At 38.2% G+C, this 255,109-nt stretch overlaps 2 protein-coding genes and 1 pseudogene across 7 annotated transcripts; all 3 read left to right on the plus strand.

Annotated features, from left to right (window-relative positions):
• Window positions 1–15,369: 15,369 nt before the first annotated feature.
• Window positions 15,370–154,996, plus strand: MET (MET proto-oncogene, receptor tyrosine kinase). 6 transcript variants are annotated; one of them, XM_036010832.1, is made up of 24 exons: window positions 15,370–15,934; window positions 17,144–17,295; window positions 38,288–38,449; window positions 39,851–40,050; window positions 43,679–44,895; window positions 92,548–92,739; window positions 108,436–108,570; window positions 109,374–109,547; window positions 114,124–114,284; window positions 115,824–115,926; window positions 116,040–116,176; window positions 116,881–117,042; window positions 117,807–117,906; window positions 120,304–120,522; window positions 127,144–127,290; window positions 128,991–129,147; window positions 129,341–129,481; window positions 134,197–134,427; window positions 136,367–136,447; window positions 138,265–138,446; window positions 141,157–141,266; window positions 143,494–143,659; window positions 152,546–152,682; window positions 152,791–154,996. In XM_036010832.1, the coding sequence occupies exons 5-24, from the start codon at window positions 43,693–43,695 to the stop codon at window positions 152,999–153,001; spliced, it is 4,149 nt and encodes a 1,382-aa protein (XP_035866725.1). In that variant the 5' UTR covers window positions 15,370–15,934; window positions 17,144–17,295; window positions 38,288–38,449; window positions 39,851–40,050; window positions 43,679–43,692; the 3' UTR covers window positions 153,002–154,996. The 6 variants fall into 6 exon arrangements, with proteins under 6 accessions (XP_035866725.1, XP_035866723.1, XP_035866724.1 ...); XM_036010830.1 differs by lacking the exon at window positions 39,851–40,050; XM_036010831.1 differs by lacking the exons at window positions 38,288–38,449; window positions 39,851–40,050.
• Window positions 154,997–168,088: 13,092 nt separating this feature from the next.
• On the plus strand, window positions 168,089–184,399 carry LOC114507616 (phosphoglycerate kinase 1-like). The gene is given in 3 exon segments (XM_028525529.2): window positions 168,089–168,093; window positions 182,750–182,905; window positions 182,908–184,399. Coding segments are annotated over 2 exon segments (1,248 nt in total). The 5' UTR covers window positions 168,089–168,093; window positions 182,750–182,778; the 3' UTR covers window positions 184,029–184,399.
• LOC114507307 lies at window positions 168,872–169,946 on the plus strand (annotated as a pseudogene).
• Window positions 184,400–255,109: the final 70,710 nt, after the last annotated feature.

The following is a 255,109-nucleotide window of genomic DNA, read 5'->3' on the forward strand; positions in this document are numbered from 1 at the left end:
TATGGGCAATCTAATGAAAAAGTAATTTAACAAACAAAATAGAAACAGAAGCTTAGATACATAGAACAAACTGACAGCTGTCAGAGCATGGAGGTTGAAGTGCAGGATGAAAAAAGTCAAGGGATTCAGCAAAAAAATTATATATATTTATATGTTTTATATATATTAATATACAAATAAGTATACATATATATGACACACAGACAACAGTACGGTGATAGCCAGAAGGAAGGATGGTGGGGGGAAGTAGGGGAATATATGGGGATGGAGAGAGACTTTACTTTGTTATGAATGATGCAGTGTGCAGATATTTCATTGAGTTGTACACTTGTAACCTGCATGGTTTTATTAACCAATGTCACCCCAATAATTTAATTAAAAAAGAATTGTTCACTATGAAAAGAGATGGTGCATCTTTAAGTCCTCTTTATGTACTAACCATAAAAAACTATAATAGATTAAAGAAACCAGAAGTCATTGGTTCAGACATGGCTAATATATATTCAAGGCACTTTCATTTTTGCTAAGCAACAATTTCTAGAGTGCTCTACATGTTTGCTTTTTTTATAACTTTAACTCACGTAATATCTTTCAGCAGACAATCTCAAGCTTTTATAAACATTAATTAACTGAACTTCACAACACTCTCGAGAACTGAGTATTAATACATCCATTTACATGGCAGGAAGCCAGATGAACATTACAATTGAGCAATATGGAGCTTATTTGGTTACAGTCATGTAAGAACATCAAATAGGCAGTACTGGACATTTAATGTTAATCTGAATATTGGGCATTTAGCCATTTCTAGACTAATGGATGATTATTACCTTATATTCAATACAACCAAAGCCACATTACTAAAACAAACATAAAAAGAAACCCTTTATTTTGAAATTCTACTTCAATTTAAAAATGACGATGTGTAATCTTTCTACACATCTAAAAATAAAAATAAAATGGAAAGATTCTCATCAGATGGACTTTTAGCACCAAGCTTGAAGCAATTTGTTTCTAGATTAAATTTGAAAAAAAAAAAAAAGAAATGGCTGCTAAAAATGTTATTCAATTCGCACATCAGGAAAAGATAGCATATATCAGATTGCTTTGAATAAAATGCTGAAATTATGTATAAATGTACATTATATGTATTTTCTGAACCCCTAGAGTTATTGTCATGAATAAATAATATAAATGATGGTACAATACATGATTACTGTGCATGGGCTATTAAAGAACTAACTTCTTTGGTATGGCATAAACACATCTTGGCAATATTTAAAATTCCAAAGTATTTTTACATTGTTGTCATTCATTGCAGAAATTCACTGCATACATTTCACCTGTTCAGAGGAATTTTTCCAAATACACAGAAGATATAATAATGGTCACTTATAAAGGCTAATAACTTTTCAGTCACTAAATAAAACTTTCAACATTACACATATTTCTGGTAATCTTATCCTGTGTCTAAAAAAATGAGTTTTAAGTCTCAGCTTAATGGAAGCTAGATTATAGAAATAAAAGCAAGAGTGTTATTTTCATAGCAATGGGCAAATGTCTAGTGAAAGATTCACTGGTGACAAACAGCATCACCAATGAAATATGAACCAATGCTTTTAACTCAGATTTACATCAATAATCTTTCCAAAATCTTCTTAAACACATTTTTACAAATCTTTCAAGTAAGGGCAATCTAAAGTTTAGATATAGGACAATATCCTGAAAAGTCTTTTGAAGCTTCTGGTTTTCCAAATCACAAGAAACTTAAATAAATTTTTGGAAATTTTTTTCTAGGACATTTATCCAGGCTAGGCTAATAAAGAGGGGAAACTGACATACTAAAAACATTAGAGTTGCAAGCCAGCTAACTAAAGACAGCCATTTCAAAGCTAACAGTTTAAACTTATGGGTTATTTTGTATTGTTGTAAGGGTGTGGGAGGGTATTTTTCCAAAGAAATATCAAATATCCTAGTCATAAGAATCTGATAAACATGCAAAGTCTGTGCTAATAATAAAGACAGAATAAAAGAAAGGTGGTAGTCATTATAGATAGAATGGGAAATAGTTATAACTTTTTTATTAAATCATTTTATTGTTATAAGAAACATTGTATACATGTTTTCCTATATATGTTAGAAGATTTTGTTGGGTTTGGGGGTTTTTAGTAAGACTATAGACTTTTGCCTGCATAAAGTGTTACATAAAATTCCTTTTAAGAGCAGTTATTGTCTTCTACTAAATATAGTAGGAGATATGCATATGAGCAAGACATGATTCTTGTTCTCAAGAAGTTTATAATCCAAAAGGAAGACAAGAGGATATATTTCCAAGGAGAATAAAATAAGTATCATTGGAAAGATACAAATAATGTGCGAAGAACTTTAAAGGAGAAAAAAGTTGATTTTCTTGGAAGAAACCAGAAAAGTTGCTTGTGCAAAGTTATTTAATATGGGTTTTGATGGCTGGGTAGGATTTTGGCAACTAGAGTCTGGTGACATGAGGGAGGCAGGATAGTAGTGGCAGAAGGATTCTAGGTAACAGAAACAAAAGATAAAGAACACATAAAAGTCTAAAACTTACTGAGTAGTATAAAGCAGAACGTAGAGAGCCAAGTAATAGACTATAATGTTGGAAAGATAGGACATGGTAAATGATGTTCTTTGTTTCAGCTTACAATGTGTGCAATAAAAGTGTTGGGTAAGAATTCCTGAGTTTGGATTAAATTTTAAGAACGTGTGTTCCATATATTCTTTATTACTAAGAATACTGATTCAATGCTTGTGATAGTGAGCTATTCCATATGTACATTAAATGGTCCAACAATTTTACTAATTGTGTACTCGAAATGATCACAACTGTATTAAATCTTCTCTTACAGTCATCAAATGAGAATCACATTAGGTATCTGTGACTTTTTCTCTTTTAATATAATAAACATAGACGAACTTTAGAATCCATAAGTGGACCTTAGAGGTATGGTTCTCTTCTAACCAGCCCTCCTCCTAGAGATGCTGAATGAGCACCAGTATTTACCAATTTAAGTTTAACTTCCTCTCCATGCCCCAGACCTTATTCTAATAGAAGTACTAGATTACTTCTATTACTTCTCAATACTAGATTAGTACTGAGATGGCCCAATGCAAAATCCGATTTCAGAGCAAATATGATATGAAAGATTACATGTACCCAATTGCTTGTTCTACACCCAGGCAATAAAAATCCCTAAGTTAAGCAACTCACCCAAAGTTACCCAGTAAGGTACCCTAGAAAATTTTTAGAGCCGAAGATGAAATAGATAACAATCAGAGCAAGGGAGAAAATTTACTAAATATACCAAAAAGGTTGGCTTTTATTCTATCTACTATTTTTGTACAAGATTATTTGCTAAATTAAGGACAATTAGAACAAATACATTTGAGACTGTCTTTCTCATTTTTTTTGCCCACATTAGCCTCTTTGTTGATCCTCAAAGATGCTAAGATGCCTAGCATGGTATCTATTTCATGTATACCATATATATTTCATGTCCATATGAAAAAATTAGAAGATAATTTCTATAGGTTTAAAATCTCAATTCTGGAGTCCTAGAAGAGAGAGCAGAGAAAATGAATATGTGAAAAAAAATCAGTATTTAAAATAGCATCAAACTTTTCAAGAACAAGAGGGAGGCTAGAAGATAATGAATCCTTTTCTTTCAACTTTTAGGAAGCTATAGGAGGAAGCGATGAAAACTGCCAAAACTAGGGATGTTTCCTAGGTCAGCTTCATTTCACTTGTTTTAATTGTAATAAGAAAGTAATTTCAGGGCCTCAAGAGATAAACACAGGTGTGGAGGTTTGTCTGTTTAAGCAGAACAGGACCTCTGGCAGGCATAGCTCACTTGGTCTCAGAGAGGCAAGAGGGCTTCTCCCCACTCTATACCAATGCCCATGGGCATGGTCAGCAAGTGCTTACAAGGGAACAGGTAGGAGTCCTGGGTAACATCCAAGCACCACTCTCCTCCAGGCCCTCAAGATGACATTATTGATACACTCCATCACATGTGCTACCTCATTTAAGATAGGTTTAATGTCTCAAATTAAACTTGGTTCCCCCTGGCCCCCCCTGGTCCCCATGGATGAGAAAAAGTCTCAACCAAGACATGATCTGCTTGGGGAGAAAAGATGGCCAATCTCTCAAAGGAGAAGGGCCAAGAGCCTTTTCCTCAATGGGCTTTTATTGGGTTCAATTTGCACAGGAATACAGGTAAAACTCATCAATCATTGTCAGGCAGTAAGGATCAAACAATAGATAACATACAAAGAACTACTGAGGGCTTATTCTGAGTCAGGGTCAGTTTGCTAAGGGGCCATAAAACTTTGGGAAACAAACTCATTTCTTGCTCAGACCCTTATTAGAAAAATGAGAGCATTCTTAGCAAGGCAGGTTTCACAGGATTTTATGTATTCTTTCGTAGGCCTGATCACCCCAGGGAACCCGCCCTTTCTAGCACAGGGCTGCACCACCCTCTGTCATTGTTTCAGGCTTAAATCAGGCAGGGGAAGTAAAGCAATCAAGAGATTAGGAGACTTCTTCCAGGCAGAATGAGTACTTAGGCTATGTCAAAGCTGAGGGGCAAGGGTCCATCACCCCCTTTTGCTATAGCCCCCCAAGTTTTTCCTGAGCGACCCCTCGTGATCATGCCTATCTTAGATCGTCCCTCCCTTGAGGAATCTTACCCATCATTGGCTAACTGATCATGCACTTGGGGCCAGGCTGGGTGAAGTAAAAAGGGCAGAGGCAGCACCCCTGCCAGGGAGATAAGCTTTGTCTCCTTAGTGGCTCCTTATGGTCCAAAGGTCACTCACTCAGCCTTATCCATGGTGAGGTTACAGCTTCTGAAACCAGGCAAGGTGGTTCCCAACAATATCAAATCCCAATTTTTTTGCTTCATGTGAGACACTAAGTAGTGGATACCTTTTGAATATCTAATAAAAATGGCTAGTAAGCATGTTATCTTGACAAAGAGAAACTTGTCATAAGAATTTTATGCATACCACATGACTCTTGCTTTTTGCAATATGTATAATATGTCTTTTGGGGAGGAGACACCATCTCAGTGTGACTTCCTTAAAAATAATAGACAGTGTCACAGTTTGTTAATCTCATTTGTTTCCCAGGAGGAAGAAAAGATTCCTAATTACACAACATGGGTCTAGGGTCATTAGACCCTTAAGGGGGTTGTATATGAAGGCTCAGTAGCCACAGCCCGACCTCCCACTTCTGCTATGCTTGCAGTTCATGGACAACAGAGCTTAATTTCTACACTTGCTTATTAAAAATTTTTAAAACATATATATATATATATCAAGGTTTTTAGGCAAACAAATTAGAAACATACTATTTCTTAAGCCTCGCCTAACCAAACTAATGCAAAGCCGGGTTATTCTGTATTTGCAGTGAGGCAGCCCCTTCTGAATACACAACACTCTAAAAGATGTAAGATCTCCTACCTCCCTCTGTCCCTAGTGATAACTTTTCTCATTTTATTTGCCTTAATGCTTTCTGATCCACAAAACAGAAGACAGAATAAAAACATAAAATTAATATATCATTAGGTCATGCAATCAACAACAAAAAAAGCTAATTGTAGTATAGCAAAATACATTTGTAGTAGTGCAAAATACATTAAATTATGTGTATGATGTACCACTAAAAATCAGATGAAGCAACCTATCAGCTTGCTCGGAGTGTGGGACAGGGCAGGGTGAGAGAGGGCTGGCTGGCCAGTAATAGAAGTTTTCCTACATTAGATTTGGACCTTATAACATCAGCCATAGTTTGCCATGCAAATATAATAAGAAGGAAGGCCATTCCCACCAGAGGAACAGACAATGCCAATACTATTGCCCTTCTTGGCAAGACTTCCACACTGCCTACTTTGTGGCACTCTTCTTGGAGTAGGAGACACCTGTGTTCTCCTTTTTTGAAAGAAAGGTTAAAAAGCAGAACAAACACAAGAAAGTACTCCTCAGAGCGCATACCTTTCTAGGTCATCTCATTTCTCAATACTGGCAATAAAGTTAATATCTTTCTTTTATCATTCTTGGACCTCTACCCTTTCCACAGGGCAGGAATGGATGAAGAGCAACTCAAAAGTTTATTCTAGAGTTCTAGACAGTATTCCTCACTTCCATTCTTAACCTGTTCATGATAAGATCTTCGCTGAGCCAGTGGCATCAGGATCTCTGTCCCACAGCTGATTTTTTAATAAGAATGGCTCCACCTGCCAGTGGGAAGAACACCTCTTCCCTGCCACAATCTACCCTGGTCCTCCCTCCCTGTCTCCAAGGCACCTAATATCTTTCATGTCTGTCTTTCTGTGGCCCAGATAGTTCTAGAGCACTAGGTTATATTAAAATGTTCACATACACTGTGGAAAACAGTATGGAGATTCTTCAAAAAATTAAAAATGGAACTGCCTTTTGACCCAGCAATCCCACTTCTGGAAATATAGCCTAAGAATCCTGAAACACTAATCAAAAAGAATATATGCACTCCTATGTTCATAGCAGTATTATTTATATTAGCCAAGGTCTGGAAACAGCCAATGTGTCCATAAGTAAATGAGTATATTTAAAAAAGCGGTGGAACACTTACACAGTGGAATTCTACACAGCTGTAAAAAAAAAGAGGGAACTCTTAACTCTTTGCAACAGTATGGATGGACCTGGAAAATATTAGGCTAAGTGAAATAAGCCAGTCAGAGGAAGACAAATACCATATGATTTCACTCATATGTGGAATCTAATGAACAAAACAAACTGATGAACAAAATAAAACCAGAGACATGGATGCATGGTTACACGGAAAAACTGACAGATCTCAGAGGAGAGGGGAGTGAGGGGGACTGGAAGAGACTAGCCAAAGAACACATATGCCTATATGCAAAGCCCATGGACACAGAGAACAATGTGGTGAAGACCAGGGTGTGGTAGTGACTGGGGGAGGGGGACTAAGAGGGAGGCAACAGAAGACATCTATAACAGTGTCAACAATAAAAATTAAATAGATAAATAAATAATTTTAAATATGTACACATACCAAAAGATTTCTTTCAACAACATAGGAAACAAATGTTGAATTTTCTTGAAATTCCTCATAGCTATCCTAAAAACTTCTCCTATTTGGACACATTAAGATCATTATTATGCACTAGTAATTACTATCAGGAAGTCAGGGGGGGTTAAATAACAAACTCTCAAAATCAAAACAATTTCAAGCGATAAAAAGTTTTGAGTGAAAAAATGTAGTGTTTTTAAAGAGTTCTATTTGAAAATACTCTTCAGTTGTAGCTTTAAAAAGATTCAATCAGGAACACAGAACACTATGAGTGTTATTGGAAAAGGAACTTATGATAGGAATTAGTACTCACTTGTAGAAAGTGCTGGGAAGGTAAATATCTGCAAAATGTAGTTGAAGGAACAGAAAAATCACAAACAAGTCAAAAGTTGCAGGAAGCTGTGGAAGCCAACACCTACTGCTGCTGGGGCTTGACCACAACGAATATGAAAGGTTGTTGGCTCTTCCTGGCTGCCACCTCTGTAAAGTGTCAGCAAATCATACAATGGAGGCCTGGGATCTCTTTTGGTGACCAAGGCCAGCAATAGGAAGGAGGGAAGAGCAAGAACAAAAGGAAAACCAGCAACACCCCTGGGTCCAACAATAACCTTTAGCACATATTGACAACTGCTTATCTTCTGCCTCCCAGAACTCACACAGCTTCCCTTTGGACCACCTTCAACCTGGAATTATTGTACACGAAGAAAGACAGTGTGAAAAATGCAGTGCTCAACATAACCAAGTGGCACATTGGTATGTTGACATAACTACCAGACCTGTCACAACTCACTGTACAAAGACACACAAATATTCCACTTCAAGCTTAACAAGTCCAACATAAACTTATCATTATGCCCAACTTTCTTTAAACAACAAAGAAATATATAAAACAAAAAAAAGCAACCTTTCTGAGTATGGCTCAATTTCTATTACCACTAAGTGCTCCTATATTATCCACTCCCTGGGCATCTGTCAAACTTTCCTCCCTGTCCTGTATCCCAGCAGTCCCTGCCTTACATCAAGCTTTCATCATTGCTTCCCTACATTAAAGAAATAGCCTTCCCTGTTGCCACCCTGCCTGCAGTCTCACTCTGCTCCAAAACATCCATTAAACCAGGCTGATCTTTCTAAAATGTAAAATTCCAATTATTTTTACTTAAAAAATTTTAGTGACTCTTTATTACCTACCATACAGATTTTCTTTCTTGGTATTATATATAAGAATCCTCATATTCTGATCCTCACCTACCTTTTTAGTACCATTTCCTGCCCTATCCCCAAACACTGTCCTCAGCTGTTCTGAATTACTTACAGAACCCTGAATATATGATTATTTCAAGTCTGTGTGTGTGCTCCCTCTGTTAAGAATTCATTTCCTCAGCTGCATCCCCCTGAAAATACAGTTGTCTGGCAAATTCCTGCTTATCCTTTCAGATGTGGTTCAAACATGGCCTCCCTTGCAGTGTCTTCAATGTCTCCTTACCTCCTCCCAACCACCACAGTTAGTCCATGGCACACAATCTCCTAACAGCAGGTTAGCACTTGCCATGCTGCACCAAGTCTGCTGATTTACATGTGAGTTTCCCATGCTAGATTATGAACCCCTCAATGTGAAGGACCACATCTCAACCATCTTCGTAGCCTCAAATACTAACACTTCCCTGGCACATGGTAGGGGCTCAATAAACATTTAGTTAAAAATTAATTGATGGATTATAAGACCTGACATGTTTAAATATTTAGCCCATATTTATAACTGCTTCCATACAAATTATGATTCTCATAAAATATAGGTTTCTATTTACAAAAAAAAAACAGATTAATTTGGGGGTAATTGAATAAATGTCAATAGCCAAATACTGAAATTCACTCTAAACTTGAAATGGCTCTAAATCATATGACCTCATTGATCAGATTAATAAGATTATTTCTAAATCTGAATTTCACTGTTTTAAACATGCTTTTGACCTGCCATTAGAACACAGAACAACAAAGGAAACATCTGGTTTTTCTTGACTTTGGGGTGACAAATTCATTTGTTAACAGTAGCAATGGGAGAGCCAACAGTACTTGATAACAGCTCTAACATGAGAGCTCAGACCAAAACAGATGGCCCAGACACTTCAGGGAAAGCTTTAGAAAGATGTCTTCTCTAATTCAGGTTACACATTCTCTGAAAATTCCTTCAACATAAGCACAAAAGTTTGCAGATGATTTTATTGGCCCTGACAGCTCTGTCTGGAAGTTAGTTTGCAATTGCCTCTTGGGGGCAGTTTGGTTGAATTTTGTTTTTCAAAGTAAGTAAAGGCAGGAACGTTTATAATATATCAGTGAATTGGAAATTTGAAGCAGTTTGCATCATTGCTGACTTTCTGAGCATTACCCTTGACTGGTCACAATTTGTCTGTGCTACTTTTTAATGTGCTATTTTTAAAATTCTACATTGACAAACCAAGTTAAATCCAGAGTTTTTGCCATTTTTTCCCGTGTCTTGTGAACCCACATTAACAATCATACTTAGACTCTAAGGTTGTTAAACAAAAGGTTGAAATCTGGCCAGTGCAAAAGTAGTGGAACCATCTTTATTACGAGCATACTTCAGCATACATTAGCTATGTGTAATAGTTACAGTGATTCTAGTCAAAGTTTGCAAACATTCCACCATTTTTCCAATGCCACTGAGATCTATATATTACCCCTTAAACTGTTAAATATTGTAGCCATTTCTAAATTCTCTAATTTACTTTTGGACTCACGAAATATACTATCCCTAAGTTGATTATTGGAATAGAATGAAGAATTTTATCATATTTGGACAAAACAATAGTAATTAAGAACCACATTCTGGAGTACTTTCTTTGTAATATAATGTCCCATTATATACAATACAACTGGCAAATTGTTTGATATATTTGCTTCAAAAGGACTGGTTCCAGTAAAATTTTGGTTGATACTTAATTTTTTAATATCATTTTCATCAGGCTTTGGAACTTTTTTTATAGCTGAAGAAATTGATGCACAGGGGTTAAGTGCCAACACACTCACTCGTCAAGTTAGCAGTAAAAGTTAGAATTGCAGTAATTACACAAGCAGACACACTTACATACACATTTTTAAAGGGCTAACCATAAATGAAAGCTGATCAATGGAGGACACACGTTTATTATTGTTAGTGCATTATTTCCCAAGATAGGCTAATTAATCCATTTATGGTAGTGCCAAACAGTTTAAATTAACAGATGGAATGAATATACTAGCTGGGAAGTAATGCTATACTGTGCTATATAAAAAGGAAAGATTTTTCCAATTGTTTTCCAAAATACTTTTATAATTTACCACAAGGGAAAAGATGAGAATGGAAAAGAAAAGAAAAAAAATTAACAGGGCATCAAGGAAGGAATTATTGATAGGATAATTATGAGGGCAGCCCTTCTACAAATCATTGCCTTTATTTTTCATCTTCTGAGAAGACAGAGGCTCTCTAAAAGACCCTCTCTTAGGACTCTGGACCCTCTGTCATCTGGGGCTTCCCTTTGTCTCTCATATTTCCTATGCACTCAAAGGACAATGCAGGGTTCATAAAAACAGAGACACTGAGGAAAGAGGATTCCAGTTCTTTTTCACATCAGGGAGACTTTGATTACTTGTACCTACAGCCCATCTCCTAGGCCACCCTGAATGCCTGGGGCCCTTGCTCCAGCCTATGGACAACATAGGTGGTATGAGCACCATTATTCTGAACAGCAACATCCTATCCCCAAGGGTCAAACAGAGGATAGCCATGCCTTAAGTTGCAGAGAAGAAAAGAAAATGGGAGGAAGCCTTAAGTTCTGCTGCTCTATGTTAAATAACTGCATCATTCACCACAGGAGGAGGAAGAGTTGATAAATACTGCAATGGGAAGCACAGTTCTGGAAAGAGACAGACAAGCCAGTTGTGTGACTAGGGATAAATTACATGATTTCTCTGAGCCTCATTTCCCTGGATGCAAGCTAGAGGATGATGTCTGTCTGGAGTTTTGTTACAAGGATGAGGACATAAGTATAACTCAAACACATGACAGCTACATAGTAGACATTTAATAAATGGGAGCTGAATACATTATATCTTTGCACATTTTATGAGAGAGGCAATAAGCTGGATGTGAAAATGAACCAAATCAATAACAAAATTGCTGCACATTGTTGGAGACCAGAATTTTTTTTTGAGAATTTATTTTTAATTGTCCTGCCTCGAGTCTCCTAGGCCTTTTGATTAAAATCGTGATACTTAGGCTACAAAAACATAGCTGTCTTGTACTTGTCCTTAAAACTGAATAAGTTTAGTTACATTTTTTGATAACTTACCTTCCTGTTTTATTTTTCAAGAACCACAGCAAGTGACCAATACAAATGACATAAAAGCAGTTCAGACTGAAATTACCCTGTTCTAACTCTTTGCAGCCAGCATTTCCATTTTTTAAAGTGAAGTTTCCTAAAGTATGTTACTTATTAAACTAATTTATATAAAATTGCTACTGAAACTGTTAAGAGGGAAAAGGCATGTTTTTGTTTTGTTTGTTTTTCCATGTGGATTTTCAGAATCTTCAATATTCTAATGTGGATAATGTATCTCTAAAAGATAAGAGGATTCCTACATCTCCAAAATGTATTTTCCCACTGCAATTATTCAAGGAACCATCACCTGAATTATTCTTCTTGTCCTTTGCACATAAATTTCCATAACTGCAATAATTGTGGCAACAGAATCAGGGAGTTGGAGAGAGATGAGAGAGAGAATCCAAGAATAAATACTCTAAGACAGGTGTCACAAATCCTAATGCCTACAGGACAAAGTGACACCAAAACCAAAAGTAGGCTGGATTTATAAGAGAAGATGGTAAGACGATGGCAAACTGCAGAACATACATTCTTTCTACTGCAGTTCAAACTTAAAAAAAAATTCTGTGGGCCGTGCATGTCTGTGGGCTCTATCTTCCACAGTCTGCCAGCATAAATCAAGATTGCTTTCATTTTTGTTTCAAAAACAGCACCATATGAATAAATTTAAGAGTACCTTCTAAGATCCAAACTTTAATGTGAAGAAGGGAGAGCAGAACAAATGTGGCAGGACACTGCTGTTCCTCTTCCCCTTGACCATGCCTACCATTAGGCCTGTCTTAGGGTGAACATCTGAAGAGATCCTGTTTACAGCTTAGCACTCTGTTATCCACAAGTATGTGGATAAGGATAGCACATGCCTTTAAAGCACTTATATTTTATCAGACATCATTCCATGTGCTTTGCTTATAGCTAGCTCCTCATTTCATCCTCCAGTACTACTACTATTGTCCTCGTTTTACAGATAAGGCGCAGAGAATTTAAGTCACTGGCCTATACTTATATAGCTAGCAAGCAACAGAACTTGGATTGTAATCCAGGCTAACTATAAAACCCAAACTCTTCATTATTATGCTAAACTCAGTCTTGGACAGTCTTGTTTCCCATTTGAGGGGTATATCAGTTTTGAAAGTTTTGGGCTGCAGAAAACAGAAACCCTAGCTAACATAGTATTTTTCCACAATACTAACTGTTTGTAACTAACCTGTTAGTATTTTTCCACAAAACAAGAAATCGGGAAGCAAGTGTCACCTGGCGTTGGTGCTGTAGCTCAGCAATGTCAGAGCCGGCATAGTTGATAAATGGCTATCACTCTGCTGGGCATTATATATGGAATCAAGAAAGCAAGAAGTAGGGGAGAAATGCAGACAACTGTAATCAAACAATAAAATATTTTTTAAAAAGAAAGCAAGAAGTAGGAAAGGATGGCACCGGCTTCTTAGGTTCCTTTAATCAGGAAACTAAACTCTTGCACAGAAATCCCCTACAAACTTCAGCTTAACCTTATTGCCGGAATGAGATCACATGGCCATGTTTGGCTGCAAAGGAGTCTAGGAAAGCAAGCATTTCTCCTTTCCAGCCCCAAGAATGGAGTCAGAAAGGGAATAATTGGTTAGGAACAAGAGTTGGCTTAGCCAACCACAAAGGTTTGCTTTGGTTAGGAAAATACCAACAGAACTTCAGCATACAATGAGGCACTGATGCCATGAACCTAAAGAAAGTTAAACAGCAAATATTGAAGTTTGCCACAAAACCAAAACTGATTTGTACAACTCCTATTGCCTTTTTAAAGTATCTGCTTCTATCCATTTCCAAATATGTGAAATGACTTCTACTTCTTTTCCTGATCAAACTTATTCAGGTGATGTTTACAAACTAATTATTTGATTCTCACACCACACAGACACTTTTAAGTATGCTATTCTTAGTTATGTTATTTTTGTAAACTCCTATCTCTTTATTTATGGTTAACCAATCAAACTGACAAATTCAGTTTACTTTTACAATTGGATTGAAATTTTTAATAATTAGAAAGTAGAACGTTGAAATTTTTAATAATTAGAAAGTATATACATGAAAGTATATAACATGTTACTTGAACTTACACTGTATTTTATTTTCCAGTTTGCATTGGCTTTTCTGGCTCTTTCCACCACTTTAATTGTATTTTTTTCTTTTACATTTTTATCATGGCACACAAACTCAGAAAACCTGTTAAGGCAGCTACATAATGCAATCTAAAAATCCAGTTAACAAATTGCTATGGAAACTAGGAAATAGAAACAGCACTCTAATCATTCCTTTGGACAACTATGGCTAATTGTGTGTGTGTGTACAAGAGTTCATTAGTTTATTCACCTTTACTGAAAGTTGCAACTGAATCCAAAATCTGTAATTGACCTGTCCATAAATAGGACCAGTACCCTCTAGCCATTAAACTATCATTTTAATGAGCCATAGTCATTGTTAAATTATGCCATTTGGTATCAAGAAATCTTTGGAGGAATGGATTGCTTATTTGGCCAGGCTGCTGCCTTGGCATGGTGTGAAGAACACCTGACTGGGATTTGAGAGCTGGAGTCTAACCTGTCTCCTCTTACTAACAGCTGTGTGATCCTCTCAGGACCCTTAGACACTCAGTTTCCTCATTTGCAAAATGCTTCAACACAGGGCTCTACTATTATGCAGAGAATTTTCCTTTTCTGTAAAATCGAGGAATCATGAGGTAATCACTTTTGAGGATTGAAATTGCTCAGTGCAGTCCCTGGTAAAGTGGCACATAGTAAGCTCTCAGGAAAATGCTAACTATTCTTACAACATTTTTCTAATTTCAAGAATACATTATTGATTTTGTTATTATAAGTTGTCCCAGTTTTTCCCCCTTTGCTCCCCTCCACTTGGTACCCACCCGCCTCACTCCAGCAATCCCCCCACTTAGTTCATGTCCATGGGTGGTACATATAAATTCTTTGGCTTCTCCATTTCTTATACTATTCTTAACCTCCCCCTGTCTATTATGTACCTGCCAATTATGCTTTTAATCCCTACACCTTTTCCCCATTTTCTCCCTTCCTTCTCCCAGCTGATAACTCTCCAAATGATCTCCATACCTATTTTTCAGTCTGTAGTAAATAATTCTCAAAACTGTATAATAAACTGTTCCACGACTATCAGTATCTAACATGCTATTATCTAAACGAGCCCTTAGGAGAGTTAGAAAGGAGAACACTAAGTCCTAACAGGCAGTGCTCTTCCTCAGATCCTGTTACCTGTGTTTTTTTCCTCTGGAAGGTTAATGTCAATTTTTATATTGACATGTGAGATATAAAAAGTTATCCTAACACAATTAGTATTAATACAACTCAACAAGCCCTCAAACTTTTTTCAATCATAAGATTTCAACATTCAAGAATTAAACTTTTGTTCTGTTTTGCTTCTTCATTGATGTTTGCCTAGTTATTTAATCAGCCTGTTTCCTGCTATAAAAAAAAAAAAAGAAACTGAGGTTTCCTCAGGGTTAAAGTCCTGTGTTTGTGTTGTTCTTCCTTCCAGAAACCCGAATTATTATAGTAGGGGATAATCGCTACATAATAAAACCATTGGACAATTCGTCCATCCACTCCTACCTCTGCCTCTGACAATGAATTCCTTGTTTATGTAGTTCCAAGTATTTCTCTACCCGGGTCAGTGCCTGGCTTTAACCAAGACGTGGGAGAGGCAAAGCCTCGTGTTCTTCCCGCCCGCAGAGCGCAGAGTGTGCACTCCCGGTGACGCTCGTTGTGCGAGTGCCAGGAGGGGGAGACTTGGTCCGTTTGTGCGCTGCTGTGCTAACTTCAAACTGCCCAAGCTGGGGGAGAAGAGAAGGCGCGGCTAGGAAGAGAAAACTCCACCTAAAAAGTTTCACCTTGTTGGGGGGGTGGGGGGGAAGGGTGGGAGGAAACGCAACCCCTGCGGGGCCAGGCCAGGCATGCTTGCGGCAGGAAGGGCGGGAGCCGATTTCCCCCTCTGGGTGGTGCCAGTTAGCACCTCATTATTCCTGGACCCACGGACGAGACCCACGGACAGCAAGCCAGACAGACGAACACGTGCTGGGGCGGGCGGGAGGCCGAGTGCCTGGGTCTGGTGGCGGGGCGTGCCTCCTGCCTGAACGCGCCCCGGGCAGCCACGGGCCGCGCGCACCGATCCCCGGCTGAGTCACCGACTGGTCAGCGTGCGAGTGGGAAGGGGCGGAGGGAGCGCCGCTGCGGGTAGAACAGACGCTCGTTGGGCCCGCTGCAGGTGACCCGAGGCTCTCGCCGAGGACTGTGTGACCACATGCAGAGCCCTCCGGAGGGCACGAACCAGATGCGGGAGGACAGCTGACTTGCTTCGAGGAGGCGGGAACGCGCTGGGCGCACGGGTGGTCCCTGCGCGGACTTACTTCTTTGCTGCGGTTCCTGGCCACCACAAGGTAAGACTACAACCCCTTCAGATCCCGCACCCCACCCCTCGCCGCAGCGCTTCTGCTCTCTTTGTTCCCAAAGAGGTCTGACTACTCTTCTAGAAGGCAAGACCAGAGAGGTAGGCGAGAGTTTAGAGTGTTTAGAAACTCAAGGGATGTGGTCAGGGGGGAGGTCGAAACCAGAATGGGGCTTTTCATTTTAGGGGTTCACTTCTGATGGCCACCTGTATGACTCAGAAGAGAGAGGCTCTGGGGTAGGCGGTTATGTTTGTCTGTTTATGGCCAGGCAAGTTTCAAGGCTGTGATCTGACTCAGCCCTTACAAAAGAAATCCAGTCACCCTGGCCCAAGGTGATAACAGCTGACAAGTTTCCAACCCAGAGGCTTCCTTGTTCTTACCCTGCTTTATCTGTTTTATGTGGGGGTCCTTCCAAGAGACAGATGTTTCTGTGAAGGACTGAAATCTTCATTTCTGGCAAATACACAGGACTTGTGATCCATCATTTTCAATTGTACCTTAGCTCTTTGCTGGGGCTCTGTGGAAGAAATCTATCTTATCAAGTAAAACAGATTATAACCAGAGGTCAGATACTCTGGCTAGTACTATATCCACCCCAATAATTAAAGCACAGATGAAAGTATTTTCACTGACTATTGCCAATGCAGAATTTACAACGTACGGTTTCACATTTCATACCTTTTATGTTCCAAAAGAGCCATTTATGAATTTGGCAGTTGAAGAGGGTTCCAGTGGCTTATGCAGAAATAGTTGACTGATGTATTTTACCTTATCACAGTTTTGTGTTCAAAGGAGCCCTGGGGTAGAATGAAATATTGTCAACTCTCTTAGACATAATAATCAGGGTACTTTAATTGCCAAGTTAAGGTGGTTAATATATATATTGAGGATTGTAAAAACTGACATTGGAGAGAATATAGACTATCTGGACCCTCTCCTGAATTTTAAGAAGACTATTCACATTTTGTAGAGTTGGGTGGAGGTTATTCTGTCCTTTCCATCTGCTGGACATATACATATTGCCATGCAAATGGATTCATAAAACACATCATTTTCCTTTACTGCTAAATTATTATAGCTGATTAATGATTTTTTTCTGTGTGAAGATGATCTGAAAGTAATGTACATCATGTTTCTCTGTGCTACTGGGCCATAAATTGTGCTTTTATGTAAACTAAGTGTTGCTTGGATTATTTACAGGTACATAGCTTTCCTTTCTAGCTCTAAGTGCATTGAGCTTTGTTTTAACATGTGAACTTCCATAACAGAAGAGAAGTGAGGTGCTTTGGTTCCAATCATAGCCTGCAAGTCTGGTGTATTCAGACTTGAGTTTTTGAACTGCTGAATAACAGGTAAAATTTATGTCACTCGTAAGAAATTTTTGTAGTATCAAAAATGGGTCTGATTGCCTATAAAATATACTGTTGTTTTTAAAAAGTCTTTTTAAGTTTCACACTTAACAGTGCATAAGTCTATAGTTATTGACCTAAATATATTTTGATTGTTATGAAATTTATGGTATAAGAAATGATATGCTGACTACTGCTTTTTCAAAGATTGCTTTGTTCTTAATACATCAAAAATAGGGGTTTACATTAGATGTGCATTCCGTGCTTTCAGAATTAGTGGGTGAAGTTTATCTGAATGATAAAGATGTACAGGATTAGCCAAATCAGCCAATATGAAAGCTCATAACTAGTGTTTTCATGAGGTTTAAACCTACGATAAAAGAAAAATGACACTTTTCTTAGCAGGAAAAAATACTCATCTTACAAATTCATTTTAAGACTATATAAGCATATGTTCCACTACAATCTTACATTTTTTAAATTTGTTTTAATGAGGATTAGACTAACAAATGCATTTCGGAAATCAATTTCCTCAGCTGTTAGTAAAAAAAAAACTCCAAAATAGAATTAGTCTAATTTTCCTTTTACAAATCTATACAATAATCTTAAATAAACTTTCTCACATATGTGGTCATCTCAAAATAAAGTGAATAACTCAAAAAGACTAACATTCTCTGAGGACACACGCCATTCTGTAGATACACCAATGCTGATGGTGACACACCTATGATGAATACATAGCTCCCTACACCTTCAGAGCACCTCCTATCTCTCTGCCCCTTTCCTCCTCTGCGCTTTCCTTTGATTTGACCACAGCTACTTCCAAGCCCTTGTGTGCCCCCATTTCTCCACTCCATATTAATGTTTCTTAATCACTGTCATTAGGCTTAATGCTTCTCGCCAAAACCATCTCTGTTTTCTTTTCCCCCATCGTTCCTAATATTTCCTTGAGCTACTGCATTTGTTTTGTTTATGGGATACCAGATTTCCTAATTGTCCTGCCTTAAGGGGAAAAAGTATGCAGGAACTCAAGTGCCAGGGAGTTCACCTCACTGGTGTATGTTGAAACTTTCATCTTTGACTCTGAGCCCTCAGGACAGAATTTCTTCATGGGCTTTGCTCAGTGCAAAATAAATAGTCACTTCTTATTCATAAATGGTGGATATACTGACTAATGTCAATTCAGCATCACTTTGACTTAGTAGACACTGAGTTGCTGCCAGGCCCACATTTCCCTCGCCAAAAATAGCTAAGCACAGCATGTAGAGTATTATATGTGTTTAGGTCTAGGTGAACATTTTTTAAAAAGGAAGAAATTAAATCTCTGCCCTGGAGGAATTTACAATCTAAATATACAGATATATAACACACATATAAAATGGAACAAAGACCCACAATTATTAAGGGTACATCACATGAGAATGACATTGTTAGAATCATCCCATTTGCTATTAATTAGAATTTTACTTTTCAATCAGAATATTGGAACCTAAAGACCTCTTAATATTTTCAAGCCACATCTTTGTGATACTATAACAATCTTACAATATAGGCAATATCTTAACCTCCCTGTGTTATAGACAACAAAACAATGTGCAAGAGCCTAGCTCTCATGCTATCTGAACAGCACTGTACAGTCTCTGCCTAATCAATAAAGGTTAACTATTTGAAGCATTTCCACTGAGAAGTAGGTTGGGACCCTTAGGTTAGTGATAAATGATGAATATACATTGCTTGTCTCTAGGGTTTTTCTCACCTTCTCTTTCTCCAGTTCTTTTTCTCACTTTCTCTTTTTGTAGTAATACATACCAAGAAAAGCTGCATTCATATGTGTGGGGCACTCTCCTATTATCAGATTAAAAGTTGTGAATAATTTTGTAATCTACTCTCCTATCAGAAAGCTCATTCTCAAATATCTTCTTCAGCTGTGTTTAACAGTTAGTATATTCCCCTTGGTATTTATTTCAGTAAAAACATTCAATAAAACTTGACTACTTTTCTTTCTAAGGGACAAAATGAGAGTATTTTATCCCTTATGTATAATGTATTGATAATTGAGAGAAAAATCATACATGTGGCATTTGTAGCAGGAGGTGTAAGCACAGTGCAATTTAAAGAAAAAGAATGAAACAATTAACTGGCTAATCACATCCCAGGTATACATATTTTTCTGTGATGGTGCAAATTTCTGCAAGTATGCTTATGAAGGAAATTCCTGTTCTTTTCAATTTCTGTTATAACCATGGGGCCCATAGAAAGTATATGAGAGCTTATGAGCCATATAAATTATATAATGTTCTATAGGATTTGAAAATGTATTTATCCAAATATAACAAGGGATTATTATGAAATATGGTCAGAGCAATTATGAAATGTGATCAGAAAACCACAGGTTTTAGCAAAGGCTAAGTTTCTGTACTCCAAGAATGTAATTAAGGATTTAGTCATTTGGGATAATTTGTTGTGCACCTACTAGGCAAAACTCCAGATTCGGGCAATGCAGCAGAGAATAAAATAGACAAAAACCTCTGACCTCATGAGGCTCTGTTTTACATTTAGGAAAGCAAACAATAAATAAAATGTGTTATATACGAGGTGGTGGTGATAAGAGCTATAACAAAATGCATGTGAGGTGGTAATAAGAGCTATAAGGAAGCATAAAGTGGTAAAGGGAAGTAAGAACTGTCAGGGGTAAGAGGAGACAGGGTGGTGATTGAAAAATTCAGTAGTAGGGTCAAAGAAGGCCTCACTGCAAAGGTAGCCTTTGAGGCACCACCCAGAGGAGATGAGAAAACAACCCATGTGGTTATCTGGAGCAGGGCTTCTATTTGGCATTCCTCAGGAGTGCCATTCTCATTGTTTTCTCTGGAATTGTGCAATCCACAGCCTGCACAGCTGTACATGGAGCCTCTGGGTTTTTTATGGAAAGTACCTGGAGAATACCAACCCTAGTTTCCTACAGTCTCAAAAATGAAGATGAAGTTGTGGTCCATGTTCCTTGGTTTATGGAGTATGGAAAAAGAGAACCCAGGTATTTTCCTCCATTTACCTGGTCCCAGCCCTATACCTCATCCTTGATCAGGGATATTGCTCCATTTGGACAATCTTCCTTCTTATTTTCCACACTGTGAGCCTGGCTCAAAGGGATTTGTTGAGACCAATACCTATAGCCTTTGTCACAGATCCCTTTCCCACTATAATATAAACCTGGAGAAAGCAAGGGAGGCAATTTTTTATGCTACATAGCTTCTGTCTGCTGTGCACTCCTTTTTTTCCTTTTTTTCTCTCACCTTCCTTACCCTTTTCAGTGTTAAACCACTGTGTTGGATTTTCATCATCTTTTCTTCCTTCTTCCTTGTCCCCTATCTATACCCTGTATCAAGGTTTGCAAACAGTTAACCTAAATAGGTAAAACTAACCCTTTCACTAGGAACCAACAGCCTGCTCAGGAAAGCCCCTATCTAAGAGGGGCAGTCACTGCTTGGCATCATCAGAGTTGTCATGAGGCCCAGTGTGTGGTGTGCACCCATGTGGTGCTGTCTTTCGAATTTTTAGGAGAAGCTCAAAATTTCTCAACATTAAAATGTTGGCTCAGCATGTTTAAAACTGTGCAACTAGAGAGACAAAATGTCTGTGGGCAGTCTTTAGCTCCTGGTGGTCCTGTTTGCAATCTTGGCCACTACTGTATCTGCCAAGTGATCCCCTGTGTGACCTTCAGGTACTGTGTCACCTTCAGCACCATATTGGCCAAAGAGCCCTAGGACCACTTCTGCAAAGTACTTTATCTTCCAGAATTCTCTGATTTTTTTTCCTCTCTAGAATATTAGTTTAGCAATTTAAAAAAGAAAAATATATTTTATAATCCTTATATTGACACCTACTTATTTTTCTAAATTCATCAGCTCTCTATATTTAGAAACTAAAGGGTAATCTAGCTATTTTATTCTTAAACTGAAGCAATCATTTTCTGAAACCTCAATTCATCATAACTTTGTATGTATATTTCATATTTCATTTTCCACTTCTCATTCAGAATAAACCCTCTCTTTGGAATACTGGCACTTACTTTGTTTTGTTTTGTTTTGTTTTGTTTTGTTTTAGATCTGCCTGAACTTCATCAGTTGTTATTCATGTACCATTGAAATTCAAAACGCGCACTGTGTTGGTTTCAAGTGCCCTTTAAAAGCCATCAGATTAGTGTTACAATCTATTTTTCCAAAGGAATAAAGGCTCACAGGTTGTGCACTAACTTGTTTCCTTTAATCCTAAAAACTTGGTGAAATACCCAGGCTAGTGGCCTTCCGGAAGGCCATTGTGTTAGAACAAGAGATTATGTACTGTATTTCTTCCTACTGTTTTAATGCAAATATAACAATGTATCATGAATCAGTGCACATATTGAGATCAGTGGCCTTTTCCTATTTTGAAATGATCTTATATTCCCTGATAGTTGTAAATCTGAGACAGCACCTATAATCTCAGGTACAATTTTAAACTCATATGTAAAAAAAAAATTGACTTGAAGGAATTAAAAAGTACTCCAATTGTGCAATAAGGCCATAGGATTGTTTTGGTTTCCAATATTTTATTTAATATCAGGAAGAGCATTCAAAGCTGGAGACCTTTAAAATAATATAGTTTTCACAAATCAAAGAAACAGAGAAGTTAGTTTGGTTAGCAGAAGGCAGGTTACCTTCTTTTGAGGCCTAATCATGTGTGAAAGGAAAGCTCAGCCAAGTTTTGGGTCCATAAGACAATACTAACTATCTTTAAAAATAAATTCTGGGTTTCCTCCAGACTAACATGTTTAGACCGGCATTTTAGTTCTTAAAAATTAAACCTAGGAGTCTTTTAAAAGAAATTTAATCCACGTGTTTTTGATTCACTAAATCCTAAATCATTACCCATAAACTGAATGTCTCTCTAAGCTCTTTGATGTCTAAGAAATCTTTGAAACCATGTAAGGCCCTTTTGTTCCACAAAAATAGGAAGTGGGTTTTTACTAAGGGTCAGTAAACAGCATCTTCAAAAATCTGAAATCTAAAATCCTGCAACCATAACAGAATGGATGTTTGACTGAGTAGTAATGCATTTCTCTGATGCAATATGAAAAATATAAGTATTTTAAAGATAAGTGCTATTCCATTATAATCCTTACTAACCCCAAGGACATTATTTTGGCACAACTTCTCCTTGTATTCTAATATAAAATAAAGTCCAAATATTTATTATAAGTTTATTCTGGCATACAGTAGGTACTCAGTAAGTAGGTTGTTGAATGTTAAATGAATGGCATTTTCTTCCACTCAGAACCTTCCAGCTAATGTCAGTCTTTCTATTCAATATCATATCCATGTGTCATGTCTTGGAATGAGATCTATTCTGAGTCAGCGACTTGGTTTGACAATTTTTAAAAATAAGCCATCTAACCAAAAATATGCCATTTATTGAAATTCATTCTGTACCATGAAGCAACTGCCCCTCAAAGAGTGCTGAAAATAGGATGGAATTTCTAGGTGAATTTGACTAAGTATTTGGTTGTTACCATATGCTTTCTGAAAATTGATTTTTTCCCTTCTACTATTTCTGCCATCCTTCCTCCCACCTTGACATGCTTACTTTTGAAAAACTGTGCACAGGAAAGGACAGGTCATTTGTATCTATAAGCAAGAACAGCAAATTCAAACAGGCTTAGAAAACATAATGCTAGAATCATAAATTGTCAAAAAGAATACTTAACAATAATAGTGGTGTTGGGGTTTGCTCCAAATTACACGCATGACACATCTTTGAACTCTATTGTGTAGAGAAAAACACCTTCTTACTTTAGTTATATTTCCTGTTTGTGAGTCTGTGCTTTCTGGTAACTAGACTTCCCATATGGACTTGGCCCAAATATGTAACTTTAAGTGCAGTTGAAATACACATGACTGCAGTATTAAAGCTATGGAAGAAACTACTCCTTCTGTCTAAAGGAAACAGTAGAATTTGGAAGGCATAGTACTGAAACATGGACATTGAGATCTTTTAATTATGTTTTTTTAATTACTTATCACATTTGGTTCCAAGAAAACCTTCCCTGATCAAAAGTGTCTTGTTTCTGTGTGACGCTAGGGTGCCAGAATTTGGCAATTTCTTATATCTTGGTAGGGAGATACAGGAAAATTGTATGACTGTGTTATTGAAATGGAGATTCTCTTATGTAAAAAACTGAAGGTTTACCAAATACATATATCATCATTAAAGCTTGTTTTGAAATTTAATTACAGATAGCACTATATAAGGAGTAACTTATTTATATAGTTTTGACATTGACATGCTTAATTTTTATTTCAGTGGGTAACTAGAGAATCAGTAATAATTATATATTAATCTGTTTGTACATATTTATATTTAGATGATTTTTAACTTCAATTAAAAGGTCTCACAAGTTAAGAATTGTGCAGTCAAATGCCTTTATATACATTTGAGAAAATTTAGTTCACTTTAAGAAAATTTTTGTGGTAACTCTCATGCCACAGATACAGAAAATAAATAATGAAAGCGAAGATCTGGAGGTTTTGATGGGGTATTGGATCCGTTAAGGGAGGAGAGAGATAGGTGGTTACACTGTAGAGTCATGGGCTTGGGTGCATTGCAAGTATATGAATAGAGTGTCCTATTAGGAATCAGCCTGCTGCCTTACAATCAGGAAAAAGACTAGTCAAAACTGAGTGGGGAATCAAGAGAAGCTCACAGAAAAATGGTAGGGCACACATTGAGCAAAGTCTGAACTTCCTCCATCTCTGTCAAAGGTGGTTTGATTCTAGGAGCTAGCCAAGGGTGTCAAACTCATTTTCACCAGGGGCCACATCGCCCCCTAGGTTGCCTTTAGAGGGCAGAATGTAATTTTAGGACTGTATAAATTTAACTACTTCTTAACTAGGGGTAGGGAGCTCAGCACTGCCGCTGGGTAGAAACAAGGTGCCTGGCCATATAAAACAAGGTGGAGGGCTGGATTCAGCCCACAGGCCTTGTGTTTGCCACCTGTGAGCTAGACTATCATCTATCTAGTCCTAAATCAGGCCTCTTAGTTTACCCTACCCTCAGGTACCAGTAAGAATAGCAGGAATATATAGCAGAGGCAGGAAGAACTTTGTATTTTGAGTGTTGGAAGTATGTCCTAAATCCTCTATTAGCTACTCACAAACTCTAGATGAAATTCCATGTTCTCAGAGGAAATCATAGTATTAAAAGAAAAAGCAAACAAATAAATTTTGTTTACCATAAATTTTTTATACCATTTTCATGACTAATGAAATTTCCTAGCATATCAGTGATTATAATGCATCTATTACTGTTTGGACCAAAAGTTATGTCTCTAAAAACTATATCCTTAATTGCTTTCCATTGGGTTATCATCTACTGTGGATGTATATTAGCTTTTCTTGTGGATATTATCTTGAGGCCATTTCTATAAGCCTTGATTATACAGAGTTCATACTGGAGTGTGCATAGAAATTGCATTTTTCATTTTCTAAACATGAACTCAGACAGTGGTCTGTAGATTTGAGGAAAACTCATACTAAGTCTTGCCTTCACTTCTATCTTTTTGCTCCACTGAGAGTCTTAGGTGAGCAGCTGTCATCTGACTGGCCTCACATTCAGGCAGAATCCCTCTAGCTCTTACTGATGGTTATACTGTCCAGAGTGAGGCTGTGATCCAATCACTATCTAGTTAAGACAAAGACAGCAGATAAATAGAATCATTTAGGGCCTATGTGAGCCTTTGGGCTTAACATATTACCCCAGCTGTTTGTTTTAATTGAATATAAAACAGTACAAAAATATGTTAACTACTACTGAGTTATAATTAAAAGCAGCCAAAGCAAAGTTTGTTGACAGGAAAGAAGCTTCCTCCAAATAGAAATGAATGTGCACTTTGGACTTTTCAAAAAGTCACCTTCTATCATGTCAGAATTAAGATACTTCTAGATTCTATTTCATTCTCTCTAACAATATTTGTTCATTTAAATCTGTACATCAAGGTCTGATAATTATAAGCATTCTTCAGGTCTTCAAAGAGCTTATAAAAAATCGTTCTTTAAATCACCAGAAAAAGTGCAGATAAGACCTAAGATAGTTTTCTTAACAACAATGAAGGTGACAGCCCCTGAATCTGTATCATAGTTGATTAATTACTTCCCAAGTGTCATTAAAGGTTCTGAGTGAATAACTACACTGTTTAGGATCAGGACTCCCCCACAATTTCTAAATGGGTTTTCATTTTCAGAGCTAGAAGATCAATATATCTGATTCATTTATTTAGCACCTTTAGACTGTTGGTTTTATTGAAAAAACAGCAGGGTATCTGTTTCAATATATTTTCTTTTCACCAAAGTTATTTTTTGCAGATTCCAATGAAACTGGTTTTGAAATGAAAACAATTAAATGCTGACATTTCATCTTAATAAAAGCTTATAGATCTGTTGAATTATTATAAACATTACAAGGAATTCACTGCAGAAGTTAGGATTATGGAACTACTTAAGGCAGATTCTCAAATCTGCCTTGTGGACTACCTACACAACAGGAATGGGCATTAGAATGAGTTTTACCTCATTTGAACTTGTGTTCTTGCTTTGATCATTTTCCATTTTCTCCTTCCCATTATAATAATTGCAAACTTTCACCATTCTCTTAAACTCTTGAATCTCTTTGGCTCCTCTTATTTTCAGTATAATATTTTTCTTTATGTTTTAGAGAATAAACAGAAGACTAAGTGATTTTCATGTCACCCTTTATTACCTCCCTGCTTCCATCCCAGATGTTGAAATGGTCTCGTCAGTGAATGGTCTTGATCCCACTTTCTCTCACATCTTTGGACACTTTGCTCCATCTATCCCACCTTCCTACCAAACCCTTCTCATTTTTTAAAATCTCACTCACCGTTTTTCATTCAGCTCTTACTCAACTTCTTCCAGAAAGATAGAAAACGTGTATGTCCATAGAATCCTTATGCACACTTACCTTAGATATTCATTCCTAATTCTGCCTTACCCTTTTAATGAATAATTCTTGAAAATAAATCTCTAACTCATTCCCTCTGCTCTCATCCATTCCCTAACTCATTCTAGTCAAACTTCGAAGAACACACTTCCAAGAACATGACCTCATGGTAATTACCAATAACCTCCTTATTGTCAAATATGACTGATACTCTTGTTTTTATCCCACTTGACCCTTCTAAAATTTGATACTATACATTGCACTCTTCCCTTATTGAAATTTCCCCTCAAGTTTTGGAAATACCACTCAATTTTTTTTACCTTTAGAATGTAAAGGTTAGATTCTGGGTTTCATTTGAATCCCTTCTTTCTACTAACTGAACATGCCCACAGGTGGTCTCACTTATCTCTCTGACTTCAAATGCACTGAGGGACCAATGGTTCATAGATTGTTATCTCTTACTCCCTCTTGACTCTAGACCACCATGACAATGTTATTAAGTATCTTGTAGATATTTCCACTTGAATGACAAACAGAGACCTCAGAGCTTTAACTGACATATCATTTTTGCTTCAAAACTTTTTTTGCCTATTTTCCTTACCTTTTATGACACCCAAATTAGACATCTTTTAGCCATCCTTGACTTCTCCGTCTCCCTTATAATAAAAATCTAGGTTGAATCATTATCACATAAATTTTATCTCTTTAATATCTTTATAGTCTCATCCTTTCTTTCTATCATATCCATACCTCCAGAGTCTGTGTTCAGGATTGTTCTTTCACGAATTAATGCATTCCATTATCCATTCTTCAGAACCAACTGTCATATGATGGCACTATGGTAGGGAGTGAAAACTGAGCTTACAGTCTAGTGGGAAACACAGATGAGTAAAGTAACACAACGTGAAAATGTCTAGATAAGGGAAAGGCAGGTTTAATGTATGAGTACATGGAAGAGTTCCTAATCTGTTACCGGAGGGCAAGAGAGGCATTGGAGAAGGCTTCCCAAAAGAAGTGTTCCAAAGATGAGAATGAAGGACAATAAGAGTTAACCACATGATGGTGAGAACAAGAGTGTTCCATAAAGAGGTATCAACATGTGCTAAGATTCAGAGTGGGTGAGCATGTGGCTTGCTTCAACAACCTGAAGAAGGGCAGGGTAACTGCAACCTAGATTTCTAGGGGGATGATGGCAAGAGGCAAAGCTGTAGAGTTAGGAAGAAGGCACGTTGTGCACAGCTTTTAAGCTGTGCTAAGGAGTTGAATTGTTTTTAAACAGAAAAGTAACAATTATGTCACTTTCTGATTATGTCACAATCTGATTACATAGTCTTTTTAGAAAGTTATCTCTGGTACACTGGGGAACTGATGATTAGGGGCAAGAATAGTGAAGGAAGCCCTGACCCGTGTGGCTTGGTTGGGCATCACCCCACAAAGTGAAAGGCTGCCAGTTTGATTCCTAGTCAGGGCACATGCCTAGGTTGTGGGTTTGGTCACCAGTCAGGCCATACAAACTATTGATGTTTCTCTCTCCCTCTCTTTCTGCTTCCTCCCTGCACATATCTCTCTCTCTCTCTCTCTCTCTCTCTCTCTCTCTATATATATATATATATTATATATAATATATATATAATATATATATTTTTTTATATATATATAAAAGAATTATATATATAATTCTTTTAAAGACTGGCAAGGGAAGACCAGGTAGGCAGCTGTTGGAGTGATCAAGGCAAGAAGAAGTGACACTGCCCTGAACTATATAGGTGGTAGTGGGATGGAAGCAGATGGACATATTTAAAATACTTGTAGTTGGGAGTCAAGGATGATGTCCTAGAAATGTGGGAAATATTAGGCACTGAGAAGGATACAGAGTGGGACAGCAAGTTTCATGGAAGTAGAGGTACCTCCTAGTCCCTGTCTCATTTACCCTCTTCTCCCCAGCCTGTTAGCTTTCATGTGCTCCAGTGTATAGTCCTCTCTTCATTCTCTACACTGCACTTCTTTACTTGGTGGTCTTATCAAATTTCAAGACTTTTCATACCATTGATATGCAGACAATTTTCTAACTTAATTCTCTAGCCTAGACCTTCTCCTTAACTCCAAGATTCACCTTTCCAACTGCATATTCAACAGCTCCTCTTGGATTCCTAAAAATTATATCAAACATGAGCGCAACTCCTGATAGTCTCACATCATGAAAATGTCTAGATAACTTGTCCACACTTGTCTACACACAAGCTTCTCCATGTCAGTAACTGGCAAAGCCATTCTCCCTCTTTAAAAAGCCAAAATCCTTGGAGTGTTTATGACTCTTTTTTTTTTTCTCACATACCTCATATCCAAATCCAGTAAATCCTGTTGGTTCTGTCTTCAAAAGAGAACCAGAATTCAGCCACCTCTCATTCATCCCTTCCTTCTGGCCAGGGCCTCACTCACCTGGACTACTATAGTAGCCTCCCAACTGGCCTCACTTCTCCACCTTTGCCCTATGCCAACCCCCTGCCACCAGCAGTTTTTTCCACACATGGTCAAGATGATTCCATGTAATCATAATTACTCCCTCACTCATCATCCTGAAGTAGCTCTCCACTTCACTCCAGTAAAAACACAAGCTTCACAGTGACCTACAGTCCCTACATGCTCTGATTCTTTGTCTTCCAAACTCATCCTCCAGATGCCAAGGTCCAGGCTTACCGGCTTCTTTCTTGTGCCTCAAACACATCGGGTATGGTCTTGGTTTGGTCCTTCTTGCCTCTGCTCAGAAATCTATTTTTCATCTTAGATGGCCAAGTCTTATTCTTCTACCCTGTCCCTAAAAGTTGCCTTTCCAGTTTTTCAAAGCTACAATCCTCTCCTACCACCTTCCCTCTGGATGTGCTTGATCTCCCAACCCTGCTTTTTATTTTTGCCTATAACATTCATCAACTTCTATTATGCTAAATGGTTGACTTAATTATATGTGTAATTTGTTGTCTGGATGCATCTGCTGGAAAGTAAGTTCTACAAGAGCAGGAATGTTTGTTTTGTTTACTGATGTACCCTAAGCACCTCACACATAGTAGGGCCTCAATAAATATATATCAAATATAGTCTTAAATAGCTGTTTGACATACAAAACTGATTCTTGAGAGACAGATTTTCAGACTCTAAAGGTAACAAGATCTTCATTCTATTCTTAATCTTCATCCTCAGTTGCCTGAACAGATATAATGGCCTTCTGCCATGCCTTTGGCCTCTAGCTCCTTCCCATTCAATCCAGTCTTCACAAAGTCACAAAACTGTGTAATATATAGATAGAAGTATGCTGATTTCCATCTCCTGCTTAAAATCTCAAATGACTTACCACTGTAGATAAGGTTCAGACCCCTCAACAGGACATACAGTTTGCTGTAATATGGCCCCAGCCTAACCTTCCAGCTTCATCCACCCTCAGCACAGCCCGCACAGTCGCTGTCCTTGTTACAATCTCCAGAACAGCACTGCACATTCTCCCCTAGGTTCCCTGTCTAAAGTGTCTGTCCTTTGCCTCAGCTGTACTTGACAACTCCTACTTGTCCTGCAATTCCCAGATCAAGTAATTTATCTCTACCCTGAAATACTCCTTAGCCCTGCCTCTGTCTGCTGAAGTTAGCTCTTCTTCCTTCTGTGCTCCTCCAGGTGTGTGCTCCCATCTTTACAGCACCACCTAGAGTGAGGTGAGGCAGGAAGCTGGGACTGCCAGCAAATGGGCAACACCCATATGGTTGAAAAGTCATTTTTAAAAAATCTCTTGCCCTCTCTCTTTCTGTTTCTCTCTTGCTCATGTGTGCTTTACACACACACACATGCACAACTGCCTGAATTATTTTTATTTTTCCTTGATCAGTTACATAAGTGCAACTCAGAACACAGTTATTTTTAAGATGTCCTAACCTTTTAGTTTATTGATTTTTCAAGGTTCTGGCGTGTTTAATGAGTTTTAGAAATTGGATTCTGTACTTATGTACTTGTTTTTCTGTACTATTCTATTTTTATGAGGATAGCCTTTCTTGGCATTCTCTGTTCATTTAAAAGTACTTTAGATCTTTGTAGAAAGTTTTGTTTGGTTCTTTATTCTCTGATTACTGTTGATGTTGATGTAGTGATATTTATATGCTTTTAATTTTTCACCCAACACTTCTAGAATTGCATTATGTTCACCCAAGGAATTCACATCTATACAAAAATATAACTAGGTTTGGCTCTTCCTTCCATTCACAGTTTTTTCATGATTTCTAAAAGTATTTTTCTCTCTTTTGCCTGAAAAATAAAATGTCACATAGTGACAGAATTCACCTTGAAAAAGGTTCTTAGTTCATTCATTCCACCAACAGATAGTTTACTTGCAAACTTTGATTTCAAAGAAAAATGTTCAGGTTGTGTGAGCCAAGTAAAGTTCAGATGTACCCTCAGAGCTAAGTGAAAGTAGTGTTACAGAGGAAAACCTACCTCATTTGACCACACAGGGTCTGGCCTATAGCACCCTCATGCCTCTCCCCTTTGTCGTTCTTTCCCTGGATGTTGATTTCTCTTTACATGACAGCCATTGTCAAGAATGGGGTCTATTCACCATTAACATTTTTTTGCAGCCATTTGGTTTCTGCTATAGTAATACCATAGGAGATTGATCAGTTATGTAAATCCAATCCTGAATACAGTTTCCCCCATTTGGCATTTACCACACCTTATGCTGAGAACATTTTCAAACACAGAGGGAGGAAAATGTCTGATTCATTCATGAGTAATGTACCAGCTTCCTCTCCAACTTGTCTCCCTTCACTTGTTCACATTCTGACAGTTCCAGTCAGGTTTAACCTATTCCAACCCAGTATTTGAGTGCAACTGGAAAAGGTTGCTAGGTTTATTTTAACTTAGATAGTTAGAAAGATGTTACTCAAATGTGATTTGCGTATTCATATTATTCAGTGTTCCTGGACTAATTAAACAAAATCTGGTAGCACTTCTCCACAATCTGAACTATAAAATTATAGCTATCCATTAGGCTGAAAAATACTTTTAGATAGTTTTATAGTATTTCAAGTATATTAGCACTTTCTTAATATTGAAAGTTCAGTCTTCACATTTTCAAGGGCAATGAAACATTCTTGTCTGACCCACAACTTATTAATGGGATAAAAGCCTGTCCATCAGTCAGGACTCTAACAGTTTGATGCATTTTCTGAATAGGACTTATTACAATATACACACGGATAAACAATGTCCATTTATTATTTCCCAGAAGTGTGAATAATTTCAGCCATTCTTAAAAGAACAAAGATATTTACTAACAGATTATGAATTTATGATGGATAAGCTTGAGAATACAAAGGAATTCTGTTCTTTTTTTTTATCTGTACTCTTACCACATCAGAGTTGGACAATGATCTTATTCATATGTTACAACCAGAAATACATAGTTGGCTTTTTCTTGCCATATAATTCAGTCATTTTCAACTTTTAAAATGTTTATTGGAAGAAAGGATACAATATTGGATATGTATCTGAATAAAAGCACTAATTGTATTTTATTCAAAGAAACAACATTTGTGTAATAATCAAGAATCAGTGATTACAGGAACTCCTAGAAGTATGAGTTATAAGATATGAAAATTATTCTTTTACCATGTTTAACTTGTTTTCTCTTGTAGCCACCTATATTTGAATGTTTAATAAGCTTGTTTATTAAGGAGTATACAAATCAATCTAGGAATATTTTTTCTGTTTCAGAAATTTCATATTAGTGACAAGCTGCCACATTCAGTATAACTGTTCTCCACAAGCACAGAATCTTTTCCTTGATTTTTAGTTAGAAAAATAATAATCTTTACTACCTTTTACATAGCTGTATCTTCACCTGGTATTTAGAACCATCTTTTTATTAGGAGCAAGTTACCCTGATAATCACTTTTAAAACAGCATGTTTTGGACACATAGCAGCAAAACAGCAACAACAACCTGTAGGTGCTACAAAAACCTTGAAAATACTGTTCTACCTCAACAGATAAATAGGTTCAGCTAAAATCTTTTCAAAATTCTGTTAGTAAAAAGGGTAATTGTTCCCTTTTTTCTCCATTTGCTTACAAATTGGGCTGTCCCATACTAACACTAGGGAAAGTTATTGTTTATCTAAATTTCAAATTTAACTGGATATCTTATATCTTTGTTTGCTAAACCTGAGTGGGGGATATGGATTTACTCTTCTCTAAAGAGGCAAGTAATGGTTATTTAGTTGTTCCTCTTAAGCATAGAAGGCCCTTACTGTGGCCTTTTTCTTGGAGGACAGTGTAAGAAGGACTTCAAGAACTTGAAATGGGTTTTAGGAAAACCACAAGTTAGCAAAGGGTAGGAAAATAAGAACTAACACTGTTTAATCTGTAGAATAGAGGACTAAGGTGATGAAACAGCCGCCAAATATTTTGAGTGGGCTCAGTGGGTGGACTGTGCCAAGTTCCTCATTTTGTATGGGAGTAAGCAAAAATTGGCTGAAACACATCTAAGGATAGTAATTATATTAGCTACATTTATTGAATGTCAGTGTATGTAACAGAATTGAAAGCCAGTGCCTCTCTTTTCATAATTTATCTCTTACCCTCATGACCAACTCACAAGAAGTATACCATTACCCCCATGTTTTAAATGAACAAGTTGACACTATGCCCATGTTCTAAATGAAAAATTGAGCCAGAAGGTACGTAAATGGTAAAGCCCAAATTCACATCACATCAAAATCTGTCTGACAGAGAAGCCCATACTTTCTCTGCTATATCCCACCTCTTCTTCAGTGGGTTTTATTAGCTATTGGAAAGAATATTGTCAAGCAAACTGGGCTGTACATATTACATAGAAGATTGACTCATGAGTATTTTGGATCATGTAAATGTTCTCTAAAAGAGCGGTTGGATGGGCTGAAAAGTCCTGAAAATTTCTTCATCCTTTTGACTTACTATTAGAAATTATTTTCCAGATAAGTCTGGCTATATTAGAAGAGACTTTTGACATGGTATTTTTTTTTATCTTTCTAAATTCAGTTTAGGCTTTTTTAGGATGATAACACTGTTAAATCTTTAGGCATAAGAATCAGACGTTCAACAAAGCATCCTTAAAATTTGCTTACTCAATAGACCAGTAGATCCATTCACTTTCATTTTAGGTTACGCATTTTGATTTTAAGCATTTACCTTGCTATATCCAAATCCACGGACTGTATATTCTTTGAGGACAGAAACTTTCAGTATCTAGACAAGGGTACCATATGTAGTGGGTGCTCACAATATTGGATTAATATTGTGTGATATAATATGTCCTCATAAGCAGCATTTATAAATACATTTTAAATTATATCAGAAATATCTTTTTGGAATCTTCTTTCCTTTACTTTGTTTTTAATGGGTCAACTTTTAAAGTTACTAGAAATAATATACCTAGAGAGAGGACTAAGAATTTGCCTTAGGATTTCACTCTGGCAAATCCTCCTTGAGATTTAGCTATGACTGTTTTTATGACTGTAATTGCTTAATATGGGGCCTTGGCCATTTTCCATCATCATAAATCCCTTGTATATACTTAAAAGCAAGACTGAAATGTTTTCTAATTTTTACATCTTGACTTTTCTTTGATACATTATTTCAATCTTGAGATTATGCTAAGTAAATATTATAGAAGAGCTTGAAACTATATAGCAGAAAAAACTAGTATACTACCTCAGAAATTTTAACTAATAGATATGTTTTCAAATGCAAAGAAAAAAATATTTAAACTAATTTTTAAGTAAATAAAGAAAATATCTTTTTCTAATTAACTTGAATATATAAAGTTTCTTATGCTCTTTGTGTTTGAATTCACAGATTTGTAGTATCTTTGAGTGGACGTTGCTTAGTCAGGACTTTTTTTAGGAGCAAGGAATAAAAGAATCATAATGAAACTGCTAATGAAAAAAAGAAAAAGGAAGGAGGAAAGAAAAAATTTTACTGTTTCCCATTAGCATAAGATAATGCTATTGCTCAAGCATTAACATTGGGAGGCTTTCTCCATATCTAGGATCTTCTGCTCCTAGGGTCAGTGTCATGCTCAGGAAGGCTTTCTCCACATAGTGGCAAAGATGGTTATAAAACACTCCCAGTTAACATCATCTCTAGCATGTGCAAGATCTTTGAAGGAGAAAGGTTCTGTCACAGTATCTGTATTGAATCCCCAAAAAAGATTCTGACTGGCCTTGCTTTGGTCACATGCTTACCTCTGACCAAGTTGCGGGTCAAAAGAATAGGGTTCATTGAAAGGCCAGCCTGGTTGGCAAGCTCACCTTGTGGTGAGGGAGGTAGACCACATGATCGGCAGCCCCATTAGATAGTGAAAGGAGAGTTTTCAAAAGAATTGCCGCTGGTAGAGACAGTGACAGCTAGACAGGTAAAAACAAATGTTTACTAAAATAGTATGCCTTTTGAACAAAAATATTTTCCAAGACATGCAAATAACTTTTTAAAATCTAAATAAGAGGACTTCCAGCCAAAATGGAGGTGTAGGTAGATACTCTGTGCCTCCTCACACAACCAAAAGAAGGATAACAACAAATTTAAAAACTAAAACAACCAGAACAGCCAGAAAATCAAACTGTATGAAAGTCCGACAACCACAGAGTTAAAGAAGAAACATTCATCCAGACCTGTAGGAGAAGCTGAGATGGGCAGCAAGGATGGAGAGAATTTGTGGCAAGGTGGCAGCTGGAGGGCCAGGTTGGCAGGGTGGTTGCTGGTGGACCAAGTGTGGTGGCTGGTGGAGTGGACCATCCCACATTTGCATGCAGGTAAACTGAGGGACAACTAGGGAGCGAGACAGACCATTCAACCTAGGGTTCCAGCATGGGGAGATAAAGCCTGAAAACCTCTGGCTGAAAAAACCTGTTGGGGTTGAGGCAGCAGAATAAACTCCCAGACTCATAGGAAAGTTCACTAGAGAGACCCACAGGGTCCTAGAACATACACAAAACCACCCACCAAGGAATCCACACCAGAAAGGCCCAACTTCCTTCTGGGTAGCAGAGAAAGTGACTGAAAGCTGTCAGAGAGTGGAGCAAGTGGCATTGTTCCCTCTTGGACCCCTCTTCCATAGATAGCACCACAAAGCAGCAAAGTGGGTGGCTCCATCCCTTACTATGAAACAGGTGTGCCAAGACATAAAACATGGCCCAAATGAAAACAGATCAAAGCTCTAGAAAAAAATGCAACTAAGTGATGAAGAGATAGACAACCTATCACATGTAGTTCAAAACACTGGTAATCAGGATACTCACAGAGATGGTTGAGTATGGTCACAAAACAGGAAAAAGTGAAGGCCATGCAAAGTGAAATAAAGGAAAATATACAGGGCACCAACAGTGAAGGGAAGGAAACCAGGACTCAAATCAATGGTTTAGACCAGAAGGAAGAAATAAACATTCAACCAGAACAGAATGAAGAAACAAGAATTCAACAAAATGAGGAGAGGTTGAGGAACCTCATAGACAACTGTAAATATTCCAACATCTGAATCATAGGGGTGCCAAAAGGAGAAGAGGAAGAGCAAGAAATTGAAAACTTATTTGAACAAATAATGAAGGAAAACTTCCTCAGTCTGGCAAAGGAAATAGACTTCCAGGAAGTGCAGGAAGCTCAGAGTCCCAAAGAAGTTGGACCCAAGGAAGCACACACCAAGGCACATCATAATTACATACCCAAGAGTAAAGATAAGGAGAGAATCTTAAAAGTAGCAAGAGAAATGAAGACAGTTACCTCCAAAGGAGTTCCCATAAGAGTATCAGCTGATTTCTCAACAGAAACGCTTCCCAGATAATCTCAAGTTAAAGGAGTTCATTATCCCCAAGCCCTTGTTATATGAAATGTTAAAAGGACTTATCTAAGAAAAAGAAGATCAAAACTATGAATAGTAAAATGACAACAAACTCACAATTATCAACAACCAAACAAAAAAACAAAAACAAACTAAGCAAACAACTAGAACAGAAACAGAATCACAGAAATGGAGATCATATGGAGGGTTATCAGCAGGGAGGGGGCAGGGGGAGAATGGAGGAAAAGGTACGGGGAATAAGAAGCATAAATGGTAGGTACAAAATAGACAGAGAGAGGTTAATAGTGTAGGAAATGTAGAAGCCAAAGAGCTTATATGTATGACCCATGGACAAGGACTAAGGTGAGGGAATGATGGTGCGAGGGAAGTACAGGGTAGAGGGGAATAAAGGGGAGAAAAATGGGTCAACTGTAATAGCATAATCAATAAAATATATTTTTAAAAATTTAAATAAGCATCCTTTACTTAAAAAATTAGAAATACATTCAAAAGAACTAGATTACATGTTCATCATATTTTAGATAATTTTGTTTTCCTTGAATCTCAGTTTTGTTATCTAAAAACATAGAAATAATGCTTACCTTCAAAGAAATCATGCAAATTAGAAGAGATGATGTAATCGAGAGTACTTTATGAAGTACTATCTATGTACTTATAAAACATTGATTTCTAAGAAAATCAATTCCTAAAGAAATAAAGTTACCTAGGTCAAAGTGTGGAAAGCCTCTCTCTTAACAAAATAGTATTCATTATGCCTGTTGTGGTTTTTCTTAAGAAATTAGTACACAAATACAATACACATATATATGCTTGTGACAGGATTTTCTTGATAATGAAGACGATGATGATTATAGTAGAAGTGAAGATAGGCACAGATAGCTACTCAATAAATTCTTTGAAAATTAAATGTTTTAGTAGATTTCTAAGGGATAAAAAGAGCAATGTAAGCTAGTTTAATCAGGAAACTAGAAGCAGATAGATGGCAGACAGTTAAATAGCTGGTCTTAAATTTAGGCTGAGCTGATATTTGTAGCCAACAGAGCAGTCCTCTTTATAGATAATATTCCTAAATAGCAGTAGATTAATGACCAAAGTGCCATTGATACAATCACTCCCAGGAAATGTTTTGCCAGTAAAATTATAACTACCAACTGAAAAGAAATATAGAAATGTTTTATGGATGATTCAGTTTCAGCTGCTATGTGTACCACATTTTGAGAGAATAAATTAGTTTGAATCATCTTTAAGTGTTGTTTTTTCTTTTTTTTTCTTTTTTTTTAGTAAAGAACTCATAGTTGGCTAAATGGCCAGTACTATTTTAGAGAGAAGGAAAAAAAAACATTAAAAAGGCATTCTATATTGAAAGCCTGATCTGGGCACATCACAAGACTAAATATATCAAGATAAAAGTATAGAAAAAGTGAAAGTATTTCTGGAGTCACTACCAATATAAACATTAAAATTGCTCATACAGCTTGATCTGGCAGATTATATAAACAGAGAAGAGAAAGCAAATATGCCAACTCAGTGGCAATAGGGTAAAATGTAATTGCAGAAGACCCTCTCAAAGTTGAAAGTTATTGGAGTTGGAAAATACTTTGGAGTTCATAAGTTCAACTCAGAAGTATGCTTCTAAATATTTAATAACCATCCCTCCAGGGGAGGAAAAAAAGCCCTGATTTGTAGTACTAGCCTCTTTCTGTGGTGTAAATACTCCCACTATGGTTGATTTCAAGCTGCTAAGATGAGGCTAGGGGATGTGCCTTGGGAAGAGATGCACACAATAGGCTGTCATGAGCCTGTGCCAGAGGGCTCCAGTACATGACTACTTCGACACTATGATTTCACGAATAAGAAAGCATCTGAAGCAAAGGAAATGGTTCATACTATAAGTATTTTGCTGCACTGCCACTATTAAAACTCAGGTTCTTCCTCATGTTGCGCCTCAGTATTGTGAATACATTATGAGGAAAGGACCATGATTAATTATTGATTGGTAGGCCCACATTTCTCCCTGAGCCTGGTTAAACATTCCTGTCATAGACCTTTCAACAATGCGTTTAAACTGTGGTTTGTGTGTCTTACTACTTCTAATAGTCAGAGATCTCACCAACCTTTTTTTCCTCCATTTTTGTGTTTTCAGCACTCTGCACAGTATATAGAACATAGTAGATGCTCAAAAGTGTTTATTGAAGACATAAACAAACAATAATAATAGAGAACACTTATTGGCCTACTGTGTGCTGAGCTTACTGTTTTGCATGCATTAACTCATGGAATCCTCAGAATAACCATCACAAGTGAGGTAAGTACTATAATCACTCGCATATTTCAGATGAGAAAATAGAGGCTCAGAGAAGTTACTTGCCCAAGGTCACACAGACAGTGAAAGGATTCAAATATGCAGTCTGTCTCCAGAGCCTCTGCACTTGACTATTCAGCTGTCATTCAATAACTGGCTGTGAATGTCATTGGGGTACACAGCTCAGCAAGAAATACTTTCAAAAGGTCTCCCTCCATTCCTTATGAATGACACGAACATTTCCCAGAGAAGAATCTAGTCTGATCAACACACCCCTTTGCTAAGTTGAAATGATCAAGGGAATAGGGTATATTCAACTTTCCTCAATGTCAGAGGATTAAACAGAAACCTGTATTTTAATTAAAATCCTATTGTTGACAATGGTCCCTAATCTTACTTTTTTTGCTTCAATAAAACTCAGTGTGAAAAATGAGATTTCTCAATGTGAAAAGTGACATCACCATTTGCGAGCAAGAGAATGTAAAGAAGGTGTAGGAGACTGGGTTACTGGTTCCAGGGGTATTCTGCAAGGTTTTTTACTTAAATAGAAAAACATATGCTCCTTCCCTACCAGTTTTATGATGATTTGTCATCAAGTGAGGTAACAAAAATCCTATTACTACATTTGTACATTTTCTTGGATTCTAGTTAATTGAGGTTTCACACCATGAGTGACTTATGTACCAACTGTAAGATATGAACCTTATTTTAAAAATATAACATAATAGAACACCTCAAACTTTTTTAAAGAAGAAAAGATTCTTTTGAAGACTCCTCAACAAACCTGAAACAAAAAAATTTATTTGCCCTCCACACTACATTAATGGACATCAACTGAGATGAAAATTCATTGTTATGCTTTTTTTTTTCTTTTGACAGTAATGGTTTGTTTATTTTCTTTATTATTTTTCCTAGAGAATATACAGTAATAAATAATGTATTAGGTGAATGTCCCTGATTTTAAAGATATACCAGTACCATATTGAGAAGTGCATTTAATTTTTTGTTTACTATAGTCTAGTCCAGAAAGTTAAGACACACATTTGCAGTTTGTTTACAGTTTGTACTTGTCTTGTAATAGGACAACTTGCCCCAAATTCTTTTCTTCTCTTACTTGTCATTCCTCCCATCATTGCCAAAAATTTTCTAGTTCATTTCAAAACAATAAGAATTATATATAAAAAGAGCAGGTACAACACCCTATATTTATTTTTATATACACTATATAACAAAGTGCTTTCAAAGATGAGATCTCTTTTGGTATTTAAAATAATTAGGTGAGAGTATCAGATCCCAGAATTTAAGAGGTAGATGAAGTTGCACGAAAGCACACAACTAGAGAGGAAAAGGGCCAGAACCAGAGCTTTGATTGTCTGACTTCTCCTCCAGTGCACTCCCTCTTAGCACAAAAAGCTGCTTCAGTGTTGGTGAGGTGTTTAAGATCCTGGACAGATTCCTGTCACCCAGACATGGGATTGAATCTGGTTCTAACTGTGACTTTTGGCAACTTTGCTCATCTAAAAGAGGAGAATAATAATACTTTTTACTTCACAAGGTGTTTATAAAGAGTGATTCAAATGGTTTAACAGAATGCCTGGCATATGGTAAGCACTCAACATGTTATTTTTTTATATGATTTCTCCTCCAGTTCTTTACCCTAATGAAGCTTTGTTTTGCCCTCTGTACCAACTAGCTTTCTAGGCTTCAAAGCCTATATGCCTAATTAAGTGCCTTCATTTGGACCCTGAAATCATTGTGTCCTTGATGTTCTGCCTTGAATTTCTTCTATATCTTCCATCAGTATGAAGGAGTCATAAAACATTGTATATCATCTCAAAGGAACCCTCAGAGCTACTAAGCAATCTTTTCTTTCATTTCTTGCTGACCTAAATTTGCATGCCCTGCTATAACTGTTCTAAACCTCCTCACCCTCTATCCTGATGTCCCTAATTCCTCCCCGTATCCATCATCTTCAGCAAATGGTCATATACTATAATTTATTTTTTAAAACATTGAGATCATGTGCCCTGAACTCTTTCAGTGTCCCTGTACTTCATCTGATTTCTCATCCTCTCCTCTGTCTCAGGTAGAATGACTTGTCTTATGTTCCAGGGCTCTTGGAAATGCCTCTTTTTGCTCCTTTGGAAGGTTGACATAATAATTTCTGTCTCACTCATTTGTTCTTTTTGATGTCACCATCTCTCTAAGCTCAACTATTTGCATTTCTCCTGGCCAGACCATGTGCTCTCCCTTGCCTCTATATCTTCACACAAAGTACTGTGCCACCTAAGAATTTCTGTTCTCCAGCCTCCTTCAAGACTTAGCTCTGGCACCACTTCCAAGTTGGCTGCTCTTCCTGCGTATCCCCATAATTGACTATCAACCTATGCCTCCACCAAGTGACTGTGAGCTTCCTAGGAGAGGCACCATGTCTCTGTATTCCTGTCACTACCACACTGCCTGGTCCTTAGTAGACACCAATAAATGTTAGTGAATGAAAGGGATGTCTATAAATAAGCATATGTCTTTCCTACAATTTAAGAATAAACTCCTCTTGATCCTGATACTGCCTTTCTATTATCCTTCTTTTAACAAACATTCTACTTCCTCACCACATGTGCCACTACTGCCACTACTGAATCTCCTGAAAAACTACTTGTGAAGGTCAACGAAGGGGTGCCACGTGAATCATATGTTCATTCTTGAGGCCTCTCACTTTGCCTGACTTCTGTGACTTGATACCTCACTAAACTTACCTTTATTGACTCCTTCACTGGCTTTTCCAATGTAGGCATTCCCCAATATTTGGTTCACTTGCCTTCTCTTCTTTCCCTTGTTTCTCCATGAATGTACTCTTGGTTTTAACCATCACCTCTTAGCAGTTAACATGCAAGGTTTTTTTCTAGCCAAACTAGCATCCCAGTTACTCTAGCAAAACTGAGTCCTAAATATTCATTTTTTTCCAGTGTTGAGATGGCAGATACTTGGAACTCATGCTTCCTTTTGCCTCTGTCTCACCCAAGATGAATATTGGCTCACCCAAGACTGAATGTTCCTATTTCACAGTAGGGGCAGGCTTCTCTTTAGAATCCTTTCCTTATTCACCTCTGTTGTTTGATACAAATACTCTGTATTCATTCTTCATTCTTGGAATCTTCATTCATCACTAATTCTAGACACCTACCTCCTGGTGAATGATGTAAAACCTACTAGTTATTGCTATAGTAGAACATTTTCACTCATATCTCAAAATCACATCAAACTCAACATGTTTAAAATCAACTCATATTTCTTGGTCTTCAGTCCAACTTCCTCCTACTGACTACTTAAATTTTGTAACTTGTTCCACTTTTCCCCAGATGAGCACTAATAATCTTTGTCTTCTCCTTTGTACATCAATTTAGGTGTCCATCTTATTTATTCAAATATGTCTCTTGTTCATCTTTTTCTTTCTATTCTTGTGGCCACCATCCTTGCTGGCCCTTATTACTTGATTATGGACTATAATAATAGCAAGTCAACTGGTCTTCCCATTGTCAGGTTCTTCCTGCTCTAAACTGCCTTGCCTCAAGAGCAATCTTCCTAGAGTAAAACCTGGGTTAAAGGCTCTCCAGCCCAAAACCCTTTAATGACTTTCTGTTACCTCTTAAATAAAGCCCAAATTTCTCTCAAATTAGTAGAGTATAGTTATCTTTGATTTTTGAGTCAAAAATACTTGGATTTAAGTTCTGGCTACTGTATTTACCTGTTCTGTGACTTCAAACTTATTTCTTAATTTTTACTCATTTATTTAACATGTATTTATTTAACACCTACTATGTTCTAGATTCTATGTCAGGTACTTGGGATAGAGTGATGAGCCAAACAGACTTTGTCCTTGCTCTTCTGGATATTACAACACTGAAGACTTGTCCCTATTTCTCATAACCTTAATAATCCTAAGTACAAGCCATACCTCTGTCTCTTGATGCTTTTAGCATTTGTTTTGTGCTGTGCAGGGTATTATGAAGCCATATATTAAAGTTATTTGCATATGTGTGCTATCTCTCAACCACATTGTAGATTCACTGAAGGGTAGGGGCCATCTCTCATTTCCCATAGTTCAATCACAGAGCTATGCACATATTAGTTGCTCAGTGAATTCTGTTGTTATTTTTGTAGACCCAGGGTTAGACTTTGGAATAGTTATAACACCCAGTATGTTTTTAGATGCTCCCTTTGTTCTGTCAGAATATACATTAAAAAAAGGAAAACAATATTTTCCTATTTAGTTTCTATCCATTTTAAGGCTTGTCCTTCCAACTATTACCCTGACTATAATTATTGTAAGTAGAATTTACAATGTTTATAACTTGTGCACCTTAAGGTTTTGAAAACTGAATCACAAATCCACTCTGCTTTCTAGTAGAAATATTGTCCATGTGCATACAACAGAATGCTAAAATAATGTTCTTTTTACTAAATAGCTTGGTAGTGAACAGTATGCTATCTTTCCCTGTAAAATAATTCTAGGTCTTTAGTCCTGAATATTAATTTTATTGTATACATTTTCAGCTTGCTGTTTTTATGTTTCCATGATTTTACCTTAAGTTAAGCATTCGTCTATCCAAACAATAGATCAACTATAGCCAAATAATAACCATACCTTTCCTCTGCACACAAAATCCTTTTATAAACAGCATATGATCATGTGCTTCTAGAATTTATGATTGTTTTCTTCCAAAAGGAAGTTAAATTTAGCCTACTAATTCTACATGCTCCCAAGAAAACAATGCCTGCTGTGATTCTAGAATAAATGAATCTGAACCACAATTTCTTTACTTGACTAACTGAGAAAGTTTGAATATCAACCCATTCATTAACCACAGATATTAAAGCATATTAAACAACCAGCAAGGGTTTAAGAAAGAAATTTGCTGTTTCTGACTTCATTGCTGAATGAGTCTAACTTAGTAGTTCTATCGTGTTTAATACAGATCATTGTTTGTATCTCATAATGGTTCTCTAAAATTACTTGTTGTGGCTTGAGTTCTAAAATTAAACTATGTAGAGTCATGTCCAACTGCACAATGCATCTTTATGTGAAACCAGCTAGAGTTTCTGTTTTCACTCAATGTGAAATTTCCACTTAGGAAGCTGTATTTTTAATAGTTTTACTGGTATAGTTCTTTCTGTTTCTTCTTTGTTTCTAATGACAACTAAATTGCTCTCTCCTTGAATGTGTTTTGGCAGATAAACTTCTCACCATGAAGGCCCCTGCTGGGCTTGCACCTGGCATCCTTGTGTTTCTGTTTACCTTGGTGCAGAAGAGTGATGGGGAGTGCAAGGAGGCACTAGTAAAATCTGAGATGAATGTGGACATGAAATATCAGCTTCCTAACTTCACCGCAGAAACACCCATCCAGAATGTTGTTTTACACAAGCATCACATTTACCTTGGTGCCACTAATTACATTTATGTTTTAAATGACAAAGACCTTCAGAAGGTTGCTGAGTACAAGACTGGGCCTATCCTGGAACACCCAGATTGCTTCCCATGTCAGAACTGCAGCCACAAAGCCAATTTTTCAGGTGGTGTTTGGAAAGATAATATCAACATGGCTCTGCTTGTTGACACATACTATGATGATCAACTCATTAGCTGTGGAAGTGTTTGGAGAGGGACCTGCCAGCGACACGTCCTTCCTCCCTACGATACTGCTGACATACAATCAAAAGTACATTGTATGTACTCCCCCCAGGCAGATGAAGAGCCCAGCCAGTGTCCTGACTGTGTAGTGAGTGCCCTGGGAACCAAGGTCCTGATGTCTGAAAAGCACCGGTTCATCAACTTCTTTGTGGGCAATACCATAAATTCTTCTTACCTTCCAGATTATTCAATGCATTCAATATCAGTGAGGAGGCTAAAGGAAACACAAGATGGTTTTAAGTTTTTGACAGATCAGTCCTATATTGATGTTTTACCTGAGTTCCGAGATTCTTACCCTATTAAGTACATCCACGCCTTTGAAAGCAACCATTTTATTTACTTCTTGACGGTCCAGCGGGAAACTCTTGATGCTCAGACTTTTCACACAAGAATAATCAGGTTCTGTTCTGTAGACTCTGGATTGCATTCTTACATGGAAATGCCTCTGGAGTGTATTCTTACAGAAAAGAGAAGAAAGAGATCCCCAAGAGAGGAAGTGTTTAATATTCTCCAAGCTGCATATGTCAGTAAGCCTGGGGCCCATCTTGCTAAGCAGATAGGTGCCAACCTGAATGATGACATTCTCTATGGGGTGTTTGCACAAAGCAAGCCAGATTCTGCTGAACCAATGAATCGTTCTGCTGTCTGTGCATTCCCTATCAAGTATGTCAATGAATTCTTCAACAAGATCGTCAACAAAAACAATGTGAGATGTCTCCAGCACTTTTATGGACCCAACCATGAACACTGCTTTAATCGGGTAAGTCACACAGGTTCCCCACTTACAAATTATGAGGTATAATCATTAAAGATATCAGTCTAGAAAATAATACTAAGGGCTTTTTGGTGCTTCATAAATGGTCTCAATCCAAAATATTTGCAAATTCCTTCCAAGAAAATTTAGCAAATGAATCTTCATTTAAGAGGATAATCATCCCTGGCTGGTGTGGCTCAGTGGATTAAGTGCTACCATACGAAGCAAGGGGTCGCTGGTTTCATTCCCAGTCAGGGCATATGCCTGGGCTGCCAGCCAGGTCCCCAGTAGGGGGTGAGCCAGAGGAAACCACACACTGATATTTCTCTCCCTCTCTTTCTCTCTCCCTTCCCCTCTAAAAATAAATAAATAAAACCTTTTTAAAAATAAAATAAAGTAAAATCACAGTTTAAGAAAAATTTAATGTGGTAATTAAAAGAAAAAGTAAAATAATTTTACAATTTGGGTATGCACACTTGCCAACACTTCAGATTATTAAACTTATTTCTCATATAAGCTTTAGTAAAGTTTACACAAAATTCAGTACAACAGCAGTTTCTATAAATCATGATTATTAAGATCCCAATGCAGTCTTTATGTCATTTAAAATTAGACACTCAAGTTAATTTGTGGGTTTTGAAGGATTTTTCCTTATGAGGCATCATTTGCTCACTAATATGCTAATGAAGTCTATAGTCTTGGTATCACTTAAAAACAACTGAAAACAAAACAAAAATATATCTTCCAAAATGTTGGTAAATAAAATATTTTTAAATGAGCTAATATACTTTTCTAAATATCCTAGAAACCTAGAAAGGAAATTTTTGCTCTCAGATCCCTCCTTTGTTTGTTTGTTTTTTAATGCACATAAACAATCACATTTGTTTTAAACATTAACTTTCACTGGTACAAATATAAGTTTCCTTTACTGTCATGTCTGGTAAAACAAGCTTCTGAGATGCCATTCTGGCCTATGTCCTTCTGAGAAAAGAGTTCAGGAGCAGTGCTGCAGCATATTTCCCAATAAAAATAGCCTTGAGAATGTTCATGATGATGTCTCCTGGAATAGATAATTTCTATTTCTATTCTTTTTAAAATTATTTTATTTTTCAATTACAGTTGACATACATTATTATATTAGTTTTGGGTGTATACCCCAGTGATTAGACATTACATAATTTACTAAGTGATCATCCCAATAAATCTTGCAAGCATCTGACTATATAGTTATTAGAATATTATCAACTATGTTTCCTATGTTGTACTTTACATCCCTGTGACTATTCTATAACAACCAATTTGTGCTTCTTAATCCCTTTACCTTTTTAAACCTATGTTCCCAATGCTTTTCCCTTCTCACAGCTGTCAAAATGTTCTCTGTATCTATGAGTTTGTTTCTGTTCTGGATGTTTGTTTATTTTGTTTTTTAGATTCAATTGTTGATATATATGTTTTTCTTGTCATTTTATTGTTCATACTTTTAATATTTTTCTTCTTCTTGAATAAGCCCTTTACCATTTCATATAGTACCTCCTTTATCTTTTTCTTTTCTGAGAAGCTCTTTATTTGTCTTTCAATACTAAATGATAGCTTTGCTGGATAGAGTAATCTTGGTTGTAGGTTGTTCCGTTTCATCACTTTGAATATTTCTTGCCAATGTCTTCTGGCCACTGAAGTTTCTGTTGGAAAATTAACCGACAGTCTATGGGAGCTCCCTTGTAGGTAATCAAATGCTTTTCTCTTGCTGCTTTTAAGATTCTTTGTTTTTAACCATTTGCATTTTAATTATGATGTATCTTGGTGTGAATCTCTTTGGGTTCATCTTGTTTGGGACTCTCTGTGTTTTCTGGACTTGTGTGTCTTATTTCCTTCACCAAGTTAGGGAAGTTTTTTGTTATTTTTTCAAATAGGTTTTCAGTGTCTTGCTCTCTCTCTTCTTCTTCTAGCACCCCCATGATTCAAATGTTGGTACATTTAAAGTTGTCCCAGAGGCTCCTTATACTACTTTCATTATTTGGACTTTTTCTTTTCTTTTTGCTGTTCTGATTGGGTGTTTTTTGCTTCCTTATATTCCAAATCACTGATTTGATTCTTGGTTTCATCTACTCTGTTGTTGATTCCCTATAAATCATTCTTAATTTCTGACTGGTCCTTTTTATGCTGTTGAACTTCTTACTAAGTTTGAGCATCCTTGTAACCAGTGTTTTGAACTCTGCATTTAATAGATTTCTTGTCTCCATTTTGCTTAGGGTTTGGGGGTGGGTTTTTTGGAGTTGGGTTTTTTTTTATTTGGGCATGTTTCTTTGTCTCCTCATTTTGGCAGCCTCTCAGTGTGCGTTTATACATATTAGGTAGAGCTGCTAATTCTCCCAGGCTTGGTAAAGTGGCCTAACATAGTAGGTGTTCTGTGGGGTCCAGTGGCACAGCCTCCCTGATCACCCAAGCTGGGCACTTGAGGTGTGCTCTCTGTGTGGGCTGTGTACATCCTCTTATAGTTGAGCTTTGATTGCTGTTGGCACATCAGTGGGAGGGTTGTACCCCCAGTCTGCTCAGCTGCAAGTACTAGCTGTGACCACTGGTCACCAACCTCTGACCACCATGGAGGATCAGCTGTGCAGGGACTCGCCCCACAGAGCAGGACTTACTTCAGCTGGGTTCTGGTGTCTGCTGAGGCTACCCCTTGAGTGTGTCACTTGTGGAGGTGATTGGGTGGTGGTGCTTCAATGTCATATGAAGCTGTCCACTGGGTGTTCTTGCCTGGGGCCTCCTGAAAGGAGCAGAGCAAAATTAGCCACTGCCTGTGTTCTGTCTGGAGCCATCCAGCATGAGCTACAAAGCTATCTGTCGATGGCTGTTACTTGAGCTGGGCTTAGAGGTGCCCAGGTAAGGCCAATCTATGAACCAAGATTGCCTGCTGCTAGTGTCAGGCCTGAGGCCACTTAGCAAGAGGTACAGGGCACACTGAAGTCAGATGCTGCTTGTTTGAGAGATTTTAGGAAAATCTGAATCATGAGCCATGACAGGACATTGGTATGGGAAAGCCACTGGAAATAGTGTGGGTGGGCTTAAAAGTTGGGTGGTGTGGGGCCTTAGGCAATCACCAGGGCTGGGCAAACAGTGTAAGCCAGGTTGAAGGAGACTCAGATATGGCACCCACCTGCCAGCTCTGGGGAGGAGGAGGTGCTTATGAAAGGAATAATAGCCTCTGCTAGTAGTTCTGTCTGGGAGACAGTTGTGTCCCCAGATCTCACCCTAATGCTGGACAGTTCATTTCCTCCCCATATGTCTCTGATTCCTTTTAAGCTACTGCCCCAGTTCCAGAGCTCAGAGCAAGTGAGTTTGAGTAAGTCTGTGTATGGGTCCTTTAAGAGGAACTGATCAGGACTCCAGAAGAACTTCAGTCTCCCTCAGTCTCAATCCCAGTTGGTTTTCATAGCCAAAAGTTATGGAATCTTCTCTTCCTGGTACTGGAACCCTGGGCTAAGGAGTCTGGTGTAGGGCTGGGATCCCTCATTCCTCAGAGGGGACCTCTATATCTGGAATATCCATCCCCATTTTTATCTGTCACATGTGGGTGTGGGACCAGCCCGTTCCTCATCTCCACCCCTCCTACCAGTCTCCTTGTGGCTTCTTCTTTATATCTTTAGATGTAGGACATCTGTTCAGCTAGATTTCAGGAAGTTCTAAATGATGGTTGTTCTGTACTTTAGTGCAATTTTGATGTGGTTGTGGAAGGAAGCAAATACCACATTTACCTATGCCACCATCTTGATCAGAAGTACCTTCTTGACATCAGTCATGCACTTCCTACTTGAATAGACATGTGCCCATCATGTTCTAGTTTGGTATGTTTTATCTGGTTGGTGTTTGATATTTATAAATATAACTACTTTTTATCGGTGATTGTTTATACTTACATGAAATAATATTTTCACAGGAAGTGGTAGGAAAATTTTTGTTGCTTTGATGTATCCTGCTAGTCATCAGATCACTTGGTGCCAGAAGAAGAGCACCAAATTGGGAGTCCACTATGGCCTTGGGCTTTCTTGGTTTGGACCCAGATTGGAATATATGGACCTGGCTACACCTCCAAACATAATAACCACTAGTGATCATAATTGAATGAACAGATAGTAGAACTTTTCTCAAGATAATTTGACTTTAGAAATGTACATCTCACTTTAGCAGTTTTCAGCCTAAGTAATAAAGGTTATAATTGCAAGCAGGAAGAACATAAAACATGCCATTGGTGAAAGCGCATATATAATTTGTTGAGGGGTACCAAAGGCATATGAGTTCAGAAACATTTGGCTCACTGTTGCTGAAATGTCTGGGATACTTCCCCAGATGGAAACCCCAAGTAATTTTTTTCATAAAACTAGAAACTTCTGAGAAAACAAATTCATCTTTTGGTGTACTACAGACATAACTGTCCTCTTTCCCCTTCCATAGTCTATGTATATATATAGTGTATACCAACTAAATTTATTTCTCTCTGTTGCAAACTCTGTAAGAAGCAATGGGATTGATTCTTCATGAGACTGCCCCTTTCCTTCACTTGAAAATATGAAAGAGTGAAAGGAAATGAAAGAACTTTCAGAAATCTGAAATTAGAAAATAAAAGCATACTAGTAATAGCATTGCAGAGAAAACATTTCTCCTGCATCCAATAAGTTGCTTCAGAAACACAAATTTAGAAGAGTCTATCAGGAATTCCCACAGGGCCTCTAGAGCACATGAGTTATTTAATACTCATTCTCTTAAAAATTAAAAAGAGACAAATTAAGAGATGTATTGATATCTTATTACTTATTTTGTTCATGTCAGCCCCCAGATGTAAAAGTAATCAATTTTAGAAATTCTTAAACACATCGCTTTAGTGTTCCAAGGGGAACAAAAAGGCAGGATTATCCAGTGACATTCAGGTCAGTTTTATCACAGAGGAAAATGTCCATAATGCACCAGTCATACCCGAAATCATTATCATTTCCATTGCAGAAATTCCTGTGGGAAACAACATAGAACTTGCCAACGTAGTCTTCTTACAAGGGAAGCCAACTTCTACACTGGACAAATTCCATAAAGACAAATACCTTTAAACCTTTATTTACTTCCCTATTTATCTTCTCTGGTTTCTAAAGATCAAAATTCTTCCAAGAATGAGACTACCTGCATTCCCAGTTTTTATATATCTATTCATTCCACCAAAAAAACCCTGTTTCTTCCAATAATTAACATGTAATTAGCATAAAGTGAAGACACCAAGAGTCATATTCACACAAAAACAAAATGACTTACAAGATTAAACTAGTTTGAGAGACTAAACAATAAAATGGCTCCATTTTGTCTTGGCAAATTTACTCGGCAAGATATCAGGTGACCCTTCTAACAATTTCTTGTAACTGAGTTTTTATTTGCATAAAGTTTGGTGAATACAGACATAAAATGTCATTTTGTTATTAACGTATCTAATAAATCATATCTGTATGTACAAGGTTAAGAAAGACGTGGCAAATTATCCTATTCAGAGAGATAGATAACAAAAGTTAATTAGTGCCATTTGTGCCAGCCACACCCAAGGAGGGATGAAGTCTGGAGAATAAATCTCAGTTTGGTACATCAGCATAAAGCTGATGAATATTCTATTGAGCTCCTCCTCTGAGACCTCCCATAGAATTCCCATCTTTGGAATATAGATAAAAACCTTAAGACAAAGGACCTAGTACATGCTCTGCCCCTCTGGAGCACACCCATGCCTCCCCACCTTCAATCCTCATTATGCTCTCTCTAGAGCATTCTGTTCCTTTTCCTCCCCTCTTTTCTTTCTCCAGGCATGTTTGCCTTTCTTGTTCCTAAGCTCCAAGGACCTTTCTTTTCCCTCTATAACTTATTTCCTGAGCTTATGCAGCCCAACTGGCTCATCTTTTCTACCTCTTTGACTTTCTAAATAAACTTTCTCTTATAGTTGCAGGAAAGAAAGAAAGGGAGAGAGAGAAAAAGAAAGGAAGAGAGGAGGGAGGGAGGGAGGGGGGAGGGAGAGGAGAAAAAAGAAAAGAAAAAAAGAAAAGAAAGAAAAGGATGAGGCAGTAACTTTCTGCTTAGGCTTCTGCCCAGTCCTCACAGTATGAGCACAGCACGGTGAGGTTTTCCTGGTCCTCCTTGAGCTTCAAGTGCAAAAAGGGTTTCTATCAGAGAATCAGGCAGAGTGAGTGCTAAGTAAGAATCTTCTAAATTTGGGTGTCCAGTAGGTCTGTCAGGCCTGACTTGCTTATTTAAGATCATTCATGTTGCTTTTCTCACTCTGATATTTTATGAAACATTAGCTATACAAATTTTATATATATGGGAAGAATATATATATACACATATATATAAAAAATCTTCTCATGTTGATGACATCACTAAAGGCCTCTTTTGAATACCTGATAGTTTTCAGAGCATAACATCCTCACCTCTAATTATCTGTGCTTCAAGATCTCTTTGATTCCATGTACGATGCTGTTTCTAGAAACTTATCTCAAGCCACAGATATCCATTCACCATTCATGTAATATTAGTGTTGATTATATCAGTTGTTCTGTAAGAATGTATTCTTATCTTTATAATGTAACCATTCTTAAAGAGTTTATTTACAGTGACTTCCAACACTTAGAATTGTGAGATTATACACCCATAAATGTCTTAAATATCTTAACCTCCTTTTTTACCCATCCATCAGCAGACCTCTATAAGCATCCTAAATTAGTATTGACTGAAGTTGTTTTATAATAATGCATAGTCCCTAAACAGCATATAATTTATTCAAAATAAAGTAATTGAAGAAATGACCCATAATATGGAGACTTGTAATGTCCCAAATTTGGGTAGGAAAAAAACCTCATATATTCTAGTTTGGACAAATGGTATTAAAAATTCAGTTAATTTTAAGTATATATTAACTGTTATCTCCAAGAGTATCAAATAAGAGATTTGTTAACATAACAATTATTCCAGGAAAAACTAGAATCAGTACACATTGGCCCACTCTCATACAAATGTGAATTAGTATTGAATAAAGAAATTTTTTTAAACCCCCAGATCAGCAAAGGTCTGTTTTCTTAAATTATAGTATATTTAATAAGAGATGTAAAATAATGCATTTGGAAATATTTTTAATTTCAATCAAATTTGGAATTGAAGTGTTCTCTCACCTACCCAGAAAATGCAGTCATCATATTACACTATTTTTTTGTGCAATCTCATTATCATAGTCTTGCTCTTTCTGTAAGCATTTGAAAGAATAAAAGTAAACTTGTAGCAGATATTTTCATCAACATCTTGGTCATTTTTATGACTAATTTTTAATCAGTTAAAGGGAAAAGTATGTGATTAGGTGCCAGACGCACCTGGTTGGGAGTCCTAGCCTACTGCATACCAGTTGTATGACTTCTACCACATTACTTAACCTGTTGGAGCCTCATTGTCTTCATTTGTAACCTGCAGATAACAACACCTACTTCACAGGGTTTTGTAAAATTCTTGGATAATTTATATAAAGTACTTGGCACAATAAGATGACCATAAATTTTGCCTTTCAGGGCAGCGTGGCCTAAAGTACAGGTGGCAAACACAAGGTCCACGGGCCAAATCCGGCCCTCCATTTTGTTTTATCTGGCCCAGCACCTTGTTTCTACTTGGCAGCAGCACTGAGCTCTCACTTAACTGTTAAGCAGTAGTTACTTTTATACAGTCCTGAAATTACGTTCGGCCCCTTGAAGGCAACTGCAAGGCTGATGTGGCCCCCGGTGAAAATGAGTTTGACACCCTGACTAAAGGAACGAGACTGAAGTCAAAGGGATCTGGCTTCAAATCTGTTCCCCACCACTTTCTACCTGTTCGGCTATGAGCATGTTTAAACTCTAAACCACTTTTTTCCATGCAGGACTATTGTGTGGACAAGTACAATAATGTTTATAAAAGATCTAAATAACAGCTATTATTTGTAAGAAATACTTATTTAAAAAGGCAAATTCACCTGGCTGGCATAGCTCAGTGAATTGAGCGCGGGCTGGGAACCAAAGTGTCCCAGGTTCGATTCCCAGCCAGGGTACATGCCTGGGTTGCAGGCCATAACCCCCAGCAACCGCACATTGATGTTTCTCTCTCTCTCTTTCTCTCTCTCCCCCTCCCTTCCCTCTCTAAAAATAAATAAATCTTTAAAAAAAAGGCAAATTCAAATTTTTGAATTGTTTTCTGGAAGGGGCACATTCTGGTTTCATTGATCATGGGGGTCTTTCACCGCACTCCCTACCTGTTATGGGTGATCTACCTCCGTAATTCTTAATTTGTGCAAGTCCTTAATATTCAAAAATAAAAAAGGAGAGGTGAGAAGTGGTGTTGTTTGGCACTGGAGACAAAAACAGCTGAATCAGAAATGGACTATAGTCAAGCTAGAAAGTATGAGTTGTGCTGTTTTCCCCAACTTTCAAGTCTAACTACCCCATGGCACTGTAAGATACTATGCTTATTTAATTTAAATTATACTATGCATTAAAGAACTTGCAGATAATGAAGTTTTAGAAAAACTTAACCACACAGGTTGTTTTTATCAAGCTTCCTTGTTTTTAATTATCATTTATACTCAAATGCAAAAAGTAGCCAACTGCTTCCCAAAATAAAGGAAACTTAAAGTAGTAATTTTCCATCTCCGTCTTAGAGTGCCAAAATTAAAGGGTCAGAACTATCAAAGGAAGAAAACAAAGTGATTAGAATAATTTTAAATGGAGACAAAGTCAAAACAAGATGCAAACAAGGAATAATATGAATAGGCAGAAAATAAACATAAAATGATGCTTATTACTATTATAAAGATGATAGATGAGTAAAATTTGGTTGCATTTAAGTTGTAATGGAAGAAAATAATTGCAGCCTTCCATCAGGAAACCACAAGGACCATTATTGATCTGTCATTCTCAGGACATGTCTCATAATATTTAATAAAATAAACAAAGATTTATAACTCTTTATAGGCCATATATCTATAACCTCTTATATCCCAACATCTGAACTGGGGATGTGAAGTCAATGTTGCAAATAACATCCATGTAGTCATACTGGTTTGGCATGTCTTATTTAAGCAATCTAGTATCTTAAGAGAATGCATTTTGTATTAGAGATGAAAAATCTGAAGTCAGATTTCAGGGTTGGGTTTTTTTTCACTCCCTGTGCTCCAAAATGAGAGATTGTCATCCTATATGAAAAGGCTATTGAAGATCCTTTATTCTAAACACTAAATACCTTGGCCATATGCCAAATGTAATAACTACCAAAGCAAAATATCACAAGAAAGAAAATCCTTGAGGCATAAGGATTCAATATACTTTTAAAAAATCTAAGTGCAAACTTATTATTAATTGCACATTTGATCTGTCTCTTTCTGTAAACTCTTCTATATTCTCTGCCAGGCCTTCAGGGAGTCAATGCTCCCTAAATTACTTATTTGAACTTCCTGTGCTACCCTTCCCATGAAAAGTAGCATATTGCATTATTTTATTAAAAGGAATTTAAAATTATTGTCTTTCCAGAATTTTGCAACACTGCCTGAGACTACATGGCATGCCCTGGGTATTAGAAAATGCATTACAGAATGAGCCATTAACGCGTTTTGCTTTTTTCTCTCCTAAGCAGCCTTTAAACCATTTCATAGCTTATTCACAGGCTAATGGCAAAGAAAAGCAGTTAATGCTGAAAATGTCAGTAAAAATGTAGGTAGTCTTTACCTGTGTATTATATTGACTCATGATGTGATTGATATGTGTCCTGTGGGTAGGTAAATAAAAGCTAACTATATCATATACATAAAATGAATTGTTCATTCTTCTTTAGTGTCTTTTGAAGTAGGTGGTATCATCTGTTTTATTTTGAGTAGTTGGTTTCTAAATGGAAATTCATTTGATAAAATTATTGTGGTAAACAGTGAGTTCATGAAAAAATCTTAAAATTAGTTTTTGAAAAGCTGAAGTGTTAATAACACTTTGAAGACATAACTGTAATACATGGTATCTTCCTTGCCATACATGATTAAAGACTTCTTCTGAAAGCATGTGAGATCCTGCATTTTAATAAGAATGTTAACCTCTGTCAGTAATAATAAATTTTTTGTTCAGAATAATAATATCAAATTTTGGGTGTTATACCATTACTTCAGAATTCTCTCTTACCAATGTTCATCCCTCTCTGCATTCTTATCTCCTCATTCTAACAAGAAAAATGAGGATCTGTAAGAATTTGGATAGAAGACCCGGTAGGAATTTCTACCATTGCTTATTCATGGGTCAGCACAAAGACTGGATCAATGGCACTTGGAGTCCAGAATGATGCAGTGCCCAGATGCGCTGCAGGTCCCTTCTCCAGCAGTCAGGGAGGGCTGTCAGGGGCTCATTTATCAGGGAAATGAAACCAATAGTTCAACTACTCTTGAAGTAAAACTCCCCTGATTTTTAAAATAATAGTGAATCTGGTGATTCTAGGATAGTAGCTAGATACATTTCAGTCAGTTAATGATATATTTTTCTAACTAAAATATTCCAGGCAAGTTCATTTGCATATTAATTACTTACTGAGCAGTGTTGACTTCCTATCCTAAAAGCCTTGTGGGAGAGGCATATTGTGCTTTACCCTAGACCTAGGCTAATGTTGGAGTAGATAAAGTGTGTCCACCTTCTCTACTTCAAAAATGTTCTCTAATTTTTCAACAAAAGGACAGAAAAATGTATTACAAATGCATGCTGTTATAGAATAAAGGCTATTTTAACCATTTTGATCACAAATGGGACAGACAGTTTATGAACAGTATAAATATAAACCAAAAAATAAAAATTATCAATTCAGACTAGAGTCTGACTCTGGTTGTCTTATTTGGGTAAATTGTCAATATATTTACTAATCATAGGGCATTAAAATGGTAGGAGATATTTCAAACTGTACTCTAGATAAAAGGGATGAATTAAGGTCAGTTTTGATTTGTTAAGCATTCTTTTCTAGAACTGATTTTATGAAAATTAAATTTGCTGAGTTACCATTTCAAAATATATGAATTATTCATAATTTGCTAGAATTTCTGCATCAGAAAAGTGTAAATCTATGTGATATCAAATTTTCTAATGACATTTTAAATTTACAATTCTATTAACACTTGCATCTAGCAACCAGACTACTAACTAAACTATAGGTGAATTGGTGTTCAGGAAATGGGAAAAATGTAAAGATTAAATTGGTCTCTTAGCTGAATGAATCAATAGTATTTAGTGCTAATGCACTAAGCAGATTACAAGCACTAATGCAGTGACAGTCAATAGCAAAAACAAATCTCTGTAAAAATTATCTTGACAATAAAATGTGCAATATTTTCCATTGATTTTAAGTTAATTACATTATATTCTTGTTCTTTCATCTTATTAGTTTAACCCAAATGCTAGAAGCCTAACCATTTTATTTAGTCCATAAAATGACCAGAAATTTGTAATCATTATTTTCAGCAAGAGTCAGAGGAAAGGATTTATTCATATACCTAAAATTCAACAAGAAACTCAACAGATACTTACCGAGTGCCTAACCCTGTTGGTATTATAATGGTGAATGAGATAGGCATGGGTCTTGCTTTTATGAAATAAACAGAATAGGGGAGAAGATGACTGTAAAAAGATCAGTCACACCAATGAATAAATACATCATGGTGATTTATGAAATACAGTGTGATGAAAATAAACACCCATAAAGGCAAATGAGGAAGAATAAGTTAATTTGGTAGTATAGTCACAAAAGGCCACACTGAAGAGGTGAAAGACAATTCTAATATCAAGCTCAACATTTTAGGGAAAAAATATATCTTTAGTACAGGGGCAAGCACATAGGCAGTACTTAATAAACTAATAATTCTTACCTACCTCTCAAGCTTTTGGTCTTAATTACATGCTGCTTCATTTAACCAGATTTTCAAAGTGGGCTCTAGCCATGAGTGCATATTACTTTACACTTCCAAAAACATATCACAAGTAGAATTATGGTGGAGAATTTAACTTTTTTACCAGTTTCTGTTTTACTGCATTCAAACTTTGTCTTTTCTTTGATTTCTAAATGAATTAAATTAATTTTCATTAAGTAACATTTTTTTATCCTCACCTGAGGACATTTTTTCATCTCTTTTAGAGAGAGAGGAACAGAGAGAGAGAAACATTACTGTGACAGAGAAGTATCCATTGGCTGCCCCCCTATGCCTCACACCAGGGATCAAACCTGCAACCTAGATATGGACCCTGACTGGGGATTGAAACCGCAGCCTTTTGGTTACGGGACAATGCTCCAACCTGCTGAGCCACATCAGCCACGGCTTATTAAGTGATTTTTAGTATGAAGAAAATATGTAAATTCTAGAAGATAAGGACATAATTTAGGTAGCACTCACTCTCACTGCTTCTCATAGACCATCACCTTATCAGCTTCTTTGAAAATAGATATGGGGGGAAATGGGGACAACTGTAATTGAACAACAATAAAAAAGAAAAAAAATTTAAAAATACATATTTCTTATATCAGTCCAAATTGTTTCTTTCTTGTCCCACTTTCCTTTCTTCTGTAGCTAACACTTAGAAACCTATTTGTCAGAAGAACTTGTATAAACTGAATCATATAATCCTGAGAACACACAAAATAAGCTCTTTTGAAACTATAAAAATTATAAAAGTTGACAGAGAACGTGATGCTGAGGTAGGCCCAAGTCATATGTGTTTCTGCATCTGTGTACTGTCCTCCACACAACTGAATCCATTTTAGAGGATTTCCTTCTCATGTGAATCATGTAGCCTAGAGGGTCAAGGGAGAGACAAGTGTTCTGGGGACTCAGGAGGCTATCATGAGTACCAGAATGTACAGGGCCATGCTCTCCAGTTTTTTGCCTTGGTCAGGTTCTAATTAATCTCTAGCTGCAGACATATTTTGTCTTTCTCATATTAATCATGTATATATACATATGCATAGATATATATAATCAATCATGTTTATATATATACATGCAGACCATAGATGATAGTGTTAATTTTACTTGACAAAAATGTTGTCTTCCAAAAGAAATCTATGTATTTACATAGTAAATAGAGACTGTCTGAATTGCTAAATTGTTTGAATAAAAGTCCTTGACAAACTCTATAATAAAGTATTTTTATGACAATCATAAAAGGCATTGTTTTTGTCAACTCCAGAAACCACAAAGATTTGAAATGAAGGTATAAAAATATGTATGAGGAATTAAAAGAAATATTCAACTTCTATATTAACTTTGTTTACTTTTGTTTGGCCTAGAAAGAAGTGGAGTTTGCCAAGGGAAAAGATGAGAGAATAGGAGGCATTCAGTTTTCAGGGCTTATTCCTGTGCCTACAAGTCAGAGAGGTCACTGGTGTGCCCCTTCCTGAAGGACGTAATTACAGGCAGAAGACTGGTTATTTTCCAGTAATGTGACCAGAATCTTGAATGTAAAAGATTGTTTGTAAGAATATAGTATGTGTAAAGGTAATACAAAACCTCAAAAAATACTAAGGAGGTGAGGTTATTTTTCTTCACGTACTCACTAATATGAGAAGGTCCAAGACTCTGGAGATGTTCTGAAGTGCAATAATAAAGGTGAATTTGAGGTCAAATTAGGTGATTCTGGTACTTAAGGAACTGAATAAAGTGAATAAAGAAGAGAAACTTATAATAGAATGGAATATATCTGATAGTTCATTAAATGTAAACTTATTTGTGGTTCTAATATCACGGTAAATAGGAATCAGTAAATGTATTAGTAAGAGTAATTGAGAAATATTTCTAATTTGAAAAACTCCAGTTATACTGGGTATTATCTAGACCTGATATAGAAAGAAATGGCTGGTGTTTCTTAGTCTTAACTAAACTCACTGTCATTTCAGAAGAGTCATGGAAGGGTATTGATTCCACGTAGAACTGGGCAAACAAAACACAAGATCAATTCTGTCACTGGCTCAATATTAAGGATAGTAGTCAGTGTTTGCAGAATGACGAATAATATATGTATAAATGGTAGTTTAACAATAGTAGGTTCAACTTGTAATTAACATTGAAAGGTCAAAGTACAGGTTTTTGATATGTACAAAGAGGACTAAAATATGTGCCTGCTTTTAAAAAATTGTGTCACTTTATGGTAAATTGTGAAAATGATATTTTTTTCTTGTATTCAATTTACTGGGGTGAGTGGTTCACAAAACCATACAAGTCATTGTCCCAAGCAAAGTCTCTTTCAGACCCTATCTTACCCCCCTTTGCTCATTCCTACCTATTCCCAATCCCTGGATACTTTTTAAAATTAAATGCTTATGAAAACATAAGCAGCAATTTCAGATATTTAGGCAAGCATTGTTTTTTATGATCCTAGGTATGTGCCCTCATGGAACACTAGTTACCCCCATGTCTCCTTTCCTGTATCCATTTGCTTTTAGTAGATTCTGCACAGGAAAACATTTTCACCTCAGAATTGAAAAACTGAAGTTCACCATTTGTGGTACTATTTAGGCCATAGAAAAATATATACCTTGACTTTACCACACCTGACAGAAGAAATGTTTTTATTAAAAAATAGCTCTCTAAATTATTACAGGATCTAGGGTAGCCATGCCACAAACTCTGATATTTGAGTATGACCCTGGTGACAACAATCCAACTGAATAGAGATGAATGCATGGGATGGCAGGGGGGAGTTATGAAATATTTGGAAACTAAACACCTAAATTTTCATAAGTAAATAATAATTCAGTATTTGTGTGAGCTTGAGATGTTAAAGCTTCCCTTGCATTCCCAGGCCCTCAGAAACAGCTGTTAGAACTAACTCCCTGTGCTTCACTTAATACTTCTGTGCTGGGGTTTCTAGAACTACTTAAGAAACCATCAAACTTTCTTTTTTTTATTTGCCATTATATAATAAAATCTCTGTTCCAGTGAATGACTGGGAAACTGTTATTAACAATGTTGGCATGGCTTTATTTTACCTTTTTTACTACTGGCAAGGCTTTCATTTTATACTCTACACCAGGGTGTCAAACTCATTTTCACCAGGGGCCACAACCAGCCTCACAGTTGCCTTCAAAGGGCCGAAGTGATTTTAGGACTGTATAAATGTAACTACTCCTTAACTGTTAAGGAGTTGAAATTACATTCGGCCCTTTGAAAGCAACCACTAGGCTGATGTGGCCCCAGGTGAAAAGGAGTCTGACACCCCTGCTCTACACTCTGGGTAAATCACAACTTAAACTGAACTCTTGTTTGTTTAATTTTCTTTTTCTTTCTAACTTTATTCTCCTCTGTGAACCTCAACCCAGTTCCCCAGTGGCTCACAAAACCCTCATTTGGGATTAAGTAATAGTTTACATAACCTCTCTCATTTATTAACGCATGTTGACATTCTCATTCTGCGTGGCAGCCTTATTTAAGACTTTAAGTACCTTATCAGCTGCTGGTTTGGGTGCAACTAATACCTGTTTAATCAAGAAACTTCATGTTTCCAAAGAATCGTTCAGCCTATCTCAACTTTCTTCATATATAATTTGAGGACAACCCAGTGGTTTCAAGTAAAATCCAACCTCTTTAGTATAATATTCAAGGAACTTCTTAGCTTGCCCCTGGCTGTTCTGTGGTCCTCCTCACACCTAGTGGTATGCTGGTAAATGTTTAACTCTGGAGGAGAGAGGGAGCAGAAGCCCCTGATTTGTAGTGTTTGCAAATTTCTGTGGCAGAAATACCCTAATAAGTCAATTTAAAGCTACCAAGGTAAAGTCAGTGAATAAGAATTAGGAAGAAATGTTCACAATCAGCTCTATAATCTGGCACAAGATAGCTCAAGCACACCACTGCCACCCCACCCTACCCCTCAGCCTACCATTCTTTTATTTGTGTGTGGGGGGGAACATTTAAGTTCTACTCTCAATAAATCTCTGCTATACAATACAGTGGTATCAGCTATGGTCACCATATTATACATTATTTTTTTCAATATATTTTATTGATTATGCTATTAGTGTTGTCCCATTCCCCCCCTTTTTTCCCCTCTGCCCTGAACCCACCTCCCGCCCACATTCACCCCACCCCCTTAGTTCATGTCCATGGGTTGTACAGGTAAGTTTTTTGGCTTCTACATTTCCTATACTATTCTTAACCTCCTCCTATTTTATACCTACCAGTTATGCTTCTTATTCCATGTACCTTTTTCCCCTTTCTTCCCCTCCCGCTGATAACCCTCCATGTGATCTCCATTTCTATAATTCTGTTCCTATTCTAGTTGTTTGCTTAGTTGTTTTTGTATTGCTTTTTTTAGGTTCAGTTGTTGATAGTTGTTTGTTGTCATTTTACTGTTCATAGTTTTGATCATCTTTTTTCTTAGATAAGTCTCTTTAACATTTCATATAACAAGGATTTGGTGATGATGAACTCCTTTAACTTGACCTTATCGGAGAAGCACTTCATCTGCCCTTCCATTCTAAATGAAAGCTTTGTTGGGTAGAGTAATCTTGAATGTAGGTCCTTGCCTTTCATGACTTTGAATACTTCTTTCCAGCTCCTTTTTGCCTAAAAGGTTTCCTTTGAGAAAGCAGCTGATAGTCTTATGGGAACTCCTTTGGAGGTAACTGTCTTCTTTTCTCTTGCTGCTTTTAAGATTCTCTCCTTATTCTTGGCTAATGGAATTATGATGTGCCTTCTTGTGTGCTTCCTTGGGTCCAACTTCTTTGGAACTCTGAGCTTCCTGTACTTCCTCAAAGTCTATTTCCTTTGCCAGATTGTGAAGTTTTCCTTCATTATTTGTTCAAATAAGTTTTCAATTTCTTGCTCTTCTTCTTCTCCTTCTGGCACCCCTAGGATTCGGAAGTTGGAATGTTTCAAGGTGTCCTGGAAGTTCCTAAGCCTCTCCTCATTTTTTTGAATTCTTGTTTCTTCATCCTGTTCTGGTTGAATGTTTATTTCTTCCTTCTGGTCCAAATCATTAATTAGAGTCTTGGTTTCCTTCCCTTCACTGTGGTTCCCTATGTATTTTTCTTTATTTCACTTTGCATAGACTTCACTTTTTCTCTATTTTGTGACCAGACTCAACTGATCATCCTGATTACCCGTGTTTTGAACTTTGTATCTGATAGGTTGGCTATCTATCTCTTAGTTGTATTTTTTCTGAAGCTTTGATCTGTTCTTTCACTTGAGCCATTTTTTTGGTCTTGGCCCACCTGTTATGTAGTAGGGGGAAGAGCCATAGGTATTCACCAGGATGGGACAACCCACTTTGCTGCATGGTGCCACTCTATTGGGGAGGGGTCCAAGAGGGAACAATGCTACTTGCTCAGCTCTTGGATAGCTTTCAGTAACTTCCTCTGCTACCCACAAGCAAATTGGGCCCTTCTGGTACTGACCCCAGGTAGGTGAGTTTGTGTATGTTCTAGGTCCCTGTGGGTCTCTCTAACAAACTCTCCTGTGAGGCCAGGAGTTTCTCCTGCCACCACAACCCCCACAGATTTTGTCAGTCAGAGATTTTGAAGCGTTTATTACTCCACACTGGAACCCTGGATTGTACAGCCTGTCTCATTTCCCAGTTGTTCCTCCTGGTTTATCCACACACAAATGTGGGACCACCCGGTCCTCTGGTCACCACCCTGCCACAAATCCTCTCCACCCTGATGGTCCATCTCCATCCCTCCTACCAGTCTGCATGAATGTTTCTTTTTTAACTCCTTGGTTGTCAGACTTTCATACAGTTCAATTTTCTGTCAGTACTGGTTGTTTTTTGTTTTGAAATTTGTTGTCCTTCTTTGGTTGTGCAAGAAGGCACAGTGTATCTACCTATGTCTCCATCTCGGCTAGAGTCTCCACCATATTAGATCCTCAGACCTTAGTTATCTTTTAACTGAAAGTTTATACCTTTTATCAACCTCTCCCTCAACCCCACACCCCAGTCCCTGGCAACCACTTTCTACTCTCAGTTTCTATGAATTTGACTTTTTTAAAGAGTCCACTTATAAGTGATACTGTGCAATATTTGCCTTACTCCATCTGGCTTAGTTCATATAGCACAATAGGTTAATTCATATTATCTCAAATGATAAGATTTCCTTCATTTTTAGTGCTGAATAATATTCTATTGTGTACTCTGTGTGTGTGTGTATGTGTGTGTGTATAGCAGATATAAAGCACATCTGCTTTATCCATTCATCTGTTAATAGGCACTTAGATTATTTCCATACCTTGGCTACTGCGAATAGTGCTGCATTGAAATTGAGAGTATAGACGTCTCTTTGAGGTAATGGTTTTGGTTTCTTTGAATGGGAAGTTGGATTTCTGGGTCATATGGTAGCTCTATTTTTAATTTCTTGAGGAACATTCACACTGTTTTCCATTGTGGCTGTACCATTTTACTTTACCACTGATAGTGTACCAGGGTTCCTTTTCTTTATATCCTCTTTAACATTTTTTAACTCGTATCTTTTTTTACAATAGCCATCCTAACAGGTGTTAGATGATATTGTGGTTTTGATTTGCATTCCCCTAATGAATATTGATATTAAGCACCTTTTCATGTGCCTGTTGACTGTCTGTATGTCTTCTTTGGAAAAAAAATGTCTATTCAGGTCCTTTGCCCATTTTTAATTGGGTTATTTGGGTAATTTGCTATTGAATTGTATGAATTCCTTATGTATTCTGTATATGTGTCAATATATCACTCTTGTAGTTCCCAGAATCCATCAGTCTCCCTCACAACCCTGCCTTAATACATATTACTTTATCTGCCTCAAATTCCTTTTAACAACTATTTGTCTGGTTGACACTTTCTCTCACAGCTGACATACAATATTATATTAGTTTCAGGTGTAAAGATGCATGATTAGACATTTATATAGCTTATTCACCCCATTGAGATGCCTTCAGATTATGTATGAAGAAGGTTGAGATCACCCCAATAAATCTGGTACCCGTCTGACACCATATAAAAGGGTGGGAGAAAGTAGGTCTATACTTGTAAGTACACGAAACACAGAGTTAATAAAGCTATTGTAATATTCATAATCTGTGTGCCTTTTTTAATATGAAGGAACAACTGAAAACCTCCTTTTCCCCCTCCCATATAGTTAATACAGTATTACTGACTATATTCCATATGTCTACTAAACATCCCCATGACTATTCTGTAACTACTAATTTGTACTTCTTAATTCCTTCATCTTTATTACCCATCCCTCCCAACCCCTCTACCATCTGGCAACCATCAAAATGTTCTCTGTATCTGTGAGTCTGGTCTCTTTGTTCATATATTTTGTTTTTTAGCTTCCATATATAAGTGAAATCATCTAGCGTTTGTCTTTTTCTGTCAGAGTTATTTCATTCAGCCCAGTGCCCTCTAGATTCATTCATGTTATTGCATATGGCAAGATATCATCCTTTTTTATAGCTGATTCATATTCTGTTGTATATATGCACCACTTCTTATAGCTGATTCATATTTTATTGTATATATGCACCACTTCTTTATTGTATATATGCATCAATTTAACTATTGATGAACACTTACATTGCTTCCATACCTTGGCTATTGTAAATAATGCTGGAATAAATATGTGGATGTATATGTTTTTTGATTTAGTGTTTTGAGTTTCTTTGGATAAATAGCAAGAAATGGAATTACTGGGCCCTTCTTTATCTCTTGTTATGGCCTTGGTTTTAAAGTCTTTTTTATTTGGTATAACTATTGGTACCCCATCTTGTTTTGTTTCAAGTTTTGTGAAATATCTTGTTCTATCCCTTTACTTTCATTCTATGTATGTCTTTGAATCTTAAGTGAGTTTCTTGCAGACAACAAATATAAGGATCTTGTTTGCTATCTATTCAGCCACCATATGTCTTTTGATTGAAGCATTTAAACTATTTGCCTTTAAATAATCATTGGCAGATATGTATTTATTACCATTTTATTATTCATATTTGGAACTTTTTCTTTTCTTAAAGAAGAAGCTTTAATTTTTTTTATAATACAGATTTATTGGTGATGAACTCCTTTAGCTTTTTCTTGAAAAGAAAGCTCTTTAACTGTCCTTCAGTTCTAAATTATAGCTTCACTGGGTAGAGCAATCTTGGTTGTAGGTTGTTGTTTTTCATAACTTTGAATATTTTATGCAATCCTAGCTGGCCTGCAAAGTTTCTGTTGAGAAATCCACTGACAGTCTTCTGGGAGCTCCCTTATAGGTAACTAACTGTCTTCCTCTTGAAGCTTTTAAGATTCTTTCCTTGTCTTTATAGCTGGTGTTTTAATTATGATGTCTCTTGGTGTGGAACTCTTGTTTGGGACTTGATGTGGTTTCATCTTGTTTGAGACCTTCTGCAATTCCTGGTCTATATGTCTACTTACTTCTCCAGGTTAGGAAAATTTTCTGTTATTATTTTTTCACATTGGTTTTCAGTTTCTTTCTCTCTCTCTTCTGGTACCCCCATGATGCAAATGTTGGTGTACTTGAAGTTGTCCTAGAATTTCCTTACACTATCTCCTTTTTTTGGATTATTTTTCCTTTTTGTTTTTCTGATTGGGTGTTTCCTGCTACTTATCTTCCCAATATATGATTTAATCCTCTGTTTCATCTTCTCCATAGTTGATTCCCTATGATGTATTCATTTCAGTTTGTGTAGTTTTCATTTCTGACTGGTTATTTTTTATGTTTTCTATCTCTGCTTTTATGTTTCCTATCTCTTCATTGAAGTTTTCACTAAGTTCATCTACTCTTCCCCTATGTTCATTCAGCATCTTCATAATTGGTGTTTTGAACTCTGTGCCTGATAGAGTGCTTATCAGGCAAAAAGGAGCCAGTAAGCTCCATTTTGTTTCCTTCTTGTTCTGGAGTTTTGTTCTGTTTTTTCATTTGAGCCATGTTTTTTTTTATCTCTTCATTAGCAGCTCCCTGTTATTTCTATATATTAGGTAGGGCTGCTATATATCCCAGTGTCGGTAGGGTGAACTTATATAGTAGATGTCCTGTGTGGCCCAGTTGTTCAGTCCCCCTTGTCAATGAGCTGGGTGCTCCAGGTGCAACCCACCCCCCATGTGGGCTCTCTGTACCCTTCCATTGTAGTTTATCCTTGAATGCTATTGGCACATCATTGGGAGGGATTTACCCCCAGGCCAAAGGGCTTCAAGGATTGACTGTGACAATCATTGAGGATCTGTTGTGCTGAGCCTAACTCACTTCAGTGAGGCTCAAATGTCTGCCAAGTCCACCCTTTGAGCGTGTACCTTATGGAAGTGGTTGGGTGGTGCTTCCGCATGGTCTGAACTATCCACCAGGTGAACTGGTACTGAGACCTTCCCAGAGGTGTAGAGTAAGATTTGTCACTACCTGTGTTCTGCATAGGGCCACATAGCATGAGCTACAGAGTGATCTAAAGATGGCTCCTAATTGTGCTGGGCTTGGAGGTGCCCAGAAAAGACCAACCTGGAAACCAAGTTCAGCTGCTGCTAGTGCCAGGCTAGAGGCCACTTAGCAAGTGGTATGGGGTATGCCAAGGCCAGTTGTTGCTTGTGTATGACATTTTGGGAAAGTCAGAAGAATGAGCCAAGATAGGTCATTTGTATGGAAAAGCCACTGGAAAGGGCTTAGGTGGGCTCAGAAGTTAGTTGGGGTGGGGTCTCAGGAAGTCACCAGGGTGGGGCAATCAGGGTGAATTAGGTGTATGGAAACTCAAATATGATACCCACCTGCCACCTTTGTTGGGGGAGGGTTCATCAAAGGAACAATGGCCTTTGCCAGCACTTCTGTCTGCGAGAAAGCTGACTCCACAGCTTTCACCCTGATGCCAGACAATTCATTTTATCCCTGTATGTCCCAGTTGCCTTCTGAGCTATTGCCAAGCAGTGGACTTCAAAGCCAGTAAGCTCCTGTATAGCCCCTATAAGAGGAATACCTGGGACTCCAGAAGAACTTCCATTTCATTCTGTCACAATCTCTGCTGGTTTTTACAGGCAGAAGTTATGGGGACTTTTCTTTCTGGCACTGAAATCCTGGGCTGGGATTCTTGTATGGAGCTGGGACTCCTCACTCTTTTCAGGTACCTCTTCAGTTGAGATATTCCTCCCAATTATTAACTACCACATCTGGGTGTGGGTCCCAGTCCATTCAGCATCTACACCCCTTCTACCAGTCTCAATCAGGTTTCTCTATATCATTAGTTGTAGGACTTCTGTACTGCTAGATATGAGGCATTCTGAATAATGGTTATTCTGTAATTTAGTTGTAATTTTAACATGGTTGTGGGAGGTTCTGAGAACTGTGTTTTCTTATGCTGCCTTCTTGACCAGAAGCCCTGTCCCTATTCTGTTCAACTATTCAGGCATTTTCTTCCCCAGGAAATCATTACCTTTTCCCTCATGCCCTGTTTTGGATAACCTGCCTTTTCTGAATACTTCATTAGCACCCTTTGATTATTTCTACCATATCTCTCTCCACACTGTGGTAATATGTTCACTGGTTCCCTTATTAGCCCCCTGAAGATATGGACTATAGCTTTTATCTCTAGTCGCAGTACCTACCACAATAGCTTGAACAAAATATGTATGTATCAAATTAATAAATAGTAATGATGAAGACCTCGTAGTTCAAATAATGTAATAAAATGCTGATTAGTAAAAATTATTTCATTTTTAGATAAAAGTTTTTCAGTCTCCTCCAAATCTCTAAAAACTAATCTATAGAATTGGGGAGTTTTCAAAAGTTAAATTAGCACTGAAAAAATTATAGAAAGTTCTACTCACTATTACTTACTCCCCTTTCTTACACACACACATACACACACACACAGCAGTTTGGTATGAAGATGTATTAAAGAACAAGGAGGAGAAAAATTAAAGGGGAAGAAAAGATGAAGAAAGGGTGAGTAAGTAGATAGAAATTCTAGAGCCTTGAATCAAAAAAGGGAAAAATACAATTAAAATACATTAAAAGAAAAAGACAGGAGTGTCGTCTTTGCTCCTTAAGGTTTTCTTGAGCCTGTCAGCAGAGCTTCCCCTTTGAGAGGGTGGTACTGTCTGTGTAAGGAATTTCAGGCAATACCTACTGGTGGGCATTGCTCAAGCAAGCTACCAGCACTCAAGCAATGATACCAGGGGGGATGAAACACTGCTCCCCCCACCATGAACTTTGCTTTTAGAATCCACAGATTTTCACCATTTATCACTAATCTAGGACTTCAAATTGCAAGTAATGACTGGGTTAAGGAAAAGAAGTTAGTTAAGAACAATGGTCTTTTTTAATACTACCCTTACTGTAGCTACAGAATTAGACTTCACAATGGCACCACTTCAAAAGCACCAGGTACATGCTTGGTACAGACAGAAATGTTCCTGAGCTTGGCCTCGATGTAGAAGAGGTAAGATTATAAGAGTTTGGAAAGGTCCTCAGAGACCTTGGCCAGTGAGAAGAGTGGCCCACAGATTGAAGTTCCTAATAAACAGTTCTGGTCAGGAACAAGGGGAGAAGATAAGTAAAGAGTCTCACTGCACAATGGTAACATGGAAAGGAGGGACAAGAGGTGATGACAGTGATGGAATACAGTCCTGGATTTAAACAATATGTTGGGGCAAGGTTGAAGGACTCAGGTTTCATCCATCTTTCACCTCTGCTGACTCTCCACTAAGACATTCATCATCAGCCTGTTTCTATTAGGTGTGACACGCTGTTAGACACGTAGACAGACATGGCTCTTATCTCCTTCAGGAAGAACTGCTTCTGTGTTACTGGTTAGTATATAGTAATTGGTGTTCTGTCTTCTGAACTGTCTGTTATACTCCTTTGAGTAAGTACATTAAAATTTGTTTTCTGTTAACTAAGTAGAGAAAAGCAGAAAACCTCTAAATATTAAGCATTAAAATCAGCCTCACTGGGAACAACTTTATTGATGAATTACTCTGTCACTCTTGGCTTGATTGAAGTGCAAGATGAAGGGTGCTAACCGAAACCACCTGGACCTGGTGTGTTTTAGATCTGATTCACCTTATGAAATGATGACAAAGAAGCAAAAGTTTTAACACAGAATTCCAAAGCCACTATCATTGTAGAATTCTGAGTTTTTTTGAATCCTGAGGATACCTTGAGGGGAGATATATGATATATGATTTATTTCATTTTATGTAAATGCATTATATACAGATGGATGTGTATAAACCCATATACATGTATACATGAAATATATTCTGCTTCAAGTATTTCTCTTTCTTCAGTAATTCAACTTTTGTCAAGATGTGGCTCAACTTGGGCCTCTGCCATGATCCTTCTCCAGCCATTGAAGCCCATGCTGATCTCATCCTTTTTCTAATCTTATAGCATTTATTACCTGTACCATTGTTTTCAGAACTTATCAGTCAACTATGTTTTCTGTATTTAGCATTATTAATTAGCTGTTTTGTGTGTCTGTCTCTTGTCTCCCTATGTGCATGGTGTCATCAAGTGACACTGAAGGACCAGGTTGGACTATAGGTAGGAGCATTCACTAGGATTGGCAAACTGGTCTGTTTTTGTACATCCAGCAAGTTAAAAATGGCTTTTAAATTTTTTAAGTGTTAGAAAATAACACAAAGAAATCAATATATATTACAGAGACAGTGTACTACTCAAAGCCTAACATATTTTCTATCTATCCCTTTACAATAGAAGGGTCCAACCCCTGCTTTACAGAATAATGAAAATTAATAGTGGACAGCTAACAGGTTCAACCTTACTAGCTATAAGTAATTCTATTAGGTATGTGTGTTTCCACTTTACAGATGAAAAACTCAGGCTTGTTAATCTAAATAATTAGAATTTTGGACTCATTCTATCAGCATGAGGAATCACTAGACCAACAAACAACAGTAATAATAGTAACTAAGTTGCACAAGGGCAGGGACTTAGGTCTTTTTGTTTGCTGCTGTATCCTCCCAATACCCAGACAGTATCTGTCACATGGTATGGTTTTTATTAGTTTTGTAGGGCTGCCATAACAAATTGCCACAGACTTTGTAGCTTAAAGCTACAGAAATTTATTCTCACACAGTCTGGAGGCTAGAGTTTAAAATTAAGGTATCAGCCAAAATCATGCTCCCTTTGAAGGCTCTAGGGAAGAAGCCTTCCTTACTCCTTGCAGTTGGGGTGCTCCCAGGTATTCCTTACATTGTAGCAGCTTAACTGCAATCTCTGCCTTTATCTTTTCATGGCCATCTTCCCTGTGTGTGTCTATGTGTCCTCTCTTCTTCTTGTAAAGACAGTAGTCGTTGGACTGAGGGCTCACACTAAATCTGGGATGATTTTACTCAAGATCCTTAATGAATTACATATCAAAGAGATATGTAATTCCAAATAAGATTATATTTTGAGGCTTCAAGTGAATATCAATTTTAGGTATGGACACTATTCAACCTACTACTACAAGTCTCAATAAATATTACTTAAATTTTGTTTCTCAAATACAGTTTACATTTAATATTTTGTATTACTTTCAGGGGCAGTCAAATATTTTTAAATGACTAAAGGAATGAAGGAAGTGGCCCTTTAATATATTGCTGATACTGGATTCATTTTGTTTAAACCTCAAAACATTTCTATTAGATGGGTCACTGTTTTTTCCACTTTACAAGTGAAGAGTGGAGGCTTGGAGATCTAAGTGACCTCTCTAAGTGTGCACAGCTAGTAAGGGCCACCTGAGCCCAGGCTCTTCTGCATGAGGCCTACACAAGCGAAAAGGCATTTGGGGAACATCACACTAAATATTTATAGAGGTGGAATTGAGGAAGGAGATTCTGGAATCCAGGGAATCAGATTATAGGAGGCCAAGTATGAGATTTGTTTAATTTCATAAAAAATGTGTAAGTATTAATAGGTGGATATAAACAATAAGAGAAGAGGAAGAGTCACAGATGGCTGAGGCCTCAAACATGGGGAAAGGGTGGCTGTTGATGCCATATAGAAATAGCAAGTTAGAAGAGGGAGTCAGTTTAGAGGGAAAAATGATGAATATGAATGTCATAATGGTGTATTTAAACTTGGCCTGAAGGCATTTGTGGAGACAAGGCTGGTCCTCAGAGGAGAGCATGCCTTCAGATGTGTGAAGTTAGGTCATCACCACGAGGCAGCATCCACATCTCATGAATCAGCAGTGTGGAGCCAGCAGCTGGCTGGCCAGATGCCTGGTTATGCTACATTTATGGCCATCTGAGGATCAACACACAGCCAGAGAGGATGCCCTTTTTTCTTTTTTTTTTTTCAGAGAAGAATCAACCCTTCTTTGAACTGCCCCCCTACTTTGCTCCCCTGCAAAAATTGCAGTTGAGGTCTCAGGTTGTCATGAACCCCCATGGCTATTGAAGCTGTGAGGTGGGAACGCTTCATCAAGGGGAGTTTGTGGCAACAAAAATACTGAGGAAGCATCATTTTCTTAAACTGTGCACTGAGTACATCATCAGGCTGAGTCCTCTTCATCACATAAAACATTTGTAATTGGATTCTTAGGGTTTGACCACACCACCCTAACAGTCTGGCCAAGAGAGCTGACTCTTCTGCATTTTACAAAGAATCAGGCTTCAATCATGTCTTAGACATTTGAGTACTGAGAGAAGTTAAAATATGTTTGAAAGAAAACACGTGATACTGAAGTTCCAAGCTCTATGCTTTTGCTTGTGGTCAGTGCAAGACCCCAGTCCCATTTAATAAAGAGAAGAGAATAGGTGAATGAATTTTAGGAGAATATGCCAAAGAGAATTCCTGAAATTAGAGTTGTTGGCCAACTATAGAAAAGCCCTGGGAAAAGAGGGACTTTCTATTTTGAAATAAGTATCCCCCTGAAAACCATTATACATGTTCATAGAATCTATGTGAAGCATAATTATGAATAAAGTTTATATTAAATTGCTTCTGTTAACTTAGGAGAGAAGAGCAAGGAAAGAAAAGAGCTGGTATCAGTAAACCAGCAAAGATTTTATAAGATAGTACATTTCTTTTTTAATATATTTTATTGATTATGCTATTAGAGTTGTCTGATTTCCCCCCTTTATTTCCCTCCACCCTGCATACCACCCCCCACCCACATTCCCCCCACTTTAGTTCATGTCCATGGGTTGTACATATAAGTTCTTTGGCTTCTACATTTCCTACACTATTCTTAACCTCCCCCTGTCTATTTTCTACCTACCATTTATGCTTCTTATTCTCTGTACCTTTTCCCCTTCCCTTCTCCTCCCACTCCCCTATTGATAACCCTCCACGTGATCGCCTTTTCTGTGGTCCTGTTCCTGTTCTAGTTGTTTGCTTTGTTTTTGTTTTTGTTTTAGGTGTAGTTGTTAATAACTGTGAGTTTGCTGTCATTTTACTGGACATGTTTTTTATTTCTTTTTCTTAGATAAATCTCTTTAACACTTCATAAAATAAGGGCTTGGTGATGATGAACTCCTTTAACTTGACCTTATCTGAGAAGCACTTCATCTGCCCTTCAATTCTAAATGAAAGCTTTGCTAGATAAAGTAATCTTAGATGTAGGTCCTTGCCTTTCATGACGTGGAATACTTCTTTCCAGCCCCTTCTTGCCTGTAAGGTCTCTTTTGAGAAATCAGCTGACAGTCTTATGGGAACTCCTTTGTAGGTAACTGTCTTCTTTTCTCTTGCTGCTTCTAAGATTCTCTCCTTATTTTTAATCTTGGGTAATGTAATTATGATGTGCCTTGGTGTGTTCCTCCTTGGGTCCAACTTTTTGGGGACTCTCTGAGCTTTCTGGACTTCCTGGAAGTCTGTTTCCTTCACCAGATTGGGGAAGTTTTCCTTCATTATTTGTTCAAATAAGTTTTCAATTTGTTGCTCTTCCTTTTCTCCTTCTGGTACCCCTATAATTCAGATGTTGGAATATTTAAGGATGTCTGGAGGTTCCTAAGCCTCTCCTCAATTTTTTGAATTCTTGTTACTTTATTCTTTTCTGGTTGAACATTTCTTTCTTCCTTCTGGTCCACACCATTGATTAGAGTCCCAGTTTCCTTCCCATCACTATTGATTCCCTGTACATTTTCCTTTATGTCACTTAGCATTGCCTTCATTTTTTCATCTTATTTGCAACCAAATTCAACCAATCCTGTGAGCATTCTGATTACCAGTGTTTTGAACTGTGCATCTGATAGGTTGGCTATTTCTTCATCTCTTAGTAGTATTTTTTCTGGAGCTTTGATCTGTTCTTTCATTTGGGCTGTGTGTGTGTGTGTGTGTGTGTGTGTGTGTGTGTGCCTGCTATGTATAAAGGGGCGGAGCCATAGGCATTCACCAGGGTGGGGCAATTCACACCACTGTTTTATGACGCTGTATGTAGGGAAGGGGTAGAGAGGGAACAGTGGCGCTTGCTCCACTTTCTGCCAGATTTCAGTTATTTCCCCCACTACCAACAAACAAAGTGGGCCATTCTGGTGATGATTCCAAAGTGGATTGGCTTGTGTAAGTTTCAGGACCCTGTGGGTCTCTCCAGTGAACTCTCCTGTGAGGCTGGGAGTTTCTCCCGCTTCCACCTTAACCCCCACAGGTGTTTTCAATTGTTGGTTTAAGGCTTTATTTCCCTGCAGTGGGACCGCAGATAGCGAGATTCGTCTCACTCCCCAGGTGTTCCTCCCAGTCTATCCGCACGTGAATGTGGAACCACCCACTCCACAATCCACTGCCTCACTGAGTCCACCAGCCTCAGCCTTGCCCGCCTCAGTCCTCCACCACCACTTTGCCGCAAGTCCTCTCTGCCCAGCTGCCTGTCTCCACCCCTCCTACCAGTCTGGATGGGTGTTTCTTCTTTAACTCCTTGGTTGTCGGACTTCCATATAGTTCGATTTTCTGTCAGTTCTGGTGGTTTTTTGTTTTTAAGTTGTTGTCCTTTTGGTTGTGTGAGGAGGCAGGCACCATGTGTATACTTACACCTCCATCTTGGCCAGAAGTAAGATAGTACATTTCTTTAAAAATCTACCTCCAAGACTGATTTAAATCATCTATCAATGAGCTAAATCTGTCCTATAGATCAATTAGAAGAATTACTATATTAAATCTGTCACATCCTTAATTATACTGAATTAAATGTAATTGCATATTCACTGCATACATCATAATGTTAATTAAGGGAACCATTTTGAATCAAATACACCTACGTATATAGCACTTCAGTTTTCTTTTTATAAAAAAAAAGTATATGTCACCTTCACCTGGTGGCTAAGTTGGTTGGAGTGTTGTCCTATACAGCCAAAAAAAGTCATGATTTGATTACTAGTTGGAGCACATACCTGGATTTTGGGTTCAATCCCCAGAAAGGACACATGCAAGAGGCAGCCGGTGGAGGTGGCCAATCAGTGTTTCTCTCTTACATTGATTAATCTCTCTCCCCCTCTCTCCCATTCTCTTTCTCTCTCTGCCCTTCCCTTTGTCTCCTCCTCTCCTTTACTCCCTCTCTCCCAATCTCTCTCTAAAATTGAATATATCCTCAGGTGAGGATTGGAAAAAAGAAACTTTATATGTCTGAGTCAGGTAAAAAAAATCTGGCAAGTACTCATAAAAGCTAAAGAAAGACTAAAATAATTGAAGTATTATTTCAAGGCTTAAAAATTATAAAATAATTCCTATTAGCCCTATGATAATATGTAAGCCTTTGAGTTAAGGAAATAATTTCTAACAAGTATTAAATTTTTTAAATTATTTTTACATTTTCTATTGTATTTTTCCATTACCATTTATTCCTCCTATGCCCTCTTTCATATCCACCCACCCCTGCTCTGCTGCAATCCCCACACTAGTGTCCATGTCCATCAGTTCTTTCCCTCTTTTTTTTCTTTTTTGCTTGATCCCACACCTTGAAAAATTAAATGCTTTTCAGAACTTCTTATAGAATAGGTATATGTATCCAGAGTCTATGTTTAGGAGTAGCGACTCCCTGGTGGTTGAGGAAGAGTGAGTATTTGTGGCATCCTGAACATCCTAGTAATCATTTGTGCTGACAGCAGCTTAATGGTAGTTTGGTGATTCCAAGCTCTGGGGAGACTTTGGAAAACCATCTGTGTGCACACAGCATGATAGAGCTGGAAGAGAACTTTGAAATCAACTCGCTCAACTCCTTCACAGACAAGGAGCTTGTAGCCTGGTACTGGGGTGGAGACCCTGGGGTGAGATGGCCTAGGTTTACTCCTGGCCCTGCAGCTGCCGGTCATGTGACCACTTGGTGCTTTATTTTTCTCCTAGGGTCATTATGGGGATTCAGCAAGTTAATATTTGGAAAGTGCTTAGAACAGTATCTTACATGTTGTAATTACTATAAAAATGATTATTAAATTATAATAGGATAAAACTCAGACCCAGCCCTGGCTGGGTGGCTCAGTTAATTAGAGTGTCATCCCATATACCAAAAGGTTGAAGGGTGACTCCCTGGTCATGGCACATAGGGTAGGTGGTGAATCAGTGTTTCAATCTCACATCGATGTTTCTCTCTCTCCCCCCATCCTCTCTCCCTAAAATCAATAAACATATCCTTGGGTGAGGATTAAAAAAAACAACAAGCTCAGACCCAGAGAGACTGATTTTCCTGGTTATAAGACTCATCAAATCCTAGCTGGGGTAAAATCAGTCCTCTCCTGTAGTATGCTCATTCTTTACCACCAGGCCCTTAGACCAGTCCTAGAATGTGACTTTGTCCCAGAAATACTGTAGGAACCTCTAAGTCAGCAGCATGACTTCATATTAAGTCTTCAGTCAGGTAGACTGCTTCATATTTCAAGACAGTGTTGCAGATGGGCTTCCAAAGTAAGACCTACTACTGTGTAGACAAGCAATCAAGTATTTAGTGAGGGGCATGCCTAGTAGTGCAGGAGGATTTGTAATGAAATCAGAAACTGGAGAGACTAAAGGATCCCCGTGACACAGCCAACAGCAGGACAAGTTTGCTGAAGAAGCCACTGTCTGGTAAATGTAGATAAAGGTGTTACAGTCTTTATGCCCAGTAAAGACTGGGTATACTTTATGCCCAGTCTGAGTATGGGCATAAAGTATAGCAATTGTCAAAAGTTTATAGTAAAATTAAAAGTAACATTGTCCCTTAGCTTTGGGAGCTTCTGTCCCTTTCTGAAAGAGGAATTTTAAATCTCATTCAGGAGTGCAGGTCCAGCTTTCTTTTATAGTATCAACAGCAGCAGCAAGATCCAAGTCCTGCTCAGATGGTGCCCACAGTATCCTTCTGTGGTGGATCCAAGTCTCGATTCCCATGAGCTTTAGAGAAGGGTGTGTTGTCAGCAGGACATCATAGGGACTGGCCTACTGCTTGGCTAACTGCTGTTCAGGACCTTGAGTCTTCTTTGTTAAGACTCACTCTCCAGGTTGGAACAGGAGAAAGGCTCATTTGACAGGTAGATGGGGCCTGCAAATGAGCAAAGTTTTTAGTGTTTTTCCTAAATGTTGCACATATTGTTTGATCTTTGATTCATGTTCTAAATGTAAAGGAGGCATTCCTAAATTAGAAACTTGGAAGAGTCTTCTATAAACTATTTCAAACGGGCTTTATTTAATCCTACTTCAGGGTGCTCCCCTAATCCAGAGCAAGGTAATAGGGAGTACCTGGTCCCATTTCAAATGTGTTTACTAGCATATTTTCACCATGGTCTTCTTTATTATGTGGTTCATTTTCTAAGTCTTCCCCATAGATTAGTGTCTCCAAGATGCATGTAGTTTCCACTGAATCTGTAGTGCCTGTTCTGTCTTCTAGGAGGTTTCTGAAGTGAATGATAGTCCATTGTTGCTTTCAAAGCTCTAGGGATTATTTCTTTGAGTAGAAGTTTTACTACCTCAGTTGCATTCTGAGTTCTAATGGGATATGCCTACACCAATCTAGAAAAGATGTCTGCAAAAACTAATAAAAATTGCCCTAGCTGATGTGGCTCACTTGTTTGGAGCATCATCCCGTAGACTAAAAAGTTGTGGGTTCATTTCCTGGCTAGGGCACATGACTAGGCTGTGGATTTGGTCCCCAGTCAGGGTACTGGGGAGGCGAGAGGCAATCAATGTTTCTTTCTCACATCAGTGTTTCTCTCTCACTCTGTCCCTCCCTTCCCCTCACACTAAAATCAATAAACGTGTCCACAGGTGAGGATTTTTTTAAAAAGTTAAACTAATAAAAATTTAAAGTTTCCTATGGCTTTAGGCATCTGTGTAGTCAACTTGCCAGTCAGTCCTAAAATGGGTGTATCCCTTTTATATTGCACTCCCTTTCCTGTTGGGCCACATTGTCTTAGGACTGTTTTTGTCACATATCTGACAGGCTTGGATAATCTTCTGAATGGTCCTTTGTAAATGAGGGTTCTCCAGATGTGGTCTACTAAGGTCCATTACAGCATGCCTTCCATAATGGGTCCCTTCATATAGACGTTTGAGGATGGGATATGCTAGAGCTTTAGAGAATGAGATTGTACCATAAGTGTTGCTCTTCCATATAGAATTAGGCTCAATGTTAGAGAATTCCCCTTCATGGGCCCATTCATCATCTTGTTCTATGTAATGGGGTTTAAATTCTGACAAGTCTAGGTATGGAATCAAAGCTCCAAGAGTTAGAGGGCCTTGGGCACCTTGTCATGTTGCCTTATCGGCAGTTTAGTTTCCCTGGCTCATTTGGAAACCATCCTTCTCATTTCCTGGGCAGTGCATTATGGCAATCTGGTTTGATAAATTCACTGCCTCTAGAAATTTCTAATCTATTTTGCATGTTTGATGTCCTTATTGCCCAGGGTTAGGAGACCTCTTTCTTTCCATATTGCCCATTGGGCATGGATTTCCTTGAAGGCATATTTAGAGTCGATGTAGATGTTAACATTCTTTCCCTAGGATAATTCTGAGGCTCTAGCAAGTGCTATCAGCTCATCCTTTTGTATTGAGGTTCATATAGCAAAGTCTTGGGCTTCTATTACGTTGTCTACAGTGACTACCATGTACCCGGCTCATGGTTGACCATTCTTCACGAATCTGCTCCCAACTGTGTATAAGTCCCAGTCAGGTTCTGTCAGCAGCTGATCCAGTAGATCTGGTCAGCTGGAATAAATTTGGTCAATGATTTCTAAGCAATCATGTTGGAGGGCTGAGCTTCCTTCTGAAACCAGAAGTAGGTGGCCAGGTTTAAGGTAGTAGTGGTTTGCAAGGTAATATTTGGATTTTCTAATTAATGGCCTGATATTTTCCCATGAACCCTGCTGTCAGCCAATACCCTCCTTTCTGTTCTAATAGGGTTAAGACCTGTTGTGGTACAAATACCATATTAGGTTGCCCCAGAGTGAATTTTCTGCTTTCTGTAAGATGTCACAGGTAGCTACTATTGCCCAGAGGCATGGCAGCCATCCTTTTGCTATGTCATCTAGTTTCTTTGAGAGGTAGGCTATGGGTTGAAGGGTATTTCCAAGGGCCTGGGTTAGTACCCCACATCCAATTCCATACCTTTCATCAATGTATAATTTGAAAGGTTTCTGTAAATTGCGCAATCCTTGTGTGGGAGCAAAAACTAATTTTTTTTCTTCAAGGTGTCAAAAGCTGCCTGACAGTTTCTCATCTATTCAAAGGGTTCAGGGGCTAGTCCTTTCAAAGAATTATACAATGGTTTCTCTATATGGCCAAAGTTTGAAATCCAAATTCAGCAAAACCATGTAATCCCTAAAAATCCACGAAACTGCCTCTGGTTCTCTGGGATTGTTATTGTAGCAATGCTTCTTTTTCACCAGCCATCAAGCTCATAGTGCCCTGTTTCAGGGGGAATCCCAGGTATGCCACCTCCTGTTTGCAAACCTGGGTCTTGTGCAGTTGATACTTGATATCCCCTTTTTGCCAAATGCTTCAGGACTATGATGGTGTTAAGCAAACAGCCTTCCTAAGTGTTGCTAGCTATTAGTAAATTGTCTACATATTGTAGAAGAATTCTTGATTTCAAATGAATCTCTCTCAAATCTTTTGCTAATATTTCCCCAAGTATGGTTGGGGAATTCTTAAATCCTTGTGGCAACACAGGCCAACAGTTTTGGAGAGCACCTTTAGTTTCTGGGTGCTGCCATTCAAAGGCAAATAATAGTTGAGCCTGTTCATCTATTGGAATGCAGAAAAAGTATCCTTCAAGTCTAAGACTGAAAACCATTTGCTATCGCCAGGCACCATGGTCAACAAAGTATAAAGATTGGGCACTGTAAGATGAATGTGCTGGATAATGTTATTTATGGCTCTGAAGTCCTGTGTAAATCAATATTCCTCAGATTGAGGCTGTTTGACTGGCAAAAAGGGAGTGTTATAGGGAGACTGGCCAAATTTATCCTGATGTTAAGAATTTCTGTAATACTGGTTGAATTCCACCTAAAGCTTCCTTTTTAAGGTGGTATTGTTTCTTTGATAAGATCCACACCCCTTCTTTTTAGTTAATTTTTACAGGTTGGAGGTTAACCACCCTACCTGGGGTTCCATTAGCCCCAATTGCCCTATCAACCTACTCATAGACCTTGGATGTGAAGAGTTCACCTCTGGATCCTTCCAAGCAAGTCTAGAGCCCCTGGGATTAGAAAGCATGTTCCAGTGGGATTCCTAAACATAATTGCTTATGTTTTGGAAAAAGTTGTTTGTGCATGCAATTTACAAAGTAAATCTTGGCTCAACAATGCAGTGGGGCAGTCTGTCATGTAGAGAAAACTATGCCTGAGGTTTTGATCCCCAAGCTGGCATTCTAGAGGTTGAAGGAACACTTACTTTTTAAAACTAATTAATTTATTTTTATTGTATTTTTTCCATTACCATTTAATCAGTTCCCTTATACCCTCCTCACCAACCCCCTGCAATCACCACACTGTCATCCATGTCCATGAGTCCTTTTTCCTTTTTGCTCAGTCCTTCCACCCCTCCCCTCTATGCCCTTAGCTGTCATCTTGTTCTCTATGAGTCTCTCTATTTTGCTTGTTTGTTCAGTTTGTTAATTAGATTTCACATATGAGTGAAGTTATATGGTATTTGTCTTTCTCTGATTGGCTTATTTCACTTAGCATAATATTCTCCAGGTCCTTCTATATTGTCTCAAAGGGTAAAATTTTATTTGTTTTTACAGCTGAGTAATATCCCATTGTGTAAAAATCTCATAGTTGTTTTGTCCATTCATCTGCTGATGGACATCTGGGTTGCTTCCATATCTTGGCAATTGTAAATAACGCTTCAATGAACATAGGGGTGTTTCTGTTCTTTCAAATTAGTGTTTTGGGTTCCTTTGGATATATACTCCTTGAAGTGGGATTGCTGGGTCCAAAGGCAGATCCATTCTTAATTTTTTTAAGGATTTCCATACTGCTTTCCACAGTGGCTGCACCAATCTTCATTCCTACCAATGGTGCAAGAGGGTTCCCCTTTCTTTACATCCACACCAGCACTTGTTGCTTGTTGATTTATTGATGATAGCCATTCTGGCAGGTATGAGATAATATCGCATTGTGATTTTAATGTTCATTTCTCTGGTGATTAGTGACATTGGACATTTTTTCATATGTCTATTGGCTATCTGTATGTCCTCTTTGGAGAAGTGTCTATTCAGGTTCTTTGCCCATTTTTTAACTGGGTTGTTTTGTGTTGAATTTTATGAGTACTTTATAAATTCTGGATATTAACCCCTTATCAGATGTATCAGTGAATATGTTCTCCCATCCTGTGGGTTGTCTTTTTGTTTTGTTGATGATTTCCTTTGCTGTAAAAAACATTTTAGTTTGATGTAGTCCCATGTGTTTATCTTTTGTTTCACCTGCCTGCGAGATATATCTGATAAAATATTGTTACAAGCTATGTCCAAAATGTCACTGTGTATGTTTTCTTCTACAATTTTTGTAGTTTGGGTCTAACATTTAAGTCGTTAATTCATTTTAAATTGATTCTTTTTAACATATTTTATTGATTATGCTATTACAGTTTTCCTGATTTTTCCTCCTTTGCCCCCTCCACCTAGCACCCCCTGCTCCCTCAAGAAATCCCCCCACCATTGTTCAAGTCCATGAGTCATGCATATAAGTTCTTTGGCTACTCCATTTCTTATACTGTACTTTACATCCACATGGCTATTCTGTAATTGTTTATTTTTACTTCTTAATCCCCTCACCTTTTCACCCACTCCCCTGCAACCACCCCCCGCAATCTGGCAACCATCAAAATGCTCTCTGTATCCATGATTCTGTCTCTGCTCTTTTGTTTGCTTAGTTGTTTTTTTTTAAAGATTCAATTGTTAATCGATTTGTATTTTTTACCATTTTATTGTTTGTAGTTTTGATATTCTTTTTCTTAAATAAGTCCCTTTAACGTTTCATACAATAATAGTCCGGTGATAATGAGTTTTTTCAGTTTTTCCTTGTCTGGGAAGTTCTTTATCTGTCCTTCCATCCTGAATGATATCTTTGCTAGGTAGACTTTCTTGGCTGCAGGTCCCTGTTTTTCATAACTCAGAGTATTTCTTGCCAATTCCTTCTAGCCTGCAAAGTTTATTTTGAAAAATCAGCTGATAGTCTTATAGGAACTCCCCTGTAGATAACTAACTTCTCTTCTTTTGCTTCTTTTAAGAGTCTCTTTTTATCTTTAATCTCTGGCATTTTAAGTATGATATTTCTTGCAGTGGGCCTCTTTGCACCCATCTTGTTCGGGACACTCTGTGCTTCCTGGACTTGTCATTATTTTTCAACTATATTTCCAATTTCTTGCTCGTTCTCTTCTATTTTGGGGACCCCTATGACGTGAATGTTGGACCTATTGAAATTGTCCTAAAGGCCACTTATACTATCATCATTTTTTTCCTTCATGTTGTTTTGTGTGTTTGTTTTTTGCTTCCTTATGTTCCAAATCATTGATCTGCTTCTTGGCTTCATCCACTCTACTGTTGTTTACCTGTAAATCTTTTTAATTTTAATTAGTGTATCCTTCATTTCTGACTAGATCTTTTTTATGCTGTTGAGGTCCTCACTAAGTTCATTGAGCATCCTTATAACCAGTGTTTTGAATTCTGCATCTGGCAGATTGTTTATCTTAATTTCATTTAGCTCTTTTTCTGGAATTTTGATCTGTTCTTTCATTTTGGCCATCCTTCTTTGTCTCCTCATTTTGGCAGCCTCCCTCTGTTTTTTTCTATCTATTAGGTAGAGCTTCTTTGACGCTGTGTCTTGGTAGTGTGGCCTAATGTAGAAGGTGCTTTGTAGGGTCCAGTAGCACAACTTCCCCTATCACCCAAGTTGAGTACTTGAGGCATGCCTTTCATGTGTGCTGAGTACATCCTTCTCTTGTAGTTGAGCCTTGGTTGCTGTCGGTAGATCAATGGGAGGGATTTACCTAGGCCAGTCAGCTGCAAGGATTGGCAATGACCACTTACCACCAACCTCCACCCCCCATGGAAGATCAGCTGTGCAGGGTCAGGGTGGTGGTGCTCTGACATGGTCTGTAGCTGTCCACTGGGTGCAGTGGCCCTGGGGTTTCCTGGGTGGTGAAAGCCAAGATCAGCCCCCATCTGTATTTGGCCTAGGACCATCCTGCCTGAGCTATAAAGCAGTCTGAAATGGCTGCTACATGTGCTGGGCTTGGAGATTCCTAGGCAAAGCCAAACTGTGAATCTAGGATGGCTGCTGCAAGTGCTGGGCCTGGGGCAAACTGAGGCCAACTGTTTCTTGTTTGATAGAATTTAGGAAGTTATGAACCATGAGCCAAGACCATCTATTCATGTGGTAAAGAAGCTTGGGTAGTCCTGAAAGTTGGGTGGGGTAGAGTCTCTGGGAATCTCCAAGGCAGATCAAACAGTGTTAGCCAGGTAGCAGAAGTCTCAGATATGGCACCAGCCTGCCACCTCTGTAGGGGATGGGTTTAGAAAGGGGACAATGGCCTCTGCTCATCTTGATGCCAAACACTTCAGTTTCTCCCTATATACCACTGGTGCCTTTCAAGCTGCTACCCTGGTACTGGAGCATAGAGGTAGTTAGTCTGAGTAGGTGAGTCCATGTGTGAGTTCTTTATATATATTTTTTAATTTTTAGAGAGTGGAAGGGAGGGAGAAAGACAGGAAGAGAAACATCCTTGTGTGGTTGCCGTTCATGTGCCCCCTACTTGGGACCTGGTCCACAACCCAGGCATGTGTCCTGACTGGGAATGGAACTGGAGACACTTTGGTTTGCAGGCAAGCACTCAATCCACTGAGCCACACCAGCCAGGGCCATGTGTGGGTTCTTTATGAGGAACTGGTTGGGGTTCCAGCAGTTTCTTTCACCAGTTTAATCCCTGCTGTTTTTTTCAGCCAGAAGTTGTGGAGACTTTTCTTCCTGGCACTGGAACCCTGGGCTGGGGGGCCTGGTGTGGGGCTGGGACTCCTTGTTCCCAAATATCCCTCCTGAATTTTTATCCACCACATGTGGGTGAGTGACCAGACCATTCTGCATCTCTTCCCCTCTTACCACTCTGGATTGATGCAGTTTCTTTAATTCTGTAGATGTCAGACTTCCACTCAACTCAGTTTCTGACAGTTCTAAGTGATGTTTGTTCTATATTTTAGTTGTAATTTTGATGTGGTTGTGCAAAGAGGTGAGCCATGTTTACCTATGCTGCCATCTTGACTGGAAGTCTTAAATTTATTGTGTGTGGTGTAAGAATGTGGCCTAGTTTCATTTTTCTGCATGTATTTGTCCAATTTTCCCAATACTATTTAATGAATAAACTATCATTAACCCATTGCATGTGCTTGCTTGCTCTGTCAAATATTAACTATAAAGGTGTGGGTTTATTTCTGGCCTCTCTGTTCTGTTTCATTGACCTCTACATCTGTTTTTATGCCAGTACCATGTTCTTTTGATTTTTGTGGCCCTGCAGTATAGTTTGATATTAGGTAGCATGACTCCTCTAACTTTGTTCTTTCTCAGGATCATTGTTGCTATGTGGGGCCTTTTGTGATTCCATATAAATTTTTGAAGTATTTGTTCTAGTTCTGTGAAATGTGTCATTGGAATCATGATATGAATTGCATTGAATCTATAGATTTCTTTGGGTAGTATAGGCATTTTAATGATATTAATTCTTCCTATCCATGAACACAGTATGTGTTTCCACTTATTTGGGTCTTTTTCAGTTCCTTTCTTCAGTGTCTTATAATTTTCTGAGTACAGGTCTTTTACATCTTTGTTTAGATTTAGTCCTAGGTATTTTTTTGAAGCAAATGTAAATGGGATTGTTTTCTTAATTTCCCTTTTTGTTAGTTATTGGCATATAAAAAATGCAACTAATTTCTGGATACTAATTTTGTATCCTGCTACTCTGCTGAATTCATTTATCAGTTCTAGTAGTTTCTTGATGGAATCTTTGGGGTTCTCTATGTACAGTATCATGTCATCTGCAAATAAAGACAATTTTACTTATTCCTTTCCAATTTGGATGCCTTTTATTTCTTCTTGTCTGAGTGCTGTAGCTAGGACATCAGTACAATGAAGGAACACCTATTTTTGTAATTTTCTGGTCACTCCGGTAACTGACCACACAGATGAGTTTTTCTTTGTTAGTTTTGTACTTAGCACTGAGTATGTAACTCCTGTACCTATAAGAAAGCCAATTCATTTGTTCTGCTATGTCACTTGTACCTGGGGCTTTTGTGGGGTAATAGTAATAGGTCAGGAAATGTCTAGGGGAGCACCTGGGCCTCCTCATTCATCATTAGATTCATCATTCCTGCCTAACATTTCTTGCTGAGGGTTCCTATCCTTTTTAATCATTTTTTATTATTATTCTATTACAGTTGTCATAATTTCTGCCCTTTGTCTATCATTTTTCTTTTTGAGTTCCAGTCAGTCTTTTCTCCAATGGCCTTCTTCTTTGCAATAGGCTCATTGATTGGCACCCAGTGGGTCTTTCCCTTTTGCATTTGTGTCCTGCCCCTCCTTCTGGTTTTCCTTCATTGTATGAAAATAGTGGCCTGCTTTAGTTTCCTTATTCTCAGGCATGGTAAACTTTAAAGGCCATATCCACCACCTGGGAGAGATTCACTCCCAACTCCCTGTCTGAACTTTGGAGCCTTCTTCTGATATCTGAGGAACTGTGCCCAATAAAAGTCATGTTTACCATCCACACATTTTCTGGTTCCTGTGGATCAGCATCAGTATGCTTTCAATAGACCTGATAGATCCTTTCTAAAAATTCAGAAGGATCTTCATTTGGTTTTTGTTGAATGGCATGTATCATATTCAGGATCTTTTGCTTAGGCATCCTTTTCTTAGTCCTTCCCGTATGTACCTTTTGTAATGCTTTAGGAAGGCTAGGTTCTCACTATTTGAGTCCCAGTCATGCTGTCTCAAGGGAACAGTCTTGGCTGGCTTGGGGGTCTCATTGGGATTTTCTTGATGGAGGTGATGAGCCTCTTCACTAGCCTCATCTATAACTAGCCACCTTTCATGTGTCATTAACAGGATGTCAAGGGCAGCCTATACATCTGGCCAGTGTGGATGGTGAATGGCAAAAATGGAAGTGGTATCTGTCATTTTCTGAGGATCCTCTGTGTATAAGGGGTTGCAGTTCTTCCAATTTAATAATTCTCAAGTAGAAAATGGAGTACGGTCCCAGTAGTGGCCAGTGGGTTGACTTTCCTGGTTTATTCCACGTATAGGTATTGCCTCAGAGTGAATTGTCCTGTTCCAGATAGAGATGTTCTCTATACAAGTTGGGTCCCCTGCCAGGTCTTCAAGGAGGAGACCATTCTTTCTTCATACATAGACAGGGCTCTCTCCCCTTTGGACCCTATTTCAGGGATATCTAGCAGTAGGGATGGTAGCAGGGGAAATCTCCCTGCTGCTAATCCTGGGTCTCCTGGGTTCAGGGCATTAAAGAAACTCATATCCTGATTTTCCTTTCCTTCCTTTGTCTTACTATCAGGGAGAGATTTTGAAGCCAATTCTTTTCTCTGAATCATTTGGTTGTTCCCTTTCTTTTTCTAATCCTTATTGTGTGCAGACATAAACACCTGGACATAAGAGATTTCATCCCATTTCCCTGACTGTTGGTAAAACAATGCCAACTGTATGATGGTATAGCGATTTAAGGAATCATTTAAGGACCATTTTTGCTCATAGTCTAAAGCATAAATAGGCCAAACAGTGTCACAATAGAAAACCAACTCCTTCTTGGTCATTGGATCATAGCTGTACATGGACCAATCTGCTAAAATTCAGCTCAGTGGGCTCTCTTCAGGAGTCAAAACAAAACAACCCCTGAGGCACAAAAGTACAAATTCAAAGCCATAACCATAGAAAGACCCCATACAAAGTAGGACCTCATGAACAAAACTTCAGGCTATAATTCCATTTGTCCAAATGACTGCTCACAATTAAGTCCTGCCAACTAATACTGCAAGTGGTCCTAACCAGACACAAATGGCATGAAACCCAAGTGACACAAAGTCCAAATAGCATGAAGCCAAGCGACAAGGATAGCCTACCAACCGGTACCTCAAATGTTCCTAATGGAACCCAGGTGGCATGAAGCCCAAGCAGCAGGGATAGCCTAGGATAGCCTATAAACTGGTATAACAAATCCTAACTGGACCCAAGTGACATGAAGTCCAAGTGCCATGAGCTCAAGCAGTAGAGATGGAGGACCTCCAGTGTGCACAACCAGTCCAGTTTACCCAGTCTTGGAGTCCATTTGCTCTCCCTAAAACCCACTCCTTTTCACCAGTCAAGTGTGTCAGGTGGCTGCTGCCTTGAGACAGAGTGCAAGGAAATTCTCCGGGAAAAGCTCTTGGCAGCCACTGGGTAGTCCATACAGTCCCACTTCCAGGGTTGGCCTGTCACAGACAGCTGGGACTCCAGTTCAGGCACTTCAGGACTTACTGAGGTCCACGCTATCCTGGTGGAGTCACCAAAAACTGTAACTAAAACACAGGTTCAGCTTTTTGTTGAACAACAACAAAAAAGCCAAACTTGTGATACAGGTGCTGGTGCAGAAGAAAAGAGGTTTATTCAGATGCTGTGAGCTGGGAGAATGGTGGGCTCCCATGTCAAAGACCATTTCCCCTTCCTGCTCAAACCCATGGTTGTTATAGTAATAAGGAGGGGAGGGTTTTTTTTCTATCCAATTATCTTGTTAGCTTTTGGCACACTCGTGCCATGTACATTCATTATTCTAGCTTTTGGCATAATCAGTGTAACAACTTCCCCTGGCACCATCTTTGCAAGTGGGCAAAACTCCAAAGCACTCCCTGACTGTCCACAGCATTAGGGTCAGTGGGAGGAGTGCTGCAGGGTTGGCCATCAGGAAGCCTGGAGATGCTGTAGCCATCAGCCTGCATCCTGATGCTGGACATGGAACCCACACATTCACAGGAGCTCACTGGAGTCTGTAGGTCACCCCTGGATCCTAGTGAGTCCACATCCTCCACACAGGCCCCATGTGGCTTGCCCCTGCAAAGTGCACAGCCAGGCCATACTCACCCTGCCGCCAGCTTCCTGCACTTGGACTTACTGTCCGTGGTAAAAATAATTGCTTTAAGGCAGATAACTTAGGAGACGAGAATGCCAGTGAGAAAACACCTAGCCTGGGGCAGGGATACAGGTGTGGCTGGAGAGCTGTGCAAGAGAGGTACTGCAGACAGGGTTTAGTGGGATTTCATGACTGATTGCATATAGGAAATTCTAGAGAAAGAGGATTTGGTGATGACTGAAATGCCATAGTTACCTAGATGGAAACATGGTAATTAACCAAAATAGATCATTAAGAGAGGTAAACTTGAGAACCAAGTTGACTAGAACAGCCCAAAATGCCAATGATTTGCCTCTGTGCCATTATCCAGAAAGTAATTTCAGCCTTTCTCTCAGAAAAGGAATCAGAGGTGGACAAATCTGTATTTCCTACTTTCAAGAGGTTGTAGGTTTTTTTACATGTTAAGTGATAAACTTTTGTTTAATGATTCCAAGTCTTTGACAGTCACAACTTCCCTGACTTTGTTTCTCATACATAAAATTAGGGGCTGGAGTAAGATGGTCCTTTCTATTTTTGCAATTGTACAGTTCTCAGAACTTTGCCACAGTTTGTGCAGAATAGTGTGAAGTAGCAAAGGAAATTCATGAGCTTGAAAATCAGAGAGAGCTAAATTCTTAGTTCTCAGTGTGAACTGGGCACTATGGTTGCACCTTTCGTTTGCCCTGAGTCTCCTCCTCCTGAAAACTGAGTGTGATAAAAGCTCACAGGGCTGCTATGAGCCTCATTGTACATGAAAATGCCCAACTCAGTGCCTTGCACAGTGTAAGTGCAAGAAAAAGAGACACTTCTTCCCTCCCTTCCTTCCTTTGTTACTAAAGGTAGAGCATTAGTCAGGCTTCCAGCTGGTGCTGGGGTGAAACCTCTGTGGACTTTTCTGTGCCCCAAAGCAGTTGCTGTACCAGAGAACTGCTTTCTGCCAGCCTTGCTTAGTTTTAACCCAAAGTTCAAGACCTGCTGGCTTTGAGGGAAGTATGAGTGGCAACGAGACCCTTGGCAGCAGGTCTGTAATTAATTGCTTTTCCAGCTGGACCCAATCCCACCCTAAATGTCACAGCCAAGAGCTACCTGTGTATAAAGTAGTAAGAAGCCACCCCAGCTTCCCTGTACAAAGAAGAGACATTCAATTATCTTTAAGGGGCACGGTGAATCAGATGAAGATTTAGTCACATTTGCACAGTGCTTTATCTTTGCAATACTGTAGTTAAAGCTCTATTCAAGCTCAAAGACAGCAAGCAGCTCTAAGTGAGTTCCTGCCATCCTGACCTCACTCATTGAGTTTATCAGGATTCTCAGCAGGAAGAGACAAGTAGTCTCCTTTCCTGCAGTAAATGCTGGAGTGTTACTTTTTCCTGGAAGTTAATACCCCTACCCATCCCCTGCAGATCTCAGTTATGGAGAAAGTGAAAACCAAAATGGTTAGGGTCCCCAGGTTTATGAATTGGAATGCCACCTGAACCTGACATATTTGTTCTTCAGTTCCAAATTGCACAATTTTTCAAAATCAAGGAGTTCTGTAAATCCTATCCCAATATTATGCAATGTTGCTATACTTAGAAATTTGTTTGCAGTGGAATTAGAGATATAACTTAATCTTATCAGTCCTTGAGGAGGTGCCATTCAGAGACCTTGAAGTGCACAATATAAATGTTACCTGAGGTCTGATGCAGAATTCCACATTTATGCATTACATATTAACAAGTTCTTGTAGGTTTACAGACAGCATGGGCCCCAGTTTACCTCCATTCTCCTGCTAGCCCTGTTGAGCAAGGCAGACCACGAAGCAAGCCAGGGGCGGGGGGAGTGACTAATGGGTTATGTGTATGGTTACTTTGCAGATGCATTAATTGTTCAGTAAGCTGTTATTAAATACATACTGTGTGCTGGGCACAAAACACAGTAGGGATAAAAGATGAATAAGACAATACATGGCCTCTTGCTGATAGAAGGCTGCTACTAGTTTACAAAGACTTTAGTCCACACAGGGCATACTTTTTATATTCCAATGAATTCATCATATCTCAAGCAGCACTGAACTTTGAGGCTTTAAAATTCCCGGGATGCCACCCAGATATGGAAAAAAGGAGTAAGATCAAGCAAAAGAAGGAATAAAATAACCATGGAAGCTGACCCTGAAGAGCATTCGCCTCTATGATGAAATAGTTGAGATGGCCTTTGATTTAACACTGGTATTTGCTCCTTTAAGCAGAGGGTCCCTTAATTCTAGCTATTTCTGCAGAATGGCTGATCACCAATGGAAACTTAATTACCAGTTAATTGGTCACTATTGAATTGCTGGTACATCTCAGTTATCTGCTACTCCTCATAGTAATCTATAGTACTTTAGTGAAGAAAAGCTTCTAATTAAATAGTGAAATAGCATTCATGAATGTATCAAAATAAATGTCTAGAACTAAAACATTTCATTAATTATGAGTCACTAGCTCTAACATCTCAGAGACTCTGCTAATTTATCAATATTTAAAATGAAAACATAGTTGTTACTCTATAAAACAGCATGGTAGGTGATTTTTAAACAATAAAAGTCAACGTATATAAGAATTTCACATTCCATGTGACAGGAGTTTGACCTTAAGGGGTAAGGTTATTTTATGTAAGGATAATTAAATCTTTTATTTCAATTTGTTCTTAAACACTAAGTTGGTTTGAAATTTACTATGACAATTTTCTGATTATTATTCATATAATAGGATAATAGAGAATTTCTCATCTTTAAATCATTTTCCTAGACTTGTAACTATATATAAATATGTATAAGAATGAGCTTTTTTTTCTTTTTTCCCCCAAGTTAGCTTTCATTTTCCTTAATACATCCTCCTGGTCCTTGCTATCTATCCCAAATTTACCAATTCAAAACTGTCTTTTCAGGATACTTAGGAGCCAGATACTCTATTTGTCCCTTATACACTCTTAACTACCTCCATTCCTAAAAAAAGTAGCTTTAAAAATGTTGGCTCATATTGCTACATGCATTCTGCAGCTGTCCATAATTGATTCAGTTACCTGTTCAATCATTCAGTTAATATTTACTGAAGATTTACTGTGTGTTGTATTTCACCTTCTCTAAGCAATTACACTGGTGAACAAACAGGGTCCTTGATCCCAGAGATCAAGAGAAGTCTCATATCAATCATATAATCATTCAACCAAAATGGAAGAATTTGACTAGATATTGGGGCCAGGGCAGGCCTCATTAAATGAGGACAAGCTGGGATCTGCAGGAGGCATAGCAGTTAACAAAGTGCATGAAGGTGAAAGGAGGCAGAGGGAACAGCATGTGCAAAGACCCTGTAATGGAAGGACATATGGCATACTTGGAAAACTGAAAGAAGGCCAGCTCACTAGATCACAGAAAGCAAAGGAGAGCATGGTACCAGGTGAATCTGGAGAAGTTGGGTAAGATTCAAATGATGCAGGGCCCAACAGGTCATATTAAAAATTTTGTCATCTATCCTAAGAGCATTGGGGAGACATAGTGTTTTAAATAGAGTTATAGAATAAGACTTATGTTTTTAGAAGAAAACCTAGCTACAAAGTTGAGACTGGGTCTGGAAAGAGATTGGATAAGACAGGTGTGACAGGTCCAGTTAGGAACCCATTGCAATTGTCCAGGAAAGGGGGTAGGATGGCTTGGATGAAGGTTGATATGGTGGAAATAAAGAATTGGATGGATCCAAGAGATATTTAGAAAGTTCAATAGATGGGAATTGGTAAACAACTGTATATGGGGACGAATTGGGGCTGACTCTTAGATTTCCCACTTGTGCACCTGGAGGAATGGTCAAGATATTCACTGGGGTTCATTGTATCATAAGATGAGGCATGAGTGAAAATTGTGGTTTCTCTACTGGCTATGTTTACCTTAGGTCTTTGAGATATCTGAGTGCAGATTTTATAGTCAGTGTGATATATGCACAGTCAACTCAGAGCAGAAAGGTAGCCTGGAAATATATGAGTATCAACTAAATAGTAATGGATATCACAGGACAGAATGAGATTGCCTGGGGGAGAGTAGGAAGAATGAGCCAAGTGGCCTTACGATGGAGCCTTGAGAAACCCTGACTTTGATGACCAGGCCTGGATGGTCCTGCAAAGGAAACATGCATGTTGCAGCCTGAAAAAGAGGAGGAAACCAGGAGACCAAAGTGTCAGAGTGAGGAGCGATCCACATGCTTACTTGTCACATATTACTGAACAATATTTTTTAAAATCCTTCCATTTGAAGTTGAATCTAAAGGAGAAACACCTGATTGAGTGGTAATGGCCTTTTAGTAAGCTGGTTAGTAAGTCATTTGATGTACAAATTTTACATATTTTTGAGCCTTTCAACATAACGATGACAAATAAGTAAGTGGTATTCTCTGCATGCTGGGTTCTATTTTAAGAGATTTCTATAGACCAGCTCAGGTAATCATTGCAACAGTTCTGTAAGGTAGGCACATTTCTATAATTCTCTCAATTTTACAGTTGGGGGAGCTGAACAGGCATAACATGAATTTCACAAACACAGAGAGATCTTAAGGATTACATAAAGTAAATAAGCATTAGGGACCAGGATGTTATGCAGGCACGTGGGTCTAGGGTCTGTGCTGTGCTGCCTCCTCATGAATTATCTGTCAACCACCACTTTGTGCCACCTCCCTGCACACAGATGCACAAAGGCACACATTTTAAAATATAATGTCCAAATACAACTCTAACATTTATTACAATTCCAATTAAAATTCATCTCATTGGAGTTGCCTGCTAGAAGCATTACCTTTATGTCAAGGGCTGAGACATTTACAGTTTTATTTTTCTTTAAATAGCACCAGCTAAGTTTCATCTTTATGTATATATATAATGAACCATGGTACAAACTGTGACAGTAAAGTTTGTCCCTAGTTCAGAGTCTATTCATACATAACAGTGCCTAACAATACTGGAGCCATTTAGATCACTACAAACATGTTTGCTTATCTGGGCCTGTTTGCATGGTTCTACTTGCCATTCCCTTCCAAGCTCTGAAAAGACATACTGAAGAGTTTCTTAACAGCTTGCTCACATCTGGACTCACATTAACTGTATGACCCTATTTTATTCCAGACACTTTTGAGAAATTCATCAGGCTGTGAAGTACACAGTGATGAATATCGAACGGAGTTTACCACAGCTTTGCAGCGTGTTGACTTATTCATGGGCCAGTTCAACCAAGTCCTCTTAACATCTATAACCACCTTCATTAAAGGAGACCTCACCATCGCTAATCTTGGGACGTCAGAGGGTCGCTTTATGCAGGTAAATGCTTTCTCATAGTGGCTGTGACTGTTTTATCTGTTATTATGCAATTAATTTGTTTTATTTTTGCAGTAAGTTTTTACAATATTTGCAAATACTGTCAAATGACTATCATAGTGGGAGCTAGAGACACAGACTGAAAGCAAAACAGTGAAGGCTGGTCTGCTTTTTATGAAGTATCTGGCCTATTTTTGTTAAATTCTTGAAGCTTCCGGTTTAAATATGGTTGCTTTTAATTTCTTTGCCCAGAATGGTTTGGGCTTTTTTTCTTTTCCATTCATGATTTCTATCACATGATTGGAAAATAAAATGAAACAATTAAAGCACTTCCAGGCGATGTTTTCTTTTTCAAGGGAAGCTACAGATCAAAGGAGGGCTATTGTGTGAACTGTGTGTCTCCATGAGAAGAAACATTCACATCATTGAGAAATATTGGCAGCAGTTAGGAAGGGACGTTTTCAGCAAAATCCCATTGTAACTTCAACTCTCCAGATTTCTGCAAATGATGAGGTCAGATACAAAGAAGTTAAAATATTGAAAAAATATCTGTTTTTTTAAAGAAATGTTTTAATGGATAGCAACAGTATTTCCATACAATAAAGGTTCACATTTCAGAAGTTGTGCTTCCTAGATACAAGAATCAAAGTGCTTTGCAGAAATTAAAATGCACTTGTGTGTGCTATTTTACTGCTTTAATAGTTACTGCATAGTGCTTTCAACTTGAGGTCCTTATTAAACTCTTAATTAATGCAGAATGGTAATGGCATCTATAGAAATGTTGAATTTCTATAAATACTAGATATTTCTCTTAAAGAGAGATGCCTACTTCATAATCTTCTAATATAATTGAGATCCGACTCAGACAATGATTTCTAATAAACCAGTTGAGAATGATGATGTTTTCCTATGACTTGCCCATCTGTACATCTTCTTCTATCTATATTCTTTTATAAAGCATATTTAAAAATTATCACTGTCATTATAGCAGTCCGGATATTGCCATATTTTAAATCATGTTTTTCTTGTACTAGCAGGCATGATGGAATTTTTCAAAGTCATAAAATGTAAATGAAACCTTCCTAGCTCAGAGCAAATCATATTGATTTGTTATCTAAATATTCCAACACTTTAGTCTGTCCTCCACCCTTTGCTTTACAGTTAACTCCACTCTTTCTTGTCCTCCTCCCTCTCTCCCAATCTAGTATTTTTATTTACCACCTCAGATCATTTAATTCTGTCCTTAACTCCTCAAAATCTGAAGGAGAAATGCCCAGTCCTATCCCACACAGACACGCACTCTTAACGTGTTTGAAATATGGTCATACCTATTATCCTTGTAAAATGTGTCATATTATGTTGTGTTTGTATTTTTTTAGTTTACATTGATGTATTCTATACAATTCCCCCCCTCCAAAAATTGAAGGAGGATGAAAGAGGCTAACATTCATTGAATTCCTAATGTGTGTACTATGTTGATTTGCTCCCCTTTATCTTTATTTTGTTCTTTTTTCTAAATTATTTATTACCTCACCAATACAGTTTTATATTAGTCAGCTTTACACAGACACTTAGGTGTGACACTTTTTCCCTCAAGAGGATCTTGGCCTACTTCTAGATTCTAAAGATCTAATAAAATCTCATTTTTAGATAGGTTGCTTTAATGACTGAGTAAAGTCTGCTGTGTGACAGATTCTACCACCCAAGTGATATGTCATGCATCAGCAGCCTCATTATAACATAAATGCTATGGCAAATGTTTTATTCTTACCTCCCAGCATTTTCATAGAAGCAGCTATGTTGCCCTGGCTGGTGTGGCTCCATTGGGCATTGTCCAGCAAACTTAAAGGTCGCAGGTTCAATTCCCAGTCAGGGCACATGCCTGGGTTGCAGATTCGGTTACCAGTAGGAGTGCATGTAAGAGGCAACCAATCCATGTTTTTCTTATACATCGATGTTTTTCTCCCTCTCTCCCTTCCTTTCTCTATGGACTCAGGAAAAGGCTGAGGGAAAAGGCTGGGTATTATGCCTATTACCTGTGCATCCAACACAGTAAAGATAAAAATAAGCAAACAACTAGATATTTATGAAAAGTACTGATTGTCACTGATTTTTTTTAAACCAGGTGGCTCTTAATTCATCAAATATGTATCGAGAACTTACTATGCTTACTAGGCAAATAAATGAAGCAAAGAAAGCGTTGACACAGAACCTGCCTTTAAGGAGCTAACATTTTGATAGGGGAGATAAACACATGTACCTGATGCCAAGATGACAAACAAAGACATACAGACAAAGGACTATTGACACTTACAGAGGATCTGTTTCTCTGACACTGCCTGAGAGGATTTCATTCCATTAAATTCTATGTAAATAAACTTAAAACATTTGAAGTATCAAGTAATCAACATCACTGAAATCCAGTTTGTCTGCAGCAAATAATGTTAGGGGAGGAGTCAGTTGTGCAGCAAAGACAAGGGGACCATCTAGCTTAATCTAGCTGAACAGTGACTACCTACCAAGTTCTGTAAATGTTTTGACCACACTAATGTGCTAAATCTGTGGCCAGGCCTAAGTTTCTACAACTCGTGTTTTAATAATACTGTGGAGTCTCTGTTACAAAATAGAATCAACATATTTTCCTAAAAAACAGCTGCCATACATAAAAAGGAACAGAAAAAATGATTTTACTTCCTTCCTACCCTGAAGCCTAAAGACAAAGTTGCTTTACAAATGTTTTCTTCCAAGAGTTTGCAGCTGTTTCTGCCTTTCCTATTGTGATTATGTTCAGCCCTGGCTGGGAACACAAGCTACAGCCCCAGCTGTCGGGTGCAGAGTGAATCAGGTATTTCACAGTGGTTATTTGATTAGAAAGAATTATATTGTTTAGCTAACAATATTATATGTATGGCAGAAAAGACATTTTTGATGTTTCTAACATTTAAACATGTAACTTATCTCATACTGGTGCAACTATGTCTGAATGTACTGATGTGTACATATACTTGAGTCTTTATCTGTAGAGCCATATAAATATAGATTTCAAAAACAGTTTTTATTTCTGTAATCACTCTTTTGGGATGCTTTGAAGTAAAATAATACGATAGGCAATATTCAAGACAGTATGAATAAACAATGAGAACATGCCTTCTTACAAAATATGGAGGGGGAAGGGAAATAGAAAAGAACAAGGCTCAGAAACATTAGCTCAGTGTGCAGGGCTATGTGGGAGAAGGCAGGGAGATACTCATGAAGATCACAGGACTAATCACAGGGATTGCCCACGTCTCCCCTTCTGAGCTCCTCGTCTAATCTACGTCCAAAAACAATGCTTGCTTGATTTTTTTTTACAGCACTTGTATAAGGCCTTTAATCTCTAGATGCAAGGCATTGCTATTAAATATTTGTGCATGACTGTCAGGCTAGGGTGAGCAAGTGGCTTAGGGATGGGTTGGGGGCAGGGAGTCACTTTTAAGAGTTGTTTCAAGTTCAGCTCCACAAACACAGAGCAGCTACTTTTTCTGCACCTGGGCACTGTTACAGCTGGCATTCTCCTTGCTCTTCTCCAATTCCCCTTTTTCATATTCTCCCCAATTCTTTAATGCTGTTACTACTCATCACCCCTTTCTCTTATGCCTCTTAACTGGACTAGTTGGGCCTTAAGCAGGAAACCTAGATATGGGTTGCCTAAAAAGACATCCTTAGCTTATGATCATTACTTATGACCACTACTTAAAGGATTATGTTAGTAATCAGTGAACTTGAGAACAATTACTCATTTCCAGTAAGAAGAATCAATTCAGCTATTGACCACCTTTCCTCAAATTCCTTCAGTTCCTGTTCAGACATCATGGCATGTCAATGCTTTGTGTTGGAATCCTGTAGTATATATCACGCTTGGGATTACTGCTATTTTAGAGTGTGTGGACACAGACCATCAACTCCTCAATGCTGTAAGCATCCAGCAAGAGACACAGCCAAATGAAGCTTGAATTTGAACAACATTTCTCTTTGGGTATTGCTGACTTACCTGTCTCCTTTAGAAACTGCTGAGATAAAAGTATCATCTCTTTTTTAAAATGTGTACATTATTGATTTAGTTACATCCCTAAAGACTGGTAGCTTTTGTATATTTCTTTAGAATAAAATATACCCATGAATTCTGAAATATCTTTTGTGAAAAAAGAACCTATTGTAAATAATAATTTTAGAGAGGATCCAAGATGATGGAGAAGTGGAAGCTACACTAACCCCTTCCTAGTACCAATCTGGAATTACAATTAAATTGTAGAGAAATCATCCACAATAACAAACTGAACACTAGAGAAGACTTATAACCATGGACAACCAGAAAAAAACACTTCATCACAACGTGACTGGTACAGAATGTGGAGGAGATATGAGAGGCTTATTGGGCTCCCACAAGTAGCAGCTGAAGTTCCAGAAGGATATTTGCAGCCAGAGGTTCCCCCTGAAAAGTGTGAGGTCTAAGCCCCAAGCTGGGCTCCCCAGCCTCTGATACCAGAGCCAGAAACAAACCCAGATAACATCCAGGGGTGAAAAGCAGCAGGATTTCCATCTGCCAGGGAGAGACAGCTGAAGATGCAGAAAGCCTCTTAAAGGGCCAACACACAAAATTTTGTTTGCAGCCCACAGCAGAGGGAGAGCAGAGTGGACTAGATACTCTTGAGTAGCATCTGGGGCTGGTGGCTCTGGGGAAAGAACTGAAGGAACAGCTCTCAGGATCTTTGTGCTGAGTCATTCCCCTTACTGCAGGTGCCATCTTTCTCAGGCAGAGCACTCCTCTCCAAGTGGCATCAGCTTGAGGGGAAGCAATAGCCCTATCAGCAAGAAATATTTTGCCCCACCCTGTGGTGCTTAAGCCAGACAGCTGATTAGAGCTTGATTAGATTAAAACCAAATCATTTAGTGGGTGATTAGTTTAACATCTGAGGTGGAAAATACAAAGAAGAAGCCAAAATGGGAAAGCAGGGAAACAGACCCCAAATGATAGAACAAGAGAATTCTCTGGAAAAACTAGTTGAAATGGAGGCAAGCAATTTATCAAATATAGAGTTCAGAATAATGATAATAAAGATACTCAACAGCATGAAAAAGGACATAGAAACCATTAAAAAGGACTAGTCAGAAATGAAGAATGCAATATCTGAAATAAATAATACACTGGAAGGAATAAATAGTAGGTTAGAGGAAGCAGAAGATAGAATCAGTGTTTTAGAAGACAAGGTAGGAGAAAACACCCAGGCAAAACAGCAAAGAGAAAAAAAGAATTTAAAAAAATGAGGAGACCTTAAGAAACATTTTGGACAACATAAAGCATAACAATATTCACATCATGGGACTACCAGAAGGAGAAGAGAGCAAGCAAGGGATCAAGAACCTATTTGAAGAAATAATGACTGAAAACTTCCCTAATCTGGGGAAAGGAAAAAAGTCATACAAGTCCCAGAAGCTCAGAGAATCCCAAACAAGTTGGACCCAAAGAGGCCTACACCAAGACACATCATAATTAAAATAACAAGGCTTAAAGACAAGTAGAGAATCCTAAAATCCACAAAAGAAAAGCAGGTAGTTACATACAAGGGAGCAGCAATTAAGCTGACATCTCATTTCTCAACAGAAACATTTCAGGCCAGAAGGGAGTGATGTGAGATATTCAGGGGGGTGAAAAGCAAGGACCTACAACCAAGGCTAATTTACCCAGCAAGGCTATCATTTACAATTGAAGGAGATATAAGGAGCTTCCTAGACAAGAAAAAGCTAGAGTTTGTTAACACCAAACCAGTACTACAACAAATGTTAAAGGGCTTGCTTTAAGAATAAGAAGGAGAAGGAGAAGGAGGAAGAGAAAAGAAGAAAGACGAGGAGAGGAAAAATAGAAAGGGAAAAAAACAGAGTAAAACAGTCTAGCAATAAAATGCAACTACATACATATCTATCAATAATCACCTTGAATGTAAATGGCTTAAATATTCTGACCAAAAGATATAGGGAAGCTGAATGGATAAGAAAACAGAGCCCATATATATGCTGCCTCCAAGAGTCCCACCTCAGATTGAAAGATACACACAGACTAAAAGTAAAGGGATGGAAAAATGTATTTCATGCAAATGGAAAAGAAAAGAAAAAAAAGCTGGGGTAGCAATACTTTTATCTGACAAAATAGACTTTAAAACCAAGGCTATATAGTAAGAGACAAAGAAAGGTACTACATAATGATAAAGGGAACAATCCAACAAGAGGATACAACTCTAGTAAACATTTATGCTCCCAATATAGGAGCACCTAAATATCTAAAGCAGAACTTGATGGACATAAGACAGACTGACAGAAATACAATCACAGTTGGGGATTTTAACACCCTATTGACTTCCATGGATAGGTCTTCCAAGCAGAAAATCAACAAGAGACAGTAGCCTTAAATGACACACTAGATCAAATGGATTTAATTGATATCTTCAGAGCATTTCACCCCCAAGTAGCAGAATATACATATTTTTCAAGTGCACATGGAATGCTTTCCAGGATAGACTTCATGTAAGGTCACAAAACAAGTATCAATAAATTTAAGATTGAAATCATGTCAGGCATCTTTTCTGACCACAATGCTGTGAAATCAGAAATCAATCACAAGAAGAAAATTGAAAAACACTCAAAGACATGGAAGCTAAATAACATGTTATTACAATGAATGGACTAACAATGAGATCAAGGAAGAAATCAAAAGATACCTTGAAACAAATTAAAATGAGAACACAAAAATCCAAAATCTGTGGAACAGAAGGAAAATAATCCTAAGTGGGAAATTCATAGCATTACAGGCTCATCTCAAAAAACTAGAAAAGGCTAAAAAAAAAACAATAAACTTCACACTTAAAAGAACTGAAAAAAAACAAAAAGCAAAACCCAAAGTAATTAGAAGGAAGGAAATAATAATGATCAGGGCCAAGATAAATGAACTAGAGTCAAAAAATACAAAAACGGATCTGCCCTATGATCCAGTGACTCCATTTCAAGAAGTATATCTGAAGAAACCTGAAACACCGATTCAAAAGAATATATGCACCCCTTTGTCCATGGCAGCATTATTTACAATAGCCAAGATTTCCAAGCAACCCAAGTGCTCATCAGTAGATGAGTGGATAAAAAATATGGTACATTTACATAATGGAATACTACTCAGCTGTAAATATAGAAGGGAATCTTACCCTTTGCAACAGCATGGCTAAACCTGGAAAGTATTATGTTAAGTGAAATAAGCCAGTCAGAAAAGATTAATACCATATGATTTCATTCATATATGGAAAACATTGAACAAAATTAACATACAAAATATAGAAATAGACTCATAGATACAGAACAGACTGAGAACAGCTGTCAGAGGGGAGGGAGGTTGTAGGGCTGGATGAAAAAAGTGAAGGGATTGAGCAAAAATTAAAAATTCATAGACACAACAGTATGGTGATTACAGAGGGAAAGGGGTTGGTGGGTAGAAGAGGGTATGGGGGAAATAAATGGAAGGAGACTTGACTTGGGGTGATGAATACACAATACAATATACAGTTGATGTATTTATAGAATTGTGCGCCTGAAACCTATATAATTTGATTAACCAGTATCACCCCAATAAATTCAATAAAAAGTTGAAAAAAGTTTAAGTGAACTTCTTATTCATATATTTAGGCAATAAGTATGCCTTTGGGATCTATGTGCCAGACGCTACTGGGAACCAGGAAAGCAGACCTACTCCTGGATCATTAAGGTCACAGCAAGTCTGTTTCTTAATGGTGTCATCAACTTCACTCACATTTTTTCCCTCTTAACTCACATATTTTTCTCATTGAGTTTCAAACTTCAGTAATTTGCATTATTTTTATTAAAACTGAAGTTTTCCTTATTTCTTAATAGACAACCTTTATTTTTCTTAACTTTTAAATAAAAATCAGTCTAGATAATATCAGAGACCCCATTCAATTCTATTTGACTGGAAATAGAACTGTATCTTTTCTGTTTTATAAAAGGAAGAATCATTTCAATATTCAAAAAACAGTAGCACTTAGGGAGTGACCTGCATTTCCAACTCTGACAGATTCTCCTAGTGAGAATCTTCTTTTGTTCTTTTTATCCATCCCTCACTTCCAGCCTCTCTAGAACACTGTTTTACAAAAGCCCTGTCTGACCATGAAGGAATGCTCTTTAGAACACTGGGAGACTGAGCAGGTGATGCCCAACCAAGTAAGTACTCAGTTTCAGGGAGGAGGAATGAATGGAAGGTTTTAGAACCTCCAGAAGTAAACTTACCTTTTACTTAATTTAATTAAACCTTTGTCAGAGAAAAAATAACCAAAACCACAATGAAGTACCATTTCATACCCACTAGGATGTTCATAATTAAGAAAATGGAAAATAAAAAATTTCAGTGAGGATATTGGTAAATTGGAACCCTCATACATTACTGGTGAGAATGTAGAATTATGTACCCCATATGGTAATTGGTCTGGCAGCTCCTCAAAAACTTAAATATAGAATTACCATAAGACCAAAAAATTTCACTTCCAGATATATATAATCACACAAAATTTCATACATGAATATTCATAGGAACATTATTTACAATAGCCAAAAGGTACAAACAACCCAAATATCCATTAACTTATGAGGGGATAAATAAAATGTGGTATATCTGTATGGTGGAATATTATTTGGTAATGAAAAGAAATGAAGTACTGATACATGTTCTAATGTGGATGAACCTTGAAAATATTATACTAAGTGAAGGAAGTCAGACACACAAGACCACACATTACAGAATTCCATCTATATGAAACATCCAGAGTAGGAAATCCTATAGAGACATAAAGTAGATTAGTGTTGTCAGGGACTAGAGAATATAGGGAGATGGGATGATGTGGGTTGAGGTAATGAAAATGTTCCAAGACTGGTTTTGGTGATGGTTGCACAAATCTGTGAGTACACTAACAATTAATTGTCCACTTTAAAAAAAAATGGAGAGTAGACAGAAAGCCACGTATATGTCTTATGTTAAATTGTATTCATCATTCTTAAAGAAAATTAAATTCTAAAACAGCTTAATTAAAACAAAAGTTTATGTGGGGGATAAGAGAATCCAGACTTTATATATTTGTAGGTATATCACATAAAATTACTTTGTTCAGGCCCTAGCAAGTGTGGCTCAATTGGTTGGAGCATTGCCCCATGCACCCAAAGTTGGGTTCAATTCCCAGTCAGAGCACATACCTAGGTTTCAGGTCCAATCTTTTGTCTGGGTTTGTGAGGGAGGCAGCCAATTGGTGCTCTTTTCTCACATCAGTGTTTCTCTTCCTCTCTTCCTCTCTCTAAAAGCAGTGAAAAAATATCCTTGGGTGAGGATAAAAAACTTTTTTAATTACTTTGTTCAGGCTTATTAATTTTGAGACCTTGCCACAAAGGATTTATTTTACTTGTACATATATTTCTTTTCCATGTCATGTCCCAGACAATTTTAGATCACAGCCACAACAATTAAGTAAATTCAGATTCCCCCCAACTCCACCCCAAGTGTATTAGAGAAAGATTTTGAGACCTAAACAATAAAAGTTAGTTGTAAACACAGTAGAACTCAAAAGATAATTGCCAGTCTTCTATTTCATACTGATTGTCATAACATTGCTATGTGATTTATCATAACAATTAAATTTAGGTGCTAGAATTAGTTCTGTCCCTAAAAGTATCTCTATGTCAACCAAAAGGAACTCCTAATTTTGCAAACATTGCTTCAGGGGTATTTTAAGAGTTACTCAGTTACTTAAAATCTGGGCAATGAGTGAAAGTGAGGGATTAATGATAGAAAAGCATTCTTGGTACTTTAGGTATCCCTGCAGAGAAAGGGCTAATAATCAACTAAAAAGGTACTTGCATCTGTGGTATGACCTCTGCTCAAAATTCCAGTTATCTCACTTTTCCACACAGCCTTCCTGTCTTCTCAGGTTCATCCCATTTTCTATATCAAGCCACACTCATCCTAGCTGACAATAACAAGAAAAGATTGCCAACTGTTTTAGTGAAATTTCCTCTGTGCCAGCAGAAGCTTTTTAGATGTGGAATCTTCCTTCTCAGATACACTTAACTTATGTAGCCAATATTATTGAAACAGGGAGTATTTGGCAAGGCAAATAAATTGTGAAATTTGTTTTAATGCCTTGACTCATGAGTAGCTTTTAGGAGCTCAGAGGTGAAGCTTTTTATTGGCATTTACTATAGTGCTCCAAGAGTGTAGAGTATTTAAGGAGAGGTCAAACACATGAATTCAAGCATTAGATAAAGCTCCTTGGAAACCTAAATCAAACTTTCTAGCTAAAATTCTTTATATTTTCTTTGTGGAAAGTAATAGTAACTACCTTGTAGGATTATTGTGAGACATAAACAAAATATCCATTTAAGGCACTTAACACAATGCCTGGCTATTGTTACCAATTATGAGAGTACTGCATATATGAGGTCTGTCTAGAAAACATCCAGCCATTGTTAATATAACAAGAACAGTTTGTGCAACATCTATATAACCTGGCATCCAAGAAGAGTGGACTGGAATGCGCTTGTGTGAACAATGACAGCTTCACTATACTAGTCAGTGGGGACAATACACGCCATTGAGTGAGCATGTGTACTCTGTGGCTGTTGCATTCAAAATGACTGAGCATTGATGACTGATCAAATGACTATAGTTGAGTTCTGGCCAACATGGAGGTGTAGGTAGAAATCCTTTGCTTCCTCACACAACCAAAAAGCGGATAACAACCAATCTAAAATCAATAAACAAACAGAAGCACCAGAAAATCAAATTGCATTGAACTCTGACAACCAAGGAATTAAAGAAAAATTCAACCAGAACAACCATACCGGTGTGCCAAGACAAAGAAATATGGCCAAAATGAAAGAACAGAGCAACACTTCAGAAAGAGAGCTAAGCGATGAGGAGATAGCCAACCTATCTGATGGAGAATTCATAGCGCTGATAATCAAAATGCTTACAGAACTGATTGAGCTTGTTTGAAAAATGAAAAAACACATGAAAGATACCCAAAATGAAATAAAGCAAAATATTCAGGGAACCAACAGTCACAGGAAGGAAACCAGTATTCAAAGCAACAATTTGGAACAAAAGGGAAAAACAAACATCCAACCAGAACAGAATGAAAAACAAGAATTCAAAAAACTGAAGACTGACTTACAAACCTCCAGGACAACATGAAATGTTTCAATATCTGAATTATAGGGCTTCCAGAAGTAGGACAACAGCAAGAAATTGAAAACTTTTTTGAAAAAATAATGAAGGAAAATTTCTCCAATCTGGTGAAGGAAATAGATTTCCAGGAAGTCCAGGAAGCCCAGAGAGTCCCAAAGACATTGGACACAAGGAGGAACACACCAAGGCACATCATCATTAAGTTATCCAAAATTAAAGATAAGGAGAGAATCTTAAAAGCAGCAAGAGAAAAGGAGAAAGTTACCTACAAAGGAATGCCCATAAGACCATCAGCTGATTTCTCAAAAGAGACCTTACAGGCAAGAAGGGGCTGGAAAGAAGTATTCCACATCAGGAAAGGCAAGGACCTAAATCCAAGATTACTCTATCCAGCAAAGCTATCATTTACAATGGAAGGGCAGATAAAATGCTTCCCAGATAAGGTCAAATTAAAGGAGTTCATTATCACCAAGACCTTATTACATGAAATTTTAAACAGACTTATGTAAAAAAAAGAAGATCAAAAATATGAGCAGTAAAATGACAACAAACTCACAACTATTAACAAATTAACCTAAAAGAAAACAATGAAAATAAAAACTAAGCAAACAACCAGAACAGGAACAGAATGAGAGAAATGGACATCACATGAAGGTATTTCAGTGGGGAGGGGGAAGGGAGGAATGGGGGGGAAAGTTACAGGGAAGAAGAAGCATAATTAGTAGGCATAAAATAGACAGGTAGAGATCAAAAATGGTATAGGAAACAGAGAACTCAAAGACCTTTTATGTACACCCCCTGAACATGAACTAAGGGGTGGCGTGGAGGGGGGATAAACGGGGAAAAATTGGAAAAACTGTAATAGCATAATCAATAAAAATACTTTTTTTAAGATTTTATTTTATTTATTTATTTTTAGAGAGGGAATGGAGGAAGAAAGAGAGAGAGAGAGAAACATCAATGTGCAGTTGCTGGGGGTCATGGCCTACAACCCAGGCATGTACCCTAACTGGGAATCGAACCTGTGACACTTTGGTTCGCAGCCCACGCTCAGTCCACTGAGCAATAAAAATACTTTAAAAAAATTGGGAGTAAAAGGGAGAAAACTGTATTTGAACAATAATTAAAATAAAATTTAAAAAATAATAAAATTAAAAAGAAAAAGAAAAAAAAAGACTGAGCAAGTACGACAATGGGTCTGCATCAGATTTTGTGTTAAGCTTGAACATTGATCCGTGGAAACTATTCAGATGATTCAGAAGGCTTTTGGGGATGATGCCATGATTGCAGTGCAAGTAAAAGTGTGGCACAAATGTTTCAAAGATGGTTGAAAATCTGTTGAAAGTGATCCATGTTCTGGAAAGCCTGCAACAGGCAGAACACATGAGAATGTTGAATGTGTATGGGCTGCAATCAAGAAAGATCAGCAACTGACAGTGCAAGAACCAGAAGCTGATCTGGGGATTCCAAAAACTACTGTGTCCAAGATTTTGATGCAGGATCTTGGCATGAAATGTGTTGTGGCAAAATTCATTCTGCAGCTTCTGCTACCAGAGCAGACGGAACATCGTGCTGCAGTTGGGAGGATTATGTGAGGTCACTAGATGACTACTTTGAAAGGGACTGAGCCATCATTGTCCTTTGTACAGTGTTTCTTGTATCTTGTATCTTCTTCAATAAATGTCTCTATTTTTCATAGTACATGGCTGGACACTTTCTGGCCAGACTTTGTATGGTGCTCTCCAGAGTAAAAGTCTTACCTGAATCAATCTTTCCAAGTGACAGAGGTGCAAAGAACTTCTTTAGGAGAAAAGAGAGAAAAAGGTTAATCCTTTCTGAAAAAATGAATATTTGGATAGGCTTCAGATATTTAATAAGGTCAAAGATAATAATCTAGTAATTAAGAAGAGATTGCTTATTAATAGATACAAGAAATGATGTTAAAAAGAGCAATAAGATAGAAAAAATGATACTAGGAGGTAGTGGTTATTTAGGAGGTCTGAATGGAATGGAAGGTACAAGAGATATAGGTACAGAATGCAGATATTCACAGGAATGTTCAAGGGATTGAAGATTGTTCATAATCCTTAGTGAAGTGGAAAGCACAGAATGAGACAGAGACCAGATCAGGGCATTAAGAGAGGCTGGTGTTTTGTTTTGTTTTTGACTTGTATGTGAGAGAAGGAGTTTTTTATTTTATTTTAATTTTTTCAGTTTGAACTAATTGGCAACAATCAGGAAAATATGAAAAGGGGGATTAGGAAATAGGAGGTAGGAAAAAACAAAAAGTAGTAAGCACCTGAAGTAAATTAAGATGGGAACATTGTGTAACTGAAATCTGGGTGATTTAAGATAGAGGCTTTCGAAGTCTGGTATACAGATAGATATTCTGCTTGTAACCAGCACACAGAGGGAGGTAGGACTGGTAATTGAATTTCTTTTTACTTTGACTACAAAGTCACAAATACCTATTTGGCTCTAAATTTAGGAATAACAATAGTTTCCATCCTTTCCCATCCTGACCAAAGGACCTTTGATCCATCATTTAACTTCTGTGCAAATATTGCCACCCGGCTTAATGGAAATGTTTTGAAAGTGTTGAGTGTTTGGGGTAGAACAAATGTTAGGGGAAAAATGTCATGATGTTTAACTTTTAGGGCTCTATTACAGCTTGGTTAGTTTCTCTATCAACAGTTCATTCTCTAGGAGCAAATTAGGTACCAGTACTCTGGGAATCTTCCCAAATTGTTTCAGGCTACTTGACTCCTTCATTTGTGTTTAAGAAAAAAATTTACTGCTGGTTCCCCAGAACATTTACTTGTTGTATATGTTTGTTAGGTACTAAGCAGTTATTGACTCCCACAATTTTCGTTCCTATTTTAAAGATGAGAAAGTTGAGGTAAAGGGGCGGTTATTTAACTAGTCCTAGTCTCACACATGAACATATTTGTTCTGTAATTTCAGTCCCACTGCAAATATAATAAATACACTTTCATTGAAAACTAAAAGGGTATTTGGGATGTCAGAAAATTTCACAGTCAATTTCAAGCCCAGACCTGTGCTCAGCCTCCAGCATTTAAGAAGGAAAAGTCTCTCTAAGAAATTGTAAATTCTCCTAAAGTCTGAGTGTTCATCTCAGACAGTCATCCTGATTTTACCCCCTGGACCTCATTATTACTGGGTTATAGCAGTAGGGCAAGTGGAAATTATATAGCTAAGTAGCACCCCTAAATTAAATACCTGGAAACAAGAATAACACCAGTTATCAAACCTCATTTCCAAGACATTGTTAAAACCTGTCAGGCCTTATAAAAACAGACTGAAAAGCAGTACTTTGTTTATAATCCAAGTAATAGCGTATGGTGGAGCAATGGTTTATAAAATGATGGCACATCATTTCAAAGTAGCTAAGGGCCTATTTTGACCTCAAAAGGCCTATAAGCTTAAGAGTAGCAACACTGGAACTAGATCCAGGTCTCCAGAATCCCCGTCCAGTATGCTTTCCATTACAGCAAGGGAAGCTGCCTGATGGGGAGAGTTGGAAGGGTTAGATTAAAAATTATTCAGAATCCCCATAGCACAAGTTGATGCAGACCCTGGCTCGTGGGGTCTGTGTCATTATGGATAAAAATGAGACATTCACACAGACTACCGAGTCCGGTGGAGGAAAAGGCTTTTCTCTCAAAAGGAGCAAAAGCCTCTTAGCCCTTGCTCCAGTGAGCTTTTATTGTCTTACTGGGCACATTACAAGAAGGTCCTCACTAACTATGCACAGGCTTGCTTTAGGTGGTTACCTTATCCAGAAAACAAAGGAGGCAATGCTCTAATCACATCACAGAAGAGGGATAATTGCTAATGAAAAGGCAAAAGTAGTTGGACCAGTTACACTCATCCTTGGAAGGTTTAGCATGGTTTTTAGGAAGTTGCTTTGCAGTAAATGTCCTCAATGCGGGGTGAGGAAGTTTTAGCAAAAAGCAAGACTCATAGCAGCCTAGGTACATTGCAGGCCTGATTCCCTACAGGAGAACCTATCCATGGGCGTGGGCCCTATGTGTCTCTGAGTGGGAGTTGGACCCATGCCATGCAGGACAGTCTACTACACAAGTGTTCTGGGGAGAGTTTTGGCTCCTTCAGTTAACAATACAATCATGAGGATTTGTCTGCATGTGCTGGCTGATTGAATAGGAGATGTCCTTCCTTAGAAACCATTAAAAGATCATAGGAAAAGTTTGTCTTGGGGGGTTCAGATGAATTATCTTCAAAGCAGAAGATTAGAAGATGTCACATAGATTTACAATGAGATAAACTGTTGGCCCTTTAGTTTTAACACCTATGAGCTCTCCTAATCTGTTACTACCATTGTCATTCACATTTTCCCCTTATGTTTAAACAGAGCTTATTGGAACAAAGGTGTTTTCTGTTTTATTTCTCAGGTTGTAGTTTCTCGGTCAGGATCATCAACCCCTCATGTGAACTTTCGCCTGGATTCCCACCCTGTGTCTCCAGAAGCAGTTGTGGAGCACCCATTAAACCAAAATGGCTACACACTGGTTGTCACTGGGAAGAAGGTAAGCCCTGTTCCCGCACCAAGGAGGTGCCATGGACGCAGTTCTTCCTGAGTGGGTATTTGTAGCCAGTATCATGTTTCCCTTTTAACTTCTCTTTGTCTTATATTCACCTGTCTTCTATCAAATTCTTTCTTGAGTATTTCAGAGATCTTCTGAAATCAAGTTAAATTTTTATTTAGGGAAAATAAGACCTAAGGGAAGTCCTTTTCATATGTATACCTTTCCTTTTGTCCTATATTCCTCATTGAGAAAAACAAACATGCTGAATTAGTATTGCAATACTAAGGGAAGAACTTTGGTTCAGGCAGATTGATACTAAAAATGCATATTGGGACCTGACACCAGTTGATCACCCCTTTTCTCTGTGAGGAGGTGCATCTTGATGCCAGAATAATATGCAAATTTACTTAGATTTCCCAGGGGTTCAAGCCTGTTTTCCAGCTGCTTAAATTATACTCTCTTGTTATTTTTAAATTGTCTCAAACACAGCAAAATATCTCTACTAAATAGAACCTCCAGCATTGCATGACAGTGCTTATGTTTGCTGGATACTCATGGTTACTCATGGTTATCATGAGAAGTTACTCGTCGTAACTTCTATCACATACATGCCTACAGTAGAGAGATGAAAGGAATTTGATTGTTTTTTACTTTAATCATTTAATAATTATTACATAATTTGCACACATAGATGTGATAACTATAGTAGACTATAAAGTTATATTTACATGTATCTTTGATGTGTTCAATTTTTATTAACAAACAAACTTTCTGGAAGCTCTTTCCATCACTTTTCTTTACAGATCACCAAGATCCCGCTGAATGGGCTGGGCTGTGAACATTTCCAGTCCTGCAGTCAGTGCCTCTCTGCCCCTCCCTTTGTACAGTGTGGCTGGTGCCACAACAAATGTGTGCAATTGGAGAAGTGCCCCAGTGGAGCATGGACTCAAGAGAGCTGTCATCCTACAATCTATGAGGTAGGAATCTCTGGCAGCTATCAATATGTTTTTCGGTAAACATAAATCCCATTAATGAAAAAAATCTAAAATTCAATTTATTCATTTATCTATGAGAAATCAGCCAAAGCACCATCTCCCTCCATGTTTTTTCTTTAGGGTGGTATTTGGGCATGTCCCCTGAGCCCTGTACCTGAAGTGCTTGCTTTACACTCATCAAGATTCTCTCCTTGCACAATGGCTCTCAGTGCTGTGTGAATGAGCTCCCCGTTTCCTCACACTGGGACCTCTTCCCTCCTGACTCCCCTATTCTCCTGAGTCCTCACCACCTACTTTATCTGTCAGGTGCCTAGAGGTGAGCCTTTACCATACACAGAGACCTGCTCATGGTCTAACCCAAAACTCTACACTGAACCAAGCAAGCGAGAGATCATAGCCATGCTGGGACAAACAGGACAGGTTTCTTCCTGTCTGACTCCAGAGATGGTGGCCTTGTCTCATCACAAATGAGATTAGAGATTCCTTCAGAGGCAAGTAGATGGTCAACACCCATGGGTGGCTGTTCACCTTCTCTCCAAGTTCCTGGAAAAAACATAAAGGTGTAGTTGATGACTGTACTAAAATCTAGACTGTGTGATTTATTTTATTTTATTCCAAAAATATTTGAGTGCCTGCTACACAGCAGGCATACTTCTAGACATTGGGGAGATAGGTCTCAAGACAAAAGCACTTCTGCTCTTAGAGAACATAGGTTCTAGCAATACACTTCAGCCATGACATTCTAGCCACCGTCTCTCTCTGTTGTCTTACTTGTATAAGATATATTTGGCACTTTTTAACTCTTCCTGGCATTTTTTAAAAATGTCTTTATCCAAACACATTTTGCTTGAAAATACTTCCCTGATGAGGACCCAGTACATGTTTTCTCTGCCTGCATGTAGAACAGTTGGACTTTAGTAAATGGTCCCTTGTGAAAGATTCAAGTTAAAGGTCTTGGTTACCTGGTTCAAGCCCAAGTAAACAAAGTGTACAAGTCAGAACAGGAACTGCCCCCAAGTGCATGGCTGTTTTCATTTAGTTATGGTTTGGGACTAGATTTGTACTGTGTGACTAGGTTTTAAACCAAATTATTTTCTGTTGGATGTGACACAATTATTAAGACTTAGCTTGATCAGTCAAGGAATAAACTAGAAGACAGAAAGAAGAAATTAAATCTGTATACCCTTTTTTGTTGTTCTTTAATACACTTTTAAAACTACATGTAATTTTATACTTTTGTAAACACAGTCTTGGAAATTTGAGACACTAGAAAGCTGAGCTCAGCTATTCATGAAAGAGATATGTGGAGTGTGGTGTTTGGGTGTTTGTGTTTACACATGTGAGCACACACGCTGTTAAATCACAGTTTCTTTTCAAAAATAGCCACGCTGTTTTAAATAAAGAGCAGGTTGAGAACTTGTACAAATGAAACATTTAACTTTAACCAATGTGCTTCTTTTTATTTGTCATGGAAGGTACATTAAAATGGCAAAAACAGAAAAATATTTTAGAATTTTCTGGAGTCAGAAAACCTCTCCTGTTTGAATCTTCCTCCTCTCTCACCTTTCCTAACTCCAACATTCTAACTGGCAATTTTGTGTCATGCACGAGTCAGCAAGGCTTGGGCTGTGTGGTTGGAATGAAAGTGGTGCAGCTGAGTCCGTAAATCCCTTTCAGTTCATAGTTGTTAGGAAGATTTCATGCTGCACTAGAGCGTGACATTCAGCATTCTTACTGCAAAAAAAAAAAAAAAAGGATTATTCATCTTTTTCTTATCTCTCTTAAACTCTGTAGGCACAAAACCCAGCTAATGTATCGGATGTCACTTTCCAAAAAATGTACGTTAACTTGCTTTTCAAGGTACATGATGTTCAGTAGCTGAAATTCTTTACAGTTTCACACATGAGATATTTCAGGATTGCTAGCCCATTATTTTGTTTCATATTGTCTGATCTTGTACTTAAAGAGCAATGAGAAATGCTTGAAAAAAGGTAACGCTTTCCCATGTATTCTGAATTTTATCCTGAATTGAATCAGAATAAAATTATCATATTTTGTAGGACTGAATTCAATACCAATGAAACAATAAAAACAGTTTATTAATTAATAAGAATACTCAGATAAGAAGTGATATTTTATAGGGGAACGGGTCATATAGTCACTACACTTTCACCAGTATACTTGTGACTTTTTTCCTACTGAAGAGGCAAATTTTAATCGTCCAAAGTTTGTTGCTGTTGTTTTCCTATATACTCCTCACCTGGTTTCCTTTATTGTTAATAGCTCACATTGCTATGATACATTACAAATTTTTAATTTTCCAAAATTTTTTGTTGTTGTTTCTAGCTTTCTCATGTATTATCTTGATGGTTTTGAAAACATGATCATTTAAATCACTTTCACCTGTGAAAGGACTATAGTTCCTTTTATAGCTATTTCTCCCCCATTCGAACAGGTGAGAGACCCAGCCTCTGTGGCTTTATGCTGGACACTCATTTCCTTCCCACAAAGTTTCTCTGCCCTTCAGGATAACTCAGAGTTTGCCAGCCCATTGTTGGTTCTATCTAAGGGTGTGTAGTCCAATACTGCTTCCTTCCTTTCCCCCTGGAAGAGTGAACATTACCCCATAAGCTAGGGAAAATCCTCCGATGCCCGCCTCTAGTATTTCAGTCTGGAGAGAAAAGCTAAGCAGAGCTGGCTTTCAAAACCTGATTGTCTAGCCAAGTTTTTATAATGCCCATTTCTATTGCACCAGTTGAACACCTCTCAGTTCTTTTCTCAAATCATCACCCAATCCCTTGCCTCATCTAGAAAGTCATGATCTATGTAGAGTAACAGACTTCAGTTTTTACTTAGGGAGGATCCAGCTGTGGGATTAAGCTTTAGGCAGCTGTTTTCTTGGGTGAGCCTCATTAGGAGAGGGAACAGCAGCTGCATGAGTATCTCAAGCTGAAGAGAGTCCAGGAAGTTGAGGTGTCTTATTCTCTCCTACTAGGTTTCTAACAAAATAATAAACAGATATTTTTTTCCTAGCAGTTCTCATTTGGCTACACATGGACAAGGTAAGTTTTCACAAAAGGCATAATTTGTATAATGGATTTTATGGGTAAAACAGCTACCATAAAAGCATTAAGTTAAAACTTTAAAGGGATTTGGTAAACAAGGAAAGTTAAGGCATTGGTTTGCAATTATTTGCCTGGGAAGAATGGGAATATTGGCAAATTTGAGTTTTGCCAGGAGCCCTTCTAAATTGTACAAGAATCACTTTTAGATTTTCACTAACTGGCCTTAAACAAATGCCTTTTCAAGTTGCTCTACAGCAGTGCTGTTTTCCCACCATTGTACTTTACAGCACAATTTACAATGTGCCCCCCCCCAAAAGAGCGTTTCCTTTCTCAATTGTCATAGAGCTGCTGGGGAGAAGCTTATTTTTAACTTGGAAATTTGTTTTGTTTCAATAGTTTTAGTCTAAGAACTGTTGTCTTACAGACTTCCCAAGATCCCAGTGCTATCTTATTATAGTTACCAAAGTTTTATTAATAAATTTAACCTTTACTTTTCACACAATAAGAGTAAACTTGCAATGATAAAATGAACCTGTTATTTATTTAACATTGCACAGGGTGGGCAGGTGGGGGCACAATCCTAGAAATGAGATATAAAATAATGCCAAGGGAGATCATTAGAAACATTACAACAATAGAGATCACATTTGGGGCCATCTTCAGTTCTGTTTTTTTATCTCTTTCTAATACAAATAATATATTGAATGTATTAAATATTACATCATTTTTAAACGCTGAGTGTATCAGCTAACCAACTGGTATATATTAAATAGTGACCATATTTAAAGAAAAATCACAAATAAATAATAAATTTGAATTAACAAATAAAAGAGCATAATTAACTTATTCAAATGTTGCTGTCTGGCACATGGGAGATGATTTATAAATAAGTGGCAGATATATATTGAATACTATCTACATATGTGTTTGATATCATGAAAGCTGCTGAATGCAACTGAAAACATTGGATATAAAAAGTATTTGTGCTGTGGGACTTTCTTCTCTGGGTTGGGGATATCACAGCAACAGGAGTGTAGCACACCCAACAAGGATATGTTGGAGCTTGGCTTCTAAGGCCGATGAATGAGTTTGAGCAGAGTTTCATCTAGAGGCTCATGAAGGAGTTACAATCAGACTTACAAGCCTAAAAGTCTGGGTCCAGAGCATGTCTTCTCTAGCCCAGAAGTTTCCTAGAAGATTAATTCATTTCAGAGTAGCCCAGGGAGGCCCTTCATTCCCACCCAGGCTGAATCTGTTCTCTGTCTCTTCTCTGAATCTCCTGAAAACAACCTGTGTCATCAGCATGTCAGATAGTTTTAATGTTTGTTCCAGATACTCTGAAATTTGTGACCATTATTTCTTCAGTGAAAATTAAATTTTTTAGGTAGTGGGACAGTGAAATAATTTCAGACTATTTGAGCATACATATTTTGTTTTCCACAAGTATGAAAGACAACATATTGGGTTTTTAAAGTTCTATATTGTCCTCATAGGTTTTCCCAACTAGTGCCCCTCTGGAAGGAGGGACAACGTTGACCATATGTGGCTGGGACTTTGGATTCAGGAAGAATAGTAAATTTGATTTAAAGAAAACCAGAATTCTCGTTGGAAATGAGAGCTGCACCTTGACCTTAAGTGAGAGTACAACAAATATGTAAGGATCTTCAAATGCTTTGCTGGGGTGTGGTTGGAAAACAGGTTTTGTTTTTGAATGAGTGTTTGTAAAAATTGCCCTAAAAGTTTCTCTCTTAAATTAAAGAGTCTTGGCCTATCTCATCCCTTCTGGATTAGCTTTGTCTTATTTTGTTAATCTTATTTACTGCCAGGGTTAAGGAGGGAGAAAGGTGACATTACCTGGGTAAAAAAAAAAAAAAGAAAAATCCAGCATCTGGGAGTTTTGAGTCATTTTTATAACAACTCTTCAGAAATTGGGTAGATTTGAAAGCACTAGTTGGAATCACTCCATTTTTAATGTCTTCAAATATAGTATGCAGTGGCTCTTTCTATAAAAATCAGTAAATAGCTCAATATGTACTCTTGTCTTTTACATTCACTTTCTGTACCTCAGAAATGTAGAGTAGCTGAATCACATTGTTGCGACTCATTTTTGATGAGTTTAAATTTGCATTCAGGTTATATTTATTGACATTGTAATGCAAGGAGAGTATCTCATTTAACCATTCCCAAGTCCTGGGAAATAGCAATACCATTTCTGTTTTCCAAGGGGGTTCCTAAAATTCAGAGAGATGGAGTGTAGTTTAGCAGAAGTAATCCAGATAGTAAAAGTTGAATAGGCCTTCGAGCTCAGTTTTCCTGATCCAATACCTGTGCTTGTTCTACTATATTCTATACGTACCTTCTATTTGAATCCTGTAATGAATGAGAATCCAAAAACCTTTAAATATCATGTAGTAGTAACAACAAACAAACGTTTAAAGTTTTATGGTTGAACCTAGTCTATCAAGTGGTTATTTTATACCTAAAAGAATTCCTTTCAGGATTGCACAAAGGTCTAAATCTATTCATTTTACTGAGATTGAAACATCCATTAACATCATACCTGTTTAGCTTAATAACCAAACAGATTTATTCTGAAAATATACATTGTAAATTCTTAGTTATTGCATTATATAGTAGAGCCTATAAAAGTGAAACAATTTGTTCTCTTCTTTAAAAAATATTTAATAAAAAATTATATTTATACTTTTTCAGGACTAGAAGATTATTTTAAAATAATACTATGGAAAACTTATCACAATTTCATTATTTTTAAATAATTTAAATAAACACATGATAAGTGTAATCACAGAACTGTACCTGTTGACATACTTTAATAAAGATATTTAGCTTTTTTATAGTTAGCCATTGTTTTATATGCTGTTGAAATACTGTTTGTTAAGTATGCCATATATTATACCTATAGTTTTATAGGATTAGACTTAGAGTATTATGAACTTTTCACTTGGTAAAGTCTGCACTGGTGAGGTTTAACATTTCCTGTTTTGTTTGTATAAATAATATAATACAGTCAATACAAAGTGAGCATAATAGTATAGAAATAGAATTATATACTTTTCAGCCATAATGCTTTAGACAAAACTCTGCTTGCTAGCTAGAGTAGTCAGCCAAACCAGAAAATGCCTCCTTTGGACTTGTAATATATTAAACTTTGGTGTGGTTTTTTTTCCCCCAGGTTAAAATGCACAGTTGCCCCTGCAGTGAGTGAGCATTTCAATATGTCTATAACTATTTCAAGTGCCCGAGGGACAGCACAATATAGTACATTTTCTTATGTGGTAAGTCTAAACATTACTTTTCTCATGAAATAGGATATTTAATTGTTACTTAATCTATTTGGAGTTATAAAATTAACAAGATACTTTGCTTTTTTGTTTTTATCTCTCATCAGGATCCTATAATAACAAGTATTTCTCCAAGTTATGGTCCTAAGATTGGTGGCACTTTACTTACTTTAACTGGAAAGTACCTGAATAGTGGGAATTCTAGACACATTTCAATTGGTGGAAAAACCTGTGCTTTAAAAAGGTGTTGTAAATTTATTTTTAGTTGCATCAATCATGTAGGATTAATATGTACATCTAACAAATCAAGGAAAAATTATTCTTTTTTGTGGGAAAAATTGAAGATATTCCTTTACTGTCCTGCTGATAAAACTTCTTCCTTCCCAAACCCATCTACTCCCTTTTGCTCATTTTTCTACCCTTCCCTTATTGTTTATTAATTCTACTGTTAAATTGTTTCTTTCCATTCACCTTCTCTCCTATATTATCTTAGTATCCTAGCTATGCTATGAGCCGTGAGGTTCTAATCATTGACAATAAATTAAAATAAACATTTTCATCAAGATTTACAATTAGACTAAATTACTTTGGGGCAATGCAAACTTGGGGGAGATTGGGTTCGGGGGCAAATTATATTTTTTCTTCTTAGAGTTGGAACAGCTCAGTTTAATCAAATACCAAAAGGATACCTTAATAATTGCTTAAAATCCCAGATGTTTGATGTCAAGGATGGCTCGTTCAAACAAGACTAAATTTGGGATCTAGTCAGGTGTGAATAGCCTACATTAGAAAGAGCATTTTTCTAGACCATGTCAAGAAATTCCTATTTAGGAGACATTGAGTGATATCTTTTTTATTTATGTATATAATTTTAGAATATGAATATGTGTATCTTTAATAATGAAGGTCCATTTTGCTCATTGTTTGGGTTTTTTTCCTTTGATACAGTGTGTCAGATAGTATTCTTGAATGTTATACACCAGCCCAAACCACTCCAACTGAGTTTCCTATTAAATTGAAAATTGACTTAGCCAACCGACAGACTGACAGCTTCAGTTACCAGGAAGACCCTATTGTCTATCAAATTCATCCAACCAAATCTTTTATTAGGTAAGTAAAAATTTCTGGTAGGTGTAAGGAAATAAGGAACATAAGGATGATTTGGCTGTCGAGTCGTCAAAAGAAACTATGTTTTTATCTTTAGCTTTGATGCAGTTTCATTTCTTTTGAAAGCTGCCTTTCTAATTTAGGAGTAAAAACTACGAAAGCAGTTTGACTTTATTAATGCTAGTTCATGCCAAGAAACATTTTGTCCTAGCCTATTGGATTTTGAATGGATTTCAGTAAAAACGGCTTAATGTGGCATCATAATACTTATGCACTTACATGATATCCATGTCAATTCTATCATAACCTTAATGCCCCAAAGTGAGATCACCCTTCCCCCCATTCTTCAGTGTATTTTCCACTGCCTGATTTACACACAGCTTTTCCCTATACTAGCATCCTTTTGAATCAATTTCTCATTGGACCCAGTTCAGTCTGCCTTGTTTTCATTAATTCTATCAGTCTAGCAACAATAGTTAGGCTCATTCTTCTTGGGTTTTGTTTTTTTTAGAGGAAAAAAAATCTTGTGCATAGTTGATGAATAAATAGACAAATGTATTTCTTCATTTTATGAAATGTAAATTTTTAACATATTTTCAAGTTAAATAAGTTGTTTCCAAAGAACTGTTACCACTGAGGTTTCATTTGACTTTGGCTGTGGTTGCAACTTGCAATCACTGCATGTGATTTAATTGAATTTCTTTCTTAAAGTATTTGATAGGGAAAGAACCTCTCAATATTGCTATTTTTCTATTTTATTTTGCCAGTGGTGGGAGCACAATAACAGGTGTTGGAAAAAACCTGAATTCAGTTAGTGTCCTAAGGATGGTAATAAATGTGCATGAAGCAGGAAGGAACTTTACAGTGGTAAGTCCTTTGAGTGATCGCTGTGATTCAAGTTCTGCATCCCTGCCTCTATCACTGGGTTTCATGATTCATAGGACATTTCAGTTTGCCTTTAATATTTGCTAGCTACCTTCTTTGCAATGTAGGTCAAGTAGTACTTTTATTCAACAACTGAAATTATCTTGTCTTGGGTTAACGTTGTAAAAATAATACACATGCACATAATGTTTAGACAGAAATGATGATTAACAACTTGAGGCAGTTTTTTTAAAGACAGTCAATACAAATACAAACTCCATCATTTCCTGTCTCAGTGAGTTCAAGGTGCTCCAACAAAAATGCCATTGACTGGGTGGTTTCAACAGCAAACATTTATTTCACAGTTCTGGAGGCTGGAAAGTTTAAGATTGATGAGCCAGCAAATCTGGGTGTCTGGTGAGGATACTCTTCCTCATTTGCAAAAGGCCATCTTCTCATCATAACCTCACATGAGGGGTAGAGAGAAAGAGGAAGGAAGCTCTCATATCTTTTCTTATAAGGACACTAATGAGAACACCACCCTTAATGACTTAATTACCTCCCAAAAGCTGTTCAAATACTGTTGCACTGTGGATTAGGGTTTCAACAAATGAACTTAGTGGGGTGACACAAACTTTCAGTTCATGGCATTCCTGTATGCCCCGTTTTCAATGCACCATAGAGCATCAATTCTTTTGCTCTATTAAAAGCCATGGATAAAGTCTCCAATATTGCAGCATCATCCATGCCTACATGGCAGGCACACATTGTTTTTTTACATTCACTTCTTGCCATTCTTGTCCCTTTGTTAGAACATTATCAAGTAATGAGAAAGAGCATTAGAATACTTATATAATAGTGTATGTATGTTCTTTGGTATTTCTCCACCTTTCCTTTTATTTGTAAGGTCAATCAAATTTAACTGCATGCCTCCTTAAAAGTAATTGACCTATTTTGTGCTCTAACAATTTATGTATGTCACATTAAATAATGGTAATTTTAGTTTAAACCTTAGGATGGTTGGAGTTATTTACAGAGATTTCCTATTTTTATTTATCTCTGATATAAAATGCCATAATCTAGTTGGGCTTGTGCACTCACTTAGAATGAAAGTTCTCAGAGCCCCCTCTCAAGCAGGGTCTTAATTGGGCAGGTGATAGATTGAATTATAGCACTTTCTTTTAGATTGCCCACCCAATATTTCTTGAAGACTTAAGGCCACAGCATTCTTTAATTACAAAAACCAATTTGGGGCTAAAAATGTCAAGCCAAGAGACCAAACAGTAAGGTCACCCCAAATGAAATTTTCTTGACCTTCTCAATCAGCCACATTGCTTCACCTCTAAAGAGTATTATTAGATTCTTATCATATTCCTGAGAGATTGTACTCCAGGGAGTCACCATATGAAGTAGAGAGCTTTGAAACCAATCCTCACACACAGCCACAAACAAAGTTAGAACACCACTGCTATTAATTTAAAGGACACCAATTCTCCACAGCCAAGTACACCATTATTATCCAAATGAGAACAACAGTAACCTTTTTTGGTGTTGTCATATGACTTTTTAAAGTAGAAATCTGAGTAGTCATTAACTTATCTAATTTACATCAAGCCTCTTATTAAAATATGGCTAAATCTTCTTCCTTCTCTCCCACCAGCATTATAACAACAGATAGAGCACCTCTTAGCTTTCTTCATTTGTTTACAACCAAGTATTTATTTAAAACCTGTGTGACATAAGAGTAGCATATCCCAGAGAAGATTCAAACAATGGTAGAAATAAAAATTCTATCTGTTTACATATCTGGAAATATAAACTGCTGTTGTTTTAGCCACAAACACATTATAATACTAGTACAATAGAACTATGCATTAGAATTGGACAAGAATATAAAGTTCAGTGAGTCTGTTGTTTGTAAAAACTACTTCATAAAGAGACATAGTCCTTCCATGTTTCCTGCTGTTTGTAGAATTTGAAGATGACCATGATTAATTGAGCCCATTCATTATTTAACAAATAAAATCTCTTGGTCAGGTCTGATTTAGATATATTGATCCAGCCACAATAGCTTTAAGTCCAATAAACTCTAATCTTTAAAATAAAAATTCTACTCAACTTAACGTGGTGATCACACACTATAGTATACAGATGCCGTATTATAGAATTGTATGGCTGAAATCTATATAATTTTGTGTTTCTTTGAAGATTGCATTGTTTAGATATTTTTGCATCTATCGTATTTCCAGAAATGTGTTCTTAAACATTAGAAAGTTAGATGCCAATTTTTTTCAAAATAGTATATTTTAATTGGTTGTTTGAAACAGTGAAATGTGAAAGTTGCAATTGATGTTGTCAAGCCATATTCTGTTTACAGTGGGTGATTGTGTCTTACTATAGGCATGTCAACATCGCTCTAATTCAGAGATAATCTGCTGTACAACTCCTTCACTACAGCAGCTGAATCTGCCACTCCCCCTGAAAACTAAAGCCTTTTTCATGTTAGATGGGATCCATTCCAAGTACTTCGATCTCATTTATGTACATAATCCTGTGTTTAAGCCTTTTGAAAAGCCAATGGTGGTCTCAATAGGCAATGAAAATGTACTGGAAATTAAGGTAAGAAATGCTCAGAATGCCCTCTTAAATCATCAACTAGCTCTTAATTGATTACATAGCAATGTGAATAGAATTGTTGTACTTGGTTGGTCTTTATCTTGTACTACATCAGCAAATATCTAAACCCTGAAAACAATTTTTTGGCATAAGATTAAAAGGTAAGTATCTAATCATAGGCTGCTTTTTAAGGAAGCATTTAACAATTCTTTCTTGTGTATATATTAAAAAGTAGCAAATGTGGGACACAAATCCATTAAAAAGGCTGCCTGTGATGCATTATCCTGCTGATGGTGTATATGTATTTTCCTGGATACCTAAATGAGCTCATTATAAGATAAAAGGTAAGAGCCACGAAAGTAAATGCATCAACTGCAGTCCTGTACTTCCTTGAAATACTTGGAATTTTATGTCTGGGTAGTCATCTCTAAGCTGATTTCTAAATGCAGCCGGGTTTCCTCTATGTTAGGAATATATTAGCCTCTAACTATAATTTAATTGGAGAACAACAGATCATCTTTTCTAACCCAGCCTCTTGCAAGCAAAGAATACTAAAGCCCAGAGGGGTTAAGTGGTTTGACAAGTGACAAAATAATGACTAGAATACAGTTCTCTTATGTTGCTTCAGTCATTTTTTTACTTCAAATAATAATAAAACAGGCAAAATGGATCAAGACTTTAATTATTTATAGCCTTTCACTAGAAATACCAAAATATTTATCCTTAAACATGTTGTTTTTAAACAATTAGAATTTTTATCTAAAAGATAGTCTGAATGCAAATATGAACAAACACAACATAATAAAATAGTATAGTTCTTGTTTAGGTATAATATGAATTCTCATAGATCATGTTCATCTAAGTAATAATACGTTTCTACTGAAATTTTTCTTCTTTTTCAACAAGATTTTATCTCTAGCCAAACCCATACACACATTCACACTCATACAAGTTACTAATCTTGCAATTGTGTTTTGTACAATAATTAAGCAAACCCAGCATGAAATTAAATGGAAACCTGCTTCAATGAACAACATGTTTACTGCAGCAAAGTTCTTTCATCTGCCTTTTAATTAGTTTTATAAAGGGAGAAAAGCTTTTATCTCTACTTTTCTTTCAATAAAACTAATCTAGTGTGACCTTTTGCTTTCAACAATTACTGTGTTGGCCATTTGAAAGATTCCATTTGGTTTTTTCTTGGTGAAAACAAAAGTTTATTTGCAAATATTTTTATGCCCAGATAAACTCTTATTTTTCTATCCCTGTGTCTCTAGTGGAAGGATAAATAGAGATAAATTGTTCTTAATCTATCCTTCCAAGCACAGTCTTATAGGAAGAAAACTTCTTTTTCTATAAACTATATACAATTTTTCAATATCCTACAACATTGTTTGACCAAGAAAAAAAAATTTGACATCATCTCAGCCTTTCAGTGCTGTTCCCAACATGCCCCAAAGGGTTTCTGGAAACAGGCACAAAACACTTTCTTTTCTTGCTTATATATAGAACGACCCCTTTCTCTGACGAGTGTGTAGCACTTGTCAGTCACAGAGTGGCAATCTGGGGGGAGGAGAGCAGGTTTAGGGGCCTATTTCGGTATCACGATTCAGTCATTTCCCATACTTCATTTTCCTTAAGTATAAGATGAAATCTAAGGTATAAGAGAATATTTATGTGACAGCACTTTAACCCTTTACCAGTCTCTGGAGTTGATCATATTAAAACCTGCACCTCTCTTAGGACAGAATCTAAGAAAGCAAAGCATTAGAAAAGAAAAGCCCTCTTTTGGACAAGCAGCAGACACTTTATAATCAAAAGAAGGGATACTGTTTTATTTCATGTTGTGCATGTCCAATTACCATTCAAAACATGAGTGTGAAGTATGTTTGTATTCCATCAGTGAAAGCACTGTGGGAAGAATCATGTGTTTAGAGTGAGATTTACTCCTTCTTATTGCCAGGAAGAGTTCATGCTGCACAAGCAGCCATGCATATAAGAATTCCTTGGCTGAAAAGTGATTATGATAGTTTCCCACCCTAGTTGTGAGAATTACCTCAGGCAGTAGTCAGTCCAATGACTACACCATGGAGAAGAGGGTCAGCCAAGTTTGGAGCCAGAGAATGTAATAGAGACCAAGGGCCGGTCGCTCCTCAGAGCAGATGAGAAACCCCATTGATGTTGGGAGACTTATGAGCAAGGCTCAGTCAGCTAGCAACATGGTGGTCAGCGGTCATTACAAGTAGACATCTCTTTGGGAGTAGACATTAGGGCACAGTGTTTATGTCAAAGTCAGCTCACCTTTGTGTGGCATTTTAATTAACACAGTACTTTGACATATATTATTTCATCTGAGATACATATGGACCTGTGAGGTTTGGGAAATCAGTGCTCATTATCTCAATTTACAGATAAGCAAACATAGGTTTAAAAAGATTAGGTGATTTGTCTTGGGCCACCTAGGATTGGGAGAGGATGTCAAACAGCAGAACTGGGTCTCATACTCAAGTGTCTTGATTCCAAATTTGGTCTTCCACTAAATTACAATGCTTTTCATTTTAACTTTCATTTCATGTATACCAAAATACCTTTTATAATGGGCTTTTCTCTCATGTGGTATGTAGATGTCTACGTAGTTTTCTAAGTAGCATAGCTCTAAACTCTTTCAAATATCTAAAAATCAATTCTTATTAAATATCTAAAAATCAATTCTTATTATATGACTTTTTGTGTATGAGCATATTTTATGGAACTAGAGAAGTACAGTATTTAATGATGGAACAAGGACTGCCTGACACTGGCCTGAGGGTTTATGTTTTTCTGGAGCACTTTTATATATGTTTAGAGCGATACTTCACAAGTCCAGTCTGGTGAAGTCCTCTAAAGTAGGAAGCAGGAGGCAGTTAGGTCAGCTAAGGCAGGGAGCAGAGACTTGGGCTATGACATAGCAAGCACAAGAACAAAGGTTGGGAGGTCAGGAAGGCCTGTGTCAGTGTCTGGGCATCAGAAGGGAGAGTAGCTCTGACCAGTGTGGCTCAGTTGGTTGGGCATTGTGCTGCAAAGCAAAAGGTTGCCAGTTCAATTCCAGGCCAGGGTACATGTCTAGGCTGAGGGTTCAGTCACCAGTGATGGCATATACGACAGGCCAACCAGTCAATATTTCTCTCTTATGTTGACGTTCCTCTCCCTTTTTTTCTCCCTCCCTTCCCCTCTCTTTAAAAATAAAAATTAAAAATTAAATTGAACATATAGAAAGTAGCATAGTTCTGATCTAAACCAGTCTGTCTGCCTCCCAGAGCCAGCCAGAGATTTCTTCCTCTCCCTTCTGACAATTTTACCTGCAACTATAGGCCCAATCCCAACCACAACCAGTGTGAGGCCAGTTCTATCTCCAGGCAGGATGGGGATGAAGAATTCTTTTCTTAGAGGTTATTTGGCTCAATATCAAGATCTGTTCTTATTGATGGTACTCATAAACTAGCATTTCCCAGTACTTTACACATTAATATGCATTCTGTTAAAAAAAATTCAGGGCACATAGACAGTTACCTGTGAAGAAACCAGTTTAATTTTTGTTCACCAAGCTTTTCTCAAATGACCTGAGAACTTTTTCCCCAAATGCCTGTTAATAGTCTGTGCTCTCAGTTTTGAAGCTTTCTGTGAAGGTTCTTGGACTTGCTTCGTAAGCTGAGGGACTCATATCCTCTGGATAAATTATAAATCTGACCCCCAACCACCACCATCAACTCACTAGTGCTGTGCTGCCAAACTCCCGGGACTGTTGCTTGGCTGAGTCCTGCTACCAACCAGCACCTTAAGGCCTTAGCTGACTTTCCCAGACTCCATTTTGTGGCCACCATGATATACGAAAACTTTTAAGACCCCTTCTATTATAATGCTATTTTTAAAATCCTATCCAATTCCACTCCCTTCTTCTGTCTTTTATAACCAGCTCAGATATGGGTCCCTGGGCCCGAACCCTAGATAGAAATATGTGTATGTGTAACACCTGGCCAGAGTTGGAGAGAAAGGGGAAAAAGGAGCATCCTAATGTTATACATTGGGAGTAGTTTTCACTTTAGAAAGTTATTCATTTTAACATTACAGTGAGAGGAAGAAACGCTTATTAATCTTTATAATCTTAGTAAAAAGAATATGTCTAACACACAATAGATGGTAAGGAGATTTTTTTTTAATATTTTATTTATTTATTTTTAGAGAGGGAAGGGAGGGAGATAGAGAGAGAGAGAGAAACATCAATGTGCAGTTGCTGGGGATCATGGCCTGCAACCCAGGCATGTACCCTGGCTGGGAATCGAACCTGGGACACTTTGGTTCCCAGCCCGCGCTCAATCCACTGAGCTATGCCAGCCAGGGCAGATTTTTTATCAAATGGAATTTTATTTGCTTCATGACCAAGTCCTTTCTTAAACCTTATTTCTCAACATGTAAAGCAGGAATAACAATAATACCTACCTTAGGAAGATGTCTTTGCAGGATAAAATGAGGTAATTATACCTCTAAATTGCTATGTGTATATAGGGGATTTAAGACCAGAAAGTTTCTTCTATGTTTCTTTATTTACAAATTCATATATTGCCATTTCAATGACTAAAGAACCCACCTAATTGTGTATGTTCTTGTATTTAATAATACTTAATATTAAATAATGAAAAAGTAGCCCTGGCTGCTGTGGTTTAGTGGATTGAGCACCGGCCTGCAAACCAAAGGGTCGCCAGTTTGATTCCCAGTCGGGGCACATGACTGGGTTGTGGGCCAGGTCCCCAGTTGAGGGCATGTGAGAGGCAACCACACATTGATGTTTCTCTCCCTCTCTTTCTCCCTCCCTTCCCCTCTCTCTAAAAGTAAATAAATAAAATCTTTTTAAAAAATAATGAAAAAATATGTAATGTTCTAAACATATACCTTTTCTCCACAGCTCTATAAAGCTATGTTTACTTTAAATGATAAAAGGTAGCCTTAATCTGTTTCTGGTTTTTCAGGCCCCTTTGTTACATCATGGTCAGCTACCAGTACTACTTTTGTGATATTTTGGGTTGAAGACTTGTAAGAAAATTACTGAACATATAAAGCTAATAGTAATTTCTTGTGTGTGTCACTGCTTTTCGTATGTTCCTTAGTAGGCACAAATGAAAAGGGGTTCAGTTGTGTGGTTGTGTGATCTGTGTTTGTTTTAGAGAAGCCTTTATGCAACATCTAAAGAGATCCTGAGCCTAAAAGGAGTATTGGAATGTAAATGCAGTATGTTCATCCCTTCCCCCAACTTTTGTTATTATCTAAGCAAGCAAGAGACATTTTAGTCATTCCCTCATAAATTAAGTCCTCCAGCTCTTTAATCTTTTTCTTTGTCGTTCACTCAATTCCCTCCAATCCATGAGTGCCTTAGCCTTCCTCAGACCTAACCAAGAAGTTGTCATTTGAAGCCCCAAAGTGACCTATTAGATTTATGTGCTTCTATGTTGAATTGCCCTGTGTGGCTGACCTGGTTCACTGGAGTGCACATACGTGTTATAAGGATAGAGTTTGTCTATATCTGTTTTTTCTTAAACCCCAGATTCATGTTAGAAAGAAGGACTTTCTTTCAACTTCTTCTCCCAGACCAATCTATTAAGATCCACATGAGACAATGTATGTAAAAGCAGTTTGCTAAGTGTTAAAGATCATATAAAGCAGAGTATCAGTGCTGCAGTTAACTGGCTACTCTTTGTCTAGAAAAAAAATAATATGTTTTGATATATCTTTCCTCTAAGTAATGGTGTTTTAATAAGTAGCTGTATTCATCAATTGTTGATATGAGAAATTGTTCCTCTTATTTTCACTTCTTTCCCATGCTAATGATTGGTTTCTTCAACAAAGCATTAATATTTCATAAATCCCTAATGGTAACCTCAGTTAACTAAATATGTTAAATTGTATAATTTTTTAAATCCTCATGTAACCATGTAATTGTGCAAAATAGGTAACCGTGTACTCAAATCATAATAAGGGTCACATGGCATCTTATAGGAATTTTCTTAAAAATAAATTTATTTATGTATAGGATTTAACTGTTCAAGAAGGATGAAAAGAAACTGCCCAATTCAAACACAGAAGGAATATATTAACATGAATGAATTAAATGAGAGTCTCAGGAGACGGGACCCAGGCATCAGCATTTTATAAGCTGTCATTGTGATTCTAAAAGTGGAGCGAGAGCTGAGTTGCACTACTTTAGGCAGTGTTAGACGGCACAACAGCTAACTCTCTAAATTGCTTCCTTTTTGCCAACCATCAAGACCCCCTGAAAATTAATCAGGTGATTGTGGGTAAGAGTTCATTCAGTGTAAGCCTGTGAACCAAAACCCTCTCTCCTTTTCTCTGAAATCCATTTCGGTGGAAAGCTATATGATGTGACTCCTGACTACTCCATGCCCTGAAATGGGCATGCTTTCTTTCAGCCATCCAAATTCCCATGAAAATGAATATCATAAACTGAGTATCATGTGCCTTGGCAAACAAAATGGCCTATGTTTGCAGTATATTTATATCCCTTCACAATTGTTAGCATTCCTGCAAAATGTGAAGTGCTAACAACCTCTTTTTTTTTTTTTTTTTTTTGCCTTCCAGGGAAATGACATTGACCCTGAAGCAGTTAAAGGTGAAGTGTTAAAAGTTGGAAATAAGAGCTGTGAGAATATATACTCACATTCTGAAGCTATTTTATGTACGGTCCCCAATGACCTGCTGAAATTGAACAGTGAGCTAAATATAGAGGTGGGATTCCTGCATTCCTCTCATGATGTAAATAAAGATGCTAGTGTAATTATGTCACTTGCAGGCTTAAAATAAATCATTAAAGCTCATTTGTGTGTTGGCTTTGGCTCATCAGCTCAGCCTGGATTCTTTGTTGTTATTTTAGAAATAGTGAGTTTTTTGTTTCACTCTCCTTCCCAAGCTTGAGAGAGTAGATCTCAGAAGTCCTTCCCAGCCACACTCCCTTTGCGTCATGCCACACTCTTGCCAAAATCTCTAGTTCTCAGGAGGGATAAGGACACATCCAATATTGCCCCTGCCCTTACCTCCCACCACCCCAGAAGGCCAGAGCCAACATACTACTGCCTTCCACAGACATCTCAAATGTGTGGACCTCATAAGGAAATGAATGTGTATGCATGGGACAAAATAAAATAGAAATTAAACTATTTTACAGGAACATCAGTACACAGCTAAATGAGATAACCTAGAACCAGAATGAGTGATTTTTTGCACTCTTTTTTCTTGAAGAGCTTTATTGAGATTAATTCACATACCATACAATTCACACATTTCAAGTATACAGTTCAATGGTTTGAGGTATATTACAATATTAATATTTTAACTTGTGGTAAAATGTGTATAACAAAATTTGCCATTTTAACCATGTTTTAGTGTACAATTTAGTGGCATTAATTACAGTCACAGTGTGCATGCAGTCATCACTGTCTAATCCTAAAACTTTTTTATCACCCCAAACAGAACTCTGAAACCATGAAGCAGTTCTGTCACATTTCCTCCTCTTCCCCAGCCCCTGGGAACCTCTAATCTACTTTCTGTCTTTATGTAGATTTGCCTAATCTAGATATTTCATATGAGTGAAATCATATGATATTTGTCCTTTTATGTCTGGCTTATTTTATTAGCATGTTCTTAAGGTTTATCCATGTTATAGCAAGTGTCAGAACTTCATTACTTTTTCAGGTTGAATATTCCATTTTATAAATATACCAGGCTGAATCTTCCATTGTGTAGATATACCACATTTTGTTTATCTGAGAATAAGTACCTTTTAGAGGGCTTCTGAAATCTTCTGAAAAGTTACAAAATGGAAAACTACAAAGAAAATTAGAAAATCTAAGGCTGAATTATGAACTTCGAGTTTGAAATTTAGGACCATAAATCCTAAAAATTATACAATGTTAGATCTAGAAGGGACCTCAAAGATTTCCTCTGTGTATCAGAACTGATATTAAAATATTTTAAGGCTTTGTTATGCCATAATAATGATCATTTACTTCTTATGGTAAGTCGCCTTTTCCCTCTACCCTACCCTGTAGGACAGAATTATTTCCCATTGCCTCTGTTTTTTTGCTATTTATTTATACATCAGTGGGACACATCACATTGCATTATAATGATCTATTTGTGTTTACCTCCCCTTTTATAACTCAGTTTCTCAAGATCAAAGACAGCTTTCTATCCCTAATACCTAGTTACAAGTATAAACAGTTAAATATCATATTAGGACTTCAGAGATCAGTAGACCCTAATTGTTAAAACACAGAAGTGGAATTGAGGAATGTCTTATTACTCTGAAGGCAATCATGCCACTTACAGAAGTGTCATAACTGGTGGTATTTGTGGTTCAACCTGTGTAGTATATTTTGTAGTGATCTAAAATAGCCAGCTAAATTCTGGCTTTTCTTTGTCATTTTTAGTGGAAGCAAGCAGTTTCTTCAACTGTCCTTGGAAAAGTAATAGTTCAACCAGATCAGCATTTCACAGGATTGATTGTCGGTGTTGTCACAATATCTGTAATATTCGTATTATTACCTGGGCTTTTCCTGAGGCTGAAAAGGAGAAAGCAAATTAAAGGTACATTTTTAATTGTTTGTTTTAAGGTGTTACCTTAAGAATACAGTCATTACAGTTTAAATTTGTATATTCATGTGCACTATTGTATATGCAATCCATAAAGCCCATGAATTCTTGTCACTCAGTCAAGGTCTGCTGAGACCCATAATAGCCAAGTCTTTAATGAGTTCTTTCTCTCTCTCTCTGTTTTAAGATCTGGGCAGTGAATTAGTTCGCTATGATGCAAGAGTACACACTCCTCATTTGGATAGGCTTATAAGTGCCCGAAGTGTAAGCCCAACTACAGAAATGGTTTCAAATGAATCTGTAGACTACCGAGCTACTTTTCCAGAAGGTATATTTCAGTTTATTTTTCTGAGAAATATCTATATATACACCTCAGCGGGTTGTGGCATTGTTGTTTATTTTTGGTTTTGCTTTTATATTTTAATAAAAATATAAATGAAGTATTTACCTCTCTTTGGCCAAAGAAGTACTTAATATGACACATAATTACAAGGCTCTTATTTTAAAATGAACTCATTTATATATTACATTAGACTTTTAGAGTCTTTAAGCCCTTTTCTCACAAAAGGTTAATTTTTATTTTTCAATTACTGTTGACTTTCAATATTATATTAGTTTCAGGTGTACAGCATAGTGGTTAGACATTTATATACCTTACAAAGTGATCCTCCCAGTAAATCTAGTACCCACCTGACATCATACATAGTGATTACAATACTATTGCCTATCTTCCTTATGCTGTGCTTTATACCCCCATGACTGTTTTTGTAACTGCCAATTTGTTACCTCAAAAAGATTAATTTTAAAGTAATTTGAGCAAAGGTAAGGTGTTGATCACTTCAGTGCAATGTTAAGAAATTGTGAAGTTCTCTTTAACAATCCAGAAAAAGTTAAAATACAAAGTGTATATTTATTTAAGTATATGTTGATACTGTTACATTTCTTACCTCCAAATGTTGATCCTCAAATATTTAAATTACACCTTTAGTACTCCTTTGAAGGATTCTCTGTGAACAGTCAGTAAACAACTTTTTACCCACAGCATTTCAGGACTTTAATATATTTTGAGTCAGATCCAATAAAAACCTTCATTTATGCTATTTAAAAAGGATGGATTCATATCATCTACTTTACAAAACAGTAGGCCTAATAATGGTTAGGTTAACCAGCATATTTCACATTGTTTTATTTAAAATCTCCTGGTAAAAGCAAAATGTCCAGATTGTATGTGCTCCATTATCTTTAGAAGTTACAGGACATGAGTCAAATACAGGGATTTCCCTGTTTGAATATTTACCACTGGACAAATAAAATGAGTCACAAACAGTTGAGGATACTGGAAAACTCAGAAGTTGATCCTCCAAACAAGTGCAAGAGCAGCAAGGCATTTAACATTTTAACTTTTTTTTTACATTTACTGCCTCTTATTTTTTGAAGTTTATATTAGTTCTATATAGATACACTTAAATACTGTCTTTGCCCACCTGACTCCATTTGCCACTAAAAAAAATCCATGCCCTTAACAACATGGACAAATTAAATCCAGTTTATGGTTTTGAAATTTAAGCTTTTATTTTTTACATTCACCTTTAATAGGTCTAATCTACAATAAGATAATTAAAATTCAGAAGTAATTTTTTAAAGGCTTAATCTTCTTTCCAACTTCATTACTCACCAAACCTCTATCATCACTAGTAAGAAGCTTGAGTTCCACCCTTTTTCCTACATTGAACCTGCTCCATGGAGACATGAAAAAGTAAAATAGGCAAAAGAAGGTCATCCAGTGAGAACAAAGAAAATGCAGAAACCAGCATCTAATGAAGAGGCAACTATAAAGCTATTCTCTGTCTATCTGCTGGGGGAAGCCTCTTCATCAGGCTTTCATGCAGACCTCAGATTTGCTGTGACGTTACACCAGAATCACACATTAATGATTTCAATGGCTTATGCAATTGTTTGAACTTAACCCCAGAGTCAATAGAATCTTCATGTCAGGGGACTTTTTTCCTGTGTTCTACCAAGAATTTCCTTCAATCTCTACACCCTGAGACTTTAGAACCCTGACCTCTAGGTGCAATGCTCTGGGAAGTGAAGGTGAAGGAACTGAGCTTGAAGAGACTCATTTCCATTCTTATCATTTAGAGAGGATTTGAGGATCAAAGGAACAGGCAGCCAGCTGGGCCCTCTTCTTCTCTCACTCATCCAACATTTCAAGGACTCCCCTGGTGTTCTAAATTTGTTCTTTATGTAATCACTATCTGTCTCATTTTCAGACAGTGATTACTGTAACTATAGGTGGCCCCAAGCTTTTCTGGAACCACTGATGAGATTTACTGCTCTGGCCAAATTTCTTTGTTATTAACCAAACAGTTCAATGTGGAAAATACTAAAAAAAAATGCTTAAGTGGGGTTAAGAATAGTTATGGTACCATCAACTTTCTTTTTATGTCCCTCTCTCAAATTCTAACTTTCCTGCTTATTTGCAAACAAATGGTACTATCTTTTGGTACCAATGGAGAACCCCCACACACACACATAACCCTCCCCCTCTCCCCATGTTATATACTAATACAGTTCCATACCCTGCCTAGTTTATCTTTAGGTCTATTGCTGTGGATGTGATTCCCTCTCGCTAACATGATTGGATTCCCAGTGGAAAAGAGAAAGCAACTGGTGGCTTCTCTGCCCTATATTGGCTTTAAGAAATTTATCCTCAACATCGCAATTCCTTACCCCTGATGTGAAAAAGCTTCTTCACCTTTCAATAGAGCACCTCCTTTCCTGAGGCTCTTAAAGGATCTTTGGTTGCAAAGATCAGTTTATAAGGAACGCTGGTCCCTTTCCAAGCGCCCTCAACTAAGCAATGGGGATGGTACAGTTACCTAATTCTAATCTGCCTTCTCTAAATGGCAGTAACACTAAATCTGTTGCCATCATCACACAATGGAGAATTTGCCACTAATGTAAAAAGCTTCATTTCTGAAAATGGAACCATTTTATATTTCTAAATATATATATATAATAGTTCACTATATAGGAATCCATGTAGGTTTTGAGCAATACTAATAAACAGTAGTCACTCAAAAGACAGAATACTTCTGCTGCTTCCCATTCTTAAAAATATAATACATTAGGCTGATGCACTGGAGGGAAGGAATGCAGCAGGTGGAAAACTTGGAAAGAAAAGAGCTGTGATCCATCCCTTCCACCGAGAATGTACTTTCTTCTAAGGAACCACAGTTGTGTGGATGTGGGTAGACTTTTTACACTGGGAAAAGTTACTCTAGCATTTTTACCTGCACATTCTGATTCAGTCAGGCTCATCAGTCCTTTCAGCAGAACCTACCTTAGGCACTTAACCTTTCATGGCTCAGGTGTGCCAAGACAAAAAAACTGGTCCAAATGGAAGAACAGATCAAAGCCCCAAAACAAATACAACTAAGCAACAAAGAGCTAGCCAACCTATCAGATGCAGAGTTCAAAACACTGGTAATCAGGATGCTCACAGAATTGGTTGAATTTCGTCACCAATTAGATGAAAAAGTGAAGGCTACACTAAGCAAAATGGAGGAAAATGCACAGGGATCCAACAGTGATGGGAAGTAAACTGGAATTCAAATCACTCAGATCAACGGTGTGGACCAGAAGGAAGAAAGGAACATCCAACCAGGAAAGAATGAAGAAACAAAATTCAAAAAACTGAGGAGAAGCTTAGGAGCCTCCAGGACATCTTTAAACGTTCCAACATCCAAATTATAGGGGCACCAGAAGGAGAAGAGGAAGAGCAAGAAATAAAAAAATTTGAACAAATAATGAAGGAGAACTTTCCCAAGCTGGCAAAGGAAAGAGACTTCCAGGAAGTCAAGGAAACTCAGAGAGCCCCAAACAAATTGGACCCAAGGAGGAACACACCAAGGCACATCATAATTATGTTAGCCAAGATAAGGAAAGAATCTTAAAAGCAGCAAGCGAGAAGAAGACAGTTACCTACAAATGAGATCCCATAAGACTGTCCGCTGATTTCTCAAAAGAGATCTTACAGGCAAAAAGGGGCTGGAAAGAAGTATTCTAAGTCATGAAAGGCAAGAACCTACATCCAAGATTACTCTATCCAGCAAAGGTATCATTTAGAATGGAAGGGCAGATAAAGTGCTTCTCAGATAAGGTCAGGTTAAAGGAGTTCATTATCACCAAGCCCTTATTATATGAAAAGCTAAAAGGGATTAGAAAAGGGATTTATCTAAGAAAAAAGATTAAAAATGTGAACAGTAAAATGACAACAAACTTGCAGTTATTAACAACCATACCTTAAACAAAAACAAACTAAGCAAACAACTAGAACAGAAACACAACCACTGAAATGGAGATCACATGGAGGGTTACCAACAGGAGAGCTGCAGTGGGAGAGAGGGGGAAAAAGTACAGAGAATAAGTAGCATAAATGGTAGGTAGAAAATAGACAGGGGGAGGTTAAGAATAGTATAGGAAATGTAGAAGCCAAAGAACTTACATGTATAACCCATGGATGTGAATTAAAGCGGGGGCAAGTGGGAGATGTGAGTGGGAGAAGGTCTACAGGGTGAAGGGCAATAAAGGGGGGAAAACGGGACAACTGTAATAGCATAATCAATAAAATATATTATTAAAAAAGAATATAGTACATTAAAAGTGAACTTCAAGCAGGGCTTTTTGTTATATATAAAAAGAGAAATGTCTAAGGAAATGAGAATAAACAAGGTGTCAAAGTGAATGCTCAGTCTACTTCAAAGAAAATTTAAAAACATTTTTTAAAACACTTTGTGTGTGTGTGTGTGTGTGTGTGTGTGTGTTATGTATATATGCCAGTATCTTTTCCCAACTTACTATTTTTATTAAACCAATTCTATGTAAAGGCTCTCCCTACTCTCATTCAAGAATACAAAGCATCATTTCCTTAATTTTAAAATTCAGTCTTCATAATTAATTCAATTCACTACCCCTGTTGCAGTCTCTACTAAGTGAGGTTTTGCTGTTGTTTTCTAACAATTTTACTTTATCTTGCAGAGCAGTTTCCTAACTCATCTCAAAATGGGTCATGCAGACAAATGCAGTATCCTCTGATGGACCTGTCCCCAATCCTGACTGGTGGGGACTCTGATATATCCAGTCCATTACTGCAAAATACCGTCCACATTGACCTCAGTGCTCTAAATCCAGAGCTGGTTCAGGCAGTCCAGCACGTAGTGATTGGGCCTAGTAGCCTGATTGTGCATTTCAATGAAGTCATAGGAAGAGGTAAGTGTTTCCGCTCAGCTTTTTGTTAAATACGATTTTCCAGTAAGCATTTTATCTTCTGCCATTGCAGATTAGGAATTTAGACAATGGTGAAAGCAACTGACAGAGCAGTGATAACAAGTGCTCTTGATTTCAGTTCTGCAGGGCAACGGCTTGCAAATAACATCCATGGGGACATGCACTAGCCTTGGAGGCAATTTAATAATCTCCAAACAATATAAAAATAAGTCACACTTCTTCCTCACCTTTTCATAATGACAACCATGATTTCTTGAAAGGTGCCACTTACTTCCTTCCAAAACATCATTCTTTTATGTTCCAATTTTTTTATTCATATCTCCTTTCAGTCTTTCTTTACTATGAGAACAGCGACTACCTATGAAGCCCTGGTTTGTGGCAGTTTGTACACTGCTAGAAAGCATCAGAAGACAGGGAATCTGTAGCATTCTTCTGATCTGAATCAACATGTATCATACCTACAGTGCATTCCAATTTCTTTATACAAAGAGGAATGAATATTTGTTATAAGCCAGACAGAGCAGCAATAATAGTTAACACACAATATTGAAGGAAATATTTATCAGGAAAAGAAACCAGCCAGAAGCCAGGAAATGAACTCCACTCTTCTTCCCTTTCTTCTAAAAAGCTTTTACCTTTAATACTGAATGGCTTCTGATCCCTTTTATTCAGCATGTACTGCAAGAGGTAGTACAAGCATCTGCCAGCATGATGCAGATTGCAGAAGAAGCTGATGTGATGATTTGCCTTATGTGAACACAGGGCCTTTCCATTTTCCTGGGAGAGCACCCACACATTCCTCTATCATATACTCCAGATTTTAATGCTTAGCCTGCTCCTCCTCCCTAATAGAAACTTCACATTTAATAAACATGTTTCACATCAGAGTAATTTATAGTTCTGTTACCAGCCTATAAATTCCAGTAATTGCACCAGTCTGAGTGTGTGGCCTCACTAATTATGTTCTAATTCTATGCATTATAAAATTAGAATTATTTACTTTTATTATGAAAGTACTAAATGGCAATTATTTCTCTTAAGCAGTAATAATCATTAATGATTCTATAAATATTAACTATTATTTATATGTTTTCCCCAGTAAAATGTGAGCCCTTGAGATCATAGGGTTTTTTAAATCCATCTTTTCATTATAAGAAGGCAGACTAATGACTGACACTCACACATGAGGCATCCAGGAAGCCTTGGCTAGTTAGAGGAATTAGTTAATGAGTGACTTACATGGCTATCAGACATTTGGCACCTCTGGGGAAAATTACTGCCACTGGATGAAAGGCTGTTATTGGGAAAGTGATGTGGCTAAAGCCAGAGAGAACTGGATGGAATGACTCAGAGTGAACTTGCTTCATTTGGGTTATTTCCTTTCACTTTTGGCCAACCTGGATTACATATTAACTGGTGACTAATGGGGGAAATCCTTATTCTATAATGCTAATCTTACTTCTAGTGGCCACATTTTTATTTCATTTCAGTTTACTGGAATGTAGGGAGCTTTATTTTAATGTATTCATATAGGCAAAACTCTATGTTCATATTTATAAGACATTATTTTATCCTTAAAAATAATAAAAATTTTTGAGATAGATGTAACTCCTCTTTTCACTGGTTTCACTATGATTATTTTATTATATTTAGCCTTTAATGATAGTTATATCAGTTTATTCTTATATTATTATTTACCAATTATTGTATTATTTTCCATATGAACAACTGTAAACCTACTTTTGCCCCACCCTGTATTCACAAACACACTCACAGAGTGATATTATTAATCAAAAGCAGAAGAAACAATGTACTTTTTGTCATGTGGAAAAAAGGAAATGAAGATCATGAAGGGCTTAGTAAGTAATTATTACACAATTTAAAGTAATGCAGTACTAACCAAGTACCCTCTTTCATGTAGGTCATTTTGGCTGTGTATATCATGGGACTTTGTTGGACAATGATGACAAGAAAATTCATTGTGCTGTGAAATCCCTGAATAGTAAGTTATATTTTATTTACAGTGGAGTTCAATTTTGTGGTTTGCAAACTAATGGTTTATAATAAACTGTTGATTTACACTTCCCCTTGTGGAAAATCAGCTACCGCTGGAATTATGGACTTATTCCTGAAAATTTGCTGTAAATTCTTATTGAGACATTTCCTCAAAAATTATCCCTCAGGGCCCTCATAAGTTAGAGTGTAAGAGAAATGAGGTTCTTGGATGAGCTGAGTATCATTTAATTATGTTTGGTTTATAATACTTGTTTTGCAAGTGACATTTATGGAAACTATTGGAAGCATGTTGGCAAATACAGTAGTAATGACTCATTTTACCCACAGGCATTATTATAATTATTTTTCAACCACAACTCCCACTAAAAAGATAAAAAATAAAATAAGACAAACAGGATAAAAATATGTTGGCATAAAATTGAAAAATTGTAAATGTGACAATACCTCATTTATCCACATTTGTGGGGAATGAGGTATTCCACATAAATGAACTTTCTAAACAAGTAAAATTTACCTCCCTTTTTTTAATGTTAAGAAATTTTTTTTTAAATTTTAGCAGTTATTGAGAAACTTTTAAAAATGGAATGCATACTCTGTTTAAAAAATAAGCAATACTTTCAAACAAAAACTAAGACTTTACTGATGACCATAATTATGGCATAAATTACTATGTTGTACAACCCAATGTACTCCTCATACTAACATTTCCCTGGCTCCACCTTTGCTGACAGGCCTCACATGTAAAGTGCATGTGCACTTTTCTAAATTTCCAATTTTTTGCTCATTATTTGGAGCGTGCTACAAAATGGTAACAATCTATATTACAAATGTATATTGAAATAATGAAATTTAAATGCACAAGTGAAAGGTTTTTCTTCAAGATACATTATTGTCAGAACTATTTTAGCCTTTTTTACACATAAATCTCCGAGCTACATAGTTGATTCTGTTGGAAGTCTGATCACAAGGTAATTAAAGAGATAGCTTATATAAAATCTAACAATATACTGTGATGGATTAAGTATGGTTTTCAGTAAATTTGCCTCACAAGAGAGCACCATAGCCAATTGTACTAAGAACAATCCTAACACCAAGAATTCTTTCTCTGTCCCTGGTGTGCATCAATCTCTATGGACTTCCCAGTTTCAGAATGCCTTGCATTTGTAAAAAAAATCATCACTGACACTGATATTAGATTAATAAGTTAAAAGTTGTTAACCCTTCATTAATGTTGACCAGTGTCAAGCCCTCAGGATCTCTATCTAGAAATGATAAGCAAACAGAAAAAATTTACTTAGACACATGACAATGATTGGTCTTCAAATTCTCCCACTCCAGAGATCAGAAACTATGGCCTGCCACATGTTTTCCAGAATAAAGTTTATTGAGACTTAGCCACTCATGGTCTGGGGCTGCTTTTGCATTATGATGGCAGAGTTGAGTATTTGAAACCATATGACCCACAAAGCCAAAAAATATTTACTGTCTGGCTCTACAAAAAAATCGCCAACCCCTGCCCTAAACTGGCACTACAGAAATCGACAGGCCTGCTTTATTCTCCATTTTTTGTGTGAGACAAACTGGTTGCTAGGCATTATTATACTTACAAAAATGGGTGTAGGCGATAACCTGAAGACACAGTGCAGGGCAACATCATCCACTCAGATATGTTGTGAAAAAGCACTCCAAGGATGAGGCATTGGAACAAGATGGAGCCCTATGGTTTTATATGCCATTGCTTTCCCTGTCTGCACATTCATTTTTCTGTACTGAAATCAATGTCTCCACCACTGGATTTCTCAGGAATCACTGACCTAGGAGAAGTTTCCCAATTTCTGACTGAGGGAATCATCATGAAAGATTTTAGTCATCCCAATGTTCTGTCACTCTTGGGAATCTGCCTTCGAAGTGAGGGGTCTCCACTGGTGGTTCTACCATACATGAAACATGGAGATCTTCGAAATTTCATTAGAAATGAGACTCATGTAAGTATATTACCAAGCTTACTAACTGATGAACTAGCTGTAAGCCAGCCAGCCTTCTAAAATGTGCCTGTTTTGTACCATTTTAAAAGCTTTTTGGAAAAAAAAAGCACATATAAAATTCATATTCAAATGTACAGAAGTTGATTCAGTTCACTTGTACCTGAAAATTTTCTATCCTGGAGGGAAGATAGTGATACCTAGACAGGTTTCCCCAGGGGAAGTGATTCTTCCCTGCAAACAGCCTTCTTCTACCATCCCGCTGATAGGTACATTTAGTACTCTTGGAGGCCCTACTATGTGCCAGAAACAGCACAGCACAGGAGACATAGAAGCATAAATAGCCACAGCCCACATGGAGTGTTAGCTCTAGAAGGAAAGATATTAGAGAACTAATTACAAATAAGTCCCCTGCTATTCTTCAAACTCGCCAACCACTCTCCTATTTTAGGACCTTTGCATTTGCTATTTCTACTGCCTGCACAGTTTTTCTCCAAAAATATCCACAAGTCTCAAGTTCAGCTTTATGCCCTAATATCTTCACAATGAGGGTTTCCTGGCCTGTCTAAAATGGCAATTGACCCCCCTCTCCTGCTTTCCATCTGCCCCTTCTCACCTGCTTTACTTTTCTCCCTCACACTTACCATCCTCTTGTACACTAGGGCTGAGTCAATGAGCCACATGTGAAATGTGGCTACTCCAAATTGAGATGTGCTCTAGGTGTAGAATACACCCCAGGTTTTGAATATTTAATATAAAAACGTAAAATACCAATCATTCCTTATGTTGGTTACATATTAAAATGATAATATTTTGGATAATTTGGATTGAAAACTATATTGTGAAAATTAATTTTACCTGCTTCTTTTTACTTTTTTAATGTGACTGTTAGAAAATGTTAATTTACATTTCTGGCTTGCATTATTATTTCTATTGATCAGTGCTATGCTAGATGATAAATTAATAAATAATGACTATATATACACACACACTTATAATATTGTGTATGTACACACACACAAACACAAACATCCCATTAAAAATGCAAACCCCTAAGGGTTGGGATTTTTGTGTATATGTTCTCTGCTGTAGCTCTAATACCTAAAATAGTGTTTGACCCATTAACTCTCAGTGAATATTTGTTGAATAAGTGAGCTCAGAGTTACAAAAGAGATTTTTAGGCCCCTAAATCAGAGTTTTCTTGTGACATTTATGATAGGATCTAAAGGGTGGGCAAGTGATAGCCAGATAAGAACCAGAGAGGAAAAAGGAAGGAGTTCCCAAAACTGAAGACACAGGTGGCATCCAGCTCCTTAGCCCCTGTACCAAGGTCCTTTGGGAATTAATGGAGTTCTTGATCAAAAACAACTCCATAAACATGGGGTCTGTTTCTCAGAAAAAATAAGTTCTGGGATGGCGTGGTAAAGTAATATTTGTGTTCAGCAAAAAGAACAAAAGATCCCCTGGCAATAAATGTTTGCAGATGGGGTGACTTTATCTTACAAAGAACAAAGCTGCCCTGACAGATGCCACTTTTCCACGTTTACTCTTGTCATTATCCTAATAAGTTCATCTGATTGGATATGCTGCCGACTCCAGGATATTATGCCCTCGGGGCTAAAGCATGATAGAGATTTCTTATTGTAAGTATATGGCCCTTTAAAATCCAAGGAGTCCATACTAATGACAACCACTAACCTAGGTATGTCTTCTACAGTGACATCTGTATGATTTCAGATATAGTTCTTATAGTCACTGGAGACATTCCCACTGTCCATCCAGTTTTGTGGGCAGAGTGCCTAGAGAATGAGGGTCCAGGCCACTGGAGTTGTGAGCTGAAGCTTCAGTACCTATATATAGGAGGGGTTCTGATGTGATTGATTTCACTACAGTGTGGGCTTTGGAGCCTAAAAGATTTAGATTAAAACCGTAACTCCACTACTTACCATCTGAGTCATTTGGGGCTGATTTCTTTCTTTGTGAACTTCCTGTATTAACCATGTATTTCTGACTTCTGAGGCCTTGCTGACCCTAGAGGGACTACCCAAGCATAGTAAACAACTCACCTTCAAAGATCAGGCAAACCAGCCAATCCAGAGCCTAAACCCCAACCAACTTCTTTAAAGGGTTCTCTCACTGTAGGTCACTGTCTCCCTGCCCTAATCACTGAAGGGCCAGATACCAGACAACTGGAGACAGCACCTACACCCAAAAGCCCAAATGCTGAAATTACTAAACTAGCCAATCCTAAACCCGCTTACGCTGCTTTGCCTGTTTCTTCCCAGGGAAGCCACAATCAGCCTCCCTCTCCCTCTGTCTCCTGACCACCCCAGTGCTTCCCTGTGTGGGCCTCTTCTGTGGGTTCTAACAAACTGTTCTCAGTGGCAATTGTCTCCCATCCATTGGCTTCACCATCCCTGAATAATAACAAAACCTACATTTTAACATGCCTCCAGCTCCCCACCTGAAAAATGGAGCCCCTATTACCAACCTGCCTCACGGAAGTGTAGGAGAATTAGCCAAAATTTATAAAGCCATCTAGCCTGGTGCTTTCCAAACAGTAGGAGGTACTTAATAAATAGTTGCTATTATTAACTAGGCACAAAGTTACCATTTAAAACAAGATAATTCTTATAAACATTTCAGAATTCTGAGATCACAGCTAGAATAGTAGATACCTAGTTTATATGTTTCCAATTCTCTTTGATTGCAGAACCCAACTGTGAAAGATCTTATTGGCTTTGGTCTTCAAGTAGCCAAAGGCATGAAATATCTTGCAAGCAAAAAGTTTGTTCACAGAGACTTGGCAGCAAGAAACTGTATGTAAGTATAAGAATCTCTGTGCCCACAGTCCAAATTAAGTGACAAAGAGGAATCTGTTCTCACTGTTTTAGGATACTGAGAAAGTTTTCTCTTTTTATGCAAAAGTCCTTTATTTCCCTCACGTTTTTAAATCCATATGAAAGCACTGGAGGTGTAGGGGGAGCTTTCAGTCTCTTATCAAATGGAGAATTTAAAAGGGATTGTCCAGAGGAGGTCTTAACAGCTGTTGTATGCTTTTGCCTTTTTTTTTTCCTTCCTAAAAGTAGACCTCAGTGTTGGTGGTTTCACGCTGCATTAGTGTAGGGAGGTAAAATTTGATCTTCAGCCTTTTACAGTGAAAAGGAGAGGGCTGGTAATACAAATACCAACATATTGTCACTTCCCAAGAGTGGATTTGAAGCCAGCCTGCAGAAGCCCTACCAAAATGGTATTTGGGAATGAATATACAAAGAACTATATTTGTGTCTGGCTGCCTGGGCTGTATAATACAGCAGTCACCAGTTTATAATTGATTCAGTGCTTTCCCTTACATAACACTGATTCATGGCTTATGGTTTGAGTGAATGAGAGAGCTGTGCTGTTAGTTTCCTACCTTGATTTTGGGCAATGTAACAACATAAAAGCCCACTTAAACAAAGGGATACATAGCCTCCATAGAGGAAATTGATTTTCTTGAACCTTGCTGTTTTTCTTAGATGCTTTACTGTATGTCCTGTTTGTTATCTCAGTGGTGGGATATGTAAGTTTTATGTGCTATCCTAGCCCATTTGAGAATGAAAAAGTAAGATAACACTACCCTGCCATGTATCCCCTATACAAGTCAGTGATAAGTTCACAGTGATTATTGGTGATTACATTGGTTATTCCATTGGCATACTTGATTTAGCAACCAAGGAAAGCTGGAAGGGGGCCCAATTTTACCACTTCTTCAGATCTACTAAAGCAAAATAAATTTTCTTATACAACATCATTCATGATCTCTTTGCTTAGTCTGTTGAATTTACAATATAAATGTCAAGCATTTTTATTCAAGAATTCCACTGTAATATTGTTACAGAACAAACAAGGGGGGCCTGGGATGATATACTATTATTGAAAAAAAGCCCCCAGATCCGTCACATCTGCCACCAGAGGAAAGACGTCTCTCAATGCCAGAGATTTGTGAAAAGGAAAGGAAATGTTTATTTAATGCTATACAAACTTAAAGTAGTGACCTAATGTCTTTATCAAAAATCCTAAAGTCCCTTTTAAAACCTCCACAAACAGACACAGTCCTTCCTTCCTTCCCCCTTTGCCCAGTCCAGAGTACCATATCTCAGGAAAGGAAATAGAAGTCCGTGACTCAGGCAGTCCTCTGGTTCTTCCCAGTTAGTACTCCGTCTCGACTAGGAGACCTCCCTGGGTTCCCGACACCCTCCGCTGAGTTGCTGGGATCTCTGCTAAAACCAGGTGGTGGTTCCCCCTTCTAAAGCTGTGGGGATCCCCACTCTGGCAAAGGCACATGGTTCTCTCTCTCAGGGCTGTGGGAGTCTCCACTCTGTCCAGGCCGTGTGGTTCTCTCTCAATGGCTGCCGTGTGTCTGGGTTTAAATCCCCGCGCCAATCTTCTTCTGCAGCCCCATTTCCGACTCCTCCTACACTTGGGCACACTTGCCCTCAATCTGCTGTCTTCTCCAGCTTTTCTGGTCGCCATCGTGGGTCTGGGCAGGTGTGACCCCATGTCCTGGAGCCAGTCTTCTCCGAGCTCCCACGCAGGCGCTGTAACTCGGGGGACCTGCCCCCCAGGTCCCATCTTGCGGGGAGGTCCCTTTCCGCCCCCTGGCCTTGAGCCTGGCCATAGCTATTTAGCATATTTAAGCAACCAGCCAAAGGCTATAGGTATGTTAAATAACCACGCCATGGATTAGCTGCAAAGCTGCCCTGCATGTTCTTGCTCTGTGTGCCCTTTCTCCCAACTCACATCTGTAGGGGAAGGGGTAAAGACACCTTAAAATCTCCTGGACACCTTGAGTTCTGGACCCCATTTCAAATGCCTATTTGGGGTCCCCCCTCTTGGTTGCACCCTGTAACAATATAGTGTTAGTCAATTGAGGCTAGAAGAAGCCCTCCCTGCAGAAGTTACGGGTTTATGGTTTTCATGTACAGAAGTCACTTGTTCGGTAAATATTCAGCATCACTCTAAATTAGTCTGTTTCAGCTACCAGTAATAATATTTGTGCTTTCTATAGGCTGGACGAAACATTCACTGTCAAAGTTGCTGATTTTGGTCTTGCCAGAGACATGTATGATAAAGAATACTACAGTGTACACAATAAAACAGGAGCAAAACTGCCAGTAAAGTGGATGGCTTTAGAAAGTCTACAAACTCAGAAGTTTACCACCAAGTCAGATGTGGTAATGTATTATATTGATTACCCCTGATCTTCTCCTCTTTTAGTTTCATACCCAAAATTTTTAGTAAAAAAACAAAAGTCTTTAACATCACTAATTTTGGTTTTCTTCGTAAGTAAAAGTGGACTGATTGTCTAACAGGTACTCAAGGTATCTTTTTATAAATTAATTTATTCAAAAATATTTGTGTAGCAGGGCACCATTCTAGATTCTTAGGAAGACCAACCAGGTGTGAAGCCTTTCCTCCAGGAGCTTTAGCTCAGTAGGAAAGAGAAGGCATATCCATCTAACAAAGTAGACTGGGATTAGCCCAGCCACTCATACCTCAAGAACTCATGGCAACAAGAATTCCATCTTGAGACATCTGGAAGCTGTAACTGAGGCAGATCTAGCAATGAAGTCATTACTCCTGCACCTAGCTAGCAGTATACTCTCCCTTCTCTGCAAAGGTCATCCTCCTCTCACTGAACAAACGTCAAAAGACATGGACCTGAGTACTGACCCCTGGGTCTTCCACCTGGAAGAAAGGACAGTGCTTGAAATTGTTACAGAATAGAAAGAGTTCATCCACTTGGTTCTAGCAGAGCCAAACACTAGACCCAGAGAATTGCAGTGGAGAAATATTTGGCTATTTTATTATGAATGGTGCCATCTGGGAGAACAGGAAGCTAATACTTGAAACTCCGAATTCCCTGGTGGCATGTAGGTTACAGATTACACAGGGCAAGATTACAAGACACTGTGGGTTAAGTGGCTCAGGGTCATGCTGGAAGCTGATTGGTTGGAGGTGAAATAATGTAATAAATCATTTCTTCAGGTCTTGAGGACAGATCTGAGGTCTAGATTCCTGGGAAAGTAGACAGGGAGTTGTTCTACCTTCAGGTTTAGAAACTGAAACATAACTTAGGTCTAGATGTTATCTTTAGCCTGCCAGAGTCCCTGACCATGTGATCATTAGTCAGATCCCCACTATTGTTATCTGCAGCCTCAGAGTTTGCTGATCTTCCAGGGTAAAAGCTAGGTTCCTCTGGGGTATAGAAGGAGGGAGTGAAATATGATGTCTAGAATTACAATTGAAAGATAAATTGAATCAAATTTAAAGAATCCTCGGTTTCAAAATGAGCCTTAAAGGAGGATGGAACAGGCAATGAAATAAGCAATGCAAATCCAGGTGAGACAAAGGGGCAGGAAAATATACACATCTTTAAAATTCTATGGAAACAGGAAGCATGGGGTGATTGGCAAAACTGAAGGGCACAGAGGAGAGTTATGAGAATAAAATGAAAAAAAATCTTCATACTAGATCCTTGGAAAGCAAGGTAGGGAGTCTATAATTTATTCTGTGGCCATATGAAAACATTAAAGTATAATTAGATTAGACTATAGTCTTCCTTTATTCTGTAAAATGATTCGGGAGGAGTTAGATACCAAAAGACAAAGTGAGAGTTAGAACTTGAAGTAGTATAGAAACTATTCTATAGTTTCTGTTCTGTGAGAACAGAAAAGAAGAGACAGAAGGAAAGGTATCTCAGAGGTAGAATCAACAACATGCAGCAAGAAATTGATGAACGTTAAAGGTGAGTAAGTTATATGCTGGTATAGTAACAAATATGTGAAACATAAGAGCAAAAGCTAGTTCAGGAGGAAAAATACCAAGCTGAGCAGTTTGACTTGAGAGTAGGACATCCAGAAAGAGAGATCCATCAGGTAATTGGAAATGTGGATCTGCCACCTGTACAACCTCTTTCATTGTATTAGTCAATTCAGGCTGTCATGACAAACCATAGGCCAGGTGGTTTAAACAACAGACATTTCTCACAGTTCTGGAGGCTGCAGGTTCCGAGATTAGGCCAGCATGGCCCAGTCAAGATCAGAGAGCCCTCTTCCTGACTTTACATGACTACCTTCTCACTGTGTCCTCATGTGAGGGTCAGGGCGAGGGCAAGCTTTCTGGTATCTCTTCCTGTAAGGGTACAAATCCCATCATGATGGCCCCACCCTCATCTCCTCATCGAAACCTGATTACCTCCCAAAAGCCCCACCTTCTAATCCCCTCACACTGAGAGAACTTCAACTCGTGAATTTTGGGAGAACACAGTTTAGTCCGTGACAGAAGCCAAGGCTAAAAATATGCTTTCGACAGCCCAAAAGTATTTGTTAGGGAGAACCTATGTGTACAAAGTGAGGGAGAAAAATCAAAAAGGTAAAAGACCCAGGAGAAGAGATTGTCATGAAAGCTGGAGAAGAGAAAGTGTTAAGAAGAGATGGGATGCTCCAGAGGGTCCAGTGCTGTTCAGCACACAAGAAGGGTCTTAGAAACTGAGTAACTTCAGAGGCCTAGAGTGTGCTGAGGAGCCTGAGTTTGACTGGATTAGAGAGTACACTTACTCTATTTGCCTGTAATAAGTCAAGAGGACTATGATGTCTGGAGGTATAGAAACATGATATTTCAGTTTTTGAGGGTAACAACTGAAAAAGGGAAAAGTAGAAATCCATAACATCAGCAAACAAAATAGGCAGAAAATAATGCTGATGGAGAGGACTTCAAAAGGAAAAGGGTTGGCAGCTATTGAGAGATAACAAGGGACATGGATCTAAGTGAGGCTTTGGAACTGAGAAGTCCTTTACCTGCCCCCTCCTTGAGAGTCAGCAAGAGGGAGAGGTGTGGCCTCGATTGGTAAGAGCTTCAAAGAAATTTTGGTCTTCAAGTTAACGCCAAGTTTCAGCTATTAAGACTAGATGGGGGAGACATAAATAAGTTGAGCGTGACTGGGGAGTTTGTTTTCAATAAATAAGTTTATTGCAGGGGCATGGTGGAGGAATGGGACTTCAGAGAGGATAAGACCACTAGGAAAATGAGATAGCACATGGCAGAACATAACACCTGGTATTCTGATCCTGAAAGATTCTGAAAGAGACAAAAGAAGTGGGTACTAGAGAAGTAGGCTGGGGACATATTTGTGATGGCAGCAGGCAGAAGCTTAAGATAGGGAGATTTAACCCATCCTCAAAGAACACAATATTCATTCATTCAGACTTAACTGTCAGTCTACCATTAAGAGCCAGAACCAACTCTTACAACTCAGTAAGAAGACAAAATACCCACTTTTAAAATATAGGATAAAGATTTGAATAGATATTTTATCAAAAATGTATATGATAAGCCAGCTAATACACACATGAAAACATACAGCCACACAAAGGCTTGTACATGAATACTGACAGTAGTAGTATTCATAATAGCCAAAACAAGGAGCAATCCTGGTGTCCATCAGTAGGTGGATAGACAAACAAAACATGGCATATCTATCCATAAATTGGAATAATGCCACTAAGCAATATAAAGGAACTACTGGTGCATGCTACAACATGGGTAAGCCTCAAAAACATTGTGTTAAAAAAGCCAGCCTCAAAAGATCTCATGTTGAATGATTCTATTTAGTACATAGAAATTTCTAGAAAGATATAAAACTATAAAGACAGAAAATTACAGAGCCTAGATGTGAGCGTGGGAGTGAAGCTTGGCTATAAATGGGCATGAGGGAACATTCTGGGGTGTTGTAATTGATCTAAAACTGGATTGTGATGATAACTGCATGATTATATAAATTTAGTAAACATCATCAAGTATACACTACAGTTGGTGAATTATATCATACATAAATTATATCTCAACAAAGCTGTTAAAGCAAAATAAAAGAGCCTGATGAAATTTGGGGTGTTCAAGACAAGAGTGGGAATTCGGAGTTTTTTGAAACACGCCCCTCCCACACACACACCACTGCCTCCACAAACATACATATGCCATCTGGAGGCCACCACTTCTCACCGAGCAACTGTCACTCAGATATTGACTAGAACTCTGCAGATATGAAATACTGTGTCTCTCACTCATTCAAAGACACTATGTTGTACTACCTAAAGGGTGAACCTGAGTAATCCATACACAATGCTGCTTTGGCAAATGGTTATTGATTACATGGATAAATTTGCATGAAGTTTCATTTCCAGAACAGCACAATCTTTTGAATGTTGACATGGAACATTTCCGAAAGCATATAATATCCTGTATGTATGTTAAGACCTACAAGCAAAAACTTGCTGCTTGTAGAAAGGTCCACTTTCTTGCAAATGCCCAGACAGAGTTCAGCTAAAATCTGAATACTCTTCCAGCCCATTCAAGCAAAAAGAGGGTATGACTGCATTTGCAATTACTCATACCCAGTACTGTACAGTGTTTCACATTTAGTATAACTGCTCTTCCATTACAGTCAGGATTGACTTCTCAGTTGTTCAGCCCACTGGCTTTTTCATCCTGCTTCATCATTCTGTAGCATTTAACACTGTTGACCGCACCTTATTTCTTGAAATTTCTGCCTCCTTTTGTTTCTGGGACATTGTTCCATCTGTTTTTCCTCTTTCTTGTTTTCCTCTTGGTTGTATTTTCTTTACCTTTGCCAGCTCTTCAAGCTGTGTGACCACCACCAGCACCACAACCAAGATATAGAACAGTTCTGTCATTCCAGAAAATTTCCTTGTGCCCCTTTGTGGTCAACCCCTAGCACCTGGAAACCACTGGTCTGTTTTCTGTCTCTATAGTTTTACCTTTTCAACAATGTCATCTAAATGGAATCATATGTAAGTAGCATTTGAATCTGTCTCTTTTCACCTTGTATAACACTTAAGAGTCATCCATGTTTTATAAGGAGTATCAATATATCAGTAGTTCATTTCTTTTTTTCTTTTGGTAAAAAATACAATATAAAATTAACCATCTTTAAGTGTACAGTACCACAGCGTTAACTATATGCACACTGTTATGCAACAGGTCTCTAGAATTTCTTCATTTTGTAAAACTGAAATTCTATATCCACTGAACAACTTCCCATTCTCCCCTCCCCCCAGCCTCTTGGCAACCACATTCTACTTCCTATGTCTAAGAGTTTGACTATTTTAAGTACCTCATGTAAGTAGAATCATGTATTATCTTTTTGTGACTGGATTATTTTACTTAGTATAATGTCCTCAATGTTCATCCATGTTGTAGCATATGACAGGATTTCCTTCTTTTTAAGGCTAAATAATATTTCATTGCATGGATGTACCACATTTTCTTTGCCCATCTATAGATGGACATTTAGGTTGCTTCCATCTCTTTGCTATTGGAATAATGTTGCTATGAACATGGGTGTGCAAATATCTCTTCAAGATCCTTTTTCAATTCTTTGGTTATATATCCAAAAGTGGGATTGCTGGATCGCATGGTAGTTCTATTTTTAATGTTTTAAAGAAATTGTACTGTTTTTCATAGAGTAATTACATGTAAAAGTTATCTGTAATTATAACAGCTTTAACATTTGCTTAACAGTTTTTTTGTGTGAACATAATTTTTATTTCTTTTAGACAAATATCTAGAAGTAGGATTACTGGGTTGTAAATAAGTGTTATGTTTAACTTTATGAGAAACTGACACCTGTTTTTCCACACGGGCTATACCATTTTATATTCCTACCAGCAATACATGGGAGTTTCAGTTGTTCAGAATTCTCACCAGCACTTGCCATTGTCAATTCTGGGGGTTTTAGCCATTCAAGTAGGTTGTAGTGGTATCTCATTTTCTTTTTAATCCACATTTGCCTAATGACCAATGATGCTGAACATCTTTTCACATGCCTGTTGCCATTCTTATACCTCCATTAATAAAGTGCCTACTCAAAACTTTTGCCCACCCTTTTAAGTTTTAAATTTTATTTTCTGGGTTTCTTTAATTGCATTATTTTTATTATTGAAGTATTAGGTTCTCTATATATATTTGGATGCAGGTACATATTTTTGCAAATTCATTTTTGTAGCTTGTGGCTTGCCTTTTCATTATTTTCCTGATATCTTTCAAGGAGTAGAATTTTATAATTTTACAGAAAATTTATCAAAATTTACTCAATAATAAAATTTTATCAATTTACCCATTTTTTCTCATTTGTGTTTCTTTACAAATTGCATTGTATCTCAGTGTCTTGAATGCTCAAATCTAGCTGACTCTATTCCTTGCTTACATCAGCAGCGACCCTTTTTTGTAGCTTGTAACAATCTCTTTGATCTTTACCTTTTTGATAAAATTGGGTAGAGATTCTTCAGATGAGCTCACTTCCAATGCTCAGATGTTCAGAATGGCTTGACTGTTCACACAATAAGTGTGAACAGTAGAGCTTTCCTGTCTTGAAACTGAAACTCACTTCTTTCCCTCATTCCTAATGCACACGCATCCATACGTTCTTCCCTTTGTGTCTCCCCCTCTTCCATCCTCTCTCTTGGTCAACATCATGTTCCTTCTTCGCTGCCCCCTATTGTCACTGCAAAGCTGTTAAGGGGGCTTGCTTTTCTTAGAAACCACTGCCCTCTTACCTCTCCTGTCCTATGAGTCCTCCAACTCTCCTCTGAATCCAAATTATTGCTCAGAAATACACCCAACCCTGCCCCCTTTTTTTTTGTGAATTTGCCTCCAGGCACACCTATAGTCTAGGCTATTGTTTAGTTGTTTTGACAACTAATCAGTCTCTCAGAATTTCGGTTTCCTCATCCTTAAAGCATCTATGAAACTCATTACATTACAGGGTTATAAGGATTAGATAAGATCATCATTTTTTAAGGATTTTACTTATTTATTTTTAAAGAGAGGGCCAGGGAGGGAGAAAGAAGGAGAGAAACACTGACGTGTGAGAAAAACATTGATGGTTGCCTCTTGCACACCCCCAACCAGGGATCTGGGCTGCAATTTAAGCATGTGCCCTGACCAGGAATCGCCCCAGTGACCTTTCAGTTTGCAGGATGACATCCAACCCCACAAGCCACACCAGTCAGGGCTAAGATAATCATTTTTTAAAGGGCATGACACTGTGCCCTGCTTATTATATGACATATACCATCTCCCACCACCCTAATTTGGAAGTTCAGTCTCATAGGCTTCTGTCTTCCGGAAATCTTCTGACTTGTCTCCACCTTATGAATGGGCTTCCTTGATGTGTCTAAAGCATAGTATTCATAAGATGCAATCTCCTAAAGCTCAACTGCAGGCATGTCTCATCAATTTCATGGTCCCCTTTCAACCTTATATGTATCCTTCATCCCTTAGCCTAGTCCACACACCAAGCAGTGACTATTGTACTTATAATTCAATAAAAGCACATGTACTGTCACCCCTGGGCCCACTCCTTCTAGCTGGAACACTCTCTGTCCTCACATTACCTGTACCTCTAAAACAAATTCTCTCTTGCCTTCCAGAGTCACTTTACTGTCACTTTCTTCCTGAAGCCCCTCTCAGTACTCCACTATTATCTCTTTGACTTTTCACATTTGCACCTCTTTTGTATTACTGCTCTATATTTTACTTTTCTACATGACAGTTAATTGCATAATACTCTCAACCCTGTTTAAACCCTGGATAAATGCTGGACTTATCCAGTAACTTGGGGACTGGCCTACTTGTATATAATCGAGTCAGTAAACACTTGTTAAATTTTCATGCACATTTTGGAACTTGAAGGTTTACACAATGAAGTTATCAGAAGTGACTCAAGATTTTCAGGCTTTGAAAGCTTTGATTTTGAAAGGCTGCAGAAGACAGCAAAGTTATCTAGTTCCCATCTGGGAAAGAGTTTGTTTTCTCTGTTTGGATCAAAGCTGCCAGTGGCCTTTAAGCATTCTTGCACTTGGGCAAAAGGAAAGAATCATTAATGGAGATTGTATTAGCAATTGCAGTACCTACTTGATTTCTTTCTTTTGGCCACGATGTTCAAAGACATGCCTTATTCTTCTCCTTCTTGAGTATTATGAGCTACACGTGCTTCTCAATATTATGTGCACCTACTCCACCTGTCCAGTCTGTATTCTTCTTCTCTTCCAAGCTCCTATTTTCTCAGGGCCTCATTTCTCTCCCCATGTGCCTCTTAGTCTTTAAGTGTCCTGGAAGTGTTGCTAAGAAAGAGCTGATTTCCTGGGTCCTCTGCCCAGAGGTGACCTGCACATGCTGACTTACTCTCATTATGTCATTCTACCTTGGCACACATCCAGGAGAAGATAATATGTATGACTTGATGTAGTATCCGAAGTAGGGTGCTTTAAATCAAGAGATTACATATTTAGTAAAGTTCAGCAGACCAAGCAAGACCCAAGAGCCAAGGACTTTTAGATGTTCATCCCACTGTGAATTAAGACTTACTGGGGAATTTTTAGCAAGTCACTTAACCTCTATGTGACCTTACGATCTTTCTATAATGTACTGATACAGCTGTTTTATATTAATCCCCTCATTTAACATTTTCAAGTTACAGATATTTTATTGAAATTAGTTTTTAAAAGAGAGAGCCTTGTTGCCTAGCAGTTTTATTACTTCTTATTTTTAGTATGGATCTTTACTTATACTAACTTAGATCTTCTAACATTAACTTTTAGATATGGTTACATTTCTTGACTACTTACATTCATTTGAAATCCCACAAATTTAAATCTTGGAAGGCTGATTTGTCTTCTTTTACCAGTTAGTAATCTAAAATTGTAGTGACGCTATTGAGAAAGAGAAGGATAGAAACCTGTTCATGCTTTACGTCTGTAAGAGAGAATTTAGAAATCCTACTGTACTAACCACAGATGAAATTTTAATCATCATGTGTCCTTCAGATACTCTTTTTACTCATAATCTAAATGTTATACAGTTCTGGTTTAAATAAATCATAAAACACATAGCTTACTAAATGTCTTTTAGGAAACTTTTGCCCCAGACAGCAAGAGTATTGAATATATTAAGCCAACTTTAGTTAGCAAGACCTATTGATTGCCTTTCATCTTTGTGCTGGCATATTTCTCACTGGATTATCCCTTGCATTGTTTGACTAGTGGTCCTTCGGTGTGCTCCTCTGGGAGCTGATGACAAGAGGAGCACCACCTTATCCTGACGTCAACACCTTTGATATAACAGTTTACTTGTTGCAAGGCAGAAGGCTCTTACAACCTGAATACTGCCCAGATCCCTTGTAAGTAGGAATTCTGAAAGAATCTTCTGTAGCTCTTATATTTTTTACTTTTATAGAAACACTTTTCTTCAAAGTGTCTCTCACAGCATTTCTGTCTTTCTGAAACAGATATGAAGTGATGCTAAAATGCTGGCACCCAAAAGCTGAACTTCGCCCATCCTTTTCTGAACTGGTCTCCAGGATATCAACGATATTCTCTACTTTCATTGGGGAGCACTATGTCCATGTGAATGCTACTTATGTGAATGTCAAATGTGTCTCTCCGTACCCTTCTCTGTTGTCATCACAAGATAAAGTTGATGGCGAAGGAGACACATGATAGATGGACACAGCATCAGTCCCCTTCTGATAAACGTCATAGAACTGTCCAGACAACAGTCCACACCAGGTCCAATATTTTTTCACTGCCTAGCTGTTGAAAGGCCACCAAATATATTTTGATTTTGCCAAAATTGCACTATTATAGGACCTTAGATTGTTATTTAAAATGACTGGATTCTAAGGAATTTCTCATCTGACAAAGCATCAGAGCCAGAAGCTTGGTCCCAAAGCCAGTGACCAATGGCAACCCTGCAGCTTTGATGATGCTCCTGTTGTATTCAAACCAAAACCTGAATTCTGGATTGAAATTTTAAAAACCAGGATCCCACCTGATTTCATATGGGGAACTGAGGCCATGACTTTTGAGGCCTTCTAGATCACAGAAAATTGAGAAGTGGTAATATCCAGGCAGCCCTGGGACCAGGCCACTCATTTAAAGTGTTTCAAAGAGCTTTCATGTGTTATATATATGGTCACGAACATATTTCAGTTACTGATGTTATTATTTGCCTACTAGGCAAACATTCCCTTCTAAATTTTTGCATACACATTCCTTTTATTGGGGAAATATTTGTAGGCAATGCAGTTAATGTTTCAAATTAGTGGGACACAAAATGTGTTTATAATTTAATAGGGATATTTACATATTGTACATAGATGACATTAAGGTTTTCATAAAATAGTTTAGTCATAATGAAATATTTATCATTTGAAAATCAACTATTTGAAAATGACACCGTTGTGATCTAATGAATGTGGACATTTAGATGTTTTGTCTGTATTTTTTTAAATGCTGACTGAAAATAAAACAAGTACTTTGTGATAATTAGTGTTTTTAAAGGTATTTTAGCATGTTTTTAAAAGCAAAATACATCTGACTAAAAGGTTCATTGGTTCCAATCTGGCTCACATGTAGGGCAAAGAGCCGACTGATAGACTGGAAATGTTAGCCTCTTTCTCAAGTGGCAGCTTCCTATCCCACAGACATGTAGAGACAATAAAAACTTGAGGAAGTCCAGTTTTTGCACTAGGACATGTTATATACTAAGCAAAAAAATATTTTAGGAAAAAAAAAGCAATTGAAAGTTCTGGCCATTTCACCTGGATGAGCAGTTACTCTAGGTAGGACTTTTGTGATGTCTTATTTTGTGAGATTTTGTGCTTACTACTGTATAGTGCATGTGGCACAGGATACTCTAACTGGTTTTATCTGTATAAACATTTAAATTTTCTATTTTTATAAAAATGTTTATTTTAATGATGTAAGAAAACTTTCATTAAGCCACAAAAATACTACACTGTGAACATTTCAGAAATGATATGTTAAACTTGGATTAATAAGGGCATGGCTTTAAATGGCTGTAAACAATGATAAGGGAATGTGCTGATTGCCAGTACACCCCACCCTCATTATGTCACCAGGACTTGAAGCCAAGGGTTAACACAGCAAGCTATAAAGAGGGTGTGTTACACTGAAACACAGTAACTGAGTTGTGGCAACAGAGTGATTACAACCAAAACCTCCTTGTTAATAGCAGAACTTACCAGAAGACACAAGGAAGTGTACTGTAGAGATATTACAATTCAAATATTACTATTTCAGAAGTATAAATGGTAATACTAATTCACAGAGTATTGTAAATGGTGAATGAAAAAATAAATCGGCACTGCAGAAAGAAATATCTCTGCCAATGTCAAGAGAATGAATGCATCAGAAACAGAAAGAACTTACGGAAGCAACCCATCAACACGTCTTCATACACCTATGTATATCCTTGAGAAAGCAGAAATGTGGAAATTGTGTTTGCTATTTGTAAACGTGTCCTTAGGTTAATGTGTCTAGACAGATTGTGGAAGTAGGAGATTCTTCTAAGAATTAGATATTTGTCACTGCCTATACCTGCAGTTGAGCTGAATGGTACTTTGTATGTTAATAGTTATTATTCTGGTTAAATCATACAATTAAAAATAAAGTGATGTATCGTCTTGTAAACTGAGATTTGATTATTGCTAGTCATTCTTGATTACCTAGTATTTACATAATGGTAGGAATCTACAATTGATTTCACCTGACTACGTCAAGATCATCCATATACGAAAGCCTTAAATGAGTTAATGCTTGGGCAGCTAAAAATTAAATTGCACTCTGAATCTCAGGAAATCTCTGTCTTTCTAAGGGTGGTTTTCTCTGAGTTGCTAAAGTACCTGCATTTCTCTGACAAGTTTTCAACTGCTAGAGCATCTGACTCCTAGTGTAGTATGGTACTCTTCTCCAGCAAGGTATATTTTTAGTCCAGAAGAGATGACAGCAGAGCGGCAACTTCACAGTTCAGTTGGCACAGAGATACCTAGTTGAGAATTGGAGTAGACAGGCCTTGTTATCCACTACCCAGGCTCCCACTGCTCAGGAGCCCCCAGTTACTAGAAAACTACCTTCAAGTTATCGCTACGAATATTTTTGTAATAGTAAGAGAATTCAAAGGTGATATTGTACTCATCTAAGAATCCTGTGGCACTTTGGAGCAATCTGATTTCTTTTAAAAAGCCCAAGTTTAAACTGTTGCCTACAAATAGAGTGGGAGCTGCTTCTGTCCTGAGAGAGAGAAGTCAATTACTCTAGGTAACTGTTTATCCTTGTACATATCCAAACTCCCTCCCAGCCCAGAGATACATTTGCATAAGAAGGTTAATTAGACTCCAGGCCTCTGGAGGGTAAGAACCTGTCATCTTTATGTCTCTACTATCTGGCACTTAATAGATTCTCAAGTAATTGCTGAACTGAAGCAGGATTTTCTTATCCTCAATCACTTTAAACCACCACAGATAGTTATTACCTGTGTAGCTCCCATGACGTTTGGTGAACACTCACATGGGGAGGAGGGTGGTATTTCTAGGGAGAGAGGGATAAAAATATAACTCTTTGCAAAGTTTATTTGATATTTTAAATTATTAATTACCACAAGATTTTTCATTTCACAAGGTAAACATCAATTATATTTTTGCTCTCTCTGACCTACACAGCAGATTGTACCCTTAAAGAGCTATGGGGAAGTGATATAAATCTTGTCAATCAAGCACATCAAACATTTGAATGAGAATGACATCTCCCATGGTTAATCTACCTGGTTTCGTTCAGGAAGTAAATTATCGTAATATGAAAGAAATTGATTAGTGTTTTATTTAATTCAACTAATATTTATTGAGCATCTACTCAATACATATATCAGGCACTGTGCTGGGTAACAAAGATTTAAGAATAAACAATCCCTCTCACTCCAAGGAATTTAATGGAAGGGACAAAATTACACAACTAGTAAACACCAAAACTATACATTTCTTAGATCTGTAAACTACCTTTAGGAGACATCAGTTTATAACTGGAGATTTGTACCTTTAACCCCTTCATCCTGTTCTTTTACCATCACCCTATCCCCTGTCTCTGGCTATCACCAACCTGTTCTATGTATCTACAAGCTTGGTTTAGGGTTGGTTTTTTTTTTTACATATAAGTGAAATCACAGTATTTGCCTTTCTCTGTCTGACTTATTTTATGTAGCATAATACCCTCTCATTCCATCCATGTTATTACAAATGGCGAATGGCAAGATTTCCTTGTTATGGCTGGATAATATTTCATTATATATATACATATATATGGTCACATTTTGTTCAATTTACACATCGATACACTCTTAGGTTCTTTCCATGTCTTGTCTATTGTAAATAATGCCACAATAAATATGCATATACCTTTTTCAATTAGTGTTTCTGTTTTCTTTGGATAAATACCCAGAAATGGAATTGCTCAATCATATGGAAGTTCTATTTTTAATTTTTTGAGGAACCTCCATAGTGACTTCACCAATTTACATTCCCACCAAGAGTGCACAGGCTTCCCTATTCTCTACATTCTTGCCAACATTTGTTCTCTCTGGTCTTATTAATAATAGGTGTTCTAACACTTGTGATATCTCAGTGTGGTTTTGATTTGTATTTCTCTGATAATTTAGTAATGCTGAGCTTCTTTTCATGTACCTATTGATCATTTATGTTTTCTTTTTAAAAAATGTCTTATTTGCCCATTTTAAAATCAGATTTTTTAAATTTTTGCTGTTGAGTTTATGGAGTTTTTAAATATATTTTGGATACTAACCCCTTATGAGATATATGATTTGCAAATATTTTCTCCCATTTAGTAGGTTGCCTTTTCATTTTGCTGATGGTTTCCTTTTCTGTGCAGAATCTTTTTAGTTTGATGTAGTCCTACTTGTTTATTTTTGCTTTTCTTGCTTTGTTTTTGGTGTCAGACTCTAAAAATCATTACCAAGACCTATGTCAAGAAGCTTACCACCTATATTTTCTTCTTGGAGTTATGGTTTTAGGTCTTATATTCAAGTCTTTATTTTGATTTCATTTTTGTGTATAGCATAAGATAGTAGTCAAGTTTCATTCTTTTGTATGTGACTGTCTAGTTTCCCCAACACCCTTTATTGAAAAGACTGTCATTTCCCTGCTGTATATTTTTGGCTCCATTGTAAATTAATTGACCATATATGCATGGGTTTATCCCTGGGTTCTCTATTCTGTTCCCTTGATCTGTGTGCCTGTTTTTATGCCAACACCATGCTGTTTTGATTACTAAAAGGCATCACAGTTTTACATAACCAATGTGAAGCCTCTTAGACAAATAGATCAAGCTCTCACTTACCTTGGGCAAAATACTGAAACTCTCAACCCCAGTTTCTCTACCTGTCAGATAGGTTAATCCTAGTTAACAAGGTTATTTGAGGACTAAAAAATAGTGTGGAAAGGTACCTGGAATACCGTAGTTGCTTATTATCTTCAGTCTTAGACAATAAAAACCCATGTAAATGTAGCTGGTGGTGTATTGAAAGGGGAATTCAGTCTGAAAGGGACCTTATAGATGTTTAAATACAAATCCTTACCCCACCCTTCACCTCATACCTGCTTTATACAGTAGAAATAGAGCTATGATTGCACCTCATCCTTGCACACTGTTACAGCAGTGCAGGTTGGGGATGCGAACGGTGACAAGAATGTGCACCTCTCCTCTTAGTGCAGGATACCTGAAGAACACCTCCATCTCTTCTTCTTTTAAACTCCTGCTAGTTCTTCAATCACCTCCCCAATGACTGGTTTCCTTTTTTCTTGGTTAGCCTTCAGACCTAGAATATACAATTGACATGGAAAAAAATATGTCTGAATTCCTGGGAAATTGCATGAAAGCACAACTATAGGAGACATCGTTCTCAGCATTCATGTCTAGTGACCTTGTTTTGCTCAAATGGATGGTTAGTGATTACTCAGATTCCAGGAAAGTAGACTAAGTACAGTGTTGTTTTCGTTATATGGTGTGTGTTTGGAAGATAAGGAATACTTCATTAGCATTATAGTCCATGCACAAGGCACTACACAGACACATACTATTCACTCTTGTGGTGCTTTAGACAATTTCAGAAGATATGTATACCCCATTCTACCCCCAAAAGAAGAAATGCTTACTGCTTTTAATTCATGAAATATCTTTTACTTCATACTTGACATTTTTCTTCAGGACTATTTCAATTCCCTATCTATCTAAAATTGGAAGTAAGTTCAGTCATAAACCAGTGAAATATTTCAGTAGGTGAATTGAAGGTAATAAAACAGAGCTTGCCCAAACTGCCCTGTATTGTAAATTACACCAGGGATCTAGATTACGTCAGCCAAAGGTATTGATCGCAATGCAGAGAGGTTTATAACTACTATTGACTTACCACATGACCCTGGAGGAGATAGCTAGGAAAATTTCAAAAACATCTATGTTAATGAAAAGCCCATCGTTATTAGGACTTAATATTCTGTTGTCTAACTAGTACTATGTTAGCTTCAAGGGAAACATTTAACAAATGCTAGAAAGAGAAAGAAGTTCTGTCTTCTCCCTTTTCTACATTGAATGCTTCTGAGCTATTCAGATGAATATTTCCTTCTTATCAATAAAATGTGTAGGTAGAAAAAGAAACTGATATGACTCAATTAATTAATTAGCCCCATATACAATTAGTATTCAAACATCCAAATAGCTCCTAATCTTTTGTTATTTTTTAATAAACAGCTAGCTCCCCATATAGACCAATTTAGAATAAGTTAAGTGTTCTGAAAACCAGGTAGCACTTAAAAGCAACCCTGAGATGAAAATGGCCATATTTAGGGTACATAAACAGAAATGTTTATACTAATTTAGCATTATTTTGAAGCACTGAACCCAGATTACCATGATAATTTTACTCTTTTCTTGAAAAGAAGCCCTTTATCTTTATGCATTTGCTTTTTCACTATCACATGCCTACATTCTTTTTACCACATGATTTTCAAGCTGGCAGAAACATTCACTAATCCTTAGACCCCTGGGCAGGAATGACAAAAATGCATAAAATCTTACTAGGCCAAAGGAGATCAACTTTAAAAATCTTTGGCATCCAAACATGTCAGAACCGTTTTTTCCTGACTCCCCAAGCCATTTGTGCTCTATAGGATCTATAATATCAGTTCCTAATTTTATAGGGCAGTCAGGAATTTTTAAGCACCATATTTTATTTACTTTTATTGGTTGTTTGTAATTTCCACAGTTGTTTTATGAGTTTTCTTTCTATCTCTAATTCTTAAAGTGTTGGGAAATGGTAATGAACAGACTGCTCCCCACAAGCCAAAGCCCTCACTTTGACGTTTGCCACTCTGTTCTGGTGACATCTGCTTTTCCATTGCAGTCAAGCTGGGCCTTCCCTTCTGTAGCACTGCAAATAAACTACCACCATATTCATGAGCAGCAACACTCATTGTAAACAAGAAATGACAAACTCTGAGCCTTTGTGAAATCCCATCCACATTTCTGAAATCGGACACGTGATCTTCAGAGATTATTTCAGAATTCCCAATCGAAAAATTACAGAGAAACCAAAATATCCTATCAAAATATTTTTGTAAAGATGTTTCTAATTTTTTGTTAATGATGGGAATTAAACCTAGGAAATTTAGCTTCGGTAGCAACCAAAGGGTCTATGGAAACATATAGGCAAAGCAAAAAAGTACTATCCCAAAGATACTAAAAAACATGTTTCAGAAAAAATAGCCAGTGTTAAAACCACAGAGACATTCTTTCTAAAAAATGAACTTAATTGATAAAATAATAGTGATAATAATAATGACCTCATCCTAAGACATGTCACAGGAATTAATGTCTCTCTGGAAGCTAATGGGCTCTCAGGAATTAGTCTTGCTCAGTGAAATGCTGTTAGTAAACAAATGCTTAACATGACAGCAAGAAAATCAGAACTGCCACCATTAAATCTGGGTGATTCACAAGGAAAAAAAAGGCTAATTAATGCAAATGTGTGTCATGTGCTGCTCTTACTCATTTTTTTATTCATTTGTAGTTCAGAAAAATATATATTCTTTTTTTTTGCAAGTTGTGTTAGATCTGTACCTTTTTTATTTCATACATCTACCTCCTACTTTTACTCTGACAATGTTTACTTAAGGATTGTTTTATTTTTTAATTTTTATTTATTGATTCTAGAGAGAAAGAGGAAAGGAGAGAGATTGATTTTTTTGTCCCCACTTATTAACACATTCATTGGTTCTTTGTGAATGAGTTTTTTATTATTTTTATTTTTTAATATATTTTATTGATTTTGCTATTACAGTTGTCCCATTTTCCCCCCTTTATTCCCCTCCACCCTGTACAATCCCTCCCTTCCACATCTTCCCCCTTAGTTCATGTCCATGGGTCATACATACAAGTTTTTTGGCTTGTACATTTCCTATACTATTCTTACCCTCCTCCTGTCTATTTTCTACCTCCCATTTATGCTACTTATTCCCTGTGTCTTTTCCCCCATTCTCCCCTTTCCCTCCTCACTGATAGCCCTCGATGTGATCTCTATTTCTGTGAATCTGTTCCTGTTCTAGTTGTTTGCTTAGTTCATTTTTGTTTTTGTTGTATGTTCAGTTATTAATAGTTGTGAGTTCATTTTCATCTTACTATCCATATTTTTGATCATCTTCTTTTTCTTAGATAAGTCCCTTTAACATTTCCTATAATAAGGGCTTGGTGATGATGAACTCCTTTAACTTGACCTTATCTGGGAAGCACTTTATCTGCCTTTCCAATCTAAATGATAACTTTGTTGGGTAGAGTAATCTTGGATGTAGGTCCTTGCCTTTCCTAACTTGGAATACTTTCCAGCCCCTTCTTGCCTGCAAGTTTTCTTTTGAGAAATCAGCTGATAGCCTTATGGGAACTCATTTGTAGGTAACTCTCTGCTTTTCTCTTACTCCTTTTAAGATTCTCTCCTTCTCTTTAATCTTGGGTAATGTAATTATGATGTGCCTTGGTGTGTGCTTCCTTGGGTCCAAATTCTTTGGGACTCTGAGCTCCTGGACTTTCTGGAAGTCTATGTCTTTTACCAGATTGGGGAAGTTCCCCTTCATTATGTTTCAAATGTTTTCAATTTCCTGCTCTTCCTCTTCTTCTTCTGGCACCCCTAGGACTAGGATGTTGGAACATTTAAAATTGCTCTAGAGGTTCCTAAGACTCTCCCCATTTTTTAAAAATTCTTGTTTCTTCATTCTGTTCTGATTGAATGTTTATTTCTTCCTTCTAGTCTAAATTGTTGATTTGAGTCCCAGTTTCCTTCCCTTCACTGTTGGTTCCGTGTACATTTTCCTTTATTTCACTCCACATAGCTGTCACCTTTCCCTCTGACTTGCAACCATAGTCAACCAATTCTGTGAGCATCCTGATTACCAGTGTTTTGAACTCTGCACCTGATACATTGACTATCTCTTCATCACTTAGTTGTATTTTTTCTGTAGCTTTGATCTGTTCTTTAATTTGGGCCTTTTTTTCAATCTTGGTGCACCTGTTGTGTGGTAAGTGGGTGAGCCTTAGATATTCAACAGGGTGGGGCAACCCACATGGCTGCATTGTGGGGGAGGAGCCCAAGAGGAAACAATGCCTCTTGCTCAGCTCTCTGCTGGCTTTCAGTCACTTCCCCCACTACTCACAAGCAAATTGGGCCCTTTCAGTGCTGATTCCCAGGTTGGTGGTTTTGTGTATGTTCTAGGATCCTATGGGTCTCTCCAACAAACTCACCTGTGAGACTGGGAATTCCTCCTACCACTGCAACCCACACAGGTTTTTTTAGTCAGAGGTTTTGAGGCTTTTATTACCCCGCCTTGTAACCCTGATTTGCATGGTCTGTCTTACTCCCCAGTTGTTCCTCCCAATTTATCCACACACAAATGTGGGACCACCCTCTCCTCCAGCTGCTGCCTCCCTGTGAGTCCTCTCTACTCCAGCTGCCTGTCTCAGCTCCTTCTACCAGTCTGAATGAATATTTCTTCTTTAACTCCTTGGTTGTCAGACTTCATACAATTTGATTTTGTTTCAGTTCTGGTTGTTTTTGGTTTTTAAATTTGTTGTTGTCCTTCTTTTGGTTGTGTGAGGAGGCACAGTGCATCTACCTACACCTCCATCTTGGCCGGAAGTGATTGATTTTTAAAATAATTTTCAGATTTTTTAATTAAATTTATTGGGACGACATTGGTTAAAGATCACATAGATTTCAAGTATACACTTCTATGATGCTATATCTGTATGTTGCAGAGTATGCCCACCACCTAAAGTCAAACCATCTTCCATGTCCATGTATTAGGCCCCCCTCAATCCTTCAACCCCCACTCCTTTCCCTCTGGCAACCAGCACATTGCTGTCTGTGTTTATGAGTTTCAGTTTTATATCCTCCATATGAGTGAAATCATATGGTTCTTAGCTTTTTCTGACTGACTTCTTTCACTTAGCACAATCTTCTAAAGGTACACCCATGTTGTTGCAAATGGCAGTATTTCATTTTTTCTTATGGTTGAGTAGTATTTCATTGTGTATATGTACCATATCTTCTTTATCCAGCCCTGGATCATAGGACGCTTTGGTTGTTTCCATGTCTTGGCCACTGTAAATAATGCTATAGTGAGTGCAGGGGTGCATACATCTTTGCAAATACTTGTCTTTGAGTTTTTTGGTTAGATATCCAGAAGACAGATTGTTGGATCATATTGTAACTATAGTTTTAATTTTTTTAGGAACTGCTACACTGTTTTTCATAGTGACTGTACTAGTCTACATTCCTACCAGCAGTGAATAAGGGTTTCCTTTTCTCCAAAATTTCTCCAACACTTGCTTTCATTTGTCTTGTTGAAAATAGCCATTCTAACAGGTATGAGGTGGTATCTCTCAGTAGTTTTGATTTACATCTCTTTAATAGCTAATGAGATTGAACATCTTTTCATGTATCTGTTCACCATTTGTATGTCTTCTTAGATGTATCTGTTCAGGTCCTCTGCCCATTTTTCAATTGGATTGTTTCTTTGGCATTGAGTTTTATTAGTTCTTTATATATTTTGAATATTAAACCTTTGTTGGAGCTGTTGTTTGCAAATATCATCTCCCATTCAGTCAGTTGCCTCTTGTTTTGTTGTCAATTTCTTATGCTGTACAGAAGCTTTTTAGTTTAATATAGTCCCATTCACTTATTTTTGCCTTTACTTCCCTTGACTTTGGAGTCAAATTCATAAAATGTTCTCCACGACCAAGTTTCATACGTTTAGTACCTATGTTTTCTTCTATGTAATGTATTGTTCCTTGGTTCATTCTAGTACATGCTCTGACCAGGGATCAAACCTATAACCCTGTCATATCTGGATGATGCTGTACCCAACTGAGCTACCTACCCAGGGCTTACTTATGAATCATTTTACTGACAGATTTAAGCTGTTAATAAAAATGCAATTCCTTCCCTGGTCAGGTGGCTCAGTTGCCTGGAGCATTGTCCCATACACCAAAAGGTTGCAGTTTTGGTCTCTGGTCAGAGCACATATCTTTGTTGTGGTTTGATCCCCAGATAGCACACACAGGGGAGAGGGTGCAACTCATCAATGTTTCTCTCTCTTCCTCTCTCCACCACCTCCCCCTTCCTCTCTCTAAAATCAATAAACACATCCTCAAGTGAAGATTTTAAAAATGTAACTCCTTCTAGTATAGGTTTATCAAATTTAACTTATGATTGCTTTGAATCATTTTAAGTAAGAAAATGTGACTCCTCCACCTGGGCTTTAGAATATTCTCTCCAAATTGTACCTGGTTTAGAAGTCATTTACAACATCTTTACACTAACAACTGACCTCCTGATTCTGCTCTCTCCATATTGACTTTTCCTTATAATTCTAAAATAACTGCTCTAAGGGGGATAAATGGTTATGGAAGGAAACTTGGCTTGGGGTGGTGAACACAATACAATATACAGATGATGTATTATAGAATTGTACACCTAAAACCTATATAATCTTATTAACCAATGTCACCATAAGAAAACCAATTAAAAAGAAACAAATAAAAGCAATACTTCTCAACAACAAAAAAGGTAATGAATAATAAAATAAAATAATAAAAGTAGCTGCAAAATTAAATAATGTATTTGATTATGCCATTTTCCTACTTGAAAACCTATGCCCATTTCTAGTTGTTCCACACATCAGTTCTTTATGTTGTCTTATTTTGTTTTGTTTATTTTTATTATAGAATATACCCTTATAGAAATATTTTAAATTAGACAAAGTTTAAAGTGAACAGGAAATATCCTCTGACCATTCTCCTACAGTCTCCATCCTCATTCCCTAAGGATAACCAATGTTAATACTTTGTATATTGTTCCAGAAATTTCTACCTTGCATCAGTTCTACACTAAGCCAGACACTTTTAAGAAATCTTTCAAAAACCTCCATCATATTGACCAAACTATTACTCAGCATAATCTGCCCAATGAAGTGGCATTTCTCTAGCTCTGTGACTTTAAACTTCCACCAATAAATAAATAAACTTCCACCAAAAATAAGCCCCTTTTGTATATACAGGGTTTAATACACACATGCGCACCCTGTATAACAAGGCTAGTCCAAGCTATTTGAACTTCCACCTCCCAAGCTGGTTTATAATTTGATATACCTTCAAACTGATATTTAAATTCTTTTTCAACTTTTATCATTTTATTTAATAGAGAGGAGAGTGCAGTGATTTTTCTTAACAAAAAATAAAGAACAGATTTACTTGTTTATTTCCATTTAACCAAGCAGAATCAATATACTAAAAAATAAATCAGTAAAATATTACAATTTTCTAAAACTTAGCTCTCTTTTGCAATATTCTGAACCAGACTGCTTAGAAATTATAAAGGGTTTCAAACTTAGGTAATAAAAAGAAATCACCCATTTCTGATAAGCAGCGTTATATGAAGTTTTATTTCAGAATTTCATTTGACTGATGACTTTTAACTCATGAACTGCACCCGTCTGTAGCAAACATGCATCACAAAGAAGGAAATTACTTTCCTTTACTCCAGCAGTTCTTTTGGTAAGAGCACACCCAACCTAATTTTGCCCATTACATAAGGAGCCACATGTGGAATTCTGAGTCACCTGACATCATATTACTTACATAGTTCAGTCATAATTCAGCATCCAGAGACCTGGCAGGCCTACCCCTTACCCTCATTCTGGATAGAAGTGCTATAGCATAGAAGTTCGGTCAACACACTTTGGAATTAGACACTCTAAGTTTGAATCATTTCCACCACTTGCCAGTAGTGATTTTGGACTAGGTGCTTACCCAATCTAAGCCTTAGTTTCCATGTCTATAAAATGGAAGTACAAATGGTGTCTTTCTAATAAGATTGTGCAAGAATTCAACAAAACAATGTGTAAAAACTGTCAACAAGGAACAGTAATTATTTCTGGAGACACTGATTTGTACTTTATTATTATTATTATTATTACCATTATTTATTGCTTGTCTTGCTGCACAAAAAGATTCAATGTGGAAGACTCTTAAAATTACCACCAAAAAAGGTCCAAAGTTTGGCACAAACCAGAAATATGTGAAAGTAAAAGTCATGAAAAAGACTCATTTTTTTTTATCCATTTTAGTAGCACCAGCATAATATTAGAAAGGGGTCCTACTCCAGTCCGACTTTACTGCCTGTGTGATCTTCAATGTCACTTACTTGTTTTAAGTTGTACTTTGTTCTTTTCTTATCTATAAAGAATGAAGATAATTATCCTCACAGTGCTGGCTGTAAATATTAAATGATATAACAATGTTTTATACAAATATAAGGTATTAGTATAGTTATTAGATTCAGTAAAATATATTTTTTATTTCAAAAGTCTTCTTAGACCTCATCTGATTCCTGAAATTCCCTCTCACCAACCCCAGCACTCCATTTGCTCTAACAAAATTGCTGGAGTTGTTTACAGAAATCTGCTCTTAGAATCAATGAGCTCAGGGCAGAAAGCTTTGAATCTTGCCCCGGGCCTCAACCCAGGAATTCTGGCTGCTCATTGCTAGCTGACCCTTAAAAAACTCCACGTCCTCTGGAGTTCAAAGTTTGGGGGTGAAATCACTGCTCCTTCGCAAAGATAAACACAATGTAGGTCTGAAGTGGTGTCCTGAGCTAAAACGAGACAATGTTGAGTTTGAATCTCATCAGGACTGTGTTTTTCCAACATAATAAATTGCTCTTTGTTCAAATCAGAGACTGAATTCACTTTATTTTCCAAAATCAGCCCTGCCAGGTTTCCTTGATTTAATTGTATCTTTTTTTTGTATGCTGACAATGGAAAGCAGAAGAAAATAGTCTTGCTGAGGAAATGAAATATGACCAAGGAAAACAGGCATTCTCACACTGCATGAGGTAGGGTATTTTTTTTTCACATTCAATTTTTTATAAGAAAAAAGGTCTCTACCCTTTAAAACAACAGCACTATTGCAGTGATTATTAGGTCATATCCACAAAGCCAAAAGAAAATAGTGGAAAGAAAATTAACTAGTTCATTAGGGTATGGACAACATTATTTTTAAAAGGAAATGGTTCTTCATAGAACCATCATGTATAGAATAATACATGATAGCAAAGAAAAGTGAGAGTTGAGACAATAATTTAATTCAAATTTTAAAATGTATGATTTACTGAAGCATCTATGGAGTTTAGGTAAAATAATTTAAAGGAAACACAAATTAACCACATCATTACTGCTATTCTTCAATATATTTAGCTAAAATAGTCCTTGTTTTTTTTTGTTTTATTTAAGATTTTATTTATTTATTTTTAGAGAGGGAAGGGAGGGAGATAGAGAGAGAGAAACATCAATGTGCGGTTGCTGGGGGTGATGGCCTGCAAACCAGCCATGTACCCTGACTGGGAATCGAACCTGCGACACTGGTTCGCAGCACGCGCTCAATCCACTGAGCTACGCCAGCCAGGGCTTAACATAGTCCTTGTTTTAATAGTAGAGAAGAACTCTGAGTCCTGGTTGACTGATAGGAAACTCTTGTAATGAAAAATTAAGGGAGAGAAACAACAAAGGGCCAGGTTCCCATCGCAGCTCTGCCACCTCCTCACCATTTGACTGTGAATAAATACGATTGTTCATTTATTCAGTTTTGAAATGTTATTGAGCATCTTCCACATGACAAGCACTGTTCAAAGAAAGGATGATATGATTGAAATATACTAGACAAGACTCTTGCCCCCCGGGGTACATATTCAAAAGTGGAAAGAAAGGTAGATGATTGTTAGATAGATAGATGATAGATGGTAGATAGATAGATAATAGATAGATGTGTAGACAGACACACAGAAGCAACAAATACACAAAAGTTAATTTCAAATTGTTAAAATTACTATGAAAGGAATAAAGAGGATAAAGATTTAAATGGCTATTTGGCAGAGGGTGATCAGGAAAGACCTCCCTAGGAGACCTGAAGATGTGAGTGAACCAGGAGAGTGAAGGATAGAGCTGCTCAGTGAAAATAGACTGTAGCAATGCAAGAGAAGAAGCAAGGAGGCTATTGAATAACTCCAGGCATGAGATCAGTGTAGACTTGAGGCAGGACAGAGGCAGTGGAGGTAGAGTTGGACATTTTGAGACCCATTTTGAAGATAAAATGAATGGAATGTGCTGATGGCTTCTTTGTGCGTGAGGAGGATAAGGGAATGATCAAACATGACTCCTAGATTTTTGGCTTAAGCCACTGGTTGGACTAGTGTCACCACTTACTGGGGGAGTCACAGGTCAGATTATGAGTTCTATATTACTTTAGACGTCTTTGAAGTGTCTTTCAGCCAGAGAGTGGAAATGCCAAGTCACCTTTCAAATATGCAAGTCTGGAGCTTAGAGGAGCAAAACCATCAGCATTTGGTGGTAAATGCCATGGAACCAGATGGGATCACCTATGGATGGAAGATAGGCCCAGGGATGAAACCTCAGGGCCCTACATTACTTAGTGGTCAGAGAGGTGAAATTGAAAAGTACTTCCTTACATCAACATAAAATGCAAAATTATCATCTAAAAAATAATTAAATAAAATTGTGTATGGTTTGCTACTAGCTGGTTAGAGATACTCAACAATTTTTAGCTAATTTCTTCCATCTTTTTTTAACCTCTCCCCTTTCAATCACTCCTGCCATCCAAATATAATTAATCTCTTATTCGAAGGAAGTGAACCACTGTATATTCTAAGGAATAAAAAAACTACTAGTCCTTTATCTCAACTCTCATAGGCCCCAACTGAATGTAATAAGCAAGCAAAGATCATACACTAATCGGTCATAACATACCACAACTAGTAATCTCAAGTGACAGGTCTCCTCTCTCCTAAAGATATCTGGTTTTTTCTAATTATTCTAAAGCTTACATTACTAAATTAACACAACTTATATCTAAACTTGTCTTCTTTCATTTTAAAAGGGTAAATTGGAGGCCAACTCCCATGTAACCCACCATTCCCAGCTCTTTGGATCACTAGCAGAGCTCAGAATTAAGCGAAATTATACCACCTTTTTTTTTATGCTCGGTACTCGTGCAGAGTTCCCTGCACCCAGCCAGCAACTACAGAACCCTCCTCTGAGAAGGGAAGGCTGAACCCCAGTGAGAAAGAATGAAGCAATGGCGGTTTCCTGTGTCCTTCCGCACACTGCTTCAGAAGATGCCCCTGATTGGACTGGGCACCTAGAAGAGCAATCCTGGCCAGGTAAAAGCAGCTATTAAGTATGCCCTGAGTATACACTATCACTACATTGACTGTGTTGCTGTCTACCTCAATGAGATTGAGATTGAGGAAGCTCTGAAGGAAAATGTTGGATCTGGCAAGGCGGGTGCCTCAGGAGGAACTGTTTGTGACCTCCAGACTATGAAATACTGAGAACTACTGTGAGGATGTGGAACCTGACCTCTGGAAGATGCTGGCTGACCTACAACTGGAGTTTTTGGACCTGTACCTGATGCCTCTGAGTGAGGAGATGACCCTTTCTAAGAATGCTGATGAGACTATACATTATGGAACCACTGACTGCAAGGAAACATGAAAGGTTCTGGAGGCTCTGGTGGCTAAGGGGCTGGTGCGGGCACTGGGCCTGTCCAACTTCAGCAGTCAGCAGATTGATAATCTGCTCAGTGTGGCTTCTGTTCTCCCAGATGTCTGGCAGGTAGAATGCCACCCATATCTTGCTCAGAACAAGCTGATTGCCCACTGCCAAGCACATAGCCTGAAGGTGACTACCTACAGACTTCTGGGCTCCTCTGGTTGTGCTTGGCATGATCCTGATGAGCCTGTCCTGCTTGAGGAACCAGTGGTCCTGGCACTGCCTGAAAAGTATGGCTGTTCTCCAAACCAAATCTTACTCAGGTAGCAGGTCCAGCAGAAAGTGATCTCCATCCCCAAGAATGTCATACCTTCCCCTATCATTCAGAATATCCAGATTTTTAACTTCACCATTATCGAGAGCAGCCTAAAGTCTAGCTGAAAAGAACTTCTATAACTACGGATATATAGAAGAAGCCACATTGAGACTGGTAGGAGGGGCAGAGAGACTGACCAGCTGGTCCCATACCCATATGCAGCAGTTAAAACTCAGGAAAAATATCCCAGCTGTGGAGGTCCCACCAAGAGTAAGAGGATCCAGCTCCACAACAAGGAACCCCAGCCCAGGGTTCCATTGCCAGGAAAAGAATTCTTGATAACTTCTGGCTGTGAACCCCAGCATGGGTTACAGCAGAGTGAGACAGAGGGCTTCTGGAATCCTGGGTGTTCCTCTTCAAGGTCCCACACATGGGCTTCCTTTCTGCTGAAATCCTTTTTTCTGAGCTCCAGCACTGGAGCAACAGCTCAGAAAGTGAGCAATATATTGCATGAGCAATATACGGCAAGAACTGAATTGTCTGGTTTCAGAGAGATCTGGAAGGGCAGCTTTCTCCCAGACAAAAGTGCTAGCAGAGGCCATTATTCTTTTGCTGAGCCTTCCCCCTACAGAGGTAGGTACCATATCTGAGTCTTCATCAACCTAGGTAACACTGTTCACCCTGCCCTTGTGATTCCCTATAACCCTGCCCTACCCAATTTTCAGGCACACCCAAGCCTTTTCCAGTGGCTTTTCCAGTGGCTTTTACAAACAGCCTGTCTTTGTTCATACTTCAGAGTTTTCTAAAATCTCTTAAAAGTATACAAACCTCAAACATACAGCACCAGGTGTCAGCATGCCCCATACTTCTAACGAAGTAGCCCCAAGCACAGTACTAGTGACAGTCAGCCTTGGTTCACAATTTAGCCTCTCCAAGGCAACTCCAAAGCCAGCAAAAGGGGCAACCATCTACAGTTCACTTTCTAGCTCCTACCAGAATGCCCCAGGACAGAGCAAAGGCAGGGCTGACCTTGGCTTGCACCAGAGCTCCTTCCAAGAGGCCTCAGAATCAATACACTCAGTGGACAGCTTCAGACCACACCAGAGTACCACCCAAACACTTCTACAAACCACACACTAAGGATGGACTCAGCAGACTCCTGAACCCTGTTAAAGTTAATCCTGCTTTGTAGGGCCAGCCCCTTCACAACAGTTTTTCTACTATAGTCATGGCCAGCCCTCACAGCCAATCAGCCTGAGGGCCAATTCCCTTCAATTGATATGTCAACCACAATCAAGGCTAAACTACAACAGGAAACACACAATCCATACAAGGGACACACCTGGAGCACTCAGGTCACATGAACAGGGAAACTAGACTGCATTATTAAGCCCACAGTGTACCTACTACCTAATGCTACATTGCCAAGACTAGGAGATATAAAAGAACTGCCTAATGCATAGAAATAAACATATGGAGGCAGCCAAAATGAGGAGACAAAGAAATACGTCCCAAATGAAAAACAGGACGAAACTCCAGAAAAAGAACTAAACAAAATGGAGGCAAGCAATCTCCCAGACGTAGAGTTCAAAACACAGGCTATAAGGATGCTTAATGATCTCAGTTTCCTAACAAAGAGATAGGAAATATAACAATAAAGATAGAAAACATAAAAAAGAACCGGTAAGAAATAAAGAATAAAATGACTAAGAGGTGAGAGGGGATAATGGGGGGCAAGGGGGGAGGGTTTTCAGGAACATCTATGAAGGACACATGGACAAAGCCAAAAGGAGCAGGATCAAGGGTGGAAAGTGGAGCTGGCTAGGGTGGGAGGAATGGTGAGGGGGATGGACACAATTGTACTTGAACAGCAATAAAAATATTTCAAAGAAGAAAATTAATTAATTTTACCACTTCCTTATTAAAAAAAAAAAAACAAAGAATACATTAGAGGGAATAAACAGTAGAGTACATGATGCAGAGGATCAAATCAGCAAATTGGAAGACAAGGTAGCAGAAAACATCCAATAAGAACAACAAAAGAAAAAAGAATCCAAAAAGTGAGGATAGTTTAAGGGACTTCTGAGACAACATTAAGTCTAAAAATGTTCACTTCATAGGGGTACTATAAAGAGAAGTGAGAGACCAAGGAGGTAAAAACTTATTTAAAGAAATAATGATAAAAAATTTCTCTAACCTGGAAAAGGAAATACACATACAAGTCCAGGAAGTGAAGAGAACAAAGAACCCAAAGAGGCCCACACCAAAACACATCATGATTAAAATATCAAAAGTTAAAATCAAAGATAATCTTAAAAGCAGCCAGAGAAAAACATCTAGTTACCTACAAGAGAACTCCCATAAGACTGTCAGCTAATTTCTCAAGCGAAACTTTGCAGGCCTGAAGGTTTGGCATGAAATATTTAAAGTAATGAAGAGGAAGGATCGACAACCTAGATTACTCTACCCAGCAAGGCTAGCTAGCATTTACAATCAAAGGACAGTTAACAAGCCTCCCAGAGAAGAGAAAGCTAAAGAAGTTCATCACCACCAAACAAGTACTAAAAGAAATGCTAAAGCGTCTTCCTTAAAAAGAAGGAAAAAATTCCAAAATATGAATTATAAAATACATATCTATCAATATATCTATAAATACATATCTACCAATAAACATATCTATCAATAATTACTGTAAATGCAAATGGATTAAACGTGCCAATCAAAAGGTGTGTGGTGGCTGAATGGATAACAAAGCAAGACCCTTATATATCTACAAGAAACTCACTTCAGATGGAAAGACACAACAGACTGAAAGTAAGGAGATGGAAAAATATATTTCATGAAAACAGAAACAAAAAATAGCTTGGGTAGCAATACTTATATCAGAAAAATAGACTTTAAAACAAAGACTCTAACAAGAGACAAAGGAGAACCTAGCAATTCCACTTCTGGGTATTTATCTGAAGAAATGCAAAACACTAATTCAAAAAGACATATGCATCTGTATGTTCATTGCAGCAGATTTATAACAGCCAAGAAAAGGAACCGACTTAAGTATCTATCTATAGACAAATGGATAAAGAATGGTACATATATACTCATACAATAGAATATTACTCAGCCATAAAAAGTAATGAAATCTTGCCATCTGCAATAACAGGGATACCTGTAGAGGGGCTAAGTAAATTGTCAGACAGAAAAAGACTAATACTATGTGATATCGCTTACCATATATGTGGAATCTAGAGAACAATAGAAATGAACAAACAAATCAGAAACAAACTCATGGATACAGAGAACACTTTGATGGTTGCCATATGGGAGGGAGGTTGGTGGATGGGTGAAAAGGGCAAGGGATTAAAATGTGCAAATTTCTAGCTATAAAAACAGTCACAGGGATGTAGTGTATAACATAGGGAAATAGTCAATGATATTATAATAATTATGGTACCAAATGGGTACTAGACTTACTGGGGTGATCATTTCATAAGCTATACAAATGCCTAATCACTATGTCCTATACCCAAAACTAATAGTGTATGTCAACTATAATTAAAAGATAAAAATTATTTTTCAAAAGGAATACATCTTCTTTTAATGATTAGTCCAAAAAATTAGCTATCTCTAATACAGCCATCCATGCTGGGTTCTTTGATCAGTTTTATACTGTCTTATTTCAGTAAATTCAACATTCATGGATCCTCTATGTTACATAAGACACTTGGTCAGGCAATGTAGGATATACAAAGATCTATAAATCCTCACATAATTTACACTTGTACTAGAAAAGAAAAATAAGTACAGATATTCTATCATAGGTTTTTGTAATAAGCATATAAGTTAAGAAATATGGAAGTTCAGCATATAAAGAGATTCATTATGCTAGAAAGAGTTAAAGATTTTGTAAAAGAAGATTCACAAGAGTTGGGCCAGATGAGCAGATAGGAAAAGAACATTCTACGTAGAATCATTTCAGCAAAGAGGTCAGGAAAGTACGAGAATGGTTAAGAAACAAGAGAGGTTAATTTGAATATAATAATGTTTGTAAAAGAAAAACAAATGTGTCTAGTGATAATGAGTTTTCATGTACAATTGACTGTGAGTCTGTCATGCCCACAACATAATGATCTTTTTTATTTTCTCATGATCCTGGAAAGCAGGTTTTGGAAATTTAACAGTGGTGTTTGCTGATGGGAGAATAAAAGAAAGTGAGTCCTTTGTCCTTTTTTGCTGCCAGACCCTCTCAGCTCTGGCCATGCCACCCCACTCCTGTCCTGGGAGTGAGCCCATCCAGAAGCCTAAGTGCCCGTGGATATGATGCAGTGCAGAAGCCACACTGGGTTGTTACCTCTCTTGGAAGAACATAACACATGTACAGGAACATAGTGCTGCCAAAATATTTTTTGAAGAATTGCATGTCAATCCGAAAGTCTAGAAACATACGTGCTCCAGAAGAATGGAGGACCCAAATCATAAAAGTGACTTAATATCATTCTAAGGTATTAGGAAATGAGAAAAGACAAGAGGCTTTCAAAACAGAGAGTCAACAAAATAAGAACTTTCATTTGGAATAATAAATCCAACAGTATTGATTGGAAGAGGAAATATTTTCAAAGGTCACTTAGGAGACTACGGTTGATCTTTGAGCAACACAGATTTGAATGGCACAGGTCTACTTATATGTGGATTTTTTTTTCAATAAATACACACAGTACTCTAAAAGTGTTTTCTCTTTCTTATGGTTTTTAAATGACATTTTCTTTTGCCTAGTTTACTTTATTGTAAGAATATAGTGTACAATACATATAAAAAGTATATGTTAATTGACCATTTATATTATTGGTAAGGCTTTCAGTCTACAGTTAGCTATTAGTAAAGTTCTGAAGGAATCAAAAGTTATATGTGGATTTTCTACTGGGGCAGGGGGTTGGTTCCCCTAACCCCTATGTTGTCCAAGGGTCAACTGTATTTATATTGAGTCCAGTTGACTAAAGCAGAAACTACAGCCATACCAAAGGAGAGTAGCAATAGGTCAGTGTCCCATGATCACACTGCACGGCTGCTTTAGGAGAGTGTTTGATGGCGCAATTGTTTACAACCCTTCACTTTCTTCTCTGTCTTATCATTAGTGTTACTTTAGAATAATGAAGCCTGTTCCATCCATTAACTCCACTAACATTTGATCTCCCCATAGGTTGAGGTTAAAAATTAATTACTCTTCCAACATATTGATTACATGACTATAAATATAAAAACAGAACTACAGAACAACTGCAGGGACCTTTGTTTAAATAGTATGTTTGCTCTTTTTAAAGGAGGGAATTAATGTTGAAGGACCTGGAATTTGAGAAACATACTAGAAAAGCAACCCTAGAGTGCCATCTAGTGTTGGTAATGTATTTAAATACAATATATCATAGAAAGGGGTTTCTTATCTTGCAATTCCACTTCCTCCTGTTAAAAACTTGGTAACAACAAAAACCAGGCAATGGCTAAGGATCAAAAACAACACTCTTAACCTGCCTTTGTTGCTGGTCATCCAGATATTAATCTGAATTTTGAACAATCAAAGTTGTTTACTTGGAACTGCAGCGGGAGGAAGCCTTCAGCTCAACTTCTAGATAGCGGTGAGTTAACAGAATTGAAGGGCATGGTTTGCAGCTTTGTATCATCCTCACATAATTAATTTACTCTTTTTATCACTCTAATAAACTGTAGGTCAAAAGACAGAGCTAGCTTTTAATTCTTTCCATCTCTTTAACCAGGTGGTTTCAGACTATTTCACTTAACTCACAATATTTCATGAATTAAAAGATGGATAGTGTGGACTAGGTTACAAACTGGTGTTAAAATCTCCTGCCGTGGAAATTCATTGTTACTGGGATGGCTCATATATCAGAGCACTGCCTTCTGCAGACATTAAAATTCCCTTTGTTTTGTGTCCCTAATACTGCCCAGTCCTTGGGAAGCACGAATCTGACATTATATTAGGCTATTTACACTGACCTAGTAACTCAAAACAATCATCACTGGTAACTTAAAGTGACTATACTCCGAAAGAAATAAAGTCTTAAGGTCACAGTTGTAAATCTTGCCACAGGAAGGCCAAAGATTATAATCTTTATGCCAAAGCGCTGCAGATTCCTTTCTGTAGAGTAGAGTCATATTTCAAAGACTTTACTAATCTGAAACCTATCAGTGGTTGTAACAATAGCAGATATGGCTTAAATGATATCAAACACACAGTTTAAAAAATACCAGTAAGTCCGTGAGAAAAAAAGCAATTACATTTATTATATCTGAGGTTGAGGTTATTCTAGCTTCACACTATACTGAAATTTAAGTATCATAATTTTTATGAACAAAAAAGCTAACATAATTGAGTAAATATGGTTAATTCAAGAAGTATATGAACCTGCATAGTATACATATATATAATTTGCAAGCTGATTATGTGTTTGCTATACTTATGAGTAAACAGAAGGGCTAGTTCAGTTGGAGCTTAGTGCTATTGAGACCAAGGTCAGAAGTTTGATTCCTATATAGGACAGACAGCCTCACTACTGAGTACCTTAAGATGTCTTATGAATATGTTTCCTCAAGATGAATGGGCTTTAGGAGAATGGATGTGTAAATTGGCCACTGCTGAAGAAAACCATTTTTTCTGTTCATATTAGACCTTTTTTACATAAATAGCATATGCTTTCTCTGGGTAAAATACTGTCAGGATGTAATTTTTTAAAAGCTAACAGTCTTGCAGATTCTAGCAATTCCCTCCAGTACTACCTCATTCCAATAGATTCTCTCACCGCCATATTTTCATGTTCTGTGTGCTTATAGAAAGGTACACATATATGATGATTTTAGGGTTTGTAAATAAAAATAAGATTGTGCTATGTACATAGTCTGCAACAGGGTTTATGTTGACTTAGCAGTGTATGACAGGCATTCTCCCAGTGTATATCTTACTTCTTCATTGCCTAATATTCTGTAGAATGGGTTTTTCAAAAGTCATTGAATTGTTCCCTTCTTCATAAGCATTTGGGTTGCTTCCAGGTTTTTTGTTTTGTTTTGTTTAGCATTATAAACAATGCTGAAAAAAATCCTTATGCATATTACCTAATATATCAGCCTTTTATTCTTCCAGGATAGAATCCTAAAGAGACAAAAAATAATAATAATAATTGATGCAGCCTCTAAGGTCATGATAAATATCTGAAGTTGAAAGAGAAACTTTCTCCTCTAACACACAGTAAGTCCAAGCATGTGTCATAACAAAAAGACATGACCACACTTGTTCCAGGTCTGAAATTCTAGAGGATAAAAAATAAATAGCTCATTATGTTGATATGATGAAATTCAGTATACTCTCTGCCAAAATACATTCTATATGATGATTTCATAAGATGTAGCAACATTAAGTACTTATCTTTCAGTCGAAAGAAGAAATCTTTAGCCTCAGATTCTCCTAAAAGGAACACTTCAAAAGACATTTCTTGCCATTTGCTTTCTAAAAGTATGACTAACTTGAATGATAGGATGACCAGAAAAACTAGGTCCAAGGAACCAGAAAAACTAGGTCCAAGGCCTGGCTCGGGCCCTTTTTAATAGCCAGCATTCATTGGGAGCTTACTATGTGCCAAACATTTCAGAAAATGCTTCACTAGGATTAAGAAATAAGAACTTTCCCAGAGGGGTGCCCGGGGTTGGGGAGCCAGGAAGTGCCAAGGGCTGTGGATCAAAGCAGCAGCCTGCCAAAGACCATGCTGTCATGAAGAGAGGAGGGACTTTGGGAGGAGGCTGCTGTTCCCTAAGGCAACAGTCAACAGCATATATGGCCCCAGAAGCTGAGCAGTTCACTGCCCACCAGAAAGAGTTTGTACTGAAGCTGTGTAGGGCCGGGAAGGCCAAACACGTGTGTATCGTAGAGGTCAGCAAGCCACAGCAGGGGACAAGACACCCCACCCCAGGCCCAGATGTTGCAAGTGGAGCCCTTGCCCACCTTGCGGAACGTGGCAGCCAGAGGAGGGGGAAGGAGGAGCAATGTGACGAGCCCACATTAATTGAAAAGCAGGATGCATATGGTGGACATTTGCTAGAATTGGTGGATGCAGGGACCTCCCACAGCACATCAGATGTGGGGGGAAATTTTAAAACAGAACCCACGGAAAGGTGCTCTCCAGTTTCCTTGCCCTTCACGGGCAGGAGCACTTTTGGTACTGGCAGACTCTGGGCACACTCATGGCTTAGGCCTTGCATGATCTGAAGCCACTCCACAGAGGCAGAATCCCATGCTGGGCTATGCCTTGCTGGGTGTCAGCCCTTAGGACACTGTGACCCTGTGCAGCACACCACACAAGTCCTGGGTAGTTTCCACTCTCTCACCCTGAGAGGGGCACGAGCCAGGGAAGTTCTTCAAACCCAGGGGTACAGGAAGCCTCAGCCGCTGGGCCTCCACAGATGGAGCTTCCCCTGCACAACCATCTGGAGTGATCTGGCAGTACACTCCAGACCCCAGCAGAGAGAGGAAAACTGCACAAGGCAATGGCAAAGCTAGAACCCACAAGTAAGTGTGTGTGTGTGTGTGTGTGTGTGTGTGTGTGAGAGAGAGAGAGAGAGAGAGGGAGAGGGAGAGGGAGAGGGAAAGAATGCCTGAGGATGGAGACTTATTCATGTAGCCACCATGGGACTCAAAAAGGCAGATAAGATGGGGTGAGATTTCTGGATGCTGGATGCTGACTCTGGTCCTAGGGGTGGCTGGAGTTCTGTGTTTGGTAGAAGACTTTGGTTCAGAGCAGGAATGTTCCCAGCCCCCTCAAATTGGGTATCCTGTTAATAAAAACCTCCTTCTATTCCCACAAATTTATGTGTTACACTTATACACAAAGACAGGCAGCAAAACCCTAGCCTACCTAGTTACAAAAGGTTCCTACTTAGGCAAATTGCCTGACATTGACTTTATAACATTGCTATACTTTGAAACTATGTATGATATCATTTCAATAGAAAATATTGATGCAGACTCCAACCAGTGGGATCCGTGTGTTGTGGCTGCAACAAACAAATTCACACTGACTGCAGAAGTCTTGTGGAAAAAAAGGATGGCACGGCCACTCTCTAAGTGAGAGAGGGCCCCGACCCCTGCCTGGACAGGCTTTTATTGCTTTTCTGCACACATTACATTGAGGATGGTCCTCATTTACTATGCACAGTTTAGCTTTAGGTGATTACCTTTTACAGATAACAAAGAAGAAGTTGTTGCTACTTACTACAAAGAAAAGGATGTTTGCAAATGCAAAAGGAAAAAGTGGTTGAACTTGTTACACTCCATCCTTGGGAGGTTTAGTACAGACTTTAGGAAGTTACTTTAAAGATATGCAGTAAACAGTTCCTGCCTCAATTCAGGGTAAGGGAGTTTTAGCAAAATACAAGCCTCAAAGCAGCCTAAGTACAACGCAGGCCTGGTTCCCCATGGGAAAATCGATCAGTGAGCTCAGTTCCTGTGTGCTGCCTTGCTCCCTCTGGTTTTCAGAGGCTGGGCTACATTCGCCATTGCCATGCAGATCAGTTCCCTATAAATATAAGTATAGCACATGGAATACAAAGTAGACCCAGAGTTAGGGATGCAGGCCCAACACTGGTTTCAGCCCTTATCAATACTGTATCATAGTCTCTTATTCTTTAAAATTCTTATCTGTAAAACCTATTCCCCATCTCGCAGTTTATTAAAATAGCAAACCAGCATATGCTTTGTAAACTACTAAACAGTTAGCTGTTGTTTGTTTACTGTCATAACAAAGAAACGTACAGCTTAACCAGGAGAGGAAAATGGAAAGGGTTCTAGGCCCAAAGCCAGAGTTTCAGTGTCCCAAAAACTGGACAGTCTGACTTTGGTGAATGTGGATTTTGTCACTTTGTTTTTCAGCCACAGTTGGCAGGGGCTATTTCCTTGCCTGGAGAGAAATTATTTCTTTGCTAATTTTTTTCATTCAAGTACCAATACATTTGTTGAGCATCTACTATGTACTAATTGTGCCAGTCATGATAAACACTGGGGACACAATGGTAGTCATAATAAAGTTCCTGTCTTTATGGAACTTACATTCTACAGTGCAGATATAAGCAAACAAAAATAACCCAAATGATAATAGCATGGGATAAGTGCTAGAAGTAAGTGAACAGTGATAGGTGAGAGAATGGGGTGGGAGAGACCCAGTTTAGACGGGTAGGAGTAAAGGTAGGATGCTGACAATGGAAAAAGGCAGACAAGTATAAGGTCTCTTTTAAAGGCAGAACCAGCATAACCTGATGGATCTAATGTAAGGGATAAGGAAAATTATGAGAGAATTATAAGATGGCTAATAGGTTTCTGCTGTAGACAACTGAGAGAACTATGTCACCATTTACTTACTCACATTGGAAGAGGGGCTGTGGAAGTTAAAATTACCATTTGGGATGTGCTGATTTTTAAGTGCCTGTAAGCTATTTGAATGTCAAATTGGAACTATGAACCCAGCACACAAGGCAGTGTTCTAGGTTCAAGAGGAAGAATGGGATGTCGTGAGTTTATAGACACTATTTAAAACCACAGGAATCCACATGGAGCTGTTGGATGATACATTTACCTTGATTATTGACATTTTAATTAATATCAGAAGTCTGAAAAACTTTCAAGAATGGATATATTTTCAAATCCCTGTTAGCAAACTTTCAGGAACACTAAGTGTCAGGAAAAATATTTCTGAACAGATACTGAGAGAGTATTCTTAGGCTCTGGAAAATCATGCTGATGGGGTTATCTGCTACTCTAGTGGTGATATGGCATAATAGAACAAGACAGGGCCTTGACCAAGAAGGACCTGGGATTGAATCCCAGCCCTGTCATTGCTAGTAATATGGCTTTAGGAAAGTTTCTTATTCTTTTCATGTTCTGTTTAATTATCTAAAGAATGAAAATTAAAATACCTTATAGAGTTATTGTGAGAATTATAAATAATATATGAAAACATGCCTAGCTCAGTAAATAGTAGCAACATTAAATTTCTCTTTTCTACACCATAAATGTCTTGAAAGGCACAACCTCTACTTCCACACCTCATTCTTACTTTAGTTTACTCCAGTCAATTACTCACCTCTCCATTCTACTTGATTTCCTCTTCTCAAAATCACCAGTGGTATTAAATCTGCCCTCAATTATGTACCACTTTGCCATTGAATTTGACCAGGTGATCATTCTTCCCTCATTGATTAGCTTTATTCTCTTGGCTTCAGTGACACCATACCATTCTGTTAGTCTACCTATGTCACTGAGGTAGAAAACTCCTCAGTGTCCTTTGCTGGCTTCTTTTCCCAGCTCAGATTTACTTATCTCAGTTTCAGTCCTGGAGCCCCATTCCTTTTGTTGCCCTACTCCCTCCAAAACAATATTAACCAATCCTATTGTTTTAAATACATCTATAGACTCCAAAATTTATATCTTTCTGTGAACTCCAAATACATATAATAGCTGCCTACTTGACAATTTCATGTCCTAAACACCTCAAGTTTAACAGATGAAAAACAGAACTCTTCACTTCTGGCCAAGATGGAGGAGCAGTTAAATGCTGTGTTCACATCAAAATTACAATTAAATTATAGAACAACCATCCTTGACACCCAACTGCTCTCTCCCCACTCTGGTGATTGTCTGAGTCCCTGCCCAATCCTCTTCACACATCCAACCTCCTTCAGAGGGTAATCCACACAAGCAGCCAGCTTAGACTCACACTGCAGGCTTTCCTAAATACTCTCAAAGGTCTACAAACACCAAAAGAGCAGCATTTGGCCTTGGCATGCTCTGTACCTCTTTTTATTTATTTTTTAATTCTGATCTGAGGATATGTTTATCAATTTTAGAGTGAGGGGAAAAGGGAGAGAGAGAGAGAGAAACATCGATTGGTTGCCTCCTATATGTGCCCTGACTAGGAATCAAATCCGCAACTTTTAATGCATGGCACAATGCTTCAACCAACTAAGCCAACTAGCCAAGGCATGCTCTGTGCCTCTTGCTAAGTGGCTTCAAGCCCAGAATTAATGGTAACCAGCCTCAGTTCACAGCATAGCCACTCCTGGGCATTTCCAAGTCCAGTGTAGGCAGCTACCAACTGCAGATCACTTTGTAGCTCCTACCAAGGGTCCCCAGAACAAACATAGGCATCAGCTGACCTTGGCCTGCACCAGAACTCCTCTCAAGAGGCCCCAGAACCAACACTCCTGGGGGCCAACTTTAGACCACACCAGAGCACCACTGAGTTAGAATCACAAATGGCACATGAAAAGGGTGGACTCAGCAGACACCAGAGCCCCACTAAAGTGAATCCTTCTCCTTGGGTCAACCATATAAAACAGCCTGCACTCTGTCACCTAGCCAGTCCTCACAACCAGTCAGCCTGAGGGTCAATTCCACCCACTCACATGCCAACAACAATAAAGTTTCCACTACAGTAGGAGGGCACACACAACCCACATGAGAGACACTCCTGGAGCACCCAACTTAGGTGAGCGGAAGAATTGCACCTTGGGCCCCACAGGCCACTTACAGCATAAGGCCACTCTGGCAAGACTGAGAGTAGATCTACCTAACACATTGAAACACACACAGGGAGGCAGCCAAATGAAGAGACAAATGAACATTTCCCAAATGAAAGAACATGACAACACTTTAGAAAAAGAACTAAATAAAATAGAGGCAAGAAATACACCAGATGCAGAGTTCAAAACACTGATGTCAAGGATGCTAAATGAATTTAGAGAATTTATTATCTCAGTAAGACCTTCAACAAAGAGGTAGGAAATATAACAAAGTATATAGAAAACATGAAAAAGGACCAGTAAGAAATGAAGAATATAATAACTGAAATTAAGAATATTTTAAATCACACTCGCTGCTATCTCCCTCGCTGTGCAGTCCATCAGGGTCTCACTGCTGCTGCTCTATTGCCAAGATGTCGCTTTCTAACAAGCTGACTTTGGACAAGCTGGATGTGAAGGGGAAGCGGGTCGTCATGAGAGTGGACTTCAATGTTCCTATGAAGAACAACCAGATAACGAACAACCAGAGGATCAAGGCTACCATCCAAGCATCAAATACTGCTTGGACAATGGAGCTAAGTCCGTTGTTCTCATGAGCCACCCAGGCTGGCCTGATGGCATCCCCATGCCTGACAAGTACTCCTTGGGGCCAGTTGCTGTAGAGCTCAAATCTCTGCTGGGCAAGGATGTCTTGTTCTTGAAGGACTGTGTGGGCCCCGAAGTGGAGAAAGCTTGTGCTGACCCAGCTGCCGGGTCTGTCATCTTGCTGGGGAACCTTCACTTTCACGTGGAGGAGGAAGGGAAGGGAAAAGACACTTCTGGGAACAAGGTTAAAGCCGAGCCAGCTAAAATAGAAGCTTTCTGAGCCTCCCTTTCCAAGCTAGGGGATGTGTATGTCAATGATGCGTTTGGCACTGCTCACCGAGCCCACAGCTCCATGGTGGGAGTCAATCTGCCACAGAAAGCCAGAGGGTTTTTGATGAAGAAGGAGCTGAACTACTTTGCGAAGGCCTTGGAAAGCCCAGAGCTACCCTTCCTGGCCATCCTGGGAGGACCTAAAGTTGCAGACAAGATCCAGCTGATCAATAACATGTTGGACAAAGTCAACGAGATGATTATTGGTGGTGGAATGGGTTTTACCTTCTTTAAGGTGCTCAACAACATGGAGATTGGCACTTCTCTATTCGACGAAGAGGGAGCCAAGATTGTCAAGGATCTGATGGCCAAAGATGAGAACAGTGTGAAGATTACCTTGCCGGTTGACTTCGTCACTGCCGACAAGTTTGATAAGAATGCCAAGACTGGCCAAGCCACTGTGGCCTCTGGCATACCTGCTGGCTGGATGGGCTTGGACTGTTGGCCTGAGAGCAGCAAGAAGTACGCCGAGGCTGTCGCGAGGGCCAAGCAGATTGTGTGGAACGGACCTGTGGGCGTATTTGAATGGGAAGCTTTCACCCCAGGGACCAAGGCCCTCATGGACAGGGTGGTGAAAGCCACTTCCAGGGGCTGCATCACCATCATAGGTGGTGGAGACACTGCCACTTGCTGTGCCAAATGGAACACGGAGGACAAAGTCAGCCATGTGAGCACCGGGGGTGGTGCCAGCTTGGAGCTCCTGGAAGGTAAAGTCCTTCCTGGGGTGGATGCTCTCAGCAATGTTTAGTACTTTTCCCGCCTTATGGTTCCTGGGCGCACCCTGTAACTCCACTTAGTGCTTTCCGTGTCTCTACTTGGTATTAGCTACAGTCTTCCCCCACCCCGGCAAGATCCAGCTACTAGTGGCCAAGAGATGCAGCCCAGGAACACGTAACACAGCCGCACGGCAGTGGCACATCAGCTCACCTTCACTGCACCCTGGATCTGGCTACATTCTTCGGGATCCCATCTGCATTTCCTAGGGGCTAAACCACTGTGCATTCTAGAGTGCATATATTTATATTTTGCCTGTTAACCTGTTAGCTTAATCCTCTTCTTGGAGTAGCTGACTCTGATGAGCATTGTCGTTGTTTTGCTACATGAAAACAAGATAAAATTCCAGCTGTGAGGAGGGAGGGAGAGGAAGTTGGAGATCTATGAAATAAATAACTAATAAAAGTAAAAAAAAGAATATTTTAAATGGAATCAACAACAGAGTAGATGAAGCAGAGGATCAAATCAGCAATTTGAAAGACAAAATAATAGGAAACAGCCAATCAAAACAAAAAAATAAAGGACCCATAAAATTTAGTATAATTTAAGGAAACTCTGCAACAACATCAAGCATAAAAACTTTTATATCATAGGGGTACCATAAGGAGAAAAGAGAGAGCAAAAGATTGAAAACCTATTGGAACAAATAACTGAAAACTGCCCTAACCTGGTAAACAAAATAGACACACACTCATCCAGGAAGTACAGACAATCCTTAAAAAAAGGTAAACCCAAAGATACATCATAATTAAAGTGCCAAGGTTAAAGACAAATAGAGAATCTTAAAAACAGCAAGAGAAAAACAGTTAATTACCTACAAGGGAGATCCCGTAAGACTGTCAGCTGATTTCTCAACAGAAACTTTGCAGGCCAGAAGAGATTAGCGCAAAATATTCAAATTGATAAAAATCAACATCCTACAACCCAGATTACTGTACCCAGAAAGACTATCATTTATAATTAAAAGACAGATAAAGAGCTTCCCAAATAAGAAAAGGCTAAAGGAGTTCATCATCAACAAATCAGTATTTCAAGAAATATTAAAGAGATTTTATTAAGAAAAAGGGAAGATTTTTTTAAATATGAGTAAGAATTAGCAACTGTAATTTTAAATTTGTTTAATTTAAAAATTAATTAATGTTTATTTATCTTTTTCAAAAGACACTCATTTTAATATTTTAAAAGACAGACCAAAAAAATGTTAGGCAGAGAGAGTCTAGACCAATTAAAATTAAGGCAGCTGTAAAAAAAAGTACATAATACAATGATTTGACTTCATAAAGGAAATGACATTTATATTTCACAACTCTTCATCTTTGTAATGCTATATTAATGTATAAAATATCAAAACTACAAAGTATGAATTTCCCCCTTAGGTTTATAATAAACTATCAAACCTCTGTTTAATACATTTACTTCTATAAGTCTCCTCTGTTTAACAGCAAGTTATACAAGTACATACATGCTAGAATTTTATCATGTGAATTAGTTTCCACCTCAAACTAGTTACTTGCCTTTTACCCATAGCTATATACATTTAATTTCCCATATAAGGCACTTAAGAGATTTCTAGTGGTAAATTTTCATCAACATATTACATTAAAAGTATCTTGATTTTTAAAATGAATCCTTTTAGCAATGCAGCATGATGGGTTTACTGAACAGTTGAAGCATAATGAAAATTACATGGTACTGTTTAATTCATAGCTGTAGGAAAATGTTTGGTTTTTTAAATATAACCAAGATGAGACTGCATAGTTATGAGCAGTAAAATACTAGAAAATAGTAGTCATAAATAAAATGATTTTTCATTAGTGGCCATTCATTATTTTGCTTTTAGGAACCTGAAAGAAATGGTCTTCTTTGAGTTTCAAATGTTCTGATAAATCTACTTGTTTCTTAGCCTCTTTAATATCATCTCGAATTGCTGAAGTAAGTGACTTTAGAGAATAAAAGGTTTTTTCTCGTCTTACATAGCCAATGATGGCCACATTGAGGATTTCCCCATTAAACTACTCTTTGAAGGTTTACATGATAGGAGTTCCATGAACTTTTTTGTATTCTTGTAGTATGTGTTCCACCCTATGTTCACCACCATATTATGGATATCTCCACTTCCAACACTGGCCCATCCATAATAAAGGTCAGTAGATACATCAGAGGGAAGATTATCTACCACTTGTTCAGGAAATTTAGCTGTGGGTTTACCCAGCTGCTTGGAGATCCCCCCACACCACTGGCTGTGGCTGAAGTTCTGCAGGTGCTTCATGAAGCCATCCTCTTGGGGCATGGACTGTGAGCCAGTCTGAAGGTCCAGTGACTCTGAGGCAGTGCCTGGACACCTTGGGCTCAAGAGCACACAGGCCAGGAGATACCAGGGATATGACAGGGCAAATGCCTCGTGCTGCCAACCCAAGAGAAGCTGCCCGGGAACTCAGAGGCATCTCTGCCTCAGGAGCAGTAGCCTAATCAATTTCTCAAAAATAGACTTCTTAACTTCCCTCACTCCTCAAGTGCTCCTTCATCTTAGTAAAATAGCATCATAATCCAGCCAGTGGTAATATATCAAAATCTATCTCCCTTTAGCACATACTATTAGCTCTATTTCCAAAACCTATCTACAATCTCTTTCAACTATGCTGTCAAACCACAAGACCAGGCTACCATTATTTCTCATCTGGACTACTGTTCAAATGGTCTCTAAGCTTCCACTACAATTTATACTTCCACAACAGCCAGAGTGAACTTTTGAAAACATAAATCACATCATGTCACTTTCACACCTAAAATCTTTCAACAGCTTCCCATTGCACTTAGAACAATATGCATGTTGTTTAGCATTGTTCAAGACTTACATGATTGAGCCTCCGCTTCCTCACCAACCCAGCTCCTTTTCACCCTATCTAGCACACTACCCTTTTGCCTCACCAGCCATTTTTTTTCCTCCACACGTTTTCCTCTTTAGGGTTTTGCCCTCACTACTTATGGCTACAACTCTCTACCCCAGATCTCTTAATGGATGGCCCCTTCTCATCATTCTCAATGAGGCTTTTCCTGATCACCCAGTATAAATAGTACCCTCTGCCTCAGTCATTCTGTCCCATGTTCTGGTTTCTTTTTGTTGCTGTTGTGTATAATTATTTGAAACTATCATATTTATTTATATGCTTACTTCTGTATTATCTGTTTCTCCTCACTAATTATGGGCTCCAGGAAAGAAAGGATTGATCTCTCTTCACCCCTATACCCTTAGGGCCTAGACAGAATTGATAGATAATAGGCACCCAAAAATACATGTCAAAAGAGTGAATAATTGAGTTAATCACTATAACTAAGATATCATGATTAATACTTACATATGAAGGAAGCAGAGCAATGGCTGCCTAACTGATACCCTAATAAAAGTTAAGATTCAACCTTAAGAGTCCCTGGGACTCAAGACTCGTCTCAGTCCCCAAAGAAACACAGTGTTTGTTTTGTGCTTATCTCACAGTAACAAAGTGATTGAAAGTAATATATAGGGTTCCTAGGTTAGAGTGGGCTTCCTTTATAGTGTCTGAACCACCCTACATTTGCATTTTTCATGCAAGTGTGAGAAAATTTTAATACTGCCCAAAATGTCAGAACTAGGAGGAAACCCACAGCAATGAAATGTTTTGCATGTGGAAACACAAGAAACAACATGAACATGAACATGAAAATTGCCTTTACTTACTACACCAGAGTATTCCCCACATTCAACTGATTCCGTTAAGAACAACCTGAAGAAAATGGGAAATGCTACAAGATCAAGATGATTGGTCCATTAGAATAGCCACAGAAGAACAACCATTCCTGAGGTAGAAACAAATGGCACAATAGGAAGCAGGGGATGGACAGATTAAAGGAGAGCCAGCAAAAATTTGCTCTATTAAATACAATCTCTTGGCCAGGTACAGAAACAGATTCTAATAGTGTCATCTGAAAGGATCAAGCCAGGGCCATTTGCTATTGTGGCACCATTTACTGAGCAGGCCTATGACCTTAAATGTGATTGCCATTTTACTCTTCTTAGCTCATGTCTCAGGGACTGGAACACTACTGGGAAAGGAAGAGCAAATGTGACTAATGGTCCCTTCAGCTGCAGGCAAAAGGTAACATTGGAACAAACTGCAGTTTAGGCAAAGCCACCGGAAACTTCCTGTGTTGCAATGCCCCCAACAGTCCAGGGCCCACACAACAGCATCCCCCACACCCTTTTATAATCCAATTACAAGCTAATAAAAGCTCAAACCCCCCTACCCCACAGTGTTGGTGCCCATCTCCGTCCATACTTAGCCCTTTCCCTCTCTTGGGGAAGTAAAATGAGAACTTTGCTTTCTGTGTTTTCTTTGCAAATTCTTTCACAGCCCATGTCACCGAACCACCCTAATATTATTGAGAGCAACTATTTACTGAAACTTTTATTTATAAAGGGCACACTCAAAGTTTAAGAGAGTTATGTCTAGCTGCCTGAAAAACAAAACACTCTTTAATAGTGAATCAGTGGTAACAATACTTGTTACCATCAGCATACCTGTTTCTTAGGGCTGCCACAACAAAGCACCACAAGCTGGATGGCTTTAAAAAATAAATTCATTTTTCTACAGCCTGGAGGCCAGAAGTCCAAAATGAAGATGTCAGCAGGGCTGTGCTCCAAGATCGAGTAGAATCCTTCTTTGCCTCTTCCTACCTTTTGGAGGAGGTGAATGACTGGTGTTCCTTGGTGTCCAGCTGTTCATGGCTGCATCACTCCAGTCTCTCCCTCTGCCATCACATGGTGTTCTCTCTGTGTGTCTCTCTTCATATGATGTTTTACTTGCTTTAAAAGGACACCAGCATTCTAGATTAGAACCTACCCTACCATCCTCATTTCAACTTGATTACATATCCAAAGGCCTTATTTGCCAGTAAGGTCATATTCATAGATGCTGAAGGTTATGACTTCAATGTGTCTTTTTGAGGGGCACGATTCAGCCCATAACATCCAGGATACTTTCCTTTGATCCAGTTTTCTTTGAACCAATGATGATGTAAAATAAGTCAAGCCGCAAAATAAAATTGCCCCAAGGTCTAAAATAAATTTGTTCCAAACCCTACTACTTCCAAATGAGAGCTTCAACATAACCAATAGCCACTTGGTAATCTTATTACATTAATTTTCTGGGCTACATTTCTAAAGTACCTTTCTTTACCTTTGATTTGCACATCATATAAATGGATAGCTTATACATCCATATTTCTTTTATTCTATCCATCTGTCCCTTAATTGTATGTCTCTTCTTGATTGTGAGCTACCAGAAGGCAGTGACTGGTTAATGCTTCCTTTCCTTTTCCTGTTAAGCTCTTGAGTCAAGCTGGGTTCTCATGCTGTCATACATTGTATTTTGGAAACTTCTTCTATCTTCTAACTTGGACTTTGACCTAAGTGATCTAATATAACAGACTCTTTATCCCCTTGTAAGGACTTTTACTTCAGAGGTCCCATTGCTCTCTCTTTAGTCTGCCGTCCTTAAATCCTTCCTCCCTTAAGTACTTCACACAGTTCTCTATATGAGAATGTGGTCATGAACCAAGTTCTTTCCACTGATACTTCTGAGACCCAGACAAATGAAGAGATAGTTGAAAATCTGTTTAAGTGATCCTGTGAATATTTTCTTCATTGTCATTATTATAATCATTTTTGTCATTATTAACATTTATTGAATGCTTGACAGGTATTTTCTCATTAAAAGCCCCATAAGGTGAGTACTTTATCATCCTAATACATTCATGGAGAAGGAAAACTGACGTAACGTTCCCAAGGTCACACAGCTACACGAAGAGGTGGAGCACAGGATGCAGTGGAGTCCTGGGAAGCTTTATCTGTTTGAGAGCACTGAGAACTCTAGGAGCCTGTTACCCAACTTCACACACATGCAGCTGGTAGCTCAGACCCAGGTAAGATGCCATGTTACTAAATAAATAAATAAACAAACACATGTATAGGAAGGAAAAAAGATATGGGTTATACAGTAGTTGATAAACTCCTAATTAAGCAGAGAAACAGTAACTTGAAACAGGAAGAAAACTGAATGACAACAGATGGTCCTCTGAGGACACACTCCTCTTCCAGACAACTCCAGTTTGCTCTTTGCCTAATTAGATGAGCTAATTCTTCTTTGTCTTAGTTCATTTTATTTCTCAGAAATAATATAAATACTTCATTTTACCAAAAATATCATGAATGAACCAATACAAAATAATGAGGAGAAATGTGGGGAAAGAGTAGAAATAGAAATACTGAGTTTAAACTAATATTAGTGCTAAAGAAAATGGAAAGGATAGGGGAAGAGTTTTTTAAAAGATTTTTATAATCTTTGCAAAATTCCTTTTAATAAACACCTAGGAAGAGTTTTCCTATTTAGAAGTCAGTTTTCATTATTCTGTTGGCAATGTTAGTTTGTCATTTTCAGGAAGTAAAAAAAAAACGGCATAGATTCCAAGGAAAAGCAAATAAACCAGTTTTCCATTACACACATAGGACCACAGATTCTACTTATGGTCCCTACATCTTCTTGGAACAGGAAAAGATTTGTTAATGTTAGTTTGTGTGTGTGTGGGGGGGGGGTGTTGTTGTTGTTATCAAGGACATAGCAAATACTGATGGTGACTTTTGTCTATTTGTCATTTAAAGTGTGTTTGAACTGGCCCTCATTCTGGTCAGTAGGACAGCTTTTCCTTTCTGTTTGAATAGGAAAAATGTATGGTTTACTAATGTATGCCTTCTTTTTCAAAATCACTTAATAAACATGAGATAATGTTAAAAATATTATTTGCTGCATGAAAAGGATGGAGTCAAGTACCACTCCATAACCCTTACAAAATTTCATTTCAGATAGCAAATTTTTGCTTTGCTTTTTGTTTGTTCTTTCTTTTTAATTCCTTCCTTTTCCAAGAAATTTATTTTATACAGTGAACTATAGTATTGTAAGATGGAAGAATTCTTAAAGCTCTGTCTGCCAAGAGCTGGCTTGATGCAATCTTAACAAATGAGAAGTTTGACTTTGGTCCTTCATACTTCTCATCTTCACCTCACCTGTTCTGTTTTTTTTTATTAATTTCTCCCCTAATCTCTTGTTATGTATATATGCTCACATAATTAAGATACCTGAATTATTTAAGTGGACTCTAGTACATGCAATACTAAACTTAATAAATGTTAAGAATGGTCACAGTCAATATGTGCAGGAAAATATTTTTGGTAAGTGAAATCTTTTGTTGTGGCCTTCTCAAATCATGTCATGAAGGACTGTGCCACTCTGCCTTTCTTCCAAACACTGACTGGATCTGTTACCTTAACTTCAGGCAGGACTCGTTAAACTCATAGTAAATATGGCTAGTAAGAACTGGACCTACCATCCATGTGCCCAATTATGATAATAGTAGTTTCTCTAAATTGTTGTGTTACATATTCAAAATTTTACGAGAAGAAGGAAGTGCGCATATATATATATATATATATATAACTTTATTTTTTAGAGAGAGGGGAAGGGAGGGAGAGAGTGGGAGAGTAACATCAATATGTGGTTGCTTCTTGCATACCCCCAACTAGGGACCTGGCCCACAACCCAAGTATGTGCCCTGACTGGGAATCGAACTGATGACCTTTGGTTCACACGCAGGCACTCAATCTACTAAGCCACACCAGCCAGGGAGGAAATGGTATATATTAATTATGTCTGGTGTACATTGTATATTTACTAAGCACCAAGAACTTTCCAAGCATCTGATTATCATTATCACAGGTAATCATCTCAAGAACTGGCTAAAGTAGAAACTGCCAAGTTTAATGTAGGAAATGGCTGATATTTGACTGTTTATAACCTATCAAAGTGATATCATATATATTATTACCCCAATTTGCAGTTGAGTAACTGAGACTCCTAAAAATTAAGGAATTTGCCTGAAATATGTGATGGAGCCAAATATTTGAATGCAGGCAGTATGATTTCAAAGCCCACGGTTTTGGAGGTGTTTGGATGACATAGTATACAACAGTGCATTAGGACAGATATACTGATTTTTACACATGTAGAAGGTCTCTGAAAGTGTTTGCTCTTTATATTATTCATTGGAGACAGTTTCTCTTCCCAAGTTAGTAATGTTTTTCCTTTTGATGCCAAAAGCTTCAAAGGAAACATCACTGTAATGAAGTTGTTCAGCACTCCTCCAAAGGTTCTACTTTTTTAGTAATTAACCATTAATCACCTTTCTGGCCTATATCACAGTGAGTATCGTCATCGGACTCTACCACCTAGAAATGATTCATCTACTTAGCCTGTGCAGTTTGTTGAATGGTTTGACTTGTAGGAGGGTGGGAGCTGAGTAAATGAAAATTCAAAGGTGAGATCTTGGAACAGAAAAAGAGCATTAGATGAAAATTCAAGAAATCTGAATAAACTATAGATTTACTTAATAATAATAAATCAATGTTGGTTTATTAATTGTCACAAATATAGAACAGTAATATAAGATGTTAATGATATGGGAAACCTGATATGGGGTATGTGGGAATTCTCTACTATCTTTGGTAATTTTTCTGTAAATCTAAAACTATTCTAAAATTAAAAATTTGTTCTTTTAAAAAATATGTCTGCATAAATATCTGCCCTCCTAATTTGGCCTGGCCATTTTATCATGCAGAAATATTAGTTGGAAAGTTAATATAAGCTGGAAGAAGTAACACATTAGCATAATTTCGTTTTATATTCTAATCTGATTTTCCCACAGTGGTCCCAATTTGTGGTTTATAGACACCTCAGATGTTCCTAAGTAATGGTTAAGGTTCCCCAAATCCATATGCCCCTGTTTTTCACCCAGTGTATGTATAACCCTTAGCATCAGTACTAATGTACAAACAGGCTAAGAAAGCCACATGACAATTTTACTGGATTGAGGTGAGGGTGAGATAAAAAATATAATTTAAATTTCAAAGCCTTCTGATTACACTTCTTTTGCCATTCAGGATACTTCTGCATAAAAGTTTGAGAGGCATAACAAATATTGATTATTGCTTTCTTACATGTTATATACCAAATTTATGTTTGTATGTTATTTTTATTACTTTTTTTTAAGAGTATGTAGATACTGCTGTGTCCAAAGTTCAACCCTTAACAACTTGCCTCAGGTCTTCGGTTCTGACCAACAGCTACTCTCCCAACTGAGTTCCCTCCTATCCAAATGTGAGTTCTATTGTCAGTTCCTGTGCCCCGGTATCTGCACAACAGCCATTCTTCTCAATCCCACCTGTTGGAGTTAGTCACCCTAACGACACAAGTCATCCCAGCCCCGCTCTGCTACCAGAACTCTTGTTTCGGGTATTTACTGCTTTTCTTAAATTCTTCTCATAAGCAACTGAAAATCTGAAAAAGTATTTGATTGTCCCAACCTTAAGGTGGATTTGTTCTGATAAGTTGATCAGGATTTTTAGACTGCTTCCTATCATAAAATTGCCGATACTGCTTTTCTCTCATGGTTGGCCCTGTAGAACATACAAAAGAAAGAGGGAAGCTATTTGGCACACTGACTTTCTGAGAAAACTTGAGTTTTGGCAGATTTGCCATAACAGGGCCACTTTGTCAAACTAGGTGTTAAACTAGGAATATTGTTGAACAGAGTATTATACAATTGGAGGAGATGAATGGAAGTCATTATTACCATGTCTGCCTGATTTTAAAGAATGAAGTTGGGAGGACAAAAATTCTGGCATTTCACAGAAAAGGTAGCATAAATGTTCTAAAATTTTGTGAAAATATGGTCATCTTTCTTAGTAACTAGGGAAACACACATTAAAACAATGAGATGTCCTTTCTTACCATGATCAAGAGGAAAAAAATTTAATGGACTATGCCAGGTGTTAGCAAGAATGTAGAATGTGAGACATGGGAATTCACAAGCACTCCTGATAGGAGTATGAACTTCTACAATAGTTTTGATTCATTTGTTACTATTCTCTAGTAAAGCTTAAGATGTATACACCTATGACCCAAGTATTCTATTCTCAGTTTCAAGAATATTCCTAGCAGTATTGTTCATAATAGCAAAAAAACTGGAAACACTTCAAATGTCTATCAACAATAGACTGAGTAACTGAATGCTAAACCATTCACACAATGAAATGCTATTTAAAAAAAATAATTGGGGGAGGAAGATTAACTACGCTACATACATGTTAAGTATAGCGTTAAATCTTGAAAAAACAGTATTGAAGGAAAGTCCTGAGTACCAAAATAATATGTAAATATGAGGTTATACTTATTTAAAGCTCAAAAACAGGAAAAAATTAAAATTTTAAGTTTAATGTAAGTATATATTTTAATGTAAAGAAAAACAAAACAATGATTAACACAATATTCAGTTAGACAAAGAAGGGGACACAAGACAGGAATGTACACAGTAGGCTTCAAAGTACTGGTAAAATACAGTCTGGCAGATGTAAGGCCTACTTGAGTATGGTTGGTAGGATGACAATATGGGTATAATAATTTATAGTTTTAATTTGAATATTTCATCTAAAATATATGGTATGCTTGAATGTGATATTGTCATGTTACATAATTACATGCTTATGATTTTTTAATAAAAGATTTTGTAATAAAAGGGGCGTTATTTGTGCCAGACTCTATATTTTATATCTTTAGCTGGATGGAGGGTACCTGAAAGCTTATTTATTCTTTAAACCACATAAATGCTTTATACACCTGTCATAAATTGAGATCACTAGGAATCAGCCTCTGAGATGGAGATTATCGTGCAACAGATTATTTGGGAGTGTTCTTAGAGTCAAAAACTGTGGCAGGAATTGAAGGAAGCAGGATTGGATATGGGAAGACGTTGATCTGCAATGAAGAGACTTGCAATACAAGTCTCAACTGAGGTTTCAGCCAACTGTACAGAGTTGCCCAGATTTGGTGGAAATGGGAAACTGGTCTTTATATACCTATGTTGATCAGTCAGTGGATGCAAGCCACCCTTGGGAGAAGATCTTGACCTTCAGCAAAGCAAGTCTCTTCAGCTAACACCATCCACACAACTGGAAGTTCACAACTGAGGGCTTTCTACTGGCCATCCTCTGGGAGCTAGGACTAAGTTCTTCATTCCTGAAAGGGATCCAGCAGCACATAGCATTGTCTACCATAATAACAATTTATGTATAGTATTTTTCACAATAAAATTTGTTTATAAGAAAAGAAAGTGGGACTTCCAGCCAAGATGAAGGCATAGGCAGATACACTTTGCCTCCTTGCACAACCAAAAGAAAGACAACAACAAATTTAAACACAAAAAAATAAACAGAACTGCCAGAAAAATCACACTGTATGAAAGTCCAACAACTAAGGAGTTAAATAAGAAAGGAGAAGGAACGGAGATGGGCAGCCGGGGTGGAGAGGACGTGCATCAAGTTGGTGGCTGGTGGAGCATGTGGTCCCACATTTGTGTGCAGATAAACTGGGAGGAACAACTGGGGAACAAGGCAGACCACACAACCAAGGTTTCCAGCACAGGGAAATAAACCCTCAAAACCTCTGAGTGAAAAAACTTGTGACGATTGAGGCGGCTGGAGGAACTCCCAGCCTCACAAGAGAGTTTGTTGGAGAGACCTACAGGGTCCTAGAATGTACACAAAACCACCCACCCAAGAATCAGCACCAGAAGGGCCCAACTTGCTTATAGTAAGTGACTGAAAGCCTACCAAGAGCCCAGCCAGCAGCATTGTTCCCTCTTGGGTTTCTCCCCAACATACAGTGCCTAATGCCTCAGGATGGGTTGCCCTGCCCCAGCAAATACCTAAAGCTCCACCCCTTGCTACATAACAGGTGCACTGAGGCAAAAAATAATGGCCCAAATGAAAAAACAGATCAAAACTCCTAAGCAACAAAGAGATAGCCCACCTATCAGATGCACAGTTCAAAACACTGGTAATCAGATGCTTACAGAAATGGTTAAGTACAGACACAAATCAGAGGAAAAAGTGAAGGCTATGCAAAGTGAAATAAAGGAAAATGTACAGGGAACCAACAGTGAAGGGAAAGAAACTAGGACTCAAATAAATGGTTTGGACCAGATGGAAGAAATAAACATTCAGCCAGAACAGAATGAAGAAATAAGAATTCAAAGGAAATGAGGAGAGGCTTAGGAACCTCCGGGACAACTTTAAACATTCCAACATTTGAATCATAGGGGTGCCAGAAGGAGATGAGGAAGAGCAAGAAATTGAAAACTTATTTTAAAACATAATGAAGGAGAACTTCCCTAATCTGGCAAAGGAAATAGACTTCCAGGAAGTCCATGGAGCTTAGAGAATCCCCAAATGTTGGCACCAAGGCACATCATAATTACATTACCCAAGATTATAAAGGAGAGAATCTTTAAAGCAGCAAGAGAAAAGGAGACAGTTACCTCCAAAGGAGTTCCCATCAGGATATCAGCTGATTTCTCAAAAGAAGTCTTGTAGGCAAGGAGCTGGAAAGAATTATTCAAAGTCATGAAAGCCAGGACCTACATCCAAGATTACTCTACCCAACAAAGCTTTCATTTAGAATGGAAGGACAGATAAAGTGCTTCCCAGATAAGGTCAAGTTAAAGGAGTTCATCATCACCAAGACCTTATTATATGAAATGTTAAAGGGACTTATCTAAGAAAAAGAAGATGATCAAAAATATGGATAGTAAAATGACAACAAACTCACAACTATCAACAACGAAACCTAAAAAAAAAACAAAAACAAAATGGAACTAAGCAAACAACTAGAACAGGAACAGATTCACAGAAATAGATATCACATGGAGGGTTATCAGCAGGGAGGGGGAGGGAGGAGAATAGGGGAAAAGGTAGAGGGAATAAGAAGCATAAATAGGAGGTACAAAATAGACAGAGAGAGGTTAAGAATAACATGGGAAATGTAAAAGCCAAAGAACTTATATGTATGACCCATGGTCATGAACTAAGGTGGGGGAATAATGGTAGGAGGTGGGGTACAGGGCAGAAGAGAGTAAAGGGGAGAAAAAAAGGGTACAACAGTAATAGCATAATCAATAAAATATATTTAAAAAAACAAAATGGCTAAAGGCAGGAAGTCCTAGAAAAAAAGGGAAAAACCTGAGATGAGACAGGTTAAAGTCAGGATCCTAATGTTGATGACATAGGATGAGGAAGAAAATTGAGCACAGATTTGGGAGTGTCTGTCCATAGAGTAATACATAGATTTTCTGCTGGTGAAGGTGAAACCAGTGAGTAAGATATGATTTGGTGGTATAACCCAGACTACTGTGACTAATAGACATAATGGGTCAGCTTCATGGGATGAGTTGATTTGACAACTCCCAGGAAGCTAATGTTTCAGCTTGGGCCTCTGCCTTGTTCCCACCCAACTGTAAGGACCTAAGTGGACAAGGGCTTTTATTCTGAATCTGAGATATCTGTGTTCCTTTGATTATACAATGAAAGGGGGTCCATTAGAGTGGTGAAATATACCTCTATAATTCTAGTTTAAAATATGCTCCAATGACAACAGGAGAACGCTTTGTCTTCTCTCCTGCTGCCAGTCATCTCATCATAATAGATGCTACCGTTTACTAATTCTTCACTATGAACCACACACTATTTTAAGTACTTTACATGTATTATCTTATTCATTCTTCACAGCAGCTAACTGAGGTGGGTACTATAATTATTTTCAGTTTAATGATAAGAAAACTAAGGCACAGCTGAATTAAATCGGCTACTCAATATCTCCAGGCTAATAAGTAACAGGACCATCACTAAATCTAAACAGATTGATCTCAGTGACTATCTTCTGTCTGAACACTCAGCTGCTTCCCAAAAATGGGAAAATATCAACCTCAGTGGTGAAAGGATCTCTGTGTATTGCACAACTATCTGGGTGAAGTTGCAGTTTGATTTAATTGCCAACTTGGGAGGGCTCTTTACTGGTACTGAGATGCAGACATGAAATCCAGGAATGAGGGGCATCCAGGCATGCAGGTCATGGGGTGATAGACCATAAATGGGCTCTGAGGACCAGAAATAGCCTTACACTGGCTCTGGCACTGACTCCATAGCAGCCCCCAGGAACTCTACTCTGAGCCCCCAGGAGTGTTATATATCACAGAAGTTCCCCATTAACACAAAAATGAGGAATGATTAGGATCAGAATCTGAAATTCTTGTCTGCAGATGGATTTTGAAAGAGTAAGGTGTACAGTTTTAGTAGCACCCCTACTAGCATCCTTTGATTCCTTTGGAAGTAGAATCCTTTTACTCCATTCCTTGGAGAGACAGCAGTAGCTAAGTGAAAAAGAAAAGGGAAAATGTTTTCAAAAGCAGAAAATTTCAGTGCTAGATGAGAACTTCTGGGGCTATCTCCATAACAGAGGGATTAAGAGAAAAACCCTGGAGGCAGACTGGCTGGGTCCACCGCCTGACTCTACTACAACTGAATAACCAGGAAATATAGACAAGGTACTGAAACTCTCTGTGCCTTAAGCGCAAGTAAGATGTCACCCACTTCATAGCACTGCCAGGAAAAGTGTATAGAGTTAACACATGTCAAGTGTTTAGAACACGGCCTGACCCTGGTTGTTCTAAGCATTCTATATGCTATTATTATCTCTTCCTGGATAGCAGGACATTGTTTGCCTTAACAATTCCATTCCGGCCTTTCTTTTTTTTCCCCAGGAAATCAGGGTGTGGTTCTGGGATCAAAAGCACTCAGAGTAACAAAGTGACTAACCATTCTGTCTAGAAGAAGGGCAAGTATTGGAGCTAATGGGCTGGCTAATTCTATTCTAATTCTAGAATAAATAGGCTACTTGTAACACCTGAAAACACATTAAATTTTATTATTTTTAAAAAAGAAGACACAAAGATCATATTCTCTGACTTTCTGGTTCCTCATATGTAAAGTGTGGAAAAGGTTGTGGATTTAATTGGTGGCTCCAATTGGGTCCCTGGTATGCCTCAGAGACATCCTAGGCCTCCTGAAAGGGATGGAAGAAAAACTGAGCAGGCAGGATGCCAGCCTCTCTTCAACCACAGAGGCCACAGTTGCACCAGTTTTATGTATTATTTTAATTGTAAGAACAACATACCTTTAGATGGAGTAAAGCTACTGGCCCTTGACTAAAAATGTAATCAAGTTTCTCCTGCAATAAGAGTCTCAAAGTTCCTCTTTTTGTAATTAATGGCACAGCCACTAAGATATTATACCATTTCCTTTAATTCATGACAAATCCAAATGAGCAAAATTTGGAAAGTAGCAGGGAGGGGAATGAACAAATTGGATTAATTCCTTTGCTGATATTAATTTAGTCCACAGGAAGAGAGATGCTTTGCAAATTTAAGGCAGTTAAAATATTTTTTATCTTTCTTGGAAATTTAGATAGCTCTATTACCATTGGTATTTAGCTAGATATTAGTAAAGGAAAGAGAGCAAAAGGAACTGAACATTGAGCTTAATAAACTGCGAAGCAGTAGACTGCTTAGAAAAGCTAGAGCTTCACACCCCAGGGGATTACAGCATTATGCTCCACCAAGAGGATTAACACTCCCCCCTTCCCCACTCTGGTACCAGATTGCCATTTGGGAGCAGGGGAAGACAGGCACATGTATAATAGAAGTCAAAATGGTGCAGGAGGAGGTGCTTGACCAAAGAAGCCTGTCAGCCTGTCAGTCTAGCCTGGAGCAAAGAAGGGATTGATTGGGAGGTGGGCCCATTCAAAGCCTGTGGAAGCCTGGGAAGTTGATTGGTTCTTTTGAAAAGATACCTGGTGTGTCCCAAACCCAATCTAATATAATCCCAAGGGAACAAAGACATTCTCCCTCTTTCTCTCTCTCTCTCTCTCTCCCTCTCTCTCTTTCTCTCTCTCTCTCTCTCTCTCTCTCCCCCTCCCTCCCTCCAATGTGACCCGCACTCACCCTCCCCCAACCCCACCCCTACATTCATACATCTTCTCTCCATAGCCATGTGGCCCTACCAACCACGTGGCCCACTGTCATGGGGACTGTATACCAGGCTCCAGAAAGGAGGCCAAATACCACAGCACAGCAATGGACTACATCTGAAAACACACACTGAGCTAGCCAGATGCTGGACTGGGCTGGACTTTGACATAGCACATAATCTCTGGACATTGACTCTATTTCTGACCCTGATTTTCTATGGCAGCACAGAAGGAGATGGGACATTAAAAACCCAGGGGGCAGCTTTTGTCTCTACATGAATGAACCATCTTGCCACCCTACTATCTCCTGTGCTTGGGTCTTTGGAATGCTTTCTTTATGACAATGTGAAAGAACCTAATTCCCACCTGCAACAACTCCATCTCAGAGAAGTACTTTCTCATGGCAAATGTGTGTATTTGGTCCAACAAGTAGATTTATAAGTGCAGAGCCAACTCAGAATAGTCTTATCTTGTTTGATGAGGTGCTGAGTTGTTTTTCAGGGACAGCAGACCATGGCTACGGGTCATGCACCTGAAGCATGGGCAATAGAGTGAACTTTGATCTCTACTGTACCTGGAGCCAAAGTCTTATTCTCCCTCACCCGCTAATGGAACCAAAGGACCAGAACATAACCAGAACTTGAAAATTGGAAACTTTTCAGATGTCAAGGGTCCATTTTCCAGAAAGATCTAGTGTTAATACCCCTTTATCATAAATGGCCAGGTTCCAAGTTCCTCCAATTAAAGTTTGCCCCACCAGCACTTCTTTATACCTGTTCCCTCAACCCCTTAAAAGCACTTAACCTAGTCCAGCAAGCAAGATGGATTTGAGGCACCTTTAAGTCTCCTATCTTCTCAGTTGGCAACTTCTCAATCAATAAACCTTTCCTTACTCCAAACTCTGATGTTGTGAGTTTTGGCCTTACAAAGCATCAGGTACACAGATTTTGGTTAGGTAACAGATCCATTAGGGTTGACTTACTTATTGGACATAGTAGATATAGTGCATAGCACCCATGATACTCTTAGGGTCCCAGGGAAATGCTTTAGTTTTGTTTCTTCTAAAGCCAGAAAATAAATTATTTCTTATATAATAATGAATTCCTCTGAATTATTATCTTTGTACCAAAACAACTGTAAAACCCTGGCCAGTGTGGCTCAGCTGGTTGGACATCATCCTGCACACCAAAAGGTCACCAGTTTGATTCCCAGTCAGAACACATGCCTGGGTTGTAGGTTCAGTCCCCAGTCAGGGCATGTGTAAGAGGCAACCATCAATATTTCTTGCATTAATGTTTCCTCCTTCTCTTTCTCCCTACCTTCCACTCTCTCTAGAATCAATAAAAGAAAAAATTAACTGTAAAAAGTAATTTATGTTTTTATGGAGGAAGGAATCCACAAAGGCTGCATGCCTATAGCCCCTTTATGCCATAATGCAGCCCTCAAGCCTACAGCTCACAGGAGCAAGAAATCACAAAGGGTGCTTGATGTGCAGAACCCCAGTCCAGCTCAGAATCTACTTTAAGTGCCAAATACCCACTTTGTGTCCAGGGACCTAATCATTCCCTTTCTGTCCTGATGAATCCCAGGCCAGAATGTTAGAATTTTCCTATCCAATCACTGGGGCTTGTTAGAAATGCTAACTCTCAAGCCCCACCCAAGACCTAATGAATCAGAATCTAATCTGCATTTTCATAAGATTTTGCATGCTTTATAAACATATTAAAATTTGTGAACAGCTGGATGAGGCCAAATGACTCAGATGGGGAGAAGTGCAAGTTACAGGGAGAAGTGGGAGTTATGGGGGGAAACAGCTGACCCTAGGGCAAGATCAATGCCTGAGGGTAACTTGGGATTTTCTGAAAAAGATGGTAGCGGCACAGGTAGAGAGAGGAAAGGCTAAGGGGGGAGCCAGGAAGGAAGCGGGATGGAATTTAAGAGAAACTGTCAGAGTGGTTTTGCCTTTATGGTGCTTTCCCCATTGGACTCTGGAAAAGGCTCTTAAACTTCTTCCTGTGTTTCAAGTCTGAAGACCTGACCAGGCTGCACAATGGTTCTCCGAAGGCTGAAGAGACAGCACAATAGCACCCACAGTTACCACGATCTCCTGACCTGGGCCCAGGCAACAGCACTGCCTCCCCTCAGATCTTGTGCCCAGAACTTCGACCAGCAGCAAAGGGAGCCCTAGTGCACATTGGAGCCAGAATCAATGCAGAAGAGGAGACACCAAAGAGCAGCTTCCTTTTAACCATACTAATAGGGATGTAAGACCAAAATGCCTTCCTTCTCACCATGTCCTAAAGAAAATGGAGGCAGATGCTAGCTCTTTGGTAATATTTCATCTATTTTCTTCTTAAAGAGGTGGTTGAACAGTAATTCTAAATTTGAGGAATTCTTAAGTTTCTTCCAGCTATAAAGCCCTGTTTCAGCCCTACTCCCCATCTGGGAAGGTTTAGGGGCACCATTCACAGCCTTCCTCTCTCCAGCTCCTAACCAGTTGAGAAAAGCACGCAAGGAGATTGAAGATGGTAAAAGGACAGTGCTAACTTTATTACTAGCAAAGCTGAATGTGAAAATAAAATCAAATTTACACATCCCCAGGAAAAGCCTGATTGTCATATACCATGATGGTAAGTAACAGAGACTGCTTGAAACTTGTTCACATATCATCTCAGTGGAAGGCTTTTGAAACAACTCATGTCAGTGGAAGGCCACCAATTAATGTCAGCCCCTTACTCAAAAGTCAGGCAATCATAGATTCAGCCCAATAAATACACAAGCTTCTGCAGATGAGATCTTCACCCCCTAAACTTCTGCAAATCTACCAGCCCCTGAACTCTACACTTCCCCTATAAAACCATATCAGCAATTTTATTGACAGTGTTCTCAGAAAGACTGTGCCTCCTTTACTATGGTCAGCAATCAACTCAGTTTTGTCATTTTATTTCGAATACTGAGTGAGGGCCACATCATCCTTTGATACCCTGAACCTAAGAATCTCTGTGAATCCCCAGCCAATTGCTGGTGGAGAAGTTTAGTTGGCTAACTATGTAGAGAAAGTGGCCGCAGAAAGCTCAGGCATCCCCTTACTAATGCAATGTGCAGCAGGAAGGAGAAGAGAGATGATTGGAAGAAATCTGGTTTTCACTGTCTGACTGTCTAAGGAGTGGAATGTCCACTGGACTCTTTCCATCTAAACAAGTTTTTTAGTTCCTTCTTGGGGCAATCACCAATGCCCAGTGATATAATCAATCATGCCTATGTACTGAAGCCTTGATAAAAACCCAAAATGATGGAGTTCGGAGAGCTTCCAGGTTAAGAAATCAGAACACAACCCGGCCCACTCTGCTGGGACCCAAACTCCTCAGGGTCAGAAACTTCTTTGTTTGGGAATTCACCCTATGTATCTCTTCATCTGGATGTTTATTCATATCCTCTAATATGTTTTTCATTAAACTAGTAATCCAGTGAATAAACTTGTTTCCTGAGTTCCATGAATTGCTCTAGCAAATTTATCAAACCTGAGGAGGGAGTCTTGGGAACCTGTGATTTATAGCCAGTTTGGTCAGAAGACTGGTAACAACTCTAGATCTGTGATTGCCATGTGAAGTGGGAAAGGGAGGTAGTCTTTTGGGACTGAGCCCTTACCTGTGGTATCTGATGCTATCTCCAGGTTGAGTTGTGGGATACCCAGCTAGTATCAAAGAACTGCTCGGTGGGGTGGGGAAAATCACTCACATTGTAATTGGTGTCAAAATCATTGAGAGTAAACCTGGAACATCCAGGCAGAGATGTTTTATAAACACGTAGAAATACGGAGATATAAATTTGAGAGACAGCATAGCAGTTTTAGATACAGTCTCGAAAAAGGACAAAAGCAGAGATGTGAAAGTATTTGGGACCAGCTTTGAAGCTGGTCAGAGCTTCACCTGCAACTAAGACTAGATGCTTCTTCGGGACTGCTTTCTTAACTGAAGGAGCATCTTACCCAGTTGCGCTTAATAGAATTTATGATATAATAATGAACTATATATACATATATACATATATATTTGTAGAAATTAAGAGTTTTTCCTAGATCAATGTTTTACATACTTCGTTTAAGGAAAACTATTCTTAGTGGAGTTAAGAAAAAATATCTAATATGATTCTATTATTTAGCTATTAGACATTTAAATATGTCTCAGAGCCTTTGTCCCAGAGTGAAATGCAAAAAAAGAGAATCAAAGACAATTTCTTAAGCATATTTGACAAGAAAATCCTTTATTTCAGGAGAGCACTGATAAGATCTCCTGAAACCAATGTTTTGCTGAGTAGTTTGGAAATTACTAATCAAGATTAGGGTACTAAACCTAATTCTGAGCATCAGAATCAAAATGCAGATGCCTGCACCCCACCCAAGACCTGAAGAATCCTTTTTTAACAAGATCCCCAGGTAATTCTGAAATACAGTCAGGTTTGGAAAAAGCTGGTCTAGAAAATTTATAAGACTTCCTATAAAAGAAAGCAAAATGTTTGGCAAAGAAGAATTTGGAAGAAAAAAGAAAGATGTCAGAAATGTGTTTGGTAGAAATCAAGCAAATGAGGCAAAAGAAAATATCACTGAATTGATAAAACTAGGTCACAAGTGACTTTATTGTATATTTTGGTCTATGTGAACTGAATTCTATCCATTTCTGTAACACATAACTCTTAGAGTTCTTCACCATTCCACTCATATAGTAAGCTGCAAGAGAAAGTTACGTATTACTATTAAAGTGTAAACAGGACCTGGACCCATTTCTTCCCTCTACATTTCTTTCCCTCTTCTGTCCCCCATTCCATTACTTGGCTGGCTCATTTTCACCCCACAGGACTCAGCTCAAATGTTATTCCTCAGAGATACCTTCTCTGGCTACCTCGATGATCTCCCTTAGTTACTGTAATAGTGATTAAAGTAAACATAATATACTAATCAGGTGGTAATTATAGAATTGTCTGTACTAACAAACTCATAGAAGATTCATGCATTAAAAGTTTCCTTATAAGTACTTTATAGACATCAGCAGTTGCAGCTCCTGCTTAACCAAGGAATGACCACAGGATATTGGGCAAGTGAAAGCAACTCATATCAGAACCAGCAGAAACACATCTTGTTCCCAGATGTCAGCAGTGAAACTGCAGATGGAGCGATGAGAGTACGTGATGATGCATGCAGATCACATTGAAACCACCCAAGAGCAAAGCTGAGAAGCTGCGTGTCGCCAGAAATTCCTTAGTTCTCCTCCTCCTGTGGATTCCTATATAAATTAATCAGGAAGCCTGAGGTGCCGAGATGGGCTTTGAGACGACAGTCCCCCATCTTCCAGGTTGCTGGCAGCCGAATAAACCACTTTTCTTTACTTCAGCACTGGCCTTTCGAGTACTGGCTTTTGAAGCAGTGGGCAGCCAGATCTGTGTTCAGTTACATTAACATCTTGTTCCCTTCTTTATTTCGTTTCATAACACTTTTAGAGAAAAACCATTTGTAAAGATAAACTCTAAATACAACTGAGCATCTCTCAAAGATTTGACCAACTCTTCATTTTTGTCATAATCTTGTTTCCACTGTTCCATCACCTTTCATTCTGAATCTTGGATTTGTGTAAAGGCACCTCTCCCATAGTTTGAGCAAGGATCTCCAGGTCTCTGAGATTTGTGTTAAGCTGGGGTTAAATACATTTCAAGCTACTGGCACTTCTGCCTGCACTGGCTTCAGGGCTTGCTCTAACCACTGAAACTCTAGTTTCTCTACAGTTTCACTCCTCTGCTGGGGAAACCCAGTTTCTCTTTTCTGTGAGCCACACAGGAAAGGAAAATTGCCTTTTCCTCCTTCTGTTCACTCTTCTTTCACCTCTACTGCCCGATGTTCTAGACCAAGGCTCCAGCCTCCTCCTGCTCAGCCAACAAAAGCTGCAGAAGCCTTTCCTATTCTCCCAGTGGAATCCAGAACCTAGTGAAACAATTTTGAATCTGCAGTCAAAAGTGAAGATATAAATCTTATTAATAAAGGATGTCAGTGTCCTCAAAATTCTGTTTACCTCATAATAAAATTTTATTTGTGAAGATGAACACAGTAAAATGCAATATAATTTTTATGAGATGTAACCTCTGTAACTTACAAGGGTAAAAACCCAATCTTTTGTTCCCATCTTAAGACATGCAGGGGTTGCCTGCTTGATTTGCATATAATTTTTTGTTTGAGTTTTAAACCACATTCATTCATTCATTCATTCATTCATTTATCATTGACACTATTACAGATGTCCCCCATTTCACCCCTTTTACCCCTCTCCACTTAGACCGCCCCTTCACCACATTGTTGTTTGTGTCCGTGGGCTGTTCTTATATGCATACATGTTCTTTAGCTAATCCCTTCTGGCCTTCTCTACCCCTTCCCCTTTGAGATCTGTCAGTCTGTTCCATGTATCCATGCCTCTGGTCCTATTTTGTTTGTCAGTTTATTTTGTTCATTAGATTCCACATACAAGTGAGATCATGTGATATTTGTCTTTCTCTGAATGGCTTATTTTGCTTAGCATAATAATCTCCAGGTCTATCCATGATTTCACAAAGGGTAAAAGCTTTTTTATTCACTCATCTGCTGATGGACACTTGGCCTTTCTCTAGATCTTGGCTATTATAAATAATGCTACTACAAACATAGGGTTCCATATTTTCTTTCTGGTGTTTTGGGATTCTTAGGATAGATTCCCAGAAATGGGAGCACTATGTCAAAAAGCAGTTCCATTTTTAATTTTTTGAAGAAACTCCACACTGTTTTCCACAGTGGCTGCACCAGTCTGCATTCCCACCAATAGTGCATGAGTATTCCCTTTTCTCCACATCCTCCCCAGCGCTTGTAGTTTATTGATTTATTTATGGTAGCCATTCTTGCGGGTGTGAGGTGATATCTCATTGTGGTTTTAATTTGTACCTCTCTAATGATTAGTGAAGTTGTACGTTGTTGTTTTTTTTTTCATATATCTATTGGCCATCTGCATGTTCTCTTGGGAAAAGTGTCTATTCTGATCCTGTGCCCATTTTTTTAAATTAGATTGTTTGTCTTCCTGGTGTTGAGTTATATAAGTTCTTTATATATTTTGGCAATTGATCCCTTATCAGATCTATCATTGGTGAATATGTTCTCCCATACAATGGGTTCCCTTTCCATTTTGTTGATGGTTTCTTTTGCTGTGCAGAAACTTTCTAGTTTGATGTATGTTGGGAACTGCCCTGCCTGGTATCAGAAGCTGTAACCCCACCAAGGCTAAGGCTGAGGGAGTGGCCTTGGACCATAAGCCAGCGAGGAGACAAAAGCTTATCTCCCTGGCAGGAGCACTGCTTCTGCTGCTTCATTCATAACTGAACCCCCAAGCTTGGTCGGTTAGCCAATGACGGGTAAGATTCCCCAAGGGGGGAACGATCTAAGACAGGCACGATCACGTGGGAGGCCCTCAAGAAAGGACTTTGTGGACTACAGCAAAAGGGGGTGATGGACCCTCGCTCCTCGGCTGTGGTATAGCCTGAGTCCTCATTGTCTGGGAAAAAATCTCCTTATCCCTTGGCTGCCTTACTTCCCTTGCTCCACCTAAGCCTGAAACAATGACAAAGTGGTGCAGCTCTGTGCTGAAAAGGGCGGGTTCCCCGGGTGATCAGGCCTAAGAAAGAATAAGTTAACTCCTGTGAAACCTGCTTTGTTTAGAATGCTCTCAGTTGAATGATAAGAGTCCAAGGAAGAAGTAAGTTTATTCTTTAAAGTTTTACAGCTGTTTGACCCTGACTCAAAATAGGCCCTCAGATTTCCTTGTTATCTATTGTTTGATCCTTACTTCCTAGCAATGAGTAATGAGCTTTTACCTGAATTCTTATTCAAACGAAACCAATAAAAAGCCTCTCCAGAGGGGAAACGAGGTGCACTCCCCACGTGAGGAGTGGCCATGCTGTTCCTATTTCCCCACAGGACCTGGTTGTCTCTGTGTATGTTTTTAGCATGTTTTGATGAGCATCCGCAGCTGAGATAGATACTGCTGGCCAGTATCCATCCACAGGTATAGTCGTATTTGTTTCTATTCTTCGTTTCTTTCCCTTGCCCTAGGATATATATCAACAAAAACATCACTACACAAGATACCTAAGATTTTACTGCCTGTTTTCTTCTAGGATTTTTATGGTTTCACGACTTACATTTCAGTCTCTTATCTGTTTTAAATTTATTCTTGTGTATGGTGTATGATAGTGGTCTGCTTTCTTTCTTTTTTCTTTTTCCTTTCTTTCTTTTCCTTTTTTTTTTTTGCATGTACCTGTCCAGTTTTGCAAACACCATTTATTAAAGAGACTGCTTTTATTCCAGTGTACACTCTTGCCTCTTTTGTCAAATATCAGTTGATGTCACATAAAGGCGTGAGTTGATTTCTGAGCTCTCTGTTCTGTTTCACTGATCTATGTGTCTGTTCTTATGCCAGTACCAGGCTGTTTTGATTACAATGGCCTTGTAGTATAGATTGATATCAGGTATTTTGATCCCTCCAACTTTGTTCGTTTCTCAAGATTGATGAGGTTATTTGGGGTCTTCTTAAGTTCTATATAAATTTTTGGAACATTTGCTCTAGATTTATGAAATATGTTATTGGTATTTTAATAGAAATTGTGTTCCAGCCAGGGTACATTCCTGGGTTGCAGGCCATAACCCCCAGCAACCGCACATTGATGTCTCTCTCTCTCTCTCTGTTTCTCTCTCTCTCTCTCTCTCTCTCCCCCCTTCCTTCCCTCCCTAAAAATAAATAAATAAAATCTTTAAAAAAAATTAAAAAAAAATTGTGTTGAATCTATAGATTGCTTTGGGTACTATGGACATTTTAATGAAGTTAATTCTTCCAATCTATGAACACAGTATTAACTTCCACTTGTTTATATCTTCCTCTATGTCTTTCTTCAGTGTACTATAGTTTTCTAAGTACAGGTCTTTTACCTTCTTGGTTAAGTTTATTCCTAGGTACCTTATTCATTTTGTTGCAATAGTAAATTGAATTGTTTTATTAGCTTCTTTTTTCTGAGAGTTCATTATTGGTGTATAAATGTGCCACTGATTTCTAAATATTAATTTTGTACCCTGCTACTTTGTCAAATTTATTTATTAAATCTATAAGTTTTTTTGGTGGAGTCTTGAGGGGTTTCTATGTAAAATATCATGTCATCTATAATAAGACAGTTTTACTTCTGCCTTTCCAATTTGGATGCCTTTTAATTCTCCTTCTTGTCTGATCACTGTGGCTAGAACTTCCAGTACTATGTTGAATAAGAGTGGTAAAAACAGACATGCCTATTTTGTTCCTGATTCTTAAGGGAAATGCTTGTAGTTTTTGCCTACCAAGTATGATGTTGGCTTTAGGTTTTTCATATATGGCCTTTATTATGTTGAAGTATGATCCTTCTATTCCCCCTTGGTGAGATTTTTTTTATCATAAATTGGTGCTGGATTAAATCGACTACTTCTTCTGCATCTATTGATACGATCATATGATTTTTACCCTTCATTTTGTTTATATGATGTATCACATTTATGGGTTTGCAAATATTTTACCAACCTTGCATCCAGAATAAATCCCACTTGGTCATAGTGCATGATATTTTTAATGCATTTCTGTTGCCAATTATATTTATTTATTTATTTATTTATTTATTTATTTATTTATTTATTTTTAGAGAGGGGGAAGGGAGGGAGAAAGAGAAGGAGAGAAACATTGATGTGTGAGAAATACATTAATCAGTTGCCTCTCACACGCCCCCAACTGAGGACCTGGCCCATACACAACCCAGGCATGTGCCCTGACTGGGAATTGAACCAGCAACCCTTTGGTTTGCAGGCCAGTGCTCAATTCACTGACCCACACCAGCCAGGGCCATTTGCTAATATTTTGTTAAGGATTTTAGCATGTATGTTCACCAGGGATACTGACCTATAATATTTTTTTTTGTAGTATCTCTATATGGTTTTAGAAGTAAGATAATGCTGACCTCATAAAAAGAGCTTGGAAGTCTTCCCTCCTCTCGAATATTTTGGGGTAGTTTGAGGAGAAGGTGGTAGTTCTTCTTTGACTGGTAAAATCTGGTCCAAGACTTTTGTTTCCTGTAAGTTTTTTTTTTATTACTGCTTCAATTTTATTAGTTGTTGCTCACTTATTCAGGTTTTCTGATTCTTCTTGGTTGAGTTTTGGAAGAGTGTAGGTTTCTCAGAATTTGTTGGCATATAGTTGTCCATAGTACTTTCTTACAGTTCTTTGTGTTTCGGTCATGTCAGTTGTTACTTCATCTCTTTTATTTGTAATTTTATTTATTTGACTCCTCTCTCTATGTTTCTTTCAAACAGGTTTTTGATTCCTTGATCTCTCTCTTCTCCTTCTGGTCCCTTATGATGCAGATGTTGTTATGTTTCATGTTGTCTCAAACTATCCTCATGTTTTTTAATTTTTTCTTTTTGCTGCTCTGATTGATTTTTTTCTACCTTATCTTCTAATTCACTGATTCAATTCTTTGCTTCATCCAACCTACTATTTATTCCTTCCAGTGCATTCTTCATTTCAAATATGTTATTCTCCATTTATGACTGATTGTTTTTCATGTTTTCTATGTCCTTTTTCATGTTGCTAAGCATCCTTATAGCCATTACTTTGAATTCTGCTTCTGATAAATTGCTAGCCTCCATTTCATTTAGCTCTGTTTCTGGATAGTCCTTTTTTTTTATTTGAGGCCTGTTTTTTTTATTGTCTCCCCATTTTGGCTGTCTTTTTGTATTTGTTTCTATATATTAAATAGACTGCTATGACTTCCACATTTGGTGGGGTGGCCTTCTGTTGTAGGTGTCCTGTGAAACTCAGCAGTGCATTCTCACTGATCTCCTGAGCTGGGTGCTCTAGGAATAATTCTTGTGTGGGTTATGTTGGCCCTACTGTTGTAATTTGGTCTTGATTGCTATTGTCCCATTCATGGTGGGCTAAACCCTCAGGCTAGCTGACTGTGAAGCACAACCCAGACCACATCATGCCAACTGTTGCACAGGTGCTGACAGAACAAAATAAGACAAACCAAAACTGAAAATAGCACACACGAAAAACAAACATACCAACAACAAAAATAAGAAATAAAAAAGACAAAAAAAGAATAATAAAAGACAAGAGACAAAAAGAATTGGAGAAAAAAGAAACGAAAGAGAGAATATGAAAGGAAAGAAGGAAAAGAAAAAGAGAAATACTAATAATAAAAATAAATATATAAATAAAAATAAAATAAAGAGTAGGAAAAGAAAAATGGAAATGATAAGAAAAGAGAAAAATTAAACAAGAAAAGGAAAGAGAAAAAAGAGGTGTGAAAGAGAAAATGTAATATAAGAGAAAAAATAAAGAAAAGATTAAAAAATGAAAAAGTGGGCTTTGCCCCAGCAGAGTTTAGTACCTGCTGCAATCACCCTGTGGACATGCTGTTTGGGAAGTTGTTAACTCCTGTTCAAATGTTGTCTGAAGCTGGCCATGTGGTATACAGGTCTCACGGGGATTTCTCTGGTACAAGCCAACATCAGACACTGTCCCTACCAAGCTCCTAGCAACTAGTCAGAAGCTCTGCAGGTGAAGCCCCTAGTAGTTTGGTAGGTCAGGCCTCTGGAACCCAGAGGTTGGGTGTGCCTCAGGTCTTGCACTTTGAATATCCTTGTTCTGAGCTGATCTCCCTTTCCCTATGGACCTGCACTCAGCAGGGGGTATCCAGTACCTGGAAAGGGTAATTCAAACAGTCTTGGGGGTGATGACCACAACCTGATAGGGGTGGGCCCTTCCTCTCTTTCCTGGGGCTTCCAGACTGAACTCACTAGGGAGCTCAAATCTGCTTCCTGGTAGGTAACACAGCTGCAGAGCCCAGCACACACTTACCTGACTCTTAGGCTGAAGCCCACTTGGGAAGACATAATCACAAAATCTCAGCTCTGTGTGGCTCCCTGGCACCTCTGTACCACCTAACCAAGCTGGAGGAGATAAAAAAATCAGGCTGCTGTGTGAAGAGATTGGCACTCCAATCTCTTCACACAGCAGCCACAGCAGGGTACAAATGAGCCAAATGTCCCACTCCCCAACACTGTCTAACCAAGCAGGGCAGGCCCAAATTTCCAGTCCAGTGCCATAGCCTTTTGCCTTGGAACACAGCAGGACAGGGAGACCAAAAAATTCAGCAGGTTAGGGGAAGTGGCGCCACCTATGCAGTGCAGGTAGACAAGACAGATCCTCTTTCCCAAGCCACACAGACTGGACTCCAATTGGCTGTCTGCCCAAAGTCCTTCCAGAGAATAGAGGGTCCCTCAAAGCCACTGCTGGCTCTACCAAGCAAACCCTTTCACTGCCCCGAACTGCCTAGTTGCCCCTACAGCAGTCACAGACCTGAGGGAACTTCCCAGGCTGGTGTTGTAACAATGGGATTGTTCTTTCCCTGGGATGGTGTGGTCTGAGTCTCGCAGGTGTATAGAATCCTCACTGATTTCCACCACCCGATGCAACTCAGGCTCCCCTTCTCACCTCTGTGGCTCTGGATTGGGGATCTCTGCATGAGGCTGACACCCCACAGTCCCAGGAGGAGGGAGTTCCACTGCTGTTATGTCCCTCTAGCTTCCCAGCTGCTGCACCTGCATGAGGGGGCTCCTCTTCTCTGTGTCACCTCCTGCCTTCCCCCATGCTCCTGTTTATAAATTTTCAGATTAGCTGCACTTCAACTGGTTTTTCAAGCTGATTGCTCTGCAGTTTAGCTGCAAGTCCTGTCTGGGGCGGGGAGCAAGGGAGTGAAGATTCCAGCTACTCTACAGCCATCTTGAAATTGATCTGTATACAATTTAGACTTACAATAAATTCTTCTGAGTTGGTCCATGCTAACCACTGCCTGGGCCCCCATATCAGTCCCCATTACACACCCAAAATGTAAGATGCTTCACCTCAGTGAAGCCATTGCCTTGATTTACAATATTTAGTCTGGCATCAGTATGAGTTTCACAACTTTTTAGTATAGTCTTTGTTATTTTTTCACTAAAATTAACAACAATAAATTTAGCTTAAGCAAAAATAAACTTTGTTAAGTAGACTATTATAATGTTACAGGGTTTACACATCTTAAATTATATGTTTTCAAGTAATTTTTTCTTTCTTTTGCTCTCATTACCGCCTCTTCAAGAGAAGTAAAGGTGGCCCTGGCTGGTGTGGCTCAGTGGATTGAGTGCCAGCCTGTGAACCAAAGGTTCACCATTTCACTTCCCAGTTAGGGCATGCTTGGGATGCAGGCCAGGTCCCTAGTTGGGGGTATGCAAGAGGCAACCATATACTAATGTTTCTCTCCCTCTCTTTCTCCCTCCATTTCTCTGAAATTAAATAAATAAAACCTTTTTAAAGAAAGAGAAGTAAAGAAACCCAAGAGTTCTTTTTTGGTCTAGGAAAGGATAACTAGGGTTCAAGAGAACATTAAACTTGATTAAAATGTGTCCTGCAATTTCAAACATTTCTTTAGCCTATCTTTATCTCTCATGAGCATTAGATTTCATCAGGAGGCTCATTATTCTATGAATTACTTTAACAAAATTGTACCAGAAAAGGAAAGAATTATCAGAGTTATACTACTTTAAGGAATAGGTCATGCCTGTGATTTGAAAGGGGTGGGGGGCTGTATAATTATTACCCAAAATAAAAATTGGTAATCATTTATCAATAAAAAATTTTTACATATACTGTATTAGGTAGAGTTCTCCAGACACGTAGCACCAATAGAACACACACACACACACACACACACACACATAACAGGAGAGAAAAAGGGAGACATAAGTAAGCTCATGTGGTTATGAAAGCCAAGAAATCCCATGATATGCCATTTGCAAGCTAGGGAACCAGGAAAGCTGTTGGTGGAATTCAGTTCCAACTCGTGAGAAAGGTGTGGGGCAAGTCTGAATGTTCAAGAATCAGGAACACCAGTGTCCAAGGGCAGAAGAAAATGGATGTGTTGGCTCAATTAGAAAGTGAATTCACCCTTTCTCCACTTTTTTCTCTATTCAGGCCCTCAAAACAGATTGGATGATGCTTATTTACATTGACCAGGAAGATCTCTTTTACTCAGGTTACTGACTCAAATGTTAATCTCTTCCAGAGAAGCTTCATGGACATACCCAGAAATATTATTTTACCAGCTCTCTGGCCAGAGAAAGGTACCTAAGAACATAGGTAATATGGAATGAGATTTTTTTTGTCATAATCTTTCATTATTATTATTTGAAATATTGTGAGAATTACCAAAACATGACACAAAGACATGAAGTGAGCAAGTACTGTTGGAAAAATGGCAGTGGTAACTTGCTTGATCCAGGGTTGCCACAAATATTCCATTTATAAAATATGCAATATCTGTGTTCCTCCCTTCACCCAGCAGAGATGACAGGTACAAGAAAGAGAATCAGATTCTCTTTCATGTAAGCTTGAACTGGAGACGCAGGAAATAGTTAACCAGTGGGATTATGAAAGAGCAAAATTCTCAGGGATGTGGAGGAGACCAGTTGAATGGCACTTACCTTCCTCCAACCTCTACTCTAGTTTATCTTTTTTTCTTTTTTAAATACAAAATTTGCTATTTTGTTTCATTTTATGTTTTTAATTAAGGTAGAATTGACAGATAACAATATATTAGTTTCAGGTATATAAGATTATGATTCAATATTTGCATATATTGCAAAACGATTACCACAATAAGTGTAATTAACATTCATCAGCACACATAGTAAACAAAATTTTTCTGTGATGAGAACTTTAAAGATTTATTCCCTTAGCAACTTTCAAATATACAATAGAGTATTATTAACTACAGTTATCATGATGTATGTACATTATATCCCCAGGACTTACTTATTTTATAACTGGACGTTTGTATCTTTTGACCCTATTGACCCATTTTGCCCACTTCCCTCTCCCACTTCTGGCAACCATCATCAGTCTGTTCTCTGTATCTACGAGTTGGGGGAGGGGGCATGGTTTTGTTATTGTTTTAGATTCCATATATGGGAGTGGGCAAAAGTACATTTACAGTTGTGAGTACACAAAACACAGTTTATTCTTATATTATTTTATTTCTATGTGAACAACTGTGAACCCACTTTTGCCCACCCCTGTATAAATGACATCATCAGCATTTGTCTTTGACCTATTTTACATAGCACAATGCCCTCCATGTCCATCAATGTTGTTGCAAATGTCAAGATGTCCTTTTTTATGGCTAAATAATATTTCATTGTGTATATATGTCAAGTTTTCTGTATCTATCTATTCATCTGTTAATAAACACTTGTGTTGTTCTCATATCTTGGTTATTATAAATAATGGTGCCACAAACATGAAAGTGTAGGTATCTTTTCAGGTTATTCATTTTCTTCAGATAAGTATTGAGAAGTAGAATTGCTGAACCATATAGTAGTTCTATTTTTAATTTTTTGAGGAAACTTCATAATAGTTTTCATAGTGGCTGTACCAGTTTTCATTTCCACAAACAGTATACAGGGGTTCCCTGTTGATTGGATGTATATGTTGCTATTTTATTGTTTTCCAGATATTTCATGATTATACTTTTCCCTTTTTCTTCTCTAGCTCTGTTTCTTTATGATGTGATAATTTTCTATAGTGATGTGCTTATATTTTTTATCTTTATCTTTTGTTTATTTACTATAGGGTTTTGCTTTGTAGTTTTCATGAGGTTTACATAAAAACAGTTTATATAGCCCTGGCTGGCGTAGCTCAGTGGATTGAGCGCGGGCTGGGAGCCAAAGTGTCCCAGGTTCGATTCCCAGCCAGGGTACATTCCTGGGTTGCAGGTCATAACCCCCAGCAACCGCACATTGATGTTTCTCTCTCTCGCTCTCTCTCTCTCTCCCTCCCCTCCCTCCCTAAAAATAAATAAATAAAATCTTTAAAAAAAAAAAACAGTTTATATTTAAGCTGATAACAACTTAACTGAGAACTCATACTAAACTCTACATTTTTACTTCCTCTAGAACATTTATTGTTTTTGATGTCACAGTTTACGTCTTTTTACCTTGTGTGTCTATTAATAAATTATTATAGTTATGGTCATTTTTAATATTTTTATCTTTTAACCTTTATACCAGATTTATAAGTGATTTACTCACCAATATTAAACATTAAAATATCCCAAATAACTATATACAATATTTACATTTACCTATGAGATTTATACTTTCATATGTTCTCCTTTTACTAATTAGCATCCTTTTGTTTGGCTTGAAGAAATCTCCAATATTTATTTTTTGTGTATATATTTTGTATTTTTCAATTCACTTGGCATACAATATTATGTTAGTTTCAGGTTTGCAAAACAGTGATTAGACATTCATATAACTTATGAAGTAATCACCTGGGTAAAACTAGTACCCAACTAACACCAAATATAGTCACTACAATATTATTGACTATATTCCTTATGCTGTATTTTACATCCTTGTGACTATTTTTATAACTGCTAATTTGTACTTCTTAATCCATTCACCTTTTTCATATGCCACTCAACCTCTCTCCCATCTGGCAACTCTCAATTTGTTTTCTGTTACCATTAGTTTGTTTTTCTTTGTTTGTTCATTCATTTCATTTTTAGATTCTACAAACAAGTAAAACACACACACACACATATATATATGGTATTTGTCTGACTTCTCTCACTTAGCATAAACCCTCTAGGTCCATTCATGCTTTCACAAATGGCAAATTTCATTCTTTTTTATAGCTTAGAAATATTCTGTTGTATATAGGTATCACTTTTTTTTCTCTTTCTTTTTTTCCACTGTGAAACCTACTACAGTGCTTGCAGTCTACAGGCAGAGGCCAGGCAATAGTTCAAGGCCACAGTTTGCTCTGGCATGGGGCACTATTAGAGACCCAGGGATATACCTCTTCTTTCTTATCCACTTATCTGTTGATGAACACTTGGGTTGCTTCCATATCTTTGATATTATATACAATGCTGCAATGAACATAGTGGTGCCTATATCTTTTCAAATTAGTTTTTTTTAATTTCTTCAGATATATACCAAAAAGTGGAATTGTTAGGTCATAAGGTAGTTCTATTTTTAATTTTTTGAGGAGACTTCATAATTTTTCCATAGTGGCTGCACCAATTTTAAATCCCACCAACAGTGGCAGAATTCAAAGACAAAGAGAGAATCTTAAAGGCAGCAAGGGAGAAACAGGAAATAACATACAAGGGTACGCTAGCCTCCTATTAGGCTAGCAGCTGACTTATTGATGGAAAGACTACAAGCCAGAAGGGAATGGAAAGAAATATTCCATGTAATAAAAAGCAAGAAAGACTATTCTACCCAGCAAGACTCTCAGTTAAAATGGAAGGTGAAATAAGGAGTTTCTCGGACAAAAGAAGGCTAAAAGAATACACCTCCACCAAACTAGCATTGCAAGATATGCTAAAGGGACTGCTGTAAGATGATGGAAAAAAAAACAGCAAAAGAGAAGTAACACATGTAAAAAGGGGGGAAATGAATTAAGTACCAATCAACAATAAGCTTAAATGTAAATGGATCAAATGCTGCAGTCAAAAGACACAGGGTAGCTGAATGGATAAAAAATCATGACCCACACATATGCTGCCTACAAGAGACCAACCTCAGAACAAAACATCTACAAAGACTGAAAGTGAATGGTTGGAAAAAAATATTCTAAGCAGATAGACAGGGAGAAAAAGCCAGGGTAATATTAGACAAGTATCAGACAATATCAGACAAAATAGATTTCAAAACAAAGGCCATAAAAAGAGATACAGAAAGATGCTTCATAATACTCAAGGGAAGAATCCATCAAGAAGACATAAACATTATAAATATATATGCACCCAACATAGGAGTATCCAAATATACAGGAAAACCTTAGAGGGCTCCAAGAAAGATACAGACAGCAACACACTTATAGTAGGGGACTTTAACACCACACTGTCAACAATGGGTAGATCTTCGAAAGAAAATATCAGCAAGGATATTATAGAACTGAACCACACATTAGATTATATGGACCTAACTGACATATGTAGTACCTTTCATCCCAAAGAAGCAAAATACACATTCTTTTCAAATGCACATGAAACATTTTCAAAGATAGACTACATGAAGGACACAAAATAAATCTCAACAAATTCAAGAAAATTGAAATATCAAGGATTTTCTCAGACCAAAAGTGCTTGAAACTAGAAACCAACCTCAAGGAAAAAACTCAAAAACATCCAAACTCATGGATATTGAATAGCATGCTATTAAACAATGAATAGGTTAAAAAGGAATTCAAGAAAGAAATCAAAAAGTTCCTGGAAACAAATGAAAATGAACACACAACAGTACAAAACCTATGGGGTACAGCCAAAACCTATAGGGGGCAGTCCTGAGAAGGAAGTTCATAGCAATATAGGCCTACCTTAAAAAGATAGAAACTTTTCAAATGAACAGCCTAACTCTACATCTACCAGAACTGGAGGAACAACAACAAACAAAGCCCAGAGTGTGTAGAGGGAAGGAAAGAATCAAGATCAGAGCAGAATTAAATTATATAGAGACTAAAAGAATAATTCAAAGGATTGATAAATCCAGGAGCTTGTTCTTCAAAAAGATAAACAAAATCAACAAGCCTTTTAACCAGACTCATCAAGAAAAAAAGTAGAGGACTTCCAGCCAAGATGGAGGCATAGGTAGACGCACTGTGCCTCCTCACAGAACCAAAACTAAGGACAACAAAAATTTAGAAACAAAAAAACAATGAGAACAGAGAGCAAAGAACTGAATGAAAGTCTGACAACCATTCATCCAGACCAGTAAGGAGGGGCGGAGTCAGAGGCCTACAAAGAGGGGTCGAGCGGCCTCGGTGGCAGGCAGACATGGGCACACAGGGCACAGGCGGCAGTTGGCGGACCCCAGAAGTGCAGGGACAGCTGACAGACCCAGTAGCAGACCCTGGGTACGGGAGGCAACAAGCAGACCCAGTGAGGGGCGCAAGGCAGCTGGCTGTCCACAGTCACACATTTGTGTGCAGATAAACTAGGTGAAAATGGGGAGTGACACACACTGCGCAACCCAGGGATCCAGCTCCAGGAAACAAAGCCTAAAAGCACTGATTGAAAATACCTGTGGGGGTTGAGGCGGGGAGAATCTCTCAGCCTCACAGGAGAGCTCCTTGGGGAGACCCACAGAGTCCTAGAAAGTACACAAGCCCATCCGCCCAGGAGCCAGCACCAGGGGGCCCAATCTGCTTGTGGGAAGCAGCAGAGGAGACTAAAGTCCTAGAGAGAGCGGAGCAGGCACCATTGTTCCCTCTCGGACACTGCCCCCACATACAACCCAGCAACTGAGGTGCCCCGCCCTGGTGAACACCTAAGGCTCCACCCCTCATACATAACAGGCACGACCAGACCAAAGGTGGGTGGGGGGGAGATGGCCCAAACAGAATTAAAAGCCCCTCAGCCGGTACTTTTAAGCAAATGAGAGATTGCCAACCTATCAGATGCATAGTTCAAAGCACTGGTGATCAGGATGCTCACAGAATTGGTTGATTTTGGTCGCAAATTAGATGAACAAATGAAGGCTGCAATAAGTGAAATGAAGAAAAACACACACGGAACCAATAGTGATGGAAAGAAAACTGAGTTTCAAATCAATGGAATGGACCAGAACAAAGACAGGAACAACCAAACAGAAAAGAATGAAGAAACAAGAATTCACAAAATGAGGAGACGCTTAGGAACCTCCAGGACATCTTTAAACATTCCAACATCCAAATTATAGGGGTACCAGAAGGGGAAGAGGAAAAACAAGTGGAAAAGTTATTTGAACAAATAATAAAGGAGAACTTACCCAATCTGTCAAGGGAAATAGACTTCCAGGGAGTCCAGGAAGCTCAGAGATTCCCAAAGAGGTTGGACCCAAGGAGGAACACACCAAGGCACATCATAATTACATTAGCCAAGGTAAAAATGAGGGAGAGAATTCTAGAAGCAACAAGAGATAAGGGGACAGTTACCTACAAAGGAGATACCATCAGACTGTCAGCTGATTTCTCAAAAGAGACCTTACAGGCAAGAAGGGGCTGGAAAGAAGTATTCCAAGTCATGAAAAGCAAGGACCTATATCCAAGATTGCTCTATCCAGCTAAGCTTTCATTTAGAATGGAGGGGCAGATAAAGTGCTTCTCAGATACGGCCAAGTTAAAGGAGTTCATCATCACCAAGCCCTTATTTTATGAAATGTTAAAAGGACTTATCTAAGAAAAAGAAGATAAAAAATGTGAACACTAAAAAGACAGCATCTCACACTTATTAACAACCACACCTAAAACAAAAGCAAACTAAGCAGACAACTAGAACAGGAACAGAACCACAGAAATAGAGCTCACATGGAGGGTTAGCAACAGGGGAGTGAGAGGAGGAGAGGGGGGAAAGATATGGAGAATAAGTAGCATAGATAGTAGGTAAAAAATAGGGGGAGGGCAAGAATAGTATGGGAAATGTAGAAGCTAAAGAACTTATGACACATGGACATGAACTAAAGGGAGAGAATGTGGGTGGGAGGGGGTGGGCAGGGTGGAGGGGAGTGAAGGGGGGAAATGGGACAACTGTAATAGCATAATCAATAAAATATATTAAAGAAATCAAAAAATAAAAAAGTGAAACAACCCAAATTAATAAAATCAGAAATGAAAGAGGACAAATTACAACTGAGACAACAGAAATACACAGAGTTGTAAGAAATTACTAAAAACAACTATATGCCAGGAAATTTGAAAACCTAGGTAAAATAGACAAATTTCTAGAAACACATAATCTCCCAAAAATGAATCAAGAAGCAGAAAGCCTGAACTGACTGATAACACCTAGTGAAATTAAAGCAGTAATCAAAAAACTCCCAGTAGAGAACAGCCATGGACTGGATGGTTTCACAGGACAATTTTACAAAACATTTAAGGAAGAGCTAACCCCTATTCTTCTCAAACTATTCCAAAAAATCCAAGGAGAAAGATGACTCCCAAACTGTTTTTATGAGGCCAGCATCATCCTAATCCCAAAACCAGATAAAGACAGAACAAAGAAAGAAAATACAGACCAATATCACTGGTGAACATAGATGCTAAAATCCTCAACAAAATATTGGCAAACCACATCCAGCAATATATTAAAGAGATCATACACCATGATCAAGTGGGATTCATCCCAGGGATGCAAGGATGGTACAATATTCACAAATCAGTAAACACAATACACCATGTAAACAAAAGGAAAGATAAAAGTCACATGATCATATTAATAATGCAGAAATGGATTTGATGAGGTACAACACTGATTTATGATAAAAACACTCAGCAAAGTGGAAATATTATGTTGAGGGAACATTCCTCAACATAATAAAGGCCACATAGGAGAAACCTGTAGCCAACATCATACTTATCAGGCAAAAGTAAAAAGCTTTCCAACTAAGATCAGGAACAAGACTAGGGTTTCTGCTTTAACCACTTCTATTAAACATAATATTGGAAGTTCTAGGTACAGCAATCAGACAAGAAAAAAAGATAAAAGGCATCCAAGTTGGAAAGGAGGAAGCAAAACTGTCATTGTTTGCAGATGATATGATAGTGTACATAGAAAATCCTACAGACTCCACCAAAAAACTACTCAACCTAATAAGTGAATTTGGCAAAACAGCAGGATACAAAGTCAATATTCAAAATTGAGGGCATTGGTGTACACCAACAATGAAATGTCAGAAACAGAATTCAGGGGGAAAAAATCCCATTTGATACAGCAACAACAAAAAAAATTAAGTACCTAGGAATAAACCTAACCAAGGAGGTAAAAGATCTGTACTCAGAAAACCACACAACTCTAAAAAAAGAAATTAAGGAAAACACAAACAAATGCAAGCATATATCATGCTCATGGATTGGAAGAATTAACATCATCAAAATGTCCATACTACCCAAAACAATTTACAGATTCAATTGAATCTTTATTAAAATACTAATGACATATTTCACTGATACAGAACAACCATTTCAAAAATTTATATGGAACCATAAATGACCCCGAATAGCCTCAGAAATTTTGAGAAAGAACAAAGTAGGAGGGATCACAATACCTGACATCAAACTATATTACAAGACAACAGTAGTCAGAACAGTCTAGTACTGGCATAGGAACAGACACATAGATCAATGGAACAGAATAGAGAGCTCAGAAATAAACCCAAGTCTCTATGGTCAATTAATATTTGACAAAGGGGGCAGAAGCATAAAATGCAGTAAAAATAGCCTCTTTAACAAATGGTGTTGGGAAATCTGGATAGCTACATGCAGAAAAATGAAACTCAACCACCAACTTACACCATACACAAAAATAAACTCAAGATGGCATTTAGGTACAAGTCACAATGCCATAAAATCCTAGAGGAGAACATAGGGAAGAAAATCTCAGATATTGCACACAATATTTTCAGTGGCATGTCCTCTAGAGCAAGGGACACAAAGGAAAGAATAAACAAATAGGACTTAATCAAATTAAAAAGCTTCTGCACAGCTAAAGAAAATATGAGCAAAGTGAAAAGGGAACCAACCATATGGGATAATATATTTGTAAATAATACCTCCAACAAGGGTTTCATCTCCCAAATATATAGAAAAACTCACAGGACTCCACACCAAGAAAACAAAAAATCCAATGAAAAAATGGGCAAAGGACCTGAACAGACACTTCGCCAAGGAGGATATACTTAGGCCCCAGAGAAATATGAAAGTATGTTTGGCATCATTAGCCATCAAAGAGATGCAAATCAAAACCACAATGAGATACCACTTCACACCCATCAGAATGGCCATCATAAATAAACCAGCAAACAACAGTGCTGATGAGGATGTGGGGATAAGGGAACCCTAGTGCACTGTTGGTGGGAATGCATACTGGTGCAGCCACTGTGGAAAACAGTATGGAATTTATCAAAAAAATAAAAATGGATCTGCTGTTTGACCTGGCAATTCCACTGCTGAGATTATACCCTAACAATCTTGAAATACCAATTCAAAAGAACCTATGCACCTCAATGTTCATATCGGTGTGATTTACAATAGCCAACTGCTGAAACAGCTTAAGTGCCCATCAGTAAATGCACTCATTTATCAAAAACTATGGCACATTTACACAATGGAATACTATGCAGCAGAAAGAATGAAGGAACTCTTACCCTTCGCAACATCCTGGTTGCAACTGGAGAGCATTATGCTAAGTGAAATAAACCAGGTGGTAAAAGACACATAATCTTACTTGTAAGTAGAACCTAATCAACAAAACAAACAAGTGAGCAATATAGAAGCAGAGACATGGAAATAAAGAAGAAACTGACAGTGACTAGAGGGAAGAGGAGAAGAGGATAACAAGGGAAAGAAGGTGAATAGAAGGTGAAAGGTCAACCCAAGGAACGTATATAAAGGACCCATGGACAAAGACAACCGTGGGTGGGGGGAATTGAATGTGGGATGTGGGGGTGGGTAGGGTAGAGGAGAGAAAAGGGCGGAGGGAAATGGAGACAACTTAGGTAAACAATAAGTAAAGGAGATAATCATTCCATTAGTCCAAGTTCACATATATGTTAAGTTTATGTAATATGACAGAATTATAATTCTAATAACGTAATACAGTTTAACCTATAATTCAGTGACTTTACTTTCTTGTTGAGGGTGACTACCAGAATGTACAAAAGGGATATTACTTTCATGTTTCATAATCAAATGGGTGACCTATAAGTTGAGGGTATCTAATCCATAAAGACATTATGACACAATTACGATGTGGTAAAGTGTATGCATTTATCAACCAAGAAAAACAAATTAATCATCCCAAATAAAGTTTCCATTTATATAGGCTTCCACTGTTTCTACTGTTTATTTTTATTTTTCAGAGTGGGTCTAAATGTCAAAGTATTTAAGGAGAAGATATCTTCATGTTCTTATGTTACTGTGTTTTACTACATTACATTTTTGGAACATTTGGTGTTTGTTTGTTGTTGCTATACTCCAACAAAAAGTCTAAATGTTTAAATAAGGAGCCAGGCAAATCCCTGCAATAAACTTTGGTTTCTTTCAGTTTAGTTTGTTTTCTTAGTTTGTTTTTTCTTCTTTTTGGGGATTGGGTTCTATCTGTAAAACTCAAATAATTAAAATACCTTATTGCTGCCCAAAAAGGCACAAAGTACTTTAACCTGACTTATATTATTCAGCTATATCCCCATCCCCATCCTCATTACCATTATCCACTGGCTTAGTCACTCCTTTCCATTTCCTGAGGTCTACAGCAGCTTCTCCACCAATGCTTGTCATTATCCTAACCTGTATCAGTGTTCACTTGAAGAGTGTTCAATATCTTAGCCTCATCCCAAGTGACCTTTTCCAACTCAACACAGTCACTCTTTAATTAAAGTCACACACCCACCTCATATTTTGTCTACTCCTGTTCCCACTACTGTTCCCACATCAAAATCACTAATGTAGACATCAGTGTCCAATCCTAATACCCTATTATTGTAACAGGGTGCTGCCAAGAGGGGGGACCCCAAATAGGGATTTGGAATGGGGTCCAGAACTCAAGGTGTTCAGGAAATATTAGGATGTCTTTACCCCCTCCCCCAACAGGTATGGTTTGGGGGAAGGGACACATGGAGCAGGACCATTGAGAGATGTTTTGCATAGCAACAGCTTTGCAGCTAACCTCTGGTGTAGTCATTTAACATATCTATAACCTTTAACTGGTTACATAGATATGTTAAATACCTGTAGCCATGCTCTGAGCCAGGGAGGATGGAAGTAACTTCCCCACCAAGACATAACTGGGGGCAGGTCCCCCAAGTTACAAGTTACAGTGCCTGCATGGAAGCTTGAAGGAGATTGGCTCCAAGACATGGGGCCACACCTGCCCAGACTCATGATGGCAGCCCAGTAAAGCTGGAAGGATATGAGAGTGCTGGCAAGTATGGTCAATTGTGGGAGGAGTCAGAAATGGGGCTGCAGAGGAAGATTGGCATGGGAATTTAAAACCCAGATGTGGCACCCATTGGAGGGAGAGGACCACGCGGCTGGGGTAGTGGAGACTCTCATGACCATTGTGCAGAGAGAACCACGTGGCTTTGCCAGAGTGGGGACTCCCTTGGTCTTGGGAGGGAGAGAACCACTCAGTCTTTAGCAGAGTGGGGTCTCCCTCGGCCCTGGGAGGAAGAACCGAACAGTTTTGGCAGAGTGGAGACTCCCGAGGCCATTGCGCAGAGGACCACTCGGCTTTGCTAGAGTGAGGACCCTCACAGCTTTAGAAGGGGGAACCACCACCCAGCTTTAGCAGATGTCCCGGCGACACAGCTGATGGTGCCAGGAACTGAGGGGGGCCTATCAGCTGAGATGGATTACTGGGAAGAACTGGGGGCTGCCTGAGCCACGGACTTCTATTTCTTTTCCTGAGATATGGTACCCCAGACTGGGCAAAGAGGGAAGGAAGGACTGTGTGTGTTGGTGGGTGTTTTAAGGGACTTTGGGATTTTGATGAAGACATTAGGTCACTACTTTAAGTCTGTACAGCATTAAATAAACATTTCCTTTCCTTTTCACAAATCTCTGGCATTGAGAGATGTCTTTCCTATAAGGTGGCATCCATAATGAACCTGGGGGGGTTCTTTTCAGTAATAGTATATTGCCTTTGCCCCTCCCCTTGTGTTCGGTAACACTATTTTACTCTTCTTTTAGGTTCGTATCTTCAGGCCTTTTCTCACTCACAAATTTGAATTTCCAATAGAGACCTCTCTTCTGAGCTCCAGACTTGTATGTTCAATAATCTCTTCAATACAACCTTTCAGATAGCTCACAGGTATCTCAAAAAAAATTCCAAAATGATATTTTCCTCTTCTCCCCTAATCTAGTCCACCTTAGTGCATGGTATCTGTGTTTACCCAGTTGATAATGCTAGAGACCCAAGCATCATTTTTGACAATTCTTTTTCTTCACTTTCCATATCTAACCCGTTATCAAATTTTGTGCCCTCTGAAATATACCTTGATACTTCTCTCCACCTTTTCTACCTTTTCTTCTGTCTAAGCCATTGGGTCTTGACTAAACTAAGGTGATGACCTTTTAACTGGGCTCCTCTCATCTACTTTTTCCCCTTCTATCTCATTCTCCACATCCTGTGAAGTATCAACTCCCCTACTAAAATTGCCTTTTAAAAAATCACATGTTTTTATTATTGCTTAAAAGGTCCCTTGTGATCTGATGTCCATTGATCCCTCTAGTTTAATCTGGTACCACCTCCACTGGTTTATATGGCTCTAGGCACAGCTCCTGTCTTTCTATTCCTCAAATCTACCAAGCTTTTTCTCATATTTTCTCACTCCTCACCTTATAGCTCCTAGTTTTCCTTAAGAATCATCTTTATACATTCATTTAATAAATAGTTATAAAGCATCCACTCTGAGCTGAGTTCTACCAGTCTTCACATGGCTTCTGTATATCCTTACTTGTAGAACTTGTGTTTGACTAGAACTTTGGAGGTTCACAATGATGGTTGTTCTGTAATTTAGTTGTTTAAGTTTGTATAGAATTAAATAAATATTTCCTTTCTTTTTCATGAATCTCTGGCATTGAGAGATATCTTTCCTCTGAAAGATGTCTTTCCACCCAATTTGCACTCTGAATGTAAGAGACTTATATCATAACCTGTGAAGCTTATAATTTAGTTGAGGAAAGTGGACACCAACTAAATAAAATACAAAAAATAAAATAAAGTAAGCTTCCAGTCCAGATGGCAGTGTAGGTAAACACAGTACTCACATTCTTCCACAACCACATCAAATAACAATTAAATTACAGAACAACCATCATTAGGAACCTCCAAAGTTCTAGCCAAACAGAAGTTCTACAAGTAAGGATATACAGAAGCCATGTGAAGACTGGTAGGAGGGTTGGAAGTGCAGAATGGGCTGGTCCCCACCCATGTGTGGCCATTACAAATTGGGAGGGATAACTCACGTCCCTCTACCAGGCTGCCCAGCCCATGGTTCCATAACTTCAGGCTATAAAAACTAGTGGAGATTGTGGCTGACTGAGATGAGGGTTCTGGAGTTCCAAGAGTTTCACTTAAAGGGCCAGCATGGACTTACTCAAACTCCCTCACTCTGAGCTCCAACATGGGTGGGGCAGCAATTCAAAAGGTACCAGAACATATGAGGATGAACTGAATTGTCTGGCTTCAAAATGAGGGCTGGATGGGCAGCTTTTTCCCAAACAGAAATGCAGGCAGAAGCCATTGTTCCATTGCTGAGCCCTCCCCCACAGAGCTGGGAGGTGAGTGTCATAGCTGAATCTCTATCAACCTGGCCAACTGTTCACTCCACCCTGGTGATTCTCTGAGACTTTGCGCCACCCAATTTGCAGGCATACCCAAGCCATTTCCAGTGGCTTTTCCATCTAAATGGCCTGTCTTGGCTCATGCTATGGACCTTCCTAAAATTGCTTAGATACTCAAATATCAAACAGGCAGTATCTGGCCTTGACCTGCCCCATACCTCTAGATAAGTTACTCCAAGCCTAGCACTAGCAGCAGCCAACCTTGATTTGTGCCTTGGCCTCTCCCAGATACCACCAAGCCCAGCACAAATAGCAGCCATCTGCAGGTCACTTTGTAGCTCATTCCAGGTGGCCCCAGGAAAAGCACAGGCATCAGCGCTTAACCTGTACTCTCTGGGAGGCCCCAGAGCCAGCACACCTGTTGGACAGCCTCATACTACTCCAGATACCACACAACCACCTCCACAAGTGACACACTCACTCAAGGGGTGAACACACCAAAGCCCTGATGAAGGTAGTCCTGCCCAGGGGGTTCAGCCCCTGCACAACAGATCCTCCACTGTGGTCATGGAGGACTAGGTCCTTGAAATCCATCAACCTGGAAGTAAATCCCTTCCACAGATGTACCAATATCAATCAAGGCCCAACTACAACAGGAGAGTGTACACAGACCCACAAGGGGAGTGTGCACCAAGAGTACCCAGTTTGGATTGCCAGGGAGGCTGTGCCACTGGCTACTGCAAAACACTCACTACATAAAACCACTCTACTAAGACCAGGACACATAGCAGCTGTATGTAAAACATAGAAATAAGTACAGGTAGCCAGTCAAAATGAGGAGACAAAGAAACATGTCCCAAATGAAAGAACAGAACAAAATTCCAGAAAAATAACTAAACAAAATGGACACAAGCAATCTACCAGACACAGATTTCAAAACTCTGGTTATAAGAATGCTCAATGAACTCAGGAGAAGAATAAATGAACTGAGTGAGAACTTCATCAAAGAGATTGGAAACATAATAATTGAGGTAGAAAGCATAGAAAAGAACCAGTCAGGAATGAAGAATATACTAACTGAAATGAAGAATATGTTATAGGGAATCAACAGTAGAGTAGATGAAGCAGAGGATCAAATCAGCAATTTGGAAGATAGACAAGAAGAAAACACCCAATCAGAAGAGCAAAAAGAGAAATATATCAAAAAACAAGGGTAGTTTAAGGAGCCTGTGGGAACTCACATTATGAAAGATAAGAGAGAAAGCAAAAGATTAAAAACCTATTTGAAAAAATAATGATGGAAAACATTCCTAACCTGGTGAAGGAAATAGACATACCAGTGCAGGAAGCACAGAGAGTCGCAAATAAGATGAACCCAGAGACACATCATAATTAAAATGCCAAAGGTTAAAGGCAAAAATAACCTTAAAAACAGAAAGAGAAAAGCAGTTAGTTACCCACAAGGGAGCTCCCATGAGAATGTCAGCTGACTTGTCAACAGAAACTTGCAGGCCAGAAGGGAGTGGCATGAAATATTCAAAGTGGTAAAAAGGAAGGACAGAGAACCTAGATTACTCTACCCAGCAGGGCTGTCTCTTAGAATCAAATGACATATAAAGAGCTTCCCAGACAAGAAAAAGCTGAAGGAGTTCATCACCACCAAACCAGTATAGCAAGAAATGTTAAAAGGTCTTCTTTAAGGAGAATTAGAAGAAAAATAAAAGATAAAAAATGAACTATAAAGTGGCAGTAAATACACATCTATGAACAATTATTTTAAATGAATATGTATTAAACACTCCAATCAAAAGGCATATGATTGCTGAAGGGATAACAAAATAAGAAACTTACATATTCTCTCTACAAGAAACTAACTTCAGATAAAAAGACAAACACAGATGGAAAGTAAAAGGATGGAGAAGACATTTCATGAAAATGGATACAAACAAATAACAAAGCTACAACAGTGATACTTTTATTGGACCAAATAGACTTTAAAACAAGAGACAAAGAAGGACCCGGCAATTTCACTTCTGGGTATCTATCTGAAGAAAACGCTAAATTGAAACACTAAATTGAAAAGATATATATCTATATGTTCATCGCAACTTTATTTACAATAACCAAGATATGTAAATAACCTAAGTGTCCATCAATAGATGAATGAATTAAACTAAATAGTGCAAATATACAATGGAATATGACTCAGCCATATAAAAGAATGAAATGTTGCCATTTGCAACATGGATAAATTTAAAAGGTGTTGTGAGAGTGAAATAAGTCATACAGAGAAAGACTAATGCCATATGATTTCACATATATATGGAATCTAAAAAACAAAAACAAAATAAATGAACAAGCAGAATAGAAACAGACTCACTGATACACAGTACACTTTGACAATTGCCAGGAGTGAAAAAGGTGAAGGGATTAAGTACAAATATGTGGTTACAGAATAGTCAGGAGGATGTAAAGTACAGTATAGAAAATATAGTCAAAAATATTGTTAACTATATATGGTTCCAGGTGGGTACTAGATTTATTGGGTTAATTACTTTGTAAGTTTTATAAATGTCTGATCACTGAATTGTACACCTGAAACTAATATAATATTGTAGGTCAACTATAATTGAAACATAGAAAATTATTTTAAGTGTTTTGTTTTAATATAAAAAACAATATAAAAGAAAGAAATATAAAATAGCTTATGGAGCTAAGAGAGTCCATCATGGGTATTTCACCTGGTCAGAAGACAGAAGAAAAAACTGAATAGAGATGTAAAGGGAAAAAGAAGGTTATAAGCAGAGTAAATTGCATATCCATAGGCCCAGTAGAAGAGTGCTCATGGGGCTTTCAAAGAACCAAAATAAAGCCTGTGTGGTGAAGCTGAGAGAATAAAAGAAGTGCGGCAAGAGGTCAGCTGGAGATGCCAAAACATGCAGGGCTGAGGTAAACGAATTTAAGACCTTAGGAACTGCGCATATAATATGTGAAAGGACAAGGGGGAGTGGCAGAACATATGGTAAAAAGGAAATTATAAACCTTGCTTATAGGCATTCAAATTTCATTTGAATTTGAAACAAGATAGCTGTGCTGCAAAAACATATGTATTTCACCATAAGCTTGTGCCCCCTATTATAGCCTTAAAAATTATGCTTGAGAATTTTGTCTCATCTAAAAGCTATGTAGGAAGCTACTGAAATTGGAGTCATGTGAGGAGAGTGACATTCATAGATTTGTATTTTTAAAAATACAGCATTTTGGAAAATTAAAAAGGAAAACAAAAATAAAACTATAAATTATCACTTGACAAGATACTGCATACATGAAACAAAAACAGGATCTCCTTCCATATGCAATATTTCAAGTGAAGTATAGGTTCTAGCTAAACTTGTTGAAGGGAACACATGTATCTAATTTTCCTCCCTCACAAAACCCCACTAAATTTTTTTAAATTAATAAACACAAAACAATGGGAAAAAGGAGACAACAGCACCAGAAATTGTTGAAGATTGTTGAAAATTGTTGAGATAAGAAAGCAGATGGAAGTCCCAGCAGACTTATTGGCCCAAAAAAGCCAAATTCTAAACTAGTGGTGGTATAAGCCCAAAGTCAGCCTCATTTGTAACCACAGAATTTTCAAGGGTCTGTGATTTGATAGTATCAAGTACTTCTGGACGTGAGGGTGAAGCAGTGCCCCCAGTCATCAGGACCAGATGCAGGCTGTGTGTGATGCAGGTAGACCTTAGCTTCCCACTGCTACTGTGTGCTGCTCAGCCACTCCCCTATCCTCCACCCCAGGCAGAAGTCTAGAATTTTATTCTCTGAGGATAGTAAAGTAAAGGGATTGAGGACTGGTGGATTGCAAGCACAGTGGAGGGTGAAGATATCACACCAAATGTAGGGATTAAGGGAATATCTGGATGGTGAATACTGAGACATCCAGCCTTCTTCCTGTATTTGGCTTCTAAAATATTATTAGCAGGCCTTTCCTCTTCTGGCAAGAGATTAGTAGAGTATTCTCTGAGGATCCTGATGAAAAATGAGAATCATAAAATGGCCCAATCAGATATTCCTAAAGTAAAAGTTAACTAATTATTCAAACATTCATACACATGAGCAGATAACAAATAACAGGAAAAACTCAGTAGATTAGTCAAGGCTATTATTACTTGAAAAGTAGGAGAAAAAATATGTGAATATAGGAAAGAAAATATTTTTATAAAATAGAGTATCAACCCAGAAGGCAAAGCATACTAATAACTGGAGTAGCAGAAAGAAAGTGCAGGGAAAGTGGAAGAATGAAAATAGTCAATGAAATAATTTAAGAAACTTTTTCAGAACTGAAGGACCCAGTTTTCCAGATTGAAAGGACCCATAAAACTCAATAAAATCAGTGAAAATAGGCCCACAAAAGTAACTTTACTTTGAAATTTTGGAATACTGAGGACAAAGAGGTCACACATAGGATAAAATCCTAAGACAGTGGAACAATGCCTACAAAATTCTGAATGAATATTCATTCCAATCTAGGATTTTAATATACCCAACCTGTCAATCAAAAATGAGGGTCAAATAGATGTTTTCAGATATGTATGGTTACAAAAATTTACCTCTCAGATACCTTTTCTCAAGAAGCTTCTGGATAATATATTCCACAAATACAAGAGTAAATAAAAAAGAGGAAGTTGTTGGATTAAAAAAAATAGGAAATCTAACACAAAATAGGAGATCTCAAACAGATTCAACCCAGAGTGCAAAAGGCAGCTCCAGGAGAATTATAAAGGGAGACACCAAAATGAAACCTATGAACCTAGCAAATAGGGTAACTTGTCCAGATTGGAACTTAGCATGCATCAAGAAATAGGACATGTTGACAGCCATCAAGATAAAAAATGCCTGCTGCCCTTTTATGGTCTTTGTAATCGAAGAGCTGAGCACCAAAGTGAGCCTGGCTCAGGCCTGTGTCTCTACTTGGCTTGTTTCAACCATGTATGGATGAAATTCTGCTCTTTCCTCCAAGCCTATGAAGCAAGGAACATCTGCCTAGGCCATCTGAGGATATCCATCTCCCCCCACAGAAGTACTGCTTCAGCCTAATCCTGAGAGTGGGTGGTTAGCCATTGAGAACCTTGGAAGAGAACATACAAAGCAGCAAATCCCCTTCTTCAACTTATTCCTTTAATATGTCTGAAACCTAACCCACATTTTAGACCCAACTGTCATGACCAAGTGTTTTCAGGACTCGCTCATTGCCGTGCCACCCGGCTTCCTTTGACAGAGCACTTGTAAATTCACAGAAATGCTGAAGACAGATTATAACCCAGAAGCAGTTTAATATTCTCCAGGAAGCCCTCATTATCATTGGCAATATTGTCCTGTCCTTACACAGTGAGATATGTACTTGGTTAACAAGTACATTGTACATCCATTTACATGTAAACTGCTGTTGATAAAATTAAATATTTTATTGAAGAAATAAGCAGTATAGACTAATACTGAATTCATGGTAGTGTTTACCTCTGAGAAGGGAAGGATAGGCAGAAGACAATGAGACAAAAAAGGAAGAAACAGGGAGTCTCAACTGTATGTGTAACTCTTTATTCATAAACATCAGATCTAAAGCAAATATGTCACGATGCTAGTTAATGTTTGACAAAACTTGACTGTGGATGTGTAGATATTTATATATCAATCTTTATTCCTATCTGCATATTTGAAGCATTTTGTAGTAAAATAAAATTTATTTTTTAAGATGAATTAGAGGAAGGTTAGACTAGAGGCTTCAATGTCACTTCTTAAGCCCTGGATGTGTAGCTCAGTTGGGAAGAGCATTGTCCAGATATTCCAAGGTTGCAGGTTCAATCCCTGGTCAGAACACACACAAGAAGCAACAAATGAATGCATAAATAAGTAGAGCAACAAACTGATGTTTCTCTTTCTATCCCTCTAAAATCAATAAATAAAAATTAAAAAATAGCAATTTTAAATGTCACTTCCTAGAATTGATACCCTTTTGTAACAGATTTATGATTCTGCTCTGCTTTTAAGTGCTAACAAGTTAGCTAATCAGTCATGGATGCTGGCAGAAAACATGAGATCCCTTGCTCAGAGACAAAGGACCTTATTACTCATGAAACATCAAGCAACAAGAGCATCAGTATCTTTGCATTAGTTTCTCTTGTCCCCATCTCATATGGCAACACAGATTGATTCAGATGAAGTGCACACAAAATTGTATGCAATAAAGAAGTGGAACCTTTGTTACAAGGTGCAGCCAAGAGGGGGGACCCCAAATGGGCATTTAAAATGGGGTCCAGAACTCAAGGTGTCCAGGAGATTTTAGGATGTCCTCACCGCCCCCCCCCCCACCCAGGGTGTGGGTTGGGGGAAGGGACGCATGGAGCAGGGCCTTTGAGAACTGTTTCACATAGCAACAGCCCTGGAGCTAACCTCTGGTGGGGTCATTTAACATATCTATAGCCTTTGGCTGTTCGCTTAGATATGTTAAATAGCTGTGGCCAGCTCTGAGCCAGGGGAATGGAAGTAACTACCCCACCAAGACGTAACTGGGGGGCAGGTCTCCCGAGTTACAGCGCCTGTGTGGGAGCTCGAGAAGATTGGCTCCATGACATGGTGCTACACCTGCCCAGACTCATGATGGAAGTCCAGTGAAGCTGGAAGGATATGAGTTCCAGCATGTGAAGCCGAGTGTGGGAGGAGTCGGAAATGGGGCTGCAGAGGAAGACTGGCTCGGGGATTTAAACCCAGATGCAGCGGCCATTGAGTGAGAGAGAACCACGCAGCTTTAGCAGAGTGACTCCTGCAGCCCTGCAAGAAAGAATCACCACAAGGCTTTAGCAGAGAACCACCACTCGGCTTTGGCAGAGTGGTGACCCCACCCCCCGACCTTGCAGCCATTGCGCAGGGGGAGAAGCACACAGTTTTGGCTGAGTGGGGACTCCCGTGGCCCTGGAAGAGAGGACCACGTGCCTTTGCCAGAGTGGGGACCTCCGCAGCTTTAGAAGGGGGAACCACCACCTGGTTTTAGCAGAGATCCCGGTGACTCAGCTGAGGGTGCCGGGAACCCAGGGAGGTCTCCCAGTCAAGACAAAGTACTAACTGGGAAGAACCAGAGGACTGCCTGAGCCATGGACTTCTATTTCCTTTCCTGAGATATGGTACTCTGGACTGGGCAAAGGGGGAAGAAAGGAAGGACTGTGTCTGTTTGTGGGTGTTTTAAGGGACTTCAGGATTTTTTGATAAAGACATTAGGTCACTACTTTAAGTTTGTATAGCATTAAATAAACATTTCCTTTCCTTTTCACAAATCTCTGACATTGAGAGACGTCTTTCCTCTGGTGGCGGACATAACGGACCTGGGGGGCTTCTTTCAGTAATAGTATGTCGTCCCAGGCCCCCCCCCCTTGTTTGTTCTGTAACACCTTGAGTTTAGAAAAACAGCCCTGGCTGGTGTAGTTCAGTGGATTGAGCGCTGACCTGTGAACCAAAGGGTTGCAGGTTTGATTCCTAGTCAGGGCACATGCCTGGGTTGTGGGCCAGGTCCCAAGTTGGGGATGCACAAGAGGCAACCACATATTGATGTTTCTATCCCTGTCTTCCTCCCTTCCCTTTTCTCTTAAAAATAAATAAATACAATGTTTTTTAAAATTTATTAAATAATAATTTTTAAAAAAAGAAAACCAGAGCCTTTTATAGTGGACAGTAAACAAGCCTGTGCTTTGCTCTGGAAGGAGACACTATCTCCCAAGGCCACTTGCTAAGCAAACCTTATTTTACTTTTTTTAAAAATTAAATTTATTGGGGTGACATTTGTTAATAAAATTATATAGGTTTTGAGTGCATAATTCTATGCTACATCATCTGAATATGGCATTGCATGCCCACCACCCAAAGTCAATCTCCTTCTATCACCATACACTCAACTGCCTGTACCCTTCACTACCCTTCTACCTCTCTTTCCTTCTGGTAACCACTGTGCAGTTGTCTGTGTCTATGAGTTTTTGTTTGTTTGTTTGTTTGTTTGTTTGTTTGTCTTGTTTGTTAATTTGTTGCTTTCATTCACATATGAGAGAATCATATGGTTCTTGACTTTTTTCAATCTAATTTACTTTGCTTAGCATGATATTCTCAAGATCCATCCATGTTGTTACAAATGGCAGTATTTCATCTTTCTTATGACTGAGTAGTATTCCATTGTATATATGTACTATATCTTCTTTATTCAATCAAGTGACAATAATCAAAACATCATGATATGGGCAGAACAGGCGCACAGGCCAATGGAATAGAGTTGAGAGCCCAGAAATAAACCGAGATGTATATGGGCAAATGATTTTTGTCAAAGGAGCCAAAACATACAACAGAGAAAAGAAATCCTCTTCAGTAAATGGTGTTGGGAAAATTGGAAAGCCACATGCAAAAGAATGGAACTAGACTGCTGTTTGGACCCATATACAAAAAATTATCTCAAAATGCATCAAAGATGTAAACATAAGACCCAAAACAATAAATCACATAGATGAAAACATAGGCACTAAACTTATGGACCTTGATCTTAAAGAAGATTTCATGAATTTAACCCCAAAGACAGGGAAATAAAAGCAAAAATAAATGAATGTGACTATATCAAACTAAAAATCTTCTGCACAGCAAAAGGAATACCAATAAAATAAAAAGGCAATCAACTAAATGGGAAAAGATATTTGCAAATAACAACTCTGACAAGGGGTTAATATCCAAAATATATAAAGAATTCAAGCCCTGGCTGGCGTAGCTCAGTGGATTGAGCATGGGCTGGGAACCAAAGTGTCCCAGGTTCGACTCCCAGCTAGGGTACATTCCTGGGTTGCAGGTCATAACCTCCAGCAACCGCACATTGATGTTTCTCTCTCTCTCTCTCTCTCTCTCTCTCCCCCCTCCCTCCCTAAAAATAAATAAATAAAATATATATATAAAAAAAAGAATTCACACAACTCAACACCAAACAAACAATCCAATTGAGAAATGGGCAGAATACCTGAACAGACACTTCCCCCAAGAATGGAGAGAATTTACCTACAAATGTCCAGCAGATATATAAAAAGATGCACATCTTCACTAATGCAAATCAAAACTACAAGGAGATACTACTTCACACCTGTTAGAATGGCTATTATCAACAGATATTTAATAACAAGTGTTGTGGAGAAAAACAAACCCTCATTTTGTGAGAATATAAACTGAATTAAAAGGAATTTTTTAAATTCTGAAAATTAAGAATAGTTACTATATGACCCAGGAATCCCTCTTCCAGATATCCACATGAAAAATTTGAAAACATTGATTCACAAAGATATATGCACCCCTATGCAGAATTATTCATGGTAACCAAGACACAAAAACAACTGAAGTGTTTTCTATAGATGCAAAGTCTCTTAAAAGATAATCCAAAACAAAGTCTAGTCAGCTCTCAAGATGTGCGGGTATGTGAAAGACCCATTGAGAATGATCTCTCACCTGTAAACTCAAATCACAGTGCACATTCTCTATATTCCACATATCACAATTGTAATTACATTGTTATTTGAGTGATTATTTGTTTACTATATGTTTCTTCTTTAAATAATGAGCTCCATGAAAGCAGGGACCATGTCTCCTTTGTTAATTGCTACATCTTTAATGACTAGTAGAGCACTGATACATAAAGAAGCCCAAAAATGTTTTTAGCGAACTGCTTATGGATTATTAGACTTGAGTACATTAGAGACACAAGTAGAAGAAAAATGAATGACAAGTTACTGGTGTCACAAGGTGCACGGTACTTTAATGATATTGCTTTACATTCACTTAGCACTTTTTATTTTAGGAAACACCCTTTCACACATAATTTTAAGCAAGCTTCACAATAAATTTTTTTAATTACAAATTAGATGGAGATGTTAAGAGATCTGCTCAAGATCATTGGACTTCTTAAGGGGAAAAAAAAAAACAGGCCTGAAATTGGTTATTCTAAGCCAATACTCTTTCCTATATTTCAGAAGGCCTCTTTATCCACCACAATTACAAGGTAGAACAATGTCAAAACAAACTGGGGAAAACATTTTCAAAACGTTTCAGTTAAATGAAAAGTTAAATATTTGTGGAAATATTTTATATATTCATTACAGTTACCAAAGTGAAGATGAATAATGGAATTCTGTTTCCATCAGACAGTGAATTACAATGCTTTATATATTTTAAAAAGTGTGCAACATTGATACTTCATTTTTTCTCACAAAACACATAAGGTAAATATCACCATTGTTTCCCTTTTAATGGGTAATGAAATTGAGGCTCAGAATGATTACACTTATTTGCAGAAATCATACAGCTAATTCTCCCATAAGTTAAAAATACAGAAATTTTCTAATGAAAACATGATAATTTCTCATAGAAAGAAATTACTCCCATAATGCATATATCCATTTCTTCAATACCATTAAAAGCAGTTTTGTAATATGTTCTGCTACATATTAATTTTTTACATTGTCCTACTATGTCAAATATTGGGAAATTAAAAAACTGTTTCCTAAAATAAGACAAATTATCTAAGAAGCAGTAAGTACATCAACTCATAGAAGCAATCACATATACATTTATCTTTAGGATCTAGATTTTCTTTGTAAATATTATGATTAAAAATAAACATTAATAATTTAACATTGTAATGCACTTTAAATTCATACTTCAGTCATGAGATAGACAGCATAGCAGACTAAGAAATACATAAGAGGAATAGAATTTAAAAGTCTATATTTCTTCCTTTTATCCACTGTTTCAGTATTATTTATATCTGTTAAAATCAAAAACAAAAGGAGACTGACATTAAAAATTCCCTGAGCAGATAAAACCAATTCATTCATACAAGCATAGCTTAACTTAGCTTATTTTGCAAAGCTAACTTGACTTGGATCATCTCCTGCTTATGCTGGAAATGATGAGCAAAACTTGAAATGTTTCCTCAAGTAGATATCATTTTTTTTAAATATATTTTATTGATTATGCTATTACAGTTGTCCCATTTCCCCCTTTCTCTCCCCTCTACCCTGTACCCCTCTCCCACCCACATTTCCCCCTTTAGTTCATGTCCATGTGTCATACTTATGAGTTCTTTAGTTTCTACATTTCCCATACTATTCTTGCCCTCCCCCTATCTATTTTCAACCTACATTCTATGCTACTCATTCTCTATACCTTTTCCCCCTCTCTCCTCCTCTCACCCCCCTGCTGCTAACCCTCCATGTGCCCTCCATTTCTGTGGTTCTGTTCCTGTTCTAATTGTTTACTTAGTTTCTTTTGGTTTTGCTTTAGGTGTGGTTGTTGATATTTGTGAGTTTGCTGTCCTTTTACTATACATGTCTTTTCTTTATCTTCTTTTCTTAGATAAGTCCCTTTAGCATTTCATAAAATAAGGGCTTGGTGATGATGAACTCCTTTAACTTGACCTTATCTGAGAAGCACTTTATCTGCCCTTCCATTCTAAATGAGAGCTTTGCTGGATAGAGCAATCTGGGATGTAGGTCCTTGTCTTTCATGACTTGGAATATTTCTTTCCAGCCCCTTCTTGCCTGTAAGGTCTCTTTGGAGAAATCAGCTGACAGTCTGATGGGAACTCCTTTGTAGGTGACTGTCCCCTTACCTCTTGCTGCTTCTAGGATTCTCTCCTTCGTTTTTACCTTGGCTAATGTAATTATGATGTGCCTTGGTGTGTTTCTTCTTGGGTCCAACTTCTTTGGGGCTCTCTGAGCTTCTTGGATTTCTTGGAAGACTGTTCCCTTTGCCAGAATGGGGAAGTTCTCCTTTATTATTTGTTCAAATACGTGCTCAATCTGTTGCTTTTCCCCTTCCCCTTCTGGTACCCCTATAATTCGGATATTGGAACGTTTAAAGGTGTGTTGGATGCTCTTAATCTTTTCCTCAATTTTTTGAATTCTTATTTCATCATGCTTTCCTGCTTGGTTGATTCTATCTTCCTTCTGGTCCACTGTATTGTTTTGAGATTCATATTCCTTCCTTTCACTATTGGCTCTCCTCCGCGTGTCTTCCTGCATCTGTTTTATGGTACTCTGCATTCTTTCATCTAAATTTCGTCCAAAATCCACCAGTTCCGTGAGCTTTCTGATCACCAGTGTTTTGAACTGCGCATCTGATAGATTGGCTAATTCTTGGTCGCTCAAAAGGATGAGTCCTGGGGGACTGATTTGCTCTGTTGAAAACATGGGGTTTTTTTCCCCCTGTCTCTCCTTTTTTTTTTTTTTCTCCGGTCTGGTTGCTCTTGTTACGGTGGGGGGCGGAGCCTTAGGTGCTCACCGGGGCTGGGCACCCCGGTCACTAGATTGTGACGTGATATGTGGGGGCGGGGCGGGAGCGGGGTGGGAGAAAACAATGGCGGTAGTTCCGTTCCCCTGGACTCAGACCCTTGTCTGGGCTTCCGGGCCGCGAGTTCTGCCCTGGTCCACAATCGCTATCCCTCTGGGTCTGCCAGCCGCAGCTTGCGTACTCAGGGATCACCGCTGCCTTCTTACGCGCCCGATGGCTTTTGCGCCGATTTCGCGCTAAACCTTCCCCCGACCTCCGCGCGCCGCCGACCCCAGCCAGCCCTGCGCCCGCCGGCTCATCTTCTCCTACCAGTCCGGATGAACGTGTCTACTTCAACTTCTTGGCTGCCCGACTTCCATTCAGATAAATCCTCTGCCGGATCTGGGTGTTATTCTGATAGTAAATTATTGTTGTAAATTATTGGTTTTCTAATCTTGGTTGTACGAGGAGGTACGGTGCGTCCACCTATTCCTCCATCTTGCCAGAAGTCTTCAAGTAGATATCATTTAAGAAAATTCTAACATAACCAATCACCGAGAAGAGTAAACACATAAGGTTGCCACTTTTCACTATATCAACTGCTTTGTGACAGTACACCCCAGAACCTCAGCCCATGTTTTGGTCTGAGTGCTCGCAGTTTACAAACAGTCCTTTTGATGTGTGTGCAATAAGCCTTTACTGATTACTACTTCAGTAATTCATTGGTTTTACCTCTACTACTTCTGTTCTTTTGACACATTCTATTTCATATGTATAAACATTTCTCATTTGTGCCATTTATTTTGCACTTAACTCATATTGCTTTGTGCAGGTATCTTTCCAGCCTTTCACAACCAAAATGTAATGTCCTAAAGTTAGGATGTGGATCACGTCCTGTAGTTTAAAATTCTCTTTGTTTCACTTCTCTGCTTTGCACAGTGTCAAGCTCAATTTGGGTGAGTTCCTGCCTTTGCTTGCTCTATTCCTCTCCACATTGAAAGTCACCTGCAAAATTAGCCCTACTGTATTCCCTGGGCTGATTGTACTGAAGCAAAAGTAGATTAATGTCCTTCCAAATCAATACTTGGGGGCTTAACCTCAAGGCTAGTTCAATCTGATGTTTGATAACTGGCTTCTTACTTGAATTTGGAGCACCAAAGCTCTGTCATGTGCAAAACCTACCGTCTATTCTATCACTGTTCTTGGGTTCCTACTCTGAGAATTTTTCATGTATCAGTCACTCCCAGGAAAGAGGGGAAAAGCAAATTGAGATTGGCCTGTCTTGGGGAAATCTGGAATGTAAATTACACCTTAGAGTTGTTCTAACACAAGACTAGGGAGATGGGATTTCCTACCCCATCTCCATGCTTGTTAGCTAAGCAGCCCTAGTAATACAACAGCAAGGAATAATTGTAGGTTCCATGACGCAGATACAAAAAGGACTAACTCACAGATATAGTCAAAATGATCTGAGGGCCCCTGATCAGAGCACTTACAGTATCTGCTATAGCTATATTCATCAGGAACAGCAGAGAAGAAAAAGTGAAGAAAATTGTGTGGTTCACCCCACAGCCTGGGACATGGCCCAGGATCCTCCAGCCCCTATCTGCAATAGATGCAGCTAAAGTCACAATAACATTAGGTTACAGGATCACTGAACCATATGTGCCATGGTGGGAACATTAGGAAAGATATTAGAGCCACAACATTGGGAGAGATCTAATGAGATGTAGAGTAGCAGACATGATATAGGCCATTACCAAAGGACAAAGGAAGACGGTAATATAAACATTTCTGCACATGACTCACCATTACACTCCTAAAGAACAAGGAGAAAGGAATTTGGGCAGGTACTTCTGCAATTCATTGGATTAGACTTGAGTTTAGAGAAATAAAATTTTATTAGGTTGGTGTGGCTTGGGGAAACACAAACGACAAATTTCCTTCTATATTGCTATTTTTCTATTAATGAGTATAAATGATAGCTAAAAATATTATCACGTATTGAAGATAAAGAATTAAAGATACTCTAAATCTGTTCATTGTGTTGCTTCATTTTTCCAAGCCAAGAGTCTGACTTTTTTATTCATGCTCCATAATTATATTGCCATCAGTACTTTTTTTAAAGTAAGAATCTTATCTTTTCTATTTATGTTGTCTTCAAGACTATGCAAAGAAATCATACTCATTAATTCATTCCATATATACTTTTTGAATTAAGTACCACAATAAGGGGATTAAAAAAAACAGTTTGCGTTGAAGAAGAAAGAGAATGATGAACACCAGATTCAGGTTAGTGGTTACCCATGAAAAGAAGGAAAGGGAATGGTACCTAGAAGAGGTGAACCAAGACACATCCACATATGACATATTGTGTAAAAATAGGTCACATAAATTAACGGAAATAAATAGAAGCTTTAGACTTTCCTTGCTTAACCCTGAAGAATCACTTTAGGCTCTCTCCCTGACCTGTGCTTCATTTGGGACATAGTGTGACAATGCTAAAATCTTGACTTTACAATGATTGAGAAATTAAAGAGCAGGAAATCAATTAGAGAGAGATGTAAATTGTGGCTGAATGTGGAGTAGGAAAGAGTAGGAGTATTTGCATGATTTGAGGTTTTCTGGGGAAAGTGTTTATTCTATTCTGGAAACCAAGAACCACACTTTAGGACAATCTCTAAACTCCATATGGTGGGTAGCTCAATTTTTCAGCTCCCATTTAAGGATGTAAAATCAAAGAACCATTCAATCATTATGCATTTCAATAAAGCTTTGTAGGCAGGAAAAGGGGGAAGGGTCTTCAGGAACAGCTATAAAGGACACATGGACAAAACCAGAGGATCAGGGGAGGGAGGTGGGGGTGGCTGGGGTGGGGGGGAGTGGTGGAGGGAAAATACAGACAACTGTACTTGAACAACAATTTAAAAAAAGCATTTATGAGCCAAAACCCTGTATTTGTCAGATAGCTAAGACATAGTCAAAGAGTAGATTGGTATTATAATATGATGATAATAGCTAACATTTATTGAGACCTTTGCTAAGGCCTGTGCTGAACACTTTATCTGCACTATCTCATTAAATTCTCACAACAGTCCTTTATGAGGGAGCTATCATTATTATTCCCAATGTATAGATGAAGAAGCCAAAGTTTCCAGAGCACATAGTCCAAGTTAACTGGAGCTGGAGCTAAGATCAGAACCCAGGACTCACTGATTATAAAATCTGTACCCCTTACCACTATGGCAAAAACCCATGGAAAACTTTCTGTGGGAATCAAGAAGAAATTACCAGCCTTAGCTAGAGAATTCAATGCAGATTTCATACAAAAAGAAATAACTGTGAATGGTTCTCCATGGATGATTCAGCAGGCCGCAACTATGGGCAACTGGTGATTGGCAGCTTCATCATGACAATGTATCCTCTCATGCATCATGTCTCATGCAGAGATTTTCCGTGAAACATCAAATCACCCAGGTGACTCAGCCCCCCTACAGCCCAAATTTGGTGCCCTGTAACTTCTGGCTTTTCCCAAAACTAAAATCACCTTTGAAAGGGAAGAGATTTCAGACCATCAATGAGATTCAGTAAAATATGATGGGGCAGCTGATGGCAACTGGGAGAACTGTGTGAGGTCCCAAGGCTCCTACTTTGAAGGGGACTGAAGTGTCATTGTCATATGTACAATGTTTCTTGTATCTTCTTCAATAAATGTCTCTATTTTTCATAGTACATGGCTGAATACCTTCTGGACAGGCCTCATATATAAAGCAAGTTGATAATGGCCATAAAAGAGCCACAAATAAAGGACCATGAGAAGTTATGAAAGGGAATGGCAACTCTTCCTTAAGGAATCTGAGAAGGCTTCTTAGAGGGAGTAGTCAAATTCTAACTTGGAAATTTAAAAATAAATATGTAAAAGTTCCCAATTGTATACTGAATTGCATTTTTTCACATTATCTTTAAGATTTTAATACCTAATGCAACAAAGTGAATAAATAACATCTAAAAATACTAAACTAGGAGGTGGGCGTGAAGGGTGGGGAGAAAATATAGACAACTGTAATTGAACAATAATAAAGTAATTTAAATTAAAAAATAACAATAATAATAAATAATACTAAACTAATAATAATGTCAAAAGAGATATAAATATTGACTAATTATGATGGGTTTACAATATTCAAAAGTTTTACAGTCAGTTAAAAACATGTTGTTTTGTAACTTAAAAAAAAGAAATAACTGAACTGAATTTTAAAGGATAGGTAGCAAAACATTTCAGATAGAGTTTTGACAGACGCTTGAGAAAATGTGATACATAAATAAGTAGCTTTGTGTGTTTCAGTGATGTGTGCATTTGGAGCTGTGACAGAGATGAATTTGGTAAGGTCGATAAGAATGAAATTATAGGATATTCAGGTGGGAGGAGGAATTGAAAAACAAGCTTCAAATAATACCTTAGTAGCTCTAGAGAGATACCTGTTGGCCTTCTCCAGGGCTGCCTCCTGTGTGAACCTTTTAGAATCTAGCTGAGGAAATGGACTACATGTAGGACACACTTAACTACAAGTAACCAGTAGTTTAGGCAATTATTTGATTTAAAAAGATGACTACGTTGCCCTGGCTGGTGTGGCTCAGTGGTTGAGTGCCAGCCTGCAAATCAGAGGGTCACCAGTTTGATTCCCAGACAGGGCACATGCCTTGGTTGCAGGCCAGGTCCCCAGCAGGGGGTATATGAGAGGCAACCGCGCATTGTTGTTTCTCTCCCTCTCTTTCTCCCTCCCTTCCCCTCTGTCTAAAAATAAATAAATAAAATCTTAATAAATAAATAAATAAAAAGACAACTATTTTTAAAATACACATGTTTTCTGACACTTTTCTAAGGCCATAAAGAGCATTATTGGAAACCAGTTATGTTCACTTAACATGAGACAATAACAAACAAACAAAAAAGTGGTTTTCTAATACTATTAGTTTTTCTCAGAAGTAAGGTAAGCTGTACTTCTAAACTACATATACTAGTTTTCCAGTATGGAAATACTTAAATATGTCATGTGGATGAGATATCTACATATATATGTTATTGTATGTATACATGTATATACAACATATCATACAAAGAATCAAACATGAACCTGACCATCAAGATACTTAGGTTCTAAAATAATATCAACTAGATGTGTAATTTTTACCAAGTCATTTGATTTATTTAAGGCTCAACTTACCTGCAAGATGTTAGTCTTGCACTAAATAGACCCTAAGATTGTTATTCTTTGAAATTCTATGACCTTGACAAGCTTAAAAACTCCAATTGAGGACATACATCATATCCACAGGAAAACAGATTTAAAAGCATATGAGTAACTGAAAAACTAACACTATAGAGGGGAACATCAAACTCATTTTCACCCAGGCCATATCAACCTCTTGGTTGCCTTCAAAGGGCCAAATGTAATTCTAGGACTGTATAAATGTAACTACTCCTTAACTAGGGGCAAGGAGCTCGGCACTGCTGCTGGGTAGAAACAAGGTGCTGGGCCAGATAAAACAATGTGGAGGGCCGGATTCGGCCTGTGGGCCTTGTGTTTGCCACCTGGGCTATAAAGGGAAAAACTTAAAATTCAGGTTCTGGTCCAGTTACTTGGAAAGGTCAAAATTACAATACTAGTAAGCAGAAGAAAAGCAAGTTTAGAAATTAAATGAGAAAGGGGTAGAAATGTTCACATAGTAGTTAAAGTTGTCTGTGGGAGGAATATTTTGCTTCTCTTAATCATAAAAAACCTGATTATCGACAATACCAGTACCACATTTCTATTTGCATTCATATGATGATCATTCCATATTGATACCTATTTTGTGTAATGCCTTAAAATCTCCCCACAATTCCTACATTACATGAATTCTATAATTCTGTGTAACTATATTGTTACCAACCTCAAGAAGTTTGCCACTTGGTGTGCTCTACCAAAGAAACAGACATGGTTGTAGCAAGGTAGTTTGATTTAACTTGCAGCAAGTAAAGGAGACAGGATACTTATATCCAAAGCTCTCTCTCCCTGAAGGGAGGCTTAGCCACTACTTGTATACACTATTTTGGTCAATTACAATTACACCTGGATTTCTTCTTTGCAGTTGGTTACATTTATCCTGTTCAAAGTTCCTGTCAGGCTCATCCTCATTCTGTTTACAGCTGAATCTGTAAAACACTGTGTTATATATTAACAATTAGTAAGAATAACATTTAGTAATAACATTTAGCACTACCCAGACCTTGAGACCTTTGTCCTATCTAACAGTATAAGAGAGTGGTATTGGCAAAATTTTGAAAGGATTATCAGAAATTGTACATAATTACTGGTTGTGTCACTATGGGAAGCCACATGTAAAGTATCACCAAGGTTACCATTATAAGCAAAGTCTGACTCAAGTTATTGCAAAACATTACCAGATTTGGGTGAGGTTTCTAAAGGTTTCCAGAGGGCAGCCAATTAGTCAAGCAACAATGTTTACTGAGTACCCACTGTATACAGATTATTGATATTTGATGTTGCTAAGGAAACAGAAACCCAAATGCTGAAGAAAAGAGAGAGAGAGAGAGAGAGAGAGAGAGAGAGAGAGAGAGGGAGGGGGAGGGAGGGAGGAAGAAAGGAAGAAAGGAAGAAAAGAAAGTCCAATTGATGCAGCAGCATCTAGTGGTGAACAGAATTGATGGGATAGGAGAGTGGTTGTCTTCATTAAGTTTTATTTGGCGGAGAGTGACTAGAATTTAGAGAGAAACAAAGATCTCAAAGTGGGAAGAACATACCTACAGAATTAGATGCCTGGGTTCTAATTCCAACTCAGTCACTTGGGAGCTATGTAACCTTGAACAAATATTTAGTCTTAGTTTTGTCTCCTGTAGAATGGGTATAATAATGCTGCTAAAGACTTCATGAGGTTGTAGAGAGAACAATGAAGTAATGAGTTATAAACTGTAAATGATTAAAAATCTTACTTATTTATATCCAGTGAGGCCCTTGGCCAAATTTTGTGGTTTATTCTCTGCCATGTCTTCTCTGCACTGTTTATCCTCAACAGGATACCTGCTGTCCACTCTCCCACCATAGCTCATGTGCTAGAGTCAAGGTGGAGGACTAGCACCAGGGCCCTGCCCCTGTGGAATTGTGGATGACCACAGTGGGGCCTTCACGATGGGCACCATGTGTGGTAGTGGTATCTTTCAAGCAGCCAAAGGGTTTTTTTTAATTGCCCAATGGGAGTAAACCACAAACTAAGAGGCAATTTGACAGCTATTAAAACCAGGGCTCTGCAGTTGGGAGGTAGCTTTGCAGTTTGGGAAGGTCTGTTTTCCATGATGAACTGCAGTATGGTTCAAATCAGAGAGAAGGAGGACCCCTGGACCTCCATCAGCGGTGGAGCCCTAACAGAAGCCATCCTGGCAGCAAGAAGTCCTCAGTTTGTTGAAGACCCCTCTTCAGACCAGTTACCATCCTACCTTTCAGAGACTGTTGACAATATCAATAGGACTTCTTTAAAAGAATGAGTTGCAGTTCAAGAAAGGATCTCAGAACATCAAGTTGCAATCTGTTTTAAAAACCATAGGTGGGACAACTTTGGCCAAATAGACTACTGAAGAGACATTTGGCACTTTTTTCTATTTAAAGGAACATGGAGGAGGAGGTGATGTTAAAAAATAATCCATTTATTTACTCACATGTGGTTGCATTTGTGATCAAAGTAAATGTCTAATATCTAGAAAAGAAAATATACTAAGTGCTTACAAGATGAAGGATCAAAGGGCAAACAACAGTGAAACTTAGCCATCATCTCCTTGAGGACTCTGCCTGGTTTTGTGTATCTGTTAGTCAAACAATAAAAGCTTCTGGTACTTGCATCTTCTTTTAAGATAAATTCTAGGAACTCCCCACCAAATAAAATAATGAAAGTGGTTACTGTCTCATCCTGTCAACTCTGTTCACCACCACATGCTGCTACACCACCTGGACTTTTAATTCTTGAACACTTCAGATAATGAGAATACATTAAAAATCACATGTTTTGTAGTCAAGCACTCCTCTCATTTGAAGTGACTTGTGTGTGAGGAAAATTGTACAAAGTCAGCATGGATTCTTCCACAGTAGATACTTTATGAATTGAAGGCTAAGGAAAATATTTATGTTTATTTGGAACTATTTCTTGGTTTTAAGGATGTCAGATTCAAAACTCTCTACCATTAAGGTTTCTGAAATCTCCCCAGAAACAGCTTCCTTTCAACACCTAGTCCTGTGTGAGGAGACATGATGGAGGGCCTAGTCATACTGGAAGTTTGGTGATTATTATTGCTTGAAAATAAAATAGATGCTGTTTTAAATGTGAAAAAAAACACCTTGCTTTTTCCTGCATGTATCAGCAAGCTTCCCCTTCTTGTTCTCTCCTCAAATGGACCTTAAGCTATTCAATAGCATGTTTTCTGCTCACTTTGCATCCACAAGAAATGAAGATCTGCACTCTATAGAGATTTGCACTCTCTATGGTACTCTTGTAACTGAACTAGTGGGGTCCTATGCCTGCTGCCCACGGGCAACAACTCTGAGAGTCTGGTAGAAAGGAAAATAGAATTTTTATTTACTTATAGGTATACATAGTAGATTTCTTGATGCCCACCCCCACTCCCACCACCCATCAAGCAAGCAAAATGCTGGTGGGTAGCCACTGCAGTGGTTTCCCTCAGCTTCACACGAAGGGCTTGTCGCCCAGCCATGCTGCTTTTTGGGGCCTGCCTCCTAGTTGGCTAGCCCAAATCTGCTCTCCCCATCTTACTGCCCCCTTCTTATCAGCCTTGCTTCTAGCACCTACAGTGCTCCTGGTCAGGCCGGAAGAGCTCAGGGCCGGACACAGGGCCTGACACTCCCCAGCTGCACTGGGGTTGTAGCCAACTGGCCTGCACAGGTAGGCAACAGCCACCAAGCTTTCTGCCTGGGAAGGGGCAAAAGTTTTGCCAGCCCAAGCCTCCCTAAGCCAGCTGGCTGGAGCCACAACTCCGTGCCCACTGCCCAAGCCTACACCCCTGCCCTCCTACCCAAAACCTGCTGTAGTCTTGGACAAGCAGGTCCTGGAGCACTATGGCAGGGGAAACCAGGAATCCTCTGGCTAGGTCCCTAGCTCAGGAAACTCAGCCCTGGCCACAGACCCACCAGCCAGGGGATGAGGGAGTTAAAAAGTGTACTGTTTGTCTTTTAAACACCCCACCCATAATCCCCCATGCAGCAAAAGTAGATGGAAGGGTATGTTCCTCCCATCCAATCACCTTCCTAGTTTTGGCACCAGCCTTGTGCACCTCTTTTTTTGTGTGTCATGTGTGCATCACCCCAGTTTCCAGAGTGACACACACATGCACTGTCTTCAGCGTTTCTCCACCCCTTCCTGTTTCCAATGGGGAGTTCCCCGCATTATAATTCCCCATTTTAGCACTCTGGACATTTGTAATCTTACAAGGGCAGATAGACAAAAGCCTCATTCTTCTGTAACTCCTTCCTGCTGGTCAAACAGCATACTCCTGGCTATCCTCTTGTCCAGAAGTCCCTAACAAAGGGAGTCTAGAATGGAGGAGAGCCTTCACGAGGGAGAAGGATCTTGCAAAGCCCAGATTAGTTGGTTGTCCCTGAAAATTGGCATGCAAGGTGTCCAAAGGATGGCATTACTGGATGCCATCCCTTGGTACCCTTGTTGTATTTTGGAGGTGACAAATTTGACAAGAGGGTTAGGAGATGTAATCAGAACCCTGACAACTAAATGACAAAGGTAGGAGTTAATTCTACAGTATCTCTGATTAAGAAAAAAAATGACTTCCTTGGAGGAAGGTGTGCAAGACATGTCACACCTGTCTGAATCCTTACTGCCTACTATACTAAACTTAAATTAGGCTGAGGGGGAATATCCTGAGATTACCCTCTTTATTACTTCTAGACTCTTTCTGTCCAGACTATAAGAGCAAAAAAAGCAGTTTTAAAGCAAAGCCAATGGGCCACCCAATACTTCATCAACTCAATCTTTTGGTCTAACCAAACCACTGTGTCCCAGGAGGTGGCAATGCATGTGGACTTCTCAAGCGCGGCCTACACCTTTTCTGAGTCCACAAAACTATCTTTTGAGAAGATGTTTACTTCTGATGCCTTTACTGAAATGATACTAAGCAGTGACAATTTGATATCATCAGGTTAAATCAGTTCAACTCTCAAGTGAAAACAAACTTTGAAGACAGCTGCACCAGAGTCTGATGTTCATGACTGAACACTGTGATTTTCCTTAAAACCTGATTCCTCTCCTTAACATCACCCTCATTTGCCTGAAAAGGCTGCCAGTTTTCAATTTTGCTTCATCATTTGCATAAAAACAAGAGCAGCACTGAACACATAGGCTTTTTTAAGTTTACTTTGTTGGAACTTCCACAAGGAATCTTCAGATTAACCCTTACACAGCCCCTCAGGGCATAGAAGCCAAGCCCCACAATTGCCATTCAGCTGTGCCTGCGGTACCAGGAATCCTCAAGTTTTCGAGGTTCCCATCATGTCTTAATGTTCCTCCTTGCCATCTTTCAGGAAAGCAACCTTTGTTCCTTCCCTGGAAATACTTCTATGAACCACACGGCTCAAAGTACCAGGCGATTTCTCCAGTGGGCTTTTGTTAGCTTCCAAAGTCAATCTCATCTCCTCAAGACTTTCTGGTAACAACCAAAGCCCAGGAATGCCTCCTTCAGGCATGACATTCTAGGCAAAGTCTTGGTTATTAAAACCGTAATTTGAAACTGGTCTTATTGGTTTCATGCAAAGGAAATTTTATATCCTTACTCATTAAGAATGCCAAATCCTAGAGGGATTAGGTAGAGAGAAAAATACAAAGCAAAAAAGAAAATCCTTGTCCTTCCAATATCCACCAAAAATTGCATTTCTTTTTTTTTAATTTTATTTTAATCATTGTTCAAGTACAGTTTTCTCCCTTTTACTCCCATTCCAGCCCACCCACCCAACCCTCCCTACTTCCCTCCCGTTACCACCCTCCCCCTAGTTTTTGTCCATGTGTCCTTTAAATTTGTTCCTGTAAACCCTACCCATTCTCCCCTGAAATTCCCTCTTGTCTCCCCTCTGGTCACTGTCAGTCTGTCTGCTATTTCAGTGTCTTTGGTTATATTTTGCTAGTTTCTTTGTTTTGTTGTTTAGGTTCCTGTTAAAGGTGAGATCATGTGGTATTTGTCTTTCACTGCCTGGCTTGTTTCGCTTAGCATAATGCTTTCCAGCTCCATCCAAGCTGTTGCAAAGGGTAGGAGCTCCTTCTTTCTTTCTGCTGCATAGAATTTCATTGTGTAAATGTACCATAGTTTTTTGATCCATTCATTTACTGATGGGCATCTAGGTTGCTTCCAGGACCTAGCTATTGTAAATTGTGCTGCTATGAACATCAGGGTGCAAAGGTTCTTTTGTATTGGTGTTTCAGGGTTCTTAGGATATAGTCCCAGCAGTGGAATTGCAGGATCAAAAGGCAGATCCATTTTTAGTTTTCTGAGGAAGTTCCATACTGCTTTCCATAGTGGTTGTACCAGTCTACAGTCCCACCAACAGTGCTCTAGAGCCCCCTTTTCTCCACAACCTATCCAACACTTGTTGTTTGTTGCTTTGTTTATGATGGCCATTCTGACTGGTGTGAAGTGGTATCTCATTGTGGTTTTAATCTGCATCTTTCTGATAGCTAGCGATATTGAACATCGTTTCATGTGTCTTTGGATTTTCTGTATGTCCTCCTTGGAGAAGTGTCTGTTCAAGTCCTTTGCCCATTTTTTGATTGGGTTACTTGTCTTCTTAGAGTAGAGTCGTGTAAGTTCTTTATATATTTTGGAGATTAAACCTTTGTCTGAGGTATCATTGGCAAATATGTTTTCCTATACAGTTGGTTCTCTTTTTATTTTGATACTGCTTTCTTTAGCTGTGCAAAAGCTTTTTATTTTGATGAGGTCCCATTTGTTTATTCTTTCCTTTATGACCCTTGCTCTAGGAGACATGTCAGTAAAAAAGTTTCTGCATGAAATATCTGAGATTTTCCTACCTACCTTCTCTTCTAGGACTTTAATGGTGTCACGGTTTATATTTAAGTCTTTTATCCACCTTGAATTTATTTTTGTAAGGTGTAAGTTGGTGCTCGGGTTTCATTTTTTTGCACATAGCTGTCCAGTTCTCCCAACACCATTTGTTGAAGAGGCTATTTTTATTCCATTTTATGTTGCTGGTTCCTTTGTCAAATATTAATTGACCGTAGAGACTTGGGTTTATTTCTGGGCTCTCTGTTCTGTTCCATTGGTCCATGTGCCTGTTTTTATGCCAGTGCCAGGCTGTTCTGAGTATAGTTGCCTTGTAATACAGTTTGATATCAGGTATTGTGATCCTTCCTACTTTACTCTTCTTTCTCAAAATTGCAGCAGCTATTCGGGGTCATTTATGGTTCCATATAAATTGTTGAAGTGCTTGTTCTATGTCTGTGAAATAAGCCATTGGTACTTTAATAGGTATTGCATTGAATGTGTAAATTGCTTTTGGTAGTATGGACATTTTGATGATATTAATTCTTCCAATCCATGAACACAGTATATGTTTCCATTTGTTTGTGTCTTCCTTGATTTCTCTCCTCAGTGTTATGTAGTTTTCTGAATACAGGTCTTTTACCTCTTTGGTTAGGTTTATTCCTAGGTATCTTATTTTTCTTTTTGCTATTTCAAATGGGATTTTTTTTCTTGATTTCTGCTTCTGCTGTTTCATTGTTGGTATACGAAAATGCCTTTGATTTTTGGATATTGACTTTGTATTCCACTGTTTTGCCAAATTTATTTATTAGGTCAAGCAGTTTTTTGGTGGAGTCTATAGGATTTTCTGTGTACGCTATCATGTCATCTGCAAACAGTGACAGCTTTGTTTCCTCCTTTCTGATTTGGATGCCTTTTATTTCTTTTTCTTGTCTGATCGCTGTGGCTAAAACTTCCAGTACTATACTGAATAGAAGTGGTGAAAGTGGACAGCCTTGTCTTGTGCCTGATCTTAGTGGAAAAGATTTTAATTTTTGCCCATTGAGTATGATGTTGGCTGTAGGTCTCTCATATATGGCCTTTATTATGTTGAGGAATGCTCCCTCTATTCCCACTTTGCCGAGTGTTTTTATCATAAATGGGTGCTGTACCTTATCAAATGCTTTTTCTGCATCTATTGATATGATCATGTGGTTTTTGTCTTTGCTTTTGTTTATGTGATGTATTACATTTACTGATTTGCGAATATTGTACCATCCTTGTATCCCTGGAATGAATCCCACTTGGTCATGGTGTATGATCTTTTTAATGTACCGTTGGATGCGGTTTGCCAGTATTTTGTTGAGGATTTTAGCATCAATGTTCATCAGCGATATTGGCCTGAAGTTTTCTTTCTTCGCTGTGTCTTTATCTGGTTTTGGAATTAGGATGATGTTGGCCTCATAGAAAGAGTTTCGGAGTCTTCCATCTTTTTGGATTTTTTGAAACAGCCTGTGAAGGATAGGGGTTAGCTCTTCCTTAAATGCTTTGTAGAATTCTTCTGTGAAACCATCTGGTCCAGGGCTTTTGTGTGTTGGGAGTTTTTTGATTACTGCTTCAATTTCTTTTGCTGTTATTGGTTTGTTCAGACTTTCTGCTTCTTTTCCATTGAGTTTTGGAAGATTATATTTTTCTAGAAATTTGTCCATTTCATCTAGGTTTTCACATTTCTTGGCATACAGTTCTTCGCAGTAATTTCTTACAATCCTTTGTATTTCTGTGGTATCTGTTGTAATCTCTCCTCTTTCATTTCTAATTGTGTTTATTTGGGTCTTCTCTCTTTTTTTCTTGATGAGTCTGCTTAAAGGCTTGTCAATTTTGTTTATCTTTTCAAAGAACCAGCTCTTGGATTCATTGATCCTTAGAATTGTGCTTTTAGTCTCTATGTCATTTAATTCTGCTCTGATCTTGGTTATTTCCTTCCTTCTGCTTGCTCTGGGCTGTCTTTGTTGCTGTTCCTCAAGTTCTTGTAGATGTAAGGTTAGGTTGTTTGTTTGAAATGTTTCTAACTTTTGTAGGTGGGCCTGTATCACTATGAACTTCCCTCTCAGGACTGCCTTGGCTGTGTCCCATAAGTTTTGGGTTGTTGTGAGTTCATTTTCATTTGTTTCCAGAAACCGTTTGATTTCTTCCCTACTATCATTCTTGTCCCATTCATTGTTTAATAGCATGCTATTTAATCTCCATGATTTTGAGTGTTTTGGGTTTTTTTCGTTGGGGTTGGTTTCTAGCTTCAGTCCCTTGTGATCTGAGAAAATGCTTGGTATGATTTCAATTTTTTTGAAATTGTTGAGGCTTGTTTTGTGTCCTATCATGTGGTCAATCTTTGAAAATGTTCCGTGTACATTTGAAAAGAATGTGTATTTAGCTTCTTCAGGATGTAGGGTTCTGTATATATCAGTAAAGCCCATTTCATCTAGGGTATTGTTCAATGCCACAATATCTTTGTTGATATTTTGTTTGGGAGATCTGCCCATTTTTGATAGTGGGGTGTTAAAATCCCCCACAATAATTGTGTTGCTGTCCATATCTTCCTTGAAGTCCTCTAAGATTTTCTTTATGTATTTGGGTGCTCCTATGTTGGGTGCATATATATTTACAATATTTATGTCTTCTTGGTGGATTCTTCCCTTGACTATTATGAAATGACCTTCTGGGTCTCTCTTTATGATCCTTTTTTGGAAGTCTATTTTGTCAGATATGAGTATTGCTACCCCGGCTTTTTTATTGCTTCCCTGTAGTTTCTGGTAGCTCATTGTGAGCTCATTGAGCTTCCTGACAATCATTGCTTTGAACTCAATATCTGATAGATGAATTGCCTCTATTTCATTTAGCATTCTTTCTGAGGCTTCCTCCTTCCCTTTCGTTTGGGGATTGTTTCTTTGTCTTCCCATTGTTTGTGAGACTCTTCTTGTTAGCCTCAGCTGCTTATATTGATCTGTTCTGGCTCCCTGGGTTTATGTTGTGAACTTCTTTAGTAGAATAGCAGTGAGTTTTAGTGGTGCAGTTTCCTTGATCTCCCAAGCTCACTGGTCTTAGGCTGTCATTTAAATTGGCTTTGTGTTTGCCTTTGGGTTTTGATTGTTGTTGAGTCTTTGGTGGTTCCTTCCCACCAGCTGGTTAAATGAGGGTCACTCTGTCCACCACCTCCTATAGTTTG

Source organism: Phyllostomus discolor, chromosome 10, assembly GCF_004126475.2.
Source record: "Phyllostomus discolor isolate MPI-MPIP mPhyDis1 chromosome 10, mPhyDis1.pri.v3, whole genome shotgun sequence".
NCBI lineage: Eukaryota > Metazoa > Chordata > Mammalia > Chiroptera > Phyllostomidae > Phyllostomus > Phyllostomus discolor.

What these genes read in the sequence shown, in the direction of transcription:
- MET (XM_036010832.1), top strand. Translation starts at nt 43,693, where the DNA reads ATGAAGGCCCCTGCTGGGCTTGCACCTGGCATCCTTGTGTTTCTGTTT. An exon ending in TCATTAGAAATGAGACTCAT is followed by an intron (nt 138,447 to 141,156) that starts GTAAGTATATTA and finishes CTTTGATTGCAG; the next exon opens with AACCCAACTGTGAAAGATCT. An exon ending in GAATACTGCCCAGATCCCTT is followed by an intron (nt 152,683 to 152,790) that starts GTAAGTAGGAAT and finishes TTTCTGAAACAG; the next exon opens with ATATGAAGTGATGCTAAAAT.